General features: G+C 58.4%; 17 protein-coding genes, 3 long non-coding RNA genes and 1 pseudogene across 73 annotated transcripts; 7 read left to right on the forward strand and 14 right to left on the reverse strand.

Moving 5' to 3' along the window:
- Positions 1-311: 311 nt before the first annotated feature.
- On the forward strand, positions 312-16,732 carry ADCK5 (aarF domain containing kinase 5). 2 transcript variants are annotated; one of them, XM_082433510.1, is made up of 16 exons: positions 365-394; positions 825-2,308; positions 8,216-8,322; positions 8,811-8,960; positions 14,169-14,244; positions 14,358-14,558; positions 14,656-14,796; positions 14,874-14,987; positions 15,065-15,196; positions 15,265-15,348; positions 15,431-15,512; positions 15,592-15,670; positions 15,759-15,850; positions 15,913-16,165; positions 16,271-16,387; positions 16,473-16,732. In XM_082433510.1, the coding sequence occupies exons 2-16, from the start codon at positions 2,129-2,131 to the stop codon at positions 16,576-16,578; spliced, it is 1,914 nt and encodes a 637-aa protein (XP_082289636.1). In that variant the 5' UTR covers positions 365-394; positions 825-2,128; the 3' UTR covers positions 16,579-16,732. The 2 variants fall into 2 exon arrangements, with proteins under 2 accessions (XP_082289637.1, XP_082289636.1); XM_082433511.1 differs by lacking the exon at positions 825-2,308 and having other exon boundaries at positions 312-394.
- On the reverse strand, positions 16,720-31,653 carry CPSF1 (cleavage and polyadenylation specific factor 1). Of its 3 annotated transcripts, none has more exons than XM_082433504.1 (38): positions 31,363-31,653; positions 25,079-25,106; positions 24,844-24,986; positions 24,616-24,696; positions 24,379-24,530; positions 24,150-24,296; positions 23,851-23,990; positions 23,667-23,777; positions 23,489-23,582; positions 23,316-23,403; positions 23,120-23,242; positions 22,987-23,038; positions 22,809-22,903; positions 22,392-22,466; positions 22,230-22,310; positions 22,066-22,155; positions 21,741-21,851; positions 21,513-21,654; positions 21,249-21,427; positions 21,036-21,169; positions 20,779-20,953; positions 20,489-20,695; positions 20,330-20,419; positions 20,096-20,239; positions 19,860-20,012; positions 19,487-19,522; positions 18,961-19,077; positions 18,777-18,867; positions 18,621-18,705; positions 18,394-18,535; positions 18,143-18,295; positions 17,890-18,066; positions 17,723-17,789; positions 17,588-17,635; positions 17,349-17,504; positions 17,140-17,269; positions 16,920-17,058; positions 16,720-16,838 (listed from the first exon to the last, which is right to left on the reverse strand). In XM_082433504.1, exons 1-38 carry the CDS (start codon positions 31,504-31,506, stop codon positions 16,791-16,793), a joined length of 4,368 nt encoding a protein of 1,455 aa, XP_082289630.1. In that variant the 5' UTR covers positions 31,507-31,653; the 3' UTR covers positions 16,720-16,790. The 3 variants fall into 3 exon arrangements, with proteins under 3 accessions (XP_082289630.1, XP_082289629.1, XP_082289631.1); XM_082433503.1 differs by having other exon boundaries at positions 21,036-21,172; XM_082433505.1 differs by lacking the exon at positions 19,487-19,522 and having other exon boundaries at positions 21,036-21,172.
- Positions 31,654-34,807: 3,154 nt separating this feature from the next.
- On the reverse strand, positions 34,808-40,430 carry SLC39A4 (solute carrier family 39 member 4). Of its 2 annotated transcripts, XM_082433508.1 has the most exons (12): positions 39,159-40,429; positions 38,277-38,561; positions 37,601-37,796; positions 37,334-37,485; positions 37,073-37,244; positions 36,554-36,726; positions 36,247-36,384; positions 36,040-36,168; positions 35,812-35,866; positions 35,535-35,687; positions 35,155-35,342; positions 34,808-35,062 (listed from the first exon to the last, which is right to left on the reverse strand). In XM_082433508.1, exons 1-12 carry the CDS (start codon positions 39,489-39,491, stop codon positions 34,934-34,936), a joined length of 2,103 nt encoding a protein of 700 aa, XP_082289634.1. In that variant the 5' UTR covers positions 39,492-40,429; the 3' UTR covers positions 34,808-34,933. The 2 variants fall into 2 exon arrangements, with proteins under 2 accessions (XP_082289634.1, XP_082289635.1); XM_082433509.1 differs by lacking the exons at positions 37,073-37,244; positions 37,334-37,485 and having other exon boundaries at positions 39,159-40,430.
- A 3,476-nt stretch (positions 40,431-43,906) lies between these two features.
- On the reverse strand, positions 43,907-48,772 carry VPS28 (VPS28 subunit of ESCRT-I). Of its 4 annotated transcripts, none has more exons than XM_082433522.1 (10): positions 48,629-48,772; positions 46,910-46,978; positions 46,317-46,345; positions 46,159-46,196; positions 45,841-45,930; positions 45,008-45,113; positions 44,795-44,896; positions 44,411-44,464; positions 44,233-44,324; positions 43,907-44,142 (listed from the first exon to the last, which is right to left on the reverse strand). In XM_082433522.1, the coding sequence occupies exons 2-10, from the start codon at positions 46,944-46,946 to the stop codon at positions 44,025-44,027; spliced, it is 666 nt and encodes a 221-aa protein (XP_082289648.1). In that variant the 5' UTR covers positions 46,947-46,978; positions 48,629-48,772; the 3' UTR covers positions 43,907-44,024. The 4 variants fall into 4 exon arrangements, with proteins under 4 accessions (XP_082289648.1, XP_082289649.1, XP_082289650.1 ...); XM_082433523.1 differs by lacking the exon at positions 48,629-48,772 and adding an exon at positions 48,315-48,622; XM_082433524.1 differs by lacking the exons at positions 45,841-45,930; positions 48,629-48,772 and having other exon boundaries at positions 46,910-47,374.
- A 291-nt stretch (positions 48,773-49,063) lies between these two features.
- Positions 49,064-62,126, reverse strand: TONSL (tonsoku like, DNA repair protein). Of its 2 annotated transcripts, none has more exons than XM_082433507.1 (26): positions 62,017-62,126; positions 61,821-61,916; positions 61,513-61,655; positions 60,847-61,030; positions 60,322-60,451; positions 59,918-60,089; positions 59,715-59,829; positions 59,038-59,183; positions 58,792-58,944; positions 58,496-58,621; positions 58,175-58,364; positions 56,971-57,050; positions 56,784-56,873; positions 56,429-56,501; positions 56,166-56,329; positions 55,953-56,076; positions 55,071-55,831; positions 54,879-54,955; positions 54,315-54,468; positions 54,154-54,232; positions 53,467-53,768; positions 53,139-53,310; positions 52,244-52,419; positions 51,933-52,006; positions 51,392-51,525; positions 49,064-50,185 (listed from the first exon to the last, which is right to left on the reverse strand). In XM_082433507.1, the coding sequence occupies exons 1-26, from the start codon at positions 62,039-62,041 to the stop codon at positions 49,992-49,994; spliced, it is 4,134 nt and encodes a 1,377-aa protein (XP_082289633.1). In that variant the 5' UTR covers positions 62,042-62,126; the 3' UTR covers positions 49,064-49,991. The 2 variants fall into 2 exon arrangements, with proteins under 2 accessions (XP_082289633.1, XP_082289632.1); XM_082433506.1 differs by having other exon boundaries at positions 59,038-59,225.
- A 3,685-nt stretch (positions 62,127-65,811) lies between these two features.
- On the reverse strand, positions 65,812-78,406 carry LOC309646854 (zinc finger TRAF-type-containing protein 1). Of its 6 annotated transcripts, XM_082433534.1 has the most exons (5): positions 74,471-75,369; positions 73,967-74,104; positions 68,992-69,230; positions 68,162-68,373; positions 65,812-66,583 (listed from the first exon to the last, which is right to left on the reverse strand). In XM_082433534.1, the coding sequence occupies exons 3-5, from the start codon at positions 69,210-69,212 to the stop codon at positions 66,192-66,194; spliced, it is 825 nt and encodes a 274-aa protein (XP_082289660.1). In that variant the 5' UTR covers positions 69,213-69,230; positions 73,967-74,104; positions 74,471-75,369; the 3' UTR covers positions 65,812-66,191. The 6 variants fall into 6 exon arrangements, with proteins under 6 accessions (XP_082289660.1, XP_082289658.1, XP_082289659.1 ...); XM_082433532.1 differs by lacking the exons at positions 73,967-74,104; positions 74,471-75,369 and adding an exon at positions 77,877-78,406; XM_082433533.1 differs by lacking the exons at positions 73,967-74,104; positions 74,471-75,369 and adding an exon at positions 75,378-76,295.
- A 987-nt stretch (positions 78,407-79,393) lies between these two features.
- Positions 79,394-80,957, reverse strand: TMEM276 (transmembrane protein 276). The gene is made up of 2 exons (XM_082433538.1): positions 80,350-80,957; positions 79,394-80,184 (listed from the first exon to the last, which is right to left on the reverse strand). The coding sequence occupies exons 1-2, from the start codon at positions 80,440-80,442 to the stop codon at positions 79,699-79,701; spliced, it is 579 nt and encodes a 192-aa protein (XP_082289664.1). The 5' UTR covers positions 80,443-80,957; the 3' UTR covers positions 79,394-79,698.
- Positions 80,958-81,612: 655 nt separating this feature from the next.
- On the forward strand, positions 81,613-88,649 carry KIFC2 (kinesin family member C2). 2 transcript variants are annotated; one of them, XM_082433528.1, is made up of 18 exons: positions 81,613-81,920; positions 82,157-82,238; positions 82,420-82,571; positions 82,701-82,839; positions 82,978-83,102; positions 83,193-83,258; positions 83,347-83,475; positions 83,904-83,987; positions 84,102-84,216; positions 84,294-84,403; positions 84,793-84,901; positions 85,012-85,169; positions 86,849-86,953; positions 87,036-87,157; positions 87,254-87,377; positions 87,482-87,611; positions 87,697-87,953; positions 88,045-88,649. In XM_082433528.1, exons 1-18 carry the CDS (start codon positions 81,822-81,824, stop codon positions 88,297-88,299), a joined length of 2,361 nt encoding a protein of 786 aa, XP_082289654.1. In that variant the 5' UTR covers positions 81,613-81,821; the 3' UTR covers positions 88,300-88,649. The 2 variants fall into 2 exon arrangements, with proteins under 2 accessions (XP_082289654.1, XP_082289655.1); XM_082433529.1 differs by lacking the exons at positions 81,613-81,920; positions 82,157-82,238; positions 82,420-82,571; positions 82,701-82,839; positions 84,102-84,216 and having other exon boundaries at positions 83,025-83,102.
- On the reverse strand, positions 88,627-92,991 carry FOXH1 (forkhead box H1). 2 transcript variants are annotated; one of them, XM_082433531.1, is made up of 4 exons: positions 92,947-92,991; positions 90,472-90,700; positions 90,072-90,176; positions 88,627-89,967 (listed from the first exon to the last, which is right to left on the reverse strand). In XM_082433531.1, the coding sequence occupies exons 2-4, from the start codon at positions 90,643-90,645 to the stop codon at positions 89,164-89,166; spliced, it is 1,083 nt and encodes a 360-aa protein (XP_082289657.1). In that variant the 5' UTR covers positions 90,646-90,700; positions 92,947-92,991; the 3' UTR covers positions 88,627-89,163. The 2 variants fall into 2 exon arrangements, with proteins under 2 accessions (XP_082289657.1, XP_082289656.1); XM_082433530.1 differs by having other exon boundaries at positions 90,472-92,985.
- Positions 92,992-93,106: 115 nt separating this feature from the next.
- PPP1R16A (protein phosphatase 1 regulatory subunit 16A) lies at positions 93,107-122,928 on the forward strand. 4 transcript variants are annotated; one of them, XM_082433385.1, is made up of 11 exons: positions 93,113-93,236; positions 117,240-118,273; positions 119,422-119,492; positions 119,570-119,715; positions 120,825-120,928; positions 121,043-121,167; positions 121,258-121,383; positions 121,464-121,539; positions 121,618-121,747; positions 121,970-122,135; positions 122,355-122,928. In XM_082433385.1, the coding sequence occupies exons 2-11, from the start codon at positions 118,009-118,011 to the stop codon at positions 122,727-122,729; spliced, it is 1,584 nt and encodes a 527-aa protein (XP_082289511.1). In that variant the 5' UTR covers positions 93,113-93,236; positions 117,240-118,008; the 3' UTR covers positions 122,730-122,928. The 4 variants fall into 4 exon arrangements, with proteins under 4 accessions (XP_082289510.1, XP_082289511.1, XP_082289508.1 ...); XM_082433383.1 differs by lacking the exon at positions 93,113-93,236 and having other exon boundaries at positions 118,272-119,334; XM_082433384.1 differs by lacking the exon at positions 117,240-118,273 and having other exon boundaries at positions 93,107-93,236; positions 121,043-121,383.
- On the reverse strand, positions 103,094-121,635 carry LOC309646781. Of its 4 annotated transcripts, XR_014255574.1 has the most exons (6): positions 121,503-121,635; positions 120,221-120,616; positions 119,907-120,096; positions 118,021-118,257; positions 113,842-113,939; positions 103,094-104,621 (listed from the first exon to the last, which is right to left on the reverse strand). It is a non-coding gene; the product is annotated as an uncharacterized lncRNA (long non-coding RNA). The 4 variants fall into 4 exon arrangements; XR_014255573.1 differs by lacking the exon at positions 113,842-113,939; XR_014255575.1 differs by lacking the exons at positions 103,094-104,621; positions 113,842-113,939 and adding an exon at positions 114,748-115,270.
- A 224-nt stretch (positions 122,929-123,152) lies between the features above and the next one.
- Positions 123,153-129,014, forward strand: GPT (glutamic--pyruvic transaminase; the record flags this gene model as incomplete). 11 transcript variants are annotated; one of them, XM_082433368.1, is made up of 11 exons in its annotated part: positions 123,160-123,917; positions 124,923-125,221; positions 125,376-125,465; positions 125,540-125,648; positions 125,828-125,961; positions 126,104-126,347; positions 126,496-126,719; positions 126,915-127,089; positions 127,166-127,321; positions 127,425-127,537; positions 127,607-129,004. In XM_082433368.1, the coding sequence occupies exons 2-11, from the start codon at positions 125,060-125,062 to the stop codon at positions 128,024-128,026; spliced, it is 1,827 nt and encodes a 608-aa protein (XP_082289494.1). In that variant the 5' UTR covers positions 123,160-123,917; positions 124,923-125,059. The 11 variants fall into 11 exon arrangements, with proteins under 11 accessions (XP_082289492.1, XP_082289494.1, XP_082289495.1 ...); XM_082433369.1 differs by having other exon boundaries at positions 125,056-125,221; XM_082433373.1 differs by lacking the exon at positions 123,160-123,917 and having other exon boundaries at positions 126,496-126,575; positions 126,666-126,719.
- An 83-nt stretch (positions 129,015-129,097) lies between these two features.
- On the forward strand, positions 129,098-131,405 carry MFSD3 (major facilitator superfamily domain containing 3). 3 transcript variants are annotated; one of them, XM_082433395.1, is made up of 5 exons: positions 129,098-130,269; positions 130,567-130,714; positions 130,798-130,922; positions 130,989-131,098; positions 131,188-131,405. In XM_082433395.1, the coding sequence occupies exons 1-5, from the start codon at positions 129,504-129,506 to the stop codon at positions 131,359-131,361; spliced, it is 1,323 nt and encodes a 440-aa protein (XP_082289521.1). In that variant the 5' UTR covers positions 129,098-129,503; the 3' UTR covers positions 131,362-131,405. The 3 variants fall into 3 exon arrangements, with proteins under 3 accessions (XP_082289521.1, XP_082289522.1, XP_082289520.1); XM_082433396.1 differs by having other exon boundaries at positions 131,018-131,098; XM_082433394.1 differs by having other exon boundaries at positions 130,798-131,098.
- Positions 131,406-131,483: 78 nt separating this feature from the next.
- RECQL4 (RecQ like helicase 4) lies at positions 131,484-138,109 on the reverse strand. The gene is given in 22 exon segments (XM_082433334.1): positions 131,484-131,834; positions 131,926-132,034; positions 132,171-132,324; positions 132,405-132,585; positions 132,659-132,828; positions 132,910-133,039; positions 133,122-133,407; positions 133,484-133,746; positions 133,827-133,968; positions 134,041-134,220; positions 134,304-134,477; positions 134,561-134,644; positions 135,076-135,212; positions 135,292-135,384; positions 135,470-135,595; positions 135,937-136,063; positions 136,141-136,314; positions 136,317-136,934; positions 137,244-137,384; positions 137,605-137,708; positions 137,835-137,868; positions 137,933-138,109. Coding segments are annotated over 22 exon segments (3,636 nt in total). The 5' UTR covers positions 138,017-138,109; the 3' UTR covers positions 131,484-131,709.
- Positions 138,110-138,223: 114 nt separating this feature from the next.
- On the forward strand, positions 138,224-142,272 carry LRRC14 (leucine rich repeat containing 14). 6 transcript variants are annotated; one of them, XM_082433381.1, is made up of 5 exons: positions 138,257-138,275; positions 138,922-138,999; positions 139,918-140,271; positions 140,452-141,036; positions 141,131-142,272. In XM_082433381.1, the coding sequence occupies exons 3-5, from the start codon at positions 139,943-139,945 to the stop codon at positions 141,696-141,698; spliced, it is 1,482 nt and encodes a 493-aa protein (XP_082289507.1). In that variant the 5' UTR covers positions 138,257-138,275; positions 138,922-138,999; positions 139,918-139,942; the 3' UTR covers positions 141,699-142,272. The 6 variants fall into 6 exon arrangements, with proteins under 6 accessions (XP_082289502.1, XP_082289507.1, XP_082289504.1 ...); XM_082433378.1 differs by lacking the exon at positions 138,257-138,275 and adding an exon at positions 138,287-138,808; XM_082433380.1 differs by lacking the exon at positions 138,257-138,275 and adding an exon at positions 138,287-138,707.
- A 352-nt stretch (positions 142,273-142,624) lies between these two features.
- LRRC24 (leucine rich repeat containing 24) lies at positions 142,625-147,873 on the reverse strand. The gene is made up of 5 exons (XM_082433362.1): positions 147,136-147,873; positions 145,104-145,354; positions 144,665-144,943; positions 144,328-144,496; positions 142,625-143,651 (listed from the first exon to the last, which is right to left on the reverse strand). The coding sequence occupies exons 1-5, from the start codon at positions 147,734-147,736 to the stop codon at positions 142,729-142,731; spliced, it is 2,223 nt and encodes a 740-aa protein (XP_082289488.1). The 5' UTR covers positions 147,737-147,873; the 3' UTR covers positions 142,625-142,728.
- Positions 147,874-147,897: 24 nt separating this feature from the next.
- Positions 147,898-148,939, reverse strand: LOC309646782. The gene is made up of 3 exons (XR_014255577.1): positions 148,758-148,939; positions 148,256-148,304; positions 147,898-147,982 (listed from the first exon to the last, which is right to left on the reverse strand). It is a non-coding gene; the product is annotated as an uncharacterized lncRNA (long non-coding RNA).
- Positions 148,940-150,150: 1,211 nt separating this feature from the next.
- On the reverse strand, positions 150,151-238,963 carry ARHGAP39 (Rho GTPase activating protein 39). Of its 8 annotated transcripts, none has more exons than XM_082433339.1 (12): positions 233,349-233,531; positions 191,467-191,628; positions 185,188-185,622; positions 175,923-176,006; positions 164,994-166,350; positions 162,630-163,191; positions 156,712-156,804; positions 153,525-153,598; positions 152,948-153,147; positions 152,155-152,246; positions 151,595-151,764; positions 150,151-151,503 (listed from the first exon to the last, which is right to left on the reverse strand). In XM_082433339.1, the coding sequence occupies exons 2-12, from the start codon at positions 191,544-191,546 to the stop codon at positions 151,321-151,323; spliced, it is 3,330 nt and encodes a 1,109-aa protein (XP_082289465.1). In that variant the 5' UTR covers positions 191,547-191,628; positions 233,349-233,531; the 3' UTR covers positions 150,151-151,320. The 8 variants fall into 8 exon arrangements, 7 of the variants coding, with proteins under 7 accessions (XP_082289465.1, XP_082289464.1, XP_082289462.1 ...); XM_082433338.1 differs by having other exon boundaries at positions 150,151-151,515; XM_082433336.1 differs by adding an exon at positions 194,419-194,844 and having other exon boundaries at positions 150,151-151,515; positions 151,595-152,246.
- On the reverse strand, positions 176,013-185,163 carry LOC309646780 (autophagy protein 5 pseudogene; annotated as a pseudogene). Its single transcript has one exon. The product of its transcript is annotated as an autophagy protein 5 pseudogene (transcript).
- A 7,737-nt stretch (positions 238,964-246,700) lies between the features above and the next one.
- On the reverse strand, positions 246,701-250,205 carry LOC309646810. The gene is made up of 2 exons (XR_014255591.1): positions 248,364-250,205; positions 246,701-248,228 (listed from the first exon to the last, which is right to left on the reverse strand). It is a non-coding gene; the product is annotated as an uncharacterized lncRNA (long non-coding RNA).
- Positions 250,206-251,708: 1,503 nt separating this feature from the next.
- On the forward strand, positions 251,709-253,865 carry COMMD5 (COMM domain containing 5). Of its 8 annotated transcripts, XM_082434166.1 has the most exons (3): positions 251,868-252,200; positions 252,395-252,620; positions 252,801-253,865. In XM_082434166.1, the coding sequence occupies exon 3, from the start codon at positions 253,027-253,029 to the stop codon at positions 253,699-253,701; it is 675 nt and encodes a 224-aa protein (XP_082290292.1). In that variant the 5' UTR covers positions 251,868-252,200; positions 252,395-252,620; positions 252,801-253,026; the 3' UTR covers positions 253,702-253,865. The 8 variants fall into 8 exon arrangements, with proteins under 8 accessions (XP_082290295.1, XP_082290296.1, XP_082290298.1 ...); XM_082434169.1 differs by lacking the exons at positions 251,868-252,200; positions 252,395-252,620 and adding an exon at positions 251,709-251,861 and having other exon boundaries at positions 252,971-253,865; XM_082434170.1 differs by lacking the exon at positions 252,395-252,620 and having other exon boundaries at positions 251,816-251,956; positions 252,971-253,865.
- Positions 253,866-259,131: the final 5,266 nt, after the last annotated feature.

Below are 259,131 nucleotides of genomic sequence, written 5' to 3' on the forward strand. Positions count from 1 at the left end.
TGACCTCCTAGTGGGGTCCCTTCTCTCTCTCAGCTTCCGCCCGTTCTGTGAGCTCCTGGGCAACAGGTGAGCTGACCTCCCCGAGCCTCAGCTTCTATCAGGGGGTCGAAGAGACACCAGCGGCAGGAACCGATGGCGTGCCTGCTGGAGGGACTCGCCGCGGTCCTCAGCCTTCACGAGGGCCGGTCCTTGCCCTAAAGCTAGGTCGCCGGGGGCCGCCAGGGGGTGCTGCTCGGCCGCGGCCACAGGCCCGCTCGGGGCGTGGCCTCCAGTTCCCCCCCACTGGGGCGGTGCGCGCGTGCGCACTGCGCCCCGCCCGCAGGGACTGTTGGGCCGGCGACGCGAGCGTGCGGCGAGCGGGAGTGGAGTTTCGGTCCCGAAGATGTGGAGACCTGTGAGCCCCCGCGCGCCCGCGCCCCTCCCGCGGCCCGGCCGGGACCCGCAGGGCCCCGAGACCCTGCCCCCAGAGATCCTCTCGCCCTGCAGGGACCCTCAGGGCTCTAGAAGGAGCCCGTCACAGCGCTCAGGCGCCCTGTCCTTCGGGCCCCCACTTCAGCCCCCAGGCCCTGTGGGGAGATGCCGGGAGCCACTTAGGGGCCCACTGGAGAGGCTGCCTTCCCGACGCACCCCACAGCCTCCCTTCTCCTCAGAAGCACGTTCTCCGTGGTGGAGCCTTGTCTCAGAGGCGGCCTCTCCAAAGCCTCTCCATCCCCGCGAGGGATGACCCTCTAGTCCCCTCACGGGCGCCCCTCCCCAGGGAGACACTCTGTCCCGAGGCGACTGCCCAGCGCCTGACCCCTCCTCCCGCCCCGTGTCTCCCTTAGACCCGTCGCTGCTGCAGACTCTGCCAGAATCCCAGACCGGATCCCCCGTCTTTCCTTTTACCTGCTCCCTTGGGCACCCTTTTCGCCTGGTCACCAAGCCCCCCGCCCTGGGTCATCCTGGGCTGACAGCTGCCCCCCTGCTTCTGGGGAGACAGAGGACTTTGGGGGCTGGGAGGGGCGGCGGGTGGGCTGACAGCTGCCCCAGCCCAGCGCAGAGCCACCTCTCCTCCCACCCTGTCTCCGAAAGCCCCTCCTCTCAGGCCTTCCTAGGCTTCTTCCTGGCCCTGGGCTGCCCTCCCAACTCACGCTTCTTTTGATCCTGAACGTGGCAGCTGACTTTCCAGTCTTTTTCCTGGTCGGGCCTCCCCGTTTTATTGCGTCTCTGCAGTTTGGATTAGCACCTTTCAAACCGGCTGTCATAGTCACTGACCCAGGTCTCAGCCACTCCCTCCCCAGGAATCTAGCCCTTTTCTCCTGTGGTTGGTTTACAGCTGAAGAGACTGAGGGGGGCTCATCAGCGTTTTCAAATTGGAATTTTCTGTAGACCTTGTCTTTTTCTAATAAGCCTAGCCTTGTGGGTTTAGGTATTAATACAGATAAACGTCCATTGCCTTTTGTGGCTTGCAGTGAACGGCTCCGTCCCATAGGGGTGTTTTATGGGCTGAGATGGTGAAGCAGTCTGAGAGTCAGGCAGAGAGACACTGAGTTGGTCTTTTTTATAGTTTATAAAGCTGCTTCACACAGTCAGGTCACTCGATCCTCCAGGCAGCTTTAGCCCCTGATGAGGTGCTCATGACCAGTAAGTGGAGCGGGGCCCAGTAGCCTTCGAAGTCCTGACTGGTGTTGAGAGGGTCACAGACCCTTGGAAAAGAAAAGGACGGGGCATTCATGGTCATCTCCACCACCTCTTCTGGGCCCAGATTGCCAGTCTCTCTCTTCCTAACCATGAGAACGTTTCTGTGCTTTGGTTTCCTCTCCTGGTATGAGCGTAGGGCTGTTGACCTCACCATTAAACTGGCCAGGTTCTTGTCACCTCTTTGTAGTTTCTCTGTTTCAGGCCTCAGGAGACTCAGCAGTTGCTTCTTACTGCTGGGGGCCGGTTTATCCTGCAGTGACCTTTCACCTTCCTTCTAATCGGCTGTGTCTAATCAATAGGGTGTTAGAAAAACAGACAGCTCGGCTTGTGCCTAAAACACGAGCGCTGTGTTAGAGTGCACACAAAGTCTGTGAGGGTCGTAGTATCCACCTGAGTGTTACTGCTCAAGCTCTTTTTGCTGCTTTGCGGATTGTTAGCTGAGCTCCAGATGAGCGCTCTGTTTCTGCTGACAGGCCGTGCAGGCACTCTGAAGGAAGCGCTAGAGGCTGCGGTAGAGGAGGCCCATCTCGTCCTGTCCCAGCTGGGAGGCTTTTGGAGTGAGAGGGGTGCTGGGACAACCCGGGTAAGCCAGGACCGCCCCAGGAAAGCCGCGTGCGTGGTCATCCTGGTGAGAAGGCACGGTGTGCAGGAGCGTGTCCTGGGGACCCAAAGCCCTCTCTATACATGTTTCCTGCCGCGCTCTGGTGCCTGAGCTCTGGGTGTGGTTTGGGTTACGTGGGATGTGGTGGAAATTGCGCCGGACTGGTTCTTGGAAGGTCTGGCTGCGGGCTCTGCCCCACGTTTATAGCTACATGACCTCGTTGGGCTTCAGGGATGTCTCCTATGTGATGGGGACATTCGGGGAGTCGCTGGGCATCCCAGCTGGAATGAGCCAGGCACACTGGGGGCCCTGGGGGCGCTCTGGCGTCGTCAGCAGGAGGCCTCATCCTTGGAGGCCGGCCCAGGGCCAGGCTGCGGTCGGGGCTGGGGCTGTCTCTCGCCTGACCGTGGCCTTCGCCCTGTTGCTCAGTGACATCCTCGCTTGGGCCATGTGGGGTTCTGGCTCATTCACCGCTTATCTTAATTCAGCGAGCATTCATGGAGTTTCTGCTTTATCTTAGAAAGCACAGGGCTAGTCGGAGCACAGAGATGATTGGTGGGCCCTCGTCAGGCTGGTGGGGAGAGAGACGGCCAACTACCAGGCACAGTCCTGCGTGATAAGGACAGTGGGAGAGGGATGGGGGGTGGTAACCGTGGTGAATCAGGGTGGGGGAAGGGCCTTCTAGGCAGAAGGGCAGCGTGGAGAGCAGGCCTGGGCCAGGCTCTGCGCGGCTATCCGAGGTCGGCCAGAGGGATGCTTACCCCAGGAGAGGGAGCGAGGAGTCAGCGCTGGGAGTGACGAGCTGCGGCCGGAGCTCCTGCTGCGCTGCTGGCTCCTCAGAGAACAACAGAAAACCGTTCTGGGGACTGTGGTGAGGGGCGGTTACTTCTCCGGCCGTGCCCCCTCTGCTTCGGCCGTGTGTGCGGAGGCTGTGGGCTCTGGTCCTCAGCTTGCCTCCCAGAGCCCCTGCTGGTGGGGGACAGCGGTTAGGGGGCTGCGGGCGCAGCTGGGGCCTCGTGCCTTGAATGATTCAGGTTCAGCATCCTCTTGTAAAAGAACTGTATGTTTTAACGTGATCATGATGTTCAAACTTATCTGTCAGCTAGGTGACTTGACTTTCCTCACCAGACCCTTCCTACTAATGGCTCAGGGGACAGTGGGCTCCGCCCTGTGGCTGTCAGGACCTGCCACCTGGGGAAGGAAAGGGTGACGACTGGGGAAGCGGTTTGACTTGGGCTCCACCCCCAGATTCACCAGGCGTTTCTGCTGTGGACCATGTGAGGAAATGTGTGTGAAACTCCCACCGTCAGAAATGCCCACCTTTTGTTGAACACCTGTTAGGTGCCAGACCCTGAGCAAGGTACTTTATTTCTACCATGTTTCACCTTTCCAGCCTGGCAAGGTGTCAGCGGGGAGTCGCCCCCAGGCAGAGGGTAAAGGTTGGTGAGGCGGGCAGGCTGGGCCTGTGTTGCTGCAGCGCAGCGCTCGGCCCTCGTGGGCTCTGCCCCGCTGCACGGCACCCCGTCAGCACGAGGGTGCTGAGTTATGTGCCGTCTGTACGCCGTTCTGTGCCATTCCACTGGGGTCGCCAGAAAGCCGGCTGGGGCTGCGCACACTTCTCCTCTGGGGTGTCCTCATCGCGTGCCCCTCAGGGTCTCCCTGATGGACTCTGGTCCTTCCCCAGGGGGCAGGGCTTGGAGGATGAGCCCTCTCTCAGGGGCGCCCTCCTTGCCCGCAGTCTTCTGCTGCTTCTAAGTCAGACATACGCAGACCATGCGTGCGGCGCCTCTGGGCGAGGAGGTGTGGTGCTGGGTTCAGCCGCGGTCTTGGAGCAGCTGTGCCGGGCTCTGGGTGTGGCAGCCCCTGCCAGCCCTCGCCTCAGTGTTGGCGCCCGCAGCCTCTTGACTCTGCCCCTCCAGGTCGTTGGCACGTTGGCACGTTGGCTAGAATAACTCATGGATCTGTCCTTTCTTTCCTTCTGAATGTTAACATCTCAGGATAATCATTATCAGTCAGCTTTGGCCATTTTCCTTCCCTGTCTCAGGGTGCAGTCCCCGTGGGACTTTGCAGCAAGGCCCACTCTGCTGCCCGGCCGCTCCGGTAGCTGAGCATTTCTTCATATCTGTATATAATCTACTCCAAGCTTTTCATAAGTTGGTCCCTGACTCATGATGGTTTGACTTACGATTTTTCAACTTCATGATGCTGCAAAAGTGATACACATTCAGTAGAAACCATGCTTCGAATTTTGAATGTTGATCTTTTCCTGGACCAGCGATGCAGGGTGGATACTCTCTCCTGATGCTGGGCAGCGGCAGGGGCAGCGCCCCAGCAGCCCCGAGGTCACGAGGGTGCACAGCTTGTCAGGGTGCCCTGACAGCCGTTCTGTATTCGCTTTCAATCAATTACATGAGATAGTCCACACTTTAGTATAAAACAGGCTTTGTGCTAGATGGTTTCGCCCACTTGTAGGCTAATGTGAGTGTTGTGAGCACGTTTCAGGAAAGCCAGGCTAAGCTGTGACCTTCGGTAGGTTCAGTGTATTAAATGCATTTTCGACTTATGATATTCTCAACTTAACAATGGGTTTAACCCTAACCCTAACCCCATCGTAAGTCGAGGAGGATCTGTAGTCTCTCTTCTGGGCTAAACAAACCCTTTTTTCCTTCTGAAAAAGCAGGGGGCAGCTGACGATCTTTCAATATAAATAGTTTAGTTCAGCCCAGCAAATACGTCCTTCTTGTTAGGTGGGGTGGTCTGCAGAGCAAGGGGGGGCAGGGTTGTTGGGAGGAGGGTTAGGGCATTGGGGACCAGCGGGCAGCTTAGTGCAGTGAGGAGGGCCTGGCGGCAGGTAGCCTCAGCGTGTGCCTCCGCCTGCCCTGCACGCTGGGCTGGGCGTTGCTCGAGGGCTTTGCAGGTGTGTCAGCTCACTCACCCTCACTTCAGCAGTACAGCAGTCCCCACCTTACAGACAGGGAAACCGAGGCACGGAGGGAAGGCACTTACCCACGCCGCTTGGCTGGTAAGTGCTGGAGCCCAGATTCCAACTCCAGCCCCGGAAGTCTGGCTCCAGGTTCTACTTGAGTCTCTGGGGCGGGGCCTTCCAGTGTCTGGTGTTGAGTGGTGTCCCTGGCCTGTACCCCCTCGATGCCAGGAGCACCCCCCCCCCGAGTTGTGACGACTAGGAGTGCCTCCAGACAGGGCCGGGTCTGCCTGTCCTGCACCAGCTACCTCGCCTTCCCCATGCCGCCTTCCTGACTGGACTCTGAGAGCATAGCAGACGCATTGCACCTTTGGCCATGAAAACATTTACACATGGGACAAGCTGACAGCGTGGTCCCAGAGAGTTCATTACCCAGATGCCACCACCTAGATCTACCCATTATTAACATCTTGCCCTAGTGGATCTATTTCTATTTGAAAATATATATTTTGTTGTCATTGGATCATTTGAAAGTAAGTCACAGACATTTTGACACATGATCTCTGAATACTTCAATGTGCATCCCCTAAACAAGGATATTATGTAACCACAGTAACCGTCATGCCTAAAAATCCTAATTTTTGTGCTCCCTGGTGTCTGGGGTCCCTCAGATGTTTCATAGGTGCTTTCTTTAAGATTGAGGTTTAGTCAGGCAGGGTTCATGCTTTGCACTTGGTGCAAAGTCCTCCCACGTTTTTTCTCGTGACTTTTTTTTCTACCTTCTAAGGAAAGATTGCAAATATTTACAGAAGTAGAGAGAACTGATAAATGACGGTGCCGAGCACCAGTAGTTCTCAAGGCGTGGATGCTAATGGCTTTCTGGAGAGAGACACCCCACGCTCGGGAATTCTCAGGGTCACTGATAATGAACGAGAAGCCCCAAGGCTGGCAGCTGCTGGCTGTTGTCATTTCTTATTCCGTGGGCTTGTGATCTCGCTGAGAAGACCAGAATCGCAGCAGAACGCTCGCTGGCCAGAGGAGCAGGCAGCTGGTGTGCGGGGCGTGCCGGCCTCGCCGTCTTGCCTCGTTCCTCACGCCGGCCCTGAACCTACCCCACCCCCCACCGCCGCCCCCAGGCCACAGCTCCGCCTCGGGCTCCAGCCCCCCCTTGGTGGGTATGTGGCCCGGCCTCCTCCCAGGCTGACCACTCCAGCGCACGCCCCCTCCCTGCATGAAAACCCTGGGACCCCCCCCCCCGCCCCCGCTACAGCTCACTTTGCTGCCCACCCTCTTCTATCTGGGCGCCCCTCCCCACCTCTGACACGGGCCTGTCTCCTCCCCAGCAATGCCCTTACTCTCCTGGCTCCCTCTGCCCCAGTGTCCGGGTGGAGACCCACTTGCTGCCAGGCCGCAGGATCCCCGACGCCCTCTCACCTGGTGCGGCTCCTGCGTGCGGTGCGCGGGCCCCCCACCTCTAGGGTCTGGCCTGGGACACAGCCAGGGCTGTGGGCTCAGAGAGTGGGGCAGGGCGGGCCTGCTGGAGACGGGGCCAGAGCCGGAGGAGGGCAGCAGGGATGCGGGCAGGAGGGTTCTGGCTGTGGTCCTGGGTCGCACGTGGCCCCTCACGGGCAGGGTGTGTTTGGTGGGTGTGTGCGGTCGCAGACGTGGACTCGGGTGAGGGGTACAGGGAGAGGTCTGCACACCTCGCAGAGAGCAGGCAGGGCTGCCTGAGGGGGAGGCCCGGTGTGCAGGCAGGCGGGCCTTCCCCGCCCCCCACGCCTGCTGGCACCACAAACCCTTGTCATCTGTGAGGTGGGAGGTGACTGGGGTCCCAGCCTGCAGCCGCCGTGTGTGCCATGCCCCAGGCCAGGGCAGGTCGTGCCCCAGGCCAGGTCAGGTCGTGCGGGCCAGGTAGGGGGGCAGCGGGGTGGACAGCGGGCTGGGCCGCCCTCTGGCACAGAAAGCCTGGGGCTCTGCATGCCCGAGTCTGCCCGCCACTGCCTCTCTTGCCTTTGCGGGGTTTTCCTTGAGGATCTGCACTTGCTGTGTGTGGCCTTGTGGAGTGGAACTTTCTGTCCTGTTCTTCTCTTGGGACGGTAGGTCATGGACCTTTTCCTTTGACTTTTGTGTTGTTTTGCATCCTTGAAATTGTCTTCAGGGCTGTGTGCTTTGGCCAGAAAGTGATTGGAAAGTCAGTTCTCTATTTGGCCCATAATAATAATAATAATGTTCATAATAATAGTGTTAACATCTGTGTTGTGGGCTATGACTTACTTTGCACAATCTTTTTTTTTCCCTAAAAACTGAGAATTTAGAGTTGGGGCGTCTGTGGTTGAGGAGCTCTTTAAGGTCTTATTCAAATAAGATTGGGAGACCAAGGCTGCCAGTGAGCGTAGGAGAGCCACGATGTTTCTTCCGTGGCCCCTGAGACAGGGCAGCACGTTGGCCTGTCTCCCTGGCACTTTGCTTCTCTACCTGTCCCTCGGCTGTGGCACCTCCAGCCTTCCCCTCCCTCCTCCAGGCAGAAGCTTTCCAGGTCTGACCGCTGGGGGCTCAGCAAGCACAGGTTCCTTGTGCCCTCGTTTGCTTTCGGAGCAGGCACCACCCCAAGGCCCTCTGCCTCCTTTCTGATCGTGTGGTGAAGCATTCTCGACCCTTCCTTGGGAGGCTGCTGGTCTCAGCAGCGGGAAATAGGAAACGAGGGCTCTCAGGGCCCAGCAGAGTGTTAGGGGCAGGGACCGAGGGGCATTGCTAGTGGCCTGTGGAGGGGCTTCCGAGGGGGACGCCCCGTGTGCAGATGCACGTAGCCTTCCCTTCCCTCGCGTGGTGCTTGGCCCTCAGCCTTGCTCTTAACCCGGCGGAGTCTCTGCCTCCCCGCGTCAGACACGCGAGGGCCCAGGAAGCACCAGCGCGCTTCAGTGACGTGTCGGGGGGCGTGGGGAGCCCCTGCCTGTGTAAGGCCGGGGGGCGTGTTCCCGCCGCCAACCCCGTGCCCCCTGCTCACTTCGCAGCCCCAGCTCTGCCGCTTCCACTTGGCCCTGCTGCAGGGCAGGCCGAAGCCCTGGCCATCCCCCACTGCCTTCTTCAGGAGAAACCTCGGGGCACCGCCTGCAAGGTGGTGAGTTGGCCACGGGCACCCTCCAGGGCACGTGCCCCTCGTCAGGCAGGGGCGGCCTCCGCTGGGGGGCCGTGCCTTCTCTGTACGCCGCCCGCAAGACGCGACGCGCCTGCTCCCATGGGCGGTGCGCCGGCTGCCCCGCCGCCAGGGTCCTGGCCTGGGACTCGGCCGGGGCTGTGGGCTCAGAGAGTGGGGGAGGGCGGGCCAGAGCAAGAGCAGGGAGCAAGGGGTTGGAGGGCCGAGTGGGCAGTGGGCAGGATGGAGCCCGCTTGGAGCCCTGGGGTCTGGGGGTCTGTGGGGCTCAGGCGAGGTGACTCGGACCCGGAGGTCACAGAGCACTGCGGTGACCACACAGGCGTCCAGAGTCGGTGCTGCCTGCCGAGGTCCTGGTGAGGCTGCAGCGGCCGTGGGCTGGGCCTGGAGAGCCAAGGCTGGAGGGGCCGGGGCAGACGGGAAGTAACCCAGGCCATGCGCCTGTCGTCTTCCAGGCCCTCAAGACCACAGGCCCTGTGGAAGAAGGCACTCTCCGCCACGGTGCTGGGGGTGCCCCTGCTCTTCGGGGCGAGGTACCTCACGGCTGAGCCACAGGAGAGGAGGCGGATGCGGCTCATGGTGGACGGCGTCGGGCGCTTCAGCAGGTAGGGGGCCGGCAAGGGGGCGGCTTCTCCCCGCTGCGTCCCATCCTCAGGCGTGCGGGGCCTTGTGCGGGGGCTGGGAGGGGCAGCAGGGTTTTGCTGGGAACTCTGAAGCTGCCTTCCAGGGATCTCTTGTGCTGCCCAGTGGGGCAGCCGAGCGCCGCGGGGCCCACGCCATCCACGCTGGGCACGGCCTCCACAGACCCCACCTCAGGCCTCTGCCTCATCTCCCTTCGGGCTGCCCCAGCACTCCCAAGGAGAGCTGGCATCCAGACGGAGAGTTTGGGGCTCACGGGGGAGGACTGCCTCTCGCCTCCACTCCCAGTGTCCTGGACTAGCGACGGGCCTTGTTGGTCATTGGCGTCCAGGGCGCCTTAAGCTGCAGGGTCTCTCGTACTCCTGTATCTCCCGGGGCAGGTTTCTGGGGGTGTGGGGCGGTCTGCCCATTGGAGCAGCTTGGACAGGCATTCCTGCTCCAGTCAGATCCAGGAATTCCTACAGCTACAGGGTCTTGAGAGCCAGCTCTTGGCATTGAGTGAAACTTCAGCTTACCCAAACCCATGGTTGGACTGGGGGTGCACGATTGCCTGGGGAGGGGGCTCACATGAGACCTTGGTTGAGGAGGCCGCTGCAGGTGTCCTGCTCTGCCAGCTCTGAGCTCCTGCTGCCCTTTGGGAGCCTGGGTCGGTTTCCCAGGGGGGCTCAGGATGTCAAGGACTTGGGGCCCTTGGCCGAAGCTTTGTTGAAATTTACCCCAGTGGCAGCCATAGGTGGGTGGATGGCCAAACGCTTTACCTCATTCCATCTTCAGGAAGAAACAAGGCGCTCTGTCCTCAGCTCGCTGGCAGCGGCTGCACCCACGCCATCTTCCAGGGTGGTTGTTTGATGGGTTTGCCTGGAGCTCCTAGTTGCCCTCCTGGGCAGGTTCTAGGCAGTGGCCTCTGTGTCCTGCAGGGTTTCCCAGTCTCCACAGCCTACAGATTGATGAGGGCAGAGCCTGGGGTTGGCTCTCCTGTGGCTTTCCACCATGAGGGACCGCACAGGAGCGGAGGGGACTGTCCCCAAGCAGCCTGGCTCTGAAGATCACACTGAGCAGGTCTGGGCCATCTCACCTGCTGCTGCATACACGCTGCTGTTTCCCAGCATTAGATACCCCGTGGCAGACTCGATATACCCCTGCCTTCTCCACTTCCCTCCTGAAAAGGGTATTTTCACAGCTTGCTTTCAGAGGCTGAGCTAGAACTATTTTCCCAACAATCTGTGCGATCTCGTCAGCTTTCAGCCCTAACAGTTGCCAGGACAGGCAGGCCTGACGGAGCATCGCTGGCTGGGCGCAGGGTGACCACGGGGCCTCTGGAGACCTCGGGGCCCACAGCGCGTCCTGGGTAACAGGGCAACGTACGTGCAGGAGCCCAAGGAAGGAGCGTGGGTGGTGAGTAATTCAGGACCAGCTCGCCCGAGGGCAGCGGGGCTCATCCTGCTGTGGGAGGGGAGACCAGAACGTACCACATGCGCCCAGGCTCACTCGCAGGGGCTGGGGGCGTGGAGGGTGGCATCGGGGTCCATTTCTGCCCCCACCCCTTACTTAATTTTAACTTTTAAAAATCCTGTGGGCTTTTTTTTGACACAATTTCAGATGTCCAAAGAAGCTGGACTGATAACATAAAAGAACTTTTTTCTTTTTGAAACATGGACAAATAAGTTGTCAACATGCCCCATTACCCCGAAACCTTGAGTTATTTCCTGAACAAGGACATTCTCCTCCACAGCCGCAATCGGGAAACTGATACATTGTGACCCTCTAACCCTCAGACCCTGTGTTACCAGGTGCCCCAGTAACAACTTTTTCAGCACAAGGATCCCACCTGGGCCCATGTCTGGTCTCCAGCCTGGAAGAGTCCTCATTGTCTCCTCAGCTCTCATGGCTAAACTCGAGGTCAGGGCATGGCCCCCCAGACCCCCGCTTGCCCAGGGCGTCTGACACCAGCTGCAGGTTCCAGCGTCCCCATGGGTTCCCTCACCTCAAACCACTGGCTACAAATTGGGGGGTCCCCACAGACTCCCTCAGTTTTGATAGTTCCCTAGGGCAACTCAGGAAATACTGTATTTATGATTATGGTGTTATTATAGCAGAAAGATAAAGTCGGAATCAGCAAAAGGAAGAGATGCCCAGGGTGAGGTGAGGTCTGGGAGGGTCCTAGCCTCAGAACTTCCGTGTCCTCAGACACATCCCCCGCCTCTCATCCCCCTGTGACAGTACATGTGGGTCACCCCCAAGCTTTGGTGTCCAGAGTTTCATCTCATGGCCCTGATTGATTGAAGACCCCGAACTCTAATCCCGTGGTTGTCCTTTCTGGCTGGCAGAGCCCCTCACTGGTGTGAACCGTCAAGGCTGTTATTGAGGCTCAGATGCTGCCATCACTCAGGAAATCTCATGGGTTTAGAGGCACCTCCCAGGAGCTGGGTAACGTTAATCCTTCGTCACATGATGACCTTGACATATTTGTGGGCAGATAGGCCATAATACTGTACAACAGGGGTCAGCAAACTCTGGCCCTGTGCCAAATACAAGTGTCGGAGGCGCTGCCTGTTGTATAAATAGAGCTCCTTGAAGCGGCAGCCACGCCCTCCTCACCCTCCTGAGGCTGCCCCTAAGACCCAAAGTATTTATTGTCTAACATTTTCAAGAAAAACTTTGCCGAGCCCTGATGTGGGTTTGTCTGATGTTTACTCCCAGTTTGTCCCATTGTTTCGCTCTTTGCTTCCCTTGTCCTTTGATGTGGGTGCCTGTGCCCCTCGCCCCTCCGTCGCTAGCTTAGCGCCCCCGGTACTTCTCGGGTGAACTCATTCCTACCGGCTCAGCCGTCCCATCCACCCTGAGGGCTTGTGTTCTACCATAAGGGAAAACTCTGTCCTCCCACGTGTTCCTTCCTCTTGCTTGTGTCAGTCTGGACGGGGACGTTTTACTCCGAGGGCTGCTCTCACTCAGCGTCAGTGCTGTGTTGTTGCTGAGACTGGGTTTGGCTCATAGGAGGAGCCCCTCCACCTGGCTTTTAGGACCCTTCTCTCACTTTTTTTCTTTTAATATTTAAAAAAATATTAAATATTTAATATTAAATATTAACTATTTATTTAGGCTGCACCGGGTCTTAGTTGCAGCACACAGGATCTTTAGTTGCGGCACGCAGACTCTTAGTTGTGGCATGCACGCGGGATCTAGTTCCCTGACCAGGGATGGAACCCGGGCCCCCTGCATTGGGAGCATGGAGTCTTAACCGCTGCAGCACCAGGGAAGTCCCCCTCACCTTTCTCTCTTTTTAAAAAATTTTATTTATTTATTTTTGGCTGTGTTGGGTCTTCATTGCTGTGCGCAGGCTTTTCTATAGTTGCGGCAAGCGGGGGCTACTCTTCGTTGCGTTGTGCGGGCTTCTCATTGCGGTGGCTTCTCGTTGCGGAGCACAGGCTCTAGGCGTGTGGGTTCAGTAGTTGCAGCACGTGGGCTCAGTAGTTGTGGCTCGCGGGCTCTAGAGTGCAGGCTCAGTAGTTGTGGTGCACGGGCTTAGTTGCTCCGCGGCATGTGGGATCTTCCCAGACCAGGGCTCGAACCCGTGTCCCCTGCATTGGCAGGCGGATTCTTAACCGCTGAGCCACCAGGGAAGCCCCTGACCCTTCTCTTTTAATCTCCAGCATCTGACTGTAAATTGTTTCAAACGTACAGCAGAGCTGGTGAGTCTGGCTTTTATCAATAGCATCTCGGAACCCTTCCAACGCCCTCCGTCCTTTGAGCATTTTACTCCTGCTGGCAGCACAGCCACTCCAGGCTCAGCCTTGGAAGCAGCCTGTCTCCCCATGGTTCTTCGGGATGGAGCAGGGGCTCAGGGGCCACGGTGACGCCGGTGTGCTCGCCGCTCTGGGCTGTGTCTGCCCCAGGCTCCTCCATGGACAAGGGCTGCGGTCGTGCGCGCGTGTGTGGCTGTGAACACACACGCCCAGGGCCATATGTTTGCTTCTGTAGTCAGCCATCGACGGCAAACCCGCTGTTCCATTTCCCACACGGGTCATTCTGGTTTTCTCCCTTTCTGTGTCTGTAACTCCTTGTCCAACTGGGAGAAGTCCGGCTCCCCTTGTCCCTAATTTACTGACTTATTAGCTAGGCCACCCCGAGTATAGCCATCACCCCACCGCCCTCACCTGCACCCCTACCCTCACCCCTGTGCAGACCTCGCATTAGCTTTTGGACGAATTATTCAGGAAGGAGGGCAGCTCCTCTTTGGGTCTCGGGGAGCTCAGAGAAATCCTGTCTCCTTGCTCACCCTGCCTCACAGACAGCCCTGTTTGCTTCCTGTGTCAGGCTGGGGTGGGTGGGACAGACCCGGTTCCTGGCACTCAGTCTGGGCTGACCTCATTGCTCTGAGACACCGGTCTCCACGGCTGCTGGGAGGGCAGGAAGCCTGTGCAGGATCTGGCAGCCTCTTCCTTCCCACCTTTTCATCCTGGCCCCTCGCGGCAGAGGGGCTGAAACAGGACATGCTGGGGCGGGCGGAGGCTCGGCCTGCACCGGGGCCCCAAGAAGCAGGAGCCCCACACCCTGCTCGTGACGGTTTGAGGGGCTGCGGTCTGCGGCACTGGAGGCCTGGATTCTGGTCCCGGATCCTCCCCTCTGCAGACCCAGGGCTGCCTTGTCCGTAGCCTGGGGCGTGGGAGTGAGCGAGGACCCCTGCGCACACCAGAAGGCCTGGGCCTGCGGGCCTGCCCGGGGCGTGCCCTCAGCCGGGAGAGCAGGCCCAGCTCCGGCGTTTGAGCCCCAGGGGCTCGTGTCCACTCCAGTCGGGGTGCAGAGGAGACAGGACCGGTGGTGCAGGGGGCGCCCGAGTGAGGGCATGTCCACAGACGGAGCAGCCATTGCAGCTGTGCGAGCTCGTGGATGGATTTTCATGTGTAGCAAGTGTTATCAAAGATGGAAAGAGCGCGCCTGCTTGTTAGGGCCCGAGGCCCCCGTTCCTGTCCCAGGCGCCCCCGGGTGCACGTTCCGGGGCTGAGGGGTGGTGTGGATGCAGGCTGCCCAGCCCACAGCCCAGCGGCTGAGGCTGACCTGCTGGCCACGCAGTCCCGAGAGCCCAGCAGCCCTGCCAGGTGCTCACAGCGGTCCGGGGTGCTGGCAGGCATCTGAGGCGAGTGCCCGCTGGGGCTGAGGGCCGCCTCTGCCCACAGGTCTTTGAGGGTCGGCCTGCAGATCTCCCTGGACTACTGGTGGTGCACAAATGTCGTCCTGCGAGGGGTGGAGGAGGTTTGTTCCTGCGTCCTGGCCTGGCTGGGCCTGGCCTGCGGCCTGCGGGGATGGGGGTGCCCAGGTGGAGGTGCCCGCCCGCCCCCATCCCTTCCCTCTATACCTGTGGTCAGAACAGCCCGGGGTACTTGGAGGTGATGTCTGCATGTCACCAGCGGGCGGCCGACGCCCTGGTGGCTGGGGCCATCAGCAACGGGGGCCTCTACGTGAAGCTGGGCCAGGGGCTGTGCTCCTTCAACCACCTGCTGCCCCCCGAGTACATCAAGACACTGCGGGTGCTGGAGGACAGGGCTCTCACGCAGGGCTTCCGGGAGGTGAGCCCTTCGAGGGAGCGCGGAGGGGGGGAGCGGCCGCACGCTGCTCCAAGCCACGCCCCCACCCCGCCCCCACCCCACCCCCCTGTCCTGCCAGGTGGACGAGCTGTTCCTCGAAGACTTCCGGGCCCCGCCCCACGAGCTTTTCCAGGAGTTTGACTACCAGCCCATCGCAGCGGCAAGCCTGGCCCAGGTGCACCGTGCCAGGCTGCACGACGGCACCGTGGTGGCCGTGAAGGTACGCGGGGCGCCGCGGGGCGCCGCGGGGGGCACCCGGGCGCCGGTGGCCAGTCCTCCCTGCAGCCTCCCGTGCAGGTGCAGTACATCGACCTGCGGGACCGCTTCGAGGGCGACATCTACACCCTGGAGCTCCTGCTGCAGCTCGTTGAGCTCATGCACCCCAGCTTCGGCTTCAGCTGGGTCCTCCAGGTACCCGTGGGGGCCCGAGGGGGCCGGGGGTGGGCCGCCTCCTGAGCTGGACCTCCAGCTGCCCATGTGGCCCCCAGGACCTGAAGGGGACCCTGGCCCAGGAGTTGGACTTTGAGAACGAGGGCCGCAATGCCGAGCGCTGTGCACGGGAGCTGCAGCACTTCCGCTATGTCGTGGTGCCACGCGTACACTGGGACGTGTCCAGCAAGGTGGGCTGGGTCCCCTCCTGGGCGGGGGTGTGCAGGCCTGCTGAGCTGAGGCGCCTGTCCTCTCCCAGCGCGTGCTGACGGCGGAATTCTGTGAGGGCTGCAAGGTCAACGACGTGGAGGCCATCAAGACCATGGGGCTGGCGGTGCGGGATGTGAGTGCTGTGTGCCTGGGGCGGGCGAGGGTACATGTGCCGTGGGCCCAGAACGATGGCCTGTGGCCTGTCCTCTCCCCAGATAGCGGAGAAACTGATCAAGGCCTTTGCCGAGCAGATATTTTACACAGGCTTCGTCCACTCTGACCCCCACCCTGGCAATGGTAGGAGAAGGCCTGAGGGGGTGGGAGTCGGGTCTGGGCTCAGGGTGGGGCGGTGTGAGACGGCACGCCCTGTCCCTAGTTCTGGTGCGGAAAGGCCCCGATGGGAAGGGACAGCTGGTGCTGCTGGACCATGGGCTGTACCAGTTCCTGGATGAGAAGTAAGCTGGGGGTGCGGGGACTGGGTGGGCACACCCTGCCCCGCAGGCCGGCCTCCCCCCACCCCCCGCTCATTGCTGGGCCCCCCAGGGACCGGTCAGCCCTGTGCCAGCTGTGGCGGGCCATCATCCTGAGGGACGAGGCTGCCATGAAGGCGCACGCAGCTGCGCTCGGGGTGCAAGGTGAGGCCGGGGTGTGGGTGTGAGGCGGGGAGGGCGCACAGCCCTGGCTCAGGCCCCCCCAGACTACTTCCTGTTCTCCGAGGTGCTCATGCAGCGGCCTGTGCGCCTGCGGCAGCTGTGGCGCTCGCACCTGCTGAGCCGTGAGGAGGCGGCCTACATGCGGGACATGGCGCGGGAGCACTTCGAGGAGGTCATGGCCGTGCTCAAGGCCCTGCCGCGGCCCATGCTGCTTGTGCTGCGCAACCTCAACACCGTGCGCGCCATCAACACCGCCCTGGGCGCCCCAGTGGACCGCTACTTCCTCATGGCCAAGAGGTGGGCCCCCCCACCCAGCTCCGCGCAGCAGGAGGGGCGGGGCCGGGGCCAGGAGGGCCGGGGCCAGGAGGCGGGGCTGACCGCTGGTCGGTGGTCTCCGTGCAGCGCAGTCCGGGGCTGGAGCCGCCTGGCGGGCGCCACGTGCCAGAACGTCTACGGCGCCAGCCTCCTGCGCCACATCAGGGTCATCTGGGAGTCGTTGAAGTTTGAAGTGGCTCTGAGGTGAGCAGGCGCGCGGGGTCCGAAGGGCGGGGTAGCCAGGGCCCGCCCCCCACCAACCTGCAACGCCTTGACTCCCCCACCCCAGGCTGGAGACCCTGTCGATGCGGATCACCGCCCTCCTGGTCCGAGTCCTGGTCCACCTGGGCCTCGTGCCCAAGACCAAGGCGCTGTACGAGTTCCTGGAGACCTAGGGCCCCCCGCACGAGGATCACAGAGCTCACGCCACCGCAGGCTGACGGGCCGGCCAGGGCCAAGGCACAGATGCCTAAGAAAGACCTGGGGGCACTGGAGTGACTGTGGCCTGGAGTCGGGCCTGAAATGACCACACGCTCTTCTCAAATCAAATGTTTTTCATCGTGTTTTGTACAAAAGGGGGGTGGGGGAAGTGGCAGTATCCAGGGGTCTAGAAGTGGGCAGTGACTCGGTCCGTCTCCAACAGGTCGTCCAGGATCTGCAGGGAGAGAGGTGGGTGAGGGCAGGGGGCAGGGGTAGGGGGGTGGCTGGGGGCACGTGGAGGGGCAGGGCGGCTCACGATGTCGGGCGTGGTGCCAATCTTCTTGGCCAGCTCCCCGCGCTCCATGGTGCTCAGGTACAGGTAGCGGTTGAGCAGCTCCCCATCCAGGACGTTGCGCACCGCATTCTGTAGGACGCGCCGGTCCACGTGCAGCATCCTGGGGGTAGGCACGGAGGCAGTGAAGAGTCGGGACAGATGCGGGGTGCTGGGACAGGGGGGCGGGGGGCGGCAGGCTCACCGGAAGGCACGCGGGTTGAGGCCGGCGTGGTGGGGCAGCATGGTGGTCAGTGCGTTCTGCAGCATCAGCAGCCGCCGGTAGGTCTTCTCCTGCATGGGCAGCAGGAGGCCGATGCCGCCGTCCAGTGTGGCTAAAGCGGACACGGCGTGAGCCCCGTGGAGCCCCACCACACCCCACTGCCACCTTGACCCCCTCCGCCCCACACTCACCAAACCACGTGATGTGCTTGTTCTCCCACACAACGGACTTCTTGCTGGGCCCTTCAGCAGCCCCCCGGCAGGGGGTCCTCCAGAACGTGTTCACATGGGCGCCCACGTGGAAGTCCGCCCGGCGCAGCAGCCGCATGCCCCCGAAGCTCTCCTTGGCTGGGCCAGAGGGACCTCAGGTCACTGCCTGCCCGGCCCCATGCCTGACCCCCTGCCCAGGAGAGGGTGGAGGGAGCACTCACCCTCTGGCAGGTACATGTAGACCATGAGGTTGCGGTCACGGTCGGACACTAGGGAACAGAGCCCATGGTCAGCCCCAGCCCCAGCCCCAGCCCCAGCCCCAGTGAGGTCCCAGGGACCCCAGCCCCCGCGCTCACCCAGGAAGCCCAGCTGGGCATTGTCCACCATGAAGTCCACGCTGTACACTTCCAGGGGCTTGGCGTCCTGAGGACGGGAGGGGAGGGGAGGGGAGGGGGGGGACGGTCGTCAGGGTGGGCCTGGGGCAGCACCCACCCACCTGCTGTGCAGCCCAGCCCCTCGGTACCCGGGACACAAGGCTCAGCGTCTTGCTCTCCTCCTGGTAGCGCAGCAGCGAGATGCTCTTCATGACGTCCGCGGCCAGGATGAAGTTCTTGACGCTGATCATCTGGTGGATGTAGAGTTGTGTGTCGATGAAGGCCATGCCTGTCAGCTCGCTGGCCCGCAGGCTCCACAGGAAGATCTGGGGGGTGGGAGGGGTGGGCGGTGAGTGGTGGACAGTGAGTGGTGGGCGCTGGGGTGGGCGGAGAGGGGCACACCTTCTGGCCGATGGCTGACACCAGGTGGCCATTGCAGTGGCACAGGGCGGTCACGGGCCCCTTCTGCTCCTTCTCGTACAAGACCTTGAACTTGTTCTTGGTCAGGGGCTGGCCGGGCTCGGGCACCACCTCGATCACGTCCATGATCAGGATCTGTCAGGGAAGGTGGGATCTGTCAGGGGGGTGATTCACAGAGGATGCGTGCAGGCCACTGGGCACTGCCTGCCTCCCACCCCCTGCCGGCCACTTACCCGCCCTCGGCACGTGACCTCCTCCCCTTGCATGAGGCAGGTCCCGGCGGCTACATAGCCCTTGAGACCCGACACGGTTTCCTCACTGCGCAGTGACACCGTCTTCATGCAGGTCACATGCTCCCACTCCTCCAGCTCAATCCTGCATCAGCCCAGGTCAGGACACCAGCCCAGGCCAGGACACCAGCCCAGGCCAGCCACCAGCCCCGACCTGGGCCCAGCCTCACCTGGCGTTGGGGATGGCCTCCCAGCTGACCGGAGAGATGAGCTGGATGGAGAAGGCCTCCTGCTGAGGGTGGATGTAACGGTCATCTGCACGGACAAAGGGGTGACAGTCAGGGAGGGTGGCCCCGAGAACGGGCCCAGCCTGGGGCACCTCGCACCTCTCTCAATGGTCTCAAACTCCTTCTCCTCGCCCGTCATGCGCGGGATGCGGGTGCACGGCGTGTTGGTGCTGGTGGCAACAGCATACACCTGGGGGGGCGGGTGGAGGGTGTCACATGCCAGAGGCCGGGCCCCCAGGCCCCAAAGGTCCCTGGCGTGGTGGGGCGGGGGGCGGTGTCAGACCTTGGACTCCACATGGTAAGCCACATAGTGGGCCGTGCAGCGCAGCGGGATCTTCCTGACAGGCCACGGGGCATCGTAGGACAAGTAGGCAGGCAAGACACTGATCCTCAGCTCGCCCTGGGTGGGGCAGGGGGTTAGCGAGGGCTGGCACACCCCAAAGGCCAAGCCGATGAACCCAGGCCTCCAAGGGCTCCCTTGGGTCAGCCCTCAGCTCTGCTGGAATGGGTGGTGAGGGACCGCAGCGTCCAGGCGAGGCCTTGAAGAGACCATGTCCTGTGCTTCATGGGCTTCCCATCCCTTCAGCCAAGCTCACCCAGGGCTGGGACACTGGCCACAGCTGTGGTCTGGGCCGGGACAAGGGAGGAGCCAGGCTCAGGGGGTGCTGGAGGCCGCAGGCAAAGGGTGGGCGGCACACACACAGGCCACGCCAGGGTCTGCACAAACAAGCACGGCTGCCCCGCCGGGGCCCTGAGCCGGTTTCCTCCGCCCACGGTTGTAAGCGCGCCAGCACCTACAGAGCACCTACCACGTCACCATCACTGAGTCCTCGGAGTGCTGACACCTTGGTGACAGGTGAGGAAACTCAGGTTCAGAGAGGGTGAGCATCTCACCCAGTCACACAGCTTCTAAGGGGCAGAGCTGGGGTCCGAGCCAGCAGAGCAGTGACTGGACCCTGGTTGCCCAGGTGGGTGCCCTTGTGGGCCACAGCCTCCAGTCCCAACTTCCCCAACTCGGCCTTGGCTCCCACCACCCTCTGGACACCCCCTGACTCTCCATTCCAGGGTGCCCCCATCCCGAGCCACTGAGGGCCTCTTTTCTGGGGCCCCAGCACCTGGTCCTGCTTGGGCACCATCGGCGAGTGTCAGAGAGCCAGGCTGGGCCGCATGGGGCCTCCCTACCTGTCTGTTGAAGTACAGGAAGCCGCGGGGGCAGTTGACGTTGTGGAATGGGGCGAAGGAGTCAATGGGGCCATCGATGCCCATGGGGTGCAGCCGCAGGGCCCCCCGGCCAGTCACCAGGAGCCAGTGGGGCGAGGGGCCGCAGATGAACACCTGGGGGCAGGCAGCATGAGGAGGCTGCTGGGGCCGGAGCCCTGTCGGCCCCAGCCCAGGCTCCCTTGGAGCCGCCAGCCTACCCCAGAGTAGCCATAGATGTCCTCAAAGTAGCGGAACCGCGCCACACGGCCTCGGGCCCCAGCGCCCTCCTCAGCGCTGCCACCTTCTGCCTTCTTCTTGGACGGCTTTGGCTTCTTCTCTCGGAAGTTGATGCCGTGCGGGACCTGGGGGGGCACTGCTGCTGTGAGGGCCAGGTCCCGCCCCCGCCCCCGCCCCACATCCTCCCCACACCCAGCATGGCCCAGACACTGCACCTTCTTGAAGCGAACTTTGAGGTTCCCCTGGCCGAGCTGTGAGTCGTGGGGGAAGGCCTCATAAACGAGCAGCTCCTGGTCCACGTGCACCTGGGGGCATGCGGGGCGTCAGGGGGCGGGGGCTGTGCAGAGCCCAGGGGCGGGCAGGGCCACACTCACCAGCAAGTAGGGCCTGCGCTGGCGGCTCCCCAGCGCCACCAGCAGCACCTCCTTGACGAGGGGCAGCTCGCCCTGGCGCGTGGCCTCCTCCTTCCGGGCCTCGCCCTGGGTGGTGGGCTGACCAAAGGAGCTGTCCACCAGGACCCGCTGCCCCACAGGGAAGTTCTTCACCAGGAACACCAGCCGCCAGTCGGGGAGCTGGTAGATCTGCGGGGACAGCGGCAGTTAGCCAGGCGGGGCGGGGCACAAGCGGGGGACGGGGGCCACGCTGGACACGGGGCGCCACCCACCTCCATGGTTCCATTCTCCCGCACCAGCAGGCACCAGTGGGTGGGCTCAGCCCGGAAGGGGGTGGGGTCCCGGTCGGCGGGGGGCTGGCTGCTCCTGCGGGCCTCCTCCTTGCTGGGGCTGAAGAGGGAGCCCGAGTCCCCGTAAAGCATCTCCTCCTCGTCGTCCACCGTGGGGCTGGGGGCCAGCAGACACGTCAGTCACAGGCAGCCTGCCCCAGGGACCCCGGTCCCAGCCTGCAGCCCAGCCCCGCACACACCTGGTCTCTGAGCCCTGGCACTCGGCCTCTGAGCCGCTGCGGCCGCCCATCTCGTCGCGGGCCCCGCCCAGGCGGCTCTCGGTGGTGAACATGCCGCTGACGTCCCGGTACACGCAGAGCGTAATCACCTTGGACTGCTGCGGGGATAGGGGGGCTCAGTGGGGGGGGCGGGGGGGGGGTCAGCAGGCCCCAGGGACGGAGGAGGGAGCCTACGTGGTGCAGCGGGGGCTTGTGCAGCGCCAGGCGGTGGTGGCGGCCCCCATACGAGTCACTCTTGAGCAGGAACATGGTGATGTGGCCCTCAGCACTCATGATGACCACGTAGGGGTCGGCCACAGCGCACTGCACGATGGGGGAGCCCAGGTCCACGGGGATGAAGTGCAGCTGGTTCACTGCGGACACAGGCTGGTCAGCAAAGGGCAGTTGGCACGCACTAGCCCTGGACCCCATCCCGCCTGCCCGCGTGGCCCGGCCCACCTCCTTCCAACAGGCGGATGCCGAGTGGCGACACTTGCACGATGTAGCGATTGTCCCCGATGTTGCCAGCAAAGACTGTGGGGCCCTGCGTGGCGAAGCCGCTGGTGTCCAGCTCCATGATCTCCTGCCCCGTCTGTAGGATCTGTGGGTGACGGTGGGTGATGGTGGGTGAGGTGCACCCCCCACCAGCGGCCCCCCCGCCCCAGGCTGCCAGGTGGGCCCCATCACCATGGTGGAGTCTTCCCGGCTCAGGATAAGGAACCCGTGTCTCCGCCCATCGTCATCTGCTTCGGGGGCGCTGGGCTCCTGCTCCGCCCCCTCCCCCTTAGTGGTCTCCTCCTGTGAAGGCAGAAGGAGAGCAGGAATCCCACTCCCCAGCCCCAGGTGCTTGGAGCGCCGAGCCAGAGCAAGCCCGTGGCCAAGCCCACCTGAGCTGCACGGCAGAGCCCGGTGCTGGGACCGGCGGCCTCCGGGCCACCCACACACGGGCCAGGTGGGTAGCAGCACTGCGCCCCCGCACCGCCCAGGCCTCGCCAACCTGGGGTGCACCTACCTGCTCCTTACGCACAGGGGCGATGACTGTCCACATGTCATAGCAGCCAGGAAGCTCAAAGGTGGTCACCACCTGGGGCCGGATGCTCTTCTGGAAGGACACGAGGGGTATCAGCAAGCGCACCCGGGCCCCGCCAGGAGGCGCCACCCCTGCCCCCCACACACCTGCAGCACCGACAGGGCCCCGTTCTTCCCGTAGCCGGAGCACACCACAATCTCCAGGTCTGGCTCGGGACTGTTCTGAAACTGCATGGGGGGCAGGGGGGTGAGGACGGCACCTCCCTGCTGTGCAACCTGCCCCCCGCCACCTCGCCCCCGACCGGGCACCTCTTCAGAGAGGAAGGCGGGCTCGCCCATGGCGGCATTGGCACAGGGTCCGATGTTGAGGATGCTGTCACACACCTGCGGGCACAGCAGTGGTCATGCGGGCAGGCGGGCACGAGGGCAGGCGGGTAGGTGGGCAGGAGGGCAGGCGGGGAGGAGGGCAGGAGGGCAGGCGGGGAGGAGGGCAGGCAGGCACGAGGGCAGGTGGGGAGGAGGGCAGGAGGGCAGGCGGGGAGGAGGGCAGGCGGGCAGGCGGGCACAAGGGCAGGCAGGGAGGAGGGCAGGAGGGCAGGCGGGGAGGTGGGCAGGCAGGCATGAGGGCAGGCGGGGAGGAGGGCAGGCGGGCAGGCGGGCACGAGGGCAGGCAGGGAGGAGGGCAGGAGGGCAGGCGGGCAGCGACCCCCCTACGCCCAGCCTCACCTCAAAGGAGTAAGTGGCCAGCTGCGTGCCGGACTGGGCCTCGCTGCCGTACACCTCGATCTCGTCCACCTCGTCCTGCGGCGCTGACTTGCCCCCTACAGCATGCGGAAAGGCCACCTGAGCCCACCTGGCTGCCCAGTCCAGCCCCCGCCCTCGGCCCTCACCTGACGGCCCTCACCTGACCAGCCGGCTGTGGCGTCCACGCGCTTCTTCTTGGAAGGCGGCTCCTCCTGTGAGGCAGGTGGGGCGGTGAGCAGCCCCCCGAGGCCGCCCCGCACGGGAGGGCAGCGTCCCACAGGCCCCGCACCCACCTTGTCGGCAACCTCTCGGGCGGTGCCGGCCGGGGGCTCCTGCAGCTTTTCCGTGTACTTGAGGAGCAGGGAGTTGCCCAGGCGAGAGCCAAGGAACAGATATCCGGGCTCCATGGTGACCATCTGAAGGCAGGACGGGGGTGAGGGCGGGGCCCAGCCCGGACCCGGGGCCGTCCCCCCCCGAGACCCCACTCACGCTCGTGGTGAGGACGCTGGCGGCGGCCTTGTCGAAGTGGAAGGCGCGGACGCTGCGCATGCCGTCCGTGATGAGTGTCAGCACGTAGCTGCCGGGAGGGGCACGCTGAGCTGGCGCGGGGGGACCACACCACCCGCCGGAGAGTTCGGGGCTCCCTGGAGGGGGAGACTCACATCTCGCCGCCCTTGAGGGAGATGACCATCTTGTCGTAGGAGATGAAGGCTGCCTGGGCACAGTCCAAGGTGATCCGCACGCCCTCCTGGGTGCCTGTGGTGGGGAGTCAGCCGGACCAGGCAGCCTCCCGCCCCTCCCCCCGCCCCCGCCCCTCGGCCCCGTCACCCTGACACTCACGCAGGGGGAAGGCAGTGGTGCCGGTGGTGAGGCTGTTGAGGGCCACGCCGTACGGGGGGACGCTCTGGTTCAGGTATAGCAGCGAGTTGACAGCAAAGACCACAACCCCGCCTGGAGGTGGACACGCTGGTGGGTGGGGCCCAGTGCCCTCCGTACCCACCCCCTCCAAGCAGCCCCACCTCACCTATGGGCTTGGGCACGGCAAGGGCCTGGGTGCAGTCAAAAGGCAGGCTGGTGAGGGACCAGATGACGGGGTGGACCTTCTGCGTGATGTTCAGCGAAATGGCCACGATGGAGCACGTGTCCTGCCGCACAGCCACCCGCCTGGGACCACGACAGCGGGTCGGCCAGGGGGCCAGTCACAGCACATCAGTCCCCAGTCCCACGCCACTGAGACTCGCCCGGCCCCTCCCTCCCTCCCCCGGGGCGGGCCTCTCTCCGGGTCAGGGCCACAGCCATGGCCACAGCAGCGCAGGGCCTCACCCAGGCCAGGTCTGGTTGGGCTCAAACAGGATGAGCAGGGTGGGCTCGTAGTAGCCGTGCAGGAACTGCAGGTCGACAATGTTGAGAAGCTTCTCGTCCAGGGCCCTCACGTCAATGATGTAGCTGGGCAGGAAGCTGGACCTCTGCCTGGGGGCAAAGGGCTTCAGCTGGGCACGGGGAGGGGAACCCGGGCTCGGCAGCGCCTCCCCTCCCCTGCCCGGGCACTCACCCCTCACCCACGAGCCCCTCGTGCTCCTCGGCCAGGCTCTCCCTGCGGAAGGGCAGGACCACCAGCCGCGTGCCGTAGATGAGCATGGCCGCGCAGCGCCCGTCAGGGTCCACGCGCACCCGCGGCGTGTGCACGTTCTGCACGAAGCCGTCCTGCGGGGGAGGGGCATCAGGCAGGCCCTGGCAGGGGACCCCACGGGGAGGCAGGGGGCGGGGCAGGGGGCGGGGCTAGGCCTACCCGCAGCTCAGGCTCCTCAAAGTAGTGCAGAGACAGGGTCTTGAGGTCGTGGGTGCCGGGGTCGTACTCCACCACCGACAGCTGGGGGCGGCAGGTCAGCACTGGGCCCGCCCACCGCAGCCCCACTGCCCCGCCCGCTCCCGCCTGCCCCGCCCCCGCCCGCCCACCGCAGCCCCACCGCCCCGCCCGCCCCGCCCCCGCCCCCCCACCCCCACTTCCCACTCCCACCTTGGCATCCTTGAAGCTCAGGAGCAGGGCATCCCTCTTGGCGCCCGCCAGCTGCACGCTGGCCATGGACATGACGTTGCCGAAGAAAGAGAAGGAAGCCACCAGCTCCAGCTTTTCCCGGTGCTCCCGGTGAGCCTTCCCCTCTGCGGAGAGCCAGTGGGTAGGGATCTGGGCCCCGTGCCCCGGCCGCCAACCCCCAGGTGCACGGCCAGGCAGTCACCCTGCGCTCACTCACCCGCGCTCCTGTCATTCTTGGTTGGCACCTGTAGGAGGGAGAAGGAGGGAGGGCAGTGAGGGGCGCACCTCATGGAGGGACAGGAGAAGACCACCCAAGGCCAGCCCTGCAGCCAGGAGTCCCACGGGGCTCACGACTAGACACTGCTGGAGACGGCCGTGCCCACAGACTCACACTGGCATCTGGGGTCCCCAGCCCGCCCCAGGGCTCCTCCTCAGGAAGCTCCCCACCCAGCTTCCCCAGCAGCCGTCCCGACACGGGACGCTCAGGGTCAAAGGATGGACAGCACTCTCTGTGCACCCCCAAACCACCCCAGACTCACCCTGGGCCCGGCCATGGCTGCCACCAGCTGCCAATGACACGTGATTGCTATGAAGAAGGAACCCCGGCTCTGCTGACATGCCGGGCGCACCCCTGAGCCCGAACTGGGCGTGACGGTGACCCCAACACGGGGCTATGGCCCTCGCCCCATCTGTGTCCTACCGACTACCTTCCCCAGGGCAGGAGGGTGTCTGCAAGTGAGCCTGGCGACATTTGAAAGGATACTACACCACAACCAAGTTGCTATTCCAGGCATGCAAAGTCAGTTTACCACAAAAATGCCCATCGCTACAATCTACCAAAGTCTCAAAATTAAGGAGGAAAATCATGTATTGTTTTCAATGGATATGAAATACATTTAATAAAATTTAGACCCATTCATGATAGAAATTCTTACTAACCCAAGAATACAACTTCCTTAATCAAATAAAGGTCATCCACAGTAAATCTATAACAAGTGTCGCACGTGAACTACAATGTGAAAGTCGCCCTTCAGATGAGGACTAGGCCAGGACACCCTCTCCCCTCGCCAGACACAAGGTCAAGACACAGAGACCAACTGCAATTCTGTACAGACGCAAGACACAGAGTAAAAATGTAAATCCATTTTAAGAGACGTAGGGACATAATCAAAGTGTCTAACACACCACTGGCAACACAGAAGGACGGAGGGAGGAAAAGGACAGAACCCATAACTGAAGAAATGACCAAAAACATTCCAATAAGAAGCACCGGCCTACAGATTCACGGTCAGCCAGCAAGTCCCGAAGCAGGGTAAATACAAAGAAGCACGTCGCAGTTGAAAGATAGGAGACCAAAGACAAAGACAAGTATCATAAAAGTGGTCAGAGGCAAAAAGAGACAACACCTTCATAAAAACTGATATTCAGGGACTTCCCTGGTGGTCCAGTGGTTAAGACCCCGCACTCCCAATGCAGGGGGCCCTGGTTTGATCCCTGGTCGGGGAACTAAGGTCCCACACGCGTGCCACAACTAAGAAGCCCGCATGCCGCAACGAAGATCCCACGTGCCGCAAGGGGTCCCTGCCTGCAACTTCTCCTCCAGGTCCAGGAAAAAGAGACAGACACAATGTTCACCTTCGGGACTCTGGGTGAGCGTCCACAGGAAATCTTTGTGCTTTTGCAACTTTTCTGGGTCTGAAATTATGTGACACCGAAGTGCTAACAACAACAGTCATGTCCTGCAGAGCTTCTAACCGATGCAGGAGCAAAACCTGCGACAACAGGACAAAGCGCGGGGGTCAAGAGGATAAAGGGTTACAAGGACTCTGTGCTGTTTGGGGAAGCTCAGTGGAGCCAGATTGTACTAAACCACAGAGACCCGCTGTGGCCGCAAAGGTAGCTAATTAGAAAACAACGCGGGCTTCCCTGGAGGCGCAGTGGTTGGGAGTCCGCCTGCCAGTGCGGGGGACATGGGGTCAAGCCCTGGGCCGGGAAGATCCCACATGCCGCGGAGCAACCAAGCCCGTGCGCCACAACTACTGAGCCTGTGCTCTAGAGCCCACGAGCCACAACTACTGAGCCCGTGCGCCACAACTACTGAAGCCCGTGCGCCTAGAGCCCGTGCTCCGCAACAAGAGAAGCCACCACAATGAGAAGCCCGCGCACCGCAACAAAGAGTAGCCCCCGCTCGCCACAACCAGAGAAAGCACACGCGCAGCAACGAAGGCCCAACACGGCCAAAAATAAATAAATAAAATGTAAATTAATTTTTTTAGAAATTCTTAAAAATAAATAAAATTATACATTCTTGATTTTTGGCTCTTCCATGTAAATCTGAGAATCAAGATTATGAAATCTAACAAGAAATCTTATGGCAACTTCGAGAAAAAGGACACGATTTTTGGATTCATTTGGAGAGGGTATGGCATCTCTACAATATTGAGACTTCCCATCCATGGTACATTTTCTATTTACTTGAGACTATCCTTAATTTCAAGAAAGTGCTATTCACTTTCTTTCCTCCCGGAGGTCACAGCTGCCCGGCCCTGCAAAGCAGCAAGACCTGCCGCTCCCGCAGCTGCCGGGGGTCTGCTTCCCCCAGGACTGAGGGACCAGGCACACGCCCCAGCCCCACCATCTGCTCCCCACTCTCTCCTTCCCTCCTGTCACCACGGCAGCCCCCGCACTTGCACTTGATTCCTTGGGGCAGGCTGAAGACAGCCTCCAGAGGGGGCTCACCACCCCCTCTTGAATCCGGGCTGGGGGTGGTGCTCTGAAGGACAGTCAGTGACAAAAGGGACGCTGTGCCCCCAGGGTCTGGCCCTGGCCACGACTGGCCGCTTCCCTCAACGTAAGAAGCTCAACTACCTCAAGGCCGCCTGCCACGAAAACCAAGCCAGCCACGTGGAGAGAAAGGGGAGAGACATGCCCTTCAAGTCACCCAGACAAGACCCAGACCTCACAGAGCAGAGGCCAGGCGTCCCCACGGTCCCTGCTGTGCCATCCAAGCTCCCGGCCGCCCACAGGTGTGTGCCACCCTGGTGACAGTGCCATCTGAAGCTCCAGGGCAGGCTGTCCCGCAGCAGTGCCTAGGCTGATCCCCAACACGCTCACCCACCCGAGGACTCCACCCCAGCCCGCACTCCATCTCCGGCTGCCACACGCTCCACTCTCTGGCGTAAGAGTTGGCAAACTTTCCTATGAAGGGCCGGGGAGCAAGTATCTGACTCAGGCTTTGCAGCTGCATCTGGTCTGTCAAGGATCTTCTGTGGAATTGTTTACAGCCCTTCAGAGGCGTGCAAGCTCCCTTGGATCTTGGTGGGCTGAGAGTGGGCTGTGCCGGGGGCCCCGCACAGGCGGCTCCTTCCCTTCGGAGCAAAATGTGCCGTCTCACTCCCCTTAAAAAATCCTGCCCTTCCTACCAGTTCCTGCTCCATTTCTTCTCCTCCCTTTGCGCAAACCTCTCCCAGGGAGCTGTCTCGGTCCACTGGTACTGGCCCTCCTCCTGCACCAGGCTCTTGGCCTCACTGGCCCGCACCCCTGCCTGCCACCAGACTTCCTCGTCGGGGTCACCAGGGGCCTCCAGGCCTCAGGACCCACCTGAGGCTCAGAAACATGGCACCCAGCATCAGGTCCCCAAACGCTGCCCTCCCTCGACCGCCAGAACACTCTCTGGCTTGGCTGCCACCTCCCTGGCCATGCGGCTCCCGACCCGTCCACGGCGTCTTCTCTTCTTCCTACCCCCTGATGCTGGGGCGCCCCAGGGGCCATCTTTGGGGTGATCGCAACCTGCTGCTACCGCGTCTAAACACCACCCACAGGCTGCAGACCCCGCCTCCAGCTCCAGCCCCCAACCCCTCCTGGACATCGCCTCCGGCTGTGGAGTGAGCACCTCGAAGTGCCGGTGGTGGCCCCAGCAGCTCCCTGCGCTGGGAGGTCCACGTGGCCCTGACCACTTCTAGATCAGGTTACAAAAGACAAGGGGCTTCCAACCCGGGGGGCTGAGTCGTCCTGGGGGGGGCTGTGTGTGGTGAGCAGCCCTGTGGAGAGGCCGCACGGTGAGGAACCGACGACTCGAAAGAAAGCAGAAACCACAACCCCAGTGGGTCCTTCAGAGGACGGCGACCCCAGCCGAAGTCTCACTGCAGCCTCAAGAGACCCTGTCGGGGCCACTCCCGGCTTCCCGACCCGAGATCCCGTGAGGCAGTGCCCGCTGTTTCACGCTGCTGAGCTTTGGGGCACCTTGTGATGCAGCAACAAGTAACTCCTACGATGTCCAAAATGAGCTCCTGACCCCAGTGCCCACGCCCTCCCCGCAGCCTTCTCCCTTCTCAGGTGCCGGCAACTCTGCACTGCAGGTGCTCAGACCGCAATTCCGACCCAGGCAAAGCCTCGACCCTGAAGAGCCTCGGCATCGCCCTGGGCTCCTCTCCCCTGCCCACCGCACATCCCCACATCCGTCCGTCCTGACCCAAGCGCCTCCTGCCACCTCTAGCACCCGCTGCTCCTCCGCACAGCGGCCACGGCGACCCTGGGAGACACCGTCCGGTCAGCTCGCTCCTCTGCCCAAACCTTAATTCCCCATCTGCCTCAAGTCACCACTCAGTTCCCACAATGGCCCAGAAGGCTGCGGTGCCAATGCCCCAACCCCGGCCCGTCACCCCCTGACCCTCTGCTCTCACCTGCTCACTCCTCCCTCCCTCTCCGCCGCTGGGCTGGTCCCGGAACACATGCCCCTACTGCCCTGGGACCTTCGGCTCTGCCTGGAAGCTCTTCTCCCCACACCATCCCCCTCGCCCACTCAAATCTCACCTGCCCAAGGAGGGGAGCTTTAGACCACGCCTGGCTCCATCCCATCCTGTTGGTGGGCGCAGGCACTTTCGCCTCCAGCATGTGACGTGCTGGCAGCGTGTGGTCCGCCCCCCCAACCAGAACCAGAGCACCACCACGGCGGCGGTGCTCTGAGGCAGCGCTCACCAACCCCTCCCAAGATGCTGTGAACCCATTTGTAAAACACGTAACAATGTAAAAACTTCCTCGGACTTCCCTGGTGGCGCAGTGGTTAAGAATCCGCCTGCTAATGCAGGGGACACGGGTTCGAGCCCTGGTCCGGGAAGATCCCACATGCCACGGAGCAACTAAGCCCGTGCGCCACAACTACTGAGCCTGTGCTCTGGAGCCTGCGAGCCACAACTACTGAAGCCCGCGCGTCTAGAGCCCGAGCTCCGCAACAAGAGAAGCCACCGCAACGAGAAGCCTGCACACTACAACGAAGAGTAGCCCCTGCTCGGAGCAACTAGAGAAAGCCCGTGCGCAGCAACAAAGACCCAACACAGCCAAAAATAAAATAAATGAATAAATAAATTATTAAAAAAAAAAAAAAAAACTTCCAGTCTGTCTCTGAAAGTTGACTGAAAACCAGTCTCAGATTCAGTAAGCAAAGGTCCTCCTGTTCAGTGCGGAACCATATATATTTATTTGCAAAATTTCTTTTTCAGTTTTGATTGAAATGTTGACAAAAGCCAAACACTGACCTCAAAACTGCTGTATCGCAAAAGCTTAAACTAAGATTTTTTAACGACACGTATTCAGTCGCAAAGCTCTCACATCCTTCTATATTTTGCTTGCTTTGTCACGTGTGAATTAGTACAGCAGTACACACGTTTAACACAAAACAAACACCCATGTCCTGAGGTAGGTGCCCAGGAAGGCGGCGTCCTCCTGGCTGCCCTCTGGCCCTGTCCACCTGCTGCACCGCGGACGACAACCCCTCCCACCCCACCTCCACTCTGCACCCCAGTACAACCCCTCACCCCCTCCCCACACTCAATTACTTCTGGCCTGCGCACAGGCCTTCCTTCTGCCTGGAACCTACCCCCTCCCCATCCTTGCGCCTGGCTCTTACTCCCGGCTCCTACTCCCCCTTCAAGAACAGATGAGAAGCCGCCTCTGGCAAGAAGTCCCCCTGGACCAAACCTCACACCTCCGGCAACCAAAGTATCTCCTCTACTGATGGGTTCATCACACTTTACCGACCTCCGACCCACACCTACACCCAGCCTTGTTCTCTTTGCCAGGAAAGTTCTTCCCCCAACAAACTCCTACTCTGCCTAAAGGAGCCTCCTCTGATCACTCATTCTCTCCTCTATTTCCTCAGCTGCCCCTTCTGCAGGCTGCAGTGTGTCTACAGGTGTGTCCGCACGTGCGCATTTGGTCAGCGGGTGTCCTCCTGCCCCAAGTTTTTGCAGGTTTTGTTCACTACTGCATCGCTACCACCTAGCACACAGCAGGTGTTCATGTAATTTGCTAAAAAAACGAAAGAGCAAATGAGACGCGCAGGGCAGGCCTCCGAGCCCGCCAGGAGTGGGAAGAGGTCGAGGAACGCGGCAGCGAAGAGAACAGGCTCTGGACACAACCAACCACGGGGCCCGTCTGTCCTGCCTCTGTCTCTACCGGGCACCCCTCGCCGCGCGGCGCTGCGGCTGGAGCGGGCCTACCTACCTCGGCGTCGCGGTTGAGGCGGTACACGTAGAGCTGCGAGGTCCCGGCCACCACGAGGTTGCGCTCGCTGTTGTTAAAAAAGTTGCAATACATCGAGAACTCGAGGCCGGTGGGCGGATGCGCCTGTTTGTATACGGCGTACATGGCGCCGAGCCCGGGCTGCACAGGGCCGGAAGGCGACAGGATGAGCCGAGCCGCCGGCGCACGACCACAGGACCGCCCGCCCGCCGGCCGCCCACCTAGCAGTTGGAGCCGGGTGGCGGGGGACCCGTACGGCAGTGAACACGGCCCGGCAGGGCCCGGAAGCCGCGCGCCGAGATTCCGTGTTTCTGCGCTTGCGCAGCGCCGCCAAGGCGCAGCTGCCGCGGGGGCGACAGCGGCCCCTGGTGGTCTGGGGCGGCCTCGAGGCTCCGCCTCCGGAGCCCCGAAAACCGAGCTCTCTCGAGATCCAGGGTCCCACTGCGGGCGAACGCAGGAGCGTGTTGGAAGCCGGACGGGGGCTGAGGCGGCTCAGGGCCCTGCCCGCCCCAGGACCCCAGAATGGGGTCACCGCTGAGGGTCTCGCCCGCAGAAAGAGGCGAGGTCTTAGGCGCCCTGTCGGGTGCCGAAGCTCAGCCAGGCGAGCCTCGCAGTGTGGAGGCCGGGAGGGCAGAGACCCCCGGACGTAAACACTCGCCAAATTACGCCCCGGCAGGTGCCGCTAGTGCGGCGGACGCCCGACTAGTCCAGGGAGAGCTTCCTGGAGATGCCGTGTCCCGTCCCTGCTCAGTGTTCCCCCGCAGAGCGACCCCCCGCCCCCACCAAAACACGCGCACTCACAGCGCACGGCCCTGACTGGCACTGGCGGTCGCGTAGCTGCTGGTGGTCCCGCCGGCCCCTCTACGAGCCCCTCCCCGCAGAACGGCACTTTTCGCGCCTCGTGCCCACTGCTCCCTCCCGAGGCCTGGCACAGTTGCCCACTTCAAGAGCCCTGGAGCCAGGACCATGCACAGCTAAGCAGTCCTCTCCTCACTTGGCAGGGACTCGCCCTAGGTACCCGCGAACAGGTCTGGGATTTAGAAACAGAATTTTTTTTTTTTTTTTTTTTTTGGTCGCCCCGCGCGGCTTGCGGGATCTTAATCCCCCGACCAGGGATCAACCCGTGCCCCCTGCAGTGGGAGCGCGGAGTCCTAACCCCTGGACCGCCAGGGAATTCTCAAGAAACGGAATCTTGGGAAATAAAACAAGAAAGCATAGTCACACCCGAGAAAATGGCATAGAAATATGTGTTCATGTTGCATCCAGATCCGCTCACTTGCTCATTTCAGCAACAAGGCTTCAAATCTGGACCCTTGAGCGGTGGACAAAGGGGTCACTTGGATGCCTGGGCAGGTGTGTGACCCCTAAGTCACAGCAAACCCCTTTAAAAGTCATAACAAAACTGAACCCTGAAAAGAGGGGTGGGCTGGGGCAGAGCTTACCCTGGGCAGGAGAGAACACACGGAGCCCATTTCTCTAGGAGCCCCGTGCCCTTTCCTAGAATTCCTGCGACGTGTAACTGTGTCACCCGAGCCTTTGTGGGGAGCCTGCCTCCCAGACTTGCTATTTTATATAATGTATTTATATATATTTGTGGATGTGATAGAAGTCTTGGGGGAGTGGGGGCCAGCTGCTACTCTCCCCACTCAAGCCCCTTCTTGCTGTAGCAAAATAAGCCCCCTCTTCCCCTTTTCCCTTCAGGCCTTCTATTAATACATAGCCCCCTGGCAGGCTGGTTTAAGGCAGTCTGAATATTGGGGTCAGGTACCAGTGAAGAATCACGACTTATCTCGCTCCCTTGTAAACCATTATTTGAGTTTTCGTCCTAGTGCAATTACTTTATCCCTCGATTTTTGAGAAACTGGTCCTTTTATCATTTGTCATGTTTCCCTCCCTCCAAATCTTGATCTGGGAATAGCAGAGATATGTCCCCCGCCACACCCCCCACCCCTGCCCAACATAAAAGTGGTACCCGTTTGTCTCCATACAGAGCAGGGGCTTCTGCTTCTGTTCTGGTCTTGACCCCAGAGACTTGCCTTCCTCTGGCTGACCATTTTTAAAATAATCTGAATTTACACTCAGAGATATTCAGCCTGTCAGCTCCCCTTTTAAAAAATCAAAGATATGCTTTCATCTCAGTGAGAGCATGTCTCCAAGCAAAGGCTCCTCTATTCCGGTCATCCTGAACCAGGTGGGTGACTGTTTCAGAAGTTTTCTCTTTTGCCCAAACTCCACCTAATAAAGTTCTGATAGCATGAAAAAAAAAAAAAAAGTCATAACAAAAACTGTAGCCAGAGCCACCCTGAGGATGTACTAGAGGAGGGAGCAGGGGCAGAGCTGGGGCTGTGGCCAGAACACTTAACTCTCCTCATCCAAGTCAGATGGGCATAGTCATGGCACCCACAGCGCAGGGCATCTGTGATGGATAAACAGGTCAGTGGCCACAGAGCCCTCAGACTCGAGCCTGGCATGTGGCAAGTGCCCTGACACAGGAATGAGAGTTTGTTTGTGGGAGAGAGGTGGTCGGTGCAGAGAGAGGCAGGGATGCTGAAGGAGCACAGTGCTGGGAGAGCAGCAGCAGGCGGGGCGCAGCTCCATTCCAGGCAGACAGGAGGAGAAGGGGGGCAGAGGGACTGGGAGGTTGTGGGGCTGCCAGCAGGAAAGCAGATGTGGGCCTGCCTGGTGGACGTACTTCTTCAATGGGAAATTTAAGGAGGCTGTCAGTGGAAGTGGGGGCTCAAAGTTGCTCGAGAGGGACGGTGATGGGCTGGAGGATGGTGCAAGGCTGGGGGGTGGGAGGGGTGATGGGGCGGCAAGTACAAGAAGCCAGTAGAAGCTCACATAACAGATTCTTCCCTAGAGACTTCAGAGGAGCACAGCCTGCTGACCCCTTGATTTCAGACTTCTGCCTCCAGAACTCTGAGAAAATAAATTTCTGACGTCCTAAGGCACCCAGTGTGTGGTGGGCTGTGCTACAGCCCTAGGAAACTACCACGAGGGGACTCTGAGGATGGACACTTCTGCTGAGGACAGTGGGGCAGAATAGTAGAGGCCTGGGCCTCACTGAGGGTTGCCACACACTCTGGTCTGATTATCTCCAGGCCCATTTTTCATGAGAGAGAAACAAGCCCTCATCTGTGTAAGTGCTGCTGCTTGTTTTGTTTTTTCTGCTACAAGCAAACACATTTGATTCCTGATTGGACCCCAGGTCCTACCTGCGGCCCACAGACCCTGGCCGATTTCTCTGGCTTTGCTTCCCATGCATTACAGATGAGGGGACTGAGGCTGGCTACTTGGAGGTCCCTGAGCTCAGCTATCCTGGCTCCTCATCAGGCACCAGGCACTGCTGTGGGGAGAGATACTGCCCCACCTGTCGACCTTTCTTGGTGGGAGACCCTTCCCTCCCAGCGAGGTGAGCAGGCTGGGCTCCAAGGACAAGAGTGTCTTTATTGAAGATGGGTGCCGGGGCTCTCCGGGTGGCTGCGGTTTTTAAGGGCTGAGATAGTGCAGGGCCAGGAGCCAGAGTCAAGGGCCGAGACTGGGGCAGAGGCTATCAGAGGGTGATATTATCCTCATACAGCGACAACAGCAGCAGGACGGTCCAGCCGCCCAGCAGGCCCACGTTGTGCAGCAGGAAGAGGAGCCAGGGCCGCCGGTCCCGCACGTTCAGCATGGCCGGGAGCTGAGGAGGAGGTGGGCGCTGGGTCAGAAGTGAGCTCAGAGTTCCTGCTCAGCTCCCGCCCACGGCAGTCCCCTCCCGCACTCCGCACTGACCATGTCGCAGAGCGCCACGTAGAGGAAGAGGCCAGTTGCTACCGCCAGGATCCAGGTCTCGCCGTCTTCGCCGACGCGTACAGCGAGCGCCAAGTAGAGGCCGATGAAGGCCGTGAGCCCCGAGGCCAAGTTCAGCAGCAGCGCCCGGCGCACCGACAGCCCCGCGTGCAGCAGGGCTGCGAAGTCCCCTGGGGCGGGCGGGGCGGGGTCAGGCCTAGAGCCCCGCCCACCCGACGGGCCCGCCCACCCCCCGACAGACCTCGCCCCGCTCCGATAGTCCCTCCCAACTGTCCCGCCAACCAACCAACCGCACCCCAGGAAGGCCCCGCCCACTACGGGCAGGCCCCGCCCCCGCCCCGTTGGAACCTCTCGCGGCTCACCCAGCTCGTGCGGCACCTCGTGGCAGAACACGGCCAGCGAGGTGGCCAGTCCCGTCTTCCAGGAGGACGAGAAGGCGGCACCCACGGCCAGACCGTCGGCGAAGTTGTGCACGGCGTCTCCCAGCGTGATCACGTAGGGCAGCAGTCTCAGCTCTGCGGGCGCGGCCGGCGTGGGTGGGCATCTGCCTCGCACCTCCTCGCCCCCGCCCCCCCCGCGCCTGTGCCGCGCACCGAACCCCTGGCACCCAATGCTTCCGGGGCCTCCCTCAGGGCTCACCTGGGCTCAATCTCCGGGGCTCCGGGCTCAGCAGTTCGGGGCTCTCCTCCGCCACCTGTTGGGGGGGGGGATGCGGTCCGCGTAGATGAGCCTCTGGGCCGGGAGGAGAGGAGGGGCTCGCGGAGCTAGGTCCTCAGCTCAGGCCAAGGGCAGAAGCCTTGGCGTGGGGGCTGGGAGTGCAGACAGGGCTCCGCGTGGGGTAGGGACGTCCGGCCAGAACCAGCTCACCAGGTCTGCGCGCGAGCCCTCGTGGGGCTGCTTGGGAGGCCGGAGATCGCTCGGCGCTAGCTGCAGGGACACGCCATGGCTGTGGCCGCCGTGACTGTGTCCGTGGCTGCAGGGCCCGTCCTTTCGGTCCTGCGGGGACAGCGGCTCAGGGTCCACCACGCCAACCCCCCTCCTCCCCACACCGCGTCCAGCCCCCATGCACCTGACCTCCGGGTCCAGGGGTAGCAAGAGGTTGAAGAGGCTCTCGAACAGGAAGAAGGCATAGAGACCACCCAGCACAGCTAGGAGGCGCCAGGTGGGCTGCGAGCCAAGGCCTTCGCCATCATGTGAGTGCAGCCCCAGCACCTGGGTGGGCAGAGGGCACTGGGCCAGTTGCCCCAGGGCCTCCTCCCCCCAGACAAGGAGATAGGGGTTAGGGGTCAGGGAAGGGTCCCAGGAGGGTGTGCCTGGAAGGAAGGCTGGGTAGGGGAGTCCCTGGTGGGGGAGGGAGGGTCCTGGTGGGCAGGGGGCCAACCTGAGGCGTCAAGTGCAGAAGCGCGTCGCCTGTGAGCGCGCCTACGGCCATGCTCAGGAAGGTCTGGATGATGTAGTGGGTAGCAGTGCTGCATTTGGCACAGGTGAGGAGCGAGAGCCCGAAAATGGAGCTGAGGCAGATGAGCAGCGTAGCCAGTGAGCCATATAGGTACCCTGGTGGGGGGGGGGGGGACGACACAGTGAGAGCCTCCCTCTCAGCCTCAGCCCCCCACCCCTGCTTCCCAGGGAAGGGTGTCCAGGTGGGGTCCCGGAGTGAGCAAGACCCGCCAGGGCTGCTCACGCTAGCCCTCCGGCCTCAAAACTCCATCCTCTTCCCTTTCAGGCCCCCATATTCCCTTCTACCCCTCTACGCCAATGGCTCTTTCTCCTGCCAGCCCTGGCCCAGCTCTCCCCACCCCTCCCAAACCCAGCGGCCACTTCCTCCTCCCTTTTCGGTCCCACCTCCATGCTGCCAGCCCCCTGGGCACAGCCAGGCACAGCTGGGGAGGTGGGCACTCACTCTCCACCTGGCTGAGCTGGTCCTGGGTGGGCTGCTCAGGCTGGGGGCTGCAGGCCCCACTCAGTTGCTGCTGGAGCAGGGCAGGGCTCAGTTGGGCCCAGGCCTCTGGTGTCACCCCAGCCTGCTCAGACAGCCCATACACAGCCATCACATCTCCAGCACTCAGGCATACCTGGGGGGTGACAGGCCTGGGGGTCAGGGACCTGAGCAGACTAGTGGGACCCCACCTCTCTCCAGGACTAGGGCGCATGGGCTGCTCACTGTGTCCCACATGCTGGAGCTGCTGTTGGGGGTGGCAAGGGGCACAGGGCCCTGGCGGTTGGCCCCCTCTCCCAGATGACCGTGATCACTGTGGTCACCATGGGTCTCGGTCGCTCTGCCCACCCCCAGGCGCTGCATCAAGGCCTCCAGCTCTGGCAGGGAGGACAGAGTGACAAAGTTTGTGTGGGCTCCAGCCCTGCGCTCCCCAGGGGCACCGATGCTGGGGTTCAGGGCACTCCCTGCCCAGTGGCCCAGCTCAGGCCTCACCATCCAGTGTGATGTTGGGGTTCTCGCTGCTGTGCTGCCGGAACACGAAGTCCACGAAGTACTGAGGGGTCGGCAGGGCTCGGAAGCAGGACCCGTTCCTGACGTGGTCCAGCAGGGCAGCCAGCACTGGGCCGGGGCTGCCGGGAGACCCCACCCCCGCCGCTTCCTCCAACAGCTGAGGCAGGTCTACACAGGCCTGGGGAGGAGCTGGACCTCAGCCTCACTGGCAACGTGGACTTCCTGGCCTCTAGCTCTGCCATTGCCCCTGGTGCCCCCTGGACTCCAGTGACCCTGGACCAGCCTCCTGGGAGCACCACTTCTTCCTGTTCACGTAAGACCTGGGCTGGGCCCCTCCCCTGCTTGGGGCCCCTCCCTGGTACCACAGGCCTCCCCCTTCCTGGCCCAGCGGGTCCAGGCCCCCACCTTCCCCCCAGCGTTCCTCCCTGTAGCCCCAGGATCTTTCTCAGACCCCGTCCAGGGTCAGGTCCCCTCCTGGGGCCCCTGCAGCCCTGCCTGACTCAGTGGTGAGCGTCCATTTGTGATTCCCCCGGCCCAGACTCCCCAAAGTGCCCAGAAAGGCGTCGAGGCCCAACCCCCTAAGGGGTCCCCGTCCCCTCAATCCCTCTTGGCTCCTCCTCACCCACCGCCCCCCCGGCCAGCCCGCCCGAGCCCCCACCTCCGCGGAAGTGGGCCGGCCAGCGGCCTGGGCCTGAATCTTCTGCAGCAGCCGAGTCAGGCCTGGGGTCAGGGCCTCAGGGCTCTCGAGCAGGGCCAGGAGCTGGTCGGCGCGGGAGGCCCAGCGGCCAGCCCAGACATCCGCACAGGTGCCCTCCGGGTTGCTGAGGTAGAGGGCGGCGGCAGCACTGAGGCGGGCGATGTGCCTGGGCTCCAGGGCTGGACCGGAGCGGAGCCCTGGCTTCTCAGGCCTGCCCAGGGCCAGGGCGTCTTCCACAGACAGGCACTGTGGGCAGAGACAGGTGGGCAGGGGCCAGGTATCTGTGGCCCAGGAGCCGCCCCCTTCCCTGCGGGGGCCTCACACAAGGACCACCGTCCTCTCCATCCCTCTCACAGCGATACCCCTCCATCACCTGCTCACTCACATACTCTCCCCACCATCCCCCCCAATGACAGGACTGCGCCTGCACGCGCGTACACACACACACACACACACACACACACACACACACACACACACACACACACACACACACACACACACACACACACACAGGGGTCCCTCCACCTCAGGGTGATTTCTTCCTGGAACCACTGCCACTTTGCTGTCCTGGGGGCTGACGGGGTGGGGGTGGGGGTGGGGCAGCCCTGGGGTCCCGGAGCCGCGGGTCCCTACACGCCACCGCCCCACCAACAGGGAGGGCAGGAGGGTCTGAATGCAGAGTGGGGAAAGGTGGGCTCGGGCCTGCAGGCAGGGCCCAGGCGCCAGGCCACTGCACTCGGCCCGCCTCCTGGAGTTTGCCCGGGCCCTTTGCCGCCGGCCCTCGGGGTGGAGCGGCGGGCTGGGGCTGGGGCCGGGGGACCCGTCGGGTGGGGCCGTTACCTTTCCACACGGCCCATCGGCGCAGTGCACACGGGCCGCTAGTGTATTTAACAGGCTGCCCAGCGCCGTGCGGTCCAGAACACCTTGGCCTGAGGACAGCAGGGTCAGCAGACGGGCAGGTGGGGTCGCCGTCCCGGTCAACGCCAGCGCGGCCAGCAAGGCCAGCAGCAGCCCTGGCTTGGGCCCGGCCGGGCCAACCAAGCTGCGGCCCCCAGGTGCTCTGAGTTCCAGGGAGGCCATGGTCGCCTGGGTGGCTGTGGGCCGCATGGGCTGCCTGGTGCCAGACTCGGGCTGGGCTGGGACCCGCCCGCCCCGGCGAGGCTCTCCAGGCATTTCCTGCGGGGCCCTGTGATTGGCTGCTGGAGGTGTCGCAGGTTAACCATTCCAGGTCCTCCCTGAGCGAGGTGCTGCTGCCCGCGGGGGGCGAGCCCGGGCTGGGCCCACTGAGCTGTGGCCCCGGGCCACCCCCTCTGCTCCCGCAAGGATCTTGTTACCGAATGCAAGTCTGTGTGCCCAACGCACAGTGAGGCCAAACAAACCGAAACGTCCGAGTCTGGAGCAGAGGAGGGTTTACTGGGGGGCCGAGCAAGGAGAACGGGTGGCTCGTGCTTAAAAACCCTGAACTCCCCGATGGTTTCTGGGGAGTCTTTAATAGGCAAACTTTGGGGTGAGGGCAGCAGGGCATGTGACTTTCTCCTGAGTGGTTGGTGGGGAGGTGGCGGCGGTGCTGTGGGGTCCCAGCTGGTAGTCGCCATCCTCCACCTGGGTGGGGGCCTTCGTTCTGGCAGAAGAGCTCCAAGGGGAGCCAGGACCTTGCCCTAAGGCTGTAGTTTCTTGACTGCCCCTCCTTTGTTTCCACATCCCCTCCCTTCCCTGATTAGCAACGGTTTGAACCTGCCCTTTGGAACTCAGGGAAGGTCTTAGGGGGCTGAATGAAGCCCATTTCCTACAAACAAGAAACGGGGGACAAGGGAAGGATTTGTACTCAGGAGGCCCCCCCCCCGGGTCCTGCTCAGTTTCAATCCCCCCCTTTTTTTTGGTGCTCCTCAGTCTTGAGAGGAACAGGTGTCGGACAAGACAGGGAATAAGGTTTGCATAGAGAGGCTACGCAGGAACTTGGCAGAGGAACTCGGTTTTAGGGGAACTCCGTTTCAGCGTGGGTGTTGCTTCCCGGGGCCCTGTCTCTGAGAGCTGCCCTCAAGCCAAGGGGGCCTGGCGCAGAGGTTCCAAGACACCACCGCAGGCCCGGTCCCCACATCCCACCTGAAAGCCCCCATACGGCCCCACCCCACTCCCCTCCCCTCCCTGCAGCATCCCCAGCAGGGCCCCCCCGCCCCCTGGCTCGGGCAGTTTAGACACCCCCAGAGCCTTCGAGGGCCTCCCTGGGGGTGGGGTCCTGAGCTGCAATGGAATTCTGTGTTGAAATTCTTGCGGGCTGGAATCCGAGGGAATTGAGATAAGGTGCTGGCTGAGTCATGTGCCCCTCTCCAAACCCTCCAGGGAAAACTCCCCAGGAAATGGCCAAAGCCCCACACAAACAAGAGCAAAAAGGAGGCTGGGCCCTCTGCCCATACCCCCTGGCTCACCAGCCAGTGAGGGGCTCCTGGGCCCTGAGGGCAGCAGGAAGCAGGAAGTGGGCGCTAGGCTCCGGGAGAGGGGCAGAACTGTGGCTCCCAGCCCTGCCCCTCCCTGCTGGCTCCCGCTCCGGCCTTTGAACTTCTAGGCCTCATCTCTGCCTAGTTGGCAGTCTGGGGAAAGGGGCAGACCCCAGGGAGCTAGACAACACCCCAGTCTCGGGGCAGCCTTGCCTTCTAGAGGGAGTGTGTGGGTGGCCCCTTCCACACCTGGTTGGACCCACTGCTGACCCTGACCCTGTCCCTAGGGGGCGTGGTTGGGGTGGGGGAGGAGAGGCTCCAGGGGACCTGGGAGCTCAGGCCCCAGGACTCTGTCCCCATCATCCTGTGCCACCCAGGGCAGGGCCTCAGGCTGAGGACGGTGTCCTGGGCCCGAGTTCAGGTGTAGTTCCTGCTCTCCCACCCACACACGTGCTGGATGGCACTGCAGTGTGACCTCGGTGGGTCCTAAGGGGGTATCAGGCAAGGGGAGGGGATGGGAAGAGTCTGCCAGGGGTTCAGATGACTCCTGGACCCCTGAGTCAATGAGGAGGGAAGCTGGAAAGATTTGGGCTACCCCCCCACCCCAGTTGTTGGGCCCAAACTGGCCTTTTTCCTACCCCGCCCCTTGTCAGGGCCGGGGGCTGGTGGGAGCTGAGCCTGGGACCAAGCTGCTGCCTCAGGTCATCCACTGCTCAAGGCCTGGTTAGCTTCAGGGAAAAGGTCTCAGCCCAGCTGTTCAGGTCCCCTGGTGGAGGCCTGGCACACAGCTGGCATGCCCTCGGGCCTCAGCACCCCTCTGTGTGGGCCCACGTTTCCCTGCTTCATGTCCCCCCAGCCACTTACCCATGCCCTCCCTTCCTAGCCCAGAGCAGCCAGAGTGTGTCACCAACTCCCCTGCACATCTGCCTGTCCCCCGCCAGCGCTGGGCTTATCCCCAGGCCCCTCCTGCATCAGGCCATCATCCAGCAAGCACCAGACACCCACATTCATTGCAGGATATTCACAGAAGCCCAAGATGGAAGCAGCCCAAGGGCCCATCAGTGGCTGAACAGATAAACAAAATATGGTCTAGACATACCACGGAATATTATTCAGACATGAAAAAGAAGGAAATCCTGTCTCATGCTAAAACATGGATGAACCTTGAGGGCATTATGCTAAGCGAAATAAGCCAGTCACAAAAGAACAAATTCTGTATGATTCCATTCATACTTCCGAGGTTTTGGGGGTCGCCAGAATCCAGGGGTAGAAGGCAGAATGGTTGGTGCCAGGGGCTGGGCGGGATAGGGAGCTGTTTAACGGGGACAGTTTTAGTTTAGGAAGATGAGAAGGGTCCTGGAGACAGGTGGTGGCAATGAACGCACGACGTTGTTAATGCACCTAATGCCGCTGAACTTAGAAATGTTTCAGGTGGCCAACTTTATGTTTTACATATTTCATTGCAATAAAAAATCAAAAATAATTAATAAAAAATTAAAATAGACCCCAACAACCCTCCCTGGCCCTTTGCCCCCTCAGCTCCCTGGACAGCAGGTCGTGGGGACTCAGGCACTGGTGGCCTCTCCCAGGCTCCACCGAAGCCTCACCCCAGCCCACACTGTTGTCAGAGTCACCGAGAGCCCCACGGGCCAGACTCGGCAGGGCTCTTCCTCGGCTCGGTCCGCCCTGGAGCTCACTGTCCTCCACACCTGGGCCTCTGGTCTCCTCCCCGGGCCCCGGTCACCCCTTCTTCAGCTCCTGCATTGATGCGGCGCCAGTCCTGCGCCTCGGGTAGAATTCCTGGCACCCATGATAGCGTGCCTTCACCCCCGACGCCAGCCTTCACCCTTGTCTCTGGAACCCCACCCTCTGGTGTGCAGCCTCGCACCTGACAGCTCCCCTTGACCATCTGAGAGCCAAGGCCAGCTCCGCCTGTGCACACAGGGCCCCTCCTCCCCAGGCGTCCACATTTCAGTCGGAGCTCCTCCACCCCTCCAGGTGCTCAGGCTCAAGCCTGGGTGCAACCCCGGAGTTCTCATTCCACCACTGCATCCAGCAAAGACTGTGGGCGCCACACACAGCACGGTCCACACCCAGAACCTGACGGTCTCTCCCCCTCACTTGCTGACTCTGCTCTTCCCTCCTAACACCCAAGGGAGATGAGGGCCTCTGCTCTTGAGTCCCTCACTGGCACCCGGGGCTCCTGGGTACAACCCCAAGTCCTCACCCGCCTTCCAGCCCTGTTTCCCACCCGGCTCCCCACACCCTTCCTCCTTCCCCAGGGAGCCCTGCTCACTTCTCCTGGACCTGCTGTTCAATGCTGAGAGCTGTTCCTGACCACCCCATATGCAATGGCACCTCCTCATTGGCAGTCTTGGACCTCCTCCATCACCACTCGAAATACCACACACTTTAATTGCTTGCCTCTAGAAGCCAGATACAAAGCAGCACCACTAAGAGAGAGAAAATGCTACAGTGAAACTCTGGCATGTCCCTTATCCCAACGCCACAGCTGCTAAAACTGGAACCAACCCACCTTGGAACCCAGAGCCCTGGTCTCTGGTTTGCTGCTTGCTGTCTGCCCCAGAGGATGAGGACGCGGACGTGAACACTGTGGGGCCAGGCAGCTTCCAGCACTGACGGCACAAGGCCTTGGAGCAGGCGTGGTGAACACTAGTAAAGGATCTGGCGTTGCTTCCCCACCAGGCTTTGGGCAAGGCCAGCTCTGGGGCTCCCGTGGCATCTGCCGGCTGGGCCTTGCTCCCGGGTGAGGGACACCCTTGGCGGCAGACAGAAGGACAAGCTGTGCTATTGTGAGCTATCAACCGGGGATCCTGTGAGCTACCGCACAAGGATGGGCCCTGCTGCAAAGGTGTCAGGCTCTGCGCCAACCTGGCCAGCTGGGCTGCCACGCTGCCTAAAGCTCTCAGCTGAGGGGTGGGGGAAGGTGTGGCAGGCAGATGCAAGCCTACCTGGCCTGGGGGGAGGCGCACCCCTGCTGGCTTGCCAGGCGGTGCCCACCAAGGAAGCCGCTGCCTCTAAAGTGCCACTGAGGCTCTTCCCTGATGAATGGGCTGCGTGCTCCCGAGGCCCAGAGGGCAGACAAACAGGCAGGGTGGGCCTGGGGGGGGCAGGGGCGCCCACAGCAGCAGGGAGATCAGAAAGCATCTTTATTGGGGGAGCGGGCTCCAGGCCACTGTGCACGGCAAAACGTGTGCTGACATCGGGGGAAACGGGACCATGGCAGAAGGTGGGGGTAGGGAGGCTGGGCTCAGGCGTGCAGGAAGCGGTTGAAGGCGTTGTAGGCTGACTCCAGGTCGAAGAGCATCTGGCGCACCTGGGAGTCGTCCAGCTCGTCTGAGGCTGACATGCCGCTCAAGGTCTGCAGCCTGTGGGGCACAGAGCACAGAGCTGGGCTGGGGCGGGGGGCGGCTACGGGGCTGGGACGGACGGGGCGGCTCAGCAGGTGACACACTCACCACTGGCTGACCGTCTGGCGGCCCTCGAAGTCAGGGGGCAGGTGGCTCATGCGGTGCATGGTCTCCATCAGCTCCCGCAGGTCGGGCTGGATCTGCGGAAACACCACCCGCTGGGACACCGACCCCGCTTCCCCTGCCCCCACCCCCACCCCCACCCCCGACCGCCCGGGAGCCGCACCTCGTCCATGGCCCGGATCTCCAGGCGCAGCTTGTCCATGACTGTGATGAAGAGCTGGCGGCAATTGTGTGTGTGAGACGACGTGGGCCCCCGGCAAAGACCCCCGCCAGCCTGGTCCTCTGCAGGGCTGGGCCCGGGGCAGCACCAGCCAGCCCTCGCCCTCCTCAGCCTCAGCCGTGGGGTCACGTGGGCCCTAACCCTGACCCTGCACCTCAGGAGCTGTCAGTGGGTGGGAGCCCTGAGCACATCCCACGTGGGCCTTGGGATGGGAGGGGCCTCAGGGGGTTTCCCGGAAGCTGCCCAGGAGGACTGCCCCCCCCCACCCCCCTCCAGCGACTCTGTGCACCGCGGGGCTGTGGGCACGTGGCCCTCCCGCCTCCGCACCGAGACGACGTCGGCAATGCAGCGATTCAGGTTGCCCTTGTCGTCCTTGATGGTGATGGGCCGGTCCTCCTTGATCCTCTCCATGGCAAGCGGGCAGTCCAGCTGAGGGAGGGCACACGGTGCTGGGCCTCACGGGGCAGCCCAGCCCCAGCCCAATGGCCCCCATGCCCACGCCCGCCCCAGCCCCTCAGGGTGGAGGGGCCGCTTACTCACGCGGAATTTGCGGCAGAATTCATCGATGGAGCTGACTTCTGACCCCTGCACCTGCCGGAAGGCAGCTTTGTACTGGACCAGGAGCCGGGAGCAGGCCGCAGTGTACCTGGGGGGAAGGGTCAGGCTGCCGCCCTCAGCGCCAGGCCAGCGCCGCCTGGCACATCCTGCTCATCCTCGCCCCTTCCAGACAAGTGGCAGCTCACACGGAGGGCTGGGTGAAGGGCCAGGGACTGGCCATCGAGAGCCGAGCCTTCCCACTTGGTTTATACAAAAAAAGAACTCTGGAAGGTGGCGGGAGGTGGTAATGGCCAAAATACGGCTCCCACACGGACCTGGCCTGGACTGTGCAGCCTGGCCCCCAGCCCAGCACCAGGCAGAGGCCCAGTGAGACCCCTCGTGCCCGCTCCTCGGGCCGTGTTGGCTGTGCCTCCACGTCGACAGCTCGTGGTCCTATGGGGGAGGGGCTGCTGCACCGAACAAAGGCCCCACGTACCTCCTGGCTGCCAGGCCTGGCCAGCGGCACCCCACAGACTGACTGCCTGTGCCACCCTGCTCGCCTTCTATGCCTTTGCACTGATGAGGCCCCAGGTAGCAAAGCTGGGGCAGAATCCTGAAGCCAGGCCGCTGGGCTCCCCTCTCCCCAGAATGCTGGGCTACTGCCGCCAGGACGTCCCTGCCTGAGACGGCACCAAGGCCACCAGCACCCAGGGGACCCTCCTTGCGCTGGGTGGGCCTCAGACCCCCGCCCTTGCTCCTTACTGAGCACCCCAGCCCTGGAGGGCAGAAACAAGCTTCCAAGCGTGGGTCGGTGGCGCAGGGGAGCGGGCTCTCACTCGTTGGGGCTGACGCAGTCCTTGATGTATGCCTTCTCCAGGGCCTGCATCGTCTTCACAACTGCAAACAGCTCCGCCATGTTGTCATACCTGAGGGGGCGCCTCCTTCAGCCGCGGCCGCCAAGGCAGGGAAGCCGGGGTCCCGGAGCCTAGGGTGCCAGTCCTACCCCAGGTGCCGCCGAGGCAGAGCTCCGTGTCTGGCTGCCCCTCTCACCCCACCCCTGGCAGAGGCTTCTTGGGACCCGTTTCCCTGGGCCGACCTCATGTCCTTCTGACCCTCAGTATGGGGGAGGCAGGCAGCCTGGGTGCTGGACTCACTTCTCCCGCTCACGGGCATTCTTGTACAGCTTCACTTCCTGTTAGGGAGACAGGGCAGAGGGTCGGCCAGCAGCGCCACAGTGGCTGCGGGGCCCCGGTGAGGACCACGCGGACAAGGACTATTGGCCAACGCCGCCAGGTGGGTGCCCGCCACTCACCTCATACAGCTCCGGCTTGTTTCCAGGGGCTGCGACGGAACAGGCAGATAGCTGGCAGGCTGCTTACGAAGGTCACCCTGGCAAGCTTGTCCACCGCCCTGGCCCAGCCCCATCTCAGCACCCCTCCCAAGGCCTCCCCCGGGCTATGTCCCAAAGGGAGCTGGGGGAATTTCAATCTCGGCATCCCCATCAGTTAGTTTGTGGGGTGACCTGAGCAGAGGACATGCCTCTGGGTCCAGGGGGCTGCACGCCAGGGCTGGTCCTCCATTCCACCTGTTTCTGGGCTACCTTGCTTACGATGCAGTGATGGGCACACACGTTTGTCACACACTTTGTAATCTATTCCCTGGCTTGGGGACTGTGGGATACCCAAGACCCCCTGAGGTTCCAGCCACACTAAAGCTGTCATCTCTGCGCCCAGCTGACCCCACCTGGAGGAGGTCTCTGGACCCCTGGCCACTACCTGAGGTCTTGCGGGGGCGGACACTTATAGACCTCCCAAATGCTCCGGCCACCACTCCCACCAGCCTCTGCCGCAGAGGCTGAAAGCCTAGGCCCTCTGGGTCCCTGGGCCCAGCTTGGGCCACACTCACCTCCCATGCCAGGAGTGGCTGGGATCCCGTGAAACATCCTGCAGGCTCAGGTGGCCACAGTACAGAGACCTAGGGAGCAGAGCCAGTGCTGACGCAAAGGTGACCTCCTAACACCCCTGAGGGCTGGGCCTCATGAAGAGCTTCCCCATCCTCAGCAATGAACACACAGGGTGCTGTGCACCGTGCTGGGAACACCGAGCCACCCTGGAGGCTGCCGGCAGGAAGCAGGTGCAGGTGAGCATCTCAGGAGTGAGCAAGGGCGGGATGGCAGAGGGGGTGGGTGGGGGAGGGGTGCCCTGGAGCATGGTCAGGGCAGGTTGCTCTGAGTCAGGTGGCCAGGAGAGGAAGGGGCTGCAACTATCAGATGAATGACCTGGGTAAACGTTTGGGCAGAGAGAACAGCACATACGATAGCACGTATAATGTGAGGTCTTTACGCAGGAATGAATTTAGAAAAACAGACAAGCGTGGGGGGGATGCCGGGGGGACGGTGAGCTTTCTGAGTGAGGGGCGTCCTAGGGATGAGGACAGAGAGGCAGGGGGATCAAAGGGCACAGATCTCACAGGCCAGGAGAAGGAGTCTGGGTTTATCCTGGCACAGCCAGAGGGAACTACTGGAAGACTGAAGAAAGTCCTTCCGGCTCCAGGTGGGCGGCGGGCTGAGCCGACCGTGGAAGCAGGATCGCTTGCCCACTCCGGAAGTTGATGCGGTGACTGGGGCCATGTCCTGACGTGCTTTGGAGATGGAACCACCAGACCCAATGGAGAATTTGAAAAGGGGTAAAAATTAGAAAGGACTCAAGAATGACACTCTTATTTCTGGACCAGTGGCACCATGACAGTGAGGTGAACTGAGATGGAGAAAGTGAACAAAGTAGGTGTGGAGGGCAGGCTGGTGTGCAAGAAAGCGCTGCGGTTGATCTGTTGGCTTTGAGAGGCTCCGCAAACATCCGAGGAAGCTGCTGAGGAGGCTGGAGATCAGGGGAGAGGCCGGGGCTGGCAGGGCTGAGCCAGTGGCAATGAGGGGATGGATGGCGTCCCACAGGAGATGGCTAAGGGCGAACCAAGGTAGAAAGGAAAGCAGCCCACGTTGAGCCCCGGGCACCCCGGCGTGCGGAGGCTGGGCAGAGGGAAGGCGGGATCAGGGCTGGGAAAGGCCAAGGTTGTACAAGTTAAGCAGCAGGGGAGCGGGGGCGGGGCCGAGAAGGCCGACGCAATTACGAGAGCCCGCGGGGGTGGGGTGGGGACACGGATACCACTGAGCCACCCTCCCGCCGCATCAGAGAGGAGGCGCAACGGAGAGAAGGAATAAACGGATCGTCTGTGGCTCTACAGCGGGATTCCACGCAGCCACGAAAACGGACGTCCACGGCCACAAGCGAATACTCGGCTGAACCTCACCAACCTGCCCCGACCCAGGACGGCGAGCTTCTAGAGAAAGCCCAATGAGCGCGGTGGGCGATCGGGCGGGCCGGGTGCGGGGCGCATAGGCCGCGGGAACCTTCGGGCCCGGCGGTCTGAGCGCCGCGCTCGGAGGTGCCAGTCCCGGGGAAACGGCTCTGGAGCCCTGGGGGGAGCCAGGAGAGCCGGGCACCGGGAGAGGGGACCACAAGACGGAGAGCGAGGAGGAGCACGGGCGCGGAGTGCCCTCCGCGGCACAGCGACACCCCCGGGCCTCAGCCAGGGCCGCCTTTCCCGCCCGCCCCCGGCCTGGAGTACCTGGGAGGCCTCGCGGATCCCGGAAATGGCGCGGGGGCGGAGCGCTCCCTGACGTCTTCGCTTGTGCGCGGGCCCCGATGTATGCGCCTGCGCGCACTTCCTCGGCGCCGGGTCCTGATGTCTGCGCCTGCGCGCGGGGCCGGTCCGCCTGGGCTTCTGGCTACTTCCCCGCAACCCCGCGCTGAGGCCAGGCCGGGCCGGGCCGGGGGCAACACTCTGTGGGTCTGATCCAGCCATGCCTGATAGGAACCGGAAGAGGTAACGAAGGGAGAAGGTTTTGCCTTCACCTGTAGGGCCTCTAAGTGGCCGGATCTGTCCTGGAAACTGTGCCCCACAGGGTTAACAGAAATTGGTAACAAATCCTTGAGCTTGTCTTTACAGCTTCGTAAAAACTCCTCCACAAACAACAAGGACCTACTGTACCGCACAGGGAACTATATTCGGTATCTTTTAATAACCTATAATGGACAAGAATCTGAAAAACAACATATATACAAAACATATATACAAAACTGAGCTGAATTGCCTTGCTGTACACTTGAAACTAACACAACATTGCAAATTAAGTGTACTTCAATGAAAAAAAGCGCTCCGCTTGTAACCTGCCTTCACTGACCAAGCTTGCCTTTAATTGTTGATACAAAAACGTGCATGTCCTGAAAAATAAGATGTTTGCTCTGAGTTGTTTTCCAGGAACTTGGAGTCACCTGTGTCCAGTCTGAGCTCAAGCCAGTTAAGACTGGTTGGGACCACCAGCCCTAAAACTGGGCCTGCACAGGTGTCCAGTGAATGACCTTTTGACATCAGAGGGCCCAAGCCCCCACCCTCAGATCATATGCCATTTTTTAACATGGGTCCCATGAGGAAGCAGGTAATTCAGACACACCTCTGCAGAACACAGATTATGTCCCTTTTTCCTACCTCCAATCTCCTTTCCCCATGCTTAAGATCACCCTGCCTTTTTTTTTTTCTTTCCTTTTTGGCCACACAGCTTGTAGGATCTTAGTTCCCCGAACATGGAACCAGGCCCAGGCTGTCGGCAGTGAAAGTGTTGGAGTCCTAATCACTGGACTGCCAGGGAATTCCCCCAACCTGCTTCTTCATCCCGTAAATACCCTACGCCCCTACTTTGGGGAAGCCAGTCTGAGATCCGTCCTCCTGTCCCCTCACTTGGCTGCCTGTGAATAAACCCTCTCTCTGCTGGTTGTGGCTCACTGCTTATTGGGGAGGGAGGCCTCATTCCAGAGCGCTCTGACAGCACAGTGAACCCCTCCGAAGGCCACAGCAGGGAGGGAGGCAGCAGCAGCGGCTTCCTTTATTAGAGGCTTGGGCGGGTGGGGAGGGCGGCGCATGGCTCAGCCAGTCAGAGGTGCCTGAAGAAGAGCTTGGGTCCCCGGTCCAGGGTGCATGCTTTGGGGCCCAGCTGGCTGGGCAGCAGCTGATGCAGGGCATCCCGGTCCTCAGCAGAGAGACGTCTGCTGCACAGCTGCAGCTCCTGCAGCTGCACCGTTAAGTTGTCCCAGAGGCGCAGGCCCAGGGGGCCCTGGACAGCACAGCCTGCAGAGGGAAGGCAGGAGTAGGCCTCAGGCTATGGCCAGGGGCCCGCGGGAACCAGTGGTGTTCGTAGAGGGGGGCCCTGTGGGGCTTTTCTCTTTACCACTTCCTCTGAGGCCCCAAGGGCTGCAGCGAGGGGCATGAGCAAAGGCCAGCAGAGGCCCGATAATTCTCTAGGAAGGAGTGTGCTCTCCCAGGCCTAGTGTGCCCAGGACTGTGGACTCCCTTCCCAGCCAGTGGTCGGGCACGAGGGAGGTTGGCTAAAGTAAACACCGCATTCACATCTGTGCCTCTGCCATTGTCTGACGATGCCTGGGTCTCTCCCTCCATAAAATGGACCCAAAGGGCTACCTGTGAGTCTCAAGACACTGAGCTACAAGGCTCAATCCTCAGAGAGACCAAAGAATACCCAGCAGGCTCACGACCCCAGGGAGCTTGGTGAGAGGGTGCAGGTGCCAAGAAGCCAGGTGTGTGGGGAGCAGCCCCTCAGCTGAGCGCAGGTCTCCTACCAGCCCACCTTCAGGGGGGCCTTCCTGGAGGAGCCAGGCTGGCCCTGTGGGCCCGTGGGCAAGGAGCAGGAAGAACCCCGGGGTCCCCTGTGTGTAGACCCACTCCCAGCCCTTGTTCTTCTAGAGGGCAAAGCCTGCTCTGTCCTGCCCTGCGGCCCAGCAGGATGTGCCAGGCTGCTGGGTGGCCAGTTCACCAAATGCACCTCCCTGGGGTCCTTCTCAAGACAGCTCTGGTAGGGTCCTGCACCGGGGCGTGGCCAGAGAAACCAGCTAAGTCAGGCCATAGGCCTGGACGGTAGGGTCAGGGGAGCCTTGGCCAGGAAGCGGGAGGGTCTCTCAGAGGCAGGTATTGCCACCCTAGCCCGACGTCCCTCCCTCTGGACAACAGGAACGAGAAAGTCCCTGTGGCAGTGGGTCCCCCGGCCATGGTCTCGAGGGTCAGGCTGACCAGGCCAGAGGCAGAGACCCACGGTCCTCCCGCCCTACGGTTTGAGGAGCGAGGCTCACACCTGCTTCCAGTCACAATGGTCACCGTCCTCCGCTGTGGCAACCCCAAGGGGCCCAGCCCACCCTTGCGGTCTGGCTGGTGGCAGTGACGGCCCCTTCAGAGGAGGCACCTGGGCCTAAGGCAGGTCCTCGAGGAGGAAGCTGGGTCACCAGCTCCGGTGTGGCAGGTATAGCCACCATACCCAGAGCTCACCTGACAGGCCGAGGAAGCTGAGGCCTTGGGGCCGCCCTTGGAGGGCAGACAGGAGCTCCTCCAGGCCAGCACAGCTGATCTTGGGGTTGGCAGACAGGTCCAGCGAGGCCAGCGAGGGGCAGAGAGGCAGACATCTGAGACAGGGAAGAAGCCCGGGGGTCGGCTTCCATCACAAGGGGAAGCTGCCCCAGGTGACCCCAAGGCTCGGGGAGCTACAGGCCAGGCCCACAGGCTTTGCCCCCAGCCGGGCACGGGTGCCTCACACTCCTGCGAGCCAGCTGAGGCTGGAGGGCCACAGAAGCAGTGGCCCTTGCCTGGGCTGCTGGACAAAGGGTGACAGGAGAGGACACACCAGAGGGAAAGAGTCTCGAGAGCTGTGGGAGCATGAAGAGAGACACGAGGGCCAGCCAGGAAGCAGGCTAGTGGCTGGCGGCCAGGTCTCGGGGCACGCCGGGGCAAGGAGCCCCAGCTTCCCCGGGCTCCTGGGCCCTGAGATCAGAACCCCTGCAGGATGGTGGTGGCACAAGCTGGCTGGCATTACCTGCTCAGATCTCTCACGGCCTCATCGCCCAGGTGGTTTGCCGACAGGCCCAGGTGCTCCAGGGCGCAGCCTTCCTAGACAGCGGAGGCCCAAGGGGAGCTGGCCTGAGTGGGGGACCTGCCCTCCCTGCCTCCCTGGATCCCAGGTGTCCTTCCTGCTGGCCAGGAATTCACGGCCTGAGGCAGGCAGGCCCACAGAAAGCTTTCCCCGCCTCTGTTTTTTCCAAACGTGCAAGCCTCTTCCCAGCACCACCCGCCAATCCCGGGTGGCCCAAGGTGCCTCTGGCTTAGTGTCCCTCCTTGACCGCATACCTTGGTCAAGTAGCTGACCACGGGCTCCATGAGGCCTGGGTCACTCTTGCTGGCGGCCACAGAGCCCAGCTCCAGGCGCAGGAGGGTGCGAGCTGGCAGGCTCCGCAGGGCCTGGGCCAGGGCGGAGGTACCCAGGCCGTTGTAAGACAGGGACAGTGTCTTCAAGCACTTGGCGCCTGTACCAAGGGCCAGAGCCTCTGTCAGCCCCGCGTGCTGCCGCCGCCCCCAGCCCTGCCGCACAGTCCTGGGCCCAGAACCCTCGTGACCCTCGGGAAGCCGTCCTCGTCCCTGAGGTTTAGGTGTGCGGGGAAACTGGGGTGGCTCTGGCCCAGTGTCTCCCAGTGGGGAGGGGGAAGAACTGGACTCCTGAGCCCAGCTTCTTCCCACCATTTCTGGGTCCTCTACCTGCCCCTACTGACAACAGGATGGCCCCAGGTGACCCGAGACAGGCCCCAGGCTGGGACACCCACATGTGGTGTGGTGGGGCAGGGCGAGGAGCACTCCATCTGCCACCCCAGTCCCAGACCCCTCCTCCCGTGCCGCTGTGCTCATAGCTCTGTGGAAAGCCCCCCAGAGGACCCCAGTTTCCAGCTTCTCAGCGCTGGGACGGCGGGTCTCTGCAGCCCCAGTGGGCTTGTGGCGGAATCGCCTCCGGCAAACGGGATGCTCAGACCTGGTGAGAGCCGTGGGGCTGGGGCTCTGGCCTGCAGCGTAGCTGGGACTGGGGTTGCGTCCTGAGGGGGCCGCCCAGGCCAGGCAAGCACCCGGCGTCCCTCTGAGCCCAGACAGGTCCAGCACCTGCACGTGCGCCTACATGCTCCCGGAAGCCGGGCTCGTGCCCTAGCGGTCCTCGCGCTCGAGTGGGGCCAGGGAGTGGACGTGCCCGGCAGCTCACCTTGGAAGGCGCTGCCCAGGGCCGCCTGGTGGTTCAGGAAGAAGCTGGGGCCAAAGCCACAGGCCTGGAGGTGCAGGGTGCTGAGCAAGGGGCAGGCCCGTAGGATGGAGGCCAGGGCCTGGCCACAGCCATCCCCGAGGGGGTTCATGCTTAAGTCCAGCTCTTCCAAGTTCTGTGGAGACATGGGTTCCCCAGAGGATCTGGTCTGGGCCACCTGGAGCTGGGTACCGGCCAGCACTCTCAACCGCGCCTTCCCACCCAGGGATGGGCTAGATATGGACATTCAGATGCTGCCCTGGTGCCGGCCCACTGTTCCCCACGCCTCTACCTGCAAGGCGGACTGCCCCAGGAGGCCCGCAGCAAGCTGGCGCAGGCCTTCAGGGCCCAGGTGGTTGGAGGAGAGATCGAGGAGGGTCAGGCCGGGCACGGTGTCCAGGGCGGCCAGCAGCTCGGCAACACATCCATCCCCCAGCCGGTTCCCGGCCAGGCGCAGCTCCCGGAGCGCCGAGTGCAGCTTCAGGGCCCGCAGCAGCGGTGTGAGCTGGGCCTGGCGCAGCGCCAGGGAGCAGGCGCTGAACGCGGGGCCCAAGCCCTGACGCTCCGTCGCCTGCAGCACCTGCTGGTGCTCCCCTGGAGGGGGACGTGGCGTCACGAGGACCACAGCCTGCCCTGTGCGTCACCAGAGGCAAACCAGGCAGCCCCTCCTCGCCCACGAGCCCTGGCACAGCCACCAGAGGCCTGTGGACCCCGTGGCCCAGGAGCCACGCCGCAGACGGTGGGTGGTGCTCATCTACCTCCAGACGGGGCCAATCTCCCCCCCCACCCCACTACCTACACACAGGGCCACTAGGTAGGGGAGGAAAAGCCGAGAACAGGTGTGGCGGGAAGGGACCCTGGTGAACACCTGGGGTCCTGGGAGTCGAGGCCCACAGACCTGGGAGTGGCACAGGCAGGTGGAGCCCGCACACCCAGCCCTCTGCCCAGGCCACCGCCGCAGGGCCCCCTGGGCCCTTACCTTGCTCCAGGCTCTGGCAGGCCCGGCGGTAGCGGTCCGTCAGCGGGGGAAGGTCCCACGAAGTCACCTCAGCCAACACCTGGAAAGCACCAGCGGTGTGCAGCCCCCGGCACGCAGTGCTGGAGAACACCCCGAGCTCAGGGCCCGGCCCTGCCACTCACCTCCTCATTGCTCTGCAGCACGTCGGAGATGGGGTCCTGTGGGGCCAGCAGGGCCCCCTCTTTCTGTAGGGAGAGCCGAGGCAGCAGCCCAGAGGCCTGGTAGTAACGCTGGGCAGCCTGCTCAGCCAGCCAGGCCACGGAGTGGGTCTCCCTGCTGTGGGGACAGAGGGCGAGCTGAGTCCTGGACCTGGCCAGGTTCCTGCACACGCTGAGGAGAGGCCCCCGGGGTCCTGCCGTCCCAGCTTGGCATCCACAGCTCCCTCGTCTGGCTCCTTCCTCTCCCCCTGCCCCTACGTGTGACATGCCAGTGCCCCGTGCATACGTGCAGCACCTCCGGGCCGTTTCTAGGGACGCAGGGCCTCCCCGAGCCTGTGTCTGCCATCACCTCCCCCAGCTACCAGCCCCCCAGAGGTGGGGTATAAAACCAGATGGATTCTCAACGCACAGCCCACGCCATCTACAGCCATGAGGGCCCTCTGCTGCCCCTGCGCACCATCCCCCGGCCCAGAACCCGCAGAGGCGCAGAGGGAGCCAGGGGTTGGGAGAAGACAGGTGACACCTTACCTGTGTGGAACGGGGATGAGGAAAAGATTATTCTGAACACGAACTCGAACTCGGATGGGAGGGAGCAGAGCCTGACCCTAGCAGGTGCGGGCAGGGAAGACCAGCCTGAGTTGGGAGAGACGGAGCCCCCCGCCCACTACCCCCAACCGCCCCAGCCTGGGCGGCAGCTCTGCTCCAAGCTTGCACACCCACCAGGGGCTGGCCTGCTGCAGGGTTTCCCCCAGTGGGCCCCAAGGCCCTGGGGACATCAGGGCTCCGCGCGGGCTCTGCCGCTGAGCTGCAGGTTGCATCTGCTCTGACCACTGCACTCCACCTCTTGAGACAGGACAGCCGGCTCTGCCTGGCCCGGGCCCGAGGCCTGATGGCACTCGCGTCACTGCCTGACCCCGAGGCACTGTGTCTGCTGCCACCCGCACTGCTCCGGGGGCGGGGCGGGTGGCTGCCCCGGTGACCGCGGGCCAGCGGCAAGTCCTCTTCCAGCCAGTCCCCGGCCAAGCACTCCTCCTTAGGCAGGAGCGCCGCCCAGGGGGTGGGGGCCTCGCCGGGGCCTCGAGGGGGGCTGGGGCCCAGGCGGCAGCTCTGGGCACTGCCCGCACTGCCGACGGCCGCCCGGGAGGCTGCCCAGCCGGCACTCGCTGTGGCTGCCTCCCCGTCACTGGCAGGGCCGGGCATCCGGGCCGTGGCGGGCAGTGACGGGCCAGAGTGCCGGAGCCTCTTCTGGGTTGGCTGGGGCGGGCCTGGGTTGTCCTCCCCCTCCGAGCTGCTACTGCTGGCCAGCTTGTGCCTGCTCCTCCAAGGCCTGGCCGCAGCTGGCACCGCCAGCCCCTGGGAGACCCTGGCACTGGCCTGACAGGCTTCTGGGGGTCCTGGGCTGGGACTTGAGGGAGGAGAAGTCTCAGGGTCAAAAAGATGGTTACTTGGGAGGGTCGGGGGAGCCAGGGAGCTGTGGGGAGCTGTGGAGAGATCGAATCTATTGTGAGGCAGTGCCCGGCACCATCCCCGCCACCCAGGGCCCCGGGGACTCTCAGGCTGAGGAGCGAGGTGTCCCTAGGGGCAGAGGAGGTCCCCGCGTGCCTTGGCCCGAAGAGGCCGCCTGGAGCAGCGTCTCCATGGCAGCAGCCTTCTCTCGCGTCTCGCCATCCAGATCCTTGCAGTACAGCTTCACCCACTGCTGCAGCGTCTCCAGCGGGCTGCGGCCCTGTGGGGTACCCAGCTGAGCAGGGCTGGCAGCAGCAGTACCACCAACCGCGCGCGGCCCACGCCTGCCTGGCCTGCGTCTCTGCTCACCTTCCTGGTTCGGAGGGTGACCGACGCTCCTCGCTCAATGAGCAGCTGGGCCACCTCAAAGTGGCCACAGTTGAGGGCGTCGTGCAGGGGAGTGATACCCTCACAGCCTTGGCCACCCGGGTCATCCACCGCGGCCCCATGGTCCAGCAGGAAACGGACGATGTCTGTGGACAGGGGGTATGAGCCAGCTCCCGGGCCCTTCCTTGGAAGGGACCCTTTCCCTCTCCCTGTCGTATGCTAGCAGCCCCCGGTCCCACACTCACCCAGATGCCCGTAGTTGCAGGCCTCGTGCAGGGGTGTCCAACCACAGTAGTCCCGAGGGTTCAGGGGGTGGCCCTGTGACAAAGAACGGGAAGGAGCCTGGCCCCGAGTACCCCACAGCCTGGCCTTGCCCTGGGGCTCTGAAGCCTGAGGAGGGCCCCCGGGGCCCACCCCCGAGCCTGGCCCTGGCCCAGGTCACACCAGAGTGAGGGAGACACTCCCCACCACAAGTACAGAGTCCCCAGCGCTGGCTCCGGCCCCTGCGCCTGCGCCCTGCCCTGGCCCCTGGGGAGACAGTACCCCAGCGAGAGCCCCTGCTATGGCCGCAGGGTGACGGGGGTGGGGCAGCGTGCCCACCTGCCTCACGAGATCCTGGACGCGGCCCAGCTGGCCCTCTATGCAGGCTCGGTGCAGCAGGGTCTCCCCGACGTCGTTGCGCCGGTTCCACTGTGGGCACAGTCGCCCCGTGGGGGCGTAGGCGTGAGAGGACAGGGCGGCACCGGCGCAGAGGAGGGCGCCACACCCGCTCAGCCGCCGTCCTCACCTTGCTCACCCTCCGCTGGCCCAGGCAGCCCCGAAGCTCCTCCTCCTCCTCCAACCGCTGGGACCCGTCAGCTTCATCCTCTGGAACGGAACCAGGCCCGCCAGCCCAGCTGAGCCTAGCCCCCTGCCCCGAGCTCTCCTGCGCCCAGGAGACGGCCCTGTGGGTCAGCCTCCCCCGCGCCAGACCTCTGCCGTCTCTTTCTTGGCAAGCATCCTTGTCGGGCCAAGTCAGGCCCAGGGTGGACACAGCTCGTCCCTGGAGCCCAGGCGTCCTCCGCCTGCATGAGTCCCGGTGCCTCTGCCTTCTGCCCCGCCTGCTCTCCGCCCAGCCCCGCTCCTCGCCCCTGCTCCCTCCTGCATCTCTGGCCCTTCCTGGCACCTCCTTCTCCTCTGTGCGTAACTGCCTATGGAGAGCGTCTGCCTATGGAGAGCGTCTGCCTATGGAGAGCGTCTGCCTATGGAGAGCGTCTGCCTATGGAGAGCATCGCCTATGGAGAGCATCTGCCTATGGAGAGCATCTGCCTATGGAGAGCATCTGCCTATGGAGAGCATCTGCCTATGGAGAGCATCGCCTATGGAGAGCGTCTGCCTATGGAGAGCGTCGCCTGAACTTCTCCTTTTCGGTGCTCTCTCCCCGCCCCTCCTGCGGACCCTCCCCCACACCTATATACGAGCCACGCCCAGCTTGCCACCCGCCTAAGGCAAGGCTGAAACTTCCCGGAGGTTCTGGAGGCCCCTCGAGTTCAAAACTGAAGCCACTCCGGGACCGTGCAGCCAGGAGCCAGCTGACTCCTGAAGCCCACCCACTGGCCCGCTGCCTAAGCCGGCTTCCGCCACAGCTCACCCTCACGGCTGCCCCACGGAGCTGAGCACGCTGGCCTCAGGGGAACCTGCGCGGGCCCTCGAGGGTCTCGGGACCCGCTTGGCTCCTCTGCCCACTTGTGGTGCGTTTCCCCAGGTCTGCCCCGAGCCACCTCCCCTGCAGACGCCCGCCAGCTTCCCGGCACCGGCTGTGCCCGGCTCCCTGCACCCACCCCTTCCTCCACCCTCCTCCACCCGTCTCACCTGCGCCAGCTGCCCACCCCGTGCTGGGCTGTTCCCTCCCATCGTGAGCCTGTGAGCAGGACCCACCGGCCCCAGCCCCGGCCCCGCGCAGGCGTCAGGGAGGGAACGCCGGGGCCGCCGGCACAGCGTCCAACCCTCACCGCTCTCTGAGAGCTCCACCTCGATGGCCTCCAGGGCGGCGGCGTCCCCCTCGTCTTCCTCGTCTTCCTCGTCCCCCTCCTCCTCCTCACCTTCAGCCGGCCTCAGCTCCTGCAGCCTGGCTTCAGTGCCAGGGGCCTCCTGAGGCTGCAGCCTCAGCTGCACCGCGTGGAGGTGCCGTAAGACCTGCCTCTGAGGAGCAGGGGACACCCAGCTCAGGGCCAGAGCAGAGACAGGGACGGGGGACAGGGGGACAGACAGGCTGCGGGAAAGCTGTATGTGGGGATCCCAGCATGGGCGGGCGAGTGGGTGGGCTCCCACACCTGCAGCCGCGGCTGCTGAGCTTGCTGGGCACAGCTGAGAGCCTTCTGGAAGCACGGCGCCAGCACCTCGTAGGCGTCACCGGCGTCCTCGCGGGACAGCGCGATGTTCAACCAGGTCTTGGCCTCCTGGAGGAGGAGGCATGAACTCGGTGGCGGCTGCCCCCGCACCCAGCTGGCCCCGGCTCCCCATGGCTGCCCACACGAGACAGGAGGACGACAGCCCTCCCGTGCCCACCCCCGAGGGCAGCAGTCCTGGGACAGAGCCCCGGGCAGGGCAGGGCGCCGTGACCCCTCACCTCCAGGGCGCTGCCGTCCCGCAGCCTCAGCTCCTCTTCATAGTGGCGCACGGCCTGGCGGTGCTCCTTCATGTCCCCCAGGGTGGCAGCCAGGGACACGTGGATGACGGCCAGCTCAGGCCCCGGCCTGTTTAGCAGCTCCGCGAACTGCAGCTGGGAAAGCGGCAACAGCGAGGCCAGGGCTGCGCCACAGCCCGCAGCCCACAGCCCCGGTGCCCTCACCCCCACCCCAGCCCGGGCACGCACCTGCTTCTGGTAGGCCGCGGCGGCCTTGGGGAAGTCGCCCGCCTTGGAGAACAGGTCTCCCAGCTGCTCGCAGATGCCCACGGCGCCCCGCGGGTCGCTCTCCTCAGCCTCCTCCAGCTCCTGCTGCAGGCGGACCACCGCCAGCACTGCCAGAAAGAGCCTGGTGCAGGGGCGGCACAGCCTGGGGCCTGACCCCGTGCCCTTAAGCAGCCAGCCACCTGCCAGAGCCTCCGCTCACCCCCTGGTAAGGGGGGTGGTAGGAGGAACTACTTCGTGGGGTCGCAGCAAGAGTAGAAGAACCAACTAACGACAAGTCAGGGCAGGGGCTGGTCCGCAGCATGGGGTGGGGCCCTGCTGACCGCCACTTATCAGTCCTGCTAGGCCACACGCACCGTCCACGCTCCCACCCCGTTAGGCGGGGCAGCTTTTCTCTCGAGTTTGTCAACGAAGCTGGCTGGTGCATAGACACTAGCCTCCTGACCACCCTGAGTGACACTCTGTGCGTAGCTCAGAGAAAAATGAGGCCCCTCCCAACAAGAAGTGGGGGGGAGACGGGTGCCTTACTGACGCTGCCACCTCCCAAAGGAACACACGCCCAGGCCTCCTCTGCTGAAGGACAGGAGCCCTCCCTACCCCTTCTCAGGGGGTTCAGCTCCCCCATCCCCTCCTAGGCTCACCATACTTGAGGGTCCGGCAGACCAGTGCCTTCTGCAAAGGCTTCTGGGAACCAAGCCGATAGGCCTTCTTCAAGGCTCTCTTGGCGGCCAAAAAATCCCCTAGGTCTTGGAGGACCTGGAGGGCAAGGGAAGGTGAGGCCCGCAGGCTCCTGAAGGCCCAAGCCCACCCGGGAGCAGGGCCCGGAGCCACTGAGAAGCAGCACCTGCGAGAGGAGCAGGCAGCACTCGCTCTCCAGGGAGCCCTGCTTCAGGATGCGCGCGCACTTCCGCGCCCCCTCCAGGCAGCGCATGGCCTGAGAGTGCTGCCCCCGCCGCCAGTGGATGGCGCCCAGGTTGTAGCGGGCGCGAAACAGGTCCTCGTACAGGTGGTTCTGCCTGTGGGTGGGGACAGGAGCTCAGTGCCCGGGGCACTGCCGCTTAGGGCCAGCACGGCAAGCACCCACCGATGCCACTTAGGGTTCCGGCCCCCACAGAGCCAAGGCTGCCCCTCTGCTAACAGGAAACTGACTGGGCGGAGGGGTGAGGTCAGCCCGGCTGCCCTCTCGGGAGGACCCTGGGAGCAGCCCAGGCCCCAGCCGCTCCCTCCTGGGGCCGAGCGGGGCCTTACTCGGCAAGGAAGATGCTCTTGGTGAAGTAGGCGTGGCACAGCGCCGCCTGCTGCAGGCTGTCGCAGGTGAGGCCCACGTTGAGGTAAAGTCGGGTCCTCATCTCACTCAGCTCTCGCTTGGCCAGTGAGCCTGGAAGACGCCCCTCCAGACACTCAGTGCCCTACCCCCACTTGGGGTCTCCAGCCCTGGGCCCTGGGCCAGCCTCTCCTGGATCCCTCCTCCCGCCTCTCACTGTAGGTGCCAGGGGTTCTGCTGCAGGTACAGCGGAGTGAGAAAGAGCAAAGGCAGCCGGACCCGAGATCGTGAGGAGCACAAGCTCTGCGGGGCGGGGGGGGGGGGGGGGGGGGGGGGAGGCGGCTGGGGGAGGGCTGCTGCTTCTGAGAACCAATCTCAACCTCACAAAGGGAGGGCCCAGGCAGGTGGACCCACCACACGGGCAGGGCGGGCAACGGGGCTGTAGCCTCTTCTCCCTGCAGAGCTCAGGAGGCAGAAGGCGGGGAGGGCCAGTCTCCAAAGGCAGTTACCCTGCAGCTTCTCGTCCACGATAGCCAGGCTTTTCTCGAAGGCTCCCTGTGCCTGCAGCAAGGCATCCTGTGACTGGTGGTGGTCATAGACGTCCAGGTGGGTGCGGCCAATGGTGGCCCAGGCCCTCTGCTGCTCAACATGGTTGGACAAGGAACATGCCAGCTCCAGGTAGCGGTGTTGGTGCTAGAGCACAGAAGAATGGCCACTGTGAGCCAACCCCACGTCAAGCAAACCCCATGTGTCCCCCAAGCCCCCACAGAGCAGGCCAAAGCCAGGCTGCAACACCCCATTTTCTCTATGCCAAGGACTGCCTGTGGGGATGGTGGCACCACACTCGGACCAGCCAAAGTCACTGGGGGAGAGACACTGACCGGTAGTTAGCTGGGCGGTGGCAGCCCCAGAAGCCGGGGCCAGGGCAGTTCTGTGTGGACAGAGGGCCTGGACCCCCACTGTGGCACACCCACCCAAGGACCAGGCTACCAGGGCCCGGTGCAGGGCTCTCTGAAGGTGAGGCCCCATCGCAGCGTGTCCCCCTCTCCCCTCCAGCCAGAGGCCTGGACGGCAGAGACCGGGCCTCCCTTCTCGGAAACGGACCCCCGGGAGATGAGAGCCCAGGAGAGCTGGGTGTGGCCAGCGTAGGGGTCCACGTCGCGGCCTCCTCCCACCTGCAGGGCAGCCGAGTAGTCCTCCATCTCCGCCAGCCTCTCTCCGATCTTGCGGTGGGCCACGGCGCAGCCCAGGGGGTCGTCGGCCGTCTCCAGAAGCTGCAGCTCTTGCTGGTGCTCTCGCAGGGCCTCCGCGTAGCAACCTGGGCGGGCGGGGCAGACTTCAGTCTGGCCGGGCAGTGGGCCAAGGACCGCGAGGGCCAGTGGGGCAGCGGCCGGTCGGCACTCAGGAAGGCCCCCCCCCCGCCCGCCCGCCCCCCGGGTCCTCCCGGCTCCCTGCTCCCAGGCCCGGACTCCACCCCACGCACCATGGCTGGCCAGGAGCTCCCCCAGCTGGTGGCAGACGGCTGCCTCCTCCCGCAGCTGCCCGCTCCTCTGGGCCTTAGCCTTGGCCTTGCTCAACTCTGCAGAAAGAAGGACGAGGCGTGGGTGCTGAGCCTCTCCGCCCGGGAGGGCCAGGCCCGCCCCCGGCCCCCGCGTTCGGGCGCTAGTCCCTGGACTCACGGCGAAGCTCGCGGTCCAGGCTCATACTCCGGTCGCCGTGCCGGGGGTTCCGGACTTCCCGCGCTCTAGCGCCGCCACGGCAGCCCCACCCCCAGGCCCAGCGCGCAGGCCCAGTCCTGGCGCGGAGTATCCCGGGAAGTGTAGTCCACCCGCCCGACGCATCCTGGTAGTTGTAGTAGGGCTGGCGCCGGGGCCGGAAGAGCGGCGGGCGCCTCCTTGGACTCCTGGGTCTTCCCCTCGAGCTGAGCCCCCCCCCCCGGCCCGCCCCGCCCCGCATCCCGCATCCCGCATCCCGCATCCCGCATCCCGCATCCGCCCTTGGGGTGGGGTCTCCTGGGCTCCCTCCGCGTGCTGCCGCATCCCGCACACAAGCAAACCTACCCACCCACGCTACTTGGCCTGAGGAACGGACTGCCCTCGCGTGGGAGGAGAGGAAGGCCTCGGAGACCACGGGCACTTGAGCACTCAGATTTGTGGGCATGATCAGAGGCGCCCCCGCAGAACCTGCGGATCAGCCTTGAACGCGCCACAGTCGTCACACGTGGGGACTCCGACCCCCATTGCTACCGGCGGGAGGGGGGTTGTGTGTTTCAAAAAGAACCGAGCGCGGTCCTGCTTCCTCAGTGTGCACGCCAGTTTTGTATTCCTGGAAAACTCAGCGTGCGCTCGTTAAAACTGCAAAACCGTCTTGTGCTGAGAGGTAAAGGGAGCAGGATCCGGGCTCGGAGCGCTGTGACCAACCTCTCAGCTGCAGAAGATCGGGGGTGTGGGGAGCCTGGGGACCTCTAAGTACCCGTCCTTTCCCCCAACCCCTGCCTCGAGAACCAGATACCTGCCGGGCCTCGGGGCTCTCAGTCCCCACCCTGCCGCGCGGCCCTGGGCCCTAGGTGCCAGGGCTCGCGCCCCAAAGTCCCCAGAGGAGGCCCGGAAGGAGTGGGAGATGGGCAGTTTTATTTCCTATGGAAATGGAAACAGACCCAATGGGGTAAAATTCTCAGCCAGTGGGTAGGCAGCAAGGCCTACCCGGGAGGGAGCGATGTGGAGGGTGGCTGGTCCCCAGGTCCAGGGAAAGCTGCAGGGGTGAGGCTGAGGCTGAGCTGGAAGAGCAGCAGGAGGGCCTCCTCTTTGCCTCCTGAAGGGTGTGGTGCTCTCTCCCCCTCCCTCCAACGTGGGATCCCAGGAGGCAGGACAGGAGGCCTTGAAACCAAGGTGGCTGCTTGGCAGGCAGGCTGGTGAGGTGCAAGGGGCACAGTGAGAAGCAGGGTGGGGATGGGGGAGCCAAGCCATGGAAACAGAGACTGTCTCAGCATAACGGGTGGGACGGCACCTCCCCCGAGACCCTCTCCCCCTCCAGCACCAGCATTCACAGGACAGCCCAGGTCCTGGGGCCTGATCTCCCTTCAGAGAGGACCCAACTTCTCTAGCCTTGGCTTCCCCACTGATCAGACAAGAATGCGCATATGAGGATGCCAGCAAGAGCTGAAGGCCTGGGGTGGGGAGGCTGCAGGCTGGGGGCCAGCAGCTGACCCCTGGCTGGGAGGCTATCAGAGCCCAGGGAAGCCCATCCGTGAGGCTGTCTTCTTGTAAGGAAATACAAACAACACTTGGTTTGGACCTTTTTCAAAACTGTAGTTACATACAGAAATATCCAAAGAGAACACAGATCACAAAAGCAACATAATATGTTAAGTCGTTTTCGACAGCGGTAAAAACACCTCTTCACTCCTCTCTTTAAAAAATTATTTTTATTATTTTTGTAAATGTCTCACTTCGGGCGTACTGAGAGATGTAGTGCTTAAAGGGAAGTGTGGGGGTGGGAGAAGGGAAGGGGGGCTGGCTCGACCTGTGCCCCCAGGCCTCCCCCAACCCTCGCCAGCTCAGGATGCCAAGGTGGACCGGGATCCTGGAGACAGACTGCTGGTGTCTTCTCCTTTCTTACAACAGGACTGGGACATCCTCCAGTAAACCAGTGACTCCCAGTGAGATGACACAAGGAGGTTTATGGCGCCAGCCTCCAGCGATGGCCAAGAGCGCACTGCAATGTCCCAGAAGTGCCCGGCTCCACCAGGCTGTAAGGCTCAGCTGCTGAGATGACTGTCACAGGGCAGGGCCGTGTTGGTGGATTAGCAGTCTTCTTGGGCCCCCCCAGACCCACACCCCTGCAGGGAGGGCCTTGCCTGGGTGCCAGCCCACTCCCACGCACTCACTTGGGCAGCTGGAACTCGAGGGCCATGTGCCCCCAGCCGTGTGTTCCAGCAGCTGAACTCTGACCCTGGTGCCGCAGAGCGCAGCCCCTCCTGTCCACCACCACCCCCCCCAACAGGTCTGCCAGCCCAGCCCCGGTGGTGTCCTCCTCCTGCCTGGCCCTCTGTGGCGGCCACACACCTTCACATGCCCCATCCAGGAGAGCTGCCGGGGGCCCGCCCCTCCGCTTCCTCAATCTCACACAGGCACCCAGACACACACGGACCAGGCAAACCCACCCCTGTCCTGGCCCCCCTCACAATATGGTCACTTTGGAATTGACAGAGAGGGTGTCCATCCCCAAGAGACCCAATAGGGTGACAGGAGACCTGGCCCGTGTTGACGTGAATGTCATCCTCTGCGCCTACAGGCAGGCAGGGGCAGCCCCTGAGGGCAGTGGGACAACACCAGGGTGTGCCTGGGTCAGATGCCCACAAGGATGGGCTGGGGCTGGGGTGGGGGCTTTCTTTGTGGAGGGCAAGCCAGGCTGAGTCGGCCTTGCAGGATGGGACCCCCGCCAGCCCCATGCCCTGGGTGGGGAACAGGGGCCCCGCCAGCCTGGGAGGGCTGCTTCGTCCACTAGGAACTGGCTGAGGCTCGAGCTGTACCCCATAGCTCCTTCACTCCCCTTCTCAGCTCCCCACCTCGAGGGCCGGGAGAGAAAGGAGCCCCCAGAGACAGGCCAGGGAGGCCCTGCCCACTGAGCCTGCAGGGCCCGGGCAATAGGGGGCCAGGCCGGCAGGGGCTGCTCTGAGCACGGGGGTGGGCCTGGCTGCGGGGGCGAAGCAAACAGTTCTTTGGTATTGAAGCAACGAGAAACTATTGCAGAAGAGCCTTGTCTCCTAAGCAGGGGCCGGAGCTCTCCCTTTCCCAGTAGGTCCCAGGGTCCCGGGATCCCCAGGCAGGGCTCCTTCCCCCTGTGAGGCCTGCACTTGGGCCCGCTCACCGCAGCTCTGGGGCAGGACTGCAGGACCTCGGGGGGCCCACCTTCCTCGGGTGAGAAACCACACTGCCCAGCGCTGACTTCCACGCAGAGCCCTGGATGCAGGGCCAGCAGCTGGTCCCTGAGAGCAGCATGGGGGCAGCTGGACCACTCAGACCCTCACACAGCCAGGACTGCTCACCGCTGGCAGACCCCAGGACTCTCCTCACAGCCTGGGGACACTGAGTCCTTAAGGCTGAATACAGAAGATAGATTCTCTCTTGCCCAATTTGCATAACTTGTAGAAGAGCCTGTAAAGGGTTTAATTTTTTCCCTGGGAAGAGAGAGAAAATTACCCTGCATTCCGAAACGTCTGCTGAGCCCTGGTGGCCAAGTCCTGCCTCCCTGGAGCGGCTGGGGGTGGGATGTGCTGGAGCTAGTGAGAGCCCCGACCCCGCCCGTTCCCCTGCCCAGGCCTGTGACAGAGGGGGCAGCGACTCCAAGTCTCTCCTGGGGTGGGGCACGTGAAGGCGCAGTCACAGGGACGGGCGGGCTCTGACCCTTGGCCAAACCGAAGACCCCATTCTGTCCAATTACAGCCACGCCTTCCCCTCGAACAAAACAGAAAGTAGGAAACAAGGGTGCCTTTTTAATTGCAATCAAATATGCCGTCTGAGGTCAGCGCCCCCGAGCCCGGCCCAGGGGCCGTGCGCAGCCCCATGTGCGGCCCAGAGCAGGCGTGTGGCCCGCTGCGCGGTAGGGGCCGGGCCCAGGCTGCCGTGCTGCGCCGCGCCCCCTGGGTCCCCGAGCAGCGTCTCCTCTGCGGTGGCCCGGCCTCCAGCGCCCGGGACAGGGGAGGTGGGGCAGAGGGCGAGGGGGGCGCTCCCGCCTTCGCACACGCATGCAGACGTCCCAGTGTTCGCTTCTGTTCCTCTTCCTTCTTGGCTGAGATGGGCGATGGCGCCGTGAAGCCGCTGCCGGGCAGGCGTGGGCAGTGCCTCGGGGCTGCCTACTTCTGTATCTGGAACAGGAAGAGCCGCAGGTTGATGTTCTTGGCGGCCAGCAGCTTGTTGCACTCCACGGAGTCGACGATGGGCAGCGGCACGTAGTCCGTCTCGTTGCTCTCATTGGTGAAGACAAAGTGGTAGATGACAGGACTGATCTTCACGTCGTCGTACGGGCCCTTGAGCAGCAGGAAAGAGCACTCCAGGGGCGCCGTTACCTTGCTCTTGAGGAGGAGCTGGAAGGACAGCGTGCGCTTGCACGACAGGTTGGGGTTGCGCTCTGAGTCGTTCACGCGCGCCTTCAGGACCCACGTCTGGTTCAGCACCGTGAACCGCGGCGTCTCATAGTACAGGCGCGTGATGAAGTCGTCCGTGCGGTACGGCCGGAACTGGACCTCTGTGGAGACAGACAGGCCGGGGAGCCGGTGGTCAGAGCAGGCAGGGCCAGGGGCAGCGCCTTCCCAGCCGGCCGAGGACACGGGCTCGGCCAGGGAGGAAGGCAACTTACCAGGACACAGCGGGCTCTACTTGTCACAAGGCAAATCAAATGCAATTATGGCAAACGGAGGCGCACGCAAGCTTTGGGGAAACAACTACGAACAGAAGTGACACGCGTTAGCGGCAGGGAGTCCAGAGGCTGCGAAAGGTGAACGGCCAGCCCCGCCTGACCCCCAGGTCAGGTGAGGCCTCCCTCCTCACCCTTCCCCAGGGCCCAGCAGAGGGAGAGGCCCCGCCCAGGGGGCCGGGGTAAGCAGACACACAGACAGGATGCAGTTCTGTGAACAAGTGTACTTTATTGGTTCCGATACAGAGCTGCCGGAAAAGCCGGCGGCCGGGCTGGCGTGTTGGGCCTCGAGGCGGAGTGCCATCGCGTGGCTGGTGCTGGGCTCTGCTGGCCGGCCGAAGGGCCCATCGGTCAGTGGGCGACTGCCATCACACAGTTCTCTCAGCAGAGCCCGTGGCCCACGGCTGGCGAGTCCCTCCACAGAGGTGGCCAATCCTCCCTGCCCGGCCACGGCTGCAGTCACGACGCCTCGGTCCACCCAGACTCTCCAGGCCTGGCCTGGACTGTTTGTGACACAGTGCCCACCGGGGCAGCTGAGGCTACGACTAACCAGCGGCCGTGGTCTTCTTCTGCTGAGACCCCGGCCCTCGGCCTTCTGGGCCTCCACAGGCCTACACCTAGCCAGGTCCAGTCCAGGCAGCACGGTCTGACTGGCTGCCTGTGACTGCCCTCGGCGCTCTGGGCCAGCCGCCTGGCGTGGGCCGGGCAGTATAGGGCCAGAGTACCCCCAGCAGCTCCAGTGACAGCAGGGGCTTCTTGCTATTGTGTGTGTCTAGACCAGGCTCTGGCCTGACTTCTGCTCCCCAGAGTGTCCAGAGGCAGTGGCGGTGGCCAGGAGAGCCCAGGAGATCCAGCGGGCCTGAGTGCAGTCCAGCCTGCCCATCCCTGGGCATCCACTCCCAGCTCTGCAGCTTGAGTCAGGCACCCTCAGCTCGTTCTGGAGCCCCGGCCCTGACCATCTTCTCGCTGGCCTCAGGAAGCCCGTGGCCACTGCAGTAACCGCCTGCAGGTAGGACCTGACATGACGAGTGCTCTTCTTGCCCCTGGCTCCGCAGGGCAGGCCCTCAGCTCCCAGACCCCCCGCCAAGACACACCCACCTTCCGGTTAGACCCCAACTGTCCCAAGGTTGTGCAGCCCCACGCGGTGAGGACACCACTTTGCTGGGGTAGCAGGGCCGGGGTGGGGAGGACGGGTGGGAAGGGCCTCTGTGAGAGCCATGCAGGTGCCTCCAGGGTCCTGCCCGGCCCCTCTTCTCCCTTAGATGTCCTCCCATTCACCAGGAGCTTGTCCAGAGCCTGGCCATCTGGTGCAGCCTGTGCCACTGCCCAGACCCCATGGCTCCCCCGGCTCCCAGCCGCCGGCCCCACCCCCAGCCTGTGTGGCATGCAGCGGTCAGCAGGGCGCCTCACCTGTGTAGCCGATCTTCTCGAAGCTGAGCAGGCTGAAGATGCTGTTGTAGAGCTGCATCTCCTTGCGGTGGCTCTGGTCCATCTCGTCCAGGATCTCCATCAGCTCATTGCCCGTCTTGGTTGGGTGGGCACACGCGGCCTCGTGCACTGTCAGCTCGTGGAAAGGGCCGTGCCATGGGCAGCCGATACGCTTGTACTTGCACTGCGTCACCCTGGGGAGGAGGCGAGCACTGCGGTCACACCCGCGCCCCGTAGAAGGTGGCTGTGCCAGTGGGCCTCCAACCAGCCCTGCTCACACAAACCACTCCCTGAAGGACATATTCCCCACATGCCGGCCCTCAGGAAGGGGTCAGAGTGCGTGAGAGCCTGAGAAGGAGCAGGGCATGTGTGAGCTGTGCGTATGCATACCCCCTACACCCACTACCACGGGGCCTCTCTCCACAACGGTCCTGGGCCCCGCGTGGCTTCACTCCAGGGGAGGCTCGGCAGCCTGGCCCCCTGGAGGGGGGGGATTGGGGTGCCAGTGCCACCATCACGCTGCGCTCCCAGAGCCCCTGTGCTGGCCACACTTTCCTGGCCCAGGGACACCATGGACAGTCTCTAAGAAAGAAGGCACCACACAGCCACAAAGAACCCTGGAGGGCCAGGGTAACATTCAGACGCTTCCAGTTGCAGATCTAAGCCCCCCAGTCTGTGGAGCCTCCCGCCCACCCCCTCCATGGCCTGGGCCCTGAGCAGCTTTGCACTGACCCGGCCCTGTGAGGTCGCCGCCGGGCGGCGTGTGTGGAGCCAAGCCCCCGGCAGGCAGGCCAGCCAGCCCAGGTGCTTACCTGTCCTGGCACTCTTCTTTCTGGTGCCTCTCCAGGAGGGAGCGGGGGAACTGGCACAGGCAGAAGCCACACTCAGAGGGCAGCTCGCTCACGGCCTTCTCCACGGCCAGGTTGCGGCAGCAGAGGCTCTTACTGATCTCGCAACGACAGTTGGGGCACGTGGCTTGCTCCTCCTTCAGCCGGGCATCTGCTAGTAGGTGGATAAAACAGCCAGCGCACATCAAGTGACCATTAGTACACTGCGGAGAAGGAAAGGGAGATGAAGCTCACGGACCTGCGGGACCGCGCAGACGCGCGCCCGCCCCACTGCCGGCCCCTCCCAGGGGCTGCGGTGCAGGGGCCGTGGGCAGGCTGCTGCCCGACAAGCACAGGCTGCCACTCCCACTCCCGAGGGAGGGCCAGGCTGTCCTCCCGGAGCCCCGTGCACGCGGCCAGCAGGGTCCCCATGGAGAGGGCGGGTCTCGAGGTGGCCCTCATTGGCAGCAGAGGTTCGGGCTCTTCACTGTGGTGGCCCGCCAGCGGGCACTGGGTGGGCCACACGGGGGCTTTTCCCATCCAGGGGCTGGAGACTGTCCCCAAAGTCCACCACAGGGCCTGATTCAGGGACGCCCACGGAACGCGGGCTCTCGGCCAGCTGCCCACGCCGAGGCAGCTGCACCCTCAGCCTGGCCCTGCCACTCCAGCCTCCTGGGCCTGCACAGGTGAGGAGGCAGCTGCCACCCTCCCAGTGGGGCTGGCTACCTGGAGGGGACCTTCCCAAGGGCCGGTGGCACAGAGCCGTGGCGGGCGGGGAGGCCCACTTGGCCCAGGACGGGGCACGTGGGCAGTGTGCGTCCGCAGGAGCGTTGCTGGCTTTGGGCCTAGGAGCCAGGCCCCTCCCTGGCTGAGTCTGCGGATCCAAGGCGCAGACGATGCCGTCGGCGACCTGCCCCTCCCTGCCGGGGGTCCTGGCGTGTGAACAGTGGGCTGCCGGCTCAGCTACCTCGGCTCCATCACCGGCTCCACACACCTCCTGAGCACCCACTTGGTGCCCTTGAGACACACGGCAGGCTATGGGCCTGGGCCTGCAGGGGCTCACGGGGTTGGGGGAGGAGAGGCCCACACGGGAACCAGAGGTGCAAGAGCAGACAAGCTGTGTCCTCCAGGGCAGACACGGCAGTCTTGGAGCCCGGGGAACACTGGTGAGAGTGTGGGCCCCCTCACCCGAGGGCACCTATCTCCATTGGGAGACGCCCAGTAGCTGAGGGCAAGTGGGCAGGCAGTGCTTCCACAGGCTTCCTTGGGGCCCAGGACCCTTTTGCGACTGGGATCCAGTGTGGTAGAGGGACTCACAGGGCCACTGCCAAGCCACGCCTGCACACGATGGGGTCCTCGGTAAACACCAGGGGTCCGTGCACCCTGAGCTGAGGGCTGCAAGAGGCTGAGTGAGCTCTCAGCGCCTGTGGGTCATGCCTGGGGTCCAGTGAGCGATGGGACCTATGTGCTGAGGACCGATGCGGGGGCCGGGGACAAAGGCCTCAGTCACAGGATCCAGGTCCACACAAACACCCTAGATCAGCTGCACTCAAATCTCAATTTCTAAGTCAGGTCAAAAGTTAAGATGTGCGAGACGAGGAGGGGGCTGGCAGGGGCCGGCCAGCGCCTTCTCTGGACACACAGCCTGGCTGGGGGTTGTGGAGCGAGGCTGGTCCCGAGAGCGGCCAGGGAGGAAAAGCAGTCTGACCCGTCCACCGCCCGGGGTCAGTGGAGAAGCCAGAGCCGCGATGAGTGGAGGAGAGGGTAGGGGGACACGGCACCGTAGGCTGCTGCCACCCTGTGGGAAGCTCAGACCAAGAGCCCAGGTCACACGTGTTCTCAAAGCCCCGCCAAGGGCCTGAGCCCAAGAGGGCCTGGCTTCACCGTGCCACAGCCCCAGGGAGAGGATCGCTGTGGCTTCTAGAAGGCAGAGAGGAAGCAGTACATGGCGACCTGACCACTCAGTCACGGGAGGAAGAAGCTGCAGGGCCCCCGGAAGTGAGGCCAGACAAGGAAGCACCGGGCTTGCTGAAGTCCCAGCCGCTGCCTAGCACCCCAGTGAGGAAGCCAGGAAGGCCTGGGGACCCCGCACTACTCTGTGTGGCCAGCTCTAGTTCTAGATGCCCCAAGGCAGGGCCCGAGGGCCTCAGCAGAGAGCAACAGTCACTGCTGGGCCCAACCCAGCTGGCTTCTCCTCTGTCTCCGGTGGCCCAGCCAGGGCGTGGGCCTGCAGGCGAGCGACTCGGGATGGAGTCCTGGGACTTCCTGAGGGACCCGAGGCTGCCGGCTGTGTGACTGCTCGCTCCCAGCGCCGCCCTGGAAGCCCCCTGCTCTGGAGCGGAGGGGGTGGCCTGCGCGCCCCCCGGCAGGCCTCGCCTCAGAACCTGGGGGCCGCAGGAGTTCCCAGGCTCCAGGGCCAGTCCCCACCCCACCCTCCCGGAGCCTCCAGACCCAACACAGGCTCAGGTACTAGGGCACCTGCCCTCTGTTGGGCTCTGGGGAGGCGGGGGCGCTGCCCCTGCAGCCCTAACCGCTCAGCTCCGAATCGGAACGCGGCTAACCAGCAAGGCGCTCCAAGTGCTGCCGGCCTGCCAAGGGGCAAGCCAACGGCCACACGTGGCTAGTCCCTTACCGGCCACCCAAGGGGCGCTCTCTGGGTGGACACCAGGTGGCCAGCCTTGGCCCCGGCACCTACCCAGCCCAGGCAGTCTGTCCACAGCAGGACAGTCACCATGCTCCAGAGCCCTCCCCACCAGCCAGGCTCCCCCTCGGCCTCCAGAGCGAGACCTAACTCTGCACGCAGGCCTGGCCCAGGGCCTCTGCGGTGGTCGGGCTGGACTGTACCTGCCCCAGTTTGCCCATCCAGAAGCTGGGCCCCAGAGGGCTCAGCACAGCGTTGGCCATATGCCAAGCCTCTGACAGACAGCACAAGCCAGGGCAGTCGGAGTGCCCCACGCTACGTGCCAGGGCCAAGCCCCCGAGAGCTTGGGCAGTTCCAAGGAGCAGTTCCTGCAGTGCCCAGTTTGGGCTGCCTTCCCACCACCTGCCAGGAAGACCCTAGAGACAGGGAGGGCTACGGACGGGGCTCCACGACCCAGGACCTTGTAGGGCCTCCCAGGCCCTCCCAGGACAGATGCTGGCCAGACCCCACAGGTCACCAGCAGTATGCTCTGAGGCTGGTCACATCCTTCTCTGGGCCTCAATTTTCTCCGGCACAAAAGACAACAAGGGGCGGGGAGGTACTTCCCTGATAACACAGTGGGTAAGACTCCGTGCTCCCAATGCAGGGAGCCTGGGTCAGGGAACTAGATCCCACATGCATGCTGCAACTAAGAGTTCGCATGCCACAGCAAAGGAGACCGCGAGCCGCAACTAAGGAGCCCACGTGCTTCAACTAAGGAGCCGGCGAGCCGCAACTAAGGAGCCCACAAACCACAACTAAGGAGCCCGCCTGCCACAACCAAGACCCAGCCCAACCAAATTAAAAAAAAAAAAAAAAAAAAACAGACAACAAGGGGACTTCCTTGGCGGTCCGGTGGTTAAGACTCCGCGCTTCTACTGCAGGGGGCACGGGTTCCATCCCTGGTCGGGGAACTAAGATTCCGCAGGCCACGTGGCGCAGCCAAAAAAAAAGGCAACGAGGACAGGACTGGCCTTATTACGCACTGAAGAGGTAGGATAGGACCACCAGTGCGACACACAGTGGCCAAAGAACTAATGCCTGGCACCACACTCATCACCCAGCAGAACCCAGCTAGCCCCTCATGCAGCCCCTGCCCGGAAGCCTCAGGAAGGACCCCAGGCAGAAGCCTGTGATTTCCACAAAACCCCCTCTCCCTCTCTCACCCCTGGGCTCCCCAAGCCCGCCAAGTTGTGCCCCAGCCCAAGCCCCTCTGCAATGGCCCAAAAGTGGGCATTTGTCCCTGCCCCCAGGATGTCGCCCAGCAGCCCCTCCCCCTGCCTGCCCAGGGCACCCAGGCCATGCAGGCCGGGGCCTCTATCTGAACCAGCTTCCCCCTGGCGGAGCTGAAGGAACCGTCCGGACTCTTGAGGAGGAGCCCTGGCCCCTGGGCCTTGGGACAATAGCAGGTCTTAGAAAATGCCCCCCAGCTTCTGGGGGCCAAGTCCTCAATCAGCAGGCCTTTTAGGCCTGGAGTCCACAGTCCCCTCAAACCCTGGGGTGCCCCCCAAACTCCGCTCTTTACCACTAAAGGAAGGCTCAGCACCCAGACTCCTGTGAGCAGCCCAATCTCCAAAGCACAGAGGAGGGTACCCACCCCCAAAGTGCCCCTCAGCCCAGCTGGAGGCCCCCCTTCACCAGGCCCAGCAGGGTCTCACGGCACCCCACACCCCTGCACACTCGGCCTGAGGTTTCCTTGACCTCTTTCATCAAGGGGCCTGGAAGGGACCATGCAGGGTCTGAGACACACAACTGTCTCAGGGGAAGCCAGGGCTACAACCTTCCACCAGGTTTTGGGTTTGAAGTTTTGGGCCAGCAGTTCCTGATGTCACAGCACCCCGAGACCCGGGGACTTGGGTGGGGATCAGTCAAACCTGCAGTCAGGCTCTTGCTCAGAACCCGAGTGCTGCCTGGATCAAAAGGTAACTCAAATGGCAAACGACCACTACAAAGAGCACAATTTCTCATCTCGTCAGAGTCCAGAAACTTGCTCTTCTCTCTGCCCTTGTCTTGGATAGCTATGCAGACATATTTTCAAAGCTTTTTTCTCAAAGCATGAGCCAGCCATAGTCTTGGAGCTGGGGAAGAGGATCTCAGGCCATGTGGGTGGGCAGCCCCATTAGAGATTCCTTAAACATCACCTTGCACAGAGTCTGCAGCACCAGGCAGGTCGACAGATGCCAAGATGGCGCACTTGGAAGCTCCCCAAGGCGGGTACTCACATTGGCCAGGACACAGGCAGAGATGGAGCCACCCCTGCTTCCCGGGCCTTTTACCCACATGGCTGCCAACGAGGTAACCAAGCCAAGTGGGCTGAGCCGAGTCCTGGCGGGCACAGGAAGCGCAGCAGGACACCCTCAATCCTCCCACAGGACAGACGGCGTCAAGTGCCCAGGCAGGTGGGGTGGGACAGGCATCCTGTAGCAGGGAGAGAAGACGACCTCGGTGCAGGGGTGCTGCCTCAGTGGGGCCCACGAGGAGCAGGAGTGGGCAGGGGCAGGGACGGGAGAGGGCACCCCGGCAGCAGGGGCATGAGAGCAATGGGCTGAAGGGGCGGGGCTCAAGTCTGAGGCGGGAGCAGTGGGCAAAGGGGCCAGAAGGCCAGTTGGTACCACATACCGTGACAAAGGCCCCCTGACTACTCCTCCACCCCAGTGGGGGTCACAGGAGCTTTCCTGGCTGAGAACCAAGTTGGGGTGGGAGAGCTCTGCGGCCCCTCCCTCCAGATGTCGGTCTGAGGCTCAGGGCCTCAGCTGACATTAGCGGGGTCAGGGCCAGGCCTACCTTGTGTGAAGGGCTGGAGGAGAGTCCCAGGTGGGGTCAGGGATCAGGCTGTGGCTGCAACGATCCAGGCACCACCCACTGAGCCCGTGTTTCCCCCAAAGAAGGCAGACGACCCGGGTCACGTCGCCCTGGGGCCACAGGGCTGCATTCAGAGCAGGTGCCAGCACAGCTGCCCGTTGCCGGCTCCAACACAGAGCTCCTATGTGCACGTCACTGCTGCATCCCCGGCCCTCCTACCCCTACCTGGTTGCCCGCTGCCATGCCCACCCAGGACCCTGGAAGGCAGCTGCACACCTTGTCAGGCCAGTCACCAAGAATACACCTAACACCCACACGGAGAACATCAAAGCCAGCACCTGCCGCACCAGCTGCAGCCCTGACCCGACCTGACCTAACGCAGGTCACGGTGAGAACCATTTGCATGAGTGCCCTGGTCTGACACCAGAGCAAGAATCCCAACCCAGGTGGTGTGATGTACTGGACCCATGGCGGAGCCGACACTGTGGGGCTCAGATCAGGGAGCAGGTGACCAAGCCTAACCGTGCAGCCCGTGTCTGCTCTCACCACCACCCAGGCTTCCCCAGAGGCACGGAGGTAGGGGCTGCTGGCCGGAGAGCAAGCTCTCGAGTTACTGCGCACCCAGCCACATCCAGAGGCCCATGGAGACGCCCCTGCTGCCCCAGTGCCAGGCACAGCATGCAGGGCTCAGCATGGTCACTGGCTCTTCTCCTCACCCCAGAACTGGGTACCATCTGAAACAGCCCTCAGATGCGTAGCACTGCTGGTGCTTGCCCCGAACCACGTATCCTGGTGGGGTCAGACAAAACGTTGCCTATAGGAACAGAGAGCAAAACATACCACATGCCTGAGGCAGGTCCACCAGAGACAGCCCGTCAACGTGACTCACCAAAGAAGGCCAGCAGAAGTGGAGGGGCTGAGCCCAGGCCCAGGAGCGTTGGCGAGCAGTGGGCCCCAACCAGAGACACATAGAGCTCTGCGTCCTCATTTCAAGGCAGCGCATGTGGAACCTATGCTGTCCTTGACCAAATCATCCTGGGAGCAAACCCAGCTCTGATGCCAACCAGGCAATCGGGCGGGCCTCCAGGCCCATCTCGATCCCCCCCCACCCAAATAAATGTCCCCATCCAGGGTGGCTGTGAGGGTAATGCGGACCACTGCACGCAGCAAGGAGTCACCAAGAAGCCTTCCCTCGGGCCCCTCACACCCCAGGCTCCAGGGTGGGCACGGCTGTGCATCCATGCCCCATGGGCCCCCATCACACGGCAGGTCTTCCAGCAGCCAAAGCGAGTTCTGACCCGTGGCAGGGTTCCAGCCAACCCTTCTAGGGCCAAGGGCTCTCCCACTGATCACACGCTCTAAAGCTTTCTCCCAGCCTCTAGAGATGAGAGGGAATCAACTCCCTGCCAAGGCCCGGGTGTCGCTTGGGGAGAATGAAGGTGGGGCAGAGGGCTGGTGCCAAAACCCACAGCTGAGCACTGGTGGGCTCTCCTCACTCAGCGGGCCCGTTCCCAGGGAAGCCACTGAGCAGAGCCCACTAGGCCACGGGGAAGGCCACAGGCCAGGTGGCCCAGAGCCTTCATTCCCCATCGGAGCTGCTCAGCCACCTGCCTCCTGCCGGCCCAGAGCTCAGCTCCCAGCACGGTGCGGGCCGGTTTGAAGCAGCCAGGCTCAGAGGCCCGGTCACCAGCGGCTCCGGCCAGAGGCAGAAATGCAGCTCTCTGTGCTGAGTGGACCCAGAGCTGGCACCACATGGCCTGTTTTCATGCCAGGTCCATCTCCAGCCCACTCACACGAGGAGAGATGAGGCACCCTCTAATCCCCCTGGGACCCCCCCCCCCCCATTGGCTTGGCTTCCTAGACTCTCACTCAAGGCCCAAGGAAGAAAGAGTGCTTTTGGGAGGATCAAAAGGTCGTAGGCAAGCAAAAAAGGCCAGAGAAAGGACAAGTCCTGAGGTGCACCCCCAAGGCTGAGGCGGTTATGAGAAGCGCTACCCCAATTTGCACTGGGCCAGGAGGCCTGTGGTACTCCTGAGCTAGGGCCTCTGGCCAGGAGCTTCCCAAAGCCCAGGAGCGTGGGTTGAAAGCCAGTGTCCTCTCCCCAAGGAACTCAACCCACTTCCCCACCAATGCCTCTTCTCTCTCCATCACCCAGGCACACTGGGATCCTCCAAAGCAAACTCACGCCAGAGCAGGAAGGACCTGGAGATCCAGAGGCTGGGGAAATGGCAATTCAGACTAGCCTGCACTGTTTACTACAAAAATGGCCCTCGCACCACAGCCCTCACTCTGAGCGTAAGCAGGGGGATGAGGCCCCATCGGCCACGTCCAGCTCCTGTAAATGCAAACAAAGGTGACAGGGTACCTGTTTCATTCCTCAAAGGGGCTGGGGGTGTGGGGGTAATCAGAGATGGGGGTTGACGTGGAGAGACACACAATGGAGAAAGCAAAACGCTGCGCAGTGACCCTGGGACCAGAGTGTGACCCTGCTGCTACGGGGTGCACGAGTGAGAACCCCTGGGCTAAGTACCCTCTCTGGCAGCCCTGAGCGGGTTAAGGACTCTGAGTCCAGCCACCAGGCTGGCTCTTCAGACAGAAGGGAAGTGGACAGACCTCCTGGAGCACCAGTAGCCTAGGAAGCCAGGCCTGGTGTGGGTGAGGTGGGATGTGGTAGGAGCCCAGCCTGAGGCACAGCATGTCCAGAAGGCACTGGATTGGGCTGGGGCAGGGGCTGGGGCTGGAGAAGAGACCCAGGCTGTGGGGCTTGATGTGGGCAGTTCATCCGGACCAGGAATGAGGGGAAGGGGTGGGGGAAGGCAAAGAGGTGAGCCCCTCCCTTCTCAACTTTCTTCCCAAAAAGAAGTGACAAGGGAAGGGGATTCTTCCACACCAAAGGGTAAAGGGATACAGGATGAGCAGGAGAACAGGTTTGGGGGGGTGTGTCTGCAAAAGAACTGAGCAGAAGCACTTGAGGAAGAGCAAAGACCAGGGACTCCCGGAGCCCAGGGAGCTCAGGGCTGCGCGGAGCAGGCTCAGAAGTGGGGAGGAGCACGGGCATCTGTCGCCAGCTTTCTCTGGGGTCAGCTTGAGGGTGGGCTGAGGAGTGCTGAGAAAGGGGCAACAGGGGAACCTGGAAAGAAAAGGGGCGTCCAAGTGGGAGACAGGAGATTCCCATCAGGAAATAAGGGCAGTCACAACGAGAGAAAAAAGGAGGTTCAGAGCAGGAAACAGGAAAGTTCCCAGAGAACGAGAATGAGGAGCTTCCGAACAGGCGCCAGAGTCCCACCTCTGGGCCCCAGGGCTCTGGCCTGGCCTCCGAGGAGACGCGGTGCCGGGGGGCCGGCCGCGGCGGGGCTGGAGCCGAGCCGGGTCTGGCCGGCGGCCCTACCTGGTACACGGAGGCCTTGGGCAGGTCCAGGCAGACCGTGCAGCACAGAACCGAGTAGAGCCGCTCCTCCAGCTTCCCGCTGCCCGCCGCCGCCGCCGCCGCCGCCGCCTCGGCCGTCTCGGCCGCCCGTAGCCGCTTCTTGGGCGGCGCATCGGGGTCGCCCGCCGCCTCCTGCAACTGCCGGGCGCTGGCCAGGCCCGCCTCGTCTGGGACCCCGGGCCCCGCCGCCTCGCCCAGCGCCGCCGCCGGCCCCGCAGACGCTCCGGCCCCGGCCCCGACCCCGGCCCCGGCCGGCACGGCACCGGCAGGCCCCGCGGCCGGGCCGCCCCCGCCGGCCTCCTCGGCGCCGGACATCGCGGCCGGCCGGCCCGGCGGGCGGGTGCCGGCGCGCTCCCGCGGCTGGAGGTTAGGGGCGCCGCGCACTCCCTCCGCCCTCTCGCCGCCGCCGCCGCCGCGACCCCGCAGCCCCGCTCCCTGCGCCGCCGCCTCAGTGGGTTCGGCCCGCGCGTCGCCCCGCAGCCGCCGCGGCCACCGACCCCGGCGCGGCCGCCATCTTTGTTTTCCCTGTGCGATCCCCCCTGCCGCCGCCTACGCCCCCTTGTTCTCTCAATCACGTGAGCCGAGCGAGGCCAATGGGAGGGCCGTTCGGGGAGACAGCGCGACGGCCAGAACCAATGGGCGCGCGAGAGCCCGCCCCTGCATAAGGTGGGCGGGGCCCCGGCGACCCGCTGAGGGGCGATCTTTGGGGCCCGAATAGTCCTGGCGTCAGGGGTGAGCGCGGGGCTTCCCGCCAGTCCGGCCCGCGACCACACGCCTTGGGTGCCCCGGAACGGAGGGCAACCTTGGACCCCCACGTCCAGATGTGCCTGCGCCTTTGTCCCCGGACACCCAGGCTAGCGTGCGCGGGGCTCTGGCTTGGCTGGCCGGAGCGAGAAACTGCCGGCCACCTCTCCCTCCTGTGCGGGAAGAGATGTGCTTCCACAGGACGCGAGTGCAGGCACTCCCCAAGGGAGGACTCTGGACCCGGAATCTAACCCACTGCTCTGCCCAATCCCGTTTCATAACCCTGGGGTTGGGAGCTGAAGAGGGGTCCGCTGAGGAAAACGAGGGTCTTAGGAAATCAGGACTTGCCTCGCACAGGCCGGTGGGCAAACGGGTAGAGGTCGAGTCAGCCCTGGGAGGGGATGTACATTTCCGGGAACAGCTGTGGTACGGCCCTCCCCTGCCCCCACACCAGCCGGCGGCCGGTTAAGGTCACTGCCCCATAGGGCCACCAGCCAGACCTTGCAAGGATATTCAGAACTCCACCGTGTTCCAGGAGAGCAAGGGCTCCTGTATCTTCTCAGTCCAGGGGCCCTCCTGACAAAGGTGCCGGCAGGCCAAGTTGAGTGAGGCCCCCAGGGTTGGTTCCAGCGCATTGCCTTCCTTTGCTCAGGGAAACCAGTTGCTGCCCTGGGAGCCTCAGAAAGCTCACTGGAGGACCTCTCAATCCGACTCAAGAATAGGCAGAGTCCATATTCCTGCTAAATCCCTAAGGTTTATTGGAGACCAAGCCTCTCTCTGGATCCACAACTATGGCCTGCCCAGAATCAGGCCCCAAAACATGCCCGGGACCCAGTCCCCCTCATTTTGGTCTAGGCAAGTCTTCACACTGCGCTAGAGAAGGAGATAGTGCCCAGACTCTGCCCCCTGACCAGTCACTCTGCCGCAAGCTGGCTTCGGTGGAAGGAGAGTCTCTCCCTAGAGGAGGAGGCCCTAGGAGCAGGCCTATGAGGGGAAGGTGATAGCCAGGGCAGAAGCCTCGCCTTGCCGTCCCCAACCATCACCCCCACTGCAGGCGCTGTGTGTGCAGGGCCCGGTGGTAGGCCCAGCTGCCTCCGGCCAGGGCCCAGCGACAGACGTCCTCCTTCGGCAGCAGCAGCAGTCTGTCCTCCTCCAGCCGGCTCAGGAGGCCTGCGGCGCCGAGCATCACCCCCCCCCACATTCCATAAGTGTTGGTCGTGAAAACAGCCACAATGAGGATGGTCACTGCGACCACCAGCACCACTGCCTGCCCAGCCACAGAGCGGCCCTCAGCACCAAGGTGCTCACCAGCCACTGCCAGCACCATGCCTCCTCCCAGGAGCAGGTTGGCGGAAGAGCAGTCCCCATTCACCCAGTGGAAATCGAAGGCCAGGAGAGGCAGGCCAATGACAGTGGCCACCCAGGCTCCAGCAAGACAGTCTTCATCTGTGCCCAGCCCTGGGGCCAGCATGGTGGCAGCAGCCAGGGCCTGGAGCAGGAAGCCAGCAGCGGCCCCTCGATTTGCCTGTCAACACAGGGAAGGGAGATGTGGGAAAAAGAGGCCAGGACCTCCCTTTAAACAGGGAAGGGTCTGAAGGTCTCACAGAAGTCGGGCCCCCACACTTACCTCCCACCACCCTCTAGGGATTTGGGAGTGGGCTACGCCCCTGCCCGGCCCCAGCGTACTCACCTGGGCAGTGCTCAGGGCTGCATGCAGAGACACTGATCCCAGCGCCAGGTGGGACAGGGCGGAGCTCCACTCGCGCCCTGGCCTGGGGGCCATGACACCTCGGGCGGTAGTGAGTTTGAGGGAATGGGAAAGGGATCCTCAACTTTGGAGAAGAACGTAGAAGCCGGCAACAGGGGGCCCTAGGGGTGTCTCTCCAGAATTCCCAGGTTCCAGAACCCCATTTCTAAATATTGTTATGGGCTCATCCGAAACTCGCAGGAGCCCTGAGGCCACTGGACACAACGTTGGGGAAGAAGAACCTAAATCCGCCGGGAAAAGACGGTGCGGGGCCTGGACTGGGTGGGCGTTAGCTCTGGCGTCCTGGAACCCAAGTCGGCGCAGGGCCTGGGGGAGAGGGGCGCAGGGCCCTGCGCTCGGGGAGGCGCCGTCCTCGGAACCCGGCCCGGAAAGAGCGACGGCGCAGGCACTCAGAGACCGCTGAGCTGGGCGACCCCGGCGCAGCGGCGAGCGAGAGACCCAAATCAGCCCACCGCGCCGCCCTCTGGCTGCCGCTCCGCCTCCCGCGCCGGGTGTGCGACGGTCCCGCGCCAACCAACGAGAGGAGCGGAGGCTAGAGCGGCCGGGGGGGGGGGCGGGGCCGGGGCGTCGCGGGCGTGGAGGAGAGCAAGACTGGGTTGTAAGAGTGGGCGGGGCTAGGAGGAGGGGGTCTCTGCTTGGTAATGGACGCACACGCCCGCTGGTTTGGGGGGAGGGAAGGGGCTCAAGGAAGGAGCCATGAGGGGAGGGGCAGTGAGAGGTGGGGTCGAAGGAAGGGGCGGGGCGGGGGTTGGAGGAAGGGGCGGGGCGGGGTTGGAGGAAGGGGCGATGAGGGGAAGGGCCGAGGAAAGGGTGGCGAGAGGAGGGGCTTCTAGGGGAGGGTCTGAGGAAGGAGTGGTGAGGGAGGGGTCGGGGAGGGGGAGAGGGATTGGGGGAAGGTGCTGTGATGAGAGGGGCATTGAGGGGAGGGGTTGGAAGAAGGGGCCGAGAAGGACGTAGGGCGGAGTTGGAGGAAGGGGCGTTAAGAAGAGGGGTTGAGGAGGGGGCGGGGCCGGTGAAGGGGCGGGGAGGGGAAGGGTATTGAGGGGAGGGGAGGGCGGTGCGGGGAGGCGTTGGAGGAAGGGGCCGAGAAGGAGGTGGAGGGGAGGGCCGGAGAGGGGAGCGCTTGGTGGAAGCGGCGGTGAGGGGAGGGGCCGAGAAAGGGTCTTGAGGGAAGAAAAGGTTAGACACCTGAGGGCAGAAGGCTCTGAGGGGGTACAGCCGCGCGGGGGTCCTTCGCAGAGGACCCGTAGGGATTCTGGAAGAGGAGGTGCGGGGCCGTGCCGAGGGGGCGGCCGCCAGAGCATGCGCACGGGCTCTGCAGCGGGCGGGCGCGGAGTTGGGGCGCGGGGACGCGGGGCGGCGCGAAGCGGGGCCCTCTGCCGCCCCGCGCTCTCATGTACGCCTTCTACTCGCTGCTCATCTACATCTTCTACAGCCTCTTTCGCAGGGATGGCGGGGCCGCGGCGGCCGCCGACCCTGGGAACCCCGCCCAGGTGAGCGGGGGCGGGCGCAGCTCGGCCGGCGACCCCCTTCCGGAGAACGGTTTTGCAGGCCGGCGCTGCGTAGGTCCCGGGGCGCTGACGCGGGGGAGGGGCCGTGCCGAGGACCCCGTCTCTGGTGTTGGAAGCTGAGAGCCCGGCTCCAACCCCTCGGGCTCAGTTCTCGGAGGCAGGGAGCCCCATGGGCTGCCTGGCCTCGCCTCAGGGGCTCCCCCCCGCTCCCTCCCTAGAGTGCCTGCTGCAAGCCCGGGGGTCGCCGCCGCCCCGACCAGCCCACCGCAGAGCTGTGGACCGAGCTGACCGGCCTGGTCGGTAGGTACTGTTGGTGCATCGGGAGTGCTGCGTCTCCCGGGGCAACGAGGGAGCGCCGCCGTCCGAGAGATGCAGGGGGTGCTCGTGCCCTCATTGGAAGGGAGGAAGCTGGCAGGTGCCGGCTAGTGGCCTTGCATCCGACACGTGACCCAGCATGCCTACCCGTCCCACTCCCTCGCAGGCTGCTCGGAGTCCGAGGATGGACCGGGAGGGGCAGCGGAGGGCCGTCCGGCTGAGGTCTCACTGGAAGAGGCTCTCGTGCGTCTTGCGGAGTTCCTCTCAGTCCAGCTGGGGGCGGAAGAGAGCTTCGGGAATTCTGCCGACCTGAGCAAGGTAAGCAGAGTTGAGATTTCTACAGCCACGTGTTCTGTGTTTTCAGGCCTACTGATTTCCATCCATACCCCTGTATCCTCCCCACCCGGCCCCCATCCTTTTCCACTTTGATTTCTATTTCTTTCCCAGCCTGGTGATGTTCCCCCACTGTTGACGGTGACCGGTCAGCTCTTGGCCCTCCTGGCATGGATTCGGAGCCCCAGGGGGAGGCAGGTCCTGCCCCAGGCGACGCAGCCAGCCTCAGGGGTGCAGCCCCCCACTCCTGCTGGTGCGTAAGGAGTAGTGAGTTGAAGAGGGAGTTTGTTCAGGGAGTGACGCCCACCAGAACCCTAGCAGCCAGATGTGAGGTGTCCCTTCCTTCAGGCCAGAGAGCTCTTCTGTCCTAACTGGGTCCACCCCACCCCAGGATCCCCATCCCAAGAAGAAAGCCCTTCCGTTTCACCAAGGGGTGAGGCCCAGGGGCAGCAGTCTCCTCAGTTAGAGGAGGACCAGAGGGCTTGGCAGCGGCTGGAACAGCTCATCCTTGGACAGGTGAGGGGCCCAGGAGGCAGTGGGGGGGTGGGGGGTCTGGGAGGGGCCTGGAAGGAGGCGTTCCACCCGGTGCTCTTTCCTCCTTTCCAGCTGGAGGAGCTGAAGCAGCAGCTGGAACTGCAGGAGAAGGAGCTGGGCCAGCTGCGTGTGGGAGTGGTGAGGCTGCTGGGGTGGGGGCCGGACAAGGGGGACGTGAGAGGGTCTCAGCCTCCAGGTGAGTTTTGAGTGCTTCCTTCTCTCCCAGGGGGCGACAGACTCGGAGAAAAGGGTTCAGCATCTGACTCTGGAAAACAAGGCCCTGAAACAGAGCCTGAGCCTTACTCGGGACCTCCTGCTGCACTGGGGCCCCGCCCCCCCCAACAGGGCCCCCCAGGTATCCTGCTCCTTAGCTGCTACCGTCCCTGCAGCCCGGGGCTCCTGCACCCTGGTCTCTAGCAACACTGCCTGGGCTTCCTCAGGACCTTGTGCTCGCTGGAGCAGAGGCAGGGAGCCCCCTCTGACCCTTCAGACCTGAGGCCCGGACTGTGGGCGGCAAATGCATGGTAGCCCCGTCAAGGAGACTGATGCTCATGGGAGAATCTCCTCCTTTCAGTCCATGGTTTCTCCCAGTGACTGACTCCAGGAGAGCAGAGAGACTTGGGGAAAGGAGCCCTGCATGGAATTAGGAGGCATGGATGTGTGACCAGCTTTGTGAGCCCCTGTCGACTTGACTTTCTCATCTGTAAAATGGGGCAGCTGGAGTGCCCCTCCCTGAGTTTCCTCCTGGCTCCATAGTTCAGCTGGCCGCCACTCCCCTTGCAGGAGCAGGAGGAGGCAGAGGCACTGCTGGAGCTCCGGGGCCGGCTTCAAGAGGCCCAGGACACCACGGAAGCTCTCCGAGTCCAGGTGGGCTCTGGGCCCAGGGGCCGGGAAGTCTGGGGCTCTGGGCAGGGGGTGTCTGAGGCAGAGCCTGGTAAGTGCCTGTTTCCTCAGTGACAGGGCTGGGGTTGGGTGGGGCAGCTAGGGGTGCAGGAGGCGCAGCTGCAGGGCCTCCGGGGGGCCCTCCGGCAGCTCCAGCAGGAGACGGAGCAGAACTGCAGGAGGGAGCTGCAGCAGATGCGCGCGCAGCTGGCAGGTGAGGGCTGGGGCTCCGGAGCTCATGGGAAGGCTGTGGGTCTGGGCTTTCCCTCACAACAGCCTTCCTGCCCCCAGGACTCCATGCTCGCATGGCCAGCTTGCGTCAGGGCTGTGGGGACCTCCGAGGACTGGTCAGCACCTTTACCCAGAGCTGCCAGGGTTCGCTGAGCGAAGCCCGGGGCCAGGTCAGGACCCCTCGCTCGCCTCCCTTGCACTTGTTCTCTGTGCAGCCTCGTCACTGGCCTTCCCTTGGGGAACCCCTGCTCTCCTTTCCTTTCCAGTCCCAGGGTCTTGTCTCGTCTACTGCAAATCTTAGGTTCTGGAACCAGAACAACTGTGTTCTGTGCAAACTGGGGTGACAGTGAATCCCTCACAGGATTGCCAGGAAGCCCACGGTTCTCCTCGGGTCCCTGAGCTCCATCCCAGGCCCACTGAATGATGCCCCAAGGGTCTGAAGCCACTGAAAGTTGTGGATCCCCACAGCTGGGGGCCACGTGGTGGATATTGCCCTCAGCACCCCGTCCCTTGCTCTCTTCCCACTGCCTTCCCCTTCCTCACCTCTCTGTGCCCCCAGGTATCGTGGGCCCTGGGGGCACTGTCAGCGGGTGGGGCTGGGACTCAGCTCCTGGAGGCACAGCAGGAGCCCCCAACTGGATGCCCAGGGCGGCCGCTGGAGCTCAAGGGTATGGCAGGCTTGGGGAGCAAAGGGCTGGGGCGGCAGAGGTGGGGGACGTGGAGGCTTTCCACGCTTCAGGATCTGGGAGGTAGCCCCCTGACCTGATCTCCACCCCAGGAAACATCCGTGTGCTCTGTCGGCTGAGGCCAGGGACACCCTCCAGCTTGGTGAGCTTAGAGCCCGGCCCGGGTGGCACTGTCACCACCTGCTATCGAGGGCACCAGCGTCGCTTCCGCCTGGACTGGGTCTTCCCTCCACACGCCAGCCAGGAGGAGGTGATGCTCCACCCTTTCACCTGTGTCGCCTGTCACTCAGAGTTCCCTGGAGACCAGAGAAGGCTCCCTGTCTGTCTGCCCTCCCAGGAGAGAGGGCGGCTGGACTCCAGCAGGGAAGGGAAGGGAGCCGGAGGGTCTGGGAGGCAGGACTGGTATTCTAGCTGGGCACCTACTTTCTTTCCAGGGTTTCCGCTTTGCATCCCCCCACCAAACTCTACAGGCTGGGGGAGACAGACTTTATGGCTTAAACAGGAAGATTAACATTTTCAAAAGTAACTTTGTGCCAGGAAACGAAGGAAAATGAACATGTTTGAGGTGATGGTTACTCAGGGGGCTGTGGAGCATGGCTGGGGTGCTGTTGTTGTTGTGAGGTCAGTACTGTGACCTCCTTCCCGCAGGCTTCACTGGCTGCCCACTCCCCTGGCCCAGGGTCCAGAGATGGTCAGCTCTGAGGGTGGGTAGCTCTCCTTGCTTTGTGGCCAAGGGGAGTGGGGGGCACAGGTGAGCTTCCAACCCCAGCCCCCCGCTGCCTTGTTTCCCGCACACTATCTTCACTGCACACCAACTTGCAACTAGAGCTCAGGAAACAAGGCTGAGAGCTGGGAGGGGGTGAGGCGAGGGGCAGAGCTTTCAGAGACCCAGACCTGTGCTGGCCTCACGGGGACAGACTGTGATGAGAGTGCCTGGCAGGTACTCCCTCCCCCACTTTTTGGGGCACTGCAGCTGTTTTCCACCTACCTCTATTTACCCCCCATACCACCCCCACCCTGTCTTCAGTCTCCATCCCAACTGCAGCCCTGAACAGGGGTTCCTTTTCTACTGCCTTCTGGGTAGCCTTCCTAGACAGGGTCCTCCAATTCTGGCTGAAAGAGCTAAAGGATTCTGTTACTGGGCTCCCTCACCTGTAGTCCCTATCTCTGTCTGCAATAGCGCCCCCAATGCTCCTTTCTAGCCATGGAGTCTTAGCAACCTCACTGGCAATTCTGGACTCTGCCCTCGTAGCTGGCAACCAAAATTTCAAAGAGATCTGACAGCCCAGTAGTTACCCGCCACCTTCTGGGCACAAAAGCTGGCCGACTGTGTCATTGCTCAAGAGGCTGCTGCTGGTGTCCAGCTGCCAACAGGACGCAAGTCCCAGCTCCATCTCCCCTTCACCTGCCTCTCTGCACCCTCCCAGGGCCTGACTTCCAGGATCCTGGTTGCCCACCAACCTCCACACATGGGACTCTCTGGGTTCATCTTTCACGTGCCAAGTGCTGCACTAGTCCTCTTGGTCCACATTCTCACTTAATCCTCACAACAGGTGCCACTACAGTCCTCATCTCACAGAGGGCAAGATGAGTGACTTGCCTCCAGTCACACCCAGGGTTTGAACTTGGCCATGAAGCCCAGGGTCTGGGCTCTTGACTGCTACACCCCCAGCCTTCCAAGCAGTCAATCGTCAGGATTCCAATACTCTGCATCGCCTGTTCCTCCTACCTGTCACGTCCCTTCCCTTCTTTGCCTGGCAAATTCTGGCAAATGCCACCTTCTCCAGGGAGCCTCACCTGTCTGTTGGGAGATCCTCTCTTCCACTGTGCTCCCCTAGAGCCAGCCTCCTTCCAGGGGAATCAAGTTTTGTTCACACCTTGCCCCAGGTCCTGGGGCTTAGGGCCCCTCCCAACCCCTCCTACCCCTAGGTCTTCAGGGAGCTGGAGTCGGCTGTTCTGTCCTGCCTCGGAGGCTACAGTGTCTGCATTTTCACCTACGGTCAGACAGGGACGGGAAAGACCTACAGCATGGAGGTGGGAAAGGGGGCAGTCTGGGTGGCTCCTGGGGCCAGGGGCTGGGATGTGAGCCCGATGAGGCACCCCACCCTGTCCCCAGGGCCCGCCTGAGGACCCTGGCATAGCTCCTAGGGCGCTGCAGTCACTGTTCCGGGAGATGGGAACAGGGGGACAGCACCACGTGACCCTCAGCATGGTGGAGATCTACAACGAGGCTGTCAGGTCAGGGCCGCAAACGGTGCCTCCTCCCCGCCCCGGGCCCCAACTTCTGGCTCCGCCCCCCAGAACCCCCAACAGAGCCCTCCCCTTTTTCGCCAGGGACCTCCTAGCCCCAGGGCCTCCCCAGCGCCTGGCAGTGAGGCAGGGCCCAGCAGGCGAGGGGGGGATCCAGGTGGCTGGCCTCACCCACTGGGACGTGCCCAATCTGGAGTCGTTGCACCAGGTGAGGCTGCTCGGTGGGGCTGCGCAGTCCTCCAAGCCCCCGCCCTGTACTCCCACCTGGGCCGCGGACGCCGCAGCAGGCCAGCCCTGTCCTCCGTCCTCCAGATGCTGAACCTGGGGAGGAGCAACCGGGCCACCGCCGCCACAGCCATGAACCAGCACAGCTCTCGTTCGCACGCGCTGGTCACGCTGACGCTGCGCACGGCGTCCCCATCAAGCGGTCCCGGCACCGCAGGTATCTCGGCGTCTGAGGCCTGCGGGGGGCTTCGCTGCACCCGAGACCGGGCCTCCCTCCACGCCGGGCTCTCTCGCCTCTGCAGGCACGCTGCACCTAGTGGACCTGGCAGGGTCCGAGCGCGCCTGGAAGGCAGGGGCGGCCGGCACGTCGCATGAAGACCGGGACGGCGCTCAGCGTCTGCGGGAGGCTCGGACCATCAACCGCTCGCTGCTGGCGCTGGGAGGAGTGATGGCCGCACTGCGGGCCCGCCGGCCACACGTGCCCTTCCGCGACTCGCAGCTCACGCGCCTGCTACAGCCCGCACTGGGCCCCGGCGCCACCGCTGTGCTGCTGCTGCAGGTGGGGCCAGGCAGCCGCGGCCCCGCGGGAGGGTTGTTTGCATGCCAGGCGCCGCCCACCCGGGCCCGCCCACCAGCGCAGCTCCCCGCAGGTCTCCACGCGGCCCGAGGATCTCGGCGAGACCGTGTGCTCGCTCAAGTTCGCCGAGCGAGTGGGGCGAGTGGAGCTGGGGCCTGCTAGGCCCCGCAGGGCCCCGCGTTCTGGGACCCCCTCTTCCCTGAGCACCGACACACCACTCTCTGGGACCCCCTGCACCGCCACGCCCTCGCCCGGCAGCCCTCCAAGCCCCGGCCTGGACAGCGGCTCCAGCTCGGCCCTGGCACCGCCGGAGGACCTGCCTTCGTAGTCCTACCCAAGGAGTCTGGGTCGCGTCTCTGCTGGCAGAGGCAGCAAAGTCCCTATTCCCCCCACGATCTCCTTGATCTCTGGGGGCCTGCTGACCCCCAGACTCCCAGAGTCCACCCCTTTCTCTCCCGCTCCCAGGAGTGTTCCGCCTGGGGTAATGATCACCGCCCCCCCCAACCCCCCGCCCCAGCCCAGGCCCTTAGCCCTTTGCTTATCACCATCTGCTGTTATCGTGCGGCGCACAGCAGGGGATCCCAGAGCCGCGGAGGCAGACCCTGGCCAAGTGGCCACCAGACTCACAACCCCATCACCAAACATCAGACTTGCATTAAAATGTCGTTTGTTCCTTTACTGTTATCTTCCCCACTACCACCACCAAAACCAGGTAGGGTCTCCATTCTCCGTCCCCTCCCCCCAAAGGTGCTACCTCCTTGCCAGGCAACAGTGGAGGGGGGACAGGACTTAGGGATGGAGCGGCTGGGGCGGTCATTAGGTTTTCCCTCCCCCAGCCCGGAGCCAGGGAGGGGAAGTGACAGATGGTGATGGATGGATGGATGGATGGATAGATGGACAGAGGGCTGGAGAAGGTGGGACCAGGAAGGGGACAGGAAGGGCTACTTCAAGCAGAGCCCTGCTCCTTTCAGCCTTGCCTCTCGGGGTAAGAGAGGCATGACTGACCATCAGGGCTGCGGTGGTGCCCAGCTGGGCCACAGCTCTTCTGGAGTGTCCAATAAACACGCGGACTCTCAGCACGGCTGGTACCTCGTGTCTCAAGGTGGAGCCACACATACCTTGGTTTCCCCTCAACAGGTCTAAGGATGGCAGGAGAGGGTGGGAGAGGAAAGCAGCCCCTGCCCTGGGAGCCTCACAGGCTGTACCAGGAGAGTAGCCAGCCTGGGGTAGGGGCAGCCAGGTCTCGGGGGTGGCTAACCCACGCATCATAGATGCTTTTGTTGGGTGGCACCCCCTGGAAGAGGGCGTCTAGATCCCAGAGCAGCCTTGGAGGGCCATGGGTTTCAGGGACCACCCCCCAATAGCCTGTGCTGGTTGAGGGGGGGCACCGGGGGCAAGAGGTGGGTGGCAGTGGGGCAAATGGCATCACCACGTTGGGAGTGTAAATGGGCAAATAAGAGGTAGGTAGCTGCCCCCAAAGCGAGGCCCTGTGGCTTCCACCAGGGAGTCCCCCAGGGCCTGGGGTACCCTGAAGTAAGTGGAGGGGCCAGGCTCTGGGTTCAGGGGAGAGGGGCGAGGGCCTGCTGTTTCCCCCCTGGGAAGTCTCCCCTTCTGCTCTCAGGGACCCTGGGAGGGGGCAGACGGGCCACAGAGGTCTCTCAGAGCTGGGGACTGGAGTGGGTGCCTCTTCCTCCCCTATGTGAACTGAGCCTGACCGACTTGGGCTGCTCGGCGGCGCCCCCTCCCCGGAGTCCCCTAGCAGAGACTTTATGCTGAAGCCCTCGCAGGGCGGCGGCTGGGGACTGGGCGGCCGGTAGGGCCGGCCATGCAGCACATAGGGGCCCAGGTCCTTGGCGAAGGCTCCCCTCGCGCCCCTGCTCTGCCAGCGCCTGCACAGGGCCGTGTTCTGCAGCCGCAGCGCCTCGGCTGGGATCAGGCTCACGTCGACCGCCCAGAAGTTGCCCTTGGCCTGGGGTTTCGCGGGATCTTTGGGCACCTGGTGGAGGAGGGGGGCAGGCTTGGGTGGGGCTGTACGACCCCGGATACTCAGGATTTCCGCCCGCGTCCCGCCCCCAGGCTCCGACCCTCACCCTGCCCCACCTTGCGGAAGCATCGGTTGGAGGAGAGGTTGTGGCGGATGGAGTCTTTCCAGCCCTCGTAATCGTCCCTGAAGAAGGGGAACACGGCCTGGACCTGACGGATGATCTGAAACCATCGGGCGGGCAGCGGGCGCCGTGAGCCGGGGCGCGTGGGCGGGGGGCCACGCTGCCCCTCCCCTAGCCTCTGCGTGGCCCCCCCTCGCCGGGAAGGGGACTGCCTGAGTGCTTTAGCTCTCTCCCTGGGTGCCCAGGCCGGGACCGGCCCCACTGGCATGGCTGGATAGGGCCAGGTCGGGGTGGAGGCCGGAGCCTGAGCCTCCGAGCAGGGGCCAGGTGGAGGACGCGTCCGGGGACAGGTCTGATCACGGAGTGTGAGGGAGAGCGGGCGGGGATCCTCTCACCTGGGCCAGCTTCAGCCTGCGGGAGGGTGCGGCCTGGATCACCAGGGCGATCATGGCCAAGTAGGTGTAGGGGGGCTTGTCATGCCGCAGGTATCTCTTCTTCCTCCTCTGGGGGGGCTGGGAGGGCGACTCCCCCCCGGGGAGCCCCAGGCGGGGGTTGCTGCAGGGCCCCATGCAGAGGAAGCAGGCAACGTGGGCAGGGGTCCGGCCGGGTGGTGGGCGCAGGGCACTGGGGCAGTGTGGTAGTGTGGTGAGGAAGAGCTGGGGCCTGAGGCCAGGCGGGGGCTGGCGGGCCAAGCCCTTTATCATTCGGATGGAAGGGGGAGGGGAGGGGAGGCCAAGGGAGGTAGAAATACGCGGTGGGGGAGGGGAGCGTGCAGAGGGCAGCCACAATTAGCAGGTTTCGGTTAATCTGGGAGGGAGGGGCAGGGAAGATTCCAGTGGGGGCTGCAGGCGGCCACCGAGGCCTCATTCCTCACCCCTGGGCTGCCTTTGGCACCCCCCCTAGAGCTGGAAGGAAAAGCCCTTGGAAGGGGCTTATGACCCACAGTTACTTTATCCCATCTAGATCTCAGGTTCACATTTAACAGATGGGGGAGTGATTGGTCCAAGATGAGCCGCCAAGAAGGGGTGGGTCCTGCCCAGAGTTCAAGGCCAAGCAGCTAGCAGGACTTGGGTGGTGGTCTGGGAGGGCTTCCTAGAGGAAACCTCAGAAATAAAAGAGGGATACAGTTGACTCAAGGGATTTTCCCACAGGCTGCTGCATGGCCCCAGAAGGCTCCCCAGGCCCTGGAGGTCACTTTCCTTCCCTCCTTGGTGCTGGTCAACAGTGGGTCCTGGGAGATGACCATAATAATAGTCCCTCATTATTCCCTGTGCACCTCACTGGTCCTGGGTAAGCTGGACCCCCCTGGCTTGAGAGAACTTCCTGGAAGTGTGTTTGCCTCTCTGCTCCTCTTCTGGTCCTCTGGGTCCAGATACTCTGGAGGTTGTCCCCCGAGGAGGACGCCACTTGGTCCTCTGGGGCACTCAGGCAGTGCCCCTGGGTGGGTGTGCATGGAAGGAGAGGCTTTCTAGCCGTAGGTGTTTACTGGCTACCGCTTGGGGCCAGGCCTTGAGAACACAGCCCTGTGGGTCATGGTGCCTGCCCAGGGGAGCCTGCGAGAACCACTTGGCATCACCCTGGGCAGGAGTGAGGACAGGTGTGTTATGTCTGGGTACACAGGGCTTCCCAGGCAGCCCCAATGCCCTGTGGCTTAGGCTAGGAGGGAGATGCTCCCCAGGCAGGAGGGGGTAGGCCTGAGTGGAGGAGGGGCACTCTGGGAGACAGAGGGGAGGCTGAGCCTGGGGAGGCCTGCAGGGCCAGCACCCCTTGCTCAGCCCTGGCCAGAGCTTCTGAGTGCTTTAGCAGGCACAGGGCTTGGCCCAAAGGTGCGATTCTGGAAAAATGCATTTGGCAGCTGCCCTGAGACATGGTCCTTCTGGGTCCCAGACACTTCTGTCCCCTGACCTCCTCCCTGGCCATCTAGTCTGTGGCTCTGCCCCTCAAGTCAGTCAGGGCCTGTGCTCTGTACCCTGACCCAAAGCCTGGGTTCCCCCCGGTGAGGACTGGGCAAGTTTGCAAAGGGATTATCAGGCCCAGGACACCAGCAGTGGTGGGGTGTTGCTACTAGGACCCCCAGACCCGAGGAAAGCCACAGAAGCACAGGGAGACACTTTCTATCGCTTCACTCTAAGATTTCGGCTTTTCTTGGGCAGCAGCAGCACCCCTTCCACACACACACACCAATTATACCCTTAGAGAGGTGAAAATCTGCAGCCTACAGTGGGTGCCCAGCTCTCACCGAGGTGCTGAGGGAATGGGTGAGTGATGGGTGCAGTGGAGGAGGAAGCCTGGAGCTCAGATGGATGACGTATGTGGGGTACCACACGACTCCCTCCGCTGTCTCAGACTCTTTCTTCAGACTTCACCTGGCTTCCTCTGGATCCCTATGTCACCTCCTCAACGCCTGTCTGTTTCCAGGGCTCTAGCTGAGGGGTCCTTGTGTCTCACCAGGCGACCTATGGCCTCCTAGCTCCACTCGGTCATTAGAGAGGTCTTTTTCTCCAACAGGTCTTAAGTCACCCCCTCTCCTCCACTGGTCCTCCTGTGCTTCCAGGATAAAGCCCAGCTCTTGGTTTGGCGTTCAAGGCTCCTCATGTCCTGACTGTTCATCACTGACCGCACGTACCACCCTACCGGGCCCCCGCCCTCCTAAACCACCACCTCAATTCTTCCCACCGGGTCCTTCCACCTTTGCGCATGCTCATCTCTACACCAGTGATGCCCCTGCTTTGTCGAGTGAACTCTGACCCTTCCTTAAAAGCTCAGCGTAAATAGATGACCACCCTCCTGGGAACCTTTTGACTACTTGCCCTTCCCGCCCCAACCGGGCCCCACCGCGCCGAGGACGCCCCTACCACAGACGTTCGCACCTTACGGTCAGCAACCTCTCTCTAGTTGCTCTGCGCAAGCCCCGCCCCCGCGCGGCTCGGCCCCGCCCCCGCGCGGCTCGGCCCCGCCCCCGCGCGGCTCGGCCCCGCCCCCTGCTCCCACCGGGAGCCGCGGCTTCCGGCTCCGGGACCCGCGGGCCGGAAGTATCGCGTTGCCATGGCGAGGGCCGGGCGCGGGGCCCGCCCCCGCGGCGCCGGGAGGAGCGCTAGGCTGAAGGACCCGCAGACGGGCTCCGATCGACTGCGCGGTGGCTGCTGGCGCGAGGCGGAAGGTGAGGCGCGGACTTCCGGGGCCTGCTGGCGGGAGGGGAAGCGCCGGAGGTGGGAGGGGGAGACGGGGAGACGGGGAGGCCCGGGTCCGGGCGGGAGGCTGTCCAGGCCCCGCTTGGGCGCAGGTGGGTGAGGCCCGGGCAGCCGGTGCTGAGGGTCAGGAAGGCTCCTGGAGTGGCAGGCTGTGAAGGCCACCGGTAGGCTGTTCACGTTTTAGCTAAATGTGGAGTTGTTTGCAGCCTTGCAACCTGTTGGTCAGGTAGGCAGCACTAAAGTTACCTCCATGTCAGCTGAGGAAATTAAGGCCTGCGGAGAAGTGACTTGCCAGGCTTCTTGTGGGCTTTGGAGTTAGGCCAGAGGAGAAACTGAAGCCTTTCTGGGGCAAGTTCCTTAAACTTCCAGGGGTTCAAGTGACCTCACTTGTGGGGGGGATCCTGGGCTCCAGCTCACAGATCGGTGTTCGGGCGGGAATAGTAGCTGCTGTGTGGTAAGTGCCGGCCGTGCTGGTGCGGAGGCGCTCGGGCCTGGGAGGGAGTATCCACGCCGGGTTGGGGCCCCTCGCCGTCCTGGAGCAGAGGCTGAGGCGACTGTGGGATTAATTTCCATGGGTGCGGAGACGGGAGGTGTGTACGGAGTCATTCCAGGTTTGGGGAAGCGGGAGAAAGGCTAGACCTCCCCAAGCCTCTGGGCCTGCCTTTTCCTCCCGGTCCTTAGCTTGGGGGTGGAGGTGCACGGGCACCACGCTGCTCTTCTCAGTCCCTGCCTTTGCTCCCCCAGGTGCTCCCCACCAGGATTGGGGAGCTCTCCCTGGGAGAGGTGTAAAGGGCCTCTGTGCCCTGGCTGGGCCGCCTCATTCACTTCAGGGGCCGCACTCCTGATCACCTTGCCATGTGTGTGTCAGACCACCACCCTACTGAACCCCTGCAATAGTGGTGGAGGGGAGGGGAGGGAGTAAACCTCCCCTGTCCCTTTCCAAGCTCTGTGGCCTTAGGAAAGGTCTTGTCAGCACATCAGATTGAGAAAAAAGACAGAGAGGTGAAGGAAAGTCTAGTTCCACAGACACCCAGGGGAGAGGGTCCTGGGGAGAAGGAGCATGTGCTCCACTGCCAGGACCCCTGTGTGGGCAACGCGGTGAGGCCCGATGGCGGACGGCGGGTTCTGGGCTGCTTCCTTCCTGGGCGGCTGTGACAAACACAAAGATGGCCAGCACTTCGCGAGACCTTGGTCATTCTTTGATCTGACCACTGCTGTTGTGTTGGTTTTGTGTGGCGCGCTTTGTAAGTCTCACCCCCACCCACCCCCTAGAACCTCCTCCCGTTCTGGAAGGAGGAGCGTGGTGTAGTTGCAGGTGAACCCCGGGAGCCTCCAGGACTCAGATGAAGCCCCTGCAGAGCCCTCCCCACTGTCAGGGAGGTTGCAATGGCCCTCGCTGCTCTGGCAGGGCCCGCAGTGAGCATTGCCGTTGCCGACAGGCCTCCTGTGTTTCCTCCGGGCTGATCTCCGGGTGGGTGAGCAATGCATGTGTCACCATCGCTGGCTCTGCATCCCAGTGCTGAGCCCGGCCCTGACGCAGCTGCACACACAGCTGAGTGGTGGTCCTTTCCATTCAGCCGGCTCAGTCCCAAGCTCACCATCTCCTGTGTCCCCTTCTGTGCCGTCCCCCAGTGCCCGGAATGCATCTGCTCCTGTGGTTATGGGTGCTTCCTGCAAGTCAGGCACCGGGTTCAGGGAAGAAAACAGTAAATTGAGTCAAAAATGAAAACAGGGTGAAGAGACAGGAGTGACAGGGTAACCACAGGAGACCTCTGAGGAGGTGATATTTAACTTGAGATCTGAGGGGCTTCCCTGGTGGCGCAGGGTTTAAGAACCCGCCTGCCAAAGCAGGGGACACGGGTTTGACCCCTGGTCCAGTAGGATCCCACATGCCGCGGAGCAGCTAAGCCCATGTGCCACAACTACTGAGCCCGTGCGCCTAGAGCCCACGCTCCGCAGCATGAGAAGCCACCACAATGAAAAGCCCGCGCACAGCAACAAAGAGTAGCCCCCGGCTCGACGCAACTAGAGAAAAGCCTGCGCGTAGCAACAAAGACCCAATGCAGCCAAAAATAAAATAAATAAATAAAAAATTTTTTAAAAATACACTTTAAATTGAGATCTGAGTTACAAGAAGGAGGGAACTATTATTAGATCTGGTGGAAGAACTTTCCAGACAGAAGGCACAGCTGATGCAAAGGGGGAGTGATGATGAGGATGGTAGATCAGGGGTCTGCAAAGCTTTTCTGTGAAGGGCCAGAGAGTAAGTATTTTAGGCTTTGCCGGCCATATGGTCCCTTTCGCAACTTTTCTGCCTTTTTGTGGAAAAGTAGCCACAGACAATACGTAAGTACATGTGCTCTGTTTCCACAAAACTTTATTGATAGACCCTGAAACTTGAATTTCATATAATATTCATGTATCAGAAAATATTCTCTTTATTTTTTCCCCAATCATTGAAAAAGGTAAAAACCATTCTTAGCTTATGGGCCATACAAAAACAGACAGTGGGCTGTAGTTTGCCAGTTCCTGTGCCAGACACCAAAAAATGCCTTGTGTATTAACTCATTGAATCCTCATAAGACCCTTATAAAGAAGGTACTATTATTCCATTTACAGATGAGGAAACTGATTTAAAAGAGGTCAAGAAACTTGACCAATCCCCTCAGCTGCTGCCACTTTAGACCCAGAGTCTGGTTCCAGAGCTCAGCTCCCAGTCTCTGTGGTATAGAGCCGAGGTTCCTGAGGTGCAGGAAGCAGTCTGGTGTTGAGTGGGAAGTGGAGAGAGGTGTGGGAGGGGACAGCAAGGCCAGGGGTGGCCAGACCACTCAGGGTTAGAGGCCAGGAGAAAACTTAGGTTGTATACTTTTGTTTTGTTACATCAAACTTTACTGAGGTATAGTTTACCTACAATAAAAGGCACCTATATAAAATAATTTGGTGGGTTTTGATAGATGTATACATCCTTGTAAAAGCTACCATAATCCAGATGTAGAGCATTTCCATCATCCCCATTCCCTTCCCCAGGCATTCACTGATCTGCTTTTTGGTTTTGTTGTTGTTGTTGTTTTAAATTTATTTATTTTATTTTTGGCTGAGTTGGGTCGTCATTGCTGTGCACAGGCTTTCTCTAGTTGCAGCGAGCGGGGGCTACTCTTCGTTGCAGTGCGCGGGCTTCTCATTGCGGGGGCTTCTCTTGTTGCGGAGCACGGGCTCTAGGTGCGCGGGCTTCAGTAGTTGTGGCACGTGGGCTCAGTAGTTGTGGCTCGCGGGCTCTAGAGCGCAGGCTCAGTAGTTGTGGCGCGTGGGCTTAGTTGCTCCATGGCATGTGGGATTTTCCTGGACCAGGGCTCGAACCCGTGTCCCCTGCATTGGTGGGTGGATTCTTAACCACTGTGCCACCAGGGAAGCCCTGTTGTTGTTTTTATAAATTTACTTATTTTATTTATTTACTTTTGGCTGCGTTGCTGCACATGGGCTTTCTCTAGTTGCGGCGAGTGGGGTCTCCTCTTCCTTGCGGTGCACGGGCTTCTTATTGCGGTGGCTTCTCTTGCTGCGGAGCATGGACTCTAGGTGCACGGGCTTCAGTAGTTGTGGCTCTCGACCTCAGTATTTGTGGCTTGCGGGCTCTAGAGCGCAGGCTCAGTAGTTGTGACGCACGGGCTTTGTTGCTCTGCAGCATGTGGGATCTTCCCAGAGCAGGGCTCGAACCTGTGTCCCCTGCATTGGCAGGCAGATTCTTAACCACTGCGCCACCAGAGAAGTCCCTACTTTTTGTTTTTATAGACTCACTGTCCCTTTTTTTTTTTTTTTAAGAATTTCACATAAATAGAAGCGTACAGAATGAACACTTCTGTGTCTAACTTCTTTGTCCAGACAGAGCGTTTTGGAAATTAAGATTGCTGCATGTATGTGTGGTCCGTTCTGTCTTTGTTGCCGAATGTCTAGTACCCACCGCATAGATACACCACCTTTTACTCTCTGTGCACACACCTGTTGATGGACATTTTGATTCTTTCCAGTTTTTGGCTGTTATGAGTAAAACTGCTGTGACTACTCGTGTCTACAAGTCTTTGTGTGGACATATACTTTATTTCTCTTGGGTTGAGTTGATAGAAATGATGGTTGAAATGCGTATTTGTGTTTAACTCTATAAAAAAGTACCAAACTATTTTCCAAAATGGTTGTATCATTTTACATTCCCAGTTCCATATCCTCTTATCATTCTTTTAAAGTTTAGCCATTCTTGCGAGTGTTGGTAGCTCGTTGTGCCTTTAATTGGCATTTCCTTAATGATGAATGGTGTTGCACATCTTTTCATGTCCTTATTTTATTGGCTATTTGTATATCTTCTTTTGTGATGTGTCTAAATCTTTTACCCGTAAAAAATGGGTTGTTTGTCTCATCAAGCTTTAAGAATTCCTTGTATATTTAGGATGCAAGTCCTTTGCCAGATACATGTATTGCAAAAATGTTCTCAGTCTGTGGCTTGACTTTTCATTTTCTTTCTTTCCTTATTCCTTCTCCCTTTCCTTCTCTCTTTCTTTCTCTCTCTCTCTCTCTCTCTCTCTCTTCTTTTATTTATTTATTTATATATATTTTTTATTTTTGGCTGTGTTGGGTCTTCGTTGCTGCATGCGGGCTTTCTCTAGTTGTGGTGAGCAGGGCTACTCTTCATGGCGGTGCATGGGCTTCTCATTGCAGTGGCTTCTCTTGTTGCGGAGCATGGGCTCTAGGTGCGTGGGCTTCAGTAGTTGCGGCGTGTGGGCTCAGTGGTTGTGGCTCGCAGGCTCCAGAGCACAGGCTCAGTAGTTGTGGCACACAGGCTTAGTTGCTCCGTGGCATGTGGGATCTTCCTGGACCAGGGCTCGAACCCGTGTTCCCTGCATTGGCAGGCGGATTCTTAACCACTGCACCACCAGGGAAGCCCCTCTCTCTCTTTCTTTAATTTGGCCGCGCTGGGTCTTAGTTGCGGCACGCGAACTCTTAGTTGCAGCATGTGGGATTTAGTTCCCTGACCGGGGATCGAACCCACGCCCCCTGCATTGGGAGCACGGAGTCCTAGCCACTGGACCACCAGGGACGTCCCGACTTTTAATTTTGTTACCAGGGTCTTGAACAGCAGATATGTTTAATTTTGATGAAGTTCAGTTTGTCATTTTTTTGCCTTTATGGTTTATGCTTTCTCTTATGGTCAAGAGGTCAAGGATCATTGTTTTCCGTGGATATCCAGTCATTCCAACACCATTTTTGAAGACCATCCTCTCCCCATTGTATTACCTTAACACCCTTGTTGAAAATCAATTGACAGTATATGTTTGGGTGTATTTCTGGATTCTTTATTATATTCATTGATCTTATTGCTAATATCCCACATATTTGATTATTGTAGCTTTATAATAAGCCTTGAGATCAAGTACTGTTAATTTTCCAACTTGGTTTTTCTTTTTCAAATCATTTTGGCTCTTCAAGATATTATGTAGTCCTATATAAATTTGAGAATTTCTACAAAAGGGCTTACTGGCATTTTGATTGGGATTGTATTGAAGCTACAGATCTATTTATGTAGGTCTCTGTATTATCTATTGCTGTATAACAAATTACCCTTAAATTTAGTGACTTAAAACAATAAATTTTTGTTATCTCACAGCTGCTGTGGGTCAGGAATTTAAAGATGGCTTGGCCGGGTGGTTCTGGTTCAAGGTCTCCTGCGGCTGCATTTGGGATGATCAGCCAGGGCTGCATCATCTGGGGGCTGGGGCAGGGGTCTAGGATCTGCTCCCTCCCGTGGCTCTTGGAAGGAGGCCTCTCACGCTAGGGCCTTTCCTAGACCACTTAACTGTCTCACAACACGGCGGTTGATTTCCTCCAGTGCCGGCGATCCAAGAGAGAGCAAGAGGCTGCACTGCTTTGTAGACCTGGTCTCTGAAGTGATGCGTCATCATTTCAGGGTTTTTTTTTCTATTTGTTAGAAGTGATTAAGTCTAACCCATATTCAGGGGGAAGGGGATTAGGCTCTACCACTAGAAGCGGGTGTCAGAGCTTCCATGTTTTGTGACACGAATTTTTTGAATGATATATTTACCATTTTGCATTTTCCAGTCCTTTGTTGCCAATACAAAGACATGAATTTGATTTTGACATATTGTCCTTGTATCCTGCAACCTTGCTAAATATACTTATTTATTCTAGTAGCCCTATTATAGATTTCTAAAGATTTTCTACATGTCTTTTTACTTGCCTTCTGCATGTAAAGAGTTTCCAATCTTTCCAATCTTTTTATCCCTTGCCTTAGTGCATTGGCTCGGACTTCTAGTACAGTGTTGGATAGGAGTGGTAAGAGTAGATATTCTTACTTTGTTCTCAATCCTAGGGAGAGAGTGTTCATTCTTTTCCCATTAGGCATGCTTTAGCTGTAGGTTTTGTGGAGATGCCCTCTATCAGACTGAGGAATTTTCCTTTTATTCTTAGTTTTCTAAGTTTTTTTTTCTTAAGTCATGAATAGCTATTGAATTTTGCCAAATGCTTTTTCTGCTTCTATTGATTTGATTGTATTTTTAAAATAGCAAACTATGTTAATTTTTATATTTTTAAATTTTATTTTATTTTTAAATTTTATTTATTTTTGGCTGCGTTGGGTCTTCGTTGCTGCATGCGGGCTTTCTCTAGTTGTGGCGAGCGGGGGCTACTCTTCGTTGCAGTGCTTGGTCTTCTCATTGTGGTGGCTTATCTTGTTGCAGAGCATGGGCTCTAGGCACGCCGGCTTTGGTAGTTGTGGCGCGCGGACTCAGTAGTTGTGGCTCGCAGGCTCTAGAGCGCAGGCTCAGTAGTTGTGGTGCACAGGCTTAGTTGCTCCACGGCATGTGGGATCTTCCCGGACCAGGGCTCGAACCTGTGTCCCCTGCATTGGCAGGCGGATTCTTAACCACTGCATCAACAGGGAAGTCCCCTATGTTAATTTTTTAAATGTTAAACCAACCTTTCATTCTTGGAATAAAGCACAGTTGGTCAAGACATATTATCCTTCTTATATATTCCTGGATTCAATTTGGTAATGTTTTTTAAAGAATTTTTGCAACTATTCATGAAGCAATCAGTCTGTGGTATTCTTAAATTGTTGTGTCTTTGGTTTTGGAGTCAGGGTAATACTGGCTTCATAAAACAAGCTGGGATGTGTTTCTTCCTCTTCTATTTTCAGAAAGCATTTTTGTAGATTCTGTATTATATCTTCTTTAAATGTTTGTTATAATCTGCCAGTAAAGCCATCTGGGCTTGGAGTTTCTTTGTGGGAAAGTTTTTAACTGGAAATTTAATTCCTTTAATAGATATAGGGCTGTTCAGGTTTTCTATTTCTTCTTGAGCCCATTTTGATAATTTGTTTCATTCCGGTAATTTGCCCATTTATCTAAGTCAAGCATGGCAATTTTTCTCTATAAAGGGCCAAATAGTAAATGTTTTAGGCTTTTCAGGCCATATGGTCTCTGTTGTGGTTACTCATCTCTTACTGTACCATGAAACAGCCATAGACAATACATGAACAAACGAGCATGGTTGTATTCTAATAAAACTTTATTTACAAAAACAGATGGTAGGCCGATTTGGTCCATAGGCTGTAGTTTGTCAACCCCTGACTTAAGTTGTTAAGTTTATTATCATAAATTGTTCAGAACATTCTCATTTTTATCCTTTTAGTTGTCTGTAGGATCTGTAGTGATATCCCCTTTTTCTTTCATGCTGTTGGTAATTTTTGTCTTCTTTTCTTGATCAGTTCAGCGAGAATTTTATTGATTTTATCAACATTTTCAAAGGAACAACTTTTAGTTTAAATATTTTTCTCTTTTTGTCTATTTTATATTTCATTAGTTTTTGTTCTTATTAATATTTCCTTTTACTTACTTTGGGCTGAATTTTCTGCTTTTTCTAGCTTCTTATTAAGTTGGACGCTTTGGTCATTGATTAAGTTGGAAGTTTTGGTCATTAAGTTGGAAGCTTTGGTCATTGAAAGAAATAACCTTTCTTGTTATTTAAGCATGCAAAGGTAGAAATTTCTTTCTAAAACCTGCTTTAAATGCATCTCACATATTTGATATGTTTTCATTTTCATTCAGTTCAAAATATGTTCTACTTTCCATCTTGATTCCTTCCTTAGCCTGTAGGTTATTTAGAAGTATGCTTTAAAGTTTCCAAATATTTGAGAATTTTTCCAGATATCTTTTTGTTATTGAGTTCTAGTTTAATTCTAATGTGGTCGGTGAACTTTCTCTGTATGCTTTCATTCCTTGTAAACTTATTGAATCTTATATTAAGTTCCAGCATATGGTCTGTCTTTTTTTTTAGGGTTAAACACATTTACAGTGTTGTGCAACTATCATCACTCTCAATTTCCAGAACTTTTTAATTACCTGAAGCAGAAACTCTGTCCATTAAACAGTACTTCCTTACTCCCCCTTCCCCCAGCCCCAGGCAACCACCATTCTGCTGTCTATCTCTGAATTTACCTATTATATAAAGGGAAATCATACAATATATGTGCTTTTGTCTGATACATTTGTAACATGTATCCGAATTTCATTCCTTTGCATGGCTGAATATTCCATCGTATGTATATACCACATTTTGTTTATTTCTTCATCTGTCGATGGGCATTCGAGTTGTTTTTGCTTTTTAGCTATTGTGAATAATGCTGCTGTGAACTTTGATGTGCCCATAGCTGAGTCCCAGATTTCAGTTCTTTTGCTTATATACCCAGAAGTGGAATATGCCTTTGCTTTCACACTGCATGATCGGTAGGGTCACATTCTATTCTGTGCCCTAGCTCACTGTCCTGTGGTACAGAAGTTGGAGACGATGTCAGTCTTTCTGTCTTCAGAGCCAGGCATTGTGCACAAACTGTGTCTCCTCATCCGTGGGCCTGTTGTCCCAACTCCTGCACCCCTAGAGTGTTTTCACCTGGCTTCAAGTTCACAGGATTCGGCTGTGTTATGTGTTACCAGTCTCCTGGTGTGTTTCTGGCCTCAGGTCATTCCCGGACACCTCTCCCATGCAGCGCCCCTCTCTCTGCTCTGGGGCTGCTACCGTTCTTCCCTGTGACCTCAGGAATGTGTAAACAAATCATGAACTCTCTTCTGGATGCCCCTCTAGTTCTCCTCCTACGTTTGTGGAGGTCTCAGTGTGGACATCTACCCGCACATGTCTTCTTCTAAAGCTTTGTGGCCTCATTGCCCCTTCCCCCCGTAACTCTCCAGCCCTGTGCTTCTGGCAGCATCTGGCAGCATCCTGCCCACCCCCAGGCCCAGCATCATTGTGTGTGATGTGTGTGTGGGTGACTGAGGTTCGAATCAGAGCAGACCCAGGGTCACAATGCTGTCCCCTCCAGAGCCCACTTTTGTTATTTTGGTTTTGACAGTCTTGTACTTGACAGACCTTAATTTCCAAGTCTGCACGGTGAGGTCATGGCCCATCAGAGTCATGAGGCCAAAGAGACTGCGTGCAGCACCGCGGCAGCCAGGATTAAGCCTGTGGCCTGGCCTTTAGGAAGGCGTGGTGCTCAGGCCTCTGGAAGCCCATCCTTTCTCCTCCTAGCTGAGCATGGGTTGGCTTTTTTTTTTTTTTTTTTGGCTGCACTGCGTGGCTTGTGGGACTTAGTTCCCTGACCAGGGATTGAACCCCGGACCTCAGCAGTGAGAGCACAGAGTCCTAACCACTGGACCACCAGGGTGGCTTTTATCCTCAGTTCTCTTTGAGTCTGTTTTCAAATGCAGATGCCTCCAGCTGCCGAACTTCTTTCATTTGGCCATCTAGACTTCTGACACCTTGCTGTGAGTTAGTTTATTAGATTTCTTTCGGAGCTGGGTGGCAAAGGGAAAGGAAATGGATGAGGGAGCTTTGGAGTGCCCCTGGCTTCTGGGGAGGGGCCCTCCCAGGTTCTCCAGCCCCCACAACACTGCTGCCACGCCTTGCTGGCAGCCCCTCACTCGCGTGGTCCAAACAGATCTGCAGCGCCTGCTCTGGCCCAGGGGCCTGGGGGCTGCAAGCACCGTGTGCACCGACGTGCCGGTGTCCTGGGGTCCTCCTTCCTCACAGGACTGTCAGCTGGGCAGTTGTAACTGAGCCAAATGAAATTTCATGTTTGTAGGTCACAGCTTTGAAATAGCTTCAATTTCCTATGGTTCTACTGCTGAGGGAAGTTTGAGGAGTATTGAGATCACTGAAAAAGGACACAGATCTCATGGGAGGGGTCAGGAAGGAAGCTGAGGCCAGAAGATGAGTAGGAGTAAGTAAGCCAGAGAGGAGACTTGTCATAAAGCTACAGTGGGGAGGACACTGTAGCACAGGCTTAGGACGGATGGAACAGAGTCGAGAGTCTCGGACAGGTTCACATATATATGGGAGCTTAATTTATTACCAAGGTGGCGCTGCAGAACAGTGTGGACAGAAGCACCTTTTTTTTTTTTTTAATTAATTAATTTATTTTATTTTTGGTTATTTTTGGTTGCGTTGGGTCTTCGTTGCTGCACGCGGGCTTTCTGTAGTTGCGCTGAATGGGGGCTACTCTTCATTGTGGTGTGCAGGCTTCTCATTGCAGTGGCTTCTCTTGTTGAGGAGCATGGTCTCTAGGTGTGCGGGCTTCAGTAGTTGTGGCGTGTGGGCTCAGTAGTTGTGGCTTGTGGGCTCTAGAGCGCAGGCTCGGTAGTTGTGGCTCATGGGCTTAGTTGCTCCGCGGCATGTGGGATCTTCCCGGACCAGGGATTGAACCCACGTCCCCTGCATTGGCAGACGGATTCTTAACCACTGCGCCACTAGGGAAGTCCCAAGAAGCAGCTTTTAAATAAATGGTGCTGGGACAGTTGGATATAAATGTGGAAGAAAAATGCAATTGGAGCCTGTACTAGTTATGTGTTGATGTGTAACAAATTGCCTCCAAATATAGCGGCTTGAAACAACATTTATTGGGACTTCCCTGGTGGTCCAGTGGCTAAGAACCTGCGCTCCCAATGCAGGGGGCCCAGGTTCAATCTCTGGTCAGGGAACTAGATCCCATGTGTCACAATGAAGAGTTCGCATGCTGCAACTGAAAAAAAAGATCCCCCACGCAGCAACAAAGATCCTGCATGCCACAACGAAGACCTGGCACAGCCAAATAAATAAATATTTTTTAAAAAACCAAACAAAACCCCAGCATTTATTATCTCAATCTCTGTGGGTCGGGAGTCCAGGAGCAGCTCAGCTGGATGATTCTGGCTCAGGATCTCACACATTTTCTGAAGACTTGACTGGGGCGGGGAGTCTGCTTCCAAGCTGGCTCCCTTGCTGGTCCCGGTGGGAGGCGGCTGGCTTCCCCCAGAGTGAATGACCTGAAAGGGAGAGCAGGGATGAAGTCACAGTGCCTTTCACATCCTGATCTTGGGCGTCACACTGTCACATCTGCCACACTCTCTATTCATTATAAGCAAGTGACTAAGTGCAACCCACAGTTAAGGGGAGGGGAATAGACTCCACCTTTTCAAGGGAAGAGCATTAAATAATTTGTGGGCATATTTTTAAACCACTACAGATTCCCTACTTTACACTGTACACAAACACTAGCTCCAGGTGGACTATAGACCTAAATGTGATGGAAACTATGCTACTTTTAGAAGATAATATAGGAGACTAGTCTTTAGAAAGATGTCTCATCCGATTAATTCTCAGAGAACTGCAAATTGACTGTAGGAGATACCATGGCCCATGCACCAGAGTGACAAAGCAAATATGTTTTGTATAAACCAACTGGGATGTTTCTCCATTGCTGTTGGGACTGTAAACTGGTACCGCTTTGAAAAGCAGTTGTAGCATCCATTGATTCATGTCATATAGCCTGCAGTTGGCTGCTGTGCACCAGTGTCTGTGGACAGGGTGTTCACGGCAGCCTGTCATTCACAGGCCCGCACCCAAGCTGCCCCGGGCCCTCAGAGGTGTACCCCGAGCTGTGTAAACAGGCGTGTAGTGGACTGTTACGCAGCCAAAGGCAGAAGGCCTAGGCCACATCCCTCAGAGTGGGTGGATCGCACACACATGACGGGAGGGAGGTAGCGCAGAGCGTGAGGCCCAGCTCCGCCTGGACGTTCAGCCTGTCAGCACTGCACTCTGCTGTTCGGAAGGTGTGCGGGGGTGTGTAGGTGTAAAGAAAAGCCAGGTGGTGATCGCTGCAAGCAGCAGTGAAAGGAAGGCTCTGGGGAGCTGCTTGGCATCCTGATGGGGTGGAGCTCACATGGTTTTGTGTTTCCATTTTATGTGCGTTGGTTTTTTTGCACTTTCTGTACTTGTATTGTTGACTTAAAACAGCCAGTTATTTTATCAGGAAAATGGGTTTATTTTAGAGGAGCAAAGAATTGCAATTCAGGACCTGCAATCCATGGGGAACCACAACAAAGAGAAGAAACTCTTTTATAAAGGAGAAGGGGAGTTGGGAGGGGCTGTTCTAAACAGAGTCCATTGGAGGAAACTGGGAGTTTGAAGTTTAGTGGTTTTTCATTGACTGAGCTGTTGCCTGGCGGGGAGAAAATCTTCCTTCCTCCTGCTGGGTCTGCAACTGAGGTGGAGTTACAGGGTGTGAGAGCTCCCCCTTCTGGCCTCCTGACTCCATTTTATTTTATTTATTTTTAATTTTTATTTATTTATTTTTTGGCTGTGGCTAGCGGGATCTTAGTTCCCTGACCAGGGATCGAGCCCAGGCCCCCTGCAGTGGAAGTGTGGAGTCCTAACCACTGGACCGCCAGGGAATTCCCCTGACTCCAGTTTAAATGAGGTTTCTGTTTATTAATTTTCACAGTATCACACTTCACAATAAAAAGTTTTTAACAGGGCACCCCAATACCCTGGGGAAGCCTGTGTAGGAGCCCATCCCAGGCACAGAGACCCCTGTTCCTCCAGACCTGAGAGGCAGGGCATGCAGGACCGACACGAGGTCTAGCCTGGCCGGACAGTGGGGCGATGGGCAGGGCTGCTGAGTCTTGGCTGGGATCCTACGCAGGCCCTGGGCCCAGGATGTCATGGGCTGTGTAAGAAGCATGGACCTTACATGGGGCCAGCAGGGCCTTAGGACCGTTTCACGCACGGGGGCGACTGGGTTGAGCCTTGCGATTTCAATGTCCTGGGGCTGCAGTGCGGAGAGGGGCTGGACCCCCGACTAGGAGCAGGGCAGCAGGTAGAGGCCCTGTGAAAAACGCAGACCCAATGGGGGCTGGGGGCAGGAGTGGGCTGGAGGGAGGGGGCCCCAGGATGGCACTCTGGCCTCACCTCTGGTGCTGTCACTACCCCTCCTTGAGATGAGGGTCCAGCCATGCCATGGGTCTCCTCACTCCTGCCCTTACCTGCTCCCCAGTTCTCACATCTGCCAGGTGTCTTCCTCTGGGCCTTTGCACCAGCCCTTCACTTGGCCCGGATGCTCCTTCCTGCCCGTGATGTGGGCACCTGGTAGCTATGTGGGTCACCCGCCGCCCTTCCCTCAAATGCCAGCCTGGGAGGAGCAGGGCCGTGAGTGCTGCTGGTGGATGGGTGAGTGCGGAGCGAAGGGGTAGGAGGAGGAGCCGGAGACGCTGGCCTCCTGCAGCCCAGGTCTGCCTTGGTGACAGCTGTGGTGTCAGGGTTGCCGCGCCACGATGGACGTGACCGGTGCTGAGGGCGCTCCCAGTGCAGCGGCACTTCCTAGGGGTCCTTGGGAGCCCTGAGGCCAAGCTCTGTGGGCGCTGCCCGTGGCGGGTTCCCCAGACCTGTGGGACATCAGGACCCTCAGGCTGGGGCACGGTGAGAGACTGGGGCCTGGAGGAGGGGCCCCTCAGGGGCGGGGACCCGTAACACAGCCCTGCGTTGCCTTTGAGAGGCTTGTGTGTCTGGAAGGACCTGTGAGCGTGTCCAGCCGGGTCCCGGGAAGGGTGGGAGCGCGGCCGAGGGTCCCAGGGCTGGTCTCAGAGCGCATCCTGACGCGTGCTAAGTGCGGGCCGTGCGACGCTGACCCTCCCCAGTCTGCTGCCAGCTGCTGGGGAGGCTGTTAGTGCCCTTAATCCTTGAGTCCACACTTCTGCTTCTGTGACCAAGCGCAGCCTGAAGCCTCAGGGGATCGATGTGGACCCGAGTCCCCAGCCCAGGTCCCAGTTGGCCAGCTGTCCTGGGAATATCCTCTGTAGCGCTGTCCCCCATACAGGCCCAGTGTGGGGCTCGGACACGTTTCTGTTGGGGACAGTGCCTGGAGTGGGCGGCTGGTGGAAGGTGTGTGGTCCACGGGCACCCCCGTGAGCAGGGACGGTCACGGTCACCCCGCGCCTTCCCTAATGCTCGGTCTCCCCACGGGTGGGCGGGCAGGTGCCGGGGTGTTGGGTCACGTGTGCATTTCCCTGATGACTGTTGACCTGGGGCCCCTCATTGTGTGTGTTGATGTGAAGGGACTCCTGAAGTCTTCGGCCCATTTTCCAATTTGGTGGAGGTTTCTTAGTGAGTTTTGGGGTTTTTTTAAAGTGTTTATTTATTTATTTATTTTGGCTGTGCTGGGTCTTAGTTGTGGCACACGGGATCTTCGTTGCGGCACGTGGGATCTAGTTCCCCGACCAGGGATTGACCCCGGGCCCCCTGCCTTGGGAACGCGGAGTCTCACCCACTGGACCACGAGGGAAGTCCCATTTAGTGGTTCTTTTTATATCAGTTGTTGTTATGTATTTCCTACTCTGTGGCTTGCTTTTTCGCTCCTTTTATTTTTTATCTTTTTGCTGCTCTGCGGGGATCTTAGTTCCCTGAACCCGTGTCCCCTGCGGTGGAAGCACGGAGTCTTAACCACTGGACCGCCAGGGAAGTCCCTTCACACTTTTAAAATTTCAGTTTGAGGAGAAAGGGTTCGGGAAGCCCCGAACCCTTCCCCTGTCCCCAAGGGTACATGGCTGCGGTGCAGGGTCTGGTCTGGGACACAGGCGTGGACACACTCCATGACCCTTTCAGATTTCACCAGTTTTACACGCACCCAAGGGTGTGCACACACAGGGGTGCGATCTGATCACTCGTGTCAAACGGTGTGACCACCACAGTCGAGGACCCTCGGCTGCCCTATGCGGCCCTGGCCACCTCCTTCCTCACCCCACCCCCACCCCATCGAGAATGCTGGGTGGACGGGGCCACGCAGGATGTGACTGTGGGGGCAGAGCAGAGCGCCGTCCATGTCCACCCCGGCCGTGTGCGTCCATCGTGGGCTCTTTTCACTGTTGAGGGGTGTCCTGTGGGGTGGGTGGGCTGGAGTGTGGTTAGCCATTCACCCAGTGAAGGACATCTGGGTCGTTTCCAGTTTATGCATAAAATTGCTCTGAAATTCACGTACAGGTCTTTGTGTGAACGTAAGTGTTCATTCTCTGAGATAAATGCCCAAGAGTGCAGCTGCAGGGTCATATGGTAAGTGCATGTTCAGTTTTAAGAAACAGCAGACCGTTTTCCGGAGTGGCCGTGCGTCTCGCATCCCTACCGGCGCCGGGTGAGACCCGTCCTTGTCCCGTCCTTGCCGTTCTGATGGCCCACTGTGGTTTTCGTTTGCATTTTCCCAATGGCCAGTGCTGTTGAACATCTTCTCGTGGGCTTTTCTGCCATCTGTATCCTCTTTAGTGAAATGCCTGTTCACATTTTGCCCCTTTTCTAATTGGAGTGTCTGTTTTCTCACTGCTGAGTTTTGAAAGTTCTCTGTGTCCACTGGATAAAAGTCCTTTGTTCTGTTTCTGGTTTGCAAATATGTTCTCCAGTCAATAGCATGTCTTCTCACCCTCTTCACAGGGTTTTTAGCAGGACAAAACGTCTAAATTTTGATGAGGTCTATCTAGCTTGTCATTTATGGGCTGTGCTTTTGGTGTCCAGTCTTCATAGATGCTGTGCTGCCTCACCTTTCATGTGTAGGTGCACAGCTCACCCGGGGGTGGGGTCAAGGTGAGCTTTTACATGTGGCTGTTCAACTGTCCCAGCACCATTTATTGAAAAGACTCTTTTTCTGCTGCTCTGCGGTGTCATAAGTTGAATGTCTGTGCATGTGTAACTGTTTCTGGACTCCGTTCTGTTCCGTCAGTCTATTTCTCTATCCCTAAGCACTTCAGATTTGTCCCTTTTTAGGATTGTACTGACTATTCTTGCCCTTTGGCATTTCCTATTAAATGGAGAATCAGTTTGTGAATTTCAGATTGAACCAGTGGGATTTTGATTGGGATTGCATTGAATCTTAGATGAATTTGGGGAGAAATGGCATCTTTAGAGTTCAGAGTCTTTTGACCCCTAAGCGCGGTGTGTCCCTTTTGGTCCTTCTCCCATGTCTCAATGAGGTTCAGTGATTTTCTGTGTGGAGACCTTGCACATCTTTTATTAGATTTATTCCTAGACATTGATGCTTTTGGACACTTAGTATTATAAATACCATCATTACAATTTTTCATCTTCTAACTGTTGCTGGCATTTATAGATACAATAGATTTTTGTACATTAACCTTGTATCTATCAACGGGACTTCCCTGGCAGTCCAGTGGGTAAGACTCCGTGCTGCCAGTGGAGGGGGCCCGGGTTCGATCCCTGGTTGGGGAACTAGATCCCGCATGCAAGCCGCAACTAAGAGTCTGCATGCCACAATGAAGATCCTGCATGCCACAACTAAAACCTGGTGCAGCCAAAATAAATAAATAAATATTTTTTTTAAAAAACCAACTTGTATCTATTACTATGGCTGTGTTCTCATATTCTAATAGTTTTCTAGGACCTTTCAGGTTTTTATCATACACTATATGTCATTCGCAAATACTGAATTTTTTCCTACCCTTCTTGTTCTTTTATACGTGTGTGTATATGTGTGTGTATGTGTGTATGTATGTGTGTATGTATGTATGTGTGTGTGTGTGTATGTATATATATATATATATATATATGTATGTATGTATGTATGTATGTATTTTGGCCACAACACGCGGCTTGTAGGATCTTAGTTCCCTGACCAGGGCTCAAACCTGGTCCCTCAGCAGTGAAATCGTGGAGTCTTAACCACTGGACAGGCAGGGAGTTCCCCTACCCTTCCTATTCTTACTCCTTTTATTTCTTTTTCTTGCCCAGTTGCACTGGCTAAAACCTTTAGTACAATATGAATAGAGCTAGTGATAGTAGACATCCTTGTCTCCTCCAGTAGGGTTTGCTGTTTTTTTAAAATTAGGTTGGGATCATCACTCTGCCAAGGGGAAGGGTCCAGAGGAGAGAGCTGATGCTGGGAGATGGTCCTGGAGGATCCTGGGGTGGGGCTGGAAGGCCCTGTGGGTGGGCTCAGTGGCTGGTGGCTTTTTCACAGAGGTAGATGTCCTCTTCTGATGGCTTCTGTCTTGTCAGGAAACGTGTCGGTAGCTGAGCGTGAGGATGAGGAAAAGGGGAGAGGGAAGCTGTAGGGCTTCCCGAAGCTTTAGCGCTGTCGTGTCTGAGTGGGGTCTTCAGTCGGCAGCTTTGCTGGTACATTCAGAGTTGGGGCCATTGTGTTGGGCCAGGCCTGGGACTTTCTGACAAGCTCAGTGAAGTGGCAGGGCCAGGGAGCGTGTGCTGATGGGGCTTGAAGCTGCTGCTTGAGGACACATCATCCTGGGGCTCTGGGGCGCTGGAGTCAGCAGTGAGCTGGGAGGGGTGATGGGCAGAGAACGGGGTGTTGAACCGAGATGCCGGGGCAGGGTTGGGGGGTTACTGGAGGTGACAGGGTCCAGGGTGTCATTGAGGCAGAGGATGAGGTCACTGGCAGGTAGAAGAGGTCAACACCGAGGGGCAGGGAGTTGAAGGGTGGTCCACGGGAATATCGAGACCACCAGGAATTCAGGCCTGATGCAGCGATGCGGCGACGCCCTCGGCAAGGGCTGGGGTGGGTGGTCGGTGCGGCTGATGGCCGATGGACGCGTCAGCCAGGACTCTTAGGGGGAGGAGGGGGAAGGGGCTGCAGGCTGCAGCAGGAAGAGGGGTCGTGGCACTTCCAGGCCTGGGAGTGAGGCGGGAGAGAAAAAGCAGCCCCCGGAGAAGGCTGGCGGGAAGGGGGCAGGGTGGAGGGGCCGCGGTCCGGGGGAGAGCAAAGGCTGAGTGACGGGGCTGAGGGCGTGGGGGGTTGCTGGAGCCTGGCCCCGGGGGAGGGTGTCAGGGCTGGGGGGCGGAGAGCAGGGTCAGGAGACCCCTCCTCTGTGCCATGTCTCTCACGAAGGCTCTCTCTTGCCTCCCGCACACGTCGTCTGAGGCTCTCAGGAGGTGGGGACCCCACCGCGTCCGAGCCCACTGCACCTCTGCCTCGGGGACTGCTGCTGGGCCACCGCGAGGAGACCACCTGTGTGCCTGGCAGGGCTGCCTGCAGGGCAGCCCCTTGGCCGAGCGGGTCTGAGGCTTTCTACACTTGAGTAGTTACTCAGGCGCGTCCTTTAGGGCTGGTGCTCTCAGCCTCTGTGGTCCAGCTGCGGGTGCCGTCCACGCTCACGTCCTGCTTCCAGTTTGCATGTGTTGATTATCAGGGAGTTGAGTATCTCTCTGGATGTTTCCAGTGGGATCCATGCTCTGTTCCTGTGTGCGGCCGTCATGATTGACGTGAGGACTACTTTGCCGTTCATTGCCAATGTTTTTACCCAGTTGACCATTTGTCTTTTGATTTTATAGGTTTCATTTTGAATTGTTTTGTTTTTGCAGTGCAGACATTTAAGAAATCTAGTGCAGTCGGACTTATCAGTTTTCTTTTTGGTTTCTGGGTTTTGTGTCAAGCTTAGAAAGGTTTTCCCCTTTGCTGGGATCACAGACAGTCTTGCCTTCTTCCTTCTGGTACTCCTGTGGTTTTATTTTTCCTACGGCTGTGTCAGTGATGCATCTGGATTGGTTTTGGTGTGAGGAGAGAGGTGGCGTCCCGCCCTGCCGCCCATTCGAGCAGGCCTTCCCTGAGGCCCCCGCTCAGTTCTCCCGGCTGTGCCTCTGCTGACCGCTCACTTCCACATACTCTCTCCTGGGCGTCCTGGCCCCTGCTCACCGTGGACACTGCTCGGTCCCGCTTCTCAGGGCCCTCCTTCCTCCGTCTGCCCCTTGCTGGCCCTTTCCTCGCATCTGGCAGCCTGTCCTGCCCTCCTCCTGTGGCTCCTCTCCTGGCCACCACTGCCGGGGGTGTGTGCGGGTCCCATCGTCTCTCCTGCCAGGTCTCCTGCCAGGTCCCCCCACCTCTCAGATCCGATCACATCACTCATTTGTCTGGAAGCCTCTGGGCTCCCCCGGCCCAGGCCGAGGCCAGCTCCTCTGCTGACACTGGCACAGGCTGGTCCTGTTAGTCCCCGCCCCCCGAGGCCGCACCTGATACCTGACAGGTGTGCTGACACCTGCCCTCCCTGAACAGAGCACTAAATGTTGTTTCAAAGAGGTTTACCTTCACATGGCTCAAAAGCCAAACAACAGGAGTGACCCAAAGCTCTGGTGCCGCCCACCTGCACCCCCTGCCCCGCCCCCGCCCCGCCTGAGGCCCTTCCCATTGCTTCTCTCGGCGTTCTGTGTTTTTGATACATGTTTACATGTGTGTTCACACAGAAGTTGCTTATCATGTACAGATTTTACACCTTTTTTCCTTCACTGAAGAGTTTCTTAGTGACCTTCTCATGAGGGTGCATAGGAGGCTTCCTCATAAACCCCTTAGGGCCTTACTTAATGACCCTTTGATAGACGTGTAGGACGTAAAGGCTGCTGCAGTGAGGGGCCTGATGGTAGTGCTGTGGGATTAGCTTCTAGAACGTTCTAGAACAGGCCTGCTGGAGGCAGGTGAGTGCCCCTGGGGACAGCTGCTCTGCACGCATGTGCTGTCACTGTGGTAACGCTGCCCTGGCCACAACCCCAGATCTGCTCCTCCATGGGTCCCGCCCGCACCAGTGCGAGGAACCCACTGCCCACCCGCCCCGCTGCTTGGCTCCTGGCCTCTCCGTCCTTGCTGCTCACACCTCCTCGGCCCACCCCACCCCGCTGCCGGTGCCCCCGACCCCTCTCTGGGCCCGTCAGGTGGGCCCACCCCGGGGCCACGGTGGCCCTCCTACTCACCAGCGCACGTCCTGCACCTCCTCTGAGGGCAGGCCAGTTTTCCTTGTCCCCCGACCCTAGGCCACCCCCAGGCCAGGCCCGTGGGGCAGGGCTGGGGACGGCATGGCCAGACCGCTGGCGGAGTGCCTGTTGTGAGCCAGACCCTGCCCTTGGGGCGTCGGGTTCCCTCCTTGAGCAGGTCCCCACCCGAGGCCGCCCTCCAGGTCCCAGCATGTGGCCCTGGGCACGGACCGGGTGGGCCCCCAGCTGGCTGGTCCTCTGCGGGACGAACGGTGCCCTTGGTGGACTTGTGCCTGCGGCGGCCGGATATGCAGCGGGGATGGGAGGCTTCCCAGGTGAGCCAGGCTGGGGCGGAAGGGTGAGGGGATGGGGCAGGGGGTCGGCCCAGGGATGAAGTCCAGCTACTCGTGGTCCCCGAGCAAACAGATGCCCCGCCTGCAACGCGGCGGGGTCAGCTCTGCCTCGGGGTTTCGGCAACCAGGCCCCAGCCCCTCGCCCGTGACATTTACATGCCCTCACCTGCTAATGGGCACGTCTGTGTGTGTGACTCTGCAGGATGGCAACACACACTTCGCTCTTCCCAGAGTGAGGAGCAGCTGGTCATTCCCCATCCTTTTCTGTCGTAGAGAAAGCCACAAGGAAAACCAGCTCCAGCAAACCTTAAGCAGGACGGGGATGCGAAGCCCCCAGAACCTGAGGGAAGGGGGGTACCCCACTCCTCCTCGCACGCCCCCAGCCCTTCTCTGAGGCTCTGCGCCCCCCACCCTGCCCCTTCATCTCTCCTTTCCTCTCTCTGAGCAAGGCACAGCCTCCCTGTCCCTGGGTGGGTGAAGGGACACTTCCCGACCCTCAAAGGCTCTGGGCTCTTGCTACACTGTCCCTGATTCTCACAGATGCTGGGAAGTGGGCACGAGAGGCAGGACGGTGGAGGCGTCAGCAGGGCCCCACGGGTTCAGGCCTCAGTTCCCCAGGTGGGAAACGGGGATAATGACAGGGGCCTGCCGGCGCAGGGCTGGGACTGGATGGGGAGGGGCCGCTGAGACACTCAGGCCAGCATGTGTCTGTCCACACCGAGGGCCTGCGCTGGGCCCCGTAAGCCGGGTGTCCAGGGGTACTCTCGACAGACTCTGGACGTAGTCCAGTGGCGTGGGCTCAGAGGATGAGGGGCAGTGGCCACTGTCCTTCCAGAAGGCTCCTCCCACCTCAGCCCCACACTCCCATGCAGCGCCCCAGGCATGGAGCTGAGAAGTGGAAAAATCGTCCGGATTATCTCTGTTTGACATTCCAGGGAGGCTTGGGGCAGGATTTGTGGGCTGAGGCGGCAGCCGCCCTGCTTGGCCCCCGTGGCCTGGGTGTGGCGCGGTGGTCAGTTGCTGAGACTCCACTGAGCTGCCCTGGCCTTTGTGGCTCAGCTGAGGGGTGAGTCTTCCAGCTTGGGGGGACTGTTCCCGGACTGTGGCTGGGAGGAGGCGGAAGAGGGGGGCTTGAGGAGGGGCAGCAGGCAGAGAGCTTAGACTCAGCCTGGGGGGCGGGGGCTGGGCACTGTGCTGCCCCCCATGGAGACTGTTCCAGGATGGCCGCCCACTGCAGCGGGGTCCTGGGACTCCCTGGGGTCACCTTTCTCTCAGAGGAGGCAGTCCAGCGGCCCAAGGACCCACCCAAGGTCACATGTAGACTGTCCTCAGGCAGCTTCCAGCAAGGAGTGCTGCTAAAGGGGCCCAGAGGGGACCTGGGGCTTCAGGCAGGTGGGTCCCCCAGAGTAGGGGGCTGAGGACCCGGTTGAGCTGCTGTAGCCCAGCAGGAGACCAGAGTCTCCAGTGTGCAGTGCCCGGGCCGTTGGGGGCCCACAGGGAGCAGGTCTCTATCCTGAGCCCCGTGTGGCCTGGGGCACAGGGGTGGGGCTGGGTGAGGCTTCAGATCCTGCCCCAGATGTATTTTCATGGGTGGCCTTCAAAATAAGAAAACAACAGCTAGAAAACACAACATGTGTTCAATTTGAAAAGCTGGTGGTTATTCTATTTTAGGTTTTTTTCTGTCCCCCACCCTGCTCCCCCCGCATGCAGGGGTCTTAGTTCCCCGACCAGGGACTCGAACCCGTGCAGTGGAACCATGGAGCCCTAACCACTGGACCATCAGGGAATGCCCCTCTAGGGGAATTTCTGTAGGACGTGGGCGTCAGAAGCTCTTTTCTTCCATAAAATGATGGGTAGATGACGTCTCCTAAATCTTGTCAAGCTTAACAAAATCGGGCTGTGGCTCTGATGTCGGCGCCACCTGGGGAAGACGGTCCCCGAGGCCCTGTGAGCCGGCTCTGCCGCGGAGCCTCGGCCTGCAGGGCACTTCCTCCCTCGTGGACAGGGTCGGGGTGGCATCCCCTGTGGGTCCCCTTCCCCTTCCCACGGCGGAGACGGGGTCGGGGGTGGCCTGGGCAGAGTGCCTTGCTCCTTCCTGGGGTCTCTTGGGGCAGGCTCTTCAGAGGCCTACCCCAGAGAGGTGAAGATCCCATGTGTGGGCTGGAGGGGGTCCCAGCTCCCTCCAGGGGAACAGGAGGCTACCTGTGAGCGGCCAGCAGGGAGGGAGAGTCTTACAGAGCCAGTGAAAGCTCTGCCATGCCTTGGGTATGGTCTGAGATCCACCCCCAGCCTCATGGGTGGGGAGCTGGCACGGGGCCTGCAGGCCTCCTGCCTGTCTCCGTCTCGGGGGAGAAGTGGTGTCTCGGGGGCAGAGGCGGGACTTGGGGGATCCAGGCAGGGGGCCTAGGCAGCTCACTGTCTGCCTGGCCCCAGCAGTCTGCAGAGGTGGCCAGCTGGGGGCTGGCTGCCTGGAGCAGGAGTGCTGCCTGGCGAGCTCTTTTCTGGGCCTCGCTGGTCCCCTATCCTGTCCCCAGGAAGCCTCTGAGGCCTGGCTCGCAGAGCGGATCGCTGGAGTGCCAGCAAATTCCAGGGCAAGGCAGAGCTGTAAAGCGAGGCTCCCAGTACACTGGGGGTCCCGGGGCAGGAAGGACCTGACCTCATTTGATCTGGCCCAGGACAGTTCCCTTCCAGAAAGAAGGGGACACTCACTGAGACCCCTGAGTACAAGTCTGGCCAGAAGAAGGCTGGGTCAGTCTCTAGATGGCCACAAGGTCTGGCCGAGTGGGAATGGGGACTCCCGGTGGGCAGGCTGAGCTGCAGGTGGGTACCTTCTAGGTGGAGCATGGCCATGGCCTCCCGAGGAGTGTCCTGGGACCATGCCTAGTGAGCACACCGGGCGTGCTGGGCAGGACGGGCCATGGTGGGGACTGTGGGCTGTGCCCCAGCCCAGCTGCCTGCCCACCTGTCAGGCAGGCCACCTGCGCCTGTGTTCACACGACCAGGGCTTGGACCGCCGCCCAGGATGGCAGAGGGAAGCACCGAGCGGCCTGAGCTAGAAACAGAAAGCCCGGCGAGGAAGAGGCCCAGACTCGGGCGATGAGGAGCTGGGGTGCTGGTCAGGACAGGCCAGGCCCTCCACCCTCCGCAGCTGCAGCCCAGCAGCAGGGCGGCCCGGGGCCCAGGCGGCAGGGCCCGCCCTCGGGAAGGCCGTAGGCCGCACAGCCCTCGGGGAGTCCGGGAGAGCCCAAGGAGAAGGTGACCTTGGCCAGCCCAGCCCAGCCCGGGGCGCACAGGTCAGGGGTGCTGCGGGGCAAGGGCCGAGCCGGGGGCCTTGAGGGGCCGCCGCGAGCTGGCAGTGCCGCCCCTCCTCCCCTCTCTCAGCCGCACAGCCTGCAGAGCCCTTGCTGGAAACACCGAGTGTGTGGGCCAGAATGCGGGCACAGCCAGCCCCCTCCCCTCCGCCAGGATCTCCCAGGCAGGGCTTGCCCTCACACAGGGCGGGGCTCCGGGTGGAGCCCGTCTCCGCCGCCTGGCCTTGACGCGCTTCCTGCTTCCTCCTCTCAGGCCAGCGGGAGCACCTGCCGTGTACAGCTGGGCCGCCGGCTCCTCCGAAGGGGAGGCCTTCCTGAAGACACAGTTGCCAGGCCCGCTGTACCCTCGGTGCCCCGGCCGCTTAGAGAGCCTCAGCCCCGGACGCTGGGGGCCGGACCCCGGGACTCTGGACACACACCCGCCCGGGCCCCCTGTGGCCACACCTCCTCGTTAGCACCGACCCCAGAAGGCTGGGGGCGTGGGGAGAGAAGGCCCCCGCCATGACTGCTCCTAGACCCCACCTGGTCCCCTAAGGCCTGTTAGGTGAGAGGGGCTTTTAGGGCTCACAGGGGCCTCTGCCCCTTGTCCTGGCCTCCCCTTCCCCTCGGCGAGGTGTCACGGAGCTGCAATTTCGTTATCTGGGTCATTAGCTTCAGACCCTGAACTGAGGCTGGCCGGGTCCAGGACTGCTTCCCACAGGGTGGGCACCCTGATCCCACGAGGGAGGGAGGCCTTGTTCATTGGGCAGCCGAGGGGCCCGGGCCCTGGGAAGCCGGCTGCAGGCGCCCTCCCTTGCTGCCCTTTCTGCCTGGGACCCGGGCCCCTCATGGCTGCCCGGGTCCGGTCACAGTGGGGGGCCTCCTGACCCAGCCTTGCCAGGGGCAGAGGACACCGAGCCTTAGAGAGGGGATGCCCCCCAGGGCGCCAGTCCAGCCAGCTGCCCCGCCTCTCAGGCCCAGCCTGGCCCCCGCGCTTCCCCGTCCGGTGCCCGCAGCAGCCCCCCTGGCAGGCAGCCCCCGCCATGGCCGAGCACCTGGAGCTGCTGGCAGAGATGCCCATGGTGGGCAGGATGAGCACACAGGAGCGGCTGAAGCACGCCCAGAAGCGACGTGCCCAGCAGGTGAAGATGTGGGCCCAGGCTGAGAAGGAGGCCCACGGCAGGAGGGGCCCGCGGAAGCAGTCACAGAAGGAGGCGGCCGGCGGCTGGCCACAGAAGCGGGTCCTCTTCACCCCCAGCGTTGCCCTTCTGGAGGCGGCTGCCCGGAATGACCTGGAGGAAGGCGAGTGTGGGCCAGCCGCGCACGGCAGGCAGCCCCGTCCCTGTCCCCCGGCGCAGGCCTCGAGAGGTCCGCCAAGGGCGAGGCCCAGCGTCCTCAGCCACAGACCCCAAGTGGTGGGAGCCCCCAGGGTAGCCCTCACAGGCCAGCCTGAGGAGGGTCCTGCAGTGAAGGTGAGGCCTAGGGGGGTGGGCGGGGGCCCTGGGTGGGCCCACAGGGCTTGGTTCAGGTGGGCCGGGAGCTGCCCAGTCTTCGCTGCCTCTTGCCAGCGCGCTGGGCTTGCCTCGGGACACCTGCTTGCCTGGGTCTTGAGCCTCCATACGGGAGTACGGTGGAGCCCACCTGGGCAGGCTAGAGCACGGGGAGCGGGGCTCCCCGTACGGGCTGGCCCCCTCGATGCCTGCCCCTGGCTCTGCCTCTGACTTCTTCCTTCTTCCCATCAGAACCTTCCCAGACGACAGGCCTGAACTTTGGGCAGGCTTCCTGTTCCTTTCCTGTGCCCACATGCTCACAGCCCCTCTGCTGTCCCGGGAGGCTCCCGAGGGCGCTTTCTGCCTCCCTCCCGGGCAGGGGCCTCTGCCGTAGAAGCTGGGGTGCAGAGGGCAAGGAGGGGCAGGGTGTGCCTCAGGCCAGTGCATGGGAGCTGCGGGGAGGAGGGTGCAGCCAGGGAGGGCCAGGCCTGGGCACCTTGGGCCCACACTCTTGGCTGCAGCAGTGCAGGGGTGGGGGGCTGCAAATGCCAGAGAAGGGGTGTGTGTGTGTGTGTGTGTGTGTGTGTGTGTGAATGGGGAAGGCTGGGGGAAGCATGGGACCTGACACAGGGATGGCTGACAGAAGGTGCCAGCACCCAGGCCCAGGGGGCGAGGTGGCTGTCACACAGGAGGGCCCTAGTGCCATGACTCAGGAGGGCGCCCTGCTGGAGGGTAGAGGCAGAGTGCTGCTGTCTGTACCCGGCTTGGGGGCCCAGCTCCTGAGCCCTCAGCCTGAGCTCTGGTATCCCTCCTGTCACCTGTACCACTGCCTTTCTCCCCGTCCTCTGCTCTCCCGGCTACGCACAGCAGTCAGCCCAGGTATCCCAGGTGCAGGGACCTGAGCAGGATGGCGCTGGCCTGTGGCGGGACTTCTGTGCCCTGAATGCACCCCCCTCCTCTCTGCAGTCTGCCAGTTCCTCGAGAGTGGGGTCAGCCCTGACCTGGCCAATGAGGACGGCCTGACCGCCCTGCATCAGGTCAGCCTCGCTGAGGGTGCGAGGAGAGGATGGGGCCCTGGCCTGCGGCTCGGGCACTCAGGCCACGTGCTTTGCAGAGCTGCATCGATGACTTCCAGGAGATGGTGCAGCAGCTGCTGGAGGCTGGGGCCAAGGTCAATGCCCGTGACAGTGAGTGCTGGACACCCTTGCATGCCGCGGCCACCTGTGGCCACCTGCACCTGGTGGAGCTGCTCATTGCTCGGTAGGGCCCACTAGGAGCAGGTGTGGCTGGAGTGGGCATCTCTACCAGGGAGGGGCTGCAGCTGGGCCAGGGGCAGGCAGGACCTTCCTTGCAGTGGGTAGTTCATCCGGAGACACCGCCCAGGCATCTCATCTCTGTGGGAAAGTGTGCCTGGACCCTGGCCTCTTGTGTTCCCACTGACCTTTGCTTACCCTGTCTGCACCCTGGCGTGCAGAGCGGGACGTGGGCCGAGACCACGGGTGCTGCCACCCCAAGGGAACTAGCACATACTCAGGGCAGTGCGGTCCTCCGCCTGCCAGGCTGCTCACACCATGAAGAGCATGGGAACTCCTTGAGGACAGGCCTTGACCTCCTGCTCTGGTCTTCTGGCCTTCCCAGGGTCTGCACAGAGAAATGCCATTCTGGTCAGAGCCACGAGGGAGAAATTGGCAAGGGGGGAATACCTGGACACAGGTGGGGCCATTTACAAGGAGGGCAGAGCAGGGTTGGGCTCCTGAACACCTGCCTTGGTGAATGGAGAGGGTGGTCCGCTTCACCAGGATCCAGGAGTCCCCCACTGGCTGGCCTTGGAGCAGTCCGGGCAACAGTGGTGGGTGTGTGGGTGGATGGCGGTGGCTCCCGTTTGCACACAGATGCCTTGGAGTGGGACGGGCTGGGTGTGCAGCGTCACGGGGCAGCAAGGGGGTGCGCCCAGGTGGCCACTAGCCCCATGCCGTGTCCCTCCACAGTGGGCACCCAGCCTTGTGTTTCGGGCTCTCCTTCAGCTCCCCACAGCGCTCTCCTGACACCCAGGCTCTCTCCCCACCACCTTCCGCTGCCTGGGGCCCCCAGAGTCTTGGCACCCCCTCGTGGCAAGTGAGCCCACTGTACGTATTCATGGGGGCAGAGGGGTGCCAGGAACCTGAAAAATCAGACATGGTGGAGACTGCAGGACAGCCCACCTGGCCCCAGGACAGCATCCAGGGCCGAGGGGCTGCCTCTCACTGCAGCACGTGAGGCCTGGGCCCCCTCTGAGGCAGCCCTAGGTGGAGGGCCTCTGAGACGGTACTGGGGGCCTCCGCTGGGGGAGAAGGGCCCTGTGACCAGCGCCCCGTCCACCCTTCCCGCAGTGGTGCCGACCTCCTGGCAGTCAACACGGATGGGAACATGCCCTACGACCTGTGTGAGGACGAGCAGACACTGGACTGCCTGGAGACGGCCATGGCCAGCCGTGGTGCGTGCAGCCCCGCCCGCCTGCCTGCCTGCCTGCCCGCCTGCCGGGGCAGGGGGGTGCGGGGTGCGGTGGGTGGCGTGCTGGGGGTGGAGCCCTGAGCCCACTGCCCCGCAGGCATCACCCAGGAGAGCATCGAGCGGGCCCGGGCCTTGCCCGAGCTGCATATGCTGGAGGACGTCCGGAGCCTGCTGCAGGCGGGGGCAGACCTCAATGCCCCCCGGGACCACGGGGCCACGCTGGTGAGGACGGGGCCGCGCGGGACCCAGGCAGGGGAGGCTGCTGCCGGCCGAACCAGGGCCGGGACTCAGGGGCCGGCGGTTTGCCTGCAGCTACACATCGCCGCGGCCAACGGGTTCGGCGAGGCGGCTGCCCTGCTGCTGGAACACAGGGCCAGCCTGAGCACCAAGGACCGCGACGGCTGGGAGCCACTGCACGCGGCGGCCTACTGGGGCCAGGTGAGCGCCTGCGGGGCGGTGGGGCCGGGCGGGCTCGGCGGCTCCGCAGGCTTCAGCAGCCCGGGCTCGCCGGCCCACAGGTGCACCTGGTGGAGCTGCTCGTGGCACACGGGGCTGACCTGAACGGCAAATCCCTGATGGACGAGACGCCTCTCGGTGAGCCTGGGGCCGCATCCTCCCGGTGTCGGGGGCGAGCGGGCGGGCGCCCCTGACCTTCCGGCCACTCCTCCTCAGACGTGTGCGGGGACGAGGAGGTGCGGGCCAAGCTGCTGGAGCTGAAACACAAGCACGACGCGCTCCTGCGCGCCCAGGGCCGCCAGCGTTCTCTGCTGCGTCGACGCACCTCTAGCGCCGGCAGCCGGGGGTAAGTGCCCGCCCCTCCCGCCAGGCCCCCGCGGGCCCGCCCAGCGCCCCACCCCCGGGCCCTCAGCACCCCTCTCCCCTCCCCTCGCCCCTTGGGCTCTGCCCCGGGCTTTGTCCCTGCTGATGTCAGCTGGCAGGCCTACGTGCCCGCTGGAGCTCGGGGCAGAGTCCGCAGGGAAGGCGGTGTCTCCCCCCTCCACTCCTCCTGCCCGCCCCCTCCCAGGAAGGTGGTGAGGCGGGTGAGCCTGACCCAGCGCACCAGCCTGTACCGCAAGGAGCACGCCCAGGAGGCCATCGTGTGGCAACAGCCCCCGCCTACCAGCCCGGAGCCGTCTGAGGAGGATGAGGACCGCCAGACCGATGCGGAGCTCCGGCGGCCGACCCCCGAAGTGAGCCCCGCCCAGCCGTGCCCGGGCCCCGCCTCCCTCCGTACCAGCCTCAGGAGCTGGTGGGACCAGTGACCCTGCCCCCATATGCAAGACTCGCGCCCCGTGGGCGTCAGTTGCCGCCCCCACCCGCGTTTCTGCCCTTGGACCGCCACGCAGCCCGGCACCCCAGGCCAGAGGGGACCCTCCTGATGGCCTCCGGGGCCTGTGCTCCCCACACAGGAGGAGGACCCAGAGGCGGCCAGGCAGCACAACGGGCGAGTGGGGAGCCCCCCCGGGCGGCACCTGTACTCCAAGCGGCTGGACCGAAGTGTCTCCTACCAGCTGAGCCCCCTGGAGGGCACCACCCCTGACGCCCTGGTCCAGGCCAAGGCCCCCCACACCCTGGCAGAGCTGAAGCGTCAGCGGGCTGCCGCTAAGCTGCAGCGACCCCCGCCTGAGGGGCTCGAGGCCGCTGAGTCTGAACTGCCTGTGGACACCGAGACCCCCCAGCTGGAGTGTGGCTCCGGGGCTGGTGGAGACCCACCCCTGCTCAAACTCACAGCCCCCTCAGAAGAGGCCCGCGTGGAGAAGAGGCCATGCTGCTTGCTCATGTGAGGGGCTGGCGCTTGGGGTGCCCAAGGTCCCACTGCCAGGCCCAGGGCCCCTGCTCTGCGTACCGCAACGTGTGTTCCGGGCTAGGCTGCCAGCCTCCTCCTTCCTCGGGGACGGACCTGTGGCAGAAGCTGTACTTGGGAAGCACCTGGCTGCAGAGACCTAGTTTCATTCTGTGACTCAATAAAGGGCCGTTCTGCCACCTGCCCTGTCATGTGTCTCAGCTGGGCTGCCACTGCCATGGTGGGGAGCTGCTGCGCTGCTGGGCCTGGGTGCGCCTGGCCCTGCGAGCACCTGAGGGCTGTGGGCACGTGCTGGGGCTTGCCTGTGGTGCCCAGCCCCTGTGTGGGCGTGAGGCCCACGCCCCCGGCAAGAGGCCTAGCGTTTACTGCACCCTGCCCCCCCTGCCTCCTGGAGACGCCTCTGTAATTCTTTGCTTTCTTGAGGGGAACGGGGAGCTTCAGAAGGACACTCCTTGTTGGCCAGGGCTGGGGGTGTCCATGCTGGAGAGGCAGGGATCCTGGCTTGGAAAAGGAGAGAGTATTTTCCATAAGACTCTTGGGTAAGAGCCAGAGGGTCAAAGTGGTACAAGGCTAGCGTCAGAAGCCTCCCTGGTGGGGGGCGGGTTCCCCATTACTGGCGTGCAGCCCTGATCTTGGGGCCTGGCTGCCAGCTTCTGCTCGGGCTGGCAAGGAGGGCCAACAGTTGGCTGCTGAGGCTCTGAGCTGACCAGGCACGATGTGTCAGTGTGACAGGGCCCCTTCGGGGCCTCACTTGGGAGGGCTGGGGCACTGCCAGCTCATCTGTCCAGGGCAGGTTGCTTGGCATGGCCACCAGTGCTGGGTGGCATGGGCTTGGGCCACCCTCTCCGCTGGACATTGACCTGGTCAGCCCAGTGTCCACAGGCCCCGCCCCCCGTCCCTGGGCATCAGTGGTTGGAGGGGTGTCCTCAGCACAGTGGGGGGGGGGCCGCGGGGAGGCTGCTGGTTAAATTTAGAGTGTGGGGTGGTGCACTGCCCAAGGTCCACTTGCCACCACAGCGGCCACATGGCCCTGCTGCCAGGGGGCGGGCGGGGCCTGGCTCTGCCTGCGGCTGGGCCCATATTAACCTGTTCTCCAGCCCGGGGCCCAGAGAGGCCTGCAGACTGGGAGGCAGAGGTGACAGAGGCAGCAGCAGAGCAGGAGACGCAGGTGAGAGGCTGCCGTCTGGCCTCCTGTTTCCTCTCCAGCCGGCAGGAGCAAAGGGGCCAAGCCTTCCCCAGGCCTGACCAGCCACCCACAGCCCCGCTCAGCTGAGAGGGCCTGCTGCTCCCTGACCCTCGCTGCGGAGCCAGATCCTGGTGCTGCGGTGGCCACCGCTGGGCATGGCCTATCAGCTCCCTGCAGGGCCTGTGGAGGTGGGGCCCTGAGGGCTTATCACGGCTGGCTTCCCACTCTCTCCACCAATCAGGAGCCACAGGGAAGGGAAGCTTAGGTCACCCTGCCTGTGGTGTGGCCCCAAGGGCAGCCCCAGGCTGGTGTGTGTTTGGCGAAAGGGCAGGACAGCAGCCCAGAGCAGCTGAGGTGTCCAAGGGCCCTGCGAAGGCCCAGAGCTGCCCTGCCCCTCCCCCAACACCCCAACCCAACGACTCCAGCCTTGCAGCACTGATGGGGGACCGAGGTCCGGCCCCAGGGCTCTTGCTGCCGCGGGCCATGGTCCCCAGCGCAGGAGGGGCCAGATGGAACCCCCGCATCTGAAGCCTCACTCCCCTCCCCGGACAGCCCCAGGATTCCTGAGGCCTGGCTCAGTTACCCGGGAGACAGGCCTACTCTGCTGGCCCAAGCAAAGATGGGGGGGTCCAAAAGGGCTAGGCCTCGGCCGAGCCCTACTGGGGTAAATCTCCAGAGGCCCCAGGCCTCATTCTCCCCTCCAGGTTCAGCTCTGCCAGGCTCTGCCAACCCCTCAGGGCACTCAGCCCACCTCCCCTCCCCCAAGCCTAGTCCCTCAGAGCTGCTTGACCCTTCCGTCTGTCCCTACCTCCCATGTGGGTCTCCTGCTCCCCTGTCATGGGGACACTGGGCGGGCACTGGGCCTCACCCCAAGCCCCGCCTGTCTTCTCACCCACTCCCTGTGGCTCCCCAGGGCAGAACTGTGCCCAGACGGGTGGGGCGGGGCCTGGCGGGCCCAGCTCCTTCAGCCTTTTCTGTCCCTTTCAGTGGGGCCAGCAGGCTGCAGTGAAGAGGGTGCCCCCTTCCCAGCCCTGGCCCACCAAGCCGGGACCCAGCTTCCCTCACCTACACTTCTGGATCCTGACGCCTCCTGAGTCTCCTTCTTGCCCGGTCCAAGCAGGATCATGGCCTTGAGAACAGGTGACCACGGTCAGGCTGCAACGAACGGGCTGAAGGAGAAGGTGCTGACGCTGGACACCATGAACCCGTGTGTCCGGAAGGTGGAGTATGCGGTACGAGGCCCAATCGTGCTGCGGGCGCTGGAGCTGGAGCAGGAGCTGCGCCAGGTAGGATCCTGAGCCCCACCACTGCCTCAGGGCTGCACCGGGGCACTGAGTGGCCCCATTCTCCCCCCACCCGTGGGCCGAATGAGACAAGGCCTGTGGGAGCGATAAGGTCCGTTGTCACTGCCCACGCCCGCCCCCCCCCCCCCCGCCACAGGGCGTAAAGAAGCCCTTCACTGAGGTCATCCGAGCTAACATCGGGGACGCACAGGCCATGGGGCAGACGCCTATCACCTTCCTGCGCCAGGTGAGGCTCAGTACTGCCCTGCACCCCTTCCCTGTCAGCCCATGTGCCCTGGCCCCAGCACTCGCTCCTCCCAGGTCCTGGCGCTCTGCGTCCACCCTGATCTCCTGAACAGCCCTGACTTCCCCGACGACGCCAAGAGGAGGGCGGAGCGCATCTTGCAGGCATGTGGGGGCCACAGCCTGGGTGAGTGCCAGAACCTGCCCAAGCCCCAGGGAGGGGCAGGAACAGGAGCTGGAGGAGGCTGTCCCAGGAGACGGGGGGATCTGCCCGCTGGAAGGGGCGGATCTCCTCGGGAGGGATGCAAGGGGACCTCACCTGTCCCACCCCCACTCCCACCCCGTCCTCCCTGTCCCCGGGCCCAGGGGCCTACAGCATCAGCTCTGGCACCCAGCTGATCCGCGAGGACGTGGCGCGGTACATTGAGCGGCGCGATGGAGGCATTCCCGCCGACCCCAATAACATCTTCCTGTCCACGGGGGCCAGCGACGCCATCGTGGTAGGCCGGGGCAGCGCGGGAAGACACCGCGGCTCCTAGTGCGCGGCCGAGCGGGTCGGCTCGTCCTGACACGGCGGCGCCCGGGGCGGGGGACGGGTGCAGCCCTCGGCCCGCCAACCCCGCCTCCCGGTCCCACCCACAGACGTTGCTGAAGTTGCTGGTGGCCGGCGAGGGTCGCACGCGCACGGGCGTGCTCATCCCCATCCCTCAGTATCCACTCTACTCCGCCGCGCTGGCCGAGCTCAGCGCGGTGCAGGTGGACTACTACCTGGACGAGGAGCGCGCCTGGGCGCTCGACGTGGCCGAGCTGCGACGCGCGCTGCTCCAGGCGCGTGACCACTGTCGCCCCCGCGCGCTCTGCATCATCAACCCCGGCAACCCCACCGGTGCGCGCCCCCACCCGCCCCCGCCCCACCGCCCTGGCCCGAACAGGCACCCCCGCCCTCTGCGCCTGGGTCAGCCTACCCCTCCGCCCGCCGCCCCGCGGAGAGCAGCGCGCCCCCTCAGCCGACCCCGGACCCGTCTGTGCCCCAGGGCAGGTGCAGACCCGCGAGTGCATTGAGGCCGTGATCCGCTTCGCCTTTGAGGAGGGGCTCTTCCTGTTGGCCGATGAGGTGCTGGCCGGGGCCCCCGCAGGTAGGGGTCGGAGGGCGGCGGCGCGCGCCCCCGTGACGCACCCCGCTGTCGCCCGTCCGCCCGTCCAGGTGTACCAGGACAACGTGTACGCCGAGGGCTCGCAGTTCCACTCGTTCAAGAAGGTGCTCACGGAGATGGGGCCGCCATACGCGGCGCGGCAGGAGCTCGCCTCCTTCCACTCGGTCTCCAAGGGCTACATGGGCGAGTGCGTGCTGGCCGGGCGGGGCCGGGCACCCGGGCCGCGGCCTGGCTCACTTCGCCCGCCAGGCCGGCCCCTCCTTGCCTGCCCTGCCTCGACGCCCGCCCTCGCCTCGCAGGTGCGGCTTCCGCGGCGGCTACGTGGAGCTGGTGAACATGGACGCAGCGGTACAGCAGCAGATGCAGAAGCTGCGGAGCGTGCGCCTGTGCCCGCCCACGCCGGGCCAGGTCCTGCTAGACGTGGCGGTCAGCCCGCCCGCGCCCTCCGACCCCTCCTTCGCGCAGTTCCAGGCGGTGAGTGGGCGGGGCCGCGAGGTCAGGGCGCCGCGCCCCTGGCCCAGCCTGACCGGCTCTCCCTCCACGGCCGCAGGAGAAGCGGGCGGTGCTGGCCGAGCTGGCAGCCAAGGCCAAGCTCACGGAGCAGGTCTTCAACGAGACTCCCGGCATCCGCTGCAATCCGGTGCAGGGAGCCATGTACTCCTTCCCGCGCGTGCAGCTGCCCCCTCGCGCGGTGCAGCGCGCTCAGGTCCGGCGTGCGGCGTGCGGCGTGCGGCGTGCGGGGCGGGGCGGGGCCCGCGCGGCCTGGGACGCCCCGCCCTGACCCGCCCCCCCCGCCCGCCCGCCCCCAGGAGCTGGGTCTGGCTCCCGACATGTTCTTTTGCCTGCGCCTCCTGGAGGAGACCGGCATCTGCGTGGTGCCTGGCAGCGGCTTCGGGCAGCGGGAAGGCACCTACCACTTCCGGTGAGGCTGGGCCCCGCAGCCCCTCCCCGCGACCCCAACCCCATTCGCTTACCTTCTTCCCCCTTTTAGGATGACCATTCTGCCCCCCATGGAGAAGCTGCGGCCCTTGCTGGAAACGCTGAGCCAGTTCCACGCCAAGTTCACCCGCGAGTACTCCTGAGGACACCGCTGGGGGCCAGGCTGGGCCGGCAGGGAGGACCCCGGGCGGACAGTGCTCAGGGTCCTGGGGTCTCTGGAGCGCTCTGGACTTGCTCCTGCTGCCTGTGTGGCTGGGCCCCTGCCTCTCTTGAGGCCCCTAATAAAGCAGTGGGTTGGCTTGGCTGCTTGGAGGCTGTGTGCACACCTGTATGCGCCTCCGCCGTCTTGTCCATTCCTGACTGCCTTTCTGTGTGGGGTTCTGTGCAGGCCTGGGGGCCCGGGAGGAGTGGTCAGGGAGGGCTTCTAGGGGAGGTGACCTTCTTACAGGATGGATTTGGCGGGATGGGGTGAGCACTGGGAAGCGGAGTGACCGTGAGAACTCAAAGGGGCAGTCTTGGTTCCTGTAAGTGGGCGCGGGCAGTGGTGCTGCCACTTTGGACAGCTCGAGGAGCGGTGGTGCTGGCCCAAGAGCAGGGAGGGGAGGAAGAGCAAACTGGTCTCGCTTTGCCATGTTGTGTGTGGTGTGTGACATCCACGTGCAAATGCAGTTCTTGGGCTGGGAAGCAGTGAGAGGGGAGGCCCCCTCCTGAGCTGGGGCACCCAAGGGCAAGTTTGGGGGAAGAGAGCACGGAAGATGCTGAGGAAGAGGTGCCCTGTGGAGCTCTGGGCTGAAGGACCTGGGCTGGGGGCTGGCGGGCAGCCCTGTGTCGTTGACACTGGCGCGCGAGGATGTGCATGCCAGACACTGTTGTGGATCACTGCACAAAGGGTCCTCTCTGGTGGGCACTGTAGTCCCCATTTCATAGATAAGGAAACCTGGGCCGCCAAAATGTGTGGAAATGAAAGGAAGCTCACTCCGCGTGGCCTCAGCAGCTGACGGAATGTCTTGGCTCAGGTGTCTGCAAGTTGGTCTAGGGGTTGGCAGGCCTCAGCGACCCACGGGCTTAGGGAGAGTGTTGGCCAAGGCCCCAGCTCCACTCTGGATGCGGTTGTTAACCATAGTCCCTGCTTCACTATCTCCCCTGGGCCTCAGGTGCCCCACACAGCAAGGCTCTGGGCAGGAGAGGGCAGGGGAGGCGCAGGTTTCTCGTCGGGTGGACCCCGCCCCGCCCCGCCCCGCCCTCTCCATGGCCAGCTGGGGTCAGGCTGGGGCCGGCGTAGACTGGCTCTCCTGGCCTCGTCGCTAGACACTAGAGGGCGTTTCGGGCAGCAGCCGGGTGCCTCCTTGGGCTGAATGTGGGCTCAGGCCTTTCCCACGAACTTCCTGCCTTCCACGACGCTCTGCGGCCACTGGCCTAGGGAGGGCGCCGAGACCACTAGCACAGCGAGGTGAGGGTCCAGCAGCCGAAGTAAGCGGTAGTAGACAGCGGGTCCTCCGTGGGGGGCCCAGTGGACCCTGCGGCCACCAGGCTCCAGGTTAGACACCAGGAAGCACTTCCGGAGAGTTAGGGTCTGGGGACCAGATCTGATAGCCCTGGGAGGGACCTGAATGGGCCGCGGGTTTGGCCGCTCCCGACGTTCGAGGACAGCTGGCCACCGGGGGCGCCAGAAGGCGGCCGGCGCTCTAGCCCGCCCGCGTTCTCTATGGCCGCGGCGTCTCCGGGTTGCGCCGCCCGGGCCAGAGCGCTGCCCCAGCCCCGCCGTGGAGGAGTCCTGCAGTTCTTCGGCATTCTGACGCCCCCAGGACCCAAGGGCGCGGGTGCGAACGCCAGCCTGTCCAACCCTGGCCCAGCCCCAGAGCCATGCCGCTCTGTGACCCCTGACCCCATCCCGACCGGACCGGACCCCCCTCGGAAGCACCCTGCCCCCACTCTGACTGGAACCTCTCATGCCGCCCCGGCCGGCCTTGAACCCAGACCCAGCCACTAGAGCTTGGGCCCCAGCCCCCGCCCCAGCGCCCCGCCTCCTCGCCATGCGTGGGAAGCTGCTGCCGCTGGCCGGCCTTTACCTGGTGCAGGGCCTGCCCTATGGGCTGCAGTCTGGGCTGCTGCCCGTGCTGCTGCGGGCCCGCGGCCTCTCCCTGACACGCGTGGGACTGGCCAAGGCGCTGTACGCACCGTGGCTGTTCAAGCTTGTGTGGGCCCCGCTGGTGGACACTCGGGGCTCCCCAAGGGCCTGGCTGACGCTCAGCACAGCTGCTCTGGGCCTGGTGTGTGGGCTGCTGGCATCCCACCCTCCCGCCACAGCTGGTCAGGCCGGGCTGCCTGTCACGGTGGCGGGGCTGCTTCTGCTGCTGAATCTGGCTGCAGCTGTGCAGGATGTGGCCCTGGACATGCTGGCTGTGCGGCTCCTGGAGCCCGCAGAGCTGGGACCTGGCAACACTGTGCAGGTGGTCGCGTACAAGCTGGGGGCGGTGCTGGCTGGGGGTGGGCTGCTGGCCTTGGTGCCCACCCTCTCCTGGCCCCTGCTCTTTCTGCTCCTGGCTGCCACTTATTGGTTGGCTGCTGCCTTGACCTGGGTGGCACCAGCCCTGCGACAGCTTCCCCCACCTCTGCCCTCAGAACACCCCCGACACACCCTGCACCTTGGGCAGGACTTGCTGGCCGTGCCTGGGACCCTGTGGACAGTGGGTTTCGTGCTCACCTACAAGCTGGGTGAGTCAGGAACAGCAGGGGTGGGCCCACAGGAGCCCCGGAACTCACCTGCAGGGCTGCCTTTCCTCTTTGGGGTCTGACCTGAAGTCTGGAGCCCAGCCCGGCCCTCTGCAGGTCCAGCTCCAGCCACACTCCCTTGGGCCTCTCTGAGCTGCTTCACGCTGACCCTGAGCGTCGTCGAAGCCCAGCCCCAGCTGTCTCCTGGCATCTGTGGCCCAGGAAAAAGGCAGGGCTGGGGGAGCATGACTGAGGCCCAGGCGGAGGTGTGCCAGCCACCCCTACTGACTCTCTCCACAGGTGAGCAGGGCACCAGCGCCCTGTTCCCACTGCTCTTGCTGGACTGCGGCATCTGTACCCCAGAGCTGGGGCTGTGGAATGGTGTGGGCGCTGTGGCCTGCTCCATTGCCGGCTCATCCCTGGGTGGGGCCCTCCTGGCCAGGCGCTGGTGAGCCCCCCTCAGCCTGCCCCACCCACCTCTCTCCCCTTCCTTCCCCACACCTTCTGACCTGCCCCATCACCCCACCCCAGGCAGCCACTGCCCCTGTTGAAGTCAGCGCTTCAGTTCCGTCTTGGTGGCCTGGCCTGCCAGACTGCCCTGCTCTTTCACCTGGACAGCCCTGGGGCCAGCCTGGCCCCCAGCACAGTCCTGAGAGGTGAGGGGTGGGCCACAGGGGGGAGGAGCTTGGAGTCCTGGGCCCTGCTGACCTCAGCCCTCCCAGGGGCAGCCCTGCTGAGCCTGTGTCTGCAGCACTTCCTGGGGGGCCTGGTCACAACCACCACCTTCACCCTGATGATGCGCTGCAGCCAGCTGGCACCAAGTGCCCTGCAGGTGAGGGGATGTGGCTGCAACACCAGGGGCTGCAGGACTGGAGTCCAAGCAGGTCCTGATGTGATTCCCCCCCGCCCCCACCCCCGCAGGCCACACACTACAGTCTCCTGGCCACTCTGGAGCTGCTGGGGAAGCTGCTGATGGGCACGCTGGCTGGAGCCCTGGCTGACAGCCTGGGGCCACGTCTCTGCTTCTTTGTCTTCCTCGCTCTCTCAGCCGCACCCATGCTGTACCTGGGCCTTGCACCCAACACCCTGGCCTGAACTGGGTGGCCAGACTTATCAATAAAGTGGAGCGTGCCTTTGGATTGTGTCTGGGATGAGTGACGTGCAAGGCTGTCCTCAGGCTGGGGGGTTGTCCGCGGTGGAAGAAGTGTTCCTGAAAATGACTCGAGCATCTTTTATTCTGCGCTTTGGGGCCTCCTTGCCCCCACGCTACTGATAGTGGCCCTTGTCCAGAGTGGTTGGTCGCTGTCCTGACCACTGATATCTGTGCCCATCTTTGCCTTGAGGACCTGCTGCACCTGACACCCCCCATGCTGTGGCCATGCAGCCCCTGCTCAGGCCCGTGTCTGTGACGTGGGGGAACTGGGTCCTTCCGCGGCAGGGTGGTCAGCAGCCCCACAGCAGGATCTCCTCTGTGGCCAGGTGCACGAGGGCATGGAAGCTCAGGTGCAGGTACTTTCTCCAGAAGCGCTGGTCCCGCCCGTACACCTGGGCCGGATAGCAGGGGCTTCCTGCAGTGGGAGGAGACGCGGCTCTGAGGACTCCGGCCAGGTCTGCCCCCAGCCCCCACCTTGCTCAGGGCTGGGCCTCCTAGCTCCGCACCGATGCCGTGGAAGACCCGGGCCACGGCCCTGCCCGAGAAGCGCTGCTCTGGCCACGAGGACAGGAGGTGGCGGATGTCCCGGCGGATCTGGTCTTCCCAGTCCTGGAGCTGCCGGTGGGGACACGTGGCACGTTGCTCCGCAGTGCTCGGCGAGGGGCGGGAGGCAGGTGTGTGCCTGCAGCCGGGGGTGCGTCCTCTCTGTAACTCCTCTCCCCCCCGCCTCCCCAGAGGCCCCGACACTCACCCTGGCCTGTCCTGGCTCAGGGTCCTCCTCGGTCTCCACGCCCCCCGGTGCTTCTAACTCTTCCTCGAAGTAGTGGCTGAGCAGGGCCTTGAGCCTGCCGCTGCGTGCCTCATCGGGCTGCTCCAGACACGGCCCGCAGCTGGGGAAGGCCACGCTGGGGTGGCGAGAGCCTGTCAGAGCGGCCCGCCTTGGGGAGGATGGGGTGACCCAGGCCCTGCCCACCCTCTCCTGCACCTGTGAAAAGCCCGGAAGGTGCGGTGCAGGCGGGCCAGGGCTTCTCGCTCACGGGCCTGCACGCGGCCGTGCAGGAAGTCACAGATCTGGTCCTTCTCCTGGGCTGTCAGGTCTCCGGGGCTGTGCAGGTGGAAGGCCAGCTCCCTGAACTCCACCAGCACCCCCGTGCCCCGAGGCACACCTGCCAGATAGGGTGTCAGAAACTGGCAGAAAGGCGGCAAACAGGCGGCAAGCAGGGCTGGGGGCGGGCGCACCTGTCCCAGGCTCTGGATCCCACCGCAGCTGGTGGAGAGCCCGCCGCATGGGGGCCAGCTCCCAGCCCATAGAGTCTGCCAGCTCGACCACGTCCAGCTCCACAGAACTGCTTCCCCCACCTGTCTTCTTGGGGCACTGCCGGGCCAAACACACAGCCAGGGGGGGACACCTGTACCAGGGGAAGGGACATGTGACTGGCAGCCCTGGTTCTCTGTCCCTGTCCTGAGCCAGGGGTGGGATGTACGCTCACCTGTGGGCCAGGGCCTGGAGCTGGGTGGGGCCCCCGGGGCAGCGCAGGTGGCAGCAGGCATAGGTGGGCGCCAGCAGCTTCAGCCAACGCTGTGGGTGCAGCTCAAGGTAGCACAGCAGAGTCTCGATGGCTGGGGGCAGAGCAGGGCTCAGAAGATGCGGGGATGCTGGGGTGTCCCCTCACCCCCACCTCTCACGCTCCCTGCTCCTCACCCTCCTCGGGCATATCCAGGGCTTGCACGGTTGGCTGCACCGGGAGCGCCCGCTTGTGGCCCGGGCACCGGGTTGTGTGCTCGAGGCCGGGATGGTCAGCATCCTGGGGAGATGTAGCCACAAGGACCCTGCCCGAGTGCCTTTCCCCGCTCTCGTCTCCCTGCTGCTCTGGGGGCTGCCGGGTGCAAGCACAGGGCGGGAACACGCGCTGCACCAGCCTCTTCACGGCGAGGAAGTCGATGACGTTGGCGTGAACGTGTCTGCGCAGCTCCCACAGATCCTCACCCTGCAGCAGGGCAGCATGAACGCGGGGCCGCAGCAGGGGGCGGGGCTGGGGGAGCGGTGGTGGGACGGGTACCCACCTGGGGCCGGAGGAAGACGTGGCAGTGTGCAGGCTGCCCATCACGCCCAGCCCGGCCCACAGCCTGCACGTAGCTCTCAAAGCTTGGGGGCAACCCCAGGTGCAGCACGGCCCGCACGTCTGGCCGGTCCAGCCCCATCCCGAAGGCCACCGTGGCCACCACCACCCGCAGCCGGCCCTCCATGAAGGCCCGTTGCACCCGCCGCCGCTCCCGGCCGCCCATGCCGGCATGGTAGGCTTCAGCCACAGCCTCCGGGGCTCGGCCTGCAGGGAAGACCCACGATGGTCAGGTGGGGCATGTGCCCGGGGCCCATCTGTGGGGTGCAGGCCTGCCTCCACCTCACCTCGGGATCCTGGGGCCCGGGCCTCACGCAGGCAGGTGCGCAGCAGGGCAGAGACACGCTCCGTGTCCTCTCGTCTGTTACAGTAGACGATGACAGCGTCCAGGGCACGGAAACGATCACTCTGCAGCAGCGTCACCAGAGCCTGGAGAGGACAAGGGTCAGCACGAGCAGTCGGAAGGCAAGGCCTCTGCTTGGCCCACGTGTGCGTGCTTACCTGGTCTGGGTCCCTGTCTGAAGACACAGAGAGGTGCAGATTGGCAGGGATGGTGCCCGGCCCCCTGAGGATAGACTCTTCGGCCACGCCCAGGTGCCGGGCCATGTCAAGGGCAGTGCTGCGCGTGGCCGTGGCTGTGAGACCCAGGAAGCAGCCAATACCCATGCATTCCCGCAACACCTGTGTGGAGAGGAGTGGTGAGATGCCCAACCTTCCTTGGTCTGCTCACGTAGCACCCACCCCGCCCCCCCCCCAAGACTTACCTGGCAGACACGCAGATAGCAGGGCCGGAAGTTGTGGGACCACTGGGAGAGGCAGTGGGCCTCATCGATGCAGGCAAAGGCAACCAGTGGCAGCTGAGTGAGGAGGGCAGCGCCCCCCGCCCCAACCAGCGCCTCTGGCGACAGCATCAGCACTTGCACCTGGGCTGACCGAACCTGAGGATGACGGCAAGGTCAGGAGCACCGCCAAGGGGTCTGCCTGCTGCCTCTGCCAGTCTCGCCCTGCGAGGACGCCTTACCTTCTGCAGGGCAGAGTCCCGCTGCTTCTTGGTCATCCCCGAGTGGATGCAGACCGCCTTCAGGCCTGGGGGCAAGCCGGAAACCTGCAGGTACAGGAGCACAGCCTGTCACAGGCCACCAGCCCTGGCCCTTCCCCACGTGCCTCTTAGAATGGTTTGGCCTGACAACTACTGCTGTGTCCCCTGCAGGATCTCTGGGAGAAAAACGCAGACCCTGGGTCCTACGACTAAGGGTTCAGAGCCACATGTGGGCTTTGACTCAGGAGCACTGGAGACAGGTCCCAGTGGGGATGCCCCGCCCCCGAGCTGCTCCTCTTGTGGGTGGGCCCGGGTCTAGCCAGCTGTGTCCCTGCTGCCTTTGGGCCACTGCCAGCTTATGGACAGAGCTGAGAATGGCCTGCGACTTGCCACTCGGGGGTGGGGGTGGGGCAAGAAGCAGCAGCCCAAGTGGGTCAACAGAGCCATGGGTACCAGTTCTTGCCTTCTGCACCTACCCAAGGACCCTGTCCACCAACCTGGTTGTCCATGAGCGACATGAGAGGAGAGACGACCAGTGTGAGGCAGGGGCTTCGCCGGAAGTAGAGCAGTGCAGGGAGCTGGTAGCACAGGGACTTACCAGCCCCTGTGGGCAGCACCAGCAGCGTGGACATGCCTGGGTGTTACAGAGGGTCAAGAGCACGGCTCTGCGGCCCAGCCTCAGTCCCACCACGCCCCCTGCCGGCCACACTCACCAGACAGGATCCGCATGACCACACGCTCCTGCAAAGGGTAGAAGGCTTGGTGCCCCAGCTGCTCCAGGGCCTGAAACACCTCAGCTGGCGTGTCTGTGGACACAGGTATCAGTCAGCATGGCCCCGAGTCGCCCCCACCCCCCAGTCAAGGCTCTGGAGCTGGTAGGCGTCTACTCACCTACCACCTGCCCCAAAGGCCCTGGCGGATAGAGTGGTGGCACAGGAGGCGGACAAGGAGCCTTGGGCACAGACTGCCCTGTGGGCACCAGCAGCTCAGGCCCTGCAGGCTCTGTGTGTTCTTCACCTGCTGAGAGCAGATAAGATAGGGTAGGACAGGAGCTCCGGACTGGTCTGCGGTCACTCTGGCAAGAAAGCCACTTGCTACAACCTCTCCTCCACCTCTTTGCTCACCAGAGAGTTGGCGGCAGGCAGCGCCCATTCTCTGGGATACTTCCTCGAACGTGGCCCGGGTCTGTGTGCCACCCTCATCCTCGCCACCCTCCTTCTGAGGGGCCAAGGTAAGTTCTGGACCAGGGGCAGGAGTTAGGAGGGCCTTTTGCTTGAGCCAGAGCCGCCTCCCCAAAGAGCACAACAACCCCTACAAGCAGCGCTGGCCCAAGCCACCCCCCAAGGCAGAGGCCTCACCTGGCTGAGGGCACTGGGATGCCCAGTGACTGAGCTGCCCACACTGGGAGCAGGAATCCTGGGCTGTGGCTCTGGGCTGACCACCCCCAAAACACTCTCTTTTTTTCTGCCACTTCTGCTTCCATACCTAGTGGAGACACAAATGAAACTCACAGAGCAAGAAGCAAGGCAGGTGAGCGGGAGCATCTGGCGCCAGCTTCCCACCTGCTTGCGGAGGAGCCTGCCCCTTGAGGCCGGGCCCCGCGCGTAGCGTTTCTGCTTCATGTTGAGCCGCACATAGTTCCCCCTATCGCGGACAGCAAGTCTAGAAGAGACGCACAGGTCAACTGCACCCACAGCCCTCCCCACCATGGCGCGACTGAGGGCAGCGCTGCTGGGAGGCTAGGGCAGTGATACCTGGGGGCTGGGGGCTTGCTGGGGGGCTGTGCCTGCACAGGCTGCTCTGGACAGTCTTCTGCAGGCGCTGCAGCCCCAGCTCCCGCAGGCAGCGGTCCTGCTTGGCCGCTGTCCTGCTGGGTCTGTGCAGGGCTTCCCTCCAGCTCCCCACTCCATCTCCGCTTCTTGCCTTGACGGGTACCAGGCTGGGAGTTCCCTGCACTGATACCAGCTGCTGGTAGGGTTGGAGCCTCTGGGCCCTGTAAAGGCACCTCAGTGCCAGCGCTGGGACCAAGGACAGATGCAACACCTGGAGTAAGAAGCTGGGACTCCTCTGTACCCAGGTAAGGCTGGCAGGCCCTGGGAACCCCCAGAAAATCTGGGGTCCCGTTGTGACACCGCTGCAGCCAGCCTGGGTCTAGGGAGCCCAGCCGCAGGCTCAGGGATGCCCTCAGCTGCTGGGGCCGGCCTGGCCTCAGCTGGGGCCTGGGAGGCTGGGGGGGCACCTCACTGACTTCTTCTGGAGAGATGGTGGCAGCTCCTGTGCCTGGTGGCCCTGGGGAAGGCATCTTGGAGGAGGATCTTCGTGTAAGCCGGGGTATTCGGCCCAGGGCTGGCCCGGCCTGGGAGGGAGAGATAAGCAAGCAGGAACTCAGGCCCTTGGGGGTGCTGCAAACTCTGAAACCTGCTGGAGGTCCCACCTGTAACAGCTGGGCGACGTGAGAAACTTAAAACTAGGACATAAAATAAGTCGAGAGTAGAGGCTGACCCTGAGCTCTTCTGGAGAGCTGCTCCCGGAGAAATACTGGAGTTGTGTGTGTGCGCGTGAATACGTGTGAAAGACTTAACAGAGTTGGGTGTCTGCTGACCCTGCTCCTGGGCCAAGAGTAGCTCTGGACCCCGGCTGGACGCCCTGCCTGCCCGACCCTCACCTGCAGACTGCCCTTTAGATTGGCCTTAAGCCTCTTCCCGTAGTCCTGCACAGATCCCTGAGAGCTGAACCTGGATGGAGGATGGGGGCTCTGGGTCGCAGCCCGATTCAGGTGGGGCCCCCAGCAGCTGGGCTCCAGCATCTACAGGAAGAGACGGTAGAGATCTAGGCCGCGGAAAGTATGGCGTAGCGGGGGGACAGAGGTGTCTCCAGCCCCGGAGACCTAGGGGCGGGGGCTGTCCTTCCTCCACCCTGTCAGCCCGCCCCCTGAGTTCTTCGCCCCACAGAGCCTGGGTCACGACTCCTCCTGGATCCGGCATACAGGAAGTTGACCGACAGGCTGGGATGTCGAGCCCGGGTACCTCCTCGGCCGCCGCCGCGGGAACCGACTGCTCCGAGCCGTGAGGCCCGAGACCGCCGGCCTGACCCAGTGCCTCCTTCAGGGTGCGGTACTCCCGGTAGAGCGCTGAGGGCGGGGCCGGAGGGGGGTCGGTGTTCAGGAGGCAGGGCTCGGCTGGGCGTGGGGGTGGAGGCCGCCCGCCCCCTGCCCGCGTCCCCGGCCGCTCCCTCCGCCCCGCGCCCGCTCGCTCACCGCGGGTCTCCTCGGGCGCCGCTTCCACGTCCTCCTGTAAAGGGAGCGCGTCAGCCGGATGCCGCTCCCTCAGCTCCCCGCCCACGGGCAGCCCGCACCTGGCCCGGCAACCGCCCGCTCCGCCGCCGAAACGCGCGCTCCCACGCCTGCAGCCGCTCCCACACATCTCGCAGCCGCTCCATGGTCTCCTCGCTCTGCGCCCGGCGCCCCAGGAATCTCCCGCCAGGAGGGCGACGCCGGCCGCCAGCCACTGGGGGCGCTCGGCGGGGTTGGAGGCGGGGCGACGCGGAGGCCGCCGGGCCGGGGCAGCCAATCCGCGGGGCCATGGGGTGGCAGCCAATGGGGGGCGTCAACGTCATCGCGGCGCGCGGCGACGCTGGGCGGGGCGCGACGTGCGGTGAGGCGGGGCCGGCGGCGTTGGCGGCGGCATCTGCGGGCCCGGTGAGCGCAGGCTGCCTGCCGGGGACAGAGCGTGGCTGCGTGTGTCCCCGTTTCTGCCTGGCCGCACGAGGCCGGTGCGGGCGCTCGGGACGGCGCCGCCCGGGAGGCGGGGGCGGGAGCCCAGGCGGTGCGGCTGCGGGGAGGGGAGGACCCGGAGCACGATGCCGGGCTGAGCGGCCTCGGGTCCCAGGAGGCGACGCACAGGCTTCGAGGGGCAGACCCCGCCCGGAAGGCGGAGGGCGTCGGATTTAGAGCCTCCCGCGGCTCGAGGCTTGGAGGAGCCGGGCGGGGGCGTCTTCAGGGAAACGGCGGAGCCGCGGGCCGGTGGGGGGCGGCGGCCACCACACAGAGGCTCCTCCCGCGGTGAACACACTGGCTGCTTTCGTTTCCTCTCGTGACAGGTGCTTGGTTGGTCTGTCTTGTTACAACGAGGTATGAATCGTCCTCGCGAGATTTGTCCACAGGCAGAGCGAGGCCGAGGGTTGACGTCCCGGGCTTCTCAGGAACCAGTGCCCTAAGGACTTGTGTGTGAGGTCCGCAAGAGCAGGGGCTCTGGGGCCAGGCTGCCACCATTCCCGAGCTCATCACCCAGGCTGTGACTTCTATTGGGCAAGGCCTAGATCTTAGTTGTCTAATCTGTTTTCAGGGAGATGACCCAGAGGCAGTTTTGAGAATGAGGTGCCTGGCGGGCGCACAGTAAGTCAGCAGCAGAGCTGACACCCAGGTACCCTGTGCTCTCAGGCACCTCCTTTGTGCTCCTTGTCAGCTTGGACGTCCCTTTGGCAGCTGCCTCTACCCACCTGAGCAAAGACCCCTAGTGTGGGGCCTCTGAATCCCATGGGTTTGAGACTTGGTCTCTTTTAACATGGTTCTCCAGGGAAGAGAGAGACATTTACACAGGTAGCGAGGATCTCGATGGGTGAGGCATTCTTTCTGTAAATCTCCAGGGATCTGCGTGTCTGATAATGCTCCTGGAAAACAGTAGTTAGAACTGGGGCTCGTGTTGAGAGCTTGGGTTACTCAGGCCCTTTGGACTCAGAGTTGTCTGGGTTCTGCTCCTTTCTACTTGCCTTGCTGTTTATTAAACTGCATCTGTACTTCCAACTCTTCTTTGCTGTGGTGCACAGAATCCAAGGGCGGCCTCCCAAGGCTTCTGAGGAGGCTGGGAGAGGGTCCTGTGATGCAGCTTCCAGCCTCCTGGTAGTATCCCATCTCTCTAGTGCTTGGGGGATAGGGGGGCTTTGTTTTTGCTTACTTTTAAGGAAGGGGAGAAGAACAGATCTCTGATAAGTGGCTTTGTGATTTGGGAGGCCTGGAATACAGATGGTGGGCCCCTCAGGGTAACAGCCATCAAACGCACACCCAGGCGAGCTGGTCATCTCTGGTGCCATGCTGTTTGTGTGCTGCTCGATGGCTTTGTCTCTCTAGGGAGGCCTCTGTGCTTCTGGAGGGCAGGGACTGGGGGTGGCCTCGTTCTCCTTTTCACTACTCTTAGCCTAAGGCAAAGCACCTAGCACTTGCTCTTTGGTGCCATGGTTCTCCACTCTGTGCCCAGCACCATGCTGAGCTTTCCCACTACCAGTGCGTGGAGGGGGTGGGGGCCTGGGGCCTGTCCTCCCCACTGAAGGGCCCTTCCCTGCAGGTGGCCTCCTGCCCGGCCCAGCACCATGCACACCCTTGTGTTCCTGAGCACACGGCAGGTGCTCCAGTGCCAGTCAGCTGCCTGCCAGGCCCTGCCCCTGCTGCCACGAGAGCTCTTCCCCTTGCTCTTCAAAGTGGCCTTCATGGACAAGAAGACCGTTGTGCTGCGCGAGCTGGTGCACACGTGGCCCTTTCCACTGCTTAGCTTCCAGCAGCTGCTGCAGGAGTGTGCCCACTGCAGCCGGGCCCTGCTGCAGGAGCGGCCTAGCACAGAGAGCATGCAAGCCGTGATCCTGGGGCTGACTGCCCGGCTCCACACCCCGGAGACTGAGGCTGGCACACAGCCCCTCGGCAGGTATGGGCTCACTGGAGGGGCCCTCGGGCCTGGGGGGTGCAGAGAGGGTCCCCCAAGAGGGTCCAGGCTGGTGCAAGAGCACAATGCAGGAACAGGCATGTTGCTCCTGTCCTAAGGTGGCTGGGAGTGGGTGTGGGCTGTGTCCCCTTGTCTCCTGCCTCAGTCCACCCGTGCTCCCAGGAAGCACACGCTGCGGGTGCTGGACATGACGGGCCTTCTGGATGACGGCGTGGAGCAGGACCCGGGCACCATGAGCATGTGGGACTGCACAGCAGCAGTGGCCCGCACGTGCATCGCACAGCAGCAGGGCGGGACTGCAGAGCCCGGTCTGGCCCCCGTTCCTGTGGAGGTGCGTGTGGACCTGCGGGTGAACCGGGCCTCTTATGCATTCTTGCGGGAGGCACTCCGTAGCAGCGCGGACAGTCCACTGCGGCTCTGCTGCCGGGACCTGCGGGCTGAGGACCTGCCCATGCGCAATACCGTGGCCCTGCTGCAGCTTCTGGATGCGGGCTGCCTGCGCCGCGTGGACCTGCGCTTCAACAACTTGGGCCTGCGAGGCCTGTCCGTCATCATCCCACACGTGGCCCGCTTCCAGCACCTGGCCAGCCTGCGGTTACACTATGTGCACGGGGACTCTCGGCAGCCCTCTGTGGACGGCGAGGACAATTTTCGTTACTTCCTGGCCCAGATGGGCCGCTTCACCTGTTTGCGGGAGCTCAGCATGGGCTCCTCTCTTCTCTCGGGGCGGCTGGACCAGCTGCTCAGGTGAGCAGGCCCTGCTATTGCCCTGCCCTTCCCTTCCCCTCCAGGAGGCCTTCCCCTGGCCCAGCCTATTTGTGACCCCTTGTGTCCTCCGCAGCACCCTGCAGAGCCCCTTGGAGAGCCTGGAGCTGGCCTTCTGTGCCCTGCTGCCTGAGGACCTGCGTTTCCTGGCACGGAGCCCCCATGCTGTCCACCTCAAGAAGCTGGACCTGAGTGGCAATGACCTGTCCGGCAGCCAGCTGGAGCCCTTCCAGGGTCTGCTGCAGGCAGCAGCAGCGACGCTGCTGCACCTCGAGCTGACCGAGTGCCAGCTTGCTGATACCCAACTGCTGGCCACACTTCCTGTGCTGACTCGTTGTGCCAGCCTCCGCTACCTCGGCCTCTACGGCAACCCGCTGTCTATGGCGGGCCTCAAGGAGCTCTTGAGGGACTCGGTGGCACAGGCCGAGCTGCGCACGGTGGTGCACCCTTTCCCCGTGGACTGCTATGAGGGCCTGCCCTGGCCACCGCCTGCCTCTGTCCTGCTGGAAGCCTCCATCAATGAGGAGAAGTTTGCCCGCGTGGAGGCCGAGTTGCACCAGTTGCTACTGGCCTCAGGCCGTGCCCACGTGCTCTGGACCACAGACATCTATGGGCGCCTGGCTGCAGACTACTTTAGCCTGTGACCTCCAGCCTGTGGGTGAGAGTTAGGCTGTCCTGGGGTCCAGGGCTACTGGAGACCTCTTGCCCCTTGGATAGTCAGAGCCTTTGGGACCTTGCTGGAGGCCTGACACAAAGGCACTAGTCTCTGATTTCTTTGCTCCTGGGCGCACCTTGAGCATGCCCATGCTTTTTGCAGCACCCTGTGCGGTTTGTCCTGCACCTGCTCCCCTGACTCGCTGACCATCTGTGGGCCTGAGGGCTGGATTCCAGGCCTACATGGCCCTGCCTGGTTAGGCTGCACTCAGCTGCCCTCCGGTGTCCTGGTTCTCTCCTTGGAATGTTCCTGGGATCTGTGAGCTGAGAGAGGATGTTCTCCTTTGGGCCTTCCCCAAGAGCAGACTGCTCTGGGGTGGAAGTTTGGACAGGGGCCTGCTTCAAGGAGGGTTGGGCTCCCAGGCACTCGGGGGCCTCTTAACGTTCTCCTTTCCCTGGCACACAGGAAACTGCCTGTCGGCCGGGTTTGGGGGCCAGAGGGTGTCTTTAAGGTACAAACGTGCAGTATGCTTAGAACTTAAATCTGTGGCTATTTTTTCTGTCGTAACTGGTCAGAGTGAGTTGTCTCCTGCTCTGCTGTCACCCCCAGCCTGGCCACTGAGTGATATGTCTTAACGGCCTGCCGCCCCATCTTTTCTCTGGACATCTCCGCAGTCCGTCGCCCCTCCTCGCAGAGGTTCAGGCTTTTCCTGGGGCGGCGGGGCCCGAGGCGGACCTGCAGAGCTGGAGGTCTGGTGATTTGGGCAGGGGTTTTTCTGGAAGGCCTCAGTGGGGCGTTGGAAGCCTACCCTGGCTACCCTCCGTTCGCGCCCCAGAACTTCCATCTGCAGGGGTCCGCAGGTGCTTCCGCCCCGCCCGACGCCCAGGAACCCCATACACGGCTCACAACACTGCGCAGCTTCCACGCTTTACTGATCACGCTGGAGCATGCGCGGGACGAGCCGGGTCGGCCAATCCGCGTGGCCCGCGTCATCAGCGCGCGTCCGCCCCCGCCCCCCCTCAGCAACGGATCTCGTAGGCGGCAGGCGGCTGGAGCGGGAGGCCCTGCACGATTCCGGGCGCTGCGCTCTCGGCCGCTTCCGCCGGGCCCTCGGCGAAGAGCGGCTTGGAGCGGTCGATGACGAACATCTCGTGGCCCCGCTCGTCGCGGAGCTCCTCGAGCTGCGCGAAGGTGCAGGGCCCGTCCGAATAGTCGTTGACGAAGAGCGCGCCCTCCCCGGGAGGCCCTGGTGCCTTTTTGCGCCTGCGCCGCCTGCGGCAGATCATGGTCGCCAGCAGCAGCGCCGTGAGCGCCAGGAGCGCGATGGCCGTCGCGATGGCCGTCTGCGTGGCCAGGCCCAGGGCGCGAAAGGCCATGCCGCCCGCCTCGGGCAGGGGCTCGTGGCTGACTGGGCCGCCGGCCCGCGGCGGCGCAGGCGCCAGCAGCAGCTGCTGGGACAGGTTGACCAGAAGCTGGAAGGGCAAGCGGGCGGCGCCGCCGGCGTTGGAGGCCTCGCACTCGTACTTGCCGGCGTGGGCCAGGGTGATGTTGGTGAGGAAGAGCATGCCGCTGCCCGTGTCGGATGCCCCGGGCCCACCTGGGCCCGGCACCCCGCCTTCAGGTTGGGCCTGGGCCTGCGGCGGCCCCTCACGAGGCTGCGCCACCTTTCTCCAGGTCACCAGGGGCTGCGGGTAGCCGGAAGCCTGGCAGGCAACCCGCAGGTCCTCACCCAGGTTGGCTGTCACCTCCAGCGGCTCCACGTGCACAGAGGGTGGGATGCAGATGAGGCTACTGCCAGATACTTCCAGGAGACTCTGAAGTGCCAGGCGGGGGGGCTCTGCACACGTGATTTTCTTGTCCCTGGAGCTGAGCAGGCGCTGGCCCCCTTCCTTGATCCAGGTTCCCAGCCAGTGCAAGGCACAGTCACAGCGCCATGGGTTCTCTGTGGGCAGAGCAGCAGCGGACAGGTAGCTAGCTCAGGGGTGGCTCCAGAGCACAGCGTGTGTGGTTGGGGTTGTTGGCCAGAGCAGGAGCCCCTTTCTCACCTCCCACAGTTGGGGACCCCTGCCACCCCTTCTCTGACCCCAGGCTCCTTAAGTGTGGGCAGCCAAACCCCCCCCCACCTCCTCTCTGTGATGCACGTCCAGTTTACTTCACCCATCTCTGAGAAAGCCCCCGCTTCTCTGACGTCTCTCCCTGTGACAAGTCTTGCTATCTGGGGGAAACTCTGTGTGCACATAGACATCCCACCAGCACTAAAACCTTGCACATCCTGCCAGCCTTGTCTTCGGGTGCTGTCTCCAGGAAATGTCCCCAGTCCTGGTCTCATCTTTCCAGTTTTTTCCTGCCTGCCCTCTCCTGGCCCCAAAGTGTGTGAGCCGCTCAGCTCTGTCCAGTTTGTTCAGGGACTCATACCTTTTCTGTCTCCCTTAGACAACTGTAACCCTGCCAGCACCCCTACTCCTAGCAGCCTTCTGTCATGGCTATGGGTGGTGGTGGGGCCCCCCAGAGCACTGCCACTGGAGCCCCCTCCACAGCTGGGCCAGCTACCTACCACCACCACTGTGGTCAAGGAAGCTACCTTTGCATGAGAGTCCCTTGCCCCCAGAATGAGGTACCTGTGAGGCGCAGGACCTGCAGGCTGGCCAGGGGCTGTAGGGCCTCCTGGCTGATGGTGCCCAGCTGGTTCCTGCTGAGGTCCAGCAGTGCCAGCGAGGAGAGCCCGGCCAGGGCCTGGTCCTCCAGCAGCTCGATGCTGTTTTCCTGCAGGTGCAGCTCCTGCAGTCGCTGAAGCAGGGACAGTAGGTCATCAGGGAAAGGAGCCCTGGGGGACATGTCCCCTTCTTACCAGGCTAGACTGGGCTGCCTTTTCTTCCCTTCACTACTCCAGCCCGGGAAGGCAGGTGGCAGTGCAGGAGGACCTCTTGCCCTTGTTGCCCACTCCTCCCCCCTCACCTGCAAGTGTAGGAAGGTGAAATCCAGCAGCTGTACCAGCTGGTTGCCAGCTAGGTAGAGCACGCGCAGCTGGGCCAGGCCGGCGAAAGCGCCAACGCGCAAGCCGCGCAGCCGGTTGCCGGTGAGAGCCAGCTCCAGCAGGCGCGACTGCGCACGGAAGGCGCCTGGCTCCAGGGCGCGCAGGCTGTTGTTGTGCAGGTAGAGACGACGCAGGGAGGCGAGGGGCGCCAGGGTGCCCGGCTCCAGGCGCGCGATGCTGTTGTCCTGCAGGAACAGCGTCTGTGCCGGAAGGAGGGAGGGAGGGCGTTTACCCCGCTGAGGGGGGGGGGTCTCTCTTTTCCCTAGGGCGCCCCATTCACCCACCGGGAGGCTCACACACCATCCCTCCGTGTCGTGGGCACCCCTGGCCCGCAGCCCGGCAGCCCCACTCGGTGCCCACCTGCGTCCCGGGCGGGATTCCGGGTGGGACCAGGCGCAGCCGCAGGGCGCCGCACTCCACCGTGGCGCTGTAGCAGCGGCAGGCCGCAGGGCAGCCTGTAGCGCGAGGCGGGAGACCTGGCAGTGACAGCAGCGACAGCAGCAGCAGTGCGGGCGCCCCTGGGGCCATCTCTTGCGGGACCGGCCGCAGGCCACGAAGTTGCAGCCTTCTCAGCAGCCTCCCTACAGTCTGGCCCCGATGGGATGCGCCTCCTGGAACACAGGTTGTCAGGCCTGTCCCTAACATTTGAGAGCCAGTGAAAAGCACGGATGGAGGCACACACCATGTCTGATTTTTGAAGTTTGAAATTAGTTCAAGAAACTGATAAAATGTTCATTGCCTTCCTTTATAAAAAGGCATAAAGATCTGGGGCATCAGGTTTCGGTTTAGAATTTCTCATGTCCTTGGTCTTGCCACACAGGCCACAGAAGGAGCGCCTACACCACCCCAACCCACTTCTCTCCCCATCCCATCTCTGCCCAAGGCTCCACGCTGCTAGTGTCCGTCCCTGCCCTCACCTAACCTTGACCCAGGGTTTACTCTAGTCATTTTTATCTCTAGAACTCATGCTATGACCCCAGCCCTGGGATTCACCGGTTGTGAACTGATGCAGGACGTGGGCACAACTGGTCTCAGGGCAGCCACCAGCCACAGGCACAGTTTTGTCCAGCCTCTGGCCCTGCCCTCCTGGGGGTGGGAGTTGGTAGAACAGCTTAGCTAGAATTAGAGCTTTTCCTCGGAAATTGTTAGACAATTGGGGGATGAGACAAATAGGAAAGCCAGTTCAGAAGCTGTGGGCCTGTGTTCTCCATGCTGGCTCCGAGAAAGGTGCATCCGTCTTTGGGGGTGGGTGGGGCCCTGGAATGGCTGGGGTGTGAAAGAGGGGCCTTGGGCCACTAACTGGGTTTTAGTGTAGTTTCCCAAGTAGGCTCTGGGAACACTGATCTCCTGGACTCTGAAGGAGTGTGTAGTGTTTTGGGGTTTAGACACATGCAGCTGTGACCCTAGAGAGAGGAGAAGGCCTGGGTCTAGTTCAAGGCACAGTGAGTCTAGTTGTAAAGGTGGGGACCTGGGCTGAGAAGCCAGCCAGTCTGAAGCCAGGGATGGCAGGGCTGAGGGTGTGCTATCAGCTAGCCTTCAGCCCCACCTCAAATGGTCCCTGCTCTGAACACCTGCCTGTTCACCTGGTCTCCCTATTAGGAGAGTGAGTCATGTGGAAAGACACCAAGTGGCCTTGGTGTTTGTTTAAATCTTGCTCTAAATTGTAACTCACATGATTATTTAAGATCACTGAAGAGAAGTAGGCACAGCAAAAGTTTTAATGGAATCGCTTTGGCCCAGGCAGAGGCAGTTCCCAGATGTCTCAGAAGGTGTGTGAAGAACCCCGAGAACTAGGGGGCATACTCTGAGCCCCCAGGATCCATTTCCCTGAGCAAAAGATTTGGCCCAGGGCGTCCACCTAGCTTCCAGTGGCAAGGCCTCTCAAACAGAGAAGGTTCTTGGTCTCCTCCTCAAGACTCAGGGGACTGCTGCCCACACGGACACCCACTAGATGCTGATTCGTGTGGAAGGGCTGGCCTGGGCAGCGTTGAGGACTCAAGCAGGAAGAGCGGGGAAAGCCAGGCCAGAAATCCTTTTACTCAGTGGAGAACCCCCTAATCTGGCTGGGCAGGGGGCGGGGCGTCACATACTGGATTTGGCAAAGGCTGTCACTGTCTCCAGGCCGCCCATCTGTGCGGGGAGGGGAGGCTGGAGGGGTAATGGAGGAAGCCCTGCGACGCTCTCCAGCGCAGTGCGAGGCCCAAGTCGGGTGCCTTGATCTCCCAAGGCGCCCCCTGCATCCCCTCCGGCGCGGTCTGTCCCAGGCCGGTTCAGGGCAGGGCGTGGTCCCCGCCAGGTCGCACGCCCTTCTCGGTGATCGCCGGGGACAGAGCCGGGATGGCCCCTGATCCCGCCCCCACGCCCGCTGACCTTGGGTCGGGCGCCCCCTCACCTGACGCTCCTGCGGCGCGGCTCCCCCGCCGAACCCCGGCCCACCGAGCAGCGCCGGGCGGGGGAGGGGCGGGCGCCGCTCGCGCTCGCGCACTGGAGCCCCCGCACCTCCCTCCCGGCCGCCCGGGTCTGCCGTCGCGAGCGCTGGCCGAAGCCGAGGACTCCGAGGACGCCCCAGGCCGGGGGTGTGCGGACGGGGTAGAGCACCCGTGACCCCGCCCCTCCCGCGTCGGTTCGCGGACCGCGGCAGCACCTCGGACAGCGCCGGGCGGGGCGGGGCCGCGGCGCACCTCCGCCGCGCACGCGCACTCGGACAGCGCGCTCTCCGGGTGGCGCGTGCGCAGCGACGCAGACCGGGGGGCGCAGGGGGGCTGGGGGCGCCAGCGGCTGCGAGCCCGCCGCTCAGGGCGGCGGGGGGGCGAGCAGCAGCGGGGCCAGATCCATGGTGAGGGCGAAACGGCTGCCCTGCCAGCGCACGTGCGAGGGCAGCTCCGGCGCGCCGGGCGCGTACTCGAAGCAGGCGCTGAGCTCGAAGGCCAGAGCCGATCGCAGCAGGCCCACGCCGCCCGCGCGCTCCGGCGCCGGGTGGTAGAGACGCCCATTGGAGGCCAGGGGCAGTAGGCGCGCCGGCTCGAAGGGCACGGCCAGGGCCTCGCCGCCGCCGCAGTAGGAGAGGCGCGGGGGCTCCGGGCCAGCGGCCAGCAGGTGCGTGAAGACCACGGGACGGTCCTCGCAGCGTAGGAAGTTGCGCTCTCTGCCGCAGGGCGACAGGAAGGGGAAGGAGGCCTCGTAGCGCCCGCTGCGGTTGGGTCTCAGGCGGCAGAAGAAGGTGACCAGGAACTGCGGGTCTGTGGGGGGGGGAGGCCGCGACTGCTCAGCATGCTGGGCCCCGAGGCCCCCTAGGCCTTACTGCCCCAGGCAGGCGTTTCGCCCTGGGTCACACCAAGGGCAGACGCCGGCGGTCGGACAACCTCCCAGGCCTCACTCTAGTTAGGGGGCTTTTGAGCGCAGGACGGCCAGTGCCCTGCTGCGGGCAACCCCGCCGGCAGGTTGGGCAGCGGAGCCCTTCAGGGCCCTCCCCGAAGGAAGAGGGAAGGTGGGGGAGGAGGGCGCATCAGTACCTTTGAAGCAGGTGATGAAGTTCTTCAATTTGGAGTCATCCAGGAAAAGCTGCAAAGAGGCAGACCGTGGCCCTTGAGTCCCAGGGGGAAGCCCGACAGAGCCGGCCCCAGGGAGAGAAGGCCTGGGCGGGCCTGAGCCTGGGCCGGTGTCCGCTTTCTTTGCTCGTCTGTGTACACCGTGTGCAGGGAGGCGCGTGGAAGGTAAGCCTGGGGGCCCTGCAGACTTCCCCACATCTACCCCGCACCCCCGGTCTTGCTTCCTCATGCACAGGTTCTCTGGGTTGGCATGCCTTTCCCGCGCCTCTTCCCGCCTCCTTTCAAGTTTCTAATGAGATGTGCCCCTCCTCCGCGGAGGCTATCTGACTTGCTTCCTCCTGTATATGGCGGATGCCCCCGCCAGGGCTTCCAAAGCAGGCGGGGCTGCCCCGAGCTGGGGGCCGCAGGATCTGGGGAAGCAAAGCGCGCAGGGCGTAACCACGTGTGGGAGGTTGGCCGCTCGTACCTAACCCTCTGGGGCCGGGGCCGGGCGCTCCGGTCTCTCCAGCGCCACTGGGGAGGTCGGGTACCCTTACTTTAAAGACCCCGCCTACTCAGGCCCCGCCCCTCACAGGGTCCTCCCTCAGGCCCCGACCCGCAGAAACCCGGCACCAGGCCTCGCCTCTCACGGGAGCCTCCCTCAGGCCCCGGCCCCGCCCACCTGGCCCTGATGATCCACGTAGTAAAAGTACTCGCGCGTCCGCGGCTCTGGGCTCTGGCCCTGCGTGTAGGAGACGCCCCCGCCCCCACCGTAGGCCCGGGTCCCCGGGGACCACGCCAAGCCGAGGGCCCAGGGCCGCAGCACTCCGCGCGTAGCCCACATTGTCCTTCCGTGCCGGAAGCGGCCAGAGGGTCACGCGGGGGCGGTGCTGCGCGAACGTAAGTCCCCTGGTGGCTGCGACCTCGCGCTTTGGGTTCCGGCGGCGGCCGCGGAGCTCGTCCGCACCTCCCGGCCTCCTCCCCAGCCCCCGGGCTTTGCTTGTTCCCCGGACCCCGGGCGGTCCCGACACTCTTCCTTCTCTGGGCTTCAGGGGCGCGCCGCCCTGCCGTTCGGCTGGGAAAGGGGTGGCGGGCGGGGCCTCCCGACGGTGGGGTTCGGGTGTGAGACGCGGGTGTGGGCGATTTCGGGAACAGGGATACGGAATGGGGACGGGGCGGCGCCGGGCGTGTGGGCCCTGTCCCTCCGCCCTCGGAGGATGGTTGCTCTCACTTGGGCGAGGCACCCGCCCTGTTTCCTCCCCCAACCCCACTCACGGTGGGGCAATCTGCCTGTCCAGCTGGGTGCTGAACAGCGAGGTGGTGAATAAACACTGCCTAGACGCCTATGCCAGCTTGCGGGTAAGGTAGCTCAGAAAAAGCCCCCCTCCCAATCAAGCAGGGCTTTCGGGCTCAATTGTGATACCCCAGGTGCCTCGCACCTTGCGCGCCTACCTGGAGCCTCGTCCCCGTTCCCGGGAAGCTGCCTTGCTCTCCCCCCCGCCCCCGCTCCCCCCATTCTCCCTTGGCCTGGCTTCCACCCTGGTGCCCACACCGGCAACCGACTGGCCGCTGATAGCTGCCCCGCCGCAACTGGAAGGAACGGGAGGCGACAGGCTCGCAAGTGTCCATACGTACTTTATTCACACAAAGCGTTGTCATCTCTCGAGTCCGTGCATCAGAGCGAGAGCCTGTGGCCGGGCCGCCCCTACCCAGGCCCCGAGACCACCGGACTGAGGACGCTCCCCCAGGGGACACCAGGCCTCGGCAGGACTGGGATTTTTTGTTTTTAATAATAAATAAAAACTCAACTCTAAATATATATATATATATAATATATATATATATATATATATATATATATATATTATATATATATATATATATATATATAAAAGCCGGGGAGAAATTGTTTTACAACAATTGGAACTCAAAATTCCAAAATGGAAAATGTACAAACTGAGAGTCTAGATACCTCCCCTCCACCCACCCTACCCCCCGCCCCGGCTCTGGCCTCGAGGAAGGGCAGTCCCCGGTGCCCCTCTGGTCCCCCAGTTCAGGGCTCCTTCCTTCTCTGATGCAGGTCCTGGATGGGGATGGGGCAGGGTTTGATTTTTGGTCAGAAGCCAAGAGGGTGGAGAAGAAAATGAAGGAATGATCTCAACTTGTCTGCAGAGGACGGGAGAGGACTCAGAAATAAATAACATTTGGGTTAAGACTATGTCATTAGCAAATTTAGTTCTTATATCTTTCGCTCTATTTATATCTCTATACACAGGCGGGTTTGGGATGCGGGATAGATTCTGAATTTATAGTTACACGAAGAAAAAATACTCTTGCCCCTCCCCCACCCTGCCCCAAGAATGCCTGCCCAACCCTGCCCCCCACCCCAGAGGACTTTGGCTTGGGGGCCCCTTTCCACCCAGAGAGAGCCTATCGGGCCATGTACCAGCCAGGCTCTGCTCTGGTGGTGAACAGCCCAGAGCCCTGGAGCCCCCAAACTCCTGTGCAGTCACCACGCTGGAGGCCACAAGTGGCAGGGGGAGGGGGCGGGAAGGGACTGGGGAGGGCGGAAGTCGCAGATCAGGAGACCCCCAGGTCAGGGGGAGGGCAGAGGAAGAGCAAGATGGGCAGCCGGGTTGGGCCGGGGCCAAGCTGAGCGCAGCAGCCCCAGCAAGGCGGCTCGCCCCAGGAAGGGCGGCTTGTGCTCTCGGGCCGGCCGGGAGGGGCAGTGTCACTTGGCTCCGGGAAACAGAAGGCACTTTCTCGCGGCCGAACGGCGGCTGGCGGTGGGCGGGGCAGAGCCGAACGATACGGCCACGAGGCCTGGGGCGGGGCAGAGGCGCCCTTCCCGCAGCCCCTCTGCCTTGGCTGCGCCTTCAGGCCGAGGGCCCGGGTCGGAGGATGCGGGTTCCAGGGCTGGGGCGGGCATGGGCGGAGCCGGCATGCTACCTCCGCTTCTCGGGCGTCCCCTCCCCCCTCCCCGCGTGCCCCCTGCCCGGGCGCACCCGGGCAGGCTCTGTCCCCACCCTCGGTCCCTCGGTGCCCACGCGCTATAGCACGCCCTCCATGAAGGTGGTGTCCAGGTGCTGGATGAGCACGCGCAGGAAGGACATCTCCTTGCGAGTGTTCTCAAAGATGATGCGCGGGTCGTCCGAGCGGCAGCGCAGGCAGTTGGGCGCCATCACCATGGCCAGATTGCTGACGTCCATCTTGGTGATGGCCACATTGGCGGGCTGCACGAACACCTGCGCGGGGAGCGGGGAGCTGCGGGTGGGCCGGGGCGGGGCGCGGAGGGGCGGGGCGCGGAGGGGCGGCACCGCCTACCTGGAGGAAACGGATGAGGTAGCACAGCACCAGGCGGTTGATGCGGGGCAGCGCGTGCACCACGGCCACGGCGGCCTCGGGGCTCTCGTAGTGCGCGATGCACTGCTCGTAGAACTCGTGGGGGATCAGGGGCTCCTCCAGCTCCCGGTACCACAGCTTCAGCAGCGACGCTGTGGACGCAGCGCGGGGGTTTCGGCCGGGCGGGGCAGTCGGGGACCCGCCCCACCAGCAGCAAGGGGCGAAAGCGGCCGTGTGTGTCGGGAGTGGGGGCGAGGGGCCAGGACCAGACGGGAGGTGTCCCCCCAGCCGTGTGGGCTGCGCGGCCGGAGGCCAGCGGGCTCCTGGTCCTGAGGGCCTGGACAGACCCCGAGCGCCGGGAACCAAGAGAGGCTGTGCGGCCACCGTGAGCAGGCGAGCGGAGGGAGGCGCCGCGGAGGCTGTCCAACGGCAGGGGGACGTCTGTGCTGGAAATGGACCCGAGGGCTGTCCCTTCACGACGGAAAGCAGGGAGGGCTGGACCGTCCGAGCTGCTCCTGCTGCTGAGGGGGCTGGGGACTCACCTGGGACGTGGGGGTCCTCCAGGCCTGTAGGCACCTTCCACTGGTCCACCTGCAGCTTCAGGGCATTCACCTCATCAATGTCCCCAGGGACTCTGCCAAGCACAGGGCAGGTCTCAGGGAGGAGGAGCTGGGCTTGCTCAGGGTCAGGGCTGCCTGACCCCTCTCTGCCCAAATGGCCTCTTTCCTACCAGAGGGAGGTGTGGCTGGGGTCCCCTGTCCCAGGCCCCCATCCCTCATCCCTCTGCTGACTGCCCCCATGCAGATCCCTTCCTCAGAATGGTCCCTGAGGCCCAAACCCATAAGCCTGTTTCCCCACCTGTCCCAGGTCCTGGGTAGGTGAGTCACGACAGCAGGTGACTGGCCATGTGCCATCCTCCATGGGACAGGGCCATCATCTCCACTCACAGGTGAGGACCGTTTGCTGGGGGTTGCTGCATCTTTCCAGGCCCTGCCTATGGTTGGTGTCCAAGTGCCCTCTGGGCCCCTGCTGGCCCTTTCTGCAAGGGCACTGTCCCTGGCTAGCTCTCCTGTCTGGGTTCCGGTGTGCTGCCATTCAGGAGGGACAACCCTGCGGACCCACCGCGTAAACATGGGGCCCGCCCCACCCTCCTGGCCGCAGAGCGCCCGGCCCTTCTATCTGCTCCAAGCTGCCCTCCCTGCCTGCATGCTGGCCTCTCAGGGGGCTTCTCTGGCTGCTCTGAGGCAGGGGCCCGGGGCCCACTGGCCCCCGTCGGCCCAAGACACGTGGTGTAGACACCCAATCCCCCACACCAGGGCCCAGATTGCAGGGCACCTGAAGATGCCTTCTGTCTGGTCACCGTTGAGTGCGAGCACCTCCTCCGACAGCCGAGTCTGTACCCAGGGCAGCTGCCGATCAGGGTAGCGCTCCTTCTGCATGCTCATGACCTCCTGCAGTGCACTGCCAAACATGGACGGGCTGAACACGGCGTTCTTGGCATGCCGGATCTCCTCCACGTTGGGCTTCTTCAGCCCCTGCAAAGGCGGCCCAGCTCTCTGTCCCAGTGTGGCCTGGCACCCAGCTCCCAGCCCTCCCTCCCCCTGCACCTCTGCAAGGGCTGCCCCTGGCTCACCCGCCCTCTTTCCTCCTTCTGTCCTCTCGTCCCTGTGAACCCCAGGCCTGAGCCGGGGACCCCCAACTCCCTGGCCCCTGAGTCACCAGAGGGGCCTCCTGCTGGGCCACCTACAGCATCAGAAGCTCCAAGTGGCACCCTCCGCACTGCGAGCCGTTAACTGCCCCCCCGCCCCCTCCCCAAATCTGCAGCCCCCGCCTCCCGTTGGACTCTGTCTAGGCGTCACCGGCACAGGCTGCCCGCCCACCTCTGCCCAGCTGTCCTGGGAGAAGTTCGTACCTTCTTGGCCCCAGTCAGGGCTGCCTTCTGCAGCTTGTGGTAACAGTACTTGGCATATGTGCTTATTGCCACCCCTGGAAAAGAATGGTGCCAGTTGGCTTGGCATGGATGAGTGGGAGCAGGGGCTGCAGGCCAACCAGTGACTAAGAGAGGAAGCAGCAAGAGGGGTGAGGAGAGGTGGCTCCTGCAAGAACCTGGGGGCCCAGGCCTGACCAGCCTCCTGCCTGCTGCTTGCCCCAGGCAGTGGGTCCTTACACTCCTGGGCCGCCCTTCAGAAGTAAACTCATGTGAAGAGGCAAGGGGGCACTGCCCTCTCCTCCAGAGGAGCCAGGTTGAAGAAGGAAGCCCTCTGCCAGCCTACCCAACCCTTCCCCTGGCCAGGAAGGTCAGGCTGGGGATGAGGTCTGTTCCCCAGGGGGAGTCGCAGGCAGGCTAGGGCAGGGCCTGGGGAGCCCGCTGAGAAGAGTGATCTCCATGTGCTGCATGCCTGCAGGCACTCGGCGCCCATCGCCTTGGGCCAGCACGGGAGGAGGGAGCTCCGGGGGGGCTGGACAGCAAGCCCAGCTCTCTTGCAGCCCTGCTTCCAGCCAGAGGCCCTGGGCAGCCCAGGGAGAGGCCTTAGCCCACAGGACCTCATGCCTGCTTGGTCAAAGGCTGCCTGGGTGGGGGTCAGGGAGAGGGAGGCCCAGGGCCTGGCTCACTTGGGAGGGGCATGAGTGTGGAGGGGGTGCCGTGTCCTGAGCCTGGGTTTCGCTGGGAGGGCAATGCTGGGGAAGGACCACATGGCGACTCTGCCTGAGGGCTGAAGGTGACAGGAAGACTGGTCTCCTTTCTCAAGGGAGGGGGCTTTCTCAAACCTCGCCCCTGAAAGCAGAAGTTCTAGCTGGTGGTCATGGAGGGTGGCAGGGCCAGCAATCCGAGGGCAAAGACCTCAGGCCACGGGTCTTTCCAGATACGGTGTGTTGGGGCAGGTGGGGGTGGGGGGCTGGAGGCAAAGGGAGGAGCGGGGAGAGGGAGTGGGGAGGAGACCCCACCCAGGGAGGGTCTGAAACGTGTGGCGCATCTTTCCCGGCCCAGGCAAGGGAAGGAGCAGCAAGACAGAGGAGCCATCTGGGCCGGGCTGCCCCAGACCACGGACAGACAGATGGGCCGACCGTGTGCCTCCAGGCTCAGGACAGACCCGTTCCCTGTAAGGCTCTGCCTCTGCTGGGCCTCCCTGCCTGAGAGGGGGGCCTCTGGACCCAAGTCTCAAATATAGTCTTTTTTAAATGAAGCAGTTGTCTGAGGACACAGGGTTCCGTGAACCTCAGTGTGAAGAACACAAACATGTCTCATTTGTGAAAACCTTTTCATTTCTAGTTATCACAAAGTACTTCTGTCGTTATAACTGGTAAGGGGGTTCTGTTTTAGAGTAATCAAAATGAAAACAAACATTTCTTATAGGTGTTTAAACCCTGAAGAATCTGTTTCAGGTCCCTGGGGACCCACAGACCCAAACAGAGAATCCTAGCTGCAGCTACCAACCAGCCAGCTTGGGACACAGCACTTGGAACCTTCTGCCATCGGCCCACGTGGGCAAGCTCTTGGCTCAGGGAGAGTGGATGGTGCTCAAGCAAACGGAACCCGGGCTGCACCCCGAGCAGCGGGAGCCCAGGGAGTGCGTGGCGGCACCTGCTCGCTTTCCCCATCCTGGGAGCATGCCCACCCCTCCCTTGGGTGACAGCCTCCCGTCCCTGGGCTTGGGGCCCGTGGGCAGACTCGCCCTGACCTCCTGTCACAGGGCTTCCTGGGACCAAACCGGCCTCTCCAACAGGCTGTGATCTGAATATCCTTGTGCCACCACCTCTCACCTGACGATTGTGGTGCAGCCTTTCCAGGCCTTATTTCCTCTCTGTAGGATGGGGACAGGTGCCCATGAAGGGCTGACCTCAGTCTGGCATGGAGTGAGGGCTGCAGCTGCTGGAGTCCGAGCTTTTGTGGGCGGACCAGGGACTGAGGCCTCGTGTGCCTGGAATCTCAGGGCTGGGGCACCTCTGCTGCCAGGGCACAGCCTCCTGGGCCAAGACTATGGGGTGTCTGCTGAGTGCCCGCAGCCAACCCAGGGAAACCCACCTGGTGCTGCGGGGGACTCTGGGTCCACTGCCCCGTGCTGGCCTTGCCAGGGCATGCTCCCACCCAGCGGAGAGACAGCGGCCCCCAGAGCGACTGACAAAGCAGCCCTCCCAGAGCCTCTGCTGCTGTGCCAGGTGCCCAGGCCAAGAGCCTTGAAGGCCGCTGGGTGTGGCCAGGACCTGCCACCTCTTGGCACAGACTCTGCTGGGTCCCAGGGGAACTAGCTCCCTCCTCTGACCCCCTCGGGGCTCCAACCACCCCCGGCCCACAGGAGCCTGCACTCTGTGCCCCCAGCCCCACCTCACTGCTACATCGGGACGCCAGCGGACGGGCTCAGGCCGGAGCTCAAAGCTTCCGCTCCTGTCCCCAAGGACAGGGGCCCAAGGGCGCCTGGGAATCCTGGATTGCGGCTGCCTCCCTTCTTCTGGTGAGGGTAGCATGTAGCCAGAGAGCTTCCCAGAGGAAGGGGTGCCAAGGGTGAGTCTCACAGGAAGACGAGTGGGGCAAGTGTGGGTAACCAGGTACAGGTGGGATGGGGGCTGGTCCCAGGGCCCTGGTGCCAAGAAGGGAGGCTCATGGGACAGAAATGGACAGCCGGGTCTCCTGGCCAGGAGAGCCTTGGGCTAACAGGGCTTCTCTGGAGCTTGGGTGGGGGTGGGCTCCTGAGCCAGGGCCCAGGGGAAGAGCAGGGATGGGCTGTGCTGGGGGCCCCGGGGAAACAATGCCAGGCTTGGCCCCCAGCCCCAGCTGGAGGTCAGGGCTAGGGAGGCACCTGCCCACAGGGCACTCCCTCACTTAGGGGTGCCTCCAGCAGGCCCCTCCCCACAGAGAACCCAGCATGCACGTTGGAAATTGTTCTGAGCACCGTGGAGAAAGGCGCAGGGCAGGTGTGGCCTCTCCCAGGAGCCCTGTCGACGACCTGGGCTTCCAGCCCACTCAGGAGGAGACCTGACGGTTAGTGTCCCCCCACTGTCCCCCCAGCCCAGAAGCGGTTAGAGAGAGGAGGCCAGGCGGCCGAGGCCGGAGAGCAGAGCCGTGCAGACGCAGCGCACAGGGGCCGCGGGAGAGGCCCTACCATCCGGCTCCTCAACATAAGGCTTGGGTTTCTTTCTCAACTTGGACTTCTTCTTAGTGTTCCTTTCCAGGAGCGCTTTCATGTGCTGTGTCACTGGGGAGCAAACAAAGGGTGAGGCCACAGAACACAAAGAGGAACACGTGCCCACACGGTCCCGCTCGGGACTGACCCTGGGCAGCTGGGAGGGCACTGCCCCAGCCTGCTGGGCTCCTCGGAGGGAGATAGGCTGATGCCCCGCCAGAGGTGGAGGGGAGTCCTGGGCACAGGGGTGGGTGTGCGGGCACACCTGGGTCGTGTGGCTGGGGAGGTGCCAGGAACGTGCCCCTGGGCAGTGGGGAGAGGATGTGGTCAGCTCATGACCCGCTGGCCGACAGAAAGGCAGGGGTAGGGAGCCCCCTGAGAGGGCCACAGCCCAGCCACCTGGTTCCTACGTGGCTGCGCTCCAGGGGCTGAGTGGGTGCTGAGCGAGAGAGGAGGGGCCTGGCTCCCCTCTCTGGCTGAGCTGGGCACCCCCCCACACCCCACACAAAATAACTCAGCGCTGTCGATGCAGACCCTCCATCCCCCCATCCCGTGCTCTGGAAGGAAGTCGAGGCACACAGCCCACACTGAGGTGGGATTCACGCTCCCCTCATGGTGGACCCTCTTACCTACATAAATTATTTGTAATTCTTTTTTTTCTTTCTTTCTTTTTTTGGCCTCATTGTGCGGCATTCGGGGATCTTAGTTCCCCAACCAGGGATCGAACCCGCACCCCCTGCAGTGGAAGTGTGGAGTCTTAACCATTGGACCGCCAGGGAAGTCCCATATTTGTAATTCTTCTGCATGGAAGAAGTCCCCTAACCCTAACCCTATATCTATCTAATCATTTGTATCAGTATGGGCTTAGGGATATTCATTTTACATTGTCCGGTTACAATTCAATATGACTTTATTCTGTTGCTCAAAGTGCTCCAGCTTTGGCCCCGGGGAGCTCTGTGTCCTGTGACCCGTGTCCTGTGACACAGCCCATCGTCTCCCCTCTGGCACATCCTCCCTTCTGGCACTGCATCTTGTACATTCCCTACCCCAGCCTCAGAGTCAGCTGTTTCTCCAAACAGCTCTGGTTCCTTTTAATGGAAAATGGTAGAAACCAAGAGCCGCGGGTCAGGTGTCCTCAATGCTATTGGGGTGTCATTGCTTCTAGGCCCTAGGCTGACAGGGCAAGGAAAGATACATGTGTATACTAGGTTGAAGAGACTCCCTTCTCTTCCAAGTTTTTTATCAGGAATGGAATGTTGGATTTTGTCAAATGCTTTTTCTACACTTATTGAGATGATCATATGGCTTTTTTTTTACTCTGTTGATATGGCAAATTACATTGATTGATTTTTGAATGTTAAACCAACTTTTCATTCCTCAGATAAACCCCACTTATTCAAGATGCATTATCCTTTTAATATATTGTTGGATTTAATTTGCTAAAATATGGTTCATTTTTGTCCTATGCTCATGAGGGATACTATCTGTGCTTCTTTTTCAAATTTTTGGTAATGTCCTTTTCTAATTTTGATATAGAGAGAATTGGGAAATATTCCCTCCACTTCAATTTTCTGAGTTAGTTGCTACACAAACAATGAAATATTTGATAGAATTCACTAGTGAAGCCATTTGGGCCTGGAATTTTCTTTGTGGGAAAGTTTCATAAAGTACCAATTTCTTTAATAGATATATGATTTTTCTGGTTATTTTTTATTGAGTGATCTTTGGTAGTTTGTGTCTTTCAAGGAATTTGTCCATTTCCTCTAAATTGTCATATATACTGGCATAATGTTGTTCATAATATTTCCTTACTATCCTTTTAACGTCTGTTGAATCTGTAATGATATTATCTCTTATTCTTGATATTGATAATTTATGTCTTCTTTGTGTCCTGGTTAGCCTGGCTGGAGGTTTATTAATTTTGTTGATCTTCTCAAGTAATCAGCTTTTTGTTTCCTGTTTTTCCACATTGTTTTTTCTATTTTCTCTTTCATTGATTTCTACTCTGATCATTATTTCCTTTCTTCTCCTTACTTTTTGGTATAATTTCCTCTCACTCTTTTTAAGTTTCTTAAAGTAGGAGCTGAGATGATTGATTTGAGATATTTCCTAATACAGACATTTAGGTGCCATAAATTTCCCTCTAAGTACTGCTTTAGCTGCATCACCCAAATTGTAATGTTTTGTTTTCATTTTCTTTCAATTCAAAATACTTTGCACCTTCCTTTTTCGTTTTTATTTGACCCATGGATTGTTCAGTAGTATGTTCTTTAGTTTCCAAATACTCAGGGATTTTCCAGATATCTTTGTGTTGCTGATTGCCAATTTAATTCCACTGTGGTTAGAGAACACACTTTCTATGACTCGCATTCTTTTTTTTTTTTTTTTTAGTATTTATTTATTTATTTTGGCTGTGCCGGGTCTTAGTTGCGGCATGCAGACTTCTTAGTTGCGGCACGTGGACTCTTAGTTGCGACACGCGTGTGGGCTCTACTTCCCTGACCAGGGATCAAACCCGCACCCCCTGCGTTGGGAGTGTGGAGTCTTACCTACGGGACCACCAGGGAAGTCCCTATGACTCACATTCTTTAACCTTTATTGAGACTTGTTTTATGGCTCAGAATATGGCCTATTTTGAAAAAGTGGCTGAGATCTGAGTCCAGATGCTCTGGGTCCAGAGTCTTTAACTTTGCCTACTCCACTGTAGCTGCTCTGCTTCTTAAACAGACCTACAACTAGTCCTTTTGTTTTCAGCTCCATGGTCACTCCCACTTCCATACCACTGCTGGAGGAAGCTGGCTCCACCCACTGCTGCGCTTTTTAGGGCCTGCTACCTGCTTCGACTTGCCAGCTTCCCCACCACCTGCTTGGGATCCACATTTCTTGGTCGGCCAAGTCAGTTTCCAGCCACTTGTCCGTGTGCTTTTCAGCTTCCAAAGCATAGTTGTTCTTCCTCTTCCATACTCTTTGTCCTGGTGGGTTTTAGTATTTTTTATTGTGGTAAATTATATGTAACATAAAATCTGCCATTTTAACCATTTTTAATTGTACAGTTCAGGGTATGAATTACATTCATATTACTGTGCAATTGTCACCACCATCCATCTCCAGCACTTCTTCACCTCCCAAAATGAGAAGTCTGTACGAATCAAACAACTCTCCATTTCTCCCTCCCCGTAACCCATGGCACCCACCATTCTGTATGAATTTGACTACTCTAGGGACCTCATACAGTTATTTGTCTGATTCATGTAGTAATTGTCTTTTTGGGTCTGTCTTATTTCACTCAGCATAATGTTTTCAGGATTCATCTATGTTGTAGCCTGTGCCAGAATTTCCTTCCCTATTAGGCTGACTAATTCCATTATGTGTACAGATGACATTTTATTTATCTATTCATCCATCAATGGACACCTGGGCTGCTTTCTGCCTCTTGGCTATTGTGAATATGCTGCTATGAACATGGGTGTACAAATATCTGTTCATGTTCCTGCTTTCAATTATTTGGGGTATATGCCCACACGTGGAATTGCTGAATCCTATGATAATTCTATTTTTAATCTTTTGAGGAACTGCCATTCTGTTTTCCATAGTGGCTGCAGCATTTTACATTTCCTTGTGAGGTTTCTTTTTTTGCCTTTAAAGAATTCCTTCACTGTTCTTTTATCATGAGTTCAAGGTGGAACGCAAGTCAATGCACGTGTTCATCCTGCCCTCTTCACCTGGAAGGCAGCGTCTTGCCGAAGGCGTGAAGGCACACGTATCCCTCAGGGTCTGCGGCCTTCCAGTGTGCTCTTTCTGGAGCATCCCTGCGACGCCTGTGCTGACAGCATGCTTGGGGAAGTCCAGGGCAGACAAGCTGTGGCGTCACCTGGTGGTGGCTGGTACAAAGCTGTGACCACGTGCGAGCCGAGGCTAAGCCAGGGGGTGGGGTCACGTGAATTGGGGTTCACTGTGTGGTACCTTGTTCCCTCGGAGTGGTGACCACGCAGCAGATGTCACACACGTGCTGGCAGATGAATCAAAAGCTTCTGAGGCCAAGGCAGGCAGTGTGGTTCAGAGTGAGGCCCCACACACGGGAGCCAGCTCAGCTCTGCCCCCGCTGGTGCTCCCAGGACGGACTGCATTTCCTTTTTCTAAGCACAGGCTAGGTCCTTCTGGGCTGATGGGGTCTGCCCTCCTGACTGGCAGCCAGCACCCATGTTCCTGACAAGGGCCAGTGGGAGGGAGATCGAGGCCTCTCCTCTGGGCTCAGTGATGAGCAGGGCCTGGCAGAAAACGCCCACCCAGGAGCGGGTCTCAGGGCTGGAGACAGGGCTTTGGCTGGAGGGCAACCCTGTGCCACAGATGTGAGACCAGATCCCACAGACACAGAACCCTGCTAGCGGGACCACACAGAGCCAGTGTGGTCTGTGGGCAGAGGCCACCGGGGCCTCAAAACCACGGCTGCCAGGCTGAACCTCGGTTCTCTCAGTCTGGCTCCTATGGCATAGACACTAGGGCGAAAATGCACTAACCTCCGTGCAAAACCGCAACGTCCTGCTGAACGATGGCCAGCTCTCCATGGACGCCGCAGCCAGAGAGGGCGCAGCCTGGAGCCTCTGGCCTCCGTCCACTGCTCACTCACCGCTCACTCAGCAAGCACTCCTGGGGCCCCCGAGGGCTGCGTGCCGAGCGGTGGACACATACTTCCAAACCTCCAGCTCACGGCAGGGACGTTTCAAGACCTTTTTGGAAGAGGCTGAGGTGAACCATGAAGCCACTGGGGGCCCACCTGCTCCTGGGAAGGTCTGAGAAGACAGAGGCAGATCCAGGCTGCCCGCTTCATCCAGGGAGCCACCTGGGGAGACCCGTCTGCAGTGTTCGGTGATCCTGCTTCAAAAACTGCATGCCTGAGCAACAATTTCATGGCTTCCAAGATCTGCCCCTGAACGGCTGCTGTGCTGGATGGTGCCTATGCTTCGCACACCTTCCCCGGGCCCCCACTGCCCTGCAGCCCTCGTCACTGTGAGCACAGGCCTCAGCCCCCCACACCTGGGCTGGCGCAGAGCCCTGGCTAGACCAGCATGGATGGCCACTCCCACTGGGCGACCTTTGGCACGGCAGACGCTCACGAACACGGGGTGGCAGACGGCCTGCTGCACTGGCACGTGCTGCCTGCGGCTCCACCCCCGTGCTCACTCTGCCCAGCCCAAGGCGAGCACCGCCGGGCTGGCAGGACCGTGGGCCAGAGTCCTCCCCAGGGAAGGCCAAGCCGGGGCCCACACAGACCTGACGCGTGGCCTTCAGCGACCCCAGGTGGATGCAGCTCTGCGCTCGGCCCCAGGCAGCCGTCAGCAGGCCGCTGTCCGTGACGGTCCCAACCTCGGAACGCCTGAGGCAGCTCAGCCCACAGCACCGCAACAGCCCGCTGGCCACCTCAGACCCAGTGCTGGGCCAGTGTGCCCACGTTCCCCACTGCTCTCAGAAGCCCTCCTGAGATGGCCACAAGGCATAGAGTGAGCCTGGCCAGGGCAACTGCTGTAAGTGCACACAGGCTGACTGGCCTCCCTGCCCTTGTCAGGCAGGGTGACCAGGATGGTAGCCTCAGAGTGGAGTGGACGCCGGCTGGCAGAGACATGGGTGCAATGGGTCCTCAAGCAGACCCCCACCTGTCAGCCCGTGGCCAGGGAGGGAGCCTGTGCCACAACTGCCTGTGACTCTTCTCAGGGCCTCAGTGCCGAGAAGGGGCTGCCTGAGGACCCCGCATCCCAATGGAGGCCAAGGACGTGCCCCTCCGGGAGATGCTGTGTTTGTGTACCTGCTGCTGCCAGGTGCCACCCAGCGCAGACGGATGCTCTAGCCGCAGCCTGTACTTGAGCTGGTGGCAGAGCCCAGGGGTCCTGTCTGGGTCTTACCTTTGGTGTCGTTGACGGGGTCCATGTGCCGGTAGATGTAGCCCTCCAGGTAGGAGTGGAACTTGGGCGTGGGCGGGAAGAAGGCCAGGCAGATGGCCATGAGCTCCCAGCCGCGGGCCAGGCTCTCGAGGCGGAAGTTCTCGGTGGTCTGCCGGCACAGCTGGATGTAGAGCTCGTCCCGCAGGCCCTGCACACTCCAGCCCTTGGTGGCGATCTCCAAGGCCACGTGCAGTGGGTCAGCCTTGGCGCGCCGGTCGCCCATGTACATCTGGATCAGCTTGAAGACCTCACAGGCCTCCTTCTTCACGTGGCGGTCGCTGGTCACGATCATGGGCTTCTTGATGGACTCGCTGCTCCACGCCAGCATGTTGGCAATGGACACCCTCCGCCGGAAGAGGCCCTGCGTGTGTTTGTTGAAGTGCTTGGAGGCCCAGTTCTCGATGTCGGTCTCCGAGGACGGCTTGCGGAGCGTGAAGGTGGGGAACACGCAGCGGGCGCCGGGCATCACGCTCCGGCTTTGCCGGCCGCTCTCGAACGGGGCGCAGGTGCCGAGGTCTTCAGACTGGGGAGGACAGGGGGGCTGTGAGGGGGTGGGGGCCCCACGTGACCCAGCCAGGTGAGAGGTGCGGCCCCCCTCCCCCAAGCGGGCCCTGAAGCTGCTGGAGGAGAGAGGCCTGGGCGGGGTGGGGTGCGGTGAGGCCGGGCCTGGGCTCCCAGCTCTGCGCCTTGTACTGGTCTAACAGGGACCCAGAGAAGCCCTCCCTCTGACCTTTACCCTGCGGGCTCGGCCTCCGGGAGGTGCCTGCCCTGGTCCGGAGACCGAGGTTTGGGGGTGGCCAGCACGGGTCTGGGGGCAGGAGGGAGTCACGCATGTGTCTCGTCAGCTTCCTGGGCTGCCGTAGCCCCAGGTGGGAGAGGGCCCGGGGACGCTGCATCCCCAGTGCTCACAGGGGTCTCCCCAGGCAGGGAGCTGGACCGTGCGTGGATGCAGGAAGGTGCTGCCTCCTACTGGCCTTGCTATGGCTGTTTGGCTTCTGCTGGTTCAGATGGGAAGGGCAGCCCCACAAAGCAGCAGAAACCCCCAGATGCAACATTTGACAGAGAAACGCAAATGTCTCTGGGCCACAACGGCTGCACCCTTTTCCCCAACAAAGATAGCATTGTAGTCTCGGGCATCGGGCAGAGTGATGCCATGCAGAGGGGCAGAGCCAGGCCTGAGAGGGCCGTGGGCTGCGGCCCTCCGCTCCCGTGATGCTGGGAAGGGAGAGCGTTGCCCCAAGCTTCCGCCCCCTCCCCCCCACCAACAGCCTCCACGTACCTGCACTCAGATAAGAGCCCCTCACCCAATACTCTTTGGGGGCTCCCGTCCCCTCTGTCTGGGAGGTGGGCTCTTGTCCCCAAACCCGTGCTGGCCTCCCCCACCCTTGGTCTTGAAAGCAGGGAAGGCACCTCCCTGGGCAGCGCCAGGAGTGGACCTGGGTCAGGCCCTTGGAGCCCAGGTGTCCTGCTGTCCAGGCCCCGCGCTGTTCACACTCCACCTTCCCCCTGCCCCCACCCCCCGCCTCTTCCCATCTGTCCTGACGTCCTCCTGTGTTAAAAGCCACAGACAGAAACGCTGCTCTGAGCTCTCCAGTCTGGAGGAACACTAAGTGCCCTGGGGGATGCTGGCCACCTAAGATGCCGTAGTTCTCGGGCATGTCTTCCCCACCAGGACTGGGGGTGGACATGAGGCTCCTGACCCCGGGAGGCCCTGTGGCCACTGCCAGCTCTGAGCAGAGGCCAGGGCAGACCCTCAGCCTTGGCTCCAGGCAGGAGACTGGTGTGAAAGGCCAGGGACCAGGAGGTGAGAACCAGGACACTGGGCCACACCAAGCCCTGGGCACCGGGCTCCTTGCACGCAACCAGGACAGAAGGTGCACGTGGATCCCGAGGGCCTGATGATGTCCGTGCCCAGCACTGAGCCGAGAAGACGCCGCAGGCTGGGCTCCTGCTCTGGCTCCAGCCGCAGCGGGGGGTTCTGGGAGCCACCGGGGGCTTGCTGAGTGTGTCCTGGCCCCGCGCTCTGAGCCACGCAAGGAGCGCCTGGTGCTCTACCTCCACGGCTCACCTGAGAGCCACTCACAGGTGGAAGAGCAGAGGCTCAGGGCTCAGCGGGCAGGTGGCGGCCTCTGTGGCCTGGAATCAGGACATGGCCTCCAGCCCCCTGGCGACCTGGCAGAACTGCTGGGCCCGGCCAGCAGCCGAGGTAAGAGACCCCCGTGCTGGCAGAGACCTGGGGGGCATCTACCGTCTGTCCTCACGCCTGCTGGGAACCGTGAAGCCACACCACCCCTGCCCGGGGACCCGCCTGCGGCGTGCCCCTACCTGAGAGGGGTGGAGGTAGGGCTCCGGGGAGGCCAGGCTGGTCTGCACGGAGACGCTCTTCTCGAGCAGGACCTGGGGGAAGGCGAGCCTATCCAAGGCGCCCCTCTGCCAGCGCTTGCTCTCCTGCTGCGCCAGCGCCTCGTCCTCGCTGAAGGCGCGCACCACGGGCCCAGGCATGGGCGGCGGCACGGCCCCGTCGCTCTCGTAGCCCGAGCCGTCCTGCTGTGAGTCCCAGCTGCCCCTCTGCTTCATGTGCAAGTGGGCCTGCTGGGCCTCCCAGGCCAGCCGGGCCTGAGCCAGGAAGGGCTCGGCCTCGCCCCGTGTCCCGTCCCCCTCACCTGCCTCGCCCTCTGCGCGCTGTGTGGGCGCCAGGCTGGGGCCACACAGGGGCCGCTCCTCGCTCAGGGGCTGCTGGCCAAGCGGGTCGCGGTCCCCGGGGCCCTCGGTGGGCAGGGCGCTGGGGGCGTGGCACGCAGAGGGGTTCCTGCTCTTCCTTTTGCGTGTGCCGGGGGAGCAGCCCGTCGAGGACATGGTGTCCTGCTGGCTGGACCAGGACATGGCATCGTCCTGGGCCTGGGCCAGTGGCACGGGCGGCTGGGCAGACCGCCGCTCGGGCCCCTCCATGCTGCTGTAGTCCCCGGACGTGACCCCCAGGCGCTGGTCGCGCAGCAGGCAGGGGCTGGGCTGCAGGGAGAGGGAGCCGCCGCCTGGGTGGGGTGTGTACTTGTGCCTCGGGCCCGCGCGCAGCTTGGGACTGGAGCCGGCCTGCTCCACATACACCAGCTGGCGGACGTACTCCTTGCCAGCCGGGCTGTACTCCAGGCTCAGGTAGCGCTCGGGGCACTTCTGCCTGGTGAGCACCAGCTGCTGGTAGGGCGACGCGGAGGCCTGCTTGGGCGGCTTGCGGCTGGGAGACCGCCGAGGCGAGCCGGCCTGATAGCCCCCGCCGGCCTCAAACTGCACATCCATAGGGGGCTCGTCATAGATGGGGGCCTGGTACTCCACGGGGGGCTCTTCGTAGAGGGGGGGCTCGTAGGCATAACGCGGGGAGGACGGCTGAGAGTCGGCGGCGGGCTTGCGGGGCTGCGCCAGCAGTGGGGAGCAGCTCCCTAGCTCAGCCCTCTTCGGGAAGGGTGACGGCCTCCGCTCTGAGAAGAAGACAGGGCCGTCCGCGTCGGGGGTGAAGGTCTGTAGGCTGGGCGAGTGCTGTCCCCCGGAGGGTCTGCGGGAGCGACCCCCGGGCTGGCTGTCCAGGGGGTAGCCGTTGCCCTGGGGGGAGAGGAAGCTGGGCTCCCTGTCAGCAACTTTGACGAGCATGCGCTCCTTGGTGCCCGAGTTCCAGCGGAGCGAGGAGGTCCTGGTGGGGGCGGGGGGGGGGGGGGCGGTGCAGTACAGGTTACCTGGGGAGGTCCCGGGGTGGGGGCAGGTTACCTGGGGAGGTCCTGGGGGGGGCAGGTTACCTGGGGAGGTCCTGGGGGTGGGGCAGGTTACCTGGGGAGGTCCTGGGGGGGCAGGTTACCTGAGGAGGTCCTGGGAGGGGCAGGTTACCCGGGGAGGTCCTAGGAGGGGCAGGTTACATGGGGGAAATCCTGGGGGGAACAGGTTACCTGGGGAGGTCTTGGTGGGGACAGGTTACCTGCGGGAAGTCCTAGGGGGAAGAGGTTACCGAGGAAAGGTGGAAATCTGACCCCTTTGCCAGCCTGGACCCGTTACCCACCCACTGACCTCATGAGTGTCTGAGGTCAGGGCCCAGAAGGCCTGGTCATTTCTCACTGTCCTCTTCACACCCGCCCCCCCAGGGCTGCAGGTTGTGGGGGCCTGGTGCCTACTGGGGCTCCCAGTAGCGAGCTGTGCACTTTTCATTGCTGAGGCCCTGACCTCTGGTCAGTGCAGCCTAGAGCAGCTGCCCTCCTGTCCTGGGAACTCCCCTCACACACTTCCCTGCAGCCTTCCCCTCTGGGGGCTCTCCCGATCCGGGAGCTTCCCCCAGACCCAGCTGCTGCCCACAGCAACGCTCCCTGCCAGGGCCTCTGTGAGTGTCTCTGCTCTGGTCCCAGGCTACAACCAGGCACAGAACTATTTCTGTAAGGAAGAGCCAGGAGGGGGGCCTCCCAGAGGCCTCTCTGGCTTTGGAATCTACGAGTACTGCCCTGCAGGCCTCACTCCCGGGCTCAGCACCTGCCCCTGTTCCTACCAGGGGTGGCCAACACACCCCTTGTGCACCAGCATCTCAGGCCCTGGATCTCAACCACAGAGGCTCCTGTGAACTCCAAAAAGGCTAACTGCCCTCCTCTGACTGCCCACACACACAGTCGGCACTCTGCACCTGGACAGAGACGATAAAACTGTCCCCCAGTTCCTGGGAAAGCCTGCATCAGGCTAAGGGAGAGCTGGGGAGCTGTGAGGCCCAAATCACGACCCCGCCACCGAGCGCGGGGGGCCACCCAAGACGCTCAGCCTCTTCTGAGCCTCACTTGCCTGGTGACATGAGTGACACTGCCCCTGGGGATACATGGACTTGACCACACGCCACATCTGCCCACTGAAGGTCTGCACCACGTCCCACAGCTGTACCAGCCATGACGGGCCGGACAAAGTCCCAGAGAGATGAGTGGGGCTCACCTCTGCCACCTGCTCCCCCATCCCAAGAGACTCCTGGCTGCTTTAAAGATTTTCTTTTTACATTTTTAAATTAATTAATTATTTATTTGTTGGCTGCGTTGGGTCTTCGTTGCTGCGCGCGGGCTTTCTCTAGTTGCAGCGAGCCGGGGCTACTCTTCATCGCGGTGCGCGGGCTTCTCGTTGTGGTGGCTTCTCTTGTTGCGGAGCATGGGCTCTAGGCACGTGGGCTCAGTAGTTGTGGTGCACGGGCTTAGCTGCTCCGCGGCACGTGGGATCTTCCCGGACCAAGGCTCGAACCTGTGTCCCCTGCATTGGCAGGCAGATTCTTAACCGCTGTGCCTCCGGGGAAGTCTCTTTTTACGTTTAGTATTTGGAACATGTGCTTCAGTGCTTGGGATTCCCAGCACTTTTTCAATCTGTGGCCTGACATCTTTTATGATTTTTGGAAACTCTTGACCATATCTTTTCAATATTACTTTTATCCCGTTTCCTCTCTCTCCTTTCCTGGGAATCAACTGCAGTCCTCTTCACTGTGTTCCATATGGTTTCAGGCTGTATTCTGTATTTTCCATCCTCTGGCCTCTCCACACAGATGTGTTCTTCTGATCTACCTTCTAATTTACTAATTTTGGGGTTTTTTTAAAAACATTTTTTTAAATAAGTTTTATATATTTACATATTTATTTATTTATTTTTGGCTGCGTTGGGTCTTCGTTGCTGCGCGCAGACTTTCTCTAATTCCCTCGAGAGGGGGCTACTCTTCGTTGCAGTGCACGGGCTTCTCATTGCTATGGCTTCTCTTGTTGTGGAGCATGGGCTCTAGGTGCGCGGGCTCAGTAGTTGTGCCTCGTGGGCTCTAGAGCAGCAGGCTCAGTAGTTGTGGCGTATGGGCTTAGTTGCTCCGTGGCATGTGGGATCTTCCCGGACCAGGGCTCGAACCCGTGTTCCCCTCATTAGCAGGTGGATTCTCAACCACTGCACCACCAGGGAAGCCCCTAATTTACTAATTTTCTATTCAGCTGTGTTTAAACTGTTCTTACACCCATCTATTGAGTTCTTAGTTTTTATTACTATATTTTTCAGTTCTAGAATATCTAATTCTTTTTTTTTAAGAGCACTTTTAGGTTCACAGCAAAATTGAGCAGAAAGTACAGAGATTTCCCATGTGTCCCCGGCCCCGACTCACGCACAGCTTCCCCAGTCATCAACATCTCGCCATCGATGGTATATTTGCTGTAACTGATGGACCAACACTGACACATTATAATCGATCACTTAGTTTACCTTAGGGTTCACTCTTGGTGTTGTACATTCTATGGGTTTGGACAAATGGATAATGACTTGTATCCACCATTATAGTATCATACAGAGCATTTTCATTACCCTAAAACCCCCTGTGCCCTGTCTGTTCATCTCTCCCCCCAACCCCCGCCCCATCCCTGGCAACCACTGATCTTTTTATTGTCTCCATAGAAGCCAAATCTGAAGCCAAATCAATGAGCAAATCTTTGGCCTCTAAATAAGCCAATCTGAAAAGGCTACATACCATGATTCCAGAATGTCAGAGTCAGAATCACGCAATGTGCAGCCTTTTCAGGTTGGCTTTAGCTGATGTGCATTTAAGGTTCCTCCATGTCTTTCCATGGCTGATAGCTCATTTCTTTTTAGTGCCGAGTAACCCCTTGTCTGGATGGATCATAGTTTATTTCTCTGTTCACCTACTGAAGGACATCTTGGTCATTTCCAAGTTTTGGCAACTATGAATAAAGCTGCTGTAAACATCTGTGGACAGGATTTGATTTGAACATAAAATTTCAGCTCCTTTCGGTAAATACCAAGGAGCACAACTGCCGAATCATTAGAGTATATTCAGTTTTATAAGAAACTGCCTGTCTTCCAAAGTGGCTGCACCACCCTGCGTTCCCGCCAGCAATGAATGCGAGTTCCTGCGGCTCCACACCCTCACCTGCATCTGGCGTCCTAAGTGTCTGAAATAGGTGTGGAGTGGTGTCTCGCTGTTGATTTAATTTGCATTTCCCTGATGACAGATGATATGGAGCAGCTTTCATATGCTTATGTGCCATTGGTGTATGTTCTCTGGTGAGGTGTCTGTTCAGGTGTTTGGCCCATTTTATTTTTATAAATTTACTTATTTATTTATTTATTTATGGCTGCAATGGCCCATTTTATTTTTTTTCATTTATCTATTCATTCATTCATTCATTCATTTATGGCTGCATTGGCCCGTTTTATTTTATCTATTTGTTTATTTATGGCTGCATTGGGTCTTCACTGCTGCGCGCGGGCTTTCTCTAGCTGCAGCAGGCAGGGGCCACTCTTCGTTGCGGTGCGCAGGCTTCTCATTGTGGTGGCTTCTCTTGTGGAGCATGGGCTCTAGGCGCGCGGGCTTCAGTAGTTGTGGCACGCGGGCTCAGTAGTTGTGGCTCGCGGGCTCTAGAACAAAGGCTCAGTAGTTGTGGCGCACGGGCTTAGTTGCTCCGCGGCATGTGGGATCTTCCCGGACCAGGGCTTGAACCCGTGTCCCCTGCACTGGCAGGTGGATTCTTAACCACTGCACCACTAGGGAAGTCCCTTTGGCCTATTTTAAAATCAGGTTGTTTTCTTACTGCTGGGTTTTGAGAGTTCTCTGTATATTTCAGATAACAGTCCTTTATCATTTGTGTCTTTTGCAAACGTTTTCTCCCAGTCTATGGCTTGTCTGCTCATTCGCTTGACACTGTCTTTTGCAGAACAGAAATTTTTAATTTTAATGAAGTCCGGCTTATCAACTGTTTCTTTCATGAATCATGCCTCCGATGTTGTACCTAAAAAGTCACTGCCAAACCCAAGGTCACCTGGGTTTTCTCCTCCGTTACCTTCTAGGAGTTAGTTTTGTGTTTTACATTTAGGTCTCTGATCCATTTTGAGTTAATTTCCATGAAGGGTGTAAGGAATGTGTCCAGATTCATTTTCTTGCCTGTGAACGTTCAGTTGTTCCAGCACCATCTGTTGAAGAGACCATCTTTGCTCCATTGCATTGCCTTTGCCCCTTTGTCAAAGATTAGTTGACTATATTTATGGGGATCTATTGGTTGTTTCTCCAGTCTATTCTATTTATCTGTCTATTCTTTTACCAATACCACACTGTCTTGATAAGGGTAGCTTTATAGTAAGTCTTGAACTCGGGTAGTATTACTCCTCCAACTTTGTTTTCCTTGAATATTGTGTAGGCTGTTCTGGATCTTTTGCCTCTCCATAGAAATTTTTTTTTTTAACATCTTTATTGGAGTATAATTGCTTTACAATGGTATGTTATCCATAGAAATTTTATTATCACTTTGTCAATATCCACAGAATAACCTGCTGGGATGCTGAGATTGCATTGAATATATAGATCAAGTTGGGAAGAACTGACATCTTCCTCCATTTATTTAGTTCTTCCTTGATATCTTTCATCAGAATTTTATAGCTTTTCTCATATAGATTTTGCACATATTTTGTTAGATTTATACCTATTTCATTTTGGGGGATACTAATGTAAATGCTACTGACTTTAACTTCAAATTCCACTTGTTCATTGCTAGTATATAGGAAAGCAATTAACTTTTGTATATTTAGCTTATATCCTACAACCTTGCTATATAATCACTTAGTTCTAGGAGTTTGTCAGTTCTTTAGGATTTTCTACATAGATGATCATGTGATCTGTAGACAAAGACAGTTTTATTTTTTCCTTCCCAATCTGTATATCTTTTATTTCTTTTTCTTGTGTTACTGCATTAGCAAGGACTTCCAATACGATGATGAAAAGCAGAGGTCAGAAGGCAAACCCTTGTCTTGCTCCTGGTCTTAGTGGGAAAGCTTTGAGCTTCTCACTACTATGTATGATGTTAGCTGTAAATTTTTCACAGATATTCTTCATCAGGTTAAGGAAGTTCCTCTCTAGTTCCTAGTTTACTGAGGGTTTGTTCTTTTTTTTTAATCATGAATGGGTGTTGGATTTTTGCCAAATGCTTTTTCTGCATCGGCTGATACGATCATGGATTTTTCTTCTTTGGCCTACTGATGTAATGGAGTATACTGATTCTCAAATGTTGAACCAACCTTGCATACCTAGGATAAATCCCACTTGGTCACGGTGTGTAATTCTTTCTATACAGTGGTGGATTTGATTTGCTAATATTTTGTTGAGGATTTTTATGTCCATGTTCATGAGAGAGACTGGTCTCTCTTTCTTTTCTTTTCTTGTAATGTGTTTTTCTGATTTTGATATTAGGGTAATACTGACCTCATAGAATGAGTTAGGAAGTATTCCCTCTGCTTCTATCCTTTGAAAGAGACTGTAGAGAAGTGGTATAATTTCTTCCATAAATGTTTGGTAGAACTCGCCAGTGAACCCAACCCATCTGGGCCTGGTCCTTTCTGTTTTGGAAGATTATTAATTATTGATTCAACTTCTTTAACAGATGCAGACCTATTCAGATTGTCTATTCCTTGTTATATGAGTCTTGGCAGATCGTGTCTTTTAAAGAACTGGTTTATTTCACGTAGGTTATCAAGCTGTGTGCACAGAGTTGTTCATAGCATCCCTGTATTTTATGTTTTTTTCGGCCACGCGGTTTGCGGGATCCTAGTTCCCTGACCAAGGATCGAACCTGGGCCCTCAGCAGTGAAGGTGCAGAGTCCCAACCACTGGACCGCCAGGGAATTCCCTGTATTTTCTTTTTAATGTCCAAGGAATCTGTAGTGATATCGCTTCTTTCATTCCTGATATTAATAATTTGTGTCCTTTCTCTCTTTTTCTTAGACTGGCTAGTGCTTATTGGTTTTATTCATCATTTCAAAGAACCAGGTTTTCATTTCACTGATTTTTTTCCATTAATTTCCTATTTCAATTTCATTGATTTCTGCTCTAATTTTTAATATCTATCTTTTCTTCTGCTTACTTTGTACTTAATTTGCTCATCTTCTCCTAGTTTCCGAGAATGAAAACTTGGATGATTGATTTTAGATTTTTCTTCTTTTCTAATATATGCACTCACTGATATAAATTTCCCTCTAAGTACTGCCTTTATCACACCCCACAAATTTTAAGTTGTGTTTTCATTTTTATTCAGTTCAAAATATTTAAAAATTTCTCTTGAGATTTCTTCTTTGACCCATGTGTTATTCAGAAGTGTGTTGTTTAACCTGCAAGTATTTGGGGGTTTTCCAGCTTTCTTTCTGTTACTGATTTCTAGTTTAATTCCATTGTGGTCTGAGAGCAGATACTGTATTATTTCTTTTCTTTTAAATTTGTTAAGCTGTGTTTTATGGCCTAGAATGTGATCTATCTTGATGAAATTATTTGATTTGGAAAAACTGCCATCTAATATCTTGTACAAATGAATCATATTTATTAAAGTGAGTGTCTGATAACTCCAAAATATAGATCTCCGGTGGGTCTGTTTCTATTATCTGTTTTGTTTCTAATCAGTTCTGGCAATTTTAGACTGAAATTCTGGTGACTGTGTATGAAAAACTGTAGAGATAATTTGAGGCTCTGGTTTACTTTTGTTTCTAGCAGGCAGCTGGGATAAGGGCAGATCACCTGAATCCCTTCTGGGACTGAGCTGACTGGAATTCGGGCGTCTATTCAAGGACTGGTCTACTTATGGCTCACCCTATGCCTTCGTGTAGCCTTTCAGGAGTCCCAGTAGAAACATGGAATGCTGCCAAGGTCCCCTCTGTGGCTCCTGAGGTGGTGACACGTGTGCTGGGCTGCACTGACTGCCAGACCTTGGCCACACGTCCTGGCTCCTCGGATGCCTGCAGGAATATTTGGTCTATTTTGTTCTTGTTGTACAGGCTGGTCTCAGTTAAGTGAATCCACCATCACAGAAAGGAGAAATCCCAAGCGTCTTAAGAAACCAGTTGTGTAGTCTAGTCCTCCGCCTTTGTCCTCTGACTGAGGCTGGGGCTTTCTGGATAAGGCCATGAGTCCTAATTACTGGGCGTGGGTGAGGCAGGACTTAGAGAACCAGGGTCAGCATGTGCGATCAGGGTGAGAGTGAGAGGCCTCGAGCCGGGCAGCCTGCTCCGGCATGACCAGGACCAAATCCTGCAGCCTGACCTCACCACCCAGGGCAGAAGTCAGCCTGCAGCAGGGCTCCACTCCCGGTTGCCGGAGGCTGCTCGCGGCCTGCCCCCCAGGCCAAGCAGGCAGAGCGGAGGGCGGCAGTTAGTGTGCCCGGGGCTAGCAGACCCAGAGAGCCAGCTCTGGAGTCCCAGAGATCTGTGGCCGAACTCCAGGCCATTGTTCCCTGGCTGCAGGCTGTGGGAAATCACCTCCCGGCTCTGTCCCAGCGTCCTCATCAGTTCCTACGAGGATTAAACAACAGGATGCGCAGACGATGAAGTCCTTAGCTCAGTGTGCCATGTCGGGCGGAGTCCAGAGAGCAGTCTACTCCGGGGCCAGAGCGCTTCCATTGAGTCAGGGCAGAGGCGGCAACGGGGCAGCAGGAAGGAAGGTGCCCGGCAGGCAGGCGGCGCCCTGGCTGAGGGCGGGTCACCCGCACAGGAGCCTCTGGCTCCATCCCCAAGGCAGGCCCCGGGGCCGCGGGCTCCACGTCTTACGGGGAAACGAGGGCCGCCTGGCTCACAGAGCAGACGCCGGCGTCACTTCCCGCCCCACAGGCCGGCCCCCCGCAGCCCCGCAGGCCGGCCCCCCGCAGCCCCGCAGCCCCGCAGGGCCCCCGCCACGCCCCCTCCAGCCTCCCGCCCGCCCGCCCGCCCGCGGACCCCTCCGGCTCCTCGTGGCTCCCCAGACCAGGCGTCCCCTGCTTCTCTCTCGACCCCTCATCCCCTGTGGGCTCCGCTCGGGCGCCGCCCCACGCCCTTGTTGGGAGGAGGCTTCCGGCCCACGAGGGGAGAGGCGGCCTCCCACGCCCGGGAAGTGCGGCGGGAGCGGGCGGGCGGGGCCTCCACTCAGCGCAGGGCAGCCGCCGTTCTCCAAACAAGGAGACGCCGCCTCAGGGAAGCGCTGCCCCACGTGCGGCACCCAGAACCCCGAAGGAGCGGCAGGGAAGCCGGGCTCGGACGCTGCCGCGTGGGTCTGGAGGGAAGCCTCTGCCCCAGATGCGGGCGCAGCTCACGCGCGACGAGAAGAGACCACGTCACAAAACCGGAGCCACGTGGTCCTCTGACCACCCCGCAAACCGCAGGCCCCTGACATGCCCCGCGCCGGGCTGCACGGCCGCCGGCACACGGCCCTCCTCCCCCACAGTCTCCCTGTCCTTCCCGCTGTGCTGGCTGAGGGAGCTGCTCTCACACCCGGCCCAGGTGGCACCGGGATGGCAGGGCCAGGGCAGCGCTGGGCCACCACAGAGCAGGTGGCACGTGCATCCCGCAGGGCCCGGGGCCGTGATGCGCAGCCGGCAAGAGCAGGACTCAGTGCACGGGAAGAAACACGTCCGGGGACCTGACCTGCCCTGGAGCCGGGGGTGAGGCCCTGCCCGTCAGCCACCGCACCCCTTTACCACGGAGAACGTGGGAGGCCACAAAACGCATCTGTGGACACCACCACACCACCGGCCCCACGCAGGCTCAGATCCCTTCCCACATCAACGAGCCCGGTCACCACGTGCAAGCTCAATCTCTAAACTGAGCAAACTGCCAAAGGCCCCTCGCACCTTCAAATCCCTCCACAATACACATTACTACTGCTGGCCTGTGCTGGGGGCACCCAGGCCACCAGGGGCCTAGCACCCGTCCCGGCCCCCCTCGGCTGCAGGGGAGGTGCTTCCTCCAGCCTGGACACACGAGCTGACCAAGGGATGGTCCCTGCCCAGACCGACGGCTGCTGTGCCCAGGGTCCTGAGGGTCGTATCCAGAAACCCCAATGCCCTGCAAGGCCAACCCAGGGTCGAGGGAGGCCACCCTCCTCCCTTCCCTTCGGCTGGCACCAGTCTTCCCCACGTGGCCTGGGAAGCACTCCGATGTGTGGCCCGGAGCTGCCAGGGAGACCACATGCTGAGGAGCCCCCGAGGGATCTTCCAGGGGCCAGGGCCAGTACCACGGACTCAACAGCTCCCCAAGCTGCGCAGTGACTGGCAGCTGCCATGCGAGCCTGGGGCCACTCTGCCCCGGCGCTGGTGGCCCTGACGCCCTCTCCTCACGTTCCACTGGCTGGGGCAGGGCCCTGCATGCTGTGCACGCCCAGCTGGTTGCTTCCTGCTGAGCCAGAGTCTCCTCCAGCTCACCGAAGAGCTGCCAGGAAAACCACCCCCGGGTCAGGAGACAGGGCCAGGCCTGAGGCAGGGGCCCTACCTGCAGTGGAGAAGGCGGCCATCCGCGCTGTAATCCCGGTAAATCTCATAGTCGTTCCCAAGGAGACCTCCTGACGGCGAAGAACTGAAACACAGCAAAATGAAAAGGAGACGTGACCAAAAGTGCAACCATTCAGAAACACGATACATCAAAAACAACACGCCTTTCTTTCACTTTTCAGAATGTGGGTGCTGTCCTTTTAGTTTCTCATCCACAGCTCCTGCCCACAAAGTCGTCCCTTTCATCTGGTCTGAGTATTTCTTGTGCCCTCACCACCCCTCCCTGGTGCCTGGAACGTGGCCCGGATTGAACGGACTGGAGGCCCGCCGCCCTCCTACAGGGACAGCCCACTACGGCCCAGGTCCACCTCAGAGCTGGGGCTCCAGCCGATGAGCTCCGGCTGGGCCTGGGCCGGGGCTGGAACCCGAGGCAGGTGAGGCAGACACACTTCTGCTCCCACAGGGCTCACACTCCGGGTGCAGTCCACTGCAGAACGAACCAGAACCTCAGGCTGCTGGAGGACCAGACCGGAAACAGCTCCAGGGATGGCTCTCTGGGGGGGTGCGTCTGAGCTGTGGACAGGAAAGCGGGCCCACAAGGGGGCTGAGCTGGGCATAGCCCGGGAACAGGAACAGGCCACTGTGCTGAGACGCAGCGGGTGGTGAGGAGGGGGACACAGAGGGGCTCGGGCCAGGCCACCAGGCCCCATGGGCTGGCCACGCCAGGAAGCCTGCACACCCCTTCAGGTCAGGGGGCAGCTAACTACAGCCTGTGGGCCACATCCAGCCTGCTGCCTGTTTTTGTATAGCAGGTGAGCTAAGAATGGTTTATATATTAAAATTTTTTTGTGTGTGAAACGTGAAAACTACACGAGATTCAAATTCCATTGTCCGTCAGGAACACGACATGGGAACACAGTCCCATTCGCTCATCTGCAACAGTGACGTGCGTGGCCATGGCAGAGACCACAGGAGGTGCTTGCATCACTCAGCGTGGCGCAGGCCCAGCGATGCAGCTGCAACTCATCGGCCTGAGTGCCACATGCATGGCTGACCCATGACATTTCACTGACGCTTTTACTACCCTGCCTACCCACAAAGCCACGCCATGAAGAGAGTGGGCCTGTACTGTTATGCCTTTCAGGCGCGGTGGCATGCGGGCTCTTTTTTTTTTTTTTTTAATGTTATTAAATGACAAAACATATTTAGCGGCTTTATTTAAAAATCTCTCACTGTTCACTATCAAAGTTACAAGATTGCATAAAAAAAGACTGTAAACATAGGAAATTTTCATTAAGGAAAGGTGGGTTTACTGTAATTTGATCTTTTACAAAAAATTACTGAAAGTTATTGATAACAGAATTTCTCTTTTACTTTCTTAAGTCTAATTCTCTTGAAAATTAAACCAGTGTTTCCACTCCCTCGAGCTAAAGTTCAACCATGGTCACCTTAGGAAATACCCCTGTTTATTTGTTAATCAGAAATACAAATTGAGTGGCACATATTTCCATTTTCTTCTTAGGCCAAAGGCTTCAGCTTCATTATATTTTACAAGAAAACAGAAGACTTGCAGTGGTCCTGTAAAGTCTTTCATGTCGCAGCTGAGGTTTAAGGACGGCAGCGGAGGAAAGCAGTGGTGATGCAAAGTAAGACCAGCCCAAGTGCCCTTATCTGACATGGAATCTTTTTCCTGTTTGGCTTGTAGCAGTGTTTCTGGTCAGGTTGCCTCCACCAAACCTGACTGAAGCAGAAAGGTGACATGCTCGGGTAAATCCTATTTAAGGGTGATTCCGTTCAAGCAAATGGTTGATCCCTCAATCTGCTGGTTGCGGGATGATACGAATATGAAGAAAATTATCCGGGTGGCTCAGGTGTTCCCTCAGCCACTGCAAAGGTGTTTCCAACACTGGTTCAATTCCATGAATCCTCACTTGATTCTTTTTTTCCCCATCTTCAGGAGCAACTGCAGAAGGACAGACTTCTTTGAGGAGATCTCCTAGTGTATGCAATTGGCCATCTGTAGCCACAGGACGAAAAAGCTGCCGAATGAAAGGCCGTTCAGTTGTTGTCTGGTATATTCTAAAAGGGATGTAACGAAATCCATTTTCCTCTGCAGGATATTCCATGAGTTTCCGATTGATGGCCCAAAACTGGTCAAATCTGTCATTTTGTAAACCCATCCAGAGTTGCTTGTGATCTTTTTTCGGCATTTCATTGATTACTTGACTTTTGTGCTTTAAAGCATCCGCTTCTTTCACACAAGACATAAAATGAGCTTCAATTACATCCTTAGATGGACAGTGCAGACGGTCCTTTTCTGGAAAACTCTTAAAATGTACTGTGATGTTCCAAGGAAGAGCTGAACTTGATGCAAGAAGATCAAAGAGCAAACCAATTGGATAATGCCATTTCAGTGGTGTGCCTTCGTGTTCAAACCATATCTCACTAATGTCTTCTTGTCTCATAACCGTCTCAAAGTGCTTTTTCACTTTGTCAGTTACCAACATCAAATAACTTAACTCTTGGCAAAAGCAAATAATATGGTTCTGCCTCCCGTTCAGTTATCTCATCCTGATAGAGGGTGAAGCAAGTTGGAATTCGTCCAAACCACACATCTCGAAGCACATCTTTGTCATCTGTCATTCGTCCGGTGGTTAAAGCAGTACCTATAGGCTAAATTCTTTTCCAGCCAAAGCCAAACAGAAACTCAGGCTTCTCCTCTGCCTTCCTGCACCGGTGAGGACGCGCGGGTCTCGGGCTCTGGCTGGGCGGCGGCGGAGAGCGCCAGACACACTGTCCCGCAGACGTGCACCAGACTGGCCATGCGGGCTCTTTGCTGCTGGGTCGGTAGGACATACAGCCCTGCTGGAAGCACTGCAATGTCCCAATGTGCACAACAGTCAGAGCCCGAAATGGAAATCTCATCGCAGCAGAATTACTTCACAGAATGAAAATAAAAAGGACCCTTACACCAAGTAAGCTCCCAAGTGGCTCATTTGTTAGCCAAGCAAGGAGAGCAAGGAATGCTGTTCACCCATGATGAGTTTATTAAATTGTGTTGACTGCAGCAGCTGAAGTTATGTGTCCAGAGCAAATAAACCTGCTTCAGACTATCAGCCTCTTGGCACGGACAGTCTTGAAGAGTCAAGGAGACAGTGAGAGCAGCAGCCAAGGACCAGAGGGTCCTGGGCTCCAGACGGCCGCACGTTCCTGACACTGCTCTGCAGCTGCTACTTCACTCAAGCAGTCAACACTGAGTTTGAAGTGACTGAGGAATTGGCCTCTATGAATCATCTCTGTGGAGCAACTACAGCTGAAATTACTGCCAAAGAAGCTGAGAAAACACCTAATTCAGTCCAACCTGAAGTGGAATCTGCTAAGATGTCTTAACAACTGATCATGCTAAGACACACGTGTCAGAAGAGGCTCAGCTGGGAACCCACAAGGCCCGCACAGGGTGGGTGTTTAAGGGTACGCACCGTACCCTTCACTGGCAGGTGCTCTGCAGAACACACCAAACCCATCACGAGTCATGAGACAGAGGCATCGGCTGAGAACTTCCTCTGCTCTCCTGGACTTTGCCATCACCAGTTCCATGGATTTTTGTCAGAAATAGAAGCGAAACATCCCGACTTGACCTACTACACAACAGTTTAACAGCTTGAAAGGGGAAAGTTTTACTGCAGTTTTTTAAAAAACTCACGACCTAGACTGAAATTTCTGTTTGAGAAAAACCTCTACTCGACCACTATCATCAAACATTGAATGTGAGGGTTTTTTTCAGATTTGAGAATGTTTCTCAATGAATTCAACCTAAAATTATAAGGCAAACAGAGCTTACATGAGATACCAAGACTGCAGTAGAGTCATCTTGACGACAGTGAACGTCTGAGTCACAAATAATAATCAGGTTGTTTTATCATCTCCTTCCCATGCCACAAAAATTAAAACAAGAAGCAAGATCTCCATTCCCACACAGTTTTGCAGCAGATATATTTTCTGAGCTCAAACTACTGGTGAACCTCAGAGGTACTGCAGGTTTAGTCCCAGACGACTACAATAAAGCCAGTCACGTGAACGTTCTGGTATCTCAGTGCAAACAGAAGTTATGTTTACACTGTACTGTAGTCCATGCAATAGCCACCTGGGTTTTCTGAGGAATCTGAACTCTAGGACTTAAATGATAGAAGAAAAGCCCGCAACTAGCTAAGATGCTCTTAAATACAAAGAGGAGACAGGGGCGCTTCCTAGCACACACGAGGCTCGGGTGGCGCCGAGACAGCAGACTGATGGCGCGGTAGGGAGAGAAGGTGGCGTGTGGCGCGGGCGGGCCGGGGAGGAGACGGAACGAGGATCCTTCTGGCCCCACACGAAGGTGGCACCAGGCAGACCTAGGCCTCCACATGGAAGAGAAAACTATAAAGTTAACACAAGACATATAAGCGAATACCTCTGGGCCTAGGCCAAGAAAGAACTTTCTAAGCAAAACATTAAAAACAAACCACGGGCTTCCCTGGTGGCGCAGTGGTTAAGAATCCGCCTGCCAATGCAGGGGACACGGGTTCGAGCCCTGGTCCGGGAAGATCCCACATGCCGCGGAGCAACTAAGCCCGTGCGCCACAACTACCGAGCCTGTGCTCTAGAGCCCGCAAGCCACAACTACTGAGCCTGCACGCCGCAACTACTGAAGCCCGTGCGCCTAGAGCCCGTGCTACGCAACAAGAGAAGCCACTGCAACAAGAAGCCCGCGCACCGCGATGAAGAGTAGTCCCCGCTCACCTCGCCGCAACCTGAGAAACCCGTGCACAGCAACGAAGACCCAACGCAGCCAAAAATAAACAAACAAATTTATTATTAAAAAAAAAAGAAAAAGAAAACAAACCATAAGGCGAAAATAATGGCAAATTTGGTTGCGTCAAAATCAAGGACACCAGGGACCAGTCAGTAGGCATGCTGGGGGCACTGGTGAGGAGCTGAGCCCTGGGGTCCATGAGGGCTCCTGCACACTGAACAGTCAGCCAGCAGCTCCAGAAGAAAGTGTGCAAAAGGCAGAAGCAGCCGATTCACATCCGCGAGATTCTGCCTGACCAGATCTGCTGGGTAAGCCCGGTCCAGGGCCGCCCTGCTGGTCACTCACCCCAAACGCTCCCACCTGGGCCCCGGGCACAGAGGAGGAGGTGCAGGGCTGCCCCGGGCTGCAGGGTGCACGCAGCTTAAGAGCAGTGTCCTGCGGCGGGGAGCACAGCCCACAGCGCCCCGTGCACAGGAACACGCTGGGCGGTGGACGCGTGCATGGAGCAGTTTGGGGACGACGCAGGAAGAAGGATGACAGGAAGAGCCTGGGCCTGGAGGATACGAGGATGGTAAACCACATCCTCTCTCCGTATCAGGGATCCCCAGGAAGCACCCCCGCAACCATCCCGCCAGACCAAGGACAGGTGCTGGAACGAAGCATGACCTTAACCCAATAGGTTACTGATGAGAAAGACACCTAAAGCACACGGGAAAGGACTGCCGTTCAGAGGCAAATACTAACCACGGAGAAACTGGCCGACGCTAGTTCCAAAGCACACTTCAAGGCAAAAAACATCAGCAGGTAAACAACATAACGACAAAGGAAAAACGCATCAGGACACCTAACTGCAAATCTATGTGCAGCCAATCCACAGCTTCCACACACTGGCAGCAGCAGTGCGAGACAGGAAGGAGGGACAGGCCAATTGCACCGTCTGGGGAGACTTTACCTCTCAGAATCGGTAGATCAGGTAGACAAAAAATTAGTAAGAAACTCAATTGACACAATTAACAGATTTGACCTAACAAACACACAGAGAACCCTAGACCTAACAGAGAACAGAAAATTTTGAAGTAGTCCTGAAATCATTTATAAAAATTCAGGATTTAGGCTACAAAGCAAGTCTCAAAAGAAATCATGCTTTCTGGCCAAAATGAAATTAAGTTCACAATCAAGAACAAGAATGGAGAGTAACCTACAGTTTTGGAAATGAAGACATTTCTAAATTACAAATGAGTCAAAAAAGCAATCATAATTAAAAGTAGAAAATATTTAAAATTGAACAATGAAAATTCTACATACCAAGAGTTGTGTAATAAAACTAAAGTAGTATGCTGAGGGAAGCATGACTTCAAAAGTTCATTTCAGAAGAAATAGTGAAAATAGATGAGTTAAGTTTCCAACAATAAGTTAGTAAAAGACTGAGAAAAAAAATGTCCAATAAATAGAAGAGCAGTGACACAAAAGAGGCTCCGGAGAGCTGGAGCGGGTTCTCTGAGAAGACTGAGCGCGTGGAAACCCTCCAGGAGCCTGCATAAGGCGCGGCAGCAGAAGCAAAGGGCCTGTGTGGACCAATGTCCACGGAGGAAGGGGCACCAGGGCAGCCCATGCCAATGTGTCTGTGACTTAGATCAGCAGGCCTCCGTAAAATAGGATTTCAGACAGTAAATGCCTGAACGTTCCTGCAAGCAGTAAAGAAAAGGAATCAGTAGTTAAAACTCCATCCACACGGGTCACAGGCCTGGCTGGTGAGCAAGTGCTCTTTGCCAGACACTCCAGGAACAGACAATGTTTCAGAGGAAACACTCCCACTGTTGATAAAAAACCAGGACACACAGAACAAGGAGAAAAGTATAGGCCATTTTCACTTATCAACATGGAAAAAAAATCCTAAATAAAATATTCGCAACCTGAATCTATTTTAAAAATTACACAGAGTATCCCAGGAACACATGAAATAGATGATTGTTTAAAAATGCCGGTTGTAGTAGTGCCTGGGGCTGCTGGAACCAGCACCACAAAGTGGGCATCTCAGAAGAACAGACATTCACTCTCTCATGGCCCTGGAGGCTGGAAGCCCAGGATCAAGGTGCCAGCAGGGCCGGCTCCTCCTGGATGCTTGGAGCGAACCTGCTCAGGCCCCCATCCAGCTTCCGGTGGGGCCAGCCGTCCTTGGCGTCCCTCGGCTTGCGGCCCCAGGGCTCCAGGCTCTGCCTCGGCCGTCAGGGTGTTGTCCTGTGCATCTGTCTTCTTGCAAGGACACCAGTCCCGAGGGACTAGGACCCCACCCACTCCAGGGCGGCCCCGTCTCAGCTTAACTAACGATGTCTGCAACAGCCCTGTTTCTCAATAAGGCCACATTCACAGGTGCTGAGAATTAGGACTTCAGCATATCTTTTGGGGGACAAAATTCAACCCACAATAGACTAAGAAAATGTACTGCATAAGGTTCCGCATCCATTCATGCTAAAAAGCCTAATAATTGAAAGGGATGCCGCAGTCCGATGGACAGTGTCACAGTGTCACACGGACAGCAGGCCAGCAGCCTGAGCATAGGGACGAGCCCACCCTGGTTCATCCTCATTGTGAAAGTGCTGACCAGCTTGGGACAGCTGGCCAGTGTCACAGGCAACCCAGGAGACAGACGGTGAACTCTACTGAAACTAACGAGAGCTCAACAGAAGTGTAAAAACAGAACTGACAAATAAAAATTCATGTCTGTATACCAGTAACGATCATATGACTTCATATGGTACCTAAAAATAAACCTTAAAAAAATATGCAAGTCCTTTGTGGAAAAAAGTGTAAAATGCACCACCTTCATCTACGGGATAAGGTGACATAATCAAGGTGCCTACTCCCCACAAATCCAACACAATTCTAATCCATGTCCAAACAGGGCTTCTTGTGGGAACCCGATCCCAAGCCGACCCCATGATCCGAGTCACCACGCTGCATCCAGGACACTTTTGGGAAGAAGACACCCCCACCCACAGATAGCGGGCATGGGTGCTGGACACGTTGGTCAACAGAATCCTAGAGTCCAGTCCCTTCACCTGCCTGCAAGGATGAGCCAGCACCCAGCCCAACCCAAGGCAAACGGGAGGGCATCTGAGCCCAAAGGCTGTCAGACCTGCTGCACAGGAGGAAGCAGACAGCCTGAGCTCTGTGAGGACACCAGAAGGGCGGAAGGCTGCTTTTCAAACTCACCCGCTTGCTTCCTCCTTGGGGCTCATCCCAGGCTCTGTCTCCTGAGGACAACTCCCAAACAGCCTATCAGCCCGCTCAGGGCCACCTGCCCAGGCCTCAGGCTCTGGCCTGAGCCCAGCGTGTGCCCAGCACCCACGCTGACCTGCCCCCACGCGTGTCCGGCTCCCCATGCTGTGCAGAAGCAGCACAGCCAGTCTCGAGTCCCAGCGAATCCGACTCTGCCTGTCTGCCCCCCGCACCCTCGGCACACGATGCCACTGTCCCTGGCCTGGCACGTCATTCTCCAAGGAGCAAATGGACCCACCGTGTAAGTCGGCTTTCGGCTGCTCTGTGATTTTCACTGTCCCCAAGTGAAACCCAGCCGCCCAGCCCCTTTCCCGCCACCCTGTTGCCGCCCAGCCTCCAATTCCAGATCCTCCCTGGCTTCTTTCTGGTGACTTCCAGCCTGTTTGGTTTTCCTCCAGGGCACATGTCATCCGGCCATTCCTTCTGGACTTGGTCCCTTGAGTGCTGGGCCCTGGGGTCAACTCTGGTGCCTGGGACAGGGTCTGCTGAGCGCCAGCTCTGGGGTACAGGCACTCGGGGTGCAGCCTCTGGGGAACGGGTGCTTGGGGTTCAGGCTCTGGGCTATGGGCACTTGGGGTGGGCCACAAGAGCTGGGGGGAGACGTCCAGATGTGCGAGGCCAGCAGGAGGTGGGAGCCCTCACTGTTCGCCAGTCCAGGAGGGAAAACAGTCACCTCTGCACACAGCCACAGCGGCCGCTGGGTAGGGCGGACACTTCCTGGGCTCTGCCTCACTGCCGACCACCTCAGTCCTTCCTTTGTAAAACGGGGGTGACCCCCTCACCTCCCTCCCAGGATGCTGGCGAGATCTGTCAAGCTTGGGCAGGCGTGCTCGGTGCCAGGTGGGGCCGACGAATCCCCACGAATCTGCGTCCCGAGAACGACAGGCTGGTCTGCCTGGGGAAGGCACCCCCACCTCACACGTACTCTGCGGGGCCGGCTCTGGGGTCCCGAAGCCACGCTCGCACTTCCCACAGCGGAAAGAACCAAGCAATTTCACAAGTAGCCAGGAAACCTCCAGCCCCAGGCAACGCTGGGCAGGCAGGTCTAGAGAGCAGAGCAGCAGCCCTCGCTGCCGGGCTCCGCCCCCGGCGGGGGCAGGGGAGCGCGGCCCTTCCTCCCGGCACAGGGTCCCACCCGGAGGAGGCAGGCTGCTGCGGCCCCCGCGGCCCCTGCAGCCCCCGCGCCCGGCCTCACCTGCCGCTCTCCTCCTTCACCGCCCCGAGCACGGCCTGCCGGCTGGCTCGCCCCAGAGTCTCCTGCACCTTGTCGCCGGCATCCAGCTCCGGCTCCAGGGACGAGCTGGTGCTGCCGTCGCGGCTGACGCTGCTGCCCCTCCCGGGGCTGTTCTCAGCCGAGGCTCTGGGGGACTCGGTGTTCTGCTTCAGGGTCTGCAGCTTGGCCAGGGGGATGATGTCGCAGTCCTGCGGCCGGTGCCACACCGTGCGCTGGGTGGTGGCGTTGTAGTAGTAGAAGCGCGACGTGTTGGGGTCGAAGAGCTCCCACCACTGATTCTCGCTGGTGCGCTTGATGCGCACGCCGGCCGGCGGGTCCCACACGCACTCGCCCGTGACCAGGTTGGCGTACATGCGCTCGCGCGTGCGCGGCTCGATGATCTCCACCCACTCCAGCCTGGGGAGAGGGACGGCAGCGTTAGGGTGCGAATATCCTGCCCATCGGGCCACCCGCACTGTGTCCCGTGTCTGCAGAATGGCTCGTCCAGCACCAGACCCATCCTCATATCTGCCAGCCTCAAAAGCAAGAAATCTTGTCACTTAAAAAACCGACGCATACCTAAATTCCATCCACTTCTGATTTTCTACATGCTCATTAGGCCACAGCCCTGGGAGTGGTGGGGATCTTCCAACTGGCCCCGCTCTGCTGGTCCCACATTAGGGATGCCCTGGGTTCTGGCTCCCTGTCCTCAGAGGGCCTGGACCACGTGCACTGCCCACACTCCTCCCAGCCGGGGGCCAGGTCCCTACAGGATGCCCTGGCTGCTCTTAGCAGCAGCCACTGCAGGCCACCACCACCCGCCCACCTGCAGCAGAAGCGGACTCCACCATCACTGCGATGCCCCAGTCAAAAGCGGAGGTGGTTCCCCCCACAGGCCCCCCAGGCAGCCCCCACCCCAAGGAGAGGACTTCCATCCACATAAGGCCTTTTTTTTTTAAGCGTGTAAATTAAAGCTATTCAGAACAAGGCAATTATAATGCCGATGTGTTTGATATCAGGGTGTGCTCCAACTGACAAGTAGCATTTTTTATTCTGCTTCCAAGTTTCAACAAACAACAATCTTTTAAGTGCCATGGACTGCCCTGCAGTGTGGGTGCGCCGTGTCCACTGCTCCTGGACTCCGTGACGGGCCTGGGCCTCACCACCACCGGGATGGTCAGGAGCTTCCAGGGGTTCGGAGAGAAGGGGAGGCACCCTGCTCCTTGCCCTCTGCCGCAGGCCCAGTGTTTCACTTGGGAGCACGGGTGGGCTTTGGCAGAGGGTTGAGGGGGCAGCCCTTCTCTGAGGACCTCAGAGAACCTTCTCTGAGGACCTCATCCTTCTCTGGGTACCTCATCCCTACTCTCTGAGGCCAGACGTGCTCAGGGTGGGGAGGAGAGAAGGCACAGTCCTGCAGGACGATGAGCCCCGATCACTTAGCATGCGCGCGCGCGCACACACACACACCTGCCCCGCAGCAGCCCTGCAGGCTCTAGGGCCTCTTTCTGGGTCCACAGTCATTTCTGGAAGCCGGCTGAGCCAAGGCAGCCTAGCATAGTGGGCAGGGCACAGCAGCTGGATGGTGTGGAGCCACAGAGAGGGCAGGAGATGAGGAGGGAGCAGGAAAGAGGGAGAGCCCTGAGGATCCTCAGGGCTGGAGGAGGAAATGCGAAGTGGGACCGGCCTGCGGGGCTTGGCCACGTCTGAGCGGCCTCCCCCCGCCCCGGTCATCCAGCCAGCGAGCCCCCTCTCTCTACGAGCTGCACCCCTCCCGTCTCCCTCCACCTGCGGTCACACTGGGCAGCTCTCGGTGGGGGAGGGCACTGGGGCTCCGTGCCTGCCCATGTGGGACCACTGCCTAACCTGTCATCCTGTAGAAGGAGGAGCAGGGCTGGGTGGGCATCCCGGGATCAGACGGCCCGAGGGACAGAGGCCGTGAGACGGTGTCCTAGCTGTAGAGGACAGGAGGCAGACCTGCCAGCAGTGCTGTAGGGTTGCAGCATCTCTGGGCTCCTCGGGCCTCACGTGGCCTCTGATCATCGCTACCCTGCAAGGCCAGCTTCTGCAGAAGGTGGGGCTGGAGCCCTGGCGTGTGCCCGCTCTCATCATCTGTCCCCAGACGCCCCTCCTGGGCCCAGCCTTCACCGCCATCGACCTGCTACTGGTGCCAAAATCTGCTCCCCAGCCACCTCGCGGCACTGAGTGGACCAGCACCTGCCCTGCTTCTCTGCCTGGTGGGAGTGTGTGGCCCTCTCACCCCCTCCTGTCCTCTCGCCCCCTCCTGCCTGGATCCCCACGGCCGCCAGCTGGCCATCATCCACACAGAGGACGGAGCAAACTTCTAACTTTGGGAACTGGGTACTTTTAACCAGGAAGCTGCGGCCGCCTGCACTGCCCTAGGATGGAAGGCACCGCCAGCGCAGCTCAGCAGGCGCCCCGCGTTCAGCCAGAGGATACGGGTGCCACCAGGCTTGGAGGCTGGCGGGCACTGCCTGAGGGCGCCCCCCCACCCAGGGACGAAGGCGCCTGGAGACCAGGCCAGGAGCTGGGGGTCTTGCTCCCGTGAAGAAGGAAGCCCCGAGGTTCCGAGATTGCCCTCAGCTGACCGCCTGCTCTCCCCTTGGGCCGCGGCATGGGATCGGCTGGGACAAAAGGCAGACGCTACCCAAGGAAGGGCTGACCCAGCAGAGGTGCTCAGAAAGCACTGGACTGAACACTCTGAGCCCCAGGGAAGCAGTAACAATTCTTATTTTTGCTCTAGATACACTTTCAAATGAATTTAATGGCGATAATTCTCTCTGAATAAAGAAAAGCGTCTGTTCCCTTTTCAGCGCATCCCTGTGTGCACATGGGCAGGACCCCGCCTTTTCAGAAGAACGTTCTGGGCGCTCCCTACAGCACTGAACCAAGTCCCCCGGGGACCCAGGGGGCAGAGAATGTGCTGGAGCCTGAAGCCTGGGGAGGGCCGGGAGCGAGCAGGGCCCGAGCAGACCCCATGGCAGGGTGGGGAGGGCAGACCTCGTCCCCGGGCGCGTGATGGAGGAATGGTGCTGAAACCACTCTGGGGCTTCCCTGCCAGTAGGAAGGGTCGGGACCTGTGGGTGACAGACTTATCACAGTGACCCACCCACACCATCGGAATGGAGTTCGAGGGAGATCGATTTGGCGACGATGTCTAACATGAATTGGGTAGGAAAGAATGAGCCATTTGGGGACAGAGCCGGAAGATTCAAGATGACAGCGGTTTCCTGGGTGTGACGCCGGCCGCGGCCTCTCCCCGTGTGCCGGGCAGGCTGCGCGGACGACCTGCCTCTTTCCTCCAAGTCGTGGAGATGTTTGCTCGCAGACAATAACCTGTTCGAATACTTACTTCCCGGAAGAGCCTCACGAGTGCCAAGTATGTCCCAGGCAATCTGCCAGGTGAAAGGGAGGCGAGTGTGACCAAGCACTGCCCCTGCAGTGGGGATCCTGCAACAGGAGAGGCAGGACCATTCACCAGGGAAGGGGCAGCCTCTCCAGCAAACGCTGCTGGAAGCTGAGGTCTCTGGGCAGGAGGGCGACGCTGGCCCCTAGCTCACGCCACACACAGGAAGCTCACGCCTAGCAGTGACTAAGAACCCAGAGGCACTAAAAAAAGATCAGTAAATTGTAAAGTAAAAAAGATTTGGTTTCTTTGGACACATTTGGTGAGAATATTAAATATTTGCAATATAAATTGCAGATAAAAGGTTCATATAATTAATACATAAATTCGAACAAGAAAAAAACAAATATACTATGGGAAAACGGGCAAAAGATAAGAATAGACAATTCATAAAGTAAATAACATATGTGAAATGTCCCACTTCACCTGGCATCAGACATAAAACCCATGCCACACTGAGGCCCCCCAGCCCCCAGGCACCACATCCAGGCCCGAGCTTTGTCCTGGGGGGAGGCTGTGGGCAGACGGGGGCAGCGTGCAGGGCCCCACGGAGGGCACGTGAGGGCACGACATCTCCAGCCTAGCAACCCCTACCCCAATATCCCTGAAGACACACAAATGACACAAGCACCAGGCTCACACCGCACCATCGCTCCCAACCGCACACTAACTGGAAATGCCTGCACTGAACACGGGACTGCTGGGCTGCCACACCCAGGAGGCTGTGAAGGGGGCCACCTCTGGGGCCCGAGGTCCAGGGCACCCTTCCAAACAGAAACATAGGAGATAAACCAGAAAACCTCCTGCAAGAGGTAGGTGGGGGCACGGAGAAGGTCTGGGGGCTCCTTCTCTGAATATAAATACCTTTTGAATAGTTTTGTCTTTTGAAAGCATGTTAAGGGTCTACATGTTTAAAAAACAAAATTAGGGACTTCCCTGGCAGTCCAGGGGTTAAGACTCGGCGCTTGCACTGCTGGGGGCCCAGGTTCAATCCCTGGTTGGGGAACTACGATCCCATAAGCTGAGTGGGCACGGCCAAAAACACCAAACCAAAACAAACCAAAACAAAATTAAATCAATAAGAACGGAAAGGGAGAGGAAAAAAACCTCAAACTGAAACAAACGAACGCAACCGTATTTCGATGAACCTCATAACCACAACAAGAGGGAAAAGAAAGCTAACCCAGTGTGAACACAGGACCAGACTCCATTCCTGCTCCTGGGTGGAGGGCGCGTGTGGGCGTGCAAATAAATCCTGAACGTTTTTCTAGTACGTGTATATACATATACACACACACACACACACACACACACACACACACACCTCTGTAGCAGAATGGGCAAGCGACTTTGAAACCATCTTGGACATATTATCAGTTGAACAAACGAGTCACTGCACTGAGGCTCTTGGAAACAGGGCTCTCCTGGAGGAGGAGCAGGGCTGTGGTACAGGAGGTGGCAAGAAAATGCCCCAGAAAAGGACCGGGACTGGAGATGCCCGCGCGAACTCAGCGTTTCTAGCCCTTCTGCTAAAGGGTCAAGAAACACACATATCGCAGGAGCCACGAGCACACGCGCTGGTCCTTAGACCCTAGTCTTCCCTTGGGGAACGGGGCCCCTCAGAGAAACAGCTGATGGGGGTGGGGGGGAGGCAGCACAGGATGCACCTGGAGCCCGGGGAAGCCACCAGGAATCACAAGGGCCAGCCTGGCGGAGTCTCACCGGCCCCTCTGGTACAGCAGAGCACCAAGTCATTAAGTGCGGGATGAACGACAAACCACGTAAAACAGAACGGAATTTGTGGTTCCACACTGAGAGGGATCCACAGGTGAACACAGCAATGGGGAGGAGGGGCTCCCGAGGGACGGTGGGCACTGGCCGGCCGCTGTGGACCGGGTGCCGTGGCTGGGAAGCCGTCCAGCTCCGCACCCACCCCAGGAAGGCCCAGGTCAAGGAAGAAACGGTGGAAGCCCCGGAACTAGCGAGGAGCACGGCAGCGAGGCAAACAGCCATCGTCCCGAGAGCAGGTGAGCGGCAGGCGGCCGTGAACCTGCAGAAGGACACACTCTGCTCAGAAGTCATCAGAAAAACCAAACCGAGTGCTCTACCTTAACAAGGGTGACTTCCCTGAAAAAGGGTCTAGGTCACAAAAGGCAGAGAAAGGAAGTGGAAATCTTCCAGGTTACAAAACACAAAGGAGACGTGCAGCAGACTCGGGGTGAGCGGTGCTGGAGGGGCCGGAAACGCCATGAAGGATGGCAAGGAGCCAGCGGCCAAAGCCGGACCAGGCGGCACAGGAGGCGGGTGCTTCCCATCGCACAGATTTACGCACGGCGCCTCCTGTCCTGGGAGATGTGAGCAAACACGGGGCTGGACGTGCGTGCCCCCCCAGATGACTCAGAACCGTGCTGTTTGTGGACGGAGCAGCGGCCGCACGGCGGCACAGAGCGTGAATCTGGGTAAGGGGACCTGATGCTCAGAGCACTCTTCCTGTTCGTGCAACTTGTGGAATTATTCCCAAATAAAGCCATAAATTAGAAGAACGCAAGTGATCATCTGTGGCCGCCGGCCTCGGAGTGGATGCCCAGAGGGCGCCTAAGGGGCTGGGCCCAGCTGAGGGCTGGCAGGGTGGCCACTGCCCGAGGAGAAGCCCTCCCTGCTCTGCAGCCCACTGGCGACAGGAGGTGGGGCTCCCCGGGGATGCCAGATTCAGAGGGCAGCACCCAGCTCCTCGGGGAGGAGAGTGGGGCCAGGCCGCGTAAGCAGGCAGGACAGCACTGACAAGCCGAGGAAAAAGCCTCCTGCTTCGCTGGCCCCCGGTAAGTCAGCCTCCTTACCTCGTGCTAGATCCTGAAATCCGAGACTCCTGCAGGCCAGCATGATGGCTCTCACATTCGTACTCCTGTGTCTGGGACATCGCAGCCTTTTCCCGAGGACCCGGGTGGACGGATGTCAGCAGTCAGTGGGATGCCCTCAGCGTCAGTCGGGGAGGCACCGCCCTGAGAGAGAGCAGAAGCCACATTGTTACGCCCTTGGGTTTGGGGAACCAGTAACTCCCAGCCTAGCCCCTCACGGCCCAGGTCGCCGGCGAGAGCGAGGCACGCTCACGCCCGAGCTGGTTTCTGGGCTTCCTGCGCCCGACCCTGAGCCCCAGCCGGCATCCGGCCCCTGCCCAGCCCCGCGGAGGGCATCCAGACCCCCTCGCCAGCTGGCCCGAGGCAAGCTGCCTGCCCCCTCCGAGAGCGGTGCTCTTGCCTGGTAAACAGGGACGGCACTCCCCACCTGGCGCTACCGTGTCCGCAAGTGAGAGGCACACGGCCCGCCCTCGACTGGGCAACACTCAAGGGTGATCTATGCACACGCAAGGCCCCCAGATTTAGGACAGAGGGGGCTGTTCAAAAACGGTGCTGCACTGACACGATTTACACATGGGAAACAATGAACCTTGACCCCTACCTCATCCAATACATTAAACTCAATTCTAGGTAAACTGATGCTCTGAACATTAAAAGTAAGATAGTAAGACTTTTAGAAAAAATGCAGAAGAAAATCTTTGTGGTTTTAGAGTAGGTGCACATAATCAGACACAGAAAGCCACTAACCACAAAAGAAACATTAACAAATTGGACTATAATATTAAGAAGCTCTGCTTATAAATTTTTACCATTATGACTATTACTCAGCCATAAAAAAGAATGAAATCATGCCATTTGCAGCAACATGGATGGACCTAGAGATTTTCATACTAAGCGAAGTAAGTCAGAAAGAGAAAGACAAATACCATATGATGTCACTTGTGTGTGGAATCTAAACTACGACACAAATGAACTTATCTACGAAACAGAAACAGACTCACAGACATAGAGAACAGACTTGTGTTGGCAAAGGGGGGGGTGGGGGAGGGAAGGACTGGGAGTTTGGGATGAGCAGATGCAAACTAGGATATAATGAATGGATAAACAACAAGGTCCTGCTGCAGAGCACAGGGAACTATATTCAATATCCTGTGATAAACCATCATGGAAAAGGATATGAAAAAGAATATATATATGTATAACTGAATCACTTTGCTGTACAGCAGAAATTAACACAACATTGTAAATCAACTATACTTCGATAAAATTTTTAAAAATAAATTTTTTCCATTACAAGAAAAAAGACAAATCCAGGGTAGGAGATATTTGATGCATAGAGTATGCATAATACATTACATAAATGTGTGTACATTATCTGATCTGACAAAGGACTATTTCCAGAACATACAAAAGATTCCTAGAAATAAATAAGAAAAAAACATAATCAATAGAAAAAAGGACAAAAGACTTGAAAGCACACTTAACAACAAAAAAACCTAAATGACTAATAAACACACAGAAGTGTGCTCCACCTCATTAGTCATCGGGAAATGCTAGTTAAAAGCACAATGGGACACCAGCGTGCCCACCAGAATGGCTAGCATGGAAAAGAAACCCTATTCCACGCTGGCAAGAGTGTGGAGGCCCACCGGCCGCAGGACACTGGTTAACACCCTCCAACCGGGTTGGCAGCACCTCCTGGGCTGCACGTACTCCGAGGCCCTGTCATCCAGGGCTGCCACTTCCAGCAACAGGGGCCAGCAGAGGCCACATGGCCGCTCACCAAGACCTGCACATGGCACTCCCAGCAGCCGCAACGGGAAACTGCCAAATGTCCATCACAGCAGAAATGGCACACGGGAGTTGCCCCCGACAACCTGGGTGTGGCTCCCGGGGGGTGAGAGACAGGAGCCTGACACACTGGAGTCACCAGCACGATCCCCTTACATAAGTTCAACATCAGGCACACGAGCCTCTGCGGGCATGCATCAGAAGCAGCCGCCTCTATGCCGGGTAGTGACAGGTGGTCCCAAGGGGCAGGGCCACTGTTGCGCATGTGTTGGTTTATAAAAGCTCTCAGAGGGACTTTCCTGGTGGTCCAGTGGTAGAGAATCCGCCTTCCAACTAAGTTCCCACGCCACAACTACTGAGCTCGCATGCCTCAACTAGAGAGCCTGCATGCTGCAAACTACAGAGCCCACGCACTCTGGAACCCACGCGCCACAACTACAGAGCCCACACGCCCTGGAGCCCGCGTGCCACAACTAGAGAAGAGAAAAACCTGCATGCCACAACTAGAGAAGAGAGAAGCCTGTGCGCCGCAACGAAAGATCCCACAGGCCGCAACTAAGGCCCGATGCAGCCAAAAATAAATAAATTAATTAAAAAAAAAAGAGCTCTCGGAGTTCCATGCCATCGCTTTCACACATTTTTGTCCACGAGCCTCACTTCAGTAAAACGTCTGAAGAGCCGAGGAGCAGCAGCAGTGTCGCAGGGGACGCCTGCCCCTTGCGCCCCGTCCTCCTCACAGCTGCGGGCGGGACGAGGCCGGTCCACAGACCCTATCTGCGCTAATCAAGGCGGGGATAAAACAGGTTCAGGGCACGAGGTGGGAACACAGCCAGCCAGGGGCCTGGGACAAGGGGCGCTGCAGGCCAATCAGACACTTCCTCTAAGGCCCAGAAGGGCTGTGACGCCCCATGTCCCACCCGACGCCACTCAGTTCCTGGGCTGGAGGACAGGCTCCCAGCCGCCACTGGAATGTCCACACAACTACCAGGAATGCTTAAGACTGCCATTTTTAAAAAATGAAACAAGTCTTTCTAATTGTCTAAGAGAAAATAGGTGACCTTCTTGTATGGCTTCGACATTAAAAAAAAAAAAAATTAAAACAGCACCGTTAGTGAAATTTTGGAAAAAGTAAAAGGTACCTACCACAACCTGAGAGCAACTCAAATCAATGTCTTCAAACTGTGCACCTCCTTTCACTCATCTGCCATCCTTCCCGGCTGGTCCAGAGCAGCAAGGCTACCACCTCCAGTGCATCTGGCTGCCCTCCTCGTTTCAGTGCCAGCTAAGGCATCACCTCCTCCAGAAAGCCTTCTCCAATCTGGGAGAGACACCTCATCTTGGTGACCCAAATGCCCTGGGTCTGAAATCAGGTAGTGTTGGCCCTCCAACTTTGCTCTTCATTTTTGAAGTTGTTTTAATTATTCTAGGTCCTCTGCATCTCCATATGAATTTCAGAATCAGCTTCTCAGTTTCTCCAGAATAGGCTGCTATGATTTTGCTTGCAGTTGCATTGAATCTACCCATCAACATGAAGAAAACTAACATCGTAACAATTCTGAGTCTTCAAATCTGTGAACAGGGCATATCTCTCCATTAGTCACTAGTTTCTCTCAGCAATGTTTTGTAGTTTTTTTTAAGTGCAGAGATCTTGTACATATTTAGTCAAATTTACCTGTATTTCATATTTTTGACACTAACAAAATATAAAACAATTTCCAATTGTTCGTTACTAGTACAGAAGTATATCATTTGGTTTTGCATATTGGTAACCTTGCTAAACTCACTCATTAGCTCTAATTGTGCCCTCCCTTTCAAAAATTTCATTAGAATTTCTACATAGATGATCATGTCAATGGTGAACACAGACAATTTTACTTCTTCCTTTCCAGTATGGTTCGTTTTCTTTTTCTTCCTTCCCTGCCCTGGCTAGACCCTCCGCTAAGATGCTGACTAGGATGGGTAAGAGCAGACACAGGTGCCTCATTCCTGATCTCAGGGGAAGCAGCCAGTGTCTCACTACTAAGTATGATGTTGGACTTCCCTGGTGGCGCAGTGATTAAGAATCTGCCTGCCAATGCAGAGGACACGGGTTCTAGCCCTGGTCCGAGAAGATCCCACATGCCGCGGAGCAACTAAGCCCATACGCCACAACTACTGAGCCTGCGCTCTAGAGCCCATGTGCCACAACTACTGAAGCCCGCACGCCTAGAGCCCGTGCTCCGCAACAAGAGAAGCCACCACAGTGAGAAGCCTGCACACAGCAACAAAGAGTAGCCCCCACTCGCCGCAACTAGAGAAAAGCCCACATGCAGCAATGACGACCCAACGCAGCCAAAATAAAACTTAATTAATTAAATTTATTTTAAAAAAAGTATGATGTTAACTGCAGATGTTTCATAAATGTCCTGTGTTGGGTTGAAGAAATTTCCTTGAATTCATAGTTTGAGGAGTTTTTTAAAAATCAGAAATGGATGTTGGATTTTGTAGATCGTTTTTACAATGTCTGCTGAAATGATCACATGAGTTTTCTTTTTTGGTTTCAGAATAGTTGAATTCCATTGATTAACTTTCTAATGTTAAACCAACCCTGTATTCCTTGGACAAATCCCAATTGGTCAGGATATATTATCACTTTTATATATTGTTGTATCACGTATATATATTGTATATATTATATATTGTTAACAAAATAAAATTTTGTTAAGAATTTCTGCATCTATGTTCATATGGAAGATTAGTCTGTACTTTATTCTTCTTGTGATGTCTGTCTGGTTTTGGTATCAAGATAATACTGCCAAAATAAAATGATTTGAGAAATATTCCCTCCTCTCAATTTTCTGGGAGAGTCTGTGCAGAATTGCTATTGTTTCTTCCTCAAATGTTTGGTAGAATACACCAGTGAAGCCATCTGGGCATGCATTTTCTTGAGTGAGCTTTAGTGGGTTTTGTCTTTCAACGAATTTGTCCCCTTCATATAAGTTGTCGAATTTATTGGCATAAAGTTGTTATAGTATTCCTATATTATCTCTTTAAGATCAATAGAATCTGTAGTGATGCCATCTCTTTTGTTCCTGATATAGGTAATTTATGTCTTTTCACTCTTTTACCTAATCAGTTTGGTCAAAAGCTTGTCAATTTTACTGACCTTGTTTAAAAAAAGACAGTTTTTCACTTTATCATTTTTCTCTATTATTTTTCTGCTTTGTTTGATTAATTTCCACTTCGATCTGTTACTGCCTTTCTTTGCATTCTTTTGGATTTAATTTGCTCTTTTTCTAATTTAAGGTAGAAGTTGAGTTCAGTGATTTGCAACCTTTTAAAATTTTAATCCAATTTAGGCATTTAGTGTTATAAAATTTCCTTTAGAGTACAGCTATCACGATATCCCACAAATTTTGATATGCTATATTTTCATTTTCACCCAGTTCAAAAGCTGTCTCATTTCCCTTTTGATTTCTCCTTTGACTCGTGGATTATACAGAAGTATGTTATTTACTTTCCCAATAGCTGGTGATTTTCCAGATTTTTTTTTTTTAATATTTATTTATTTGGTTGCTCCGGGTCTTAGTTGCAGCAGGCAGGCTCCTTAGTTGTGGTACGCAAACTCTTAGTTGCGGCATGCATGTGGGATCTAGTTCCCTGACCAGGGATGGAACCCAGGCCCCCTATATTGGGATCGCGGAGTCTTATCCACTGTGCCACCAGGGAAGTCCCAGATATTTTTATAGTTTCTAATTTAATACTGTTTTTGTCAAAAAAGTTATGCTGCAGAAAAATGGTCTATCTTGGTAAATATTTCATATGCACTGGAAAAAACATGCTGTTGGGTGGAATGCTCTATATATGTCAATCAGGTCAAGTTGGTTGATTGTGCCAACACTAATTTTCTGTCTACCTGTTCATCAGTTACTGAGGAAAGGGTACTGAGCGCTCCAACTATAATTGTGGCTTTGCCTATTTCTTTTTGCAGTTCTCTAAGTTTTTGCTTCACATGTTTCACAGCTCTGTTATTAAGTACATAAAATTTATAGTATCTTCTTGAGGAATTAACCTCTTTATCATTATGAAATAGCTTTACCTGGTAGTTTTCTTTGCTCTGGAATGAGTACATTTGATATCATTACAGCAGGTCCAGCTTTCTTTCCATTAGCATTAGAATTGTATCTCTTTTGCCTTTCTTTTACTAACCTATTTGTCTCTTGATATTTAAAGTGGGTTTACTGGGTAAGCCAGCATATAACTGGGTCATGCTTTTTTATGCAATCTGACAATTTCTGCTGTTTAACTGGGGTGTTTAAACCATCTATATTTGTGATTGTTGACAAGGTTATGTTGAAATCTACCCTCGTTTCCTGTTTTTGATTTCTCCCATCTGTTCTTTGTTCCCCCTTTTCCTCTTTTTCTGCCTTCTTTTGAATTATTTTATGTGATTCAATTTTATCTCCACTGTTGACTTATCAGCTGTATGTAATTCACTGTTTTGCTATTTTAGTAGCTGCTTTGGGGTTTGTAGCATCCATATTTCATTGATCATAGTCTGCCTTCAAGTGAAATTATATTTCTTCAAGCATATGAGTTTGCCATTTCTCCTGGCCTTTGTGCCATTTTTGTCATACATTTTATTCTATTTATGTTACAATCCCCCAACTCTGTTAAATTGTTATTTTTAGTTAAATAATTATGTTTTAAAGAGATGCCATTTAAAGAGAATTAAATAATAAGAAAGTGTCATATATTTAGTCATGTAGGTATGTTTCCAGGACTCTCCATTCTTTCACATAGATCGGATTTCCATCTGGTTTCAGTTTCCTGCAGCCTGAAGAATTTCCTATAACATTTCTTGCTGTGAAGGTCTTTCAGCTTTTGTATGTTTGAAGTACCTTTATTTCACCTTCATTTTAGAGATATTTACCCTGGTGTCGGCTCCTAGGCGGACAGTTTTCATTCAGCACTTGCACACGGTGCTCCGCTGTCTCCTCATTTGCGTTGTTTCCAAAGAGAAATCTGCCATCGTCTGTATCTTTGTTCCTCTGTGCGTAATTATGTCTTTTTTTCTGGCTGCTTGTAAGACCTTTCTCTCCATCACTGACTCAGAGCAATTTGATTATGGTGTGTCTGCGCATGTTCCTTGTGCTCAGGGTTTAAGATTGTTTGATCTAGGTTCATAGTTTTCATAAAATTTGGAGGCTTTTCAGCTATCATTTCTTCAAGTCGTTTTTCTGTCCCTCCCTCCCTCTCTGGGAACTCCAATTACACAAATCTTAGCCTCTGCCCACTGCCCCACAGCTCAGTCATGCTCGGTTTTTTTTTGCATTGTTTACTTAAGAGTACTTTTCCCCTCGTTTTAGTTCGGATAGTTCTTACTGCTTTGTCTTCAAGTTCACTAATCTTTTCTTCTGCAACATCTAAACTGCTGTTAATCCCATCCAGTGTGTTTTGCATTCAGACATTTTAGTGTCAAACCTAGAAGTTTAATTTGGATCTTTCGTTCAGTGTCTTTACTTCACCAGGTCTCTACTTAAAGTCTCAAATATTTCCTTGAGCTTTCTGAACATATGGAATGTAGTTATAATAACTGCTTTAATGACCTTGTCTGCTAAATCTAACATCTGAGTCAGTTTTGCATCCGTTTCAACTGAATTTTCCCTGCCTAATGAGTTGTATTTTCCTGTTTCTTTCTACGCCTGGTAATTTTGATTGGATGCCAGACACTGTGAATTTTATCCTTTTGTAAGCTGTATATTTTTGTATTCCTATAAATATTTTTGAGCTTTGTTTGGGGATACAGTTACTTGGAAACAGTGTGAAACTTTTGGTTCTTGTTTCTAAGATTGTTCAGGGGCACATAGCAGCATTTATTCCGGGGCTAGCTGTTCTCCACTGAGTAGTCTGCCCAGTGCCCTGTGAATTATGAAGGTTTTCAGTCTGCCTGATGACAAGGCACTCTTCACAGTGTTGTGACAGCTCTGGGTACTGTTCCCTTTAATCCTTCTGAGTGACTCTTTCCCTGGCCTCTGGTGGTTTCCCCACACCCACACACTGATCAACACTCTGCTGGAAACTAAGAGAGACCCTCTGCGCATCTCCAAGTTCTCTCTGTTTGCTGTTCTCTGCTCTCTGGCGCTCTTGCCTGCAAACTCTAGTCCACGTGCCACAACTACTGAAGCCTGTGAGCCACAACTACTGAAACCCACATGCCTAGAGCCCGTGCTCCGCAACAAGAGAAGCCACCGCAATGAGAAGCCCGCGCACAGCAACGAAGTGTAGCCCCCGCTTGCCGCAACTAGAGAAAGCCCGTGCACAGCAACAAAGACCCAATGCAGCCAAAAATAAATTAATTAAATAAATAAATTAAAAAAAAAAAAGATGATCCTGGAAGATCCCGTAGAGTCAGAAAGTAAGGAAGACTTAAGACAAAAACAAAACCCCACGATGAAGGGGTCTGCCAAAGGCACAATGGTGCTAAATAAAAGAGCTCCCAATGACCAAAGCTGGAACATTTTGAGGGGAAAAAAAAAAGTCATTCCGATTATAACCCAAAGTATAAAAGGATATCTGTAAGTCCATACTGATATAAATAAATGACCAAATAAGGAAGTAAAATGGGGAGAAGAGACAAATATCCCCTGCAAACACCAATCTATGCAGACGCTCGGCCCTTAGGGACCCTCCTCCCGCGGGTGCCCCAGCCCGGCCCGGCCCGGGGAGCTCCTGGAGGGCCCCCCTCAGCCGCCTGTGCACAGCGCCCCCCAACCTGAGCAGAGGGCGGTGGTCCACGCTTTACGGAGGGTTCCGTTTGGGCACCAGGTCCTGGGCCGCACGGCCCAATTCTTCCCAAACGTGACTCTCAAGGCGCAAAGCCACCCCCTCCACCCCAGGGGGTCTCGTGCCCTCCCTGGACGCCCCGCTGCCCGGCGCCTCGCGGCGCCTCTCGGACCATCTTCCAACTGTCTTCCGTCTGCTCCTCTCCGTGCTGCACGGCATGTCGTCTGCAAGCAGCTGTCCTGGGGACTTGCTCTTCTCGCTGTCTGCCGTTACTCGTGGGACTCTCACGTCCGTCACAGCCCTTGTCCCCCAGCTCCTTTCTCAGCTCTGCCAGCGCCCTCTCCCCGCACCCTGTCCCCCTGAGCCCCTCCTCCTGCGCACAGCTGAGCTCCGCTCCTGCCCGGGGCCGCCTTCTCCTCCCTCCGGTGTCTGCAGGAGGGTCCCACGCTGGCTCCTCATCACTGCTCGTCTGTAAACGAGGGCAGAGACAGGACTGAGCCGGGGCGCTCCCACCAGCTGTGTCGCTCCAGAACGCTCGACTGCCAAGTTTCCTCACAGGTTCTGCTCTGGAAATGAGTTTCTGGTCTTAGAACATTTTTTGGTCGCAAGTGACAGAAACCCAACTCAAACTGAAGACAGAGCAGCCGACACCCGTGCCCAGTGGGGCTGTCCGGTTCCTAGGAAGCCCCGGGCCGCTCTCCCCTATTCTCTGCTCAGGCTGGCTCTCTCAAGAGCCACACAGCGACACCCCCAAACACGGCCAGAAGTTTCTTCCCTCTGGCTCCAGCAAGAGTCTCCTGGCTTCTGAGCGAGCACTGGGGCCTCAGTCTTGACTGGTGCTGCGAGGGGGCAGGTGGGAAGGCGGCTCCACGGGCATCCGAAGGCCCTCCTGCAGAAGCTCCTTTGGGTGACTGTCTGCCTGCCTGCCAGGTGACTCACTGGGAGGCCTCTTGTCAGCCCCCACAGTACGGGGGACACGGCCCAAGGCACTGCCAGAGGCCAGCATGTCCACACGGAGCGCCAATTCCCCTCTCTTCTTCCCCATCTCACCGCTTAAGAGTCTGGATCTTGTAGAAAATGCGGCTGGAGCACCTGGGCCTTCCTCCTTCAGCTCCTCTCTCACCAGGTGCCCACCCACATCCGGTTTACCCCAAGGCCCACCCAAACCACAGACCCCATTCTGCCAAGTAAATGTCGTCAACAGTGCCCCCAAAATCCTCTTTGTTGGGCGAAAACTCAGCCCTGCTCAAGGCTCTGGCTTTCGCTCGTCTTCCCTGTCTGGCCGACATCCTACTCTGGCTGTGGCTATTCCTTAGATTCACTGTAGATTAAATCCTGTTCCCTAGTTTTCATTCTTTTTGTCCATTTCAGTGAGTTTCAGGGAGGAAAGAAGAATAAACAAGCCTCTACTCAGCCATCATTTCCAGAAGGCCTATGTTCCATTCTCCATGCTGTTTTTAATACGTTTTCCAAGTTCTGAACAATGAGCCCATGTCAGTTTCGTGTGGGCTGGTGGCACAAGGCCCCGCTCTCCCCGCTCAGCCAACAGGCCGGGCTGGCATTTCCGCCTCCACACCTCCCGCTGCAGCTGTTCTCACTGACCTCCCCACCCCCCCACCCCCCAAATGCACGGGCCACGCTGTTATGCTGAAAATTGTGGCCCAACCCGTCAGCAAGTCATGGAATCAACCCGTAGGTCAGAACCAGCTTTTCAGACCTTTCTGGGAAAGGATGTCAGACCGTCCCCCACACAGAAAGGCTACTGCTGTTTGGAGTCAACTGGACGCAACGTAAAGTGAATCTCGGAGGCTGGTGCTGCCCTTCAAGCTCTCGGAAAGCTGCCACCCTGGGGATAGCACGTGGCTTCTGCCCGGCCTCGGGGTCGCATGACAGGCAATCAGGACACACAGACCCTGCTCTGCTCACCCGCGGTGTGTGTCCCCAACCCCTCACCTCCTTGGGCTTTCCTCACCAACAAAACCGCACCAGAGCCCCCGCAGGACCGTTTAGAGAGAACAAAACCTCTATCACATGTTCACGAGCCAAGGTCTGGGACACAAGCTGGCCTGTGACGGGAACAGCCAAACACCAGCGTCCTGTTCGGGCTCCCCAAACCTTCCAGGCGCACAGCGCCCTGGCTCCCAGAGGAGGACGGCGCGGCAGGGCTGTCGTTCTGCACGACGCCGACGCCAGCCCTCCCGTCGCCTCCAGCGCCCACGGGGCAGCCAGTCCCGACCCCTCCAGGCTGAGCCCCCAGCCCCCAGCTGCCTCAGCCCCACAAGACGATGCGGGGGCGTCGGCGAGGGGGCGGGTGTGCAGGACAGAGACGGGGCTTCCAGAAGGAGCGCTTCGAGGCAGAGGATGTTTCCTGACTACTTCAACCTCCTTGTGATTGTTTAAGAACACACTGAATTAGAACAGTGCCTTCCGCTCGTTCCCACCCCAGCGCCCAGAGCTCTGCTCCGTGAATCAGCAGCGCGCACCGGAGCGAAAGGCCTGGCTGCTTCCATGAAGCTCGGGGGAAGCGCGGACTCTTCCCACACTCACTCCGGGGGCCACGTGGGACCGTGCGCAGCCCCGCCCACCCCCCGCCCAGGAGAAGACAGAGGGTCCCTGAGGACAAGGAAACTCCTGAAAACGCTGTGGGACGCCTGAAAGCACAGAGAAGAGCGGCAACAGGCCGTCTGCCCAGGGCTCGGTGGTTTCCTAGGGCGCTTCTCACCCGCCCAGCGGGCCAAGGTGGCGCCGGGGCAGGTGGTCAGGCTTCCCGTGGGTCCCGTGTGGAGACGCGGACGCCTGGCGTCTCCCTGCCCCGCTCTCTGCTCAGTCTCGCGCCTTGGGCCTTCCCCACTTACGGATCTGGATGTTTTGCCTGTTTCCACAGGTGACGTAACGGGAGGCTGTGAAAGGAAGCTCCCGGCAGGGTCGGCCGGGCCGCCCTCACCCTATCCTAGCCGGCTCCCCAAAATGCTCCATGCACACCCCTCACCTGAAGGAGGTCTGCTCCCTTGAAAGTCACCGCAGGAGGGACACCCTCCCCGCCAAGGCCCCTCGAAGACCCCCTGTCGGTGAGCCGGAGGCCGGCTCCACCCCGGGGCCCAGCTGCCCTAGCTCAAGAGGACGGGGAGCCCCTGGACCCAGCACCTGGGCTCCGCAGCCCCGCCTCCTGAAGAGCGCCTGGCGCAGGGGAAGTAAAGACACCGAAAAACTCACAAACGGCTCACTGGGATGTGACGACGGCTGCCCTTTGCCGAGTGCGCACCGACCTCAACACGTGGTCGCTCGGCGCCCTTCCCCCGCTGCGCGGGCAGGTCAGCTCGTCCTTGTCCCACAGACCCGGCCGGTGCTGAGGCCGGAGCTGCGCAGGGGCAGCCGGACCGCCGCTCGCTCCTCCCCGCCCCCACTGCAGGAACGCTCCGGTCACACGTGGGCGAGAAGGTTCTCGATTCCAACTTCCTACGCGAGTTCTGGAACAGAGACGCTCTGTGCCGGCTCCTGATGGGGTCTGCTTGGAGCACGAGCCCCAGGAAGCTGCAACCTGCAGGCCGGGGGCCGAGGGGAACGCTCTGCCCGGTGCCGCCTGCGTGGCGCGGTGTGTGAGCCTCGTGAGCGTGTGAACACGTGTGAGCACGGTGCCCATCGCCCGCCGGAGCGACAGCCTGAGGCCTGATGGGGCCTGGGACGCCCGCCTCCGTGCTGCACCCCACTCCCCCGGGGCGCTGAGACGGCAAGGGCAGGGAAGGGGCCACGGCAAGGGCAGGACATCCCAAGACCCCTGCAGCCCACAGCCACTGGCGGTACCCTCGGCGGGCAGGGCTGGGCACTGGGACACTGAACAGGACCCTCCACCTCCACCCACTGGTGTGTCCAGACAGACGCGAGCCGCCTCTAGGAGGCCGCCCAGCCCTGCCCTGCGCACCCCGGCCTGCTGTCCTCCCCAGCTCCACGCGAGGTGGTAGCGGCCAGCCTGCACAACCTTGCGGTCCTGCCTGCTGTGGCCTGAGTCGCTCCCATAAGCCGACTGCCTCCCTGAGGACCTCCCTGCCCCCAAGGCTGAAAGGCCAGCAGATATTTCTGGAATGCAAAGCTGGCCAATTCCCACCAGCAGACAGACCACGAGGCTGAACACAGACCAGTGAAGAGGTGGCCCAGCCAGGAGGTGGAGCCCTTCTCAGGCGGCAGCAGAGGAGGGGGCCTGTGTCCACGGGGTCAACAGCGAAACCCAGAGATGCTGACCGGAAAGGAGTCCCGAGGTCGGCAAGGTCACGTCTCAGAAACAGGAGGAAAATGTGGTTTCTGCCACAGAAGCAGCAGCAACGCCTCCCTCCCGCGACCCAGCAAGCAGGGAGGAGGGAGCGGAGCAGGAGGGGGGGTGATATGTGGTTCCCAGTCGTCCTCACAGCTCTCAGGCCCAGGGGAGCGGAGGCACGGGGTGACCACAGGCTTCGTCAGGACTTACCCGAAGTGAGGGACGAAATATGAACCAAACACGGAGGAAAGGAAAACAAAGTGGAAACCTTTTCTCTATCCGACGGAAGACCATCAGGAAACACAGATCTGGGCCCTGCACACCTGCAGACGGGGCCGGCAGTCACAGTAACAGACCCCACGGGTCCCACAGGGCCCTGTGCAGCAGGCCTGGGGCAAGCCCTTCTGTCAGACAGCGTCTGAGGGGGCTTCCCCTTCCTGGGGGCCCGGAGGGGGATGTCCCATCCAGTTCCTCGCTGAAGGTTCCAGAAAACCACTGATAAACATGAGGAACGTTTCATCAAATCAGACCGTCAGAGACTCCTTTCTGCCAAGTTCCAGTAGAAGAAGAGACGGTGCCTTCCTGGCAGGGCCAAGCCTGCCAGGTCACTGGGAGAGCTGGGACCCGTCGTGCAGGGGACACGCCCCCCACCAACACACACACAGGAGGCTTGCCCCAGGACCTACTGGGAGTAAAGACTTCAGAGAACACTGCCATTTCTGTCACAATAATGAAATAGACAGCTTTGACCAACCCTCTTAAGAGAGAACAAGCACACTATTATGACAGTTCTAAACTACTGAAAAAAAATTTTAACCCATTGATGAGATAGGGAGAAAGTTCGGAACCTCAGAGGGCAAAAGCTAAGTAAAACCAGCAACAGGGGAAATCAAGGCACCCCTCTGCTGCCTGCATCTGAGGGCCTGGCTGATCTTGAGCGTTTGTACTGCTTAGAAGAGGCAGGGGAGCGAACAGAAAGCCTTGGATGTGGCCACGTGATCACCCTCTCGGAGACACCCGCAAGGCTGAGGCCCCGAAGGGCCACGAGGAAACCCAGCCCTCCCACCCTGAGGAGGCAGGAGCTGCGCGGGGAGAGGGAGAGGTCAGCCCACACCTGGGATGGAACTAAACAGACTCACAGTGTTCTAAGAGCACTGAATTGTTTGGAGGAGAGTAAAAATATCAATTAATTTAGATTTTGATAAATGAATTCTGTGTGTTAAAATATCCAGGGCAGCCACTATGGAAGCCAAGTGAATGAATTCCAACCTAGTTGAGGAGGAAAAAAGAAATAAAAAAAGGTCAACCCAAAAGAAGTTAAGGGCTTCCCTGGTGGCGCAGTGTTTAAGAATCCGCCTGCCAGTGCAGGGGACATGGGTTCGAGCCCTGGTCCAGGAAGATCCCACATGCCACACGGAGCAACTAAGCCCATGCGCCACAACTACTGAGCCTGCGCTCTAGAGCTGGCGAGCCACAACTACTGAAGCCCGCGCGCCTAGAGCCCATGCTCTGCAACAAGAGAAGCCACCGCAATGAGAAGCCCGCGCACCACAACGAAGAGTAGCCCCTGCTCCCCGCAACTAGAGAAAGCCCGTGCATGGCAACAAAGACCCAACGCAGCCAAAAAATAAATAAATAAATAATAAAATAAAATAGAAGTTAAGAAAGGAGGAAAAAAGTAATCTGTCCCCAAATAACAGGACAAATAAAGTGTGAAATAAGACGGTAAAAATAAATTCAAATATAATAACTTTCATAAACATAAATGGACCAGCAGTCTAGGTAAGACAAAGACTGTCAGACCAGATTTTTAAAGATCCAGATACATTCAAACATAAGGATGTGAAACTGTGAAGGTCAAGAATGGACAAGACACTCTGACCTGAGGGAAAGCTGGTGCGGCCCTGGGGTGTGGGCAGAAGACACCTCCAGAAGCAGGCCTGACGGGCCGGCCCACCACACGGTGGGGTCGGGGGGCCTCACATCCGTGAGAAGGAAGAGCCGGCACAGCTAACCAGGCTTCATCTCAGGGGACCATCCTTGGAACATCTCTGAAAACGGACCCCATACCAGGGCATAAAAGTCAGAGCTCCCAACAAAGGTCAAAGGCCCAGCGGCTCAGTCACAGCCCCACCCATGGGATACAGCAGTGAGTCAGGGAGTGCGAAGGCCCGGCCCCAGCAGTCATCTGTGGTCACAGCTCGTGGGAAAAAGGAAGATATATGCACCGCTTCCACAGCCTCGGGGTCACGGCTGAGAAGCGACCTTTTGGGGAGGGACGGGAAAGCTGGCAGGACCATCATGTGCTACGAACAGGTGAGGCTGCAGCTGCCTGCTGCGGCGTCCTCTCTAAGGAACCTAGAACCACGGTCATCCCAAGGGCACCGGTCTGCACCTGAGCACCACCCCACCGCGCTCCGGGGGGCGCCTGCGCTCCCTGTGCAGCACACATGGGAGAGCAGGTCACGACAGAGACAGCCTTCTGTATGCACAAGGGCAATCACCCCACAAGCAACTATGAGGACGAGGATGGGGTGGGGGCAGGAAGCATGGAACCCACAACTCAGCAGGTGGCCTGAGTGCAACACGACACTGCCCCGACCGCCTGTGAAGACGCATTTGCTCCACAAAACTGCCTCAGCTAAACTGGCACAGACCTTGCCCTGGCTACATCATTTACTGAGCGCCTACTGTATACAGTAAAACGCTTGGGAAGAGCTGTACAAACACCATCACATTTCCTCTTGCACACCTGGGGACGCAGCAGCTGTGTCCGTTCTCACCTTACAGGACAGAAAACAAGGTCCCGTTTCTAAAAGGCCAGCGTCTGAGCTCACGTTCCGGAGCTCCTGCTGGGCCCAGCACGTGCCACAGGAGCTGGCCTGTCTGTCTATGCTTCTCTCCCTCCTGTCTGCTAGGAGCCCTGCTCCCTGGGGCTCTCCAGGTGTGTGTTGTTTTTTTTTTTTAACGTCATTAGATTTTTTTTTTTATATTTATTTATTTATTTGGCTGCGCCAGGTGTTAGTTGTGGCACGTGGGATCTTTGTTGCGGTATGCAGGATCTTTAGTTGCAGCACATGAACTCTTAGTTGCAGCATGTGGGATCCAGCTCCCTGACCAGGGATCGAACCCAGGCCCCCTGCATTGTGAGCGTGGAGCCTTAGCCACTGGACCACCAGGGAAGTGCCCCTCCAGGTGTTTGAGCGGAGGCCCCGCCTGCACCCTTCCCCATGGGATGGGTGCAGGGCAGAAGCAACGTCCCCGAGGATCCCAGGAGAAGACACGCCCTGCCTGCTGGAAGCGCCAGCTTGGGGCTCGGGGCCTGCAGCTGCTGGGCCACTTTGTCCCCAACAGGGAGAGGCTTCTCAAAAAAAAAAAAAAGGAGGCAGAAATAAATAATAGGAAAAAAGAGAACGACCACCTGGCATCTGGATCCAGCCACCCCTGAAGGAGGTACTTCTCAGTACCTGTCCAAATGAGAGGACACGGATCCCTTGTCCTAAAGCTGGGATGCACTGGTGATCAAAAGAGCCCTCCTGGGGCCATTTAAGCCCCCGCACCTGCTGATGTTATGAGGCGGCAGGGAAGAGAGAGGGAAGGGGGAGAAGGGGGCCAGGGCACAGTGGAAGGGAGTCTCCCATCCCACCCCTTCTCCAAGGGCCTTGGTTGCAGCAGGCTGCCCCTCCAGGCCGCGGCACAAAAGGAGGATTCACCAAGTCCCCAAAAAGCTGCACCCCCGAAAGAGCTGGCGCTTGCGGAGTGGCTGGGGGCATGCAGGCTGTCACCCAGCCTGTCACCTCAGCGTGGATAGCGCCCAGGGCGGCTCCTCGCTCTGTGGTCATCGTAATGTCCAGAGTGAAGCCACTGAAGGGCTGGGACCGAATGACAGGAAAGCGGCAGCAAACACTCAGAGCTGGAGAGCGGTTCTCACACCCGGAGGAGACAGCGATGCCCAGAGATGGTCGCTCCGCCACCACGAAGGGCCACCAAAGAGAGGACGAAACAGGACAACGCAGCCTCAGGCACACAGACACCCGAGCGAAAGGAGACCCAGACACAGCCGTAGCGGAAGAACTTAAACCTCTCCCTGGATAACCAACAGAGTATGCAGAGGACAAAATCAGGCCCACAGCTGTCCCGAGCGGAGCTGACCTGCAGGTAAGCGCGCTGCCAGCCCCCTCTGGTGTCTGCGTAACCTCAGCCGCCAGCTGCTTCCCGACCCCGTCAGCCCTGGGGTTTTAAACAGCGCACACGGGATGGATCATGTGCTCCTCGAGATCTCAACTGTTGCCCTGATCCCCAGAGCTGCCGGTTCACTCTCCACGGGATTTTTCTTAGAAAACTGGGAGAAGTTTTCTACATGTTCAGAGCAGGGCGTCATCCGCTGCGGCGCCCCGTGCGATGGATTTCCCGCTTCGCCGCACACCACACGGCGCTCGACAGGTGCACCAGTAGCAAGCTGGGTGGCAGCACGGGCCGAGCCAGGGCAGCACGACGGGTGCAAGAGGCAGGGAGACAGCGCGTCAGGGCAGCCGCCACACCAGCAGGCGCTGACTCAGCGCGTCAAGCAGGTGGTCGGCCACACGCACCTGGGTCGGGACGAGGTCCACGTTTTGGACGCAAGCTTAGGAGAAATCAGCACACAGCAGGAACTCCACTTTCCTGCCCAGCGTGTTTGCGGGCACAGCGAACTAGCAGAGACGACAGAGGTAAGGGCTCGAGGAGGCGACGAAGCCCGCGTGGAGAGGGTGCTGGCGGCCTGCGGAGGCAGGCGGTGGCGGATGGGCTCAGGAGAGCAGGGAGGAGGGACAGCAGGTACAGGTGCGCCAGGTACAGGGATGCGGGGTGGTAGCCTGGGGAGAGGCCAAGAGCTGTTTTGTTCGTTTTTAAGCTGTGAGGACCAACAGCAGGCGGCACCGGAAAGCACCACGACAAAGGTGGGCAGAGGGCACCGATGTGGCATCAAGGGGCCTCGTTTCAGCTGAAAAACTCCAGAACACTTGTTACTGAGACGTGTGCGCCGGAGCTGACAGGCTCCTGCTGGCCTCACAGAGTCCCGGCCCAGCGTGGGGTGCCCAGGGACAGGCCCTGCTCCGGGAGACCTTCGACACACTCTCCACTGACCTCTCTTCACACCAAGACTCTGGACGTCCTCACACGAGCAGCCTGTCTACTTCAAATGCGAGTCCAGAAAGCAAGAACCGTCTTCTCCAATCCCCCCGGAGCCTAGGCGCCCGTCCTCCCCGGGCCTGACCTCTCCAGGCACTCAGCTGCCAGTACACGGAGCTGGGGGAGCCCACAGACGGGCACACGTGGAGCCGGTGAATATGGGAAGTGAAGAGGACCCTCCAGCCCAGCCGCTGAGGGCAAGCCCGGGGTCCCGGCAAACAGAGGCGGCCGGCGGGCACAGCGTGGGCTCCGTGCTCTGCACCTTCCACCCACAGGCAGCCCCGGGGCACCGCCGTTTTGGGACCGCCTTCCCTTCTGCGAGACCTTCTTCCTGGCTCCCATTTCTTCTCTCTGTTTCCTGAAAAAGGGCAGGTGGGAGCTAAGTTTTTGAAAATGTATGTGTCCGAAAAGGCCTTTATCCTACCTGGACAGCTGATGGGCTGTCTGGCTGGGTCAGAGTTTATTGCGTCAGGTTTGGAGGTGCCTCCGAGGTCCCCCGCTCCTGCCGGCCAGCCTGCCCCACGCCTTCGCAGGGACCCAGCGCTCCTCATCCTCCTGACCCTGTGGTGCTGAAGCTCCTGGACCAGCTGGAGCGGCCTCTACTGGTCTTTTCATTTCCTTCTGTTTGTGTCTTTCTGTTCTCCTTCTGGATGATTACATTCGCTTCTTTCACTGCACCTTTCACGCTGCCCTCCCACCCGTACTCTGCCCCGTCCCCTCCTGCACAGCACGGCCTGCTCTCGGGGATGCAAGTCCTCTCACCTCAGAGACGTTGATGATGCTTCCCCACTTCCTTTTGGAAGCTCAGCTCCAAATCTGGGCCTGGTCAGGGCGGTACACTGGCCCACTGGACGGGGGCCCGAGTAGGCCTCTCTGGCTGGACTCTCCCCACCAAAAGCTGGTGCGGAGGGAAAGGCCTGGCCGCCAAAGTCCTGGGCAGGCACCTGCATCCTCACCGGTGCCAGAGTCCCCGCGCCCGTGACCTCTGTCTCCTCTCCCAGGAGGAAAGATTTCACACGCCTCCTAGGACAGGGAGGGGCAGCTGTCAACTCCAGGCAGCGAGGGAGAGGATCTAAGCACACAACTACTTCTCAGACAGCCCTGGGAGGACCTCCATGGTGCCCCACGGGCTTCCTCCCGAGTCTGTCCTAAGTGCCACCAGCATTTGGAATGCTCACCTCAAGTCTTAGGATTCTTTTTTTTTTTTTTTAACCTCCTTTCTCCTCTAATAACCAAAAGCAAGTGTGAAGCGCCTCTCTGCCCATCCTACACGTCCACAGGGCGCTCACCCTTCGGGGCTCACATGCACCCCACGGCTCCTGGGCCACGCCGTGGCTGCCACTTGAGGCCGAACCTCCTCCGGCGTCCAGTCCCCGTGGACCTTCCCCAGCACCCGCACCGCCCTGCGCACACCAGCCTCCACGTGTCCCTCTGGGAGGTGGGCAGGCGCCGACCACGTGAAGCCCTACTGCCCAGGGATGGTCAGCGATTTGCACCCACACCCTTTACCGTCCAAGCACAGGCTCCAAACTCAAGGAAGGGTGGGAGCCCCCAGGAAGCCTGCCCAGCCCGTGGCACTGGCTTGAGCGCTGCCTCCCCCATGAGTGTCCCAGGGATGCTCAGCTCTGCCCAGCTCTGAGCTCACGCTGAATCCTGACCTGCAGTGACCAAGACAACAGCACCACGTGGGCGACCAGAGAGCCCCTTGAGAGGCTGTGACCCCATGAAGCTCTGCAAGGCCCCCCTGCCTGAGGCGAGACTGCCAGGGTCATGCAGACATGGGACAGGAGAGTTTGGCCAGTTATAAAAGAAGGGTTTATTCTGGATGATGTGATAGCTGCCAGGGTTCAACTGTCAGGAGCATTTGCTAATAGAATAATTCAAAATGTGAAGCATTTAAATTGCATTAGTTGTAAAAGTCATAAGTGCAACGTGGGCTAGACAGACCTCCTGCAGTCACCGCCCTTCACCACTGGGACCGAGGCACCAGCTCCCACTCTGGCCCACACGTAAAGGGCAGCAGTTCCACACTGTGAAGACCAGTCGGGGCCACGTCCAGCACAGGGACCAACAACCCAGATCTTAAGCACTGTTGCCTCTGCTTGTTCCATATGAAGGCCACGAGCAGCACGGTCTTCCCAGAATGAGGCTTGGAACTCAGCCTCTCGGGCAGGACATTGTCATGACACACACAGGCTCCGGGACCACCCTGCATCAGCACAAATCACGTGGCCAAGCCCCTGCGCTGGGGCAGGCAGGGCTCGAGACAGGGGCTGCAACTCCCACGGCAAAAGCCTCGAGGAGGGAGCAAGGGACCAGGCAGCTGGCGGAATCCACAGAGGCTGCAGGGCTGCGACACATCACCAGGCCCCTCGGCGCCCGCTGACCCAAGTCCTCTGCACCACCGGTCACATGGTCTTCTCTGCCTCAGTGGGCACTACTTCAGGGGCATCACAGGTGAGAAGACCTGAGTGGTCACATGCATCTCTGTTTTAAGATGCCCACCTGACACTCTCCATCCAATGATGGAAGAACATTCAGCAGGCAAAGCTCATGCTGAGGACAACCAGAAAACTAAATCTAGAAAAAAGGTTTAAAGAAATCTACTTGGAGGCAAGGAAATGCTACACAGCAGCCAGGACCCAAGGGGCCAAGGCCCCGGCTGACCCTGGGGGAAGGGAGCCTACTCCGGGGACCTGGGGGGCGGGGGGAAGGTGCTGAGCCTGGGCATCTGGCTGAGGCGGCGGGCAGGCAGGCAGCGAGTGGCAGCATAGCCGGCAGCACCCTAGGGGTCCATCTGGGCCGGGCCCACGTGCCGCTGGGACTTCTGCAACAAGGCGTTAACTTTAAATATCCGTGACCGATGGATTCATGAAAACAGATGACAAGACCAAAGAAGTGGAATCCACAGAAAGGGCTCACATGCAAAACACAAAAACTGAAACTGAGAACTCCACCGTTGGGTTCATGGACAGATGGACACTGCAGACGCAGCTCGGGGAGCTGGGAAAAGAGCCAATAGATGGTCCAACCGCAGCTACAGAGAGGAAAAGGGTGGAAAAACCGAAGAGACAGACACACGGAAACCGTGAGAAGGGGCGCCACGCATGTTCCCATGGCCAGAAGCAATATGCGAAAAGATGACGGCCAAGAATGTCCCCAAACTGACCAAAGACATCAAGCGACCAACTCAAGGAGTGCTACGGGCACCTGACAGTCTTGATTACATCAGGCCTGTGCTGCTCCACGCACCGTCATTTCCTTAGCTGAGCTTTCCAGTCTCCTATTTCTAAGGCGGCCAGTTATCCTAGGAAGATGCCAAGTACTGCAGCCTCTCCCAGAACCCACCCTCCCCATCGCCACCTGCCCAGCCCACTGGCACTGTCCCGCCCTGTTCCCGTCTCACGTGGTACCCACAGCACCGCCTGGGTCCCTCTCTCCCACCTCGCTTAACACCTGGTTCCTCACGCAAAATATAAAGTTACTTTTCTCTCCCCGTTCCTACCACACCAACCCCAAACCTCCAAAATACCAGCAAATGTGAGTGAAGAATCAGCAGCAGTACCGGGAAAGGGGTGGGAGCATGTAAAGGAAACAAGGGAGAAACTGGCAATCAGGTCACCTGGGCGGCTCGAGCTGTTCCCGCCTCTGGGGTGAGTGAGCAGCACAGGAAGAAACCGGCCCTGGCCCCTAGCACTCCTAACGTCGCCTGCAATGCAGGTGCCGTGATGCTGAAAGCTCCCGAACGGCGGGGGCGGCAACCGCCACGGAGAACAGTGGAAACGCGCGGGCGCGAGGAACACGCTCAGAGGCACGCTCCGCCGCTGGGCGCCGCCGTCGCCAGGGGCCGCCCTTCACCGCACACGGTAAAGAGCATCCTGGTCGTTGCCAGGACGGGGAGGACAGGGGCGTCAGTGGGCAGAGCACCACCCTGGAGGTCACCTTCCGTCGGATTCTGAACTTACTGCTTCCCAGACCTCTAGACTCCAGAACCGCTACTGAGAAGTGCAAAGTCATTCGGATGCTCAATTCTCTGTCTCTCTCTGAAAGCCCTGTGAGGGCTTTCCATCTGTCCGAGCCTTCCATCTGTCCGAGCCTTCCATCTGTCCGAGCCGTCCATCTGTCCGAGCCGTCCATCTGTCCGGAGAGCTGCGGAGTGTCGAGCCCCTTCGACAGGGTTCCCAGACTTCAGTACTCTTCTCTGTTCTCCCACCCCAAATCTGGGTTCTGCTTCATCTGGCACCCCTGCTGTTGCTGTGTAGTCTCTCTCTGAACCCTACAAAGTATAATTATTTCATGCAAACATATTTATCATTTGTTAACCATTCCATTTTGCAAGTCATGCTTTCTCTGATGATTCTTTGTTTCTCTGAAAACAGCGTTCCACCCTGCTCTAGGAGACTACCCTGCAGGAGGCCAGTGTCTCAGGCCGCTCCCACCGTCCTCCTGGCGCCGTGATCGCTGAGGAGCGGCAGTCAGGACCCGTCAGCACCCTGGAAGAGCTCTTACTTCTGGTTGCTTTAAACGTTGTCTTGGTCTTCGGTGTTTTGGAGCGTTGCTGTGACGTTTCTCAACACGGACATTATTTATCCTGTTTGAAATAAACGATTTTTCCACCATCACATCTGTCATTAGTTCCAGCCAACAGCTCTTCCAACATTGTCTCTTCTCCATTCTACTTTCGCTTTTGGGGCTGGAATCAAATGTATCTGAAACTCTTGCACTCTGTCCTCTACCCCTCAATCACCTTCTCCATCATACTTTCCATTCCATTAACTCTTTGTTGTTCTTATTAAACTCCTTTCAGCTCGTTCACAAAGCCTCTCTTCAACTGCTTATAACCTAATATTTAGCCTGTGGATTAGTTTTTAAATTCCAACTGTCATTTGTTTCTGGAGATTCCATTCGGTCTCTCTCCAATCTTCCTGACCCTTCCTGTTAGCCCCGTGTTTCCTGCTCATCATTGTGGTTCTCTCTTTGACTTCCTTAAGGTCCCTGGTGCCTCTAAATTTTGAGCCTTTTGATGATTCTGTGGTGCAAACAGGATTAGTTCTCAGCTCTCCTCACTGCCAGCACCGAACCTGGCGTTCTCAGATCTGCTACGTCAGTTATGACGTATCCATCTGCCTCCCAGCTTCCAAAACTTTATTGCTATTGTCTCCCTCTCACTTTACTCAGCCTTGTGAGTTTGACTTTTTTAAACATCACTTTCCTGTTCATTTAGCAGAATGGGAGAGAGTTTGGGAGACAGTGAAAGTGTATACGTGTGTTCAATCTGCCATCCTTACCTGAAAACCAGTAAAGCTTTCCTTAAAAAATTACCTTCAGCATGAAAAATTGGAGTTGGAGTCCAGACATTTTTTAAATTAATTTAAATTTCATTTCCACGATACAAATTATTTCAAAATACAGAAGAAATAACTTCTTAACCTCATCATCTCTTAACATTAAGCACATTACAAATACAGGCGTATTTGTATTTCCCCATGGAAATCATCCTGGTTAACATTTTTTGGTAGAATCTCTTTTGGTTTTTGATAGTTTAAAAGTTCATAGACTATATATATAATACATATACATGTATAACTGACTCATTTGGCTGTACAGCAGAAATTTACACACTGTAAATCAACTATACTTCAATAAAAAATTTTTTTAAGTTCATAAATCATATAATTATTCTAATATGTATTTCAGTTTTGGTTATTAAAGGGGTAAAATTTGTATTTATGTCAAAAAACTAAATCAACAATTTCCTCAAAACAACATGCAGGGAAAAAACCTCAGGTTGGATTTGAAATTCAATTGGGAGAAGCATGCTGCGTGCACCTCTGAAAATATACACATTGATACTATGTATAAAATAGATAACTAATGAGATAACTGTACAGATAACTGTATAGCACAGGGAACTGTACAGATAACTGTATAGCACAGGGAACTCAATACTCTGTGGTGACCTAAATGAGAAGGAAATCCAAAAAAAAAGGGGCTATATGTATATGTATAGCTGATTCACTTTGCTGTACAACAGAAACTAACACAACATTGTAAAGCAAGTATGCGCCAATAAAAATTAAAAAAAAAAAAAAAGTGTCACCAGGGCACCTGCTGCTGAGTCGCAGAGGCTCTAGGCGTTACCACAGGAAAAGCAACAGCAAGTAATTTGCATCACTTGTCTGGAAAACAGGGAAACCCTTTTTTACGTTCTAACATGATAGCCTATTTCTTATATGAGGGTCTTTTAACAGGGTTTCAAAGATGTTTTAGGAAATTGATTGATAATTAATGAGTTAATAAATTTTCCCATTTAACATGATGAAAAATAGACTCTGTTTTCAAGTAGAATGTCTGATTTTCAGGATGGGTTACCAGTGTTGAGTGAGAAATATGTGAACAGTTGCTCTTTGTAGAATATATTACAAGTGTTATTTAGAAAATACTGAAAATTGTTTCTGCTGCAAGGCACATCAAAGGCTCTATGCCCTGTTAGAGGCTCCCTGATGCCAAGGATTTGCTAAACTCAGACAAGTCCAAACAAGCTGCGGCCGGCCTGTTTTTTCGCCTGTGATCGGCTCAGTTCCACACAAAGGGTGAATGAGGGAAGGCAGTTTTCATGGCACACGTACAAAGCGACACTTCAATACAGATGCAGCAACAACAACAAATGCTGAAGTACTGCAGGAAAAAAACAATGTTTTCCTGACAAATACCTGTTGGGGCAGATAAACATCCCACAAAATAGTATTAAAAATTTAGCTAAACTTTCTGGGACTTCCCTGGTGGAGCAGTAGATAAGAATCTGCCTGCCAATGCAGGGGACACAGGTGCCAGCCCTGGTCCGGGAGGATCCCACATGCCGCGGAGCAACTAAGCCCGTGCGCCACAACTACTGAGCCTGCGCTCTAGAGCCCACGAGCCACAACTACTGAGCCCGCGTGCCACAACTACTGAAGCCCACGTGCCTAGAGCCCATGCTCTGCAACAAGAGAAGCCACCGCAATGAGAAGCACGCGCACCACAATGAAGAGTAGTCCCCGCTCGCCACAACTAGAGAAAGCCCGTGAGCAGCAATGAAGACCCAGTGCAGCCAAAAGTAAATTAATTAATTAACTAATTAATTTTTTAAAAAAAACTTCCCACAAAGAAAACTCCAGGCCAAGATGTTTTCACTGATAAATTGTACCAAACATCCAAGAAAAATAACATTTCTATACAAATTCCTCTACTTCCACTTTCTAGAAGCATTTCTCAACCCATTTAATGAAGCCAATATTACACTGATATCAAAATCAGACAAAGACATTACCAAAAATCTACAGACCAATAGCCCTCATGATCATAGATTTAAATATCCTTAAAATTAAAAAAAAAATGTTAGCAAATTGAATCCAGCTATAAAGGATAACACACCATACCCAAGTGGGGTTTATCCCAGGATTGCAAGGTTGTTTTAACATTCAGAAATTCATCATTGTAGGGACTTCCCTGGTGGTCCAGTGATTAAGACTCCGCACTCCCAATGCAGGGGGCCCGGGTTCAATCCCTGGTCAGGGAACTAGATCCCACATGCCACAAAAAGGTCCCACAGGCCGCAACTAAAAAGATCCCGCATCCCGCGACTAAGACCCAGCACAGCCAAATAAATAAATAAATATTTTTAAAAAATTAATCAGTGTAATTAACCAATTAAATAAGAAAAAATATATATGATCATTACAGTAGCGGCAGAAAAAGCATTTAACAAAATCTACCATTCATTCTTAATAAAATTCAAAGTAAAGTAAGAATAGAATAAAACTTTCTCAACTTGATAAAGGGGATATATACAAAACCTATAGTTATATACAGAATACTAAGTAGTAAAACCCTGAATGCTTTCTCCCTATGATCAATAACAAGGAAAGGACACCCACTCTCACCACTTTTGTATGACATTTTATTGGAGGGCCCAGGCAGTGCAAAAGGCAAGAAAAAGAAATAAAAGGCATTAAGATTTGAAAGGAAGAAATAAAACTATCTTTATTCACAGGGAAAATTATTGGATATACAAAAAAACTTAAATATTAACATTTAATACTGGGTAATTTTTTTTTTTTTTTTTTTTTTTTTGCCATGTAGCATGTAGGATCTTAGTTCCCTGACCAGGGATCGAACCCGTGCCCCCTGCAGTGGAAACGTGGAGTCTTAGCCACTGGACCGCCGGGGAAGTCCCGAATATTGAGTAAATATTAATATTTAGTAAATATCAGGGATAAATTCAGCAAAATATGTACACTGAGTGCTACAAAGTACTGAGGAAAGGCGTTGTACAAGGTGTAAATTTACAGAGCAGTGTATCAGGTTCACGGATTGGAAGGCTCAATAGTGTTAAGGGGTCACACTCCCACTTGTCCTCTGTCCAGTCCCTCACACTTCACACCCCCCACAAGTGCTCCCCAGTAAACTTCCTACAAATCTCCATCTTGGAGTCTGCTTCCCAGGGAATCCAACATGAAGAGTAATTAATACTTCATACATTTGTCAAGGAAGGAAAGGAGACAAAAGTGTAGCTATCTAGATCACTAGCAAGACGCTGACCCGGACAATTCAAGTGCGATGAGCATTACTAGATCAACACAGTGAAGGCTGGGAGGAAAACGACCAGATAACCCCCTATGTGTGCTGTGAAGCTGCTCATCTGAAGAATGCTTTCTTTATACAATACATAAAATCATATGAAATGGTCATTTTTTTGACAGCTTTTACCTACAAAAACTGCAATTTCACGTGGTTCAACTTTGTATTTCCATTGAGTCCTGTCTTAATCACAACAAAATATCTTTGAGACTAACAAGGGCTTCTTTTTCCATCACCAGCCCCAGGATCTCAGTGCGGAGAGACAAGGATTACCTCTAAGTCAAAGTTCAAGAGTCTAAATGGAGGACATTTTTTAGACTATTTCATGGGGTCTAAACCAAGAGATCAGAGGATTCCAAACAATCTTCTGACAAATCCTCTGGCTGAAGTGCCCCACCCACCCAGAGTCACAGCTCACGGCCCCCACCCCCACCCCTAACCTGCTTCTCTCACCCCTTCCCCCACTGCCTCTCGAGCGCCGCTGCTCAAATGCCCTCCAACTGTGGGACACCGCGAGGCTCTTTTCCCTCTACACCCTATCCTTTGAAATCCTGGTTCTGTTCCCACAGTTCCCACTACAACCTCTCTGTAACTAAGTCCCAAGTCTCTGCCGACCACCTCTCCCCCACATGTCAGGTCCGCCTCACTTTACAAATGCCAGGCAGGCCTGCCCTGGAGAGTGTTCCCAATGGAACTCTCCTGCAGATGGCTTTCCCAACCACCCCACGCACTTGCAGTGCACCCACTTCTGTCCACAGCACCACACTGGCCTGGCCCCCAGGCTCGAAGGTCCACACCTCCTGTGCCCACCCCTGGCCCACGTCCCCACCACTGCCCATCCCATCCATGAAGCTTGGCATTGGCCACTAGCCACCTGCTCTCACAGCCTCACGGCCTCTCATGCCGGCCTCTGGTTAAATAACAGAAGACTCTCCATGCTTTCAGCCTTCCCTCCCCCAACGCATCTCACCCCCACTGTCAGATTCAAGAATCTCCCAAAAGGACAGCCAACGTCACCTCACTTTCATCGTGATAAACATTCAACAGTGCCCCCCAAATAAAGGGACACTTCTTATACTAGCATCTTCTGGAACTATGCTGTTCGAAAACAGTTGCCACTTGCTACTGTGGCTACTTAAATTTAAATTAATTAAGATTAAATAACATTCGGGACTTCCCTGGCAGTCCTGTCGTTAAGACTCCGCGCTTCCACTGCAGGGGGCTCTGGTTCGATCCCTGGTCAGGGAACTAAAATCCTGCATGCTGGGCGTCACAGCCAAAAAGGAAAAAAAAAAAGACTAAATAACATTCAACGTTCAGTCCCACGAGCCACATTTCGGCGCTCGATAGCCATACGTGGCTAGTGGTCGCCGTGGTCCTGGACAGCACAGCTGTACGAGCATGCCCACCTTAACATCTTGGTCCAGACTCACTTCCCACTCCTGCTCTGTTCCAATAAAAACATATTGCTAATTGTTCCTCAGTTACGCCTCCCACCTGCCAAGCCCCACTCCACCGGGTGCTTGTTCCCCACTTGTGGGCTCCGCGCTCCTCCCTTTCCAACCAGGCCATCCACCCATTAAGAAGCAGTGCTTAGCGTCACCCACCCCATTGGGCACTCTCACCTCTGAACGCTGTGACACTAATTTCTATCATTCAAATAACTTTAAATTTTAAATTATGTATGGCAGTGGCTGGTAATATCTCTTGCATTCCTGATGGATCTTATTAAAATTTCTCCCACTATTTATTTTTCCCACTTATGCATTCATTAACTCATTCCAAAAATATCTATTTTGTGCTTATGTGCCAGTATCGTGCTTCGCTCTGCTAGACAGTGATGAACAAAACTGACAGCCTCTGTCTGCACACTCTACAGAAGAAAGAGATAGCGAACAAGTGCAAGTGAGTACACAATCGTCAGCTCTGGTAAGCTCTCTAAGAGGATAAGGTCTAAGAGGAAGAACAGCAGGAAGGACCTACATTAAACTGGTTGCGAAACCAGCTCTGAGGAGGAATCGCTGACGCTGAAGCCTCCAAGAGGAGGAAGCAGGGCCCTATGACACCATCTGGCGCCCCGGGGACCACGGACTGAAAGGTGACTGCAGAGTCACAAGGCCTCAAAAAGAGCATTAAGATTTTAAATTCTGTCCTAAGTGTAAGAGCCACTAAAGGATTTTAAGCAGGGGAGCAACATGATACTATTTAAATTATAAAACAACCTCGCTGTCCAAGGTGAGAGCCAGCGACCGGACAGGGCAGAAAGTCCGTGGCTCTGATGCAACGGTGAAGCGGACTGTCCCAATTCCACCCCAGAGGTGGCGCCGCATGGGACTGAATGGACCTCTGGCCTGGCGGTTCCAGCCTTGGCTGCAAGCGGCTGATGAGAGAGGCTTGCAGCAGGTCCACCTCCTCACCTGGGCCCGGGCTGCTGCCGGGCTCTTTCCTACCCACCTCCCTCCAGCCTCCTCATAGCCCCACCGCTGCCAGGCCTCCACGGGGATTGCTCACCAGGCCTCCCCTTCCCCGTCCCGCTCCCGCTCTGAATAATAATCCCCACACCCCTGGGATTCATTCACTCAGAAGGATAAAGAAGAAAATGGAAACGGCCCATCGCCCCACAGAGCACTGTACCCAGCCTCCCCTTCCGCCTGGTCATCTCAACCTCCTCAGGCCCTTTTACACCTTCTCTCCCCAACCTCCAGCATCTCCTCCCATCTCCCTATTCTCAACAGAGAACCGTTTCCTACTCTAAGAAGCATCAGAGGAGGATGTCCACAGGCCCGCCATGGACTGGCACACACCCTGGCCCTCCTGCCACCCCACTTGCACCACAACCTCCCAACCTCCGGGAAATCTCCCTCCTACATCATTTCTTCCTCTCTAAGGGGGCAGTCCCATCAGCACATAAACTGTCATTTCCTGCATCTTAAAAGACATGAATAAATAACCTTCCACTGCCCCTTTGCAGCAAACATCCTTGAAAGAGGTGTCTTGTACTCACCACTTCCAATTTCTTCAGTCCATTTTCTCATAAACCACTCCAAACATGCTTTCGCTCCCCGCCACACACACACATGAACCCCCGAATCTGCTCTTCCAGATCACCAATGACCATGACCTGGGCCCAAAGGCAGTTCCTTGTCCTTGCTTCTATGACCTAACAGCTCAGGGTACCAAAGACCACACACCCCCCTCCCCACCACCCACCAGGATCACCCCCCCTCCCCAGTATCCCCCCACCTGCTCCACCCTCACCCACCCCACCAGGGCTCCCCAGGCTCAACACCTGCATGGCATCTCCACGCCCACCCGCTCCTCTCTGACCGCCAGCTCCCAGTGATTTCAGACTCTCAAATGCAGCACACCCAAACTCCTGAGCTGCCCCCTGCAATTCCATCAGGAAATCTTAACGGTTAGCCTCAAAATAGGTCCAGAACCTCGACAAAGAAGATAAAGGAAAATGAAGAAAAAAAATTAAGAATAAAAAAATATATTTCCAGAACTTCCCTGGTGGCACAGTGGTTAAGAATCCGCCTGCCAATGCGGGGGACACGGGTTCGAGCCCTGGTCCAGGAAGATGCCACATGCCACGGAGCAGCTGGGCCCGTGCACCACAACTACTGAGCCTGTGCTCTAGAGCCCATGAGCCACAGCTACTGAGCCCATGTGCCACAACTACTGAAGTCTGCGCACCTAGAGGCTGAGCTCCGCAACGAGAGAAGCCACCACAATGAGAAGCCTGAGCACCGCAACGAAGAGTAGTCCCCACGCGCTGCAACTAGAGAAAGCCCGCGTGCAAAGAAACAATGCAGACAAAAATAAACAAACAAACAAATATATATATATATTTCCAGATTCTAAGTCCTATCACCACACCTGTTACCACTGTGGCTGAACCACTACCCGTCTCACCTAGGTTGCCGCAGTCACCTCCTAACCAGCCTCCTCACCTCCTCCCTCCCCCCACGTCTGTTGAGTAGTGGCCAGTGGGATGCTACTGAAGACGGATCAGACGGTGTTACTCCTCTGCCCTGAACTCCCCACAGGCCCCCTCCTCCTCTGCGTACCCACTCCTGCTCTCACCCCCTCCCGCTGGCACCACACACTCTCAGGCCCAGCCCCCCCCGGGGCCCCTTGGCCGTCCCTCAAGCACAACACACTCGCTCCAACTCCCGGGCCTTGTGCTGGCTGTTCCTCTGACTGGAACCCTCCTCCCCACAGAAGTTTACCTACTTCATCTGCTCTAACTCTGCTCAGACTCATCGTCTTTGTGAACGAGGCCCACGTAACCCCCTACTGAGACTTGCACCCCACGTCCCAATCTCCCTGGCCCTCCTCCACTGTTTCTCTGCAGCACTGACACCTCCTGACATACGGAAGAAGTCAGTTTCTGTCACTCTGTGAGGGCGAGGACTGGCCTGTCTTCTTCACTGCTATGTCCCAGCGCCGAGAACAGTGCAGCACATAGAAGTGTCAATAAAAGCATGTCTACACCCTGAGGTCAGGGAGGCCACATGACATAAGACAAGTGTACTCTGAGGCTAAGAGGGAAAGGCCTTGCACCCTGATGCTGCCCCAGCCATGTGACCTGAGCAAGGCCCTTCTGGCTTCAGGGTCCTCATCTATTAGGTGGGACCAAAAACACGCACCAGATGGACTGTTCAGAGGCATAAGTTACATAAAACACAGAGGGGGTTCAGAACAGCACCTGGAACATACACACCAGGTCACAACAATGGTAACAGGCACCAGGTAGCTTCAAAGTACTTTTCCTAGACTTGATGGACAGTAACAACTTCTTAGACAAGGCGACGGCCTGGCCACTGAGCAAGCTGAGCAGGCCAGCCAGGTGCGTCAGGGAAATCGTGTTGTAGCCGCTTCTTAAGCCTCATCTCAGAATTCAAAAAAGCTAGTGAGTTCTTGGTCCCTGAAAACTGACAAAAACTAGAAGATGGAATAGAAGTTACATTTGTTCACTCCCCACTTTTTCCAGAAAGAATTTTTTATGAATGCACTAAAAGTTTTGAAGGGTATAATTTTTATTGCTCACTTAGAACTATCAACCCCATGGGGAAAAAGAGAGCACGCATATGAATTTGCTTATACATGTACTGAATATCCCTGTTAGGACAAACAACACTCTAAGGTAGCCAGCCACCTCCAGGGAGGAACCTGGATGGCCAAAGGGTAAGGGTGGGAGAAACTTTTCACTCTGCACTCTAATACCTTTTAAATTTTGAACTTTTGTTCAAATAGAAAAAAGAAAGAAGTTTTAAAAGACACTCATTAGCAATAAAAAGCCTGAAAATGAAATCAGGAAAACAATTCCATTTATAATAATATTGAAAAGAATAAAATATTTAGCAATACGTTTAACAAAAGAAGTGCAAGTACACTGAAAACTATAAAACATTGTTGAAAGAAATTAAAGAAGGCCTAATGGCAAGATATCCCATGTTCATGGAATGTTCATCTTTTTTTTTTTTTGGCTGTGTTGGGTCTCCTTTGCTGCGTGCAGCTTTCTCTAGTTGCAGCGAGCAGGAGCTACCCTTTGTTGTGGTGAGAAGGCTTCTCACTGTGGTGGCTTCTCTTGTTGTGGAGCATGGGCTCTAGGTGCACAGGCTTCAGTAGTTGTGGCACTTGGGCTCAGAGGTTGTGGCTCGCAGGCTCTAGAGCACAGGCTCAGTAGTTGTGGAACACAGCCTCCGCAGCATGTGGGATCCTCCCGGACCAGGGCTTGAAGCTGTGTCCCCTGCATTGGCAGGCGTATTCCCAACCACTACGCCACCAGGGAAGTCCTGGAATGTTCATCTTAACATTAAGATGGCAAACCTTTCCAAATTAATCTACAGATTCAGCAGATCCTTATCAAAATTGACCTTATTTTTGCAGAAATTGATAGGCTGAATATGAAATTCATGGGACCCAGAAAAGCCAAAACAATCTTGAAAAAGAAGCACAAAGTGGAGGCCTCACACTTTCTGCCTTGGAAACTTACTATACAACCACAGTATTCAAGACAAGGTAGTACAGGCATAAGCACACACACACAGACCAATGGAAGAGTTGCCACAACTCAGAGTTCGCATGCCACAACTAAAGATCCTGCATGCGGCAATAAAGACCCGGCGCAGCCAAATAAATAAATAAATAAAAGCACCACAGTTGTCAACTGCACGTCTGTTCCCTGCACTGAACTCTAAGCTTCCGGAGGCAAGGGCCTCACCCCTGCATCACCAGCCCCGCACCTCACAAAATCAATGACCAGATGACCAGAGAGGCTCGACCACCTGATCCAAGTGCAATGATGCTGCCGCCAGTAGAGCTCACACCCCTCACGTTGGAGCCGCCGACCACCCACGTGTCTCACACTCAGGAGGAAGCCGGCAGGGTCGCCAAGCATCAGGGCCCAGCTTCTCCCAGTACCCACGGGGCCTCCATATACCAAGCTCATGTCAACTCCAGTTCGTAAATTCCTAACATTAGTACTCTTTAAGGACTACGTAGCTAATGTGGCTGGTGTCATTTCTCGTGCTCCATGGGGGACCCCACGCTGGGCTCACCTGCATCCCGGGTACGGCAGGCAGGACTGGAGACGAGGGATGGTGCCCTTCAGGAGGCCGCCCCAGCCCTCAGCTTCACCAACACGCTTGTCGGCTACCTCGCTGACCTCCCACCCTGCCCGGCCCTGCTTCACTGGACGCTCCGGCCACGAAGTGCTCTGGGAGCTCATGCACACCGTGCTGTGCCCTGCTCATGCCCGCCACCTCCACCCGCGGCACGCTGTTCCTCTGCCTGGTTAACACCCCCGAAGACTTGGTCAGACACCCCTCCTTTCTAGATGAGAAAGCCTACCTAAACTCTGTACCCCCAAGGCGAGGCTAGCGGCCACCCTAGGGGTAGCCCCGAGACCCCACACTCTCCTCCCTGACTGTTGTCCACGTGAGATTATCAGAATCCACACCACCATGTCCCCCACCAGGAGCCTGGTGTACCTCTATCTCTGGGCAACTGACTGGCGAATGTCTGGCACATAGCAGGTGACAGAAGAGACCAGGAGCATGGGATGGACGTGGGTGGGCCTGGCAAACAGAAGCAGACATCAAATCCTGCCAAACCAGCCCTGGTCCGGGAAGATCCCACATGCCGTGGAGCAACTAAGCCCATGCGCCACTACTACTGAGCCTGCACTCTAGAGCCCACGAGCCACAACTACTGAGCCCACGTGCCACAACTACTGAGCCCGCGCGCCTAGAGCCTGTGCTCCGCAACAAGAGAAGCCACCGCAATGAGAAGCCCTTGCACCGCAGCAAAGAGTAGCCCCCGCTCGCTGCAACTAGAGAAAGCCCGCATGCAGCAATGAAGACCCAACGCAGCCAAAAATAAATAAATAAATTTATTAAAAAATAATAATGATGGATATATGTAGATGCATAACTGAATCACTCAGCTGTACACCTGAAACTAACAAAACGTTGAAAATCAACTATAATATAAAATAAAAATTAAAAAAAAAAATCCTGCCAAACCAACAGAGAAGGCTCCACCCCTGAGCAACACCATCCTGGGCCCCAGCGGCCTCAGGCAGGAAGGCACACACTGTCCCTTGGCGGTCGGCCACTGGGCTTTCTGCACACCCCTGCAAATGAGGGTCTCTGGGACCCACAGTTTACCCCCTCCCAGGTTTTGGGAACCAGAGGCTACTTCTTGGGCTTCTCAGAGTCGGAAGAAGTAGGAATCCTCATAGCATGGCTGAATTCTGAATACAAAATAAAAGGCCAACACCACCAAAATTAAATAGAAAAACAGTATCCAGAGTCCAAAGCTGCCACGACAAGTGCAATCGGATGCACAAACAACCTGAAGTCTGTCGGCTGGGAAATCTGTACTGTACATGCTTCACACAATCCCAGTGGCTAGGAGGCACATGCTGGCCACCAGAGAAGTCCCAGGAAGCAGCTGAAGGGACTGTGGCAGAACCACCCGCAGTGTCTCAGGATGACACTCCTGTGACGCTCCACCCATGAAGGAAGCACCCACATCTCTGGCTCGTGCTGGGCCTCCAGGGACTTCAGGAAGGACCGAGATAAGAGGCAGAACAGACAGAGGAGTGCAGCCAAGGAGGCAAATTGGCTCGAATGGGGGGGCCAGACGAGGGGCTCCCAGGCCTGAGCCCAGCACTCTGGGGCCACGCATGGTTCTGTTCACGATGCAGCCGGCTACACTCGGGTCAACCAGTCTGCAAGAGGACAGAAAACGTGCTCTGCTGACTTGGCCTCTTGGTGTTGAAATTACTTTTTTAGAACCCTATACACGTATAACACTCAGTAATTTACAGAGTCCTCTGAAATTCAGTCACACTTCGGCCTCACAACACACCCTGAGAATAGACGGGACAGATACAATCTAATCCGCAGATATGAGCCGAGGCTCGGCTGTTAAGCGATTTGATCGATTTACCTGTGATGGACCACACTCCTCGGGGACTGAGTCAAGGCGGAACTCAAGTCTCCTGCAGTGGGAACAGTGCTGTGTCCACTATACCCAGTAACTCAAAGGCCGATCCGGGAGTCAGCGTGCTGCCCACTGGACTTCTCACCACAAGCCCAGGACAGAGTCAACACTAAGGCCTTGGGCCCCCCCTTGGAACGCTCCCTTCTTAAAAATCCTAATCACTCTTATTTTTAACAGCTTTATTGAGATGTAATTCACATACCATACAATTTACCCATTTAAAGCATACAATTTTAGAATATTTTAGTATATTCACAGATATGCACAGCCTTCACCACAGTCAATTTTAGAATATTTTCATTACCCAAAAAGAAACCCCATACGCCTTAGCTGTCATTTCCCAGCCCCTGGCAACCACTAATCTACTTTCTGTCTCTATGGATTTGCCTATTTGGGGCATTTCATATCAGTGGAACCGTACAAAGCCAGACCTTTGTGTCTGGCTTCTTTCACTCAGCATAATGTTCCAAGATTCATCCACATTGTAGCATGAATCAGTACTTCCTTTCTTTTTATTCCCAAATAATATTCCACTGTATGGATAGAACACACTTTGTCCGTTCATCTGTTGATGGACATCTTGGCTGTTTCCCCTTTTTGGCTATTATGAATGATGCTACTGTGAACTTCTGTGTTCAGGTTTTTGTGTGGATGTGTTTTCCTCGTCACTCCTACCTATAAGAACACATGAAAGGTGAGCCAATTTCCAACTGAGAAACTCACCTAATCTGACCATACTATTTAAAATACAGACAGATAACTGGGAGAAATAAATGACCAAAGAAAGTACAGAGTTAAAGACATTAAGAAACAAAAGCAAAACCTGATCTAACAGAATCAACAGTGATTAAACAAAGAGATGTTACTTCTAGGGATGGGCCCCACAGGCACATGTGCACAATGCTGTGCCTGCAGCCTGATTTTAACTGCGCAAAGTACGATATTCACCAGCAGGGGCTGGTTAGATAAATTATAGTACCTCCACACAGCCAGACATGATGTAGTCATGAAAAAGAATGAACTGGAAAATGTACTGATATGGAGTGACTTCCCAAACCCAAACACCTTTAGTTAAAAAGGCGAGGTTAAGAAAATTTTTTAGAAGAAAAGAGCAGGGGAAAAGAATACATATACATGTTTGCGTGCATAGTTACAACAAAGTATCTCTAGAAGGAGACGCAGTGGGTGCCTCCAGGGGACCAGGCTTCTGGGGGCAGAGAAGGGAAGGAGGCAACAGACAGCTACACTGTGCACCCTCTGTGCCTTCAAACCCTGAATATGTTACGTAGTACAAAATTTTTTAACCTTTTAGGGAGCAAAAATGAAAAGAATCTATGAGAATTAAAACATTTACACTTAGGAAAGCAAGCGATGAGAGGCCTCAGGTAGCTGGAAGCAGCCGCTGCTGTGTCAACCTGGGAAGCACGACGGTGACTCCCACCCAAAGGCGCCCATCCCTGCTGATGTTAAGACACAAAGGAAATGCTCCACGAGGCGCTGAGTCCACTGCCCTCGAGGACGCCCCGTGCAGAGGGAGACAGCTGGAGGCTGTGCAGAGCCTGCCCGGCACGGGGGTAGATCGGGCCCCAGGCAGGCCCCAGCGAGGGCCAGCGGAGCTGAGGAGCCACCCGAGCCCTGCTTGTTTTAGGGGAGGAGAGAATGCGGAGCAAGGCTGGGCCTGGTGGTGCTCAGCCAGTGTCGCCAGAGAGCAGGATGCGAGTCGGGGCACGCTGGGCCAACGGACAGCAGTCCAGGGGGCACGGGGAGCCGGGGAGGAAGGCAGGGCAGCAGCGCGACTGGCACACATGCCCTGGGCCTGCTCCTCAGCCGCGGAGCGTCCTGGGTGCCACGGGACGGCCTCCACACACTCGCTGCCGGCTGCACCTGCTCCCAGCTGGGACAACCAAAAATGTCTCCAGATGAAGCGCCCGTGGACAAGAACACTGTTCTGCACACGCCCCCTGAGCAGCTGCGTGGAAGACAGAGGGGAGGGAGTCCAGCCGGGAGGCACAGCCACAGTGCGGACGGGACAGGGCCCGGGCCCCGCGTGGCAGCTGGCCCCGCTGACAGAGGAAGGGGGAGTCATCAACGACTTGGAAGGTACGACGAGCAAGACATGGAACAGCAGGATGCGGTGGCTGGGGGAGGACCCAGAGGGCCAAGCTTCCAGGCGAGAACCTAGCACACGACGGTCCCAGAGCACCGAACGGCCAAGGCTGGAAGTGAAGCAGGAGGCAAGGCCTGAGAAGCCTGCAGGGCTTCCGCACAGGCGGCCAAGGGAAGAAGTGCGGCTGGCGCTTGGACCCCAGATGGAGCACTAAATGGGCTCGCTTTCTCCCTTGGGGTGGTCCTAGCATTGTCTCCAGTTATTTGGCCACCCTCCCTGTAAGAGGGCTGTCCATCCTACAGCCTACCCCTGGCCGTGGGACGTATCTCCTCCCCCGGGGCTGGGCCAGGTGACCTGCTTTGGCCACGGAACTTGAGTCTCCAGTTCTAAGCTGAAGCTCAAAGAGAGGCTGAGTCTCTGCCACTCTCTTGCCATAAGAATAGCGTGTCCCAGGGGCTTCCCTGGTGGCGCAGTGGTTGAGAATCTGCCTGCCAATGCAGGGGACACGGGCTCGAGCCCTGGTCTGGGAAGATCCCACATGCCGTGGAGCAACTAGGCCCGTGAGCCACAACTACTGAGCCTGCGCGTCTGGAGCCTGTGCTCTGCAACAAGAGAGGCCGCGATAGTGAGAGGCCCGCGCACCGCGATGAAGAGTGGCCCCCACTTGCCGCAACTAGAGAAAGCCCTCGCACAGAAACGAAGACCCAACACAGCCACAAATAAACAAATAAATAAATAAAATTAAAAAAAAAAAAAAAGAATAGCGTGTCCCAAACAAGGGCATGTCCCCGAGTCCAGCAATGAAGACTCTCAGAAAAGAGCCCCAAGCAAATGAAATGTGAGCTAGAAATAAACCTGAGTTGCTACTGCAATCTTTCTAGAGAAAGCTGCCCAGTAAACTCCCTGATTTCTTCCTTCTCCAACCCATCCTACGCATCACGGCCAGGTAAATGTTCCTAAACCATTTTATCAGGACTTCCCCTACTCACAGACCTGAAGTGGCTCCCTATAGCCAGAGAACTGAAATCTAAAGTCCTTCACCTAAGTTCAAAGATCTTCACGTTATAATCCTTATTTCCTCTTATTCCTTACACAAACTTCTAACCCCCACAGACCACACATGAGCCACCTTCTTGCCTTTACTCCCAAGACCTGAAACACTTTCTGTCTGTAGTGCTGCAATGTCCTCAATCCTTTCCCCCACTCACCTCCTACTGAGGTTCAGCTCAAAGACCACCTCTTCCTTGAAGCCTTCCCTCACACTGCAGCCCCCTGCAATCCTTCTCCCTCTGAACTTCTAGAGCAAACTTTTTCTGAAAATGGGCCAGATAGTAAACAGTTTAGGTGTTGTGGGCCATGAAGTCTCTGTTGCAACTAGTCAAGTCTGCCAAAAAAGCCATAGATGATACAAAAATAAACCAGGGTGGCTGTGTTGCAATAAAACTTTATTTACAAAGACAGGCCAAGGAGCTGTCAGTGGCTGTAGCTTACAGACCCTCGTCTGGCACAGTGTTGGGAAGGCTGAGGCGTGAGCACAGCGGAAGCAGGAGTGAGCCAGGGCTGCAGGCCCAAGGGAGGAGGTTCTTCTCAGCAGGGTGAAACAGTGTGGCTGCAGGACAGCAGTCAGGGTCAGAAACGACCTCGGGGAGCAGGGCAGAGCTGCCAGGTAACATCAAGGGCAAGTCCCAGAGGCCGATGGGAGGCACAGTGAGGCAGGCATAGGAGGGAGCAGAGACAGCCGACAGCTGAGGGTGCAGACTTTACCAGGGGAGCAAGCAGGGTAACAGGAGAAGAGACCTCCAGGCAGGGCAGCCCAGTTCAGCTCTGCCAGGTGTCGCCAGGCCCAGCACTGCGACACCCAGGCTGAGCTCCTGAGACAGGACACCCACAAAGCCAACTTTGAGTGGGAGCGTGTGAGACCCTCAACAGATGGCCACATGGGTCAGCGACCAGGCACAGCAAAGGCATTTTGCTGGTAAAACCAGATACTTCACTCTGAGAATGTTCTCACGGTGAAACATTTGTTTCATTTTTTCATCTTTACACGGACATTTTTTTTCAAAAGCGACAAAGAACCAGGTGGAGGCTTAACAAGACACTGAATTCACTGTTACTACATTGTTCGAGGGCAGCCCACACCAGCACACATGCAGGAAGGAAGGCGGGGATGGACATTTTTAAATCTATCTTTAGATATTTTAAAATTTGCTCACAGAAGTTATTTTGTTACCATTCGCTCTGAACATCAAATGTTCTCCACCTCAGACTCCACAAATGCCAAAAGACTCTCCTTAAAGTGGGGGGTTCCCTCTTAGTCTCAGTGTCACACAGATAAAGGGGATGAGATGAAGTGATCTAGGGTAAGCCTAAGATACTTTCCTTAGACCTGAGAAAGAGAACCATCTCCTTGGGAAACACGACGAATTTTTCCACTTTGTTCTGAAGCAAGTTAAGTTATTCCTTCCAACAGCTTAGCAAGACAGAATGTTACAGCACTGATAACGCCAAGTCCTCATTTTCTGGTGCTTATGCCCTCGCTGTCACTTAGAGTTTGTTAATAAAGTATCTTTTCTGTTACAAGGATAACACTGTGAAGTATAACAACAGGGCTTCCCTGGTGGCGCAGTGGTTAAGAATCCGCCTGCCAATGTAGGGGACACAGGTTTGAGCCCTGGTCCGGGAAGATCCCACATGCCGCGGAGCAACTGAACCCGTGCGCCACAACTACTGAAGCCCGCGCACCTAGAGCCTGTGCTCCGCAACAAGAGAAGCCACCGCAATGAGAGGCCCGCGCACTGCAACGAAGAGTAGCCCCCGCTCTCAGCAACTAGAGAAAGCCCGCGTGCAGCAACGAAAACCCAACGCAGCCAATTAATTAATTAATTAAATTAAAAAGAAAAAAGTATAACAACAATGGTTTTGATAGTTTAATTCACGTAGAGAACTACCCAAGAACTGCTCGACATCTCATTTCTGTCAACGACAATCCTATCTACCTCCCAGGACGGTAAGTACTGCAGGATTCTAGAGTGGTTCATTAGAAGCTTTCTTCTTCTAAAAAGATTTTTAAAAACAGTTCTATATGATAATTTATCTAAGTACATGAGATTTGTTCCTCGTTTACCTTTATAAAGACTTGTTTCTCCAAATATGACCCCAGCTTGCGCAAGAAGACAGAGCCACAGACCTCAAGTTAGTGTTAAACTAAGACGAAACTGCCGACCCAGCGAGCGCACCCTGGAAACCAGATCTTGGCAGCGATAACAACTCCTGACTTTTCTCAACACTGACAACGTACAAGGCACAATGAATTCACCGAGTCCCCACAACCACCCTGGGAGCCCAATATTATTGGTGTTCCCATTTTACACATGAGGAACCAAAGGCAGAGTACAAAGCCAGTAAACAGAAGAGTCACGACTCAAAGGCAAGCAGTCTAGCTCCAGAAGCCGCCCTCTTCTCCCCTCTGTTCTCCAGCCTCTCCAGACAGCTGACTAGACAAAGTGCAGGCAGGGAGACCCAGGGCCCTGCTCATTCCCAAGCCAGCGCGCGGGGCACACAGTCCGCGCCAAGCTGCTTTACGGAATGAGTCTCCTTGCTTTACATTCACCCCTATCAAATCTCCTTCCCCTCCCCCAACGAGGAGAAACACACCTTGCTCACTGTGAAAGGGGAGCCGCTGACCGGGAACCACCTGCTGTTTACAGAGGCACCCAGGATGTACAGGGTGCAATTCCCCTCGCTGGCTTCAAAGACAAACCTCCTATTGTCTGCACCAGGGGAGGAACAAGAAGCCTTGCAACTGTAGGTTTCTGCAAAGGTCACAGGAGGTTTGGTTAAACCCTAGGACACCGAAGCGGGTGAGGGACGCCGCATTTTTGCTGCTGAAGGCTGCGCAGCGCCCACAGCAGCTGCTGGTGGGAGCAGCATGTAACACACCCACAGCTGCGGCGGCCTCGCCGCCAGCTGCACGTTTTAAAATAAAAGACGTCCTGACCCCCAAGATGCGCACAGCCTGCCTCTATCTCGGCCCTCGCGCGGAACACTGCCTCCACCCACACCAATCCCGCAACCGGGGGGCCACCGAGGGAATTCCAGCTCCGGGAGGGCGACCGGGAGGGAAGGCGGGGACGCCCCAGCCCGCCTCCCTGCAGAGGCCAGATCGGCGGGGCCGGAGGCCACGGCCCGCACCCGGACACGCGCGTCCCGACTCCCCGGCCCCGCACCTCCCCGACTGCGCACCCGAACCACGCCGACACCCCGCGCTCAGGCCCGGCACTCCACTCACGCCCACCCTAGGCCGGGCACGCTCACACCCCAGGGCCGGGCACACTCACCGGCCCGCACCCCGGGCCGGACACACTCTCACCCACCTCCACCCACAGGCCGGACCCCACACCCACCTCACACCCTGGCCCCGCGAGGCCTGGGCCCCTCGCGCCCCTGCGCCCCCCACCACCAGCCGCACCTCTACACACAGAACCCGCCCCTCCCCGGCCCGGCCGCGGCACCGCCCGCCCCCTCAGTCGCCAAGGACCCGTATCCTCGAGGGCCGGGTCGGGGACCTCCGCGAGGCCGGGCGGGGGCCACAGCGCCGGCCTCTCCGCCATCTTCCCGGCCCGCGCCGCCCACCGCCCGCGCTCTCACCCGCAGGCTGCGCGCGGGCCGCGCGGCCACAGCCCCTCATCCCGGCTCGCACGCCGCGCGTGAGCTGCTCGCGGCTCTCCCGCGCCGCCGCCGCCCGCTCGGTGCGCGCCCTCCGCGGCCGCCGCTGCCGGCCCAGTGCGCCGCGACCGCGCGTCCTCCCGTCACCAGCGCAACCCCCCGCCTCCGGCCCCGCCCCCGCCCCGCACGGCCCCCGCCGCCTGGGGACGCCGCCGCGAGCCCCATGCACATGCGCCGGCGCGCGGAACGCCGGGAGCGGGAGTCCCGCCGGGGGCGTGCGCTGCATGCCGGGAGTCGGGAGCATAGTCGCTCTGGCTCCGCCCACAACGCGGGTGTGGGGTTCTCGCGCAGTCCTGGCGAGTCCGGGGATGCTTCGGGCGAAGGGGGGCGAAGGGGGGCGCCCCCGGCCCGGGTCACCCGGGTCCCAGGGTGCGACGGGCGGAGAGGGGCGGCTGCTGGCCAGGTGATGCCGAAGCGCTCCCTCCAGCCCCGCGGTCCGCACCACGGCCGACGTTGCCTGTCAGATCGCTCCTGAGAGTCTTCCGATCCCCTTCGGTGCGGTGCAGTTGACATTTCCTACGTGTCGGTGTGGATTTGGTGTAATTTTACCTACTCAAACCATGTTGGACTTCCTGGAAAAGATTTCACTTTTCCTCGATTCTGGAAAGTTATCAGCCACTGTCTCTTAAAATATTGGCTCTCCTCCATTCTTATAGGTTCTCCCTATGTATCTATCAGCTAAACTGGACGGCCTGTGTCCTCCGTGTCTCTACGATTTTCTCTCTTTTTGCTCTGTCATCTTAACTCTTGGTAATTGCTCAGTTAAGCCTTACTATTGTTCTCTTTAGCGTTTTCTAATCTGCGTTTAGCCTGCTCTTCAGGCTTTTAAAAATTATTATTACCTATACAGTATTCATTTCCAGAAGTTGTAGTATTTGACATGCATGTCGATATAAATGGAAGCTAACCAGCCTGAAACTCCCACAACAAAACAGAGAAGCCCACACCACTCCGTGGCCACAGCCCGGATCCCATTCGCACAAGGAACTGCAAAGGGCTGAAAGCTCAAGCTCAGAAGCCCTCAGTTGAGTTCCACTTCCGGCCTGCAGCTCACTCCCTCAGTGCACCGCTGCTGCAGTGCTTTGCCTCCCGGCTCTCTGATCCGCACTCTGTCACCACTCTTTGGCTTCCCATTTGGCCCATCTTCACACTGCACTCCCATACACAGGAAAAATGGTCTCTGCTCTCCTGTCTCTAGCTTCGGAGACCGTTGTGCACACTTGAGAAAGCCCAGTCTGGAGGAACCCCACCATTCTCCATCATGAATGCTGCAGAAACATCACAGACCTGCGCTGGCTGGCTTCACTTTAAACTTAGAAGGAGCACTTCACACTCCTTGGCAATCTTGTGATTTTTCTCCAGAGGGTAAGTCTCCCATTCCCCAAAGTGAGCATAGGAATTTCTTAGGCCTCTCTAGTTGAGCCTCCCAGATGAGAACAAAACTTCTTATCACCAAACCCAAAGGCCCGCCCATATCTATCCCTGCCCTTCACCTTCCCTCCTGAAAATGGGCAGGCAGTTTCCCTGCTCCTATACAAGGCAGGCCCTCCTCTGATGAACTGGGACCCACTCCTTCTTGCATTCTCAAAGATTTTGTTCATCTGTCTCCTCTCCTGCATCATCTGTTTGTCTCTCTCTGTTTTATTATTTGCATGAGCATACAAAGCCACTGATATTTCTCGTTATAAAAACAAAATGCCTCCTTTAACTTCACTTATCCCTCCCAGGTCCTTGGGTCCCCTGGTGGCCATGCTTCACAAAAGACTTGCCTGCACCTCACCATCATATTGTTTTTATTTGTTGGTTTTATTTTGTTTTTTATTGAAGTATAGTTAATTTACAACGTTGTTAGTTTCAGTTGTGTAGCAAAGTGATTCAGTTATACATATTTTTTTCAGATTCTTTTCCATTATAGTTTATCACAAGATATTGAGTATAGTTCCTTGTGCTATACAGTAGGTCCTTGTTGTTTACCTATTTTATATATAGTAGTGTGTATCTGTTAATCCCACACTACTAATTTGGGATGAATGGATAAAGATGTGGTACATATATACAATGGAATATTATTCAGCCATAAAAAAGAATGAGGGCTTCCCTGGTGGCGCCGTGGTTAGGAATCTGCCTGCCAATGCAGAGGACACAGGTTCGAGCCCTGGTCTGGGAAGATCCCACATGCCGCAGAGCGGCTAAGCCTGTGAGCCACAACTACTGAGCCTGCGCGTCTGGAGCCTGTGCTCCGCAACGGGAGAGGCCGCGACAGTGAGAGGCCTGCGCACCGCGATGAAGAGTGGTCCCCGCTCGCTGCAACTGGAGAAAGCCCTCGCACAGAAACGAAGACCCAACACAGCCAAAAATAAATAAATAAAAAGTTGAACCTTCTTTAAAAAAAAAAAAAAAAGAACTATACCAAAAAAGAATGAAATGATGCCATTTGCAGCAACATGGATGGACCAGAGATTATCATACTAAGTGAAGTAAGTCAGACAGAGAAAGACAAATATCATATGATATCACTTATTTGTGGAATGTAAAAAAATGATACAGGGAATTCCCTGGCCGTCCAGTGGTTAGAACCTGGGGATTTCACTGCTGTGTCCCGGGTTCAATCCCTGGGCGGTGAACTAAGCCGCAAGCCGTGTGGCATGGCCAATAAATAAATAAATAAATAAATATGTTTTTAAAGATACAAATGAACTTATTTACAAAACAGAAACAGACTCACAGACATAGAAAACAATCTTATGATTACCAAAGGGGAAGGTGGGGAGGGCTACATTAGTAGTTTGGGATAAATTAGGCTCATTTTATTTGAAAACATAGATGTGAAATTCGTACATAAAAATTGTTAACTGAATGCCAACATACAAAAACACAGAATGCTTAAGAATATACAAGAATGTAAGGATAGGGACTTCCCTGGTGGTGCAGTGGTTAAGAATCTGCCTGCCAATGCAAGGGACATGGGTTTGAGCCCTGGTCCGGGAAGATCCCACATGCCGCGGAGCAACTAAGCCCGTGTGCCACAACTACTGAGCCTGCTAGAGCCCGTGAGCCACAACTACTGAGCCCGTGAGCTACAACTACCGAAGCCTGTGTACCTAGAGCCGGTGCTCCGCAACAAGAGAAGCCACCACAATGAGAAGCCCGCGCACCGCAACGAAGAGTAGCCCCTGCTCGCCACAACTAGAGAAAGCCCATGGGCAGCAACGAAGACCCAACACAGCCAAAAATTAAATAAATAAATAAATAAAATTTTTAAAAAAAGAATGTAAGGATAACATAACATCAGAAAAATCTATCAGTGTAATTTAGCATATCATCAAACTAAGGATAAAATCACCTCCTTCTCTCAATTGTTGATAAAAGTCAGCATCTCTTTATGATCAAAAAATTTTTAACTGAGACTACAAAGGAAACTTTATTAACTGGGTAAAGGCTATATACCAAAATCCCACACAAATTATTTTCAACAGAGAATCTTTGGATACAAAACCTTTAAGGTCAGGAGCAAGAAAGGATGCCTACTAATGTTGGTGGGTGGAGGCAGATGTGCTCAGCCGATGCAACAATAAAAGAAAAAAAAGAGCCTAAGGATTAGAAGAGAATAACCTAAAGTCTCAAAAATTGAAGATAATATGAAATTCTACACAGAAAATATACAGAATCAACAAAGTATGAGAATCAGTGAATTCAATAAGATCTGCTCACAAAACCCAACAATGGTTCTCTACAGATGAGAAACCACCAACTGGAAAATATGATAGAAAGTGAGATGCCCTTCACAACACCAACAGAAGCTATAAACCATGTAGGCATTAAGCTAATTAAAAATATACAAAACCTTTATAGAGGACACATAATAACTCTATGAAAGTATCTTAAAAGAAAGCCTAAATAAATGGAGAAACATACAATGTTCATGGACCAGATGGCATAACACTGTAAAGATGTCAATGCTCACTAAAGTGGTCTAAAAAACCAAAATATTAATAATCTAGTTCCAGTAAGATTTTTTGCGGAATGTGAAAAACATTTTTTAGATATACATGGAAGAATAAAAGTCTACAAATAGCTATTTCAGTTTTGAAGGAGGACATACAGCAGGCAGGTACTCTACCAGATGTTAGGATCTACTCCAAAGCAATGGTACTTGATAGGCCCAGGAACACAAATGGACCAATAGAACAGAAAAAAGAATTCAGAATCTCACTAATGTATAAAAAGTAATGGGGAAAGATTGATTATTTAATGTATTCTTTGTTGAGGAATTATTTGAAGAAACATGAAGCTGGAGCCACATCTAATATGTACAAAATTGGGTTCCCAATAGATTATCCACATAAATATGAAAAGTAGAAGAAAGTAAAACTGAAATACTTCTAAAAAAAATAGAGGGGTGAATCTTTATGACCTTGGAGAGGGTAAAGACTTATTAAAACCACAAAACTACAAGCCACAAGGTAAAAAATTAACTAATTTGACTACCTCTGATTTAATTTCTATTAAACAGATGACATCACAGTTAAAGTTAATAGATGATGGACTAGCAGAACACATTTGCAATCTAAATCTGACAAGAAATCAGTATCTAGAATATACAAGAGCTCTTGCGTATTAACAACGAAACAAAACAAAAAACAGGAACTCCAATAGAAACATAGGCCAGAAACAAAAACAAAAAAAACATACATATGAAAAGACAATTCACGAAGGGGGAAAGCCCACATGGTATTTGAGGAGATCATGAAACTCACTAGGAATCCATTAAGGAAAAATTGAAACAACCATGATATGCATCTGATTGGCAAAAATAAGAACACTGTATAACACTTAGTGTTGGGGAAGGTGTAGTGAATTGGGAACTCTCAGGCACGGCTACTGGGAGTGTAAATGTACTCAGCAGCTCTGAAGGGCAACCTAGCGGTAGTCAGTGAAATTAAGCGTGCAGATACCTTATGAACAAGCAACCCGTTCTTGGATAGATAATCCAGAGGAATTTTCATTCCTAGGGACCAGGTAAAAAGATACTCAGCACTACGTGATTTGCAGTGACGGGGAATAAGAGGCAACTTAGGTGTCCATCATCAGGGACAGACGCGCAGACTGACAGTGCTACGCAGCAGTTAGGGACAAAGAACCAGAGGTATGGAGAACAAGAGAAGATCCTAAAAACAAGGCGCTGCGTAAAAAATTAAGTGAAGTGGGCTTTATAGCACAACATGTAAATTAAGTCACATACACCACACAACAGTGCATATTTTACAAGGAAAAAACATATTAAGGACATGTATAAAACACCTGCACCTACGTGATGGAAAGGAAGAGCTGCGGAGTCAGGGATACGTTGATAAACGAGGAGAAGCGCCTGGTCCAGACAGGAAAGGGCCCGGGGCCTGCGTGCAAAGGCGCCGCCTCCCCTCCGCTGCCCGGCCGCACGCAATCCCACTGAGGACCCCTTTTCATCCCACTCGCCCCTGCAGGACGGGGCCAGGAAGACAGGGTGCTCCAGCATCACCTCTGGCTCCGTCCCGGCTGGGCGGCGGCGCGGGAACAGCGGCCTGGCGCCCCGAGGGCTCGAGCGCAGGCGGGACAGCGTGGACCCGCTGGGACCCGCTCCGGCCTCCTGACCACGCCCCTCACGACCGCCCCTGCACCGGGTCACGCCCCCAACACCCTCCTCGCCCCTTCCTTGACCGCGCCTCCCTCCGGACCTTGGCTTCACCGCGTCCCTCTGATCCCAGTCACGCCTTCCCGGGCCACGCCCCTTGCCCAAGGACACTCCCCCAGGAGACAGCCTCTTAAGCTCCTCGACGCTCCGCCCTGACCACGCCCCCGTGGACTTCGCCGGGGCCACGCCCCCACGGCTCACTCCCTCAGGGCCCCCTCTCCCCAGCTGGCTCTAGGCTGTCAAACCCAATCAAATCCCTTCCCTCCAGTCCGAGGGCCGCTCCCCACCTGCAGTGGGCTCTGTGCCAGGTCTGGGGCTCTGCCCACGAGCAGGGACAGGCTGATGGTCCCCTGGGTTGGTGGTAACTGGTTTCCATCTTAATCCGATTACAGCTCAACAGAAATTGCTTAGGTGTTCTATCAGGGACGCTCTTTATTCCCCAAGGAAGCTGCCTCGGCACACCAGGCTTGGTATAATTTTTCCTTTACGGTAGGTACTGTCATCATTCTCTCTTCCGGGTGGAGACGCTGAGCACGGAGTTGATAAGCTTGGCCAAGGCCGCCCAGCGGTCCGCTGATAGGACCAGGGGCTCAGCCCCACGCGTCCTAGGGAGTTTAGGGGAGAGGGGTGGACGCGCCCCCACCCGCTCTTTTTCCTCCCCTGCAGGAGGCTAGTTGCTGAGACGTCAAACAGCCTTCAGACCTCCTTTGATTTTGCTGCCTGGAAAATAAGACAGGCTGACTTCTTTTTAAAAATATTTTAAACTTTTATTGAGATATAATTGACATACAATAAACCACACAAATTTAAAGGATACAATTTGATGATAAGCTTTGATGTATTAATTCTTAATTTCACATCTGTGAAAGAATTAACACAATCAAGACAATGAACGTGTCTGGCACTTCCCCAGTCTTGCAGGCCCCAATGAATCCGCCCTCTTACCCTCCCCCACCTCATCTCCAGGGAACTCTGCTTTCTGTCACTATTAGGTCAATTTCACTTTCTAGAATTTGGTGTAAATGAAATCCTTTTCTCCTAGGGTAAACACCTAGGAGTAGAATGGATGGCTCATATGCGAGGTGTATGTTGGACTTTTTATGAAGCCTCCAAACCATTTTCCATGTGGCTGCACCACTTTCCATCCCCACCAGCAGTGATGAGGGTTTCATTTCCTGCACATCCTCACAGACTCTTGACATGGCCAGTCTTTGTTTAAATTGTGGTAAGACACACACACACACACACACACACACACACACACCATAAAATTACCATCTTAATCATCTTTAAGTGAACAGTTCAGTAGTGATAAGTATATTCATATTGTTGTGCAACAGTGCTCCAGATCCAGATCTTGCAAAACTAAACCTCTCTGCCCATTAAGCAACTCCTTATTCCTCCCTCCCGTCAGCCACTGGCAACCACCACTCTACTTTCCATTTTTATGAATTTGATTACTTTAGATACCTCATATAAGTGGAATGTATTTGTATTTGTCTTTTTGTGACTGACTTATTTCACTCAACATAATGTCCTCCAGGGTCATCTATGTTGTAGCATGTGTCAGAATTTCCTTCTGTTTTAAGGCTGAGTAATATTCCATTATATATACACACCACATTTTGTTTATCCATTCATCGATGGACACTTGGGTTGCTTCTACCTCTTTACTATTATGAATAATGCTGCTATGAACATGGGTGTGCAAGTATCTCTTTGAGATCCACCTTTCAGTTCTTTTGGGTATACACCCAGAAATGGGATTACTGGATCAAATGGTGGTTTTTTGGTGTTTTTTTTTTTTTTATAAATTTATTTATTTTATTTATTTCTTTTTGGCTGCATTGGGTCTTCACTGCTGTGCGTGGGCTTTCTCCAGTTGCGGCGAGCAGGGGCTACTCTTTGTTGCGGTGCCAGCCTTCTCACTGTGTTAGCTTCTCTTGTTGCGGAGCACGGGCTCTTGGCGCGCGGGCTTCGGTAGTTGTGGCAGCAGGCCTAGTTGCTCCGCGGCATGTGGGATATTCCCGGACCACGGCTCGAACCCGTGTCCTCTGCACTGGCAGGCGAATTCTTAACCACTGTGCCACCAGGGAAGTTCCCAAATGGTAGTTTATTTTTAATATTTTGAGGGACCTCCATAATATTTTCCACAGAGGCTGCACAAATTTACATTTCTACCAAAAGTGTCCATGAGTTCCAGTTTCTCCACATCCTCACCAACAATTGTTATTGTTTTATTTTTTTTATAGGCACCATCCTAATGGGTGTGAAATAGTATTTCACTGGGGTGTTTTTTTTGGTTTTTTTGGTTTTTTTATTTTTAATTTTTAGCTGTGTTGGGTCTTTGTTTCTGTGTGAGGGCTTTCTCTAGTTGCGGCAAGCGGGGGCCACTCTTCATTGCGGTGCGCGGGCCTCTCACTATCGCGGCCTCTCTTGTTGCGGAGCACAGGCTCCAGACGTGCAGGCTCAGTAGTTGTGGCTCACGGGCCTAGTTGCTCCGCGGCATGTGGGATCTTCCCAGACGAGGGCTCGAACCCGTGTCCCCTGCATTGGCAGGCAGATTCTCAACCACTGCGCCACCAGGGAAGCCCTTCACTGTGGTTTTGATTTGCATTTCCCTAATTATTAGTAATGTTTAGCATCTTTTTGTCGCTTCGTTGGCCATTTGTCCATCATCTTTGGAGAAATGTCTGCTCAAGTCCTTTGTCCATTTTTAAATCTGGTATTTGTTTTGTTGTTGTTGTTGAGTTGGAATTCTTAATATATTTTGGATATTAACCTCTTATTAGATATAGGATTTGTAAATATTTTCTCCAGTTCTTTGGGTTGCCTTTTCACTCTCTTGATTGTGTCCTTTGATGCACAGAAAAGTTTGTCTGATGTAGTCCAATTTACCTATTTTTGCTTTTATTGTGTGTGCTTTGGTGTCATATTCAAGAAATCTTTGCCACATTCAATGTTATGAAGCTTTTCCCATTTTCTTCTATGAGTTTAGTGGCTTTAGGCCTTTGATCCATTTTCCATTTTTTAAAAAAAATTAATTTAGTTATTATTTATTTATTTTTGGCTGCATTGGGTCTTCGTTGCTGCACATGGGCTTTCTCTAGTTGCGGCGAGCGGGGGCTCAGTTAATTTTTTAATACAGCATGAAATAAGGGTTCAACTTCATTCTTTTGCATGCAGATAGCCAATTTTCCCAACACCCTTTGTTGAAAACACTGCCCTTTCCTCATTAGACGCTCTTGGCACTCTGGTCAAAGATTATTTTCTCAGCGACGTGAGAGTTTATTCCTGGGCTGTCTCTTCTGTCCCATCGGTCTCTATGTCTGTCTTTTTGCCAGTGTGAGTGTTCCCAGTCTTTTTTAATTTCAGCAATTTTAATGGGTGTTCCTCATTGTGACTTAAAAGTGAATTTTCCTAATGATTAATGGTGTTGAGTATCTTTTCATGTGTTTGTTTGCCACTCATAAATCTTCTCTAGGGACTTCCCTGGTGGTGCAGTGGTCAAGAATCGCCCTTCCAATGCAGGGAACACGGGTTCAAGCCCTGGTCTGGGAAGATCCCACATTCTGCGGAGCAACTAAGCCCGTGTGCCACAGCTACTGAGCCTGCGCTCCAGAGCCCGCCAGCCACAACTACTGAGCCCACGCACCACAACTACTGAAGTCCGTGCTCCTAGAGCCCGTGCTCTGCAACAAGAGAAGCCACCACAATGAGAAGCCCGTGCACTGCAAGGAAAAGTAGCCCCCACTCTCCGCAACTAGAGAAAGCCCGTGCGCAGCAAGGAAGACCCAACGCAGCCAAAAGTAAATAAAAATAAATAAATAAAAATAAATCTTCTCTAGTGAGGTATCTGTTCACATCTTTTGCTGACTGTCCCTTCTCTTTGTCCCTTTCCTCACAGCAGGAGACCCATAGGGAGCATTGGGATGGATGATGGGCTCATGTTTTCAGGCTAGAGGAGACAAGTGGATGACACTGAATGATGGGGTTTGGTGGAGGGCGAGGGGGAGGAGGACCCGGACGTGTGTCCAGCAGCCGCCCAGCCTCGCGGGCCCCCTTGGCCCCTCCCACCTGGGCTGGACCCAGAGATGAGTGCCCAGGCCTCCTTGGGGGGAGCCTCCCCTTCTGTTCCCCAGGGTTACTAGCTGGAGTGCAGGCCATGGCTCGGGACACGTGTGGACCCACGTCTGTGTTCAGGGAAGCCGGACTGTTTGGTGGGCACAGCTGCTCGATAAGGCCATGTCCCCAGGTGTGTCCAGGGCAGGGACTGGCTCCCAGGACCTGTGCACTGTCCAGGACGTCTTCCTGTGCCTTAGGTCTGGGATCATCTGATCGCAAGGAGTGGGAGCCCTGGGTGCTGCTCACCGTGAGGAGAAGACCCAGCTGGGAGGACACAGAGTTGGCTCACACAGATGGCAGGAGGCTGACCTGGAAGCCTGCGACCCCTCTGTCCCCACCGCGTGGACCTTCTCTCCTCTCTATCTCTCTGTGGAGTCTGGCTCCTCTGCTTCTGACGTGGGGCCCCTCACTCTGGCACTAAGTGCATTGTCTGTGTCACTAGCCCGTGCAGGGACGGGCACCTGCCCCTCAGCTGTACAGAGGCTCAGAGAGCCTGCAGCGCCCAGCCCAGTCAGCACGGCCTGGGGGAGGCTCCAGGACAGGCACAGGGACCGGTGTGGACGTCCCTCAAGGCAGCAAGTACCTGTTTAACTGTAAACTCCCCTCATATGGGATGTAATGGGTACAAGAAAGGCTCTGGTCATGGGCAGAGGGGGCATTCTGGGCGCCTGCCCTTGCCAGCTGCTCCCTGTTGAACAAACTGCCCCCCACCCACCCAGTTCTTGCCGTGGGTGGCCCTGCTCTGCGGGAGACATGATGCCCTTAGACCAGAGTGCAGGCAGAGTCAAAGCCAGCTGTATTCCCATCTGCAGGGGAAGCCAGTGATCTGTGATGTGGCCAGGTCTCAAAGAACGGAAGAATCAAATGTACAGAGAAAAGCAGATGGAGAAATGGGTCCGTGGATTCATGGAAAAGTGCAAAATTGCTGCAGTTAGTGCTGGGTCCCCGGAGCTTTCTTCTCCTGAACAATGGCGAGCAGTGACTCAGTTCTTCACGAAACCCAAATGGACAGTAGCTGACAGTTTCCTACATTTCTGTGCTAAGTTTCTAAAATCTGGAAGCATGCAAAAGGGGCCTTACCCCGCCTTCACAATCAAGTGGAGCACCGGCCGCAGCCAACGCTGCATTCTAAAATCTGTGAAAGAACGCTCATTTGTAGCTCAATCCTCCCCAAAGCAATGAACGGTAGTGACATATATAGTAAGGTCCTTACAGTAGAAAATAAAGGCTAGAAAGCCACCGTGAATTTCAAACTGTAGGTATAACGGAATAGTTGGTTGTTTACATAAAATGGTTGTTGAAAAGTTTCTGGCTTTTTCCAAAGTGGATTTGCTCCCAGACACAGGCGTTTAAAAACCACCACTAGGGCTTCCCTGGTGGTGCAGTGGTTAAGAATCCGCCTGCCAACGCAGGGGACACAGGTTCGAGCCCTGGTCTCGGAAGATCCCACATGCCGCGGAGCAACTAAGCCCGTGCGCCACAACTACTGAGCCTGCGCTCTAGAGCCCGCGAGCCACAACTGCTGAAGCCTGCTCACCTAGAGCCCACGCTCCGCAACAAGAGAGGCCACCGCGATGAGAAGCCCGTGCACTGCAACAAAGAGTAGCCCCCGCTGGCCAAAACTAGAGAAAGCCCATGTGCAGTAATGAAGACCCAACGCAGCCAAAAATAAATAGATTTATAAAAACAAAGCAAACAAACAAAAATATGGATCTCCATTTCCTTACCAAAAAAAAAATAATAAATAAATAAATAAATAAAAACCACCACTAAGGCTAAGTCAAAACGGGCAAGGAAAAGACGTCGTTGTCGCTGGATACGGAGCTCAGGTGCGTCTGCCTCTCCTGGCTCTCTGCCTCACAGCTATGGTGGGAGTAACAAAGGAGCCGTGGAGAACTGTGGGGGGTGGGGGGAGGGAGCCTCCGGGGATGGGAAGGGCTCCCCTACATGGCTTCAAGCTCAGCATGAGCGCCATGTCCCCACTGACCTCCCTGTGGAGACCCAAGACCAGCCAACATTCTGTGACCATCAGTGACGCCCCAGGACACACAGAAGTTATTGAAAACATGACCACAGGCGCATCTCAGGCTGACCGTGCTGTCCTGGTTGTTGCTGCTTCTGTCTCCAAGCGTGGGCACACCCCTCCCTGAGCAGGCCCTCTGGCTTACACACTGGTGTGACACCACTAACTGCAGGTATTAACAAGATGGGTTCCACTGAGCCCGCTGCAGCCAGGAGGGATGGAAAACACCTGGTAGAGGTGGCAGTGCAGTGGAAGCGAGCTGCCCGCAGCTCGTCCAGCTGACAAGCCCTCGCGTCCACCCCTCCAGCACATCCACACAATTGGTGCATTGGCACCAAGCCTGTGGGCTGAGAGGAGATGGGGGTTCTCAAACCCAGAGGAGTGGTCGCCTTTGTCCACGTGCACAGCAGTAGCTTTGAGTGAAGCTCTTCTTGGGGAGTGTGGACTTCAGTGTCAAGAACGTGTCTGTCGCTCATCGTGGCAACAGCAAAAATGATCCAGCAACGCAAGTGGCTGGCTTCACAGGCCAGGTGACTATCCCGAGTCATCCAGGCCGTGTCAGCACTGGCTGGGCATCTGTTGCCTGCAAGTCTGCTGAGGTGAAGAATGTTGATCACTGTACTGGGAAGAGTCTGGAAGATGGCCCCGGATTCTTGAAACCTCGTGATGCTTCATCGTTGAAATGGTCCCCAGCAAGCCCGTGTGTGTTGAGAGCTTCTCTGACGATCCTTCTCTGGGCCATTTTGGTATTTGTGACATGAGATGGACGGCAGCTGTGGGTGTCATCAAAGCAGTAGGTGAGAAGGCTGCTGGAGCTGGCAAGAAAGTTCAGAAGGCTAAACGAATACACTTAACCCTTGAGCCAAGTGGGGATTAGGGGCACTAACTCTCCACGCAGTTGAAGATCCAGGTACAACTTTACTTCCATATCTGCAGATTCAACAACCCCAGATTTTTTTATTGGAAAAAAAAAAAAAGCTGCATATAAGTGGACCCACAGTTCAAACCTGTGTTGTTCAAGGGTCAACTGTATTGTCCCTAATACCTGCCACCCACTCTTAGCCTGTGGTGGAAGAACGGTCTCAGGACAGTCTCAATTGGCCATTTTGGTTTAATAGTAAAGGACTGGCTAATGAGAACAATGCATCATAAAATCTTCATAAGGAAAAGAGAATGTTTTGTGGACCATTGTTGCGGGGGTGTTGCGTGGCAGTTTTAAGTTACTAGTTTTTAAAATCAGAACAATTTTTTTCTTAATATTTATTTGGCTGCGCTGGGTCCTAGCTGCGGCACATGGGATCTTCGTTGCGGTACGTGGGATCTAGTTCCCTGACCAGGGATCGAACCCGGGTCCCCCGCATTGGGAGCGTGGAGTCTTAGCCACTGGACCACCAGGGAAGTCCCCAAATCAGAACTTTTTAATGGAAACAACTGGACAAAAACTCTGTCACAGAATTTTGAGACCCATTAAAACAAAGTTTAATGAGAAAAAAAAGTTTTGCATCAGATTTCCCAAGTTGACCCAATCCAAGGGGAAAGGAGGAAGGCCTGAGAGGAACAGGTGTGAGGCACAGCCACCCAGACCTCCTTCCCACCAGGCCTCGGCACAGGCCGAGCCAGGAACGCCCGAGTCTTCAGAAGTCGGGAGGTGCGGATGAAGGCCAGCAGGGTGCCGGCCCAGGGGCTCCACATTGTCAGGCCTGGGGGGAGGAGCAAGCTGTTGCCTCACACAGGTCAAGAAGGGAACGGGAAGGGGGATTTCTGAGTCCTGTCCTCAACTGTGGGCTCCTCACGGGGAGAGGGAGACGCAGCCGGAGTCAGGTGCTTCCTCGGGTCCTGTTGGGGGTAACACAGGAGTGCGGTGCAGGCAGTGGTAGAGGCCAGGAAGGCTTGAGGAAGGAGGACTGGAACTGCCTTGAAGACGGTGGGATGATGGCACAAGGGGACAGAAGTGGCACAGGGGACAGAAGCAGTGCAAGCAAAGGCTCAACATAGCAAAGATGGGAATGTGACTCGAGCTGGCAGGGCCTGGCTTTTTGTCTCCTGGAGACTGTGGGCTCCGTCCTGGAGGCCATGGAGCCTTGGCATGTTTTTGAGGAGTGAGGCATCGTCAAGGAGGGCTTCAGTTAATCTTCAGGCCATCCAGGAATGAGGACTGTGTGGGATCCTGGGAGGTGCTCGGTGAGGCTCATCTCACCTGTCTCCCGGGCGTAATATAGAGGCTTCTCTGTTCCTCAGAGATTGTAAATCAGTTTCTTGATTACCCAAACCTCATGATCCACTTCCTTCACGTAGGATTTGAGGGTAGAGAAGCTCTCGTGCAGCTTGCGGCTGAGTGGGGCCCCTGTGGTTAGGCAGCCAGAGGGAGGTTGTCCAGAGACAGGCTCACCAACCCCGGTCTGCTCCTCAGCTTTGCCCTGGTGCTGAGACCAGGTGCCCTGTCCTCCAGGAAGTGGACACAGAAGAGCAGAGAACCAGGGCACAGGGGAACCCAGCAAGGGCCCGTCCATTGTCAGTGGTACCAGTGTTGCTGCCAGGCATGCACCCCTCTTTGAACACAAGATTCAGGGGAGGCTGGGGGATCTGGGAGTGGGTCTTAAGATTCAAATTTCAGTGGCTCCAAGCACTGACAGCTGCTGTTTCCATCCCCGTTGTAGGGATCAGACTACAGGTGTGGTCACTGCCCTTGGCTGTCCGGCCACAGGTCTCCCAGACAGTGCCTGGGTGGCGTCTGCACACTTCTGGATCTTCATGTGTCCATTTTCTTTCCTCTGAGGCTTGGAGTCTAAGCGGAGTGGAGGTTTCCTCAGACTTTCTCTAATGAGTGAACAAGTTTCTGCTAAGTTAAAATCATGTTCTCTTGCCCTCTTGGGAAGTAAGTTTAGGGTTGATGAAGCTTTAGAGTGACTCCAAACTATTCGGTAGCACACCTGCAGCCTCTCATCTGTCCTCACAGACGCCCAGCCGCACCCATTGTGAGTCCCTGGGGGGAATAACAGAAGCATGGGTTTGGGGTCGGACAGATGGATCTGAATTCACTTAGTATGCGGTCATAGGCAATTTGTGTAACCCCCAACCTTAGTCTTCTTACCTGTAAGATGGGGATGTTAATACCTACCTGGTGCGTGTGGGGCACTCAGCATAACCTGTCACGTGGCAAGTACTCGATGAATGTCAGATACTGTTCTCATCACGTGGATTTTACCAGGTTCATGCCCAAAGGGCAGCAATATCTCTATGAGCTCTGAGTGCTTAGGAGATAACTGTTTCTTTCAGTTAGTGACAAGACCCGGGTTCTGACTTACAGCTCTTCGGCTCGTGCTGTGCATTTTATCTTTAACCACAGCCACCTAGAAACCCTCCCAAGTGCTACCAGAAGTAGTTCTGACTCTCCACAGACCCCAGCTGGTCCATGAGGGTCCCCGCCACCAAGGACCGTCCCCACAGTCCTCAGACCCCAGGGTGCCGCCTCCCTCATCATCTGCGCAGACCTTAACAAGCCCCAGGGGGCCAGGGCCTCTTCAAGTTGGGTGATCAAGTGCCCCAGTGGAGTCAGCGACTGTCCTACGCCTACAATTGTATCGCAGCCCGCGCGACTCCTTTACGCTCGGCAGGCCCTGTACTCGGAACCCGGCCCACCCGGGAGGCCTCTTTAGCCGACTCCCGTCGGCCACCCGCCTCACCAGCCAATAAGCAGCCCTGTGCCCGCCTCCGTCGGACCGACCGCGCCCCCGGGGCGCTCAGGGGAAGGTCCCCTGGGGCCAAGTCGCCTCCACCCTGCGGCAGCAGCGACTGCTCACGATGCTGGGGCCTAGCGATCGCCAAGTCAAGGGCTGAAAGAGAACGGCCGGGGCACCGCCCGGAACCCCGCTCACCAACCCTCGGTTTCCCCAGCCCCTCAGCCCCTCAGCCACCGCGGACCGAGGAGGGCGGGCCGCCGAGCACCATAGAGTCGACGGTCTTCCCTGCGTCCTAGAGCGACTCGAGGGCGCACGCGCAGGCCCCGCCCCGGGACCACTTCCGGCGGTGCGGCCCGTCCAGCGGGTGGGCTCAGCCTGTTGGGGGCGCCCGGGTCTCCGCGAGGCGCGGGGGCAGCCGTTTGACGTTGGTTAAGGGCGGATGTGACTGAGTCCCTGCAGCTAAGGGCAGCTAGGCCTGCCGAGGCGGAGGTGGCCCAGGCGGCTGCCGCGATCTGCTCGGTCTAGGGAAGCCCCTCAGAACGCAGCTCAGTGTGAACGAAAATCCCGTATCTCCAGGCTGACTTCTCGAGCACGTGTCAAACTTTCCCAGGGATCCGGTCCGATTTACGGTCTCATCCTGCAGCCGCTGGGACTGCGGCCCGTGAGGGCTCGAGTCTCCAGCCCTAGTTGACTCCAGTTACTGTCCGTCTAGGCCGGGCGAGGCGTATCTCCTTGTGGTTGTGACTTGCATATCCCTGAGAGCTAATTATGTTGAGCATCTTTTCACGTGCTTGTGGACCAGCTGTATATCTTTTTTGCCGCCCAAATACCTATTCAAATCCTCTTCCAATTTTTAAATTATTTATCTTTTTATTGTTGAGTTGTGAGAGTTATTTATATGTTCTGGATACAAGTCCCTTATTTCAAATACATGGTTTGCGAATATTTTCACACTTCCGTGCGTTGTCTTTTCACTGTCTTGATAGTATCATTTGCAGCACAAAAGTTCTTAATTTTAATGTGGTCCAATATTTCTATTTTTGTTTTGTCATGTGCTTTTGGTGTCTTTTTCAAAGAATCTACTTTCGGTTTTATTCATCCACTCTGTTTCCTTTTTTTTTTGGCACGCCACTGAGGGCTCTTAATTCCCCCACCAGGGACTGAACTCTGCCGACAGTGAAAGTGCCGACAGTGAAAGTGCCAAGTTATAACCACTGGACTGCCAAGGAATTCCCTGTATATATATATATATATATATATATATATATATATATATATATATGTATGTATATATATATGTATGTATATATATTTATATATATATATGTATGTATATATATTTATATATATATGTATGTATATATATTTATATATATATATGTATGTATATATATTTATTTATTTTATTTGGCTGTGTTGGGTTTTCGTTGCTGCGCACGGGCTTTCTCTAGTTGCGGCGAGCAGGGGCTACTCTTTGTTGCGGTGCATGGGCTTCTCATTGCGGTGGCTTCTCCTGTTGCGGAGCATGGGCTCTAGGCACGCGGGCTCTAGAGCACAGGCTCAGTAGTTGTGGCACCAGGGCTTAGTTGCTCCGCGGCATGTGGGATCTTCCCAGACCAGGGCTTGAACCCGTGTCCCCTGCATTGGCAGGCGGATTCTTAACCACTGTGCCACCAGGGAAGTCCCAGTTCGTTTTCTCTTTATTATTTCTTTCTACTTCATTTAGGTTTGATATTTTTTGTCTAGCTTAAGTTGAACATTTAATTTGCTGATTTTTAAAATTCTGACTTACAATTATTAAAGGACAAGTTATTTGCTAAAAGCTTATAAATTAATGGACTTAGTAATAGGCTGGTTTCTTCAAGCTTCTAGGTAATAGAAGTTGAAGAAGGTAGTAAGGGAAAGGGAAGGCCCTCGATATTTTATGGGAGGGAAATGGGCAAAAAGAGAACAAAATTCAGGATAAATGGGAGAAAAGGGCTGCCTTTTTCTCCTGACTCCATGGAATTTGTTTAATAAGTATGGGAACAGAAGCAGGTATTGCGGTTTTTCTATAGCTATCTTTTACAAGTCGATATTTCTTGCTTTTGGATCACATGGATTTAGAAAAGATATCGTTTTGTTTTTAGACTTTTTAAAATTTTTATTTTATTTTATTTATTTTATTTTTGGCTGTGTTGGGTCTTTGTTGCTGTGCGTGGGCCTTTCTCTGGTTGCAGTGAGCAGGGGCTACTCTTCATTGCGGTGCACAGGCTTCTCATTGCTGTGCTTCTCTTGTTGCAGAGCACAGGCTCTAGGCGCGTGGGCTTCAGTAGTTGTGGCACGGGGCCTCAGTAGTTGTGGCTTGTGAGCTCTAGAGCGCAGGCTCAGTAGCTCAGCAGTTGTGGCGCACCGGCTTAGTTGCTCCGCGGCATGTGGGATCTTCCCGGACCAGGGCTCGAACCCATGTGCCCTGCATTGGCAGGGGGATTCTTAACAACTGCGCCACCAGGGAAGCCCTGACTTATTAAAATACCACTTTATGGAGATAAATGCACATCCCATTAATTCACCTATTCAAAGTGAACAACTGAGAGGCGAAGTTCGCGCGCATTTTTGTGCAGGCGAGCCTCCCCGCCGAAGGTCTGTACTGGGCACACCCCCCCTACCCCCGTGTCCCCAGACCCCGGGGGAGACCCCGCCGCTCTTCGAGTCCAAACCACGCAGCAGCAATCCGAGCGGAGGACAACCGGAGGTGCGTCCTGCGCGGTCGGACCCGTAAGACCAACCCGGTGGCCTAGGCCCCGCCCCACAGGCCGCGGATCACCGAGGGCGAGTCCTCCCGCTGTCCTAGAGCTGCCTCCCGGAGGGGGCCGGGGTCTCTAGGTCGCTTCCGGGAACCAGGCCGCGCTTCCGGCTGCGCGCGCCTCTGTGCTCCGCTTGGGACCGCGCGCCAGGTACGGGGGCGCAGCGGGAAGCGGGGGTGGGGATGGGTCGCCCTGCTCGCGAGGCGGCGAACACTCTGGAGGCAGGAGGCCGATCCGGCAGCTCGGTACCGGACCGCAGGGCGCTGACCGCGGCCGGGGCGGCGGCTCGGAAGAGCTTGGGTGGCCGCCTCGGGGCGCTCCTTCCTCCGGGCCAGGGGGCAGCGCGCTGGCCTCCAGGGGCCGGGACCTGAGCGGCAGGCGGCGGGGCGGCGGAAGGCTGTCCGGATACTGGCCATGCCCTGAAGGAAAACCCGTGGGTGGTCGTTGACAGCCGGCGTGAGGGGGACCCAGCCTTCCCGGGAGAGTGGGGTACGAGGAAACCGGTGGGGAGCTCGCCGTGCGCCCGGACCCGCCGCGCTTAGGCCCGCAGGCCGGGGGTGGGGGCGCCTTGGGGACGGCTCTGCTCGGCGCCTGGCGCGGCTGCGGGGGGCCGGGCGCTCCTGCAGAAGCAGGTGTGGGGTGTCGTGCTGTCCTTCAGGTGACATCTCAGTCCTTTTCTCCAGGTACTGCACCCACATCTCTTAACAATTGCGCCTCAGCCCTTCCTGCCTGAGAGACGCCGTCTGGGCCCCCCTGCAGGGACTTCTGAGTGGACGGGCCTGGGTTCTAGTCCTTGACTTGAGCAGTTGTTTCCGCCTCGATTTCCTTGTTGGTGGGGTGAGAACGGTAACCCGCTCGTGCAGAGCCGTGTGCGGCTTGGACGTGGAGTAGCTGAGTGATCTTGGAGTGGTCAGTGGCAGCGGCAGTGGCTGTTGTGTCCTTGTGTTCTCTGGACTTTTCTTCTCCTTCATTCTTTAATCCGTTATTTATTTGGAGAACTTATGTTGCTCTCCTGTTTCCTGATTCTCTTCCTTCTCTCCTCCCCACCTCATCTCCCTTTTCTGCCGGTTCCTGTCTCCCCTCTTCCAGGGACTGGAGAGGGGCCCCTCCGCCACCTGCTTCCAGGGCACCTTCTGTCACGCTGGCTGTCATCAGTGTTTCACACCATCAGCATCTGGGAGGTGGAGACCATATCAGTCCTCATTCACTGGCCCAAAGGACATGGGAGTCACTGGGCTTCTCTTGCACCCCTCTTCCAGGCAGTTGCGGCTGGGACCTCCTACCTGGGCTGCCGGTCAAAGAGCAGGAAGCAGCGATGTCTGCCGTGGGTCCTGCAGCTCCACACCTGCATCGCCCTGGTGACAGTCACAGTGGCTGCATGAGTTTCCTGGGCGCCCAGCTGCCTCCAGAGGTGGCAGCAATGCCCCAGCTCCTGAGGGACCTGGACAGGGGCACGTTCAGAAAGTTGCTGAAGCTGGTGGTCAGCAGCCTGCAGGGAGAAGACTGCCGTGAGGCTGTGCGGCGCCTTGGGGCTGGCGCAGACCTGCCTGAGGAGCGGCTGGGTGCCCTGATCGCTGGCACACACACCCTGCTCCAGCAGGCCCTCCGGCTGCCCCCGGCCAACCTGAAGCCCGATGCCTTCAAGAACCAGCTCCAGGAGCTCTGCATTCCCCAAGACCTGGTCGTGGACTTGGCCAGTGTGGTGTTTGGGAGCCAGCGGCCTCTCCTTGACTCTGTGGCCAGGCAGCAGGGGGCCTGGCTGCCCCATGTTGCCGACTTTCGGTGGAGGGTGGACGTGGCCATCTCCACCAGCGCCCTGGCCCGCTCCCTGCAGCCAAGTGTCCTGATGCAGCTGAAGCTCTCGGATGGGTCGGCCCTCCGCTTTGAGGTCCCCACGGCCAAGTTCCAGGAGCTGCGGTTCGGTGTGGCCATGGTCCTGAAGGAGATGGCCGACCTGGAGAAGAGGTGCGAGCGCAAACTGCAGGGCTGAGCCTTGCTCACCGGTCCCCTTCTAGTCACTGGGGATAGCTGGCTCAGACAGGTGTCTCCAGAGCAAAGGCCGCCCTTCCCGTTTGAGTATAATCGTGTATTTCTCTAAGTGAAGAGGACAGTTGTGTCTTTCCCTTTTTTTGGAAGTAAAGCAGCTACACAAAATATGTTCTCCTGGGTAGGCATCAAACTGCAGGCCCCGTCCCCCCAGCTATCAGTTGGTCTTGTTGCCAGGTAAGGGCACCCACTGCTCTGGTGTCGCCATGTGTGGTCTAGTCACAGTCTGGGGTCCAGGCCAAGGCCTTTGTGAGGACACAGAGGTTCCTCAGCCTGGCTCCACCTAACAGCTGAACTCTTGCTCCTGTGATTTTGGGAACCCTGTGCTTCAGGGTGCACATTTCATTCCCCTGTCTTAAATCCCTGACCTTATGGAGAGCATTCTAGTGGGGAGAGGGAGGCATTACGAAGTGCATAATACAAACAAGTGGTGTAGCTCATGGGAGGATGGGAAGTGGTGCAGGAGGTAGAGCAGCCTTTGGAGATGGGGGGCAAGGCTGTGGGAGAACTGGGCTGTCATTTTAAATTGGGTCGTGGGGGGACCTCCCTGGTGGCCCAGTGGTTAAGAATCCTTCCAATGCAGGGGACGCGGGTTCGATCACTGGTCGGGGAACTAAGATCCCACATGCCATGGGGCAGCTAAGCCTGGGTGCCACAACTACTGAGCCCACGCGCTGTAACTAGAAAGAAGCCTGCACGCTGCAACGAAAACCAGACGCAGCCAAAAAAAAAAAAAAATCAGGGCATGGGTTGCGCCTCCTTGAGGACATGGTACCTGAGCAAAGACTTAAAGGAGGCGAGGCGGAGGGAGCAGCCTGTGGTGCACAGGCCACGTGGCTGCAGCCAAGTTGGGGGAAGGTGAGTGGAGGGCACAGGGGGCAGTCCCAAGGGCCTCTCTAAGAGCTTTGGCTCAATTCTGAGTGAAATGAGTGTGATGTGACAATTGTTTTCAGAGGATTATACTGGATGCTGTGTTGATAGCAGAGCGTAGGGCAGCAGGGTAGGGATTGGGCGTCTGGTGGAGTTGGCGGTGGCAGGGGAGAGGGGAGCAGGGGCCTCGCCTGGGTGCCTCTAGGGTGGGAGTGTGCAGAGCCCGTGGCCAGCCCTGCGCCCTCCAGCATAACCACACCCCAGGTAGGGGCCTGGCGTGTCCCTGCCTCCATGCTCTGCCGCGAAACCAGGTCACAGGTCTGGTGGTGTTAATAGGCCCGAGCCTCAGGCAGGAACCTCCTCTGAAAACAGCAGATGAGCTTGGGTGCCCACCTGGCACCTGCGCTTCCCCAGCGCCCCCTTCTTGCCCCCTGCTCCATGCCACGACCCATCAAGAGCGGCAGTGTTTGCTCTGTGCTGTTTCCAGAACACTCCCATGATCTCGGTTAATTAAGGCCTTTCCCTGAGTGAGGGTCCTGGCAAGTTAGGTGTGGGCCAAGGGCACAGAGAGGAGGAGGCCACCCTAAGGTGCTGCTGTGCGCTTGGAGCTAGAGTTTCAGAGGCCAGGCCGCAGGCGGGGCCCCATCTTGGCTCAGCCGAGGAGTGCAGACTCCCCAGGTCTCCTTCAGCGTCAGCTGGCATCCTTGGGCCCTGCTTCCCTGAGGACAGGAGCTGGCCTGGGCTGTGCTCGCGGTTGCCCGGGCCTGCTCAGAAGAACATGCACAGGTAAGCTGAGCACCACATCTGCCTCAACCAGTGATGGAGGCTTTCCTGGCACCGTCACTGTGCTGTGACTTCTTCCTCGACCGCTGGGCATGTGTCAGGAATATGTACTCATTATGATACGTTTGGTAAATCCGAAAAAGTAAAACAAACAAAAAAATAAAAAGATTCAAAAAGCTCCTTTGCCCATGGACGGTCATGGAGAAACCGTCTTGACCAGACTTGACATTTACGCTCTGTGCTGTCTCTGTGTAACTCTTCCTGATATGAGGGTCTGTCTAATGGCAGCAGAACATGCATCTTCCCGGTGGGCGTGCCAAGTTTCTCTTGGGGAAAATAAACAAAGCACCACAGACCGGGCAGCCTATAAACAACAGACATTGATTTCTCCCAGTGCGGAGGCCGGATGTCTGAGGTCAGGGGGCCAGCAGGGGCGGGTGAGGCCCTCTTCCTGGCTGCAGACTTCTGTGTCCTCACGTGGAGGAAGGGGCAAGGGAGCTCTGTGGGGTCTCTTGTCAGGGGGACTCCACCTTCATGACCAAAGCACTCCCAAAGGCCCCACCTCATAACACCCTCACATTGGGCATTAGGATTTCAACACATACATATACATTTGGGGGACACAGACATTCAGACTAGAGCAACTTCCGTGTTTCATTTTTTTTCTTAATTAAAAAATCACTGATGTTGGGACCTCCCTGGTGGCTAAGTGGTTAAGACTCCGTGCTCCCAATGCAGGGGGCCCAGGTTCGATCCCTGGTCAGGGAACTAGATCCCACATGCTTGCTGCAACTAAGAGTTCACATGCCACAAGTAAGGAGCCCTCGAGCTGCAACGAAGACCTGGCTCAACCAAATAAATATTTTAAAAAATCACAGTGAGGACTTCCCTGGTGGTGCAGTGGTTAAGAATCCACCTGCTCATGCAGGGGACACGGGTTCATTTCCTGGTCCGGGAGGATCCCACATTCCGTGGAGCAACTAAGCCCATGTGCCGCAACTACTGAGCCCGCATGCTGCAACTACTGAAGCCCACACGCCTAGAGCCCGTGCTCTGCAACAAGAGAAGCCACCACAATGAGAAGCCCGCGCACCACAATGAAGAGTAGCCCCTGCTCTCTGCAACTAGAGAAAGCCTGCGTGCAGCAACGAAGACCCAACACAGCCAAAAAAAAACAAAAAACCAGTGATGTTATGCAACTAGATATGCAACTAGAGATTATTGTACTAAGTGAAGTAAGTCAGACAAAGACAAATACCATATGATATCACATGTTTGGAATCTAAAATGCATACGATACAAATGAACATATCTACGAAACAGACTCACACGGAGAACAGACTTGTGGTTGCCAAGGGGGTGGGGGTGGGGGTGGGAAGGACTGGGAGTTTGGGATGAACAGATGCAAAGTAGTATATGTAGAATGGATAAACAACAAGGTCCTACTGTATAGCACAGGGAACTATATTCAGTATCCTGTGATAAACCGTAATGGAAAAGAGTATGAAAAAGAATATATATATGTATAACTGAATCACTTTGCTGTACACAAGAAATTAGCACAACATTGTAAATCAACTATACTTCAAAAAAATTTTTTTAAATCATTGATGTCAATAGTAAACGGTAGAAAGATTTTATATTAAAACTATTTAGAAGTAGGAACAGAGGAGGCAGAATGTGACCACTTTCCACGTTGAATCATTCCATGTGTAGACTTTTGTGTTGGCTTCTTTTACTTAACACAGTGTTGTAAAAATAGAATGTGATCATTTTAGGGGCTTCCCTGGTGGCGCAGTGGTTAAGAATTCTCCTGCCAATGCAGGGGACACAGGTTCGAGCCCTGGTCCAGGAAGATCCCACATGCCACGGAGCAACTAAGCCCGTGCGCCACAACTACTGAGCCTGTAGTGCCACAGCTACTGAAGCCTGCTTGCCTAGAGCCCGTGCTCCACAACAAGAGAAGCCACCGCAATGAGAAGCCCACGTGCCACAACGAAGAGTAACCCCTGCTCTCCACAACTAGAGAAAGCCCGCGCGCAGCAACGAAGACCCAACGCAGCCAAAAATAAAGGGTTTTTTTAAAGAAAAGAATGTGATCATTTTAAAGCCCTTGGTATTATGTCCCTAACGACTCAAAGCACGACCTCGAGCGCCCCCTACAGGCCAGGCGCTGTCGACCAGGCCCCAGCCGAGCGCAGAGAAGGTACAGGTGGAACCACCAGGTGCAGGCCCTCTGCCGGGCACGTGTTAACTCATTAACTCACAGGCACGAAGCCGCTCCGCCTCACGGGTGACGAAGCGCAGAGATGTTTGCGTCTTGCCCAACGACACACAGCTGATGGGGGAGCTGGCAGTCTGTTCTCTGCCAGCCTTCCCTCCCCACCTGTCCTTAGTCCGCCGACTCTGTGGGCGTGCAAACCTGGTGGCAGGACGGGCTCTTGGTGCTGGCTCCCGTGCCCTGAGCGGCTGCTGGCCCCAGAGTGAGGACACACGTTTAGGGTCGAGGGCCACGGGCTCGGGGGCGTCTGTTTTGCCGGTTACCGCAGCAAAGTTGGGCCAGTGCAACCAGGAACGGAGACCTGGGGTCCGAGCCCGGCCAACGTGCCCCATCAGGTGCTCCGAGCTCTGCTGCCACGGAGTGTCCCCGTGGCCGCGACGCCGTGGCTCTAAGTCACGTGCCTGGCAGGAACGCACACACCCCCCTTCCCGAGGGAGCCTCCCATCATCCTTGGTTGTCCTGGCAGGCAGGGGTGCTTTTCCGACTTGAGGCTGGGAGTCCCGCGAGTCAGCACCAGGATTTGCACACCCTTTTGCCCACCAGGCGGCAGAGACCCCCTTGTCCTTGTGCTCCTGGCGGGGGCTGTCTGGCTCTGTCTCCCCAGCCCTGTGGGTGTGTCCACCCTGCTGGTCCACGCCCCGGAGGGTCGGCAGACTCTGGGAGGGCCCCGTGCCCCTCGAAGTCACCGTGTCTACAAGCACTATCTGCTTCCATCTCCACCCTCGGGGGGTCCCGGCCAGCAAGTGGGGGTGTAGAGCTCTGCTCGCTCACCTGCTCCCCTCCCCCTCCCCCAGAAGGCACCGGCTGTGCCTTTTAAGTCACTGGTCAGGAACGTCAGGACCAGAACATGATCTCCATCCTCGGGAGGCTGGAGGTGGTGGCCCTGACGGCGCTGCCCCTCCCACAGCGGCTGTGGGGCAGCCCTTCCCCCCGCTTCCCCAGCTGCTCAGCCAGGAGAGGGTCGCAGAGCCCTGCCTCGGCCCTCGGAGGAGCTCTTGACAGCTCTGATACTGCAAACTCTGGGTTGTTCATTTGTGAGCCCTCATGCTTCTGTCTCAAGGAGGGACACACGGGCAAACAGTGACACAAGGCGTACAGGTGGTAAGTGGCTTTCATGAGACGCAGAAGATGGGCAGCAGGCTGTTCCCGGGACTGTTGGCTCCTGGGGCTGGACAGAGCCAGGGGATGAAGGCCACCAGCCTCCAGGCCGCTCACAGGATTCTGGCCTCACCGTGGGTACGGGGAGGCAGACATGATCCAGCTTGAGAAGGTCCCTCCAACTGCGGGGCACAGGCTTGCAGGCCAGCAGTGGTGGCCCTTCTCACCTGCGTCGGGAGTGGCTAACTTTTCTCTAAAGGGTCAGAGAGTATTTTAGCTTTTCAGGTCATAATGATTGTCAGTTCTGCCATCATAGCTCAGAAACAGCCAGAGACATCTAAA

The sequence above is a fragment of the Balaenoptera physalus genome (genome assembly GCF_965194825.1).
Source record: "Balaenoptera physalus genome assembly, chromosome: 17".
Taxonomy (NCBI): domain Eukaryota; kingdom Metazoa; phylum Chordata; class Mammalia; order Artiodactyla; family Balaenopteridae; genus Balaenoptera; species Balaenoptera physalus.

Excerpts from the sequence above, each read along its gene's own strand:
- COMMD5 (XM_082434169.1), top strand. The coding sequence starts at position 253,027 with ATGTCTGCCGTGGGTCCTGCAGCTCCACACCTGCATCGCCCTGGTGAC.
- PPP1R16A (XM_082433382.1), top strand. The coding sequence starts at position 119,049 with ATGGGGAAGGCTGGGGGAAGCATGGGACCTGACACAGGGATGGCTGAC. Across the intron at positions 119,335-119,421 it reads ACGCACAGCAGTCAGCCCAG|TCTGCCAGTTCCTCGAGAGT; the intron begins GTATCCCAGGTG and ends TCCTCTCTGCAG. Across the intron at positions 120,929-121,042 it reads GACGGCCATGGCCAGCCGTG|GCATCACCCAGGAGAGCATC; the intron begins GTGCGTGCAGCC and ends ACTGCCCCGCAG.
- CPSF1 (XM_082433503.1), bottom strand. The coding sequence starts at position 31,506 with ATGTACGCCGTATACAAACAGGCGCATCCGCCCACCGGCCTCGAGTTC. Across the intron at positions 24,697-24,843 it reads TGAGCTTCAAGGATGCCAAG|CTGTCGGTGGTGGAGTACGA; the intron begins GTGGGAGTGGGA and ends TGCCGCCCCCAG. Across the intron at positions 18,536-18,620 it reads GAGGCCATCCCCAACGCCAG|GATTGAGCTGGAGGAGTGGG; the intron begins GTGAGGCTGGGC and ends GGGCTGATGCAG.
- KIFC2 (XM_082433528.1), top strand. The coding sequence starts at position 81,822 with ATGTACGCCTTCTACTCGCTGCTCATCTACATCTTCTACAGCCTCTTT. Across the intron at positions 83,259-83,346 it reads GCCAGCTGCGTGTGGGAGTG|GGGGCGACAGACTCGGAGAA; the intron begins GTGAGGCTGCTG and ends CTTCTCTCCCAG. Across the intron at positions 87,612-87,696 it reads AAGCGGTCCCGGCACCGCAG|GCACGCTGCACCTAGTGGAC; the intron begins GTATCTCGGCGT and ends TCGCCTCTGCAG.
- SLC39A4 (XM_082433508.1), bottom strand. The coding sequence starts at position 39,491 with ATGCCTGGAGAGCCTCGCCGGGGCGGGCGGGTCCCAGCCCAGCCCGAG. Across the intron at positions 36,727-37,072 it reads CCAGCTCAGCCAGGTGGAGA|GGTACCTATATGGCTCACTG; the intron begins GTGAGTGCCCAC and ends CCCCCCCACCAG. Across the intron at positions 36,169-36,246 it reads TGCTACCCCTGGACCCGGAG|GACCGAAAGGACGGGCCCTG; the intron begins GTCAGGTGCATG and ends CTGTCCCCGCAG.
- VPS28 (XM_082433522.1), bottom strand. The coding sequence starts at position 46,946 with ATGTTTCACGGGATCCCAGCCACTCCTGGCATGGGAG. Across the intron at positions 45,114-45,840 it reads GACTGCGTCAGCCCCAACGA|GTACACTGCGGCCTGCTCCC; the intron begins GTGAGAGCCCGC and ends CCTTCCCCCCAG. Across the intron at positions 44,325-44,410 it reads AGATCCGGGCCATGGACGAG|ATCCAGCCCGACCTGCGGGA; the intron begins GTGCGGCTCCCG and ends GTGTTTCCGCAG.
- TMEM276 (XM_082433538.1), bottom strand. The coding sequence starts at position 80,442 with ATGGCCCCCAGGCCAGGGCGCGAGTGGAGCTCCGCCCTGTCCCACCTG. Across the intron at positions 80,185-80,349 it reads CAGCCCTGAGCACTGCCCAG|GCAAATCGAGGGGCCGCTGC; the intron begins GTGAGTACGCTG and ends CTGTGTTGACAG.
- LOC309646854 (XM_082433532.1), bottom strand. The coding sequence starts at position 78,230 with ATGTCCGGCGCCGAGGAGGCCGGCGGGGGCGGCCCGGCCGCGGGGCCT. Across the intron at positions 69,231-77,876 it reads CCAAGGCCTCCGTGTACCAG|TGTACTAATGGTCACTTGAT; the intron begins GTAGGGCCGCCG and ends CCTTCTCCGCAG. Across the intron at positions 68,374-68,991 it reads AAAGAAGAGTGCCAGGACAG|GGTGACGCAGTGCAAGTACA; the intron begins GTAAGCACCTGG and ends CCTCCTCCCCAG.
- LRRC14 (XM_082433376.1), top strand. The coding sequence starts at position 139,943 with ATGCACACCCTTGTGTTCCTGAGCACACGGCAGGTGCTCCAGTGCCAG. Across the intron at positions 140,272-140,451 it reads GGCACACAGCCCCTCGGCAG|GAAGCACACGCTGCGGGTGC; the intron begins GTATGGGCTCAC and ends CCGTGCTCCCAG. Across the intron at positions 141,037-141,130 it reads CGGCTGGACCAGCTGCTCAG|CACCCTGCAGAGCCCCTTGG; the intron begins GTGAGCAGGCCC and ends TGTCCTCCGCAG.
- TONSL (XM_082433506.1), bottom strand. The coding sequence starts at position 62,041 with ATGAGCCTGGACCGCGAGCTTCGCC. Across the intron at positions 56,077-56,165 it reads TCACCCTCCGAACCAGGAAG|GGCCGCAGCCCGCTGGAGAC; the intron begins GTGAGCAGAGAC and ends GGTACCCCACAG. Across the intron at positions 51,526-51,932 it reads GCCGTGAGAGATCTGAGCAG|ATGTCTGCCTCTCTGCCCCT; the intron begins GTAATGCCAGCC and ends TCCCTGTCTCAG.
- ADCK5 (XM_082433510.1), top strand. The coding sequence starts at position 2,129 with ATGAGCGCTCTGTTTCTGCTGACAGGCCGTGCAGGCACTCTGAAGGAA. Across the intron at positions 14,988-15,064 it reads GCTTCAGCTGGGTCCTCCAG|GACCTGAAGGGGACCCTGGC; the intron begins GTACCCGTGGGG and ends TGTGGCCCCCAG. Across the intron at positions 15,197-15,264 it reads ACTGGGACGTGTCCAGCAAG|CGCGTGCTGACGGCGGAATT; the intron begins GTGGGCTGGGTC and ends GTCCTCTCCCAG.
- LRRC24 (XM_082433362.1), bottom strand. The coding sequence starts at position 147,736 with ATGGGCGTCTCTACCACCCGGCGCCGGAGCGCGCGGGCGGCGTGGGCC. Across the intron at positions 144,944-145,103 it reads GAATCCCGCCCGGGACGCAG|ACGCTGTTCCTGCAGGACAA; the intron begins GTGGGCACCGAG and ends CTTCCGGCACAG. Across the intron at positions 144,497-144,664 it reads TCACCTTCCTACACTTGCAG|CGACTGCAGGAGCTGCACCT; the intron begins GTGAGGGGGGAG and ends TCCCTGCTTCAG.
- MFSD3 (XM_082433394.1), top strand. The coding sequence starts at position 129,504 with ATGCCGCCCCGGCCGGCCTTGAACCCAGACCCAGCCACTAGAGCTTGG. Across the intron at positions 130,270-130,566 it reads CGTGCTCACCTACAAGCTGG|GTGAGCAGGGCACCAGCGCC; the intron begins GTGAGTCAGGAA and ends CTCTCTCCACAG. Across the intron at positions 131,099-131,187 it reads TGGCACCAAGTGCCCTGCAG|GCCACACACTACAGTCTCCT; the intron begins GTGAGGGGATGT and ends CCACCCCCGCAG.
- FOXH1 (XM_082433530.1), bottom strand. The coding sequence starts at position 90,780 with ATGATAAAGGGCTTGGCCCGCCAGCCCCCGCCTGGCCTCAGGCCCCAG. Across the intron at positions 90,177-90,471 it reads GCAGGCTGAAGCTGGCCCAG|ATCATCCGTCAGGTCCAGGC; the intron begins GTGAGAGGATCC and ends CGATGGTTTCAG. Across the intron at positions 89,968-90,071 it reads CCAACCGATGCTTCCGCAAG|GTGCCCAAAGATCCCGCGAA; the intron begins GTGGGGCAGGGT and ends CTCCTCCACCAG.
- ARHGAP39 (XM_082433337.1), bottom strand. The coding sequence starts at position 191,546 with ATGTCCCAGACACAGGAGTACGAATGTGAGAGCCATCATGCTGGCCTG. Across the intron at positions 166,351-175,922 it reads GGCCGCCTTCTCCACTGCAG|GACCTCCTCGCTCCGCTGGA; the intron begins GTAGGGCCCCTG and ends CGCCCCCACCAG. Across the intron at positions 151,516-151,594 it reads ACCTCATCCGTTTCCTCCAG|GTGTTCGTGCAGCCCGCCAA; the intron begins GTAGGCGGTGCC and ends CTCCCCGCGCAG.